The 288,358-nt window shown below is 35.7% G+C and overlaps 1 protein-coding gene, 1 non-coding gene and 2 pseudogenes across 3 annotated transcripts; 3 read left to right on the top strand and 1 right to left on the bottom strand.

Annotated features, from left to right (window-relative positions):
• The first annotated feature begins 59,230 nt into the window (after positions 1–59,230).
• On the top strand, positions 59,231–204,727 carry KLHL4 (kelch like family member 4). Of its 2 annotated transcripts, XM_028101459.1 has the most exons (11): positions 59,231–59,699; positions 131,605–131,772; positions 132,160–132,296; positions 136,010–136,206; positions 142,004–142,216; positions 144,889–145,075; positions 157,980–158,204; positions 159,835–159,997; positions 162,501–162,713; positions 202,568–202,739; positions 204,301–204,727. In XM_028101459.1, exons 1-11 carry the CDS (start codon positions 59,278–59,280, stop codon positions 204,358–204,360), a joined length of 2,157 nt encoding a protein of 718 aa, XP_027957260.1. In that variant the 5' UTR covers positions 59,231–59,277; the 3' UTR covers positions 204,361–204,727. The 2 variants fall into 2 exon arrangements, with proteins under 2 accessions (XP_027957260.1, XP_087885100.1); XM_088028974.1 differs by lacking the exon at positions 162,501–162,713.
• LOC114207493 (hsc70-interacting protein-like) lies at positions 80,357–81,654 on the top strand (annotated as a pseudogene).
• On the bottom strand, positions 133,769–133,875 carry LOC114207578 (U6 spliceosomal RNA). Its single transcript, XR_003608879.1, has one exon. It is a non-coding gene; the product is annotated as a U6 spliceosomal RNA (small nuclear RNA).
• Positions 204,728–266,300: 61,573 nt separating the features above from the next.
• On the top strand, positions 266,301–267,568 carry LOC114207453 (RNA-binding protein FUS pseudogene; annotated as a pseudogene).
• Positions 267,569–288,358: the final 20,790 nt, after the last annotated feature.

Genomic DNA, 288,358 nt, shown 5'->3' with positions numbered 1-288,358 from the left:
TGACTGAGCCACCCAGGCACCCCTACAGTGTCAGTTTTATTCCACCATATAGCAAGGGTACATAATTGTATAGCAGGCTCAGGATTCCAAACTAAATGGCATTTCACCTTGTGATTAACTTGGCTTACATGGCACCCAAAGAAGAACACAAGACGAGCCACACAACAAACAAGATAACACAGGGAGTGGGGCACCTGGGTGGCTCAGTTGGTCAGGCATCTGCCTTCAGCACAGATCACGATCTTGGGGTCCTGGGATCAAGCGCTGTGTGGGGTTCCCTGCTCAGTGGGGAGTCCACTTCTCCCTCCCCTCCTACTCCTCTCCCTGCTACTGTTCTGTCTCTCTGTCTCTCTCTCAAGCAAATAAACAAAATCCCCCCACCCAAAAAAAGATAACACAGGGTAGGAAGTTAACAAACCAAACTCAAAGTCAATCTGTGAGTGCACAGTTGAGATGAGGCCCCTGTCCAGTCCAGATCAGCTCTTAGCACTTACTGCTTCTTACATTCAAGCCATGAAGGATCTCAGTTCTGTTCCAAGATCAATTGGATAGAGCCTTCTGGGACAGCTGCCTTTTTCCAGTGGTCAGCGTAGAAGGGTCAGTGTCTGAAAAGTCTGATGGCTGCAAAAACCCTCCCTTTTAAAAGGGAATTATTCTGGGCCTCTGAAGACCTCTTCTGCTTCTTCTTGTTATCAGTTCCAGGGCGTTGTCAACTGGCACTGCTCTCTGTGATATCTAGTAGCTGCAGTCACTTTACTGCCTACATAATTGTTTGACACAGTACCCTGCCTGACATGAATGACTCCATCTTTTATTTTCCCAATATATTCTTTTAATTTAAATTCAATTAATTAACATATAGGATATTATTAGTTTCAGAGGTAAAGGTCAGTGAATCGTCAGTCTTATATAATACCCAGTGCTCATGACTTTACATCCCCTCCTTAATGTCCATCACCCAGGTACCCCATGACCCCTCTCCCCTCTTTTTCAGCAACCCTCAGTTTGTTTCCTATGATTAAGAGTCTCTTATGGTTTGTCTCCCTCTCTGGTTTCATCTTGTTTTATTTTGCCCTCCCTTCCTCTATAATCTTGTTTCTTAAATTCCACATATGAGTGATATCATATGATAATTGTCTTTCTCTGATTGACTTATTTTGCTCAGCATAACACCCTCCAGTTCTATCCACATCATTGTAAATGGTAAGATTTCATTTTTTTTTGATGGCTGAGAGGTATTCCATTGTGTGTGTGTGTGAGAGTATGTGTGTGTGTGTGTATATATACATATACACACACACACACACACACATCTCCTCTATCCATTCGTCTGTCGATGGACATCTTGGCTTTTACCATAGTTTGTCTATTGTGGGCATTGCTGCTATAAACATACAGGTGCAGGTGCCTCTACAGGTCACTACATTTGTATCTTTGGATAAATACCTAGTAGCACAATTTCCGGGTCATAAGGTAGCTCTATTTTCAACTTTTTGAAGAAGCTCCATACTGTTTTCCAGAGTAGTTGCCCCAGTTTACAGTACCACCAACAGTGCAAGAGGTTTCCCCTTTATCCACATCCTCGCCAACATCTGTCATTTCCAGGCTTGTTAATTTTAGCCATTCTGACTAGTATGAGGTAATATTACATTGTGGTTTTTATTTGTATTTCTCTGATGCCAAGTGATTTTGAGCATTTTTTTCATGGGTCTGTTGGCCATTTGTGTCTTGTTTGGAGAGATGTCTGTTCATGTCTTCTGCCCATTTCCTGATTGGATTATTTGTTCTTTGGGTGTTGAGTTTAATAAGTTCTTTATAGATTTTGGATACTAACCCTTTATCTGATAAGACATTTTGAAGTCCCAAGAGTTCATTTTTGCCTTATTTCCCTTGCTTTTGGAGACGTATCTAGGAAGAATTTGTTGCAGCTGAAGTCAAAGAGGTTGCTGCCTGTGTTCGCTAGGATTTTGATGGGTTCTTGTTTCACATTTAGGCCTTTTGTCTATTTTTGTGTGTGGTGTAAGAAAATGCTCCGGTTTCATTCTTCTGCATGTGGCTGTCCAATTTTCCCAGCACCATTTTTTAAAACATTTTATTTATTTATTTGAGAGAGAAAGAATGAAAGAGAGAGAGAGAGAACACATGAGACGGGGGAGGGTCAGAGGGAGAAGCTGACTCCCCACTGAGCAGGGAACCCAATGTGGGACTCGATCCTGGGACTCCAAGATCATGACCTGAGCTGAAGGCAGTCACAACTGAGACACCCAGGCACTCCCAGCCCACCATTTGTTGAAGAGAATATCTTTTTACCATTGGATATTCTTTCCTGCTTTGTTAAGGATTAGCTGACCATAGAGTTGAGGGTCCATTTCTGGGTTCTCTATTCTGTTGCATGGATCTATGTGTCTGTTTTTGTCCCACTACCATACTGTCTTGATGATTACAGCTTTGTAATACAGCTTGAAGTCCATAATTGGGATGCCTCTGAATTTGGTTTTCTTTTTCAACATTTCTTTGGCTATTCTGGGCCTTTTTTTGTTCCTTAGAAATTTTAAGGTTGTTTGTTCCAGCTCTGTGAAAAATGTTGATGGCATTTTGATAAGGATTGCATTGAATGTGTAGATTGCTTTGAGTCGCATAGACATTTTAACAATATTTGTTCTTCCAATCCATGAACATGGAACGATTTTCCATTTCTTTGTGTCTTCTTCAATTTCTTTTATAAGTGTTCTATAATTTTCTGAGTATAGGTCTTTACTTCTTTGGATAGGTTTATTCCTGGGTATCTTAGGTTTTGGATCCCATTGTAAATGGGATTGCTTCTTTGATTTCTCTTTCTTCTGCCTCATTGTTAGTGTATAGAAATGCAACCGATTTCTATACATTGGTTTTATATCCTACCATGGTGCTGAATTCCTGTATGAGTTCTAGCAATTTTGGGATAGAGTCTTTTGGGTTTTCCACATAGAGTATTATGTCATCTGCAAAGAGTGAGAGTTTGACTTCTTTGCTGATTCAGATGCCTTTTATTTCTTTTTGTTGTCTGATTTCTGAGGCTAGAACTTCTAGTATTATGTTGAACAACAGTTGTGAAAATGAACATCCCTGTCATGTTGCTAACCTTAGGGGAAAAGCTCTCAGTTTTCCCCATTGAGAATGATATTTGCTGTGGGCTTTTCGTATGCGGCTTTTATGATATTGAGGTATGTTTCCTCTATTCATACACTGTGAATTTTAATCAAGAAATAATTCTATACTTTGTTAAATGCTTTTTCCGCATTGAGAGGATCATATGGATTTATCCTTTATTAATGTAGTGTGTCACATTGATTGATTTGAGGATGTTGAACTACCCTTGCAGCTCAGGAATAAATCCCACTTGGTTTTGGTGAATGATGTACTGTTGGATCCTATTGGCTAGCATTTTGGTGAGAATTTTTGCATCCATGTTAATCAGGGATATTGGTCTGTAGTTCTCCTTATTGGTGGGGTCTTTGTTTGGTTTTCAGATTTTCTATTTTTTGAAACAGCTTCAGAAGAATAGCTCTTCTTTGTTTGGTAGAATTCCCCTGGGAAGCCATCTGGACCTGGATTTTTATTTGTTAGGAGATTTCTGATTGCTGCTTCAATTTCCTTGCTGGTTATGCTATGTTCGGGTTTTCTATTTCTTCCTGTTTCAGTTTTGGTAGTTTATATGTGTCTAGGAATGCATCCATTTCTTCCAGATTGCCTAATTTGTTGGTATATAGTTGCTCATAGTATGTTCTTATAATTGTTTGTGTTTCTTTGGTGTTTGTTGTGATCTCTATTCATTCATTTATGATTTTATTTATTTGGGTACTTTCTCTTTTCTTTTGGATAATTCTGGCTAAGGGTTTATTGATCTTATTAATTCTTTCAAAGAACCAGCTCCTAGTTTCGTTGATCTGTTCTACTGCTCCTTGTTTTCTGTTTCATTGATTTCTGCTCTAATATTTATTAATTCTCTTTTCCTGCTAGGTTTAGGCTTTATTTGCTCTTTTTTCTCCAGTTCCTTTAAGTGTAAGGTAAATTTGTGTATTTGAGACCTTTCTTGTTTTTGAGAAAGGTTTATATTGCTATATTCTTACCTCTTAGGACTGCTTTTCTACTTCCCAAAGGTTTTGAACAGTTGTGTTTCATTTTCATTTGTTTCCATGAAAATTTTTAATTCTTCTTTAATTTCCTGGTTGACCCATTCATTGTTTGGTAGAATGCTTTATAACACCAAAGTGTTTGAGTTCTTTCCAAATTTCTACCTATGACTGACTTCAACTTTCAAAGCATTGTGGTCTGAAAATATGCAAGGAATGATCCTAATCTTTTGGTATCAGTTGAGACCTGATTTGTGACCCAGTATGTGATATATTCTGAGTTCATAAATTAAACTTTTACAACTTTAATGTTTATATGATGATATTGACAATGTTACTTTGTTCTCTCAGGAAAATATAATTAATTTATGATCCCACCTAACTACTCTTTCATGAAAAGTAGTCCATTCATAATGAAGAGAACTTTCATTTTGTTTTGTTTTGTTGTTTTTTTTTTAATTAATAGAGTATTTTTGGAACAATTTTAGGTTTACAGAAAAATTTAATAAAAGTTCTCACAAATTTAAGAATTGAAGAAATGAAACAAATGAGCACAGAGGAGAAAAAGAGGGAGAGAGGCAATCCAAAAAACAGATTCTTAACTATAGAGAACAAACTGATTAACTAGAGGGGAGATAGGTGGGGGAATGGGTTAAATAGGTGATGGAGATTAAGGAATGCACTTGTGATGAGCACTGGGTGCTGTATGTAAGTGTTAAATCACTAAATTGTACACCTGAAACTAATATTACACTTTATCTTAACTAACTGGAATTTCAATAAAAACTTTAAAAATGTTCCCATGTAACTTGTCATCATCTCTCACCCCTGCACACACACATAGTTTTCCCTATTGTTAATATCCTGCATTAGTGTGGTATATTTGTTACATAATATGAGTCAGTATTGACATATTAACTAAAGTCCATAGTTTACATTAGGGTTTCCTCTTTGTGTCATACATTCTATGGATTTTGAAAAATGTATAATAACATGTGTCCACCATGACAGTGTCATATAGAATAGTTTCACTGTCCTAAAATCTCCCTGTGCTCCACATATTCATCCCTCTTTCCCTCTCTCTAAACCCTTTGCAACCTCTCCTCTTTACTCTCTTTTTTTTTCCTTTTCCAGAATGTTATATAGTCGGAATCATACAGTATATAACCTTTTCAGATTGACTTCTTTTGCCTAGCAATACGCATTTAAATTTTCTTCATAGTTTTTGTGACTTGACAGCTCATTTACTTTTATTGCTAAGTTATAGTCCATTATACAGATGTACCACCATTGGTTTATCCATTCACAAATTGGATTGACATCTTGATTTCTTCCAAGTTTTGGCAAATATGAATAAAGCTACTACAAACATTCATGTAAATGTTTTTGTATGGACATAAATTTTCAACTCATTTGGGTAAATATCAAAAAGTACAATTGTTAGATCATAGTGTTGTAAGAGTATACTTAATTTTTTTTGATGTAGTGTTCCATGATTCATTGTTTGTGCATAACACCCAGTGCTCCACGCAGAATATGCCCTCTTTAATACCCATCACCAGGCTAACCCATCCCCCCACCCCCCTCCCCTCTAGAACCCTCAGTTTGTTTTTCAGAGTCCATCGTCTCTAATGGTTCGTCTCCCCCTTCGACTTAGTTTTGTAAGAAATTCTGAACTGTCTTCCAAAGTACAATTTTACATTTTCACCAACAAACTAAATTTCTATTGATGCATATCTTCACCAACATTTGGTGTTATCCGTGTTTTAGGTTTTGGCTATTCTTTTTTTTAATTAATTAAACATTTATTAAATTAAAACATTAAAGCAATTCTTTATTTTGAATACTTGAAAGTTTTATCATAATAATTTCTTATGATCATAAGCATCAGGACAGGCACACATTTACACCTCAATTGGCTTATTTTCTTTAAAAAAGAAAAAAAAAGGTTACATATAGCAATGATTACTTTTTATGAGTATTTTATTTCCTACTTCCACCATAAATATAAAGTTTTTAAAAGGTTTTCAACACTAACATCACCTTTACCTAAATATTGTTTTTTACTAATATCATTTAAATGTCCATTATAGGGACTGTCCCTATTTTAAGGGATTTACCTTCATGATGTTATTAATCCTCACTCTCCTGGAAAATGGATGTTATCCATGTTTTATGGATGAGGAATCCAAATCTCAGGGAAGTAAGTACTTTACTCAGTCATACAAGTGCTCAGAATTCATGAAGCCAGAAATTGAAAGCTGATCTGATTCCCAGGCCAATGCTCATTCCATGTTGCCTCAAAATAAAAGCCATCTTAGAATACAGAGTTAGAGGTGAAGTTACAGTAAAACACAATATAAAGTAATGTTAAACCAATAGAAGGTCATTCTGATTTATAAATTACTTATTTTTCCCCTTTCATTTATTATTTTTAAAGATTTTCTTATTGGGACACCTGGGTGGCTCAGTTAGTTAAGCATCTGCCTTTGGCTCATATCATGATCCCAGGGTCCTGGGATCGAGTCCCACATTGGGCTCCCTGCTCAGCAGGGAGCCTGCTTCTCCCTCTGCCTACAGTTCCCCCTGCTTGTGCACTCTCTCTCTCTGACAAATACATAAATAAAATATTTTTAAAAATATTTTATTTATTTATTTATTTATTTATTTATTTATTTATTTATTTTAGAGAGAGAGAGATCATGAGCAGGGAGGAGAGGGAGAAGCAGGCTCCCCGATGAACAGAGAGCCCGACGTGGTGATCAACCCAGGACGGATCATGACCTGAACTAAAGGTAGATGCTTATCAGACTGAACCACCCAGGCACGCTTCCTTTTCATTTTAAATACAGTTGACTCTTGAACAACATGGGTTTGAAATGTTTGGGTCCACCTACACACAGATTATTTTAGGTTTTTTAAAAAATAGAGCACAGTGCTAAAAATGCATTTTCTCATCATTATTATTTTCTTTTTCTAGCTTAATTATAATAATTATATAATGCATATAACATGTAAATTATATGTTAATTGGCTGTTTATGCTATTGGTAAGGCTTCTGGTCAATAGCAGGCCTAAATCAACTATTTCATTAGCCTCATTTGTATTTCTTTTTTTAAAAAAGATTTTATTTATTTATTTGACAGACAGAAAGAGAAAGATCACAAGTAGGCAGACAGGCAGCAGGCAGGCAGGCAGAGGGAGAAGCAGGTTCCTCGCTGAGCACAGAGCCCGATGTGGGGCTCGATCTCAGGACACTGGGATCATGACTTGAGGAGAAGAAAGATGCTTAACCAACTGAGCCACCCAGGCACCCCCTCATTTGAATTTCTGCATATATAGTTGACCCTTGAACAATATGGGAGTTAGGAGCACCACCTTGCACAGTCAAAAATCCACATATAACTTTTGATTCCTCCAAAACTTAACTACGAATAGCTTACCATAGTATTTTGTCTATTCTTATAGATGTGTAGCATAAGTGTAGTGTATTATTTTGCACTTTCTTGATGAAATCTGATGTTGAGCACCATTTTATATTCTTATTTGTCATCTGCATATCCTCTTTGCTCATGTGTCTGTTCTTTGGTCCAGTTTTTATTGGGTTGTCTGTATTCTTATTGCTGTTTTAGGAATTCTTTCATGTATTTTGGATACCATTCCTTTACTGATTATGTGTTTCACAAAGATTTCTTCATATTCTGTTTGTCTTATTCTCTTTACAGTGTCTTTTGCAGAACAGAATTTTTAATTTTAATGATGTCCAAATTCCCATTTTTTTCTTTCATAGTTCATCTGTTTGATGTTGTATCTAAAAAGCTGTCACCATACCCAAGTTCATCTAGGTTTTCTCCTGTTATCCTCTAAAAATTTTATATTTCGTATTTTTCATTTCTGTCCATGATACATTTTTGGTTACATTTTATGAAAGGTATAACATCTAGGTATAGGTTCAAGTTGAGGGGGAGGAGGCAGAGGCAGTTCACTGTCTGGCTACTCTAGCCTCTTTTTTTTTTAGGATTCATGCCATTTATTTCATTTTTTCTTAAGATTTATTTTCATTCCAGTTAGTTAACATACCACGTTTTATTCCTTTCAAGTGTTAAATATAGTAATTCAGTATTTTCACACATCACCCTGTGGTCATCACCACAAGTACACTCCTTAATCCCCATCATCTATTTAACACATCTTCCCACAACCATCCCTCTGGTAACTATCCATTTGTTCTCCTTAATTAAGGATCTGTTTCTTGGATTTTCTCTCTCTCTTTTTTCCTTTGTTTGTTTTGTTTGTGAAATTCCACATATGAGTGAATCATATGGTATTTGTCTTTCTCGACTGACTTATTTCACTTAGCATAATACTTACTAAGTCCAACTGTGCCATTGCAAATGGCAAAATTTTATTCTTTTTATGGCTAATATTCCATTGTATATCTATACCCCATTTTCATTATCCATTCATCAATCAATGGAACCTTGGGATGCTTCCATACCTTAGCTTTTGTAAATAACACAGCTATAGACATAAGGGTGCATGTATCTCTTTGAATTAGTGTTTTTGTATTCTTTCAGTAAATACCCAGAAGTGAGAATGCAAGGTATTTCTATTTTTAACTTTCTGAGACAACTCCATACTGTTTTCAAGAGTGGCTGTATCAGTTTGCATTCCCACCAACACTGCACGAGTTGTTCCTTTTGCTCCACATCCTTGCCAACACCTATTGTTTCTTGTATTTGTGATTTTAGCCATTTTGACAGGTGTGAGGTGATATCTCATTGTAGTTTTGGTTTGCATTTCCCTGATGATGAGTGATGTTGAACATTTTTCATGTATCTGTTGACAACCTGTATGTCTTCATTGGTGAGATATATGTTCATATTTTTGCCCATTTTTAAATTGGATTATTTATTTCTTGGTGTTGAGTTTTTTAAGTTATTTATTTATTTTGGATTACTAACTCTTTGTGGGATATATCATTTGCAAATACCTTCTCCCATTCAGTAGGTTGCTTTTTACTTTTGTTGATTGTTCTTTCACTGTGCAGGAGCATTTTTATGTAGTACTAATAGTTTATATTTGCTTTTGTTTCCCTTGTCTTAGGAGACATATCTAGAAAAATCTTGTTATGGGTGATGTCAGAGAATTTACTGCCTGTGCTCTCTTCTAAAATTTTTATGGTTTTGGGTCTCAAGCTTAAGTCTTTAATCCATTTTCCATTTATGTTTGTGTGTGATGTAAGAAACTTGTTCAGTTGCATTCTTTGATGTGTAGATGTCCAGTTTTCCCAATACCAATTGTTGATGATACTGTCTTTTTCCCATTGTATATTTTCTCCTCCCTTGTCAAAGATTAATTGAACATATAATGTGGATTTATTTATGAATCTCTCTTCTGTTCCATTGATCTGTGTGTCTATTTTTGTGCCAGTATTCTACTGTTGTGATTACTATAGCTTTGTAGTATAACTTAAGTCTGGGATTGTGATACCTCCAGTTTTGTTTCTTTTTCAAAATTTCTTTGGCTATTCAGGGTCTTTTATGATTCCATGCAAATTTTAGGATTGCTTGTTCTAGTTCTGTGAAAAATGCTGTTGGTATTTTGATAGGGATTATATTAAATGTGTAGATTGCTTTGAGTAGTATGGACATTTTAACAAGATATATTCTTCTAATCCATGAGCATATAATGCCTTTTCATTTCTTTGTGTCATTAATTTTTTCATCAATGTTTTATACTTTTCAGAATACACATCTTTCACTTACTTGATTAAGTTTATTCCTAGGTACTTTGTTATTTTTGATGCAATTATGATTATAAGGGATTGTTTTCTTAATTAGTTTCTGCTGTTTCACTATAAGTGAATAAGAATGCAATGTATTTCTGCACATTAATTTTTTATCCTCTGAATTTACTGAATTCATTTATCAGTTCTAGAGTGCTTTTTTGGTGGGGCCTTTAGGATTTTCTATATATAGTATCATGTCACCTTGACTAGTGAAAGTTTTAATTCTTCCTTACCAATTTGGGTATCTTTTATTTCTTCTGGTTTTCTAATTGCTGTGGCTAGGACTTCCAATACTATGTTGAATAAAAGTGGTGAGAGTGGACATCTTTGTCTTGTTTCTGAATGAAGGGGGAATGTTCTAAGTTTCTTAGGGGAAATGCTATCAGTTTTTCCTTTTCAGTATGATGTTAGCTATGGGTTTCTCATATGGACTTTATTATGTTGAGGTATATTCCCTGTAAACTTACTTAATTGCAGCAGGGTTTTTTAAGATTTTATTTATTTATTTGATAGAGAGAGAAAAGGGGAGAGAACAAGCAGGGGGAATGGCAAGCAGAGGGAGAGGTAGACTCAAACTCCTGCTGAGCAAGGAGTCTGATGCAGGGCTCAATCCCAGGACCCTGGGCTCATGACTGGGGCTGAAGGCAGCTGCTTAACTGACTGAGCCACCCAGGCTACCCCTTCATTGAGGCAGTTTAATATTTTAATTGTTTCTAAAGTTTCTGAACCCCAGACTTGTGATATGTCCAACAAAGGAGGATAGGAGATAGGTGAATTTCAATCCAGTGATACTTTTCCCATTATTTTTCTTCATCTTATAAGTTTATAATTTACTATTTTTAATTTTTTTAAATTTTTCATTGAAGTATTTGTGATGGGGTTTCTAGGGGGAGAGAGGCAAGATGGTAGACTTCGTTTCATCTGGTCCCTTGAATTTAGCTAGATAACTATCAAATCCTTCTGAACAAAGAATTCAACCTGGGATATAAGAAAAAATTGCTGAAACCCTACAAGTAGAAAAGTGACCACTTTTTGCAAGGTAGGAGGTGTGGAGAAGTGAATATGAGAGTGTCTATAAGAAGATAAACATGCAACGCCTGTGTGGCTCAGTCAGTTGAGCATCTGCCTCCGGTTCAGGTCATGATCCCAGGGTCCTGGGATCGAGTCCCACATCGGGCTCCTTGCACAGCCAGGAGCCTGCTTCTCCCCCTGCTTGTGCTTTCTCTCTCTCTTTCTGACAAATGAATAAATAAAATCTTAAAAAAAAAGATGATAAAGAGCAGGGTAGGGGAGGGAGCCTCTGAAAGCCGGCTAGCAGAAAGTGACATATCCTCGGAGTGCAAAATTGGAACCCTTAGAAATCTGCTTCAATGAGAGTCATTCCTGCCTGAAAGGTATTCAGGTGATGAAATATGACAGAATTCTAGGTGGGACAGTGTGGTCTCAGGATCCCTCAGGTCACAGAAAGAATGGGGCAGGGAAACTGGTTATGGTCATTCTGCCCAGGAGGGGGCTTTCAGTTTGGTTTACCATAAACCACGAGCTGCAGCCCAATCGGATGACCACTTTCTGTGTGAGGACCCTGCAAAGGACTGGAACTCTGAGACCCTCCACCTTCCCCTGAGAGGGGCAGAGCAGGTGCATACATGATCCAAAGACTGCTTTCTGTGCCAGGGCCCTGTAAACCGCAGAAACGTGGGAAACTCTGCCTTCCCCCAGGAGGATCAGTGAGGGTGTCCACCACAGGAGTCAGCAGAGTTTGGCACACACAAAAGTGAAGACCACTTATCCCTGAAGGCTTACTGAAGGGAGGGGACCCCAAATTTTCAGCTCTGGGGTTGGAGATAAGGCATGGCCCATTTTTATTTTGAGCCTCTAAAGAAGTGCAGAAAGCCTTCAGGGAACAAAATCTACACAGAGAAAATAGAAACAGCTTACAGTGAGCCCAGCATCATGGCAAGGGTCAGTGCAACTCTGCCCAGGCAAAGACACCTGAGAATCACTGCAACAGACCCCTCCCACAGAAGATGAGCTGGAAGAACAGGTGAACAACAAGTTTATGGAACTCACAGTATGGCAAAACGCCAGCACTAGGGGAAAATAGTATATAGAATTTGAGGTTTATTTTCATGATTCATTTATGTTTCAGTTTAAAATTTTCCATTTCGTTTTTTTTATTTTTTGTTTCCCATTCAACTAGTTTCTTATTTTATCAACTCTTGGTTTTCAAGTTTATTTTTTTAACTTTCATTTCTAACATTTACATTTTATAGATATAGTCTTCATTATTGGCTTCCTTTCACTCTATTCAATTTTATTTTTGCATAAACATAAGTTTTGGTTTCTTTACAATTTTGGAATTTAGTGTTTTATAACACAGAGACCAAAATACACTCAGCACCAAGTAGATTACTCTGTTTTGTCCAACCTATGAGATTATATTCTCTCTTCCCCACCCCCTTTCCCTCTTTTTAAATTTTATTATGTTATGTTAATCACCATACATTACATCATTAGTTTTTGATGTAGTGTTCCATGATTCATTGTTTGCGTATAACACCCAGTGCTCCATTCAATATGTGTCCTCTTTAATACCCATCACCAGGCTAACCCATCCTCCTACCCCCTCCCCTCTAGAACTCTCAGTTCTCAGAGTCCATAGTCTCTCATGGTTTGTCTCCCCCTCCGATTTCCCCCACATCATTTTTCCCTTCCTACTACCCTCGTCTTTTTTATTGCTATGTTAATCACATACATTACATCATTAGTTTTTGATGTAGTGTTCCATGATTCATTGTATGTGCATAACACCCAGTGCTCTACGCAAAATATGTGCCCTCTGTAATACCCATCACCAGGCTAACCGATCCGCCCACCCCCCTCCCCTCTAGAACCCTCAGTTTGTTTTTCAGAGTCCATCGTCTCTCATGGTTCGTCTCCCCCTCCGACGTACTCCCCTTCATTCTTCCCCTCCTCCTATCTTCTTCTTTTTTTTTTCTTAACATATATTGCATTATTTGTTTCAGAAGTACAGATCTGTGATTCAACAGTCTTGCACAATTCACAGCATTCACCATAGCACATACCCTCCCCAGTGTCTATCACCCAGACACCCCATCCCTCCCACCCCAACCACTCCAGCAACCCGCAGGTTGATTCCTGAGATTAAGAATTCCTCATATCAATGAGGTCATATGATACATGTCTTTCTCTGATTGACTTATTTCACTCAGCATAACACCCTCCAGTTCCAACCAGGTCGTTGCAAATGGTAAGATCTCATTCCTTTTGATGGCTGCATAATATTCCATTGTGTATATATACCACTTCTTCATTATCCATTCGTCTCTTGATGGATATCTTGGCTCTTTCCACAGTTTGGCTATTGTGGACATTGCTGCTATAAACATTGGGGTGAACGTACCCCTTTGGATCCCTACATTTGTATCTTTAGGGTAAATACCCAGTAGTGCAATTGCTGGATCTTATGGTAGCTCTATGTTCAACTGTTTCAGGAATCTCCATACTGTTTTCCAGAGTGGTTGCACCACTTCCACCAGAGTGGAAGTTTTCCTTCCATTTCTATTTTTTGGAACAGTTTCAGGAGAAGAGGTATTAATTCCAGCTTGCATTCCCACCAACAGTGTAGGAGGGTTCCCCTTTCTCTGCATCCCCACCAACATCTGTCGTTTCCTGATTGTTAATTTTCGCCATTCTGACTGGTGTGAGGTGGTATCTCATTGAGGATTTGATTTGGGTTTCCCTGATGCCGAGCGATGTTGAGCACTTTTTCATGTGCCTGTTGGCCATTTGGATGTCTTCTTTGGAAAACTGTCTGTTCATGTCTTCTGCCCATTTCTTGATTAGGTTATTTGTTCTTTGGGTGTTGAGTTTGATAAGTTCTTTATAGATTTTGGATACTAGCCCTTTATCTGATATGTCACTTGCAAATATCTTCTCCCATTCTGCCGGTTGTCTGTTGGTTTTGTGGACTGTTTCTTTTGCTGTGCAGAAGCTTTTTATCTTGATGAAATCCCAGTAGTTCATTTTTGCCCTTGCTTCCCTTGCCTTTGGCGAATGTTTCTAGGAAGAATTAGCTGCGGCTGGGGTCGAAGAGGTTCCTACTTGTGTTCTCCTTTAGGATTTAATAGACTCCTGTCTCACGTTTAGGTCTTTCAACCATTTGGAGTCTATTTTTGTGTGTGGTGTAAGGAAATGGTCCAGTTTCATTCTTCTGCATGTGGCTGTCCAATTTTCCCAACACCATTTGTTGAAGAGACTGGTTTTTCTCCATTCGATATTCTTTCCTGCTTTGTCAAAGATGAGTTGACCATAGAGTTGAGGGTCCATTTCTGGACTCTCTATTCTGTTCCATTGATCTATGTGTCTGTTTTTGTGCCAGTACCATACTGTCTTGATGATGACAGTTTTGTAATAGAGCTGGAAGTCCGGAATTGTGATGCTGCCAGCTTTGCTTTTCTTTTTCAAAATTCCTCTGGCTATTTGAGGTCTCTTCTGGTTCCATACAAATTTTAGGATTTATTTGTTCCATTTCTTTGAAAAAAGTGGATGGTATTTTGATGGGGATTGCACTGAATGTGTAGATTGCTCTAGGTAACATTGACATCTTCACAATGTTTGTTCTTCCAATGTTTGTTCCATGAGCATGGAACATTTTTCCATTTCTTTGTGTCTTCTTCAATTTCTTTCATGAGTATTTTATAGTTTTCTAAGTACAAATCTTTTGCCTCTTTGGTTAAATTTATTCCTAGGTATCTTATAATTTTGGGTGCATTTGTAAATGGGATCGACTCCTTGATTTGTCTTTCTTCTGTCTTGTTGTTGGTGTATAGGAATACCACTGATTTCTGTGCCTTGATTTTATATCCTGCCACTTGACTGAATTCCTGTATGAGTTCTAGCAGTTTTGGGGTGGAGTCTTTTGGGTTTTCCACATACAGTAACATATCATCTACAGAGTGAGAGTTTGACTTCCTCCTTACCGATTTGGATGCCTTTGATTTCTTTTGGTTGTCTGATTGCTGTGGCTAGGACTTCTAATACTATGTTGCATAGTAGTTGTGATAGTGGACATCCCTGCTGCGTTCCTGAACTTAGGGGAAAAGCTCTCAGGTTTTCCCCATTGAGAATGATATTTGCTGTAGGTTTTTCATAGATGTCTTTTATGATATTGAGGTATATACCCTCTATCCATATACTCTGAAGAGTTTTGATCAAGAAAGGATGCTGTACTTTGTCAAATGCTTTTTCTGCATCTATTGAGAGGATCATATGATTCTTGTTCTTTCTTTTGTTAATGTATTCTATCACGTTGGTTGATTTGTGGATGTTGAACCCACCTTGCAGCCCAGGGATAAATCCCACTTGGTCACGGTGAATAATCCTTTTAATGTACTGTTGCATCCTTTTGGCTAGAATTTTGGTGAGAATTTTTGCATCCATGTTCAAGGATATGGGTTGTAATTCTCCTTTTTGATGGGGTCTTTGGTTTTGGGATCAAGGTAATGGTGGCCTCATAAAACGAGTTTGGAAGTTTTCCTTCCATTTCTATTTTTTGGAACAGTTTCAGGAGAAGAAGTATTAATTCTATTAAATATTTGTTAGAATTCCCCTAGGAAGTCATCTGGCCCTGGGCATTTTTGTTGGGAGATTTTTGATGACTGCTTCAATTTCCTTAGAGGTTATAGGTATGTTCAGGTTTTCTGTTTCTTCCTGGTTCAATTTTGGTAGTTGATACATCTCTAGGAATGCCCCCATTTCTTCCAGGTTATCTAATTTGCTGGCATAGAGTTGCTCATAATATGTTCTTATAATTGTTTGTATTTCTTTGGTGTTGGTTGTGATCTCTCCTCTTTCATTCATGATTTTGTTGATTTGGGTCATTTCTCTTTTCTTTTTGATAAGTCTGGCCAGAGGTTTATCAATCTTGTTAATTCTTTCAAAGAACCAGCTCCTAGTTTCATTGATTTGTTCTACTGTTCTTTTGGTTTCTATTTCATTGATTTCTGTTCTGATCTTTATTATTTCTCTTCCCCTGCTGGGTTTAGGCTTTATTTGCTGTTCTTTCTCCAGCTCCTTTAGGTGAAGGGTTAGGTTGTGTATTTGAGACCTTTCTTGTTTCTTGAGAAAGGCTTGTATTGCTATATACTTTCCTCTCAGGACTGTCTTTGCTGCATCCCAAAGATTTTGAACAGTTGTGTTTTCATTTTCATTGGTTTCCATGAATTTTTTTTTAATTCTTCTTTAATTTCCTGGTTGACCCCTTCATTCTTTAGTAGGATGCTCTTTAGCCTTCATGTATTTGAGTTCTTTCCAACTTTCCTCTTGTGACTGAGTTCTAGGTTCAAAGCATTGTGGTCTGAAAATATGCAGGGAATAATCCCAATCTTTTGGTACCGGTTGAGACCTGATTTGTGACCTAGGATGTGATCAATTCTGGAGAATGTTCCATGGGCACTAGAGAAGAATGTGTATTCCGTTGCTTTGGGATGTAATTTTCTGAATATGTCTGTGAAGTCCATTTGGTCCAGTGTTTCATTTAAAGTCTTTATTTCCTTGTTGGTATTTTGCTTAGATGATCTGTCCATTCTAGTCTGGGGGGTGTTAAAGTCCCCCACTATTATTGTATTGTTGTCAATGTGTTTCTTTGCTTTTGTTATTAATTGCCTTATATAATTGGCTGCTCCTATGTTAGGGGCATAGATATTTACAATTGTTAGATCTTCTTGTTGGATAGACCCTTTAAGTAGGATATAGTGTCCTTCTCCATCTCTTATTACAGTCTTTGTTTTAAAATCTAATTTGTCTGATATAAGGATTGCCACCCCAGCTTCCTTTTGGTGTCCATTAGCATGGTAATTGGTTTTCCACCCCCTCACTTTCAATCTGGGGTTGTCTTTGGGTCTAAAATGAGTCTCTTGCAGACAGCATATCGATGGGTCTTGTTTTTTAATCCAATCTGATAGCCTGTGTCTTCTGATTGGGGCATTGAACCCATTTACATTCAGGGTAACTATTGAACGATATGAATGTAGTGCCATTGTATTACCTGTAAGGTGACTGTTACTGTATATTGTCTGTGTTCCTTTCTGATCTATGCTGCTTTTAGGCTCTCTCTTTGCTTAGAGGACCCCTTTCAATATTTCTTGGAGGGCTGGTTTTGTGTTTGCAAATTCCTTTAGTTTTTGTTTGTCCTGGAAGCTTTTTATCTCTCCTTCAATTTTCAATGATAGCTTAGCTGGATATAGTATTATTGGCTGCATATTTTTCTCGCTTATTGCTCTGAAGATATCATGCCAGTCCTTTCTGGCCTCCCAGGTCTCTGTGGATAGGTCTGTTGCCAGTCTAATATTTCTACCATTGTAGGTTACATATCTCTTCTCCAGAGCTGCTTTCAGGATTTTCTCTTTGTCTCTGAGACTCGTAGGTTTTACTGTTAGATGTCGGGTTGTTGACCTATTTTTATTGATTTTGAGAGGGGTTCTCTGTGCCTCCTGGATTTTGATGCCTGTTTCCTTCCCCACATCAGGGAAGTTCTCTGCTATAATTTGCTCCAATATACCTTCTGCCCCTCTCTCTCTTTCTTCTTCTTCTGGTATCCCAATTATTCTAATGTTGTTTCGTCTTATCATATTGCTTATCTCTCGAATTCTGCCCTCGTGATCCTCTAGTTGTTTATCTCTCTTTTTCTCAGTCTCTTTATTTTCCATCATTTGGTCTTCTATATCGCTGATTCTCTCTTCTGCTTCATTTATCCTAGCAGTTAGTGCCCCCATTTTTGATTGCACCTCATTAATAGTCTTTTTGATTTCGACTTGGTTAGATATTAGTTCTTTTATTTCTCCAGAAAGTGTTTCTCTAATAACTTCCACACTTTTTTCAAGCCCAGCTAGTATCTTTAAAGTCATGATTCTGAACTCTAGGTCTGACATTGTACTAATGTCCGTATTGAGTAGGTCCCTGGCAGGCGGTACTACCTCTTGTTCTTTTTGCTGAAGTGATTTTTTTCTTCTTGTCATTTTGTCCAGAGGAGAATAGATGAATGAGAGAACAAAATGCTAACAGGTTAACAACGTCCCCAGCAAATAAATATACTCTATACAAATCAGAAAAGATCTGAAACTGGGGGAAAAGAACGAGAAAGAAAGAAAAAAGAAAGAGAAAAAAAAGAAAAAGAAAAAGATAAAAATAAACAAATACAGAACAAAACAAAAAAACAGAATATGATCAAATGTGATCAGGCTAGTGCATAGATCAGTGCCACACACTAGATTTGGGGCATATTTTGGTCTGTTACAAGTGCCTCCTAAAATTTTAAAGGAAGAAAGACTTATATATGTACAAAATAAGGGTTGATACAATGAAGGGATGGAAGATGACTGTAAAGATGAAAATTATAAAATATTTTTTAAAAGGAATTGATAAGATAAGAAGTTGTTTGAAAAAAGAAAGAAGATTAAAAAAAAAAGAAAAGAAAAAAAGGGAGAGAATATAATCGGGCAGGAGACTAGAACAAAGGCGTACACTAGTGATTTAGGGTATTTTTTGATCCATTAGAAGAAACTGTATCTCAAAGTTTTAAAGAGAGAACATCTTATATATATATGCCAAAAATAAGGGCAACTACTATGAAAGGATAAAGTATGACTCTAAAAATCAAAAATAAAAAATATTTTTTTTAAAAAAGGGATTGATAAGATGTTGGTTGAAAAAGGGAAAAAGAAAAATTCAAAAAAAAGAACAGCTAAAAAATTATTAACTTTGACAAACTAATGAATCATGGTAAAAAAGCCATGAATTCTATGTGCAGTATTCCCCAAGCGCTGGAGTTCTTCCGTTCTCCTTAATTGGTAAACTTGGTCTTGACTTGCTGGCTGTTCATGCTGATCTTCTGGGGGATGGGCCTGCTGCTGTGGTTCTCAAATGTCTTTGCCGGAGGCGTAATTGCCCCGCTGTTGTTTGTCCCAGCTAAGCAAGCTGCTCAGGTTTGCTCTTAGGAGCTTTTGTTCCCTGCAAGATCTTGGTACAGCTTTGGAGGACTAGAGTGAAAATGGTGGCCTCCCAATCTCTGCCTGGAGGAGCTGAGAACTTGGGGCCCTGCTCCTCAGTGCGCCCCCAGAGAAAAGCTTTCAGTCACTCCTGTGTCCCTGGTCTCTGCCTGCACTCTGCGCTCACCCGGCCCGTAACCGAGTGTTTCTATCTCTGGCAACCAACCCTGTGTGGAGTCTCCAAACCTAGCAGATCCCTGCGGTGCACTCCTGTACCACTCCTCCCAGGGGAGGAAGTTGAGTCTCCCTGGGCCTGCTGCTTGTTGGGTCCCTGCTGGAGGAGCAGTGGCCCGACTGGGCCGCGGATCACAGTTTATGGCAACGCCAAGCTGAGAGCCCATGCCTCGGCTCCATCTCTGCAGCCGGCTTCCCTGCTCTGATACCTGGGAGCTCTACCGCACTCAGGCACCCCCGGTCTTTCTGTGACCCCAGGGGTCCTGAGACCACACTGTCCCACGAGGGTTCCACCCTCAGCTTAGCCACTGGAGCGACATCCCTCAGCGGAGCCGACTTCTAAAATTTCTGATTTTGTGCTTTGTGGCTCTATCACTTGCCAGAAGGGTCGACGGAGGCCCCCTCCCCCGCCATCTATCCTCTTGAATATCGCCTCGGATTCACTTCTCCTCACTTCCTACCTTCCAGTAAGTGGTCGCTTTTCTGTTCAGAGAGTTGTTGCTATTCTTCTCTTTGATCTCCTGTTGAGTTCGTAGGTGTTCAAAATGGTTTGATCCCTATTCAGCTGAATTCCTGAGACCAGACGAAATCCAGGTCTCCTACTCCTCCGCCATCTTTCTCCGCCCCCTCCTATCTTCTTCTTTTTTAAACATATAATGTATGATTTGTTTCAGAAGTACAGGTCTGTGATTCAAAAATCTTACACAATCCCCACCCCCTTTTCCCTCTTTCTTACTTCCTTTTTTTCCTTTTTCGTTTCATTTTTGGTTTATGATCTCTAGATTTGTCTAGTGTATTTCTCTTGGGTCGTGGTGGATATTTTTGATTTTGTTCACTTGTTCATCTATTCTTCTCTGGGGAAAATGACTAGAAGGAGGAATTCACAACAAAAGAAAAAAACAGATGTAATACTCTCCGCCACAGATCTAATCAATATGGATATAAGTAAAATGTCAGAACTGGAATTCAGGATAACAATTATAAAGATACTGGTTGGGCTTGAAAAAAGCATAAAAAAACACTAGAGAATATCTTAGTGCAGAAATGAGATCTAATCAGGTCAAAATTAAAAAATGATGTAACCCGAGATGCAGTCTAAATTGGATTCTCTAACAGCTAGAGTAAATGAGGCAGAAGAGAGTGTCAGTGAAATAGAAGAAAAAGATGATAGAAACGAAGGAAGCTGAGGAAAAGAGAGAAAAACAACTAATGGACCATGAGGGGAGGCTTTGAGAAATCAGTGATGCCATAAAATGAAATAATATTAGAATTATTGAGGTAACTGAGGGAAAAGAGAGAGGAATTGAAGGTATATTTAAGCAAATCATAGCTGAGGAATTCCCTAATCTGGGAAAGGAAACATGCATTCAAGTCCCAGAGGTAGAAGGGATCCTTCCCCAAATCAATAAAAATAGATCAACACCCCGATATTTAATAGTGAAGCTTGCAAAATTCAGAGATAAAGAGAAAATCCTGAAAGCAGCTTGAGACAAGAAATTCTTAACCTACAGGGATAGGAATATTAGACTGGCATCAGACCTATCCACAGAGACCTGGCAGGCCAGAAGGGGCTAGAATGATATATTCAGGGTACTAAATGAGAAAAACATGCAGCCAAAAATACTTTATCCAGAAAAGCTGTCATTCTGAATGGAAAGAGAGATAAAGAGCTTCCAGGCCAGACAGAAACTAAAAGAATATGTGACCACTAAACCAACCCTGCAGGAAATATTAAGGTTGGATCCTGTAAGTGAAGAGAGAGCCCAAGAGTAACAAACACCAGAAAGAAACACAGACAATCTACAGAAACAAGGACTTTACAGGAAATAGAATGGCACTAAATTCATATCTTTCAATAGTTGCTCTAAATGCAAATGGGCTAAATGCTCCAGTCAAAAGACACAGGGTATCAGATTGGATAAAAACGCAAGACCCATCTGTATGTTGTCTACATGAAACTCATTTGAGACCTAAAAATACCTCTAGACTGAAAGTGAAGAGTTGGAGAATTATTCATCATGCTAATGGGCCTCAAAAGGAAGCTTGGATAGAAATTGTCGTATCAGACAAATTAGATTTTAAACCAAAGTCTGTAGTAAAGGATGAAGAGGACATTATATCATACTTAAAGAGTGATCCAACAAGAAAATCTAGCAATTATTTCAAAAAAATGCTCCTAACTTGGGAACAGCCAATTATATCAACCAATTAATAACCAAATTAAAGAAACACATTGATAATACTACAATAATAGTAAAGGACTTCAATACCCCACTCACAGCAATGGACAAATCATCTAAGCAGAAGATCAACAAGGAAACAAGGGCTTTGAATGACACACTGAACCAAATGGACTTCACAGATATATACAGAACATTCCATCCTAAAGCAACAGAATACACATTCTTCCCAAGTACACATAGAACACTCTCCAGAATAGATCACATACTGGGTCACAAATCAGTTTTCAACTGATTCCAAAAGATTGGGATTATTTCCTGTATATTTTCAGACCATAATGCTCTGAAACTTGAACTCAATCACAAAAGAAAATTTGGAAGGAACTAAAACACTTGGAGGTTAAAAAGCATCCTACTAAGGAATGAATGGCTCAACCAGGAAATTAAAGAAGAATTAAAAAAAATCATGGAAACTAATGAAAATGAAAATGCAACTGTTCAAAATCTTTGGGATGCAGGAAAGGCGGTCCTAAGAGGGATGTACATAGCAATAGAAGCCTTTTTCAAATAATTAGAAAAACTTCCAATACGCAAGCTAACTTTACACTTAAAGGAGATGGAGAAAAAAAAACAATAAATGGAGCTTAAACCCAGCAAAAGAAGTGAAATAACAAAGACTAGAACAGAAATCAATAAAATATAAACCAAAAGAGTAGAACAGATCAATGAAAATAGAAGTTGGTTCTTTAAGAATTAATAAGATCAATAAACCATTAGCCATACTTATCAAAAAAAGAGAAAGACCCAAATTAATAAAATCATGAATGAAATGGGAGAGACACAACAACCACCAGGGAAATACAATTTTAAAAACATATTATGAGCAAATATATGCCAAAAAATAGGCAACTTGGAAGAAATGCATGCATTCCTGGAAACTTATAAGCTATCAAAACTGAAACAGGGAAGAGAAAGAAAATCTGATCAGACCCATAACCAGCAAGGAAATTGAATCAATAATTAAAAATCTTCCAACAAACAAGAGTCCAGGGTCCGATGGCTTCCCAGGGGAATTCTACCAAATATTTAAAAAAGAAATAAAACCTATTCTTCTGATGCTGTTTCAAAAAATAGAAATGGAAAGAAAACTTCCAAATTCATTCTATTAGGCCAGCATTACCTTGGTCCCAAGCCAAACAAAGAGCCCACCAAAAAGGAGAATTACAGACCAATTCCCCGATGAACATGGATGACAAAATACTCACCAAGATACTAGCCAACAGGATCCAACAGTACATTAAAAGGATTATTCAACAAGACCAAGTCTGATATATTCCTGGGATGCAAGGGTCATTCAATATTCTCAAATCAAACAATGTGATACATCACAGTAATAAAAGAATGGACAAGAACCATATGATCCTCTCAATTGATGCAGAAAAAGCATTTGACAAAACACAGTATTCTTTCTTGATTAAAACTCTCCACAGTGTGAGGATAGAGGGAACATACCTCAATATCACAAAAGCCATCTATGAAAAGCTCACAGCAAATATCATTATCAATGGGAAAAAAGGAGAGCTTTTCCCTTAAGGTCAGGGAACATGACAGGGATGCCTACTCTCATCACTATTGTTCAACGTAGTATTAGAAGTCCTAGCCTCAGCAATCAGAAATCAAAAAGAAATAAATGGATTCAAATTGTCAAAGGAGTCAATCTCTCACTCTTCACAAATGACATGACATCTTATGTGGAAAACCCAAAAGACCCCACCCCAAAATTGCTAGAACTCATACAGAAATTCAGCACCATGGCAGGATATAAAATCAATGCACAGAAATAAGCTGCATTTCTATACACTAAAAATGAGACAGTAGAAAGAGAAATCAAAGAATCAATCCCATTTACAATTGCACCAAAAACCATAAGATACCTAGGAATAAACAGGACCAAAGAGGTAAAAAACCTGTACTCTAAAAACTACAGGACACTAATGAAATATAATTGATGAAGATACCAAGAAATGTAAAAACATTACATGCTCATGTGTTGGAAGAATAAATATTGTTAAAATGTTTATGCTCCCCAGAGTAATCTACACATTCAGTGCAATCCTTATCAAACTACCATTGACATTTTCCAAGGAGCTGAAACAAATGATCCTAAAATTTGTATGGAATCAGGAAAGATCCAGAAAATCCAAAAGAATGTTGAAAAAGAAAACCAAAGCTGGTGCCATCATAAAGCCAGACTTCAAGCTCTATTACAAAGCTGTAATCAACAAGACAGTATGGTACTAGCACAAAAACAGACACATAGATCAATGGAACAGAATAGAGAACCCAGAAATGGACCCTCAACTCTGTGGTCAACTAATCTTTGACAAAGCAGGAAAGAATATCCAATTGAAAAAGGATAGACTTTTCAACAAATGGTGCTGGGAAAATTGGACAGCCACATGCAGAAGAATGAAACTGGACCTTTTTTTTTACACCATACACAAAGTTAAACTCAAAATGGATGAAAGACCTAAATGTGAGAAAGGAATCCATCAAAATCCTAGAGGAGAGCACAGACAGCAACCTCTTTGACCTTGGCCACTGCAACTTCTTGCTAGACACATCTCCAAAGACAAGGGAAACAAAAGCTAAAATGCACTATTGGGACTTCATCAAGACAAAAACTTCTGCACTGCAAAGGAAAGAGTCAACACAACTAAAAGGCAGCTTATGGAATGGGAGAAGATATTTGCAAATGACATATTAGATAAAGGTCTAGTATCCAAGATCTATAAAGAACTTATCAAATTCAACATCAAAAAAACAAATAATCAAGTCAAGAAATGGGAAGAAGACATGAACAGACATTTCTCCAAAGAAAACATACAAATGGCCAACAGACACATGAAAAAAGGTTCCTCATCACTTGGCATCAGGGAAATACAAATCAAAACTACAGTAAGATATCACCTCACACAAGTCAGAATGGCTAAAATTTACAAGACAGGAAAAAATGAAATGTTGGGGAGAATGCAAAGAAAATGGAACCCTCTTATACTGTTGGTGTGAATGCAAGCTGGTACAGCCACTCTTGAAAACAGTATAGAGGTTCCTCAAGGAGTTAAAAATAGAGCTATCCTATGACTCAAGAATTGTACTATTAGGTATCTACCTCAATTATACAAACGTAGTGATCCGAAAGGACACATGTAGCCCAATGTTTATAGCAGCAATGTCCACAATAGCCAAACTATGGAAAGAGCCCAGATGTCCATCGACAGATGAATGGATAAAAAAGATGTGGTTTATATATATAATGGAATATTACTTAGCCATCAAAAAGGATGGGTTCTTATCATTTACATTGACATGGATGGAACTGGAGGATATTATGGTGAGTGAAATAAGTCAATCAGAGAAAGGCAATTATCATATGGTTTCACTCTTATGTGTAATATAAGAAATAGCATAGAGGATCCTAGGGGAAGGGAGGGAAAACTGAATGGGAAGAAATTAGAGAGGATGAAAAACCCTGAGAGATTCTTAACTATAGGAAATAAACTGAGGGTTGCTGGAGAGGTGGTAGGTGGGGAAATGGGGTAACTGGGTGACAGGCATTAAGATGGCATATGATGTGATGCGCACTTGGTGTTATATGCAACTGATAAATTATTGAACACTACATGTGACTCTATTGATATACTATATGTTGGCTAATTGAATTTAAATAATTTTTAAAATGAAGTATATTTGACTTATATTATTTTCTAGTGTAGAACATAGGTATTTAATATTTATATGCATTATGAAATACTCACCTTGATAAATGTTATTATTGCCTGTCGTCATATGAAATTATTACAATATCATTGACTATATTCTGTATGTTGTACTATTTTTTATTTTTATTAAAAATTTCTGCAATAATCTCTTTTCCTGTCATATAATTAGGTCTTGTTGCTTTCTAGGACCACTTCTTTGGAAAGTTAGATGAGTACAAGACATAGAATCTGTATGTTCTTAGTTGCAGAAATAATATTCCATAAGATCAATCTTGACAGGGTATCATTTGACGCTTTATAGCTATTCTGGATACCAAAAAACAAGCATCCTTGAAAGTAGGATGAGAATTTAAGTAACTAATTCCAAATGGCAAAGATGGATAAATAGCATTCAGAAAGAATTATAAACCAATATATTGAAATAGGTAGTGATTAGTACAGTTGAAACTGTGCTTACAAACACAAATTTTTAAAAATAATTTCAATGTATAGTTCATATCAAAAATTCCAACATAAAAAATTGCACTATAGTTTATTTTAAAATGCAAGCATGCTAGCAATAATGGCTAAGAGCCAGGACTTTGGATCTCGGTATAAATATTACATTAATCATATCTTTCATCTATGTACCTTTGGAGGTAATTATTTAAACTCTGTAAGCCAGTTTCATCATCTGTAAAATGGAGACATATTGCTTAAATTATAGTGATTTTATGAGTACTAAATGGGAGAATGTGTGTAAAGAACATTTTGTACAATACCTGGCAACTTGTGAACACTCAATTCATAATAGATGTTATTATTATTTTACTCATTGTACATCATTAGATCACCATAGTGTAGTCTAATGTTAATTTTGGCTTCTTTAAATCATGAAGAATTTGGAAACTTTTGAAGTAACTTCAGACTTGAGAAGAAATAAATAGCTTAAAGGTTGGAAAATAAAATCTAGGAGGAAGAGCAAAAAAAATCTGTAATGTTTTTAACATGGAATGAACTGAATCTATCTTCATTCTCATGTAATTACTGCTTTACTTTCCTGTTTACTGCAATGTAAACCAAACCTTTTTAATTGCTGAGCTTCAATAATCTGGAGTAATTCTAAGTCTTTGCATTCTTTCCTACTATCACTCCATTACACACTCCTGCCAGTTATCACTTCAAAGAGATAGAATTTTGTTCTTGCCATGTTCACTTTAAAAAACAAAACAAACATTAAAATATTTTAAATCATTTTTAGAAACATATTTTATTCATGTAACTTTACATAGTGTATTTTATGCACTACAGTATGGTGAACATATTTTGTCAATGTAAAAATACTGTTCTTATTCATATGTAAAAGCTAACATTCTTAAAAATATTTATTAAAATCATGTCTTTACATACTATATTAAATGCAGTACTGTGTGGTGAACAAAAATATTTCTGAAGTATAAAACCCATATATATGGGAGATATTAAATCTATGATACGTTGTTGATTCCTTTGAGAGAACTTACCATTCTGTAATATATTTAACTGATTGTGAATCTGTTTCCCTTGCTAGATTGTGAACCCCTTAAAGGAAAGATCTACTTTCATAATGTTTATATTTTCAAAAAATATTCCCACAAAACACACAAATATAGACATCACCCACATACATGTACATGTAGAAGATAAGATACTCAATAAATATTGGGTGAATCACTGAAAACTTATAGCAATAAAGAAGGATACAGCATAGCATAGTTATGAACATGCATTTTAACATAAGACAAATTTGATCTGAGCACCAAACCTCTCACTTATTTGGCAAGGTGTCCTTGGAAAAGTTTCTTAATCCCTCCATTACTCAGTTTCTTCATCTCTAGAGTAGAGATAACAATGGCATCTACTTCAGATTTTATGAAGATAAAAACAGATAATGCATGGAAGGCACTTTGCACAATACCTTGCACATTCTCAGTACTGAATGAATGTTATTACAATAATCCCGCATATCTCATCACATTATTCATGCGTTAATTAATTCAAGAAACATTACTGAGTCCCAGTCTAGCAGGATTTATGCCAAATTCTAAAGATATAAAGTCCTAGTCCCTGCTCTGAGGGAATTTACAGTTTAGTGGAAGAGAGAGACAGACAATAGTTACAATACAGTGTGTATAGGAAGTTATGAAAGTACAGAGGTAGGGCATTGTACTAAAGTTAGGGAAGAAGGCAGGGATGACTTTGTAGATCAGTGATGTTGGGTGAAGTTTTGGAAAATAATTGATATCCAAGTAGAGGACAGTGGAGGCTGGAGGATAATGAGAATCCTGGGCAATGAGTATTTTACATCTGAATTTTTGCAATGGCCTCCTAGTTGATTTTCTTGATTTACATCCCCTTATACTCTTTCAAGCTTTTTAAAAATCATGTCAGTCTCAAATCACAAATCACAAAGTTGTAGTAGATCCTACTGCATTTCTGCTCCTGTTTTCATTATCTCTTTCTGTCCACTTTATTTGAGCTTACTATATTGCTTTTTTCTAACTATTTAAGATGAGCATTTTAATGAGTACATCAACTTTAAGCATTTAATTTTTTCTAATATATTTGTCTATATTTTTCTTAAAACACTAATTTTATTATATCTCACAAGTTTTTATAAATTATATTTTTATTAACATTTATTACTGAGCTTTTAAAAGTTTTCATTATAATTTTTCTTTACCTTCTTAATTAATTAGTAGCATATATTATTTTTCATTACCAGATGGTGAGAGTGTTGTAAGGCATATAATTTTGTTACTAATTTTTAACTTAATTGTGTTGTGGTCAGAGATTTAATATGCCTGATACCTATTTTCTGACATTTGTTGAGGTTTTCTTATGGTATAGAACATGATCAATTTCTGTGAATATTTCATGGGATCTTGAACAAAAGTCTCTACACAAATTGTTGGTTGGATAACTGTATATGTTTGTCCATAAATTCATTACTTGTCTTTCCCAGATCATCTGTTTTTGTCTATTTAACCTATCAATTCAATAAAGATATGTTGAAATTTTTCCTTATGATTGTGGATTTATCATTTTAAGGCTATTTTTCTTGGATGCATACATGGTTAATGAATCTTTTCTCACTATTTAATAACCCTTTGGATCCATAATAATTCTGTTTTGTCTTTAAATTTATTCTTTCTGATATTAATCAAGATTCAATAGCTTTATTTTAATTAGTGATTGATATGTCTTTTACTATTATTTTACTTTCAATATATGAGTATTAACTGCAAAAAACATACATTTAGGTGTTTTTCCTTTATTCCTACAGTGGACCCTATCAATACCATATAAAATCCAAACTTCTTATCCAAGGCCTTACATCTGTAATTGTTCTCCAGGATCAAACTTTATTAATCTTATTTTCTTACATTTCCTAATTTATTTCACAACTTAAGCTATTTTGCTTAGTTTTCCTGTGAACAGAATTTGTTTCTATGTCTTTGTATATATATTCTGTCCTTTATATTCCTCAAAATCTAGGTGAAACATTCATCTAATTTACCTCTACAAAACCATAACTAATTGCTCTAACTCATTCTGATTAGTCTTTTTTTCCTGATTATTCTTTTTTTTATTATGTTATGTTAATCATCATACATTACATCATTAGTTTTTGATGTAGTGTTCCACGGTTCATTGTTTGCATATAACATCCAGTGCTTTTTTAAAATTATATTTATTTGTCAGAGAGAAAGAGAAAGAGCACAAGCAGGGGAAGCAACAGGCAGAGCAGGCAGAAGGAGAAGCAGACTCCCTACTGAGCAGGGAGCCCAATGGGAGACTCAATCCCAGGACCCTGGGATCATGACCTGAGCTGAAGGCAGACACTCAGCTGACTGAGCCACCCAGGCATCCCTTTCCTGATTATTCTATTTTTTAAAAGATTTTATTTATTTATTTGACAGAGACACAGCGAGAGAGGGAACACAAGCAGGGGGAGCGGGAGAGGGAGAAGCAGGCTTCCCGCTGAGCAGGGAGCCCGATGCGGGGCCTGATCCCAGGACACTGGGATCATGACCTGAGCTGAAGGCAGACGCTTAACGACTGAGCCACCCAGGCGCTCCTTTCCTGATTATTCTTAATATGAATTTCCAAAGATACTTTATGCCAAATTTCTATATTAATTTAAAATGCTTTTAATTTTTATGGATTTTTTTAATGTTTCCTAAATCATTTTTATGCCTGATTTAAAAACTTGGACCATGTAATTATACTGGAATATTTCTCTAGAGTCCCTTAAGGAAGTGTTAGGTAGAAATATTTTGAAGAATAACACTTGCAGAAAATATTCAGAAATATCAGTTATCTGTTAATAATAGATTTGAGTCACACAGTATAACTCTATAAAGAATTCCATTACTACCTGGAATGATCATTGCATTACTGAAGCAGATATAATGCATTGACAGATAATATTTCCAAGACTGAAATTTGCATATAGGTATTTAAGATGACTGATAGGCATAGTGCCACCATTTAGTGCAAAATAACCCAAAGATCAATTAGCTATTACATAGTAAGTACTACTATGTGTAAGAAACTGTTGTGGGGGAAACAAAGGCATATAGATAAATCACTTATGACTTAGTGGAAATGTTGAAAAAAAATGTTGAGAGGAATAAACTTGAAACCAGCAATGAAAGAGACCACAACTGTGTGAAATAGAAACTTTAAGATACTACTTCTTGACCATTTTAACTCATTTATATCTTTAAAAATCTGATAGAAGCAACAACAGACTGTCTCCTAATAAAAATGCAGACAATATTTTAGAGAATTCATGACCTCTTGAAATCCATTCATTCATGCAATGAAGAGCAAGAAATTCTGATATAAGAAGGAGGTGTTACTGAATATGGAGCAGCTAAGATTTCGATGAGCTTTGAAAAATAAGTAGGATTTAAATAATTAGAGATGAAGAAGTGGTTATTCTCAGCAGAGAGAATGATACGAACTAAAGCAAAGAAGGGCTAATGAATAAACTGTTGTTTGAATAACTTGGCTAAAAATAGAGATTCTCAGTTGGAAAGTTGTAAAAGAAAAAGGTGGATAATTCAAGTTATATATGTCCTTATATATCAGGGAGTGAGAAAACCAAAATAACCACCTCTATACATATAGAGTCTGTTCAAGTATTTTTCTCACCGATTTTATTAGCACTGTCTCTCCCCTCATAGATCAGTATTACTTTGAAAGTACAGCTAGTGTCATAAATGTTAGAAACTGGAGAACAATCTCAACTGGGTGCTCTTTCTGCTTTTATTACAAAAGAAGTTTCTCACCCACATTTTCAAATTAATTTGGGTCTAGCCTTTTAAGAGTAGGTTCTGAGGCATCATGCTTTTTTCCAGTGTGCTGCAAAAGATATGTGCAATAGACCTGGCAGTCACAGGGCTGAATCTTTCAGAAACACAGCAAACTGTCCACAGCTTTACTCATATCAGAATTCATCTTTTGATTTATTATATTTTGATTTGGTACTGGAAATCACATTTTAGGGTGTTTGCAAATGTCATTTGTTATCTGGGAGAAATGAGAGTTATAAATAGTCTGAGTCACTATAATATACATAAAGTATAGTAATACGTATTATATTGCATCAAGTAATTATAGCAGAACTAAATCACAATTTTCTATCTTTGTGGAAAGAAGTGGCGGGGAAACATGCAATAGATAATCTCTGAAATTACTGATATTGTTTTGGGCTACAGTCAGAAAGAGATTAGGTATAAAATAAATATTGCTTAAATTAATTAATAAGATTAAATACAAAAGTGGTTCTTAACCTTTTTTGGGCAATGGACATTTTTTAGCCTGTTGAAAGAATTCAGGACATTTTATAGACTTTTATGAGATATATCCATGTATCCAGAGGTACACGGATTCCAGGTTAAGAGCCTACTCTGGAATGCAATGTGTTATATTCTTAATTTGAAGGACTTCTCAATTTGTTCCACCTCCACCAAAAGCAGGATTACAATGCATGTCTCAGTGACTTTAACACAGTCTAAACACTGAACATGTGTCTGTAATGATGAATGAATGAATGAATGAATGAATAATCATCTCTCAGCTCTCTGATATCCATCTGGAGATAGTCAATATATGTTGAACCCACACTGCATACACTTAGGAGACAGCATTAAATGGTAGAGGGTCAACAGTTTTGCTCTAGAATAGAAGAACACGTTAAAAAGTCTGTTTTTCCTATCTCTCTCTTACTTCCTATACATTTTCTGTTTTGATGATATAGAAAGGTGTTGTTTCCTACAATAATCAATCATCCTGGGTATATTGTGCTATTTTCTTCCTCCTTGTGTGAGTCTTAAATGTTTTCTTAACACCTCACTCTTTACTCCATCCATGCCATCTGACAGACTGCTTGATATATTAAACTTCAGTTTTGGCATCCTTTGACTTCTTGATCTGCTTTGGGCATATTGCCAAATAAAGCTATTATGCTTCATTTTGTTTTATATGTTGGTGACTTGCATAGTAAAATAAAATTACTGGCTCATTTAACATTGGGCAATAAACAGCTGTCTGATAGTAATAACTTACATTATACCTAATTCAAACTTAATTTGGTCCAGTGACCTAGAGGAGCAACAGGCTCAGGGGTCCACTACCAAGTCACTGAACCATTTATTTTCCTGTATACTGGCTATGGACAAATAATTATTTTAGTTAATGTCATATTTATTTCTGAAGAACGTATCATCCAACATTATTTACTATTTAATCAGTGATTCCAACATTTTTGGAGTTATCATATCCTATTTTTAATTCCCCAATGTCCCATGATTCCACCTAAGTGTTATACAATATGCATGTTATTTTTTAGATGAAAGGAAATGCAAACTTACTTTATTTTCAGAACTTCAATACATTCCTTGAGAAAATTCAGAAAATGACATAGCATTATTACAAATTTAATTGTGTGTATCAGGGGGCACCTGGGTGTCTCAGGCAGTTATACTTCTGCCTTTGGCTCAGGTCCTGGGATCACCCCATGTGAGGCTCCCGCTCAGTGGGGAGTCTGCTTCTTTTCTCCCTCTGCCCCTCACACCCCCATTCAAGTTCTCTCTCTGTGTCTCAAATAAATTAAGACAATCTTTAAAAATGAACAAACAAACAAATAGTGTGTCTCAGGATGAGGTTGGCAACTTTTAAATAGTATCTTTGCAAATTGTAGTAAGAGTGGCTTGAAAAAAATATAATCTGATATAATATTGGTTTCAAACATTTTATTTCCCTCTCTATACAAAGTACAAATTAAACTGAGCCATATCCTAGACAAAATGAAAGGGTTTAATTTGGTTTTCTTATTTATAAAATGTTTCCCTTTAAAACTGTATCTCATGATATTTCTTTTTTTAATTTAAAAAATACTTTATTGCTAAAAAATGGTAATCATCATCTGAGTTTTTCTTATTTTTAATTTAATTTAATTTTATTATGTTATGTTAGTTACCATACAATACATCATTAGTTTTAATGTAGTGATCCACGATTCATTGTTTTCATATAACACCCAGTGCTACATGCAGTATGTGCCCTCCTTAATACCCATCACCAAGCTAACCCATCCCCCTCTCCCCTCTAAAACCCTCATTTTGTTTCTCGGAGTCCAAAGTCTCTCATGGTTAATCTCGCCCTCCAATTCCCCCCTTCATTTTTCCCTTCCATCTCCTAATGTTCTCCATGCTATTCGTTATGTTCCACAAATAAGTGAAACTATATGATAATTGACTTTCTCTGCTTGATTTTTTCACATAGCATAATCTCCTCCAGTCCCATCCATGTTGATGTAGAAGTTGGGCATTCATCCATCCTGATGGCTGAGTAATATTCCATTGTATATATGGACCACATCTTCTTTATCCATTCATCTGTTGAAGGGCATCTCTGCTCTTTCCACAGTTTGGCAATTGCAGACATTGCTGCTATGAACATTGGGGTGCATATGGCCCTTCTTTTCACTACATCTGTGTCTTTGGGGTAAATACCCAGGAGTGCAATTGCTGGGTCATAGGGTAGTTCTATTTTTATTTTTTTAAAGATTTTATTTATTTGAGAGAGAGAGAATGAGAGATAGCGAGCACGAGAGGGTCAGAGGGAGAAGCAGACTCCCTGCTGAGCAGGGAGCCCAATGTGGGACTCGATCCCGGGACTCCAGGATCATGACCTGAGCCGAAGGCAGTCGCTTAACCAACTGAGCCACCCAGGCGCCCTCTATTTTTATTTTTTTGAGAAACCTCCACACTGTTTTCCAAAGTGGCTGTACCAACTTTCATTCCCACCAACAGTGTAAGAGGGTTTCGCATTTTCCACAACCTCGCCAAATTTTGTTGTTTCTTACCTTGCCAACCTTTGCCATTCTAACTGCTGTAAGGTGGTATCTCAATGTGGTTTTGATTTGAATTTCCCTGACAGCTAATGATGATAAACATTTTTTTCATGTGTCTGTTAGCCATTTGTATGTCTTCTTTGGAGAAGTGTCTGTTCATGTCTTCTGCCCATTTTTTGACTTGTTTTTTGGGTGTTGAATTTGAGAATGTCTTTATCGATCTTGGATATCTACCCTTTAATCTGTAGTTTCATTTGCAAATATCTTCTCCCATTCTGTGGGTTGCCTGTTTGTTTTGTTGACTGTTTCCTTTGCTGTGTAGAAGCTTTTTATCTTGATGAAGTCCCAAAAGATCATTTTTGCTTTGGTTTCACTAGCCTTTGGAAATGTATCTTGAAAGAAGTTGCTGTAGCCCATGTCAAAGAGGTTACTGTTTATGTTCTCCTCTAGAATTTTGATGGATTCCTGTCTCACATTGAGGTCTTTCATCCACTTTGAGTTTACCCTTATGTATGGTGTAAGAGAATGGTTGTGTTTCACTCTTCTGCATGTGGCTGTCCAATTTTCCCAGCACCATTTATTGAAGAGACTGTCTTTTTCCCATGGCATATTTTTTACTGCTTTGTCAAAGACTATTTGACCATAGAGTTGAGGGTCTATATCTGGGCTCTCTATTCTGTTCCATTGGTCTCTATGTTTTTGTGCAAGTACCATGCTGTCTTGGTGATCACTGCTTTGTAATATAGCTTGAAATCGGGCAACGTGATGCCCCCAGCTTTGTTTTTCTTTTTCCACATTTCCTTGGTGATTTGGGGTCTTTCCTGATTCCATGCAAATTTTAGGATTGTTTGTCCCAGCACTTAAAAAAATGTCATTGGAACTTTGATTGGGATGGCGTTGAAGGTATAGATTGCTCTGGGTAGCATAGACATTTTAACAATATTTATTCTTCCAATCCATGAGCAAGGAATGTTTTCTTCATCTTTTTGTGTCTTCTTCAATTTCTTTCATGAGTGTTCTGTAGTTTCCAGAGTATAGATCCTTTACCTCTTTGGTTAGGATTATTCTGAGGTATCTTATGGTTTTGGTGCTAATGTAAATGGAATCGTTTCTCTAATTTCTCTTTCTATATTTGCATTGTTAGTGTATAAGAAAGCAACTGATTTCTGTGCATTGATTTTGTATCCTGCCACATTACTGAATTGCTGTGTGAGTTCTAGTAATTTGAGGGTGGAGTCTTTTGGATTTTCCACATAAAGTATTATGTCATCTGCAAAAAGAGAGAGTTTGACTTTTCCTTTGCCAATTTGAATACATTTTATTTCTTTTTGTTGTCTGACTCATGTTGCCAGGACTTCTAGCACTATGTTGAACAATAGTGGTGACAGTGGGCATCCTTGACGTGTGCCTGATCTTTAGGGAAAGGCTCTCATCTTTATCCCATTGGGGATGATATTCACTGTGGGTTTTTCATAGATGGATTTTATGAACTTGAGGAATGTTCCCTCTATCCCTATACTCTGAAGAGTTTTAAATAGGAAAGGAAGCTGTACTTTGTCAAATGCTTTTTCCGCATCAATTGAGAGGACCATATGGTTCTTCTCCCTCCTCTTATTAATGTGTTCTATCACATTGATTGATTTGCGAATGTTGAACCACACTTGCATCCTGGGGATAAATGCCACTTGGTCGTGGTGGATGATCCTTTTAATGTATTGTTGGATCCTATTAGCTAAGATTTTGTTGAGAATTTTGGAATCCATATTCATCACGGATATTGGTCTGAAATTCTCCTTTTTGATGGGGTCTTTGCCTTGTTTGGGGATCAAGGTAATGTTGGCCTCATAGAATGAGTCTGGAGGCTTTCCTTCTGTTTCTATTTTTTGAAACAGCTTCAGGGGATTAGGTATTATTTCTTCTTTGAATGTTTGGTAGAATTCCCCAGGGAATCCATCAGGCCCTGGACTCTTGTTTTTTGGGAGGTTTTTGATCACCGCTTCAATCTCGTTACTGGTTATTGGCCTACTCGGATTGTCAATTTCTTCCTGTTTCAGTCTTGGCAGTGTATAGGTTTCCAGGAAGGCATCTGTTTCTTCCAGGTTACTTAATTTATTGGCATAGAGTTGTTGATAATAATTTCTAATAATTGTTTCTATTTCCTTGGTGTTCATCGTGATCTCTCCCCTTCCATTCATAATTTTATTAATTTGGGTCCTTTCTGTTTCCTTTAGGTAAGTCTGGCCAGTGGTTTATCAATCTTATTAATTCTTTCAAAGAACTAATTCATTTATCTCTGCACTAATCTTAATTATTTATCTTCTAATGTGTGTGCCATCATATTTCAATGATATTTGTTCAGAATTTGAGACACCTCAAATAATTTGAGAAACCTCAAGAATGAGTACACACACATATACAATAAGCACATTTCATTTTTATAATGTGAGAAAGAAAATTTAAAGTAAAAAATGCTCTATCATGGGATAATGCCATAAACTTTGTGATTAGGAAGACAGTGAAATAAGGGGTAAAACATAATCACAATGGTGAAAACAGTATCTCATTTAAGCAGTTAGTGTAAGAGTAGTAAACAAAGTAAGTTTCACCTTAATGCTATGTCTATGCCAAATAGACAAACAAGAACACATAGAGAATGCACTGCACTAACCTCTACATATAATAGGTATTCCATCAGGAAAATTATTAAATAGTTATTTCATATGCTGATATCCAAAATGTATTTTTATATTTATCCACATGTACACTTATTTTTTCTAAGATATCTTACTAAAATTGTTAGTGTTACTTTTGTTTCACAACCATTATTACTATCATTATTATAATATGATATTTTCTTTAGAAGCCCCATCTCTTAAATATTTTAAACCTTTGAGATTGGCTCTTTAGATCTTTGTTTAATATCAAGTATAAAGATGTTTCAGATTATCAAATACACAGTCCAGGAACAAACTATTTATTAGCACAATAAAGTGTGCTTTGAAAGAACATACTTCAACATAATAACATAATAAGGGCTATATATGAAAAACCCACAATTAATAACACTCTAAATGATTAAGAATTGAGATTTTCTTCACTAAGATCAGGAACAAGAAAAGCATGTCCACTCTCACCACTTTTATTCAGCACAGTACTAGAAGTCCTAGTGACATCCATCAGACAAAAAAAATAACTAAAAGGCATCCAAATTGTTAAGGAAGAAGTAAAACTGTCACTATTTGCAAATGACTTGATACTACATATAGAAAATCCTAAAGATTCCACCAAACAACTATTAGACGTAAGACATGTATACAGTAAATTTCAGGATACAAATTTAATATACAAAATCTGTTTTGTTTCTATACACTAATAACAAAATAGCAGAAAGAGAAAGTAAGAAAACAATCTCATTTACAAATGCACCAAAAAACAAAACAAAACTATGAATTAACTTAACCAAGGAGGTGGAACACCTATATTTAGAAAACTCTAAAACATTAATAAGAGAAATTGAGGATGACACAAATAAATGGGAACATGTTTCATTGCACGTGGTTTGGAAGAATTAATATTGTTAAGATGTCTATACTACCCAAAACAATTTACAGATTGAGTGCACTCTCTATCAAAATACCATCAGCATTGTTCACAACACTGGAACAAATAATCCTAAAATTTGCATGGAACCACAAAAGACCCTGAATAGTCAAAGCAATCTTGAGAAAGAAGAACAAAGCTAAAAGTATCATAATCCCAGATTTCAAAATATACTACAAAGTTGTAGTCATCAAAACCTTATGGCATGGACACAAAAATAGATACATAGATTAAGAGAACTGGATAGAGAGACTAGAAATAAACACAAACTTATATACTCAATTAATGTATGACAGGGGCGCCTGGGTGGCTCAGTCAGTTAAGCATCTGTCTTTGGCTCAGGTCATGATCCCAGTGTCCTGGGATCGAGTCTTGCATCAGACTCCCTCCTCAGGGGGGTGTTTGCTTCTCCCTCTGCCACTCCCCCTGCTCATGGTCTCTCACTCTCTCACATGCTTTCTCTCTCTCTCAAATAAATAAATAAAATCTTTTAAAAAATTAATGTATGACAAAGGAGGCAAAGATATACAATGGGGAAAAGACAGTCTCTTCAACAAATGATGTTAGGAAAACTGGACAACTACATGCAAAAAATGAAACTGGAGCACTTTCTTACATCATACACAAAAATAAACTCAAAATAGATTAAAGACCTAAATATGAGACTTGAAACCATAAAATGCCTAGAAGAAAACAAAGGCAATAATTTCTTTAACATTGATCTTAGCAATGTTTTTCTACACGTCTCCTCAGGCAAGGGAAACAAAATCAAGATTAAACTATCGGGACTATACTGAAATGGAAAACTTTAGCATAGTGAAGGAAACCATCAACAAAACAAAAAGGCAACTTATTGAATAGAAGATATTCGCAAAGGATCTATCCAATAAGGAGTTAATATCCAAAATATATGAAGAAGTTAAGTAACTTCACACTGAATGGGGGGATAATCTGATTAAATTGGGTGGAGAATCTAATAGACATTTTTCTGAAGAAGACATACACATGGTAAACACACACATAAAAAGATGTTGAACATCACTCTCAAGGAAATGCAAATCAAAATCACAATGAGATTTCACCTTACACATAATAGAATGGCTACAATCAAAAAGACAAGTAATATCAAGTGCTGTTGAGGATGTGGAGGAAAGGGAAAATTTGTGTCCTATTAGTGGCAATGTAAATTGGTGCAGCTACTTTAGAAAACAGTATGGGGTTCCTCAAAAACTTAAAAATCATATGATCCAGTAATTCCACTACTGGACATTTACCCCCCTCAAAAAAATGAAAATACTAATTTGAAAAGATCTATGTGCCTCTGTTTATTGCAACATTATTTACAATAAACTAGAAATGGTAGCAACCCAAGTGTTCATTGATAGATGAATGGATAAAGATGTGGTGTATAAGTGTATACACTATATATATACCATATATAGATAAAGAAGATTTAGGGATTCTTATTATTCCAAAATTATCTACCTTCTTATTGAAAGGTTTCTTGTTGCTGATGTTTCCTTGCTGATCTGCTTAGATGATTTGTCCATTGCTGTGAGTGGGGTGTTAAAGTCCCCCTACAATTATTGTATTATTATTGATGTGTTTCTTTAATTTTGTTATTAATTGTTTTATATATTTGGCTGCTCCCAAGTTAGAGGCATAAATATTTACAATTGTTAGATCTTCTTGTTGGATAGATGCTTTTATTATGCTATAGTATCCTTTTCCATCTCTTATTACAGTCTTTGTTTAAAATATAGTTTGTCTGATATAAGGATGGCTACTCCAGCTTTCTTTTGATGTCATTTATATGATAAGTGATTCTCCAACTCCTCACTTTCAGTCTGGAGGTGTCTTTGTGTCAAAATTCAGTCTCTTATAAGCAGCATATCAATGGGTCTTGTAGGGTTTTTTTTTTAATCCATTCTGATACTCTATGTCTTTTGATTGGAGCACTTAGTCCATTTACATTCAGAGTAATTATTGAAAGATATGAATTTTGTATCATTGTATTACATCCTCTAGTAACTCTTTCTGTAGATTATCTCTGTTCCTTTCTGGTCTTTGTTACTTTTGGTCTGTCTCTCCATTCAAAGGATTCCCTTTAATATTTCTGGCAGGGCTGGTTTAATGTTCACAAATTCCTTTAATTTTTGTTTGTCCTGGAAACTCTTTATCTCTCTTTCTATTCTGAATGACAGCCTTGCTGGATCAAGTACTTGACTGCATTTTTTTTCCCATTTAGCATGTTGAATATGCTATGCCAGTCTTTTCTGGACTGCCAGGTCTCTGTGGATAGGTATGCTGCCAGCCTTATGTTTCTACCCTTGTAGGCTAAGGACCTCTTGTCCTGAGCTGCTTTCAAGATTTTCTCTTTATCTTTGAAATTTACAAGCTTCACTATACTATGTCAAGATATTGACCTATTTTTGTTGATTTTGAAGGGGGTACTCTGTGCCTCCTGGACTTGAATCCCTGTTTCCTTTCCCAGATTAGGGAAGTTCTCAGCTATAACTTGTTCAAATAAACCTTCTACCCCTTTCTCTTGCTCCTCATCTTTTGGGACCCCTGTAATGTGCATAATATTTCACTTTATGAATTACTGAGTTCTCTAAGTCTCCCTTCATAATCTACTAGTTTTCTTTCTCTTTTCTTTTCCATTTCCTTATTTCCATCATTTTATTTTCTATATCACTGATTCACTCTTATGTTTCATTCATTCTCATTTTTATGTCTCCACTTGGGACTGCATCTCATTAATAGCATTTTTTAATTTTAGACTGACTAGATTTCAGTTCTTTTATCTCTACAGTGAGGGATTCTCTAGTGTATTCTATGCTTTTATAAAGCCCAGCTAGTATCTTTATAATCGTTTTTTTTTAATTCTAGTTCAGACATCTTACTTATATCCATATTGATTAAAACCCTGGCAGTGAGTACTTCCACCTGTTCTTTCTTTTGGAATGAGTTTCTCTGTCTCATCATTTTGTCCAGAAAATAAAGAAAGAGAAAAAACAAAAACAACAAAAACTTCATTAATTGTTTCTGGTGTATGCTGTGTACACTCTGCTGTTGCATTTTGGCTACTCTTTCCCAATTGCCCATCCTCTAGAGAATTCCTCCTTGCTTGTAGTGGGGAGTGTTTTGACCTTTAATTGGGTGTGCTTTGATTTGTTTGCCAAGCTATGCCTGGAAAAAAAAAAAAAAAACTCTGATCCAAGATAAGGGAAAAGGAAAAGGAACAAAAATGTAAACAAACAGAGAAACAAAACTATAAGGCTGACTCCAAAGAATAAGGAAGAAAGAAGGACAAAAAGAGTAAGGAAAGAAGAAAAGAGGGGGAAAACAGCCTGATCCAAAGAATAAGAGAAGAAAATAAACCAACAAATGAACAACAACAAGAAAAAGATAATGTCTAAGAGATATATGGTTATAACTGGAAAGGGTTATTTAGAATTTATCTCTCCCAGTTCAACCCAGGGGATATCCTTACCGGGGCTTATTGTGAGGTCCCCACATGCTCTACTCTCTCCTGCTCTCTCCTACTCTCTCCCTCTTCCTGATTTTGCTCCACGAAAAGGGTTTTCTCTCCTTCATGGCCAGCAGCTTTCCTCTCCCCGAATTTATGGCACCAAACCTCACATCTGTCACGTTCTCTTTCTCCAACTGTGCAGATTGTTTATTAATCCTCAGATCATATTCCTAGTTATTCAAAATAGTTGGATTTTGATCTTGCTATGTTGGAAGGATGAGACAAGCCCAGGGTTCCCCAAGGGAATTCATAGTGCCTGGCTAGATAATATTTAATAAACACATACCTCCCTAGGTGACACTAATTGAAAAGTGAAAAAGGAGTGTCCAGAAAACTGGGCACCCTTTAAGGTTTCTGGGCTAAAAACAGCCAGATCCTCACTGTGGCTCAAGGCACTCATCCAGGGAGTAAATACTTGACTTAAAAGGAACATTTATCTTTGGAGGTCACATACTCCACTTACTCCTTGCCTGCACACACGTCATGAGTATAGCTTGTTCTAATCACTCAATATTCCCTATGTCACTGTCTTGATTATTAAAGTTTTTCACTCCTTTTTGTTTTTCTTACTCCCTTGATGTATTGATAATGTTCACAATAAAAGTGGAGGCAGAGTTTGGCTGGGGACCTTTGGCCACTAGAGCATCTGGTCCCCAAGCCCTCTCCTTTTTCCTTCTAAGGTGTCTGGAGTAATCTTTTCATTTGCCACCTCAGGGTTTGCTAGCCAAAACTGACATCCCCCTACTATTTCTGGTGTAGTTTTTTGGGGGGTGGTGTTGTTGGGGTATGGGGCTGATGACCAAGGAAGAATTCTTGAGACATGCTTGGTGCAAAAAGGTGGTTTTATTAAAACATGGGGCAGGACCTATGGGCAGAAAGAGCTGCTGCTGCTTCCTGCTGCCCAGGGATTGTGAGGAGCAATTGATTATATACCTTGAGGTTAGGGGAAGTAAAGATAAAGGGAAGTTCCAAAAGGACTTTCATATGCTAAAGGAGACTTAGGATCCTGGAGGACTGTTATAATCTGCCTATCTCAAGTATTTGTCAATGGGCTGCAGATTTTAAGTACATTTAGTTTTATCTACATTTCCTTCTGCCTTTGTTTCCCACATCACTCCGCCATCTTAACTCCACCCCAGCTGGGTAGTATAGACATTTAAACATTCGTTCTTCCAATCCACGAGCATGGAGTTTCCCATTTCTTTGTGTCATCTTCAATTTGATAAATTCTAAATAAACCTTTTCAGTTAGAGCCATATATTTCTTAGACCTTATTATACTTTTTATACATTTCTAATGTCTAATTAGTTCATTGTTACTGGCAATTAAGTATACCTATATCACAAAGGTACACTAAGAGTTGGCAAAAATGATGTTACTATTATAATCTTTGATCATATTCAGCATCAATTTTAATCCAATATTATTTCAACATGATACCATGTAGAATATTCTAAGGATCTTAGCAAATACATGACCACAGATTAAAATTAATTGAAGAGATTGTCAACTAGTCTGCATATATGATGAGGTATATATTTTTATCAAAGTTACACATGCACATTATAAAAATTTCAAACAGCATAAAAGAATATAAGGTTATAATTAAGGTCCCTCCTTTCTTATACAAAAATATATTCTTTTATATTCATAAGTAATGAAATAGTCTGTGGCCAAAGGAACAACTAAACAAATGCTACAATTTCTTTGTTGTGTATGAACAAGAGTACTTTGAAAGGATGAAAGAATCATATTACACTCTATGAAGATGAATAAAGAGGGGCTTAACCAACAAGTACCTGATAATGGCCAGTATAGATATAAATAATATAATTTTCCAAAGTGGTTAAACATTTATATGCTTGAACTCAGTAAAGATTCCTTGTATTTCTCTATTATGAAACATTTTAAATTACTGGAAAGAGAAATATGACTTTAGAGAATAAAACTGAAGGGAAAATACATATTAGAAGCTTTAAAAATCCTTATAAAACATTTAATTTTATATAGTCAACATCAAAGAAATATTTACAAAAGAATCAAGCTTATTGATTATGTAAGTTTAGTTTTTATAGGCGCCTTTTTGATTCATTAAGAATCTTACTGGTTGGGTGCCTGGGTGGCTCAGTTGGTTAAGCGACTGCCTTCGGCTCAGGTCATGATCCTGGAGTCCCGGGATCGAGTCCCACATCGGGCTCCCTGCTCAGAGGGGAGTCTGCCTCTCCCTCTGACCTTCTTCCCTCTCATGCTCTCTCTCTACCATTCTCTCTCTCAATAAATATAAATAAATAAATAAATAAATAAATAAATCTTTAAAAAAAAAAAGAATCTTACTGGTTGGGGAGCCTGGGTGGCTCAGTCAGTTAAATGTTTGCCTTTGGGTCAGATCATGATCCTGGGATCCTGGGATCAAGTCCTTTGTCAGGCTCCCTGCTCAGTGGGGAGTCTGCTTCTCCCTCTCCCTCTGCCTGCTGCTCTGCCTACTTGTGCTCTCTCTCTATCTCTCTGTCAAATAAATAAATAAAATCTTAAAAATAATCTTACTGGTTTAATTATTATGATCCTAAGTGTAGGATGCAGTATTCTCCAGATTTTATTTTCATTTCCTTGTTTTATTTTCATGTCCTTTCTTTTTCTTATTTCTTCTCAAGATGCCTATAAAACATTTTTATGTATTTACATTTTTAAATTTGTGATAGGCAGTTTTTGAATTGTAAAAATAATGATCTCTCTCCACTTCTTATGTTTTCCCATTCTATTTGAATTATCTTACATGGATAAAATTTATAAAAATTGTAGGATATACAGAAAAACTGGATAAATGAAATTATAATTAGGATTTAAAAAAAAGTTGTGCTGTTTGACTTAGCTTCTGTAAATATTGACAAGTGAGAATAACTAGTGGAGCCAAATTGCCAGTTACCTGAAAGATACCCAAGTCCATTTTTGTGGGGTTACTCCTCCCCTTGATATTTAAATGAATTTGTGCCAAGAGTCAGATGCTTAACCAACTGAGCCACTCAGGCACTACGTGACTTCTTTTTTTAAGGGAAGTCCATCTCCCTTTCTATTTCTAGTCTCCACTATACTACTCAATACATATTTGTATTCTGTCTCTTGTCTTCCTCTAATTGTTATGTGTAAGTATTGTATCTTTAACTTTTTTCATGACACTGGGTGGACTAGCCTTGAGTTCCAAATTATTATCCTATATATAGATATAGATATAGATATAGATATTTCCATTTGGAAATTAATTTATGATGGGTCAGAACCACTTCAGTGTTTTTTTCTTTTTTAAGATTTTATTTATTTGACACAGAGAGACACAATGAGAGGGAATACAAGCAGGGGGAGTGGGAGAGGGAGAAGCAGGCTTCCCGCCGAGCAGGGAGCCTGATGCGGGGCTCGATCTGAGGACCCTGGGATCCTGACCTGAGCCGAAGGCAGACATTTAATGACTGAGCCACCCAGGCGTCCCAGAACCACTTAAATGTTAACTGATATAATTTTGACATCAAGAACATGGGCTCTGTCTAGGTTTAAATCCTAGCTCTTCCATTTACTTCTTGTGTAAACTTACGAGTGATTATCCTCTCTGCACTTTAGTTTCTTCATCTGTAAAAAATAAAAATAGCACCAAACTCATAGGGTATTTGTAATTGGAATGTTTATTACATTCACTCTAAAGTAATTCTTGATATGAATGAATTTAGACTTGCCATTTTATCATGTTTTTTCCCCCCATTTGTTTTTTTTGTTGTTGTTGTTGTTCTTCTATTACTCCTCCCTTTTTGGGGATTGATTTGATTTTTTTTCAGAATTTCACTTTAATATATTAAGGAAATTTTTAATTATTTTTATATTTAATTATTGAATTTTTGCATTATTTTTAATGGTTTCTTTAGGCAGTATGTATGTTAAACATCCCTTAGCTTTTTACCACTGGTTGGTGTTAATATTACCACTTCATGTAAAATTTAAGAACCTTGCAATTATATATGTCAATTTACCAATCAGATCCTTTCTTGTGGTTGTCATATGTGTTATAGCTACATACATTATATATATAAATCCCACAATGCCATGTTATATATAAGGTGTTCTATATTATGGTGATATTTTCCCCTGCTTTTAAAAATTAAACTGTTTGTGTTGTAGATTTATATGCTGTTGTTATAAATAATGCATATCTTCTCTATACCCTTTTCCCAGTTTTCTTCAATGGTACCATCTTGCAAGCCAGAGTATAGTATTCAGTTGTTATGAATACAGACAAAAAAAACCAAAAAACAAAAAAAAAGAGTTTTCTTAATTACATGGAAACCTTGTGATGTTTTTTTTAAAGCTAAGTCCACCCCATTCTCATCTCTAATCCCTAGGAACCATTAATCCTTTCTCCATTTCTATAATTTTGTCTTTTCAGTAAAGTTATATAAATAAAATCATGCAGCATGTAACCTTTGGGGAATGGCTTTTTTCCCTCACTACAATTTCCTCGAGATTCCCCCAAGTTGTTCGGTATATCAATGATAAATTATCTTTATTGCTGAGTTCTATTCAATGGTATGGATACATCAGTTTGTATCCTGTTGAAATAGGTCTGGGCTGTTTCCACTTTTTGGCTATTACAAATAAAGCTGCTCTTAATATTTGTGTACAGTTTTTTTGTGTGTGTAAATAAGTTTTATTTTCTCTGGAAAAAAATCCCAATAGTGTAAATTTTAAGTAATATGGTGGTCATTTATTTAGTTTTTAAAGAAACTGTCAAACTTTTGCAGGATGGCTCTACCATCTTACATTCCCACCAGCAATTGGATTTGCTTTATCCACATCCTCACAAACACTTGGTGTTGTCACTCTTTCTTACTTTAGCCATTTTGATAGGTGTAGCCTCATATCTCATTGTGATTTAAATTTGAATTTTCCCAGTGGCTAATAATTCTGAATATCTTTTTCATATATTTTTAACCTATTTATGTTCATTTTGGGTAAATGTCTGTTGATAAATGTCTTTTGTCCATTTTTTAATTGGATTTTTTATATTGTTGAGTTCTTTATATATTATAGGTTCTAATCCTTTGGGGTTTCAAATATTTTCTCTGTACTTTGTCTTTTCATCCTCTTAAGGAATACTTTCACAGAGCAAAATTTATAACTTTGACCAAGTCCCATTCATCAAATTTTTCTTTTCTAGATCACACTTTTGGTGTCAAGTCTACAAACTTTGTCTGGCACTAGATTCTGAAGACTTTCTTCCAAGTTTTTTTTTTTTATAAACTTTTATAGTTCCATATTTTATATTTATGTGCATTATTCCTTTTGAGTTATTTTGTGTATACAGTGTGACACTTAGGTCAAAGTTCATTTCTTTTTACTATAGATGTCCACTTCTCTGGTACTATTTGTTGAAATAATTATCCTTTCCTCATTTAATTGCTTTTAAACTTTCTCAAAAATCAGTTGGATATTTTTTGTGTATCTAATTCTGCGTTCTGTACTTTGTTCCACTGGTCTATCTATGTGTGACTATTTCTGCCAATAAAGCACAATCTAGATTACTGTAGCTATGCAGAAGACTTTATCATTGTGTACTGTAGCTATATAGAAGGTTTTATTATTGGGTACCAGGTAGTATGATTATTTTTCAAGACTATTTTAGCTATTGCCTTGTATGCATGTGTTGCTACAACAAAACACCACAGACTAGGTAACTTAAATAATGGGCATTTATTTCTCACAGTTCAGGAGGCTGGGAAGTCCAAGATTAGGTTGCAAGTATGGTCAGGTTCTAGAGAGAGCCCTCTGTCTGCAAACTGCTTCTTTCTCACTGCATCTTCACATAGTGGAGAAAGAGAGTGCACTGATGTCTCTTCCTCTTCATAAGGACACTTATTCCATCATGTGATATCCACCCTCATGACTTCATCTAAACCTAATTACTCCCAAAGGTCCAACTTCCCACTACCATCGTATTGGGGGTTACAGCTTCAACATATGAATTTTGGGGGACACAAATATTCAGTCCATAATAGCTATTATAGGGATGGTGACTTTCCTTATAAATTTTAGAAGCATATTTATGTCTATAAAAGTCTTTACTGGAGTTGATAAGAATTTCGTTAAGAATTTACACACACACACACACACACACACACACACACACACACATCAATTGGTCTTGCTTAATGTAGCTATGAAGTAAGTATTAAACTGAGGGGTGTTGGAGGGAGGTGGGTTGGGGATGGGCTACATGGAGGATGGGTATTAAGGAAGGCACTTACCAACTTACATTGAAAATTTCCGAATCTTTAGCTTTACTCTTAATCTCTGTATTGAGATTCAGATTCACATTTCAACATACCGACTGAACATATCTATGCCAATATTTCACTGAAATATCAACCTCAACTTATCCTAAATTAAACTCATCACTTTGAAACCTGTACTCGCATTACACCTGAGTTGTTCCTACTTACATTTTTATTTCCTATTTCATCCTCAACCTCTCGGTTACCAAAGGCAGACATGCCTTTATATCACCATCCATATGTAATTAATCATCACATGTTGTTGATGCTACTTCATAATTTCTTTCATGACTCTCACCAAATTCCCATTTTTATCACTCTGATTCAGGTCCCTATCATCTCTTCTTGCAACAGCCTCCTGATTTTCAATTTTCTTATCTTTGTAATCCATCTATCTTCTTAAAATTCAGATTTTAAAATGGACTATAAATATCTCCCATTACCTACAATGTTTTGTTCATAGTAGGAAGTTGATACATATTTCCTGAATTAAATTATCTGTCCAAACCTAGATATATGTGCTTACTTCTCACAATCCACTGAATGCAAATATCTATAGAGATAATGAATATACTTATTCTCAAAATTTATACTCAACAATTTCCTAAAGCTATTTATAGTTAACTTTTATATTTAGTTCAACTGTCAAATCTAAACTAGGTCATTATAATCAACATATATACTGAGTAATTTATTGTGAAAGACAGGTTACCAAGATGAAGTGGCATGTATTAATGTAAATGTCTTCTCTGTGTAATGACTATGGGAATGTACATAATACATGTGTATATACGTATTGGTTGAATTAATTTTTTAAAGCCAAAGTATGATGCTAAATAGATAACTGATTTTGTAGGTCTGATTTGTATGTTCATACAAATGAATTATACTTTAGTGGAGATTAAAGTTCTTTACTTTCTTAAATTTCTAACTACCTAAAATCAGTGTGTGTCTTTGTGTGTCTATATGTGTGTGCTTATCAGCATATAAATACGCCTTTGTGACTTTGCCAGGGTGAGTTTTCTTATCTGTACTTATCACTCTGATTCAGGCCCTTATCATCTCTTATCTATCCTAGAAAAGAAAAAAAAGAAAAAATATCCTATTGACTATTTGACATAGAGTGATTTCTTGAAGTTTTTGTCTATGGGGCATGATTTGATTCATGTTATGTGTATGTCTATTTCTCTGTGTTTTTACAAACACACATACATACCACATGAAGTCCGCATTGCAGGATTTGTATTTATGAGTGCTATACTGTTCTGTACCCAGAAACTTGGGGTTTTTTTAATGTTTAAATTTCTAAATTATCTTTCAAGTTTCTCCCAACAACTCTTTTTTTCACTTTCCAAACTGTTTAGAAAATAAACATAAGAAAAATCTGTGGGTAATTTAGATTTCAACTTTTCTATAACTGGAATACTAATATAAACTATTGTTGATGATTCAAATTTAGCTTTTGCCTGCCTCAGTTGTATCACATTTCATTATATATGAAGTGTCTGACATTTGAAAACAGGCTTCTAAAATGGCCAAAAATAGCCTCCAAAATAATAAACTATGTCAAAAACAACATTACACACATACAAACACATACATGCAAAAACAAACAAATGCTGTCCTGCTATTGTATGCTATATTCCTCTTTTTAACTTTCTATTCTGAAATGAGGAGAAAGGCTTCAATTTAAAATAGTAAAAATTTCAACATATACAGCCTGATACTTTACAAAGCTCACATTTAAAAATTGCATCATAAATTTAAACAGTTGGAAAGAATGCAATTTCTAGATATTTGTAAATATTGACAATTCAAAATAAGTCTTTTAAATCACTCTTTCAAATATATCCAATGGAATCTAAATACTGTGATGATTTGATACTGCTATCATTCAATTAATAATACATGGAAAATCTTGTCTTTAGCAGCAAAAGTTTTAATTTATTTTCTCCTTGAGCCTATATTTTCATTTCATTTTCCTAAAAGAATTATTTCTTATATAATACATTTAAAAAGTATTCTATAGATTACCTTATTATAATTCCTGAAACAAAAATACATATAAAATTAAATTGTATTTTTAAAATTTCCTTTGACAATATTTTTTCATTGAGAGTATTATAATTATTAACATACAAATTAAAGAAACCAACATAAGCATATTTTATATTTGTGACAGGTATTAAACAAATATTAAAATTTTACTGGGAATGAATCATTAGTAGAGACAGATGGGTGCTTTTGTATTCAGTTTCTATATCAACAAAGAATATTAATTTTTGCTAGAATGAAACAGAGTCAGCATCATTTATTTTTGTTTCTTTGTTTCACAGATATAAGCACTGAAAAAAAAATTGTTCACTTAAACAAGTGGATGAATGTAAACGGACTTTTGTTACAGCAATGTCATGTAATTCTTTGAGCTCTTTTTGTGGCCATAAGAAAACGGACCAGGAATTTGTTAATATTTTTTAGCCTTTTACAACATTGTGTAACAATTAGGACAGGTTTGGTTTAAAGTTTTGTGTTTAGGGTTCAAGCTTTCTAAACCACATACTGTTTTGTTTTTTGTTTTGCACCATTTTAATGCTGTCTACTGTAGCTTGTGCCAAGTGAACAGATCCACCTCAGGGACATGATAGGTTGTTGAATGTGCAGCATTTAATATACAGAAGTCTATGTTTCTAAGAAGAAGTTACGTGGCTACGTTCGAAGAGGTTGCTGCCTGTGTTCTCCTTTAGGATTTTGATGCACTCCTGTCTCACATTTAGGTCTTTCAACCATTTTGAGTCTACTTTTGTGTGTGGTGTAAGGAAATGGTCCAGTTTCATTCTTCTGCGTGTGGCTGTCCAATTTTCCCAACACCATTTGTTGAAGAGACTGTCTTTTTTCCATGGGACATTCTTTCCTGTTTTGTTGAAGATTAATGGACCACATCGCCAAAGGCAAGGGAAGCAAGGGCAAAAATGAACTATTGGGACTGCATCAAGATAAAAAGCTTTTGCACAGCAAAAGAAACAGTCAACAAAACCAAAAGACAACTGACAGAATGGGAGAAGATATTTGCAAATGACATATCAGATAAAGGGCTAATATCCAAAATCTATAAAGAACTTATCAAACTCAACACCCAAAGAACAAATGATCCAATCAAGAAATGGGCAGAAGACATGAACAGACATTTTTCCAAAGAAGACATCCAAATGGCCAACAGACACATGAAAGAGTGCTCAACATCACTCGGCATCAGGGAAATCCAAATCAAAACCTAAATGAGATACCACCTCACACCAGTCAGAATGGCTAAAACTAGTAAGTCAGGAAAAGACAGATGTTGGCAGGGATGCGGAGAAAGGGGAACCCTCCTACACTGTTGGTGGGAATGCAAGCTGGTGCAACCACTCTGGAAAACAGTATGGAGGTTCCTCAAAAAGTTGAAAATAGAGCTGCTCTATGACCCAGCAATTGCACTACTGGGTATTTACACCAAAAATACAAATGTAGGGATCTGAAGGGGTACGTGCACGCCGATGTTTATAACAGCAATGTCCACAATAGCCAAACTGTGGAAAGAGCCAAGATGTCCATCGACAGACGAATGGATAAAGATGTGGTATATATATATATATAATGGAATATTATGTAGCCATCAAAAGGAATGAGATCTTGCCATTTGTAATGATGTGGATGGAACTGGAGGGTGTTATGCTGAGTGATGTAAGTCAATCAGAGAAAGACATGTATCATATGATCTCACTGATATGAGGAATTCTTAATCTCAGGAAACAAACTGAGGGTTGCTGGAGTGGTGGGGGGTTGGAGGGAGGGGGTGGCTGGGTGATAGACATTGGGGAGGGTATGTGCTATGGTGAGCACTGTGAAGTGTACAAGACTGTTGAATCACAGACCCGTACCTCTGAAACAAATAATACATTATATGTTTAAAAAGAAGAAGAAGAAGAAGAAGCAGATAGCAGAAGGGGAAGAATGAAGGGGAGAAATTGGAGGGGGAGATGAACCATGAGAGTCTATGGACTCTGAAAAACAAACTGAGGATTCTGCGGGGGGGATGGGTTAGCCTGGCAGTGGGTATTAATGAGGGCACGTTCTGCATGGAGCACTGGGTGTTATACGCAAACACTGAATCATGGAACACTACATCAAAAACTAATGATGTAATGTATGGTGATTAACATAACATAATAAAAAATATGCAAAAATCTATGACTATATTATATTTTTAATTAGGCTCCATCCCCAATGCAGGGCTTGGACTCACAACCCTGAGATCAAAACCTGGATGCTTAACCAACTGAGCCATCCTGGTGCCCCTTGACTATATTATTTTTCTTTAAGTTGCATAATCTGATAATTATGTGAAACAAATAAAACAAAGTATTCCGAAGCATTTGACAAACGCTAACTTCTGAAGCATCCTAACAGCTGACTGATTCAATTTGCTGGCCAGAATTTTTTTCAGAAAACATTAACTGGGTGAATGGCTGTTAAGCTGACAGATTTCACCTGGTTTGCCGGCTTCTTCCTCCACCTGTATAATAATTCATTATTTAGAAGAGTATTTCAACCCATAACCAATTTGCAGTTTCATTTTAAAATTCTAGCACTTATAGAAATAGTAAATAATGTGATAATAAATTAATTCACAATTTCTCATTCAATAATTCTACATATATTAAATATTTATTAGGTACAAAGTAGATAATAAGGCAATGAGAAGACAATGATGAGTAAAATATGGTTCTTCTCCTCACAGTCATCTTCTTTCTGTTTGAATATGTTTACATCTCACTTTTATAATTAGAAATTTAAAAGTAATCCTCATGCTTCATAAAATATTATTCTCTTCATTGTTTTCTAGAAGATCTGTATACTTTCTTAGTCATTCTACAGTTCTACGTCTCAGATCTAGGAAAATGGTCATACTCTGCATACTTTACAAAAGCATATTCTCAGTAGAATCATACAGAATATTGTGTTATAAATGTCTAGACTTTCATAGGTATTAGTTACTATACAACTTATTGTAAAAAGTACACACATAGACAATTATATCTGAAATATAACAAGCTCAGAAAATATATTAGTAAAATAAGGTGGTGGACTCCTGATATCCAAGAAGATACTATTTAGATGGATAAATTAGAACTACTTTTTTACTACCATAAGTTATTTGCACCTCTATTATAACATTTTATTCATTTGGCCTGCTATTTACAGTGTGCTTACTCTATGTCTATTTTAAGCACAGTGGAGAACACAGTGGTATAAAACATAGATACTTTTTTCAGGTTTTTATTATTTCAAGATTTTACTTAAATACCAGTTAGCTTACATTCAGTGCAATAGTAGTTTCTGGAGTAGAATTTAGTAATTCATCACTTATATAACACCCAGTTCTCATAAAAACAACTACCTCACTTAATAACCATCACATATTTAAACCATCACCCCACCCAACTCCCCTCTCTGATAACCATCAGTTTGTTCTCTAAGTTAAGAAACTGTTTTTTGGCTTGCCTCTCTTTTTTCCCCTATGTTTATAGGTTTCGTTTCTTAAATTCTACATATGAGTGAAATCATATGGTATTTGTCTTTCTGTGACTGACTTATTTTGCTTAGGGTAAGACTCTCTATCTCTATCCATGTCATTGTGAATTTCATTCATTTTTATGCTGAGTGATATTCTGTTGTGTATATATATACCACATCTTTTTTTTATTATGTTATGTTAATCACCATACATTACATCATTAGTTTTTGATGTAGTGTTCCATGATTCATTGTTTGCGTATAACACCCAGTGCTCCATTCAGTACATGCCTTCTTTAATACCCATCACCAGGCTAACACATCCCCCACCCCCCTCCCCTCTAGAACCCTCAGTTTGTTTCTCAGAGTCCATAGTCTCTCATGGTTTGTCCCCCACCGATTAACCCCCCTTCATTTCTCCCTTCCTACTATCTTCTTTTTTTTTTAACATATAATATATTATTTGTTTCAGAGGTATAGGTATGTGATTCAACAGTCTTACACAATTCACAGAGGTCACCATAGCACATACCCTCCCCAATGTCTATCACCCAGCCACCCCATTCCTCCCAACCCCCACCACTCCAGCAAACCTCAGTTTGTTTCCTGAGATTAAGAATTCCTCATATCAGTGAGATCATATGATACATGTCTTTCTCTGATTGACTTATTTAGCTCAACATAATACCCTCTAGTTCCATCCTCGTCAGTGAAAATGGCAAGATTTCATTCCTTTTGATGGCTACATAATATTCCATTGTATATATATACCACATCTTCTTTATCCAATCATCTCTCAATGGACATCTTGGCTCTTTCCATAGTATGACTATTGTGGACATTGCTGCTATAAACATCAGGGTGCACATACACCCTCGGATCACTACATTTGTATCTTTGGGGTAAATACCCAGTAGTGCAATTGCTGGGTCATAAAGCAGCTCTGTTTTCAACTTTTTGAGGAACCTCCATACTGTTTTCCAGAGTGGCTGCACCAGCTTGCATTTCCACCAACAGTGTAGGAGGGTTCCCCTTTCTCCGCATCCCCGCCAACATCTGTCATTTCCTGACTTGTTAATTTTAGCCATTCTGACTAGTGTGAGGTGGTATCTCATTGAGGTTTTGGTTTGGATTTCCCTGATGCCGAGCGATGTTGAGCACTTTTTCATGTGCCTGTTGGCCATTTGGATGTCTTCTTTGGAGAAATGTCTGTCCATGTTTTCTGCCGATTTCTTGATTGGATCATTTGTTCTTTGGGTGTTGAGTTTGATAAGTTCTTTATAGATTTTGGATACTAGCCCTTTATCTGATATATCATTTGCAAATATCTTCTCCCATTCTGTCAGTTGTCTTTTGGTTTTGTTGACTGTTTCTTTTGCTGTGCAAAAGCTTTTTATCTTGATGCAGTCCCAATAGTTCATTTTTGCCCTTGCTTCCCTTGCCTTTGGCAATGTTTCTAAGAAGAAGTTGCTGCAGCTGAGGTCGAAGAGGTTGCTGCCTGTGTTCTCCTTTAGGATTTTGATGCACTCCTGTCTCACATTTAGGTCTTTCAGCCATTTTGAGTCTATTTTTGTGTGTGGTGTAAGGAAATGGTCCAGTTTTGTTCTTCTGCGTGTGACTGTCCAATTTTCCCAACACCATTTGTTTGAAGTGACTGTCTTTTTCTCCATGGGACATTCTTTCCTGCTTTGTCAAAGATTAGTTGACCATAGAGTTGAAAGTCCATTTCTGGGCTCTGTATTCTGTTCCATTGATCTGTCTGTTTTTGTGCCAGTACCATACTGTCTTGATGTTGACAGATTTGTAATAGAGCTTGAAGTCTGGAATTGTGATACCACATCTTCTTTATTCATTCATCAGTTGATGGACACTTAGGCTGTTTCCATAATTTGGCTATTGTAGAAAATGCTACTATAAAGATCAGGGTGCATGTATCACTTTGAATCAGTATTTTTGTATTTTGGGGATAAATACCTATTAGTGAAACTGCTGGATCATAGGGTAGTTCCATTTTTAAATTTTGTGGAAACTCCATAATGATTTCAATAGTATTTGCACCAGTTTGTATTTCCACCAACAATGCAAGAGGGTTTCCCTTTCTCCACATCCTTACCAATGCCTGTTGTTTCTTTTGTTGTTTGGTTTTAGCCATTCTGACAGGTGTGTGGTCATATTTAATTGCAGTTTTGACTTGCATTTTCCTGATGATGAGTGATGTTGAGCATCCTTTCATGCGTCTCTAGGCCATCTGGATGTCTTCTTTGGAAAAAAAATATTTATTTATATCTTCTGCCCATTTTTAACTGGATTATTTGTTTTTGGGTGTTGAATTTCATAAGTTCTTATATATTTTGGATGCTTACCCTTTGTCAGATGTCATTTGCAAATATCTTCTCCCATTCTAAAAGTTGCCTTTTAATTTGGTTAAACTCATCCAGAAACAGCCAAAATAATGTTTTACCAAGCATCTGGATAACCCATACATAACCCATCCTTCACTGTGCAAAAACTTTTTATCTTCATGATGTCCCAATATTTTATTTTTGCTTTTGTTTCCTTTGCCTCAAGATGCATACCTAGTAAGAAGTTGCTCTGGCCAATGTCAAAGAGATTACTGCTTGTGTCATCCTCTAGGAGTTTGATGGTTTCCTGTCTCACATATGATTCTTTCATCCATTTTGAATTTGTTTTTGTTTTTGGTGTAAGAAAGTGGTCCAGTTTCATTCTTTTGCATGTTGTTGCTGTCCAGTTTTCCCAACACCAATTGTTGAAAAGACTGTATATTTTCCATTGGATATTCTTTAATAATTTGTCAAAGAATAATTTACCATATAGTTGTTTCATTTCTAGGTTTTTATTTGCTTCCATTGAACTATATGTCTGTTTCTGTGCCAGTACCATATTGTTTTGATCACTACAACCTTGTAATATAACTTGAAGTCTGGAACTGTGATGCCTCCAGCTTTGCTTTAGGGGTCTTTTGCGGTTCAATACAAATTTTAGAATTTTTTCTAGCTGTGAAAAATGGTGGTGGCATTTTTTATAGGGATTGCATTAAATGTGAAGATTGGTTTGGGTAGTATAGACATTTTAACAATATTTGTTCTTTCAATTCTTGGGCATGGAATGTTTTTCCACTTCTTGTGTCACCTTCAATTTCTTTCATCAGTCTCATAATTTTGAAAGTACAGAACTTTTCCCTCTTTGGTTAGGTTTATTCTTAGGTATCTTATTATTTTTGGTGCAATTTAAATCAGATTACTTCTTTCATTTCTCTTTCTGCTGCTTCATTATTGGTGTATAGAACTGCAGCAGATTTCTATATATTGATTTTGTATCCTGTGACTTTACTGAATTTGTGTATCAGTTCTAGCGATTTTTTTGGTGGAGTCTTTTGGGCTTTCTTTATAGATTATCATGCCTTCTGCAAATAGTGAAATTTGAATTCTTCCTTACCAATTTAGAAGCATTGTATTTCTTTCTGATGTCTGCTTGCTGAGACTAGGACTTCCAGTACTATGTTAAATAACAATGGTGATAGTGGACATCCTTGTTTGTTCTTGACCATAGAGGAAATGTTCTCAGTTTTTTTTTTTTTCCCATTGAGGATGATATTAGCTGTGGGTTTTTCATATATGGCCTTAATTATGTTGAGCTATATTCCCTCTATCTCTACTTTGTTGAGGGTTTTTATCATGAATGGACTTTATACTTTGTGAAAAGTTTTTATTTAACTATTGAAAGGATAAATTGGTCCTTATGCTTTCTTTTATTAATGTGGTACATCACATTGATTTATAAATATTGAACCACACTGGCAGCCCAGGAAAAAATCCCACTTGATCGTGGTGAATGATTCTTTTAATGTACTGTTGGATTTGATTTGCTAGTATTTTGTTGAGAATCTTTGAATCCATGTTCATCAAGGATATTGGTCTTTTTTTTTTTTTTTAGTGGAGTTTATCTGTCTTACCTTTGTCAAGGTAATTCTTGCTTCATGGAATGAGTTTGGAAAATTTCCTTCCATTTCTCTTTTTGGGAATAATTTGAGAAGAATAGGTATTAATTCTTCTTTAAATTTTTTTAGAATTCTCCTGGGAAGCCATCTGGCCCTGGACTTTTGTTCACTGGGAGATTTTTGAAAAGTTCTTTGCTGGTTATCAATATGTTCAAGTTTTCTATTTCTTCTTGTTTCAGTTTTCGTTCAGTTTATATGTTTCTAGGAATTTAACTATTTCTTCCAAGTTATCCAATTTGTTAACATGTAATTGTTCACAATGTCCTCTTATAATTGTTGGTATTTTTGTGGTGTTGGTTGTGATCTCTCCTCTCTCATTTGTTATTTTATTTATTTGAGTCCTTTCTATTTTTGATAAATCTGGCTAGGGATTTATCAATTTTATTAATTTTTTCAAACCATTTTACTGGTCTGATTAATCTGTTCTATTTTTTTAATTTTAGTTTCTATATCATTTATTTCTGCTCTAATCTTTATTATTTCTTTCCATCTGCTGGCTTTAGGTTTCATTTGTTGTTCTTTCTTATAACTCTTTTCAGTGTAAAGTTAGGTTGTTTGAGATTTTTCTTGAGAATTTTCTTGAGAAAGGCCTTTATAGCTATATATTTCCTTCTTAGGATCACTTTGGCTGCATCCCAAAGGTTTTGGACTGTCATGTTTTCATTTTCATTTGTTTCCATGTATGTTTTTAAATTTCTTCTTTGATTTCCTGATTGACATATTCATTGTTTAGTTGCATGTTGTTTAACCTCCATGTATTTGTGGTCTTTCCAAATTTTTTTTCTTGTGGTTGACTTCAAGTTTTATAGCATTGTGATCCAAAAAGATGCATGGTATGAAGGCAGTTTTTTGTATTTGTTGAGGCCTGTTTTGTGACCTAGTACATGATCTATTCTGGAGCATGTCCCATGTGCACTTGAAAAGAATGTGTATTCTGCTGCTTTAAATGAAATGTTCTGAATACATCTGTTAAACCCATCTGGTCCACTGTGTCATTCAAAGCCATTGTTTCCTTGTTGATTTTCTGCTTAGATGATTAGTCCTTTGATGTAAGTGGAGTGTTAAATTCCCCTACTCCTATTGTAGTATTATCAATGAGATCCTTTATGTTACTTATTGATTGCTTTATATATTTGATCAACCTTCAACTGATTGGATAAAGCCCACATACATTAAGGAGGACGATTTACTTTACTTAGTCTATTGATTTAAATGTTAAACTCATCCAGAAGCAGCCAAAATAATGTTTTTCCAAGTATCTGGATAACCCATACATAGTCCAGCCAAATTGACACAAATTTACCATTGCACCTACAAAAACAAGAGAGGAACAGGAAAGTTATAGTTAGATTTATAGAAAACTGTATGTAAAATACCTACCAAAACTTTGAAAAAGATATTCATGCTGTTTCCAAGCATTTAAAATTCATTGCAAGTAGAAATTTAAAAATCTCTTAAGCCTCTCCACACTATGTATGAAGAAACTATGATGCAAAGAAGTAAAGTTACTTATTCAAGATTATATAGCTTATTAACTATAAAGTCAGAACTAAAACCAAAACCTTACAATTCCTATATTCTTTCTAAGAATACACTGGCATAATCTCCCCCCTTATAACCTGTATACATTACATGGAAGCTGGTTAAAATTCAAACTGAACTTCAAAATGGCATTGGTGAAAGCATTTCTGATATATGACTGTTATAGAAACACCTCTGTATAATTGGTGATTCTGATTTAGATGTCAAAGTACTTTGTGTATAGCTATTACTGAGTTATATGGCAATACGGAATTGATTCAAAACAGGCCCTTTTTCATCCTCTCACAAGGACTTGTGAACAAAGAAAATAGACCTTTAACATTCCCTGTGAAAGTAAAGAGCATAATAAGGAGGTGTTTATACAGGCATGGAGCCACAACAGACTATTTGTTTTCAAGTTATTGTCACTGAGAGAAGGCATCTCTTCTTAACCTAACCAGTTTAGAAAAAACACTGCTCTCTTCCTTCAGGTATAGACTTAAAACACTATGAATACATCCTCTAGGGGTGTGTGTGTGTTTAGTCATGGGTAACCAACACTTTCTTATGTTTCTGAAACTGTTCAGGTTTTTAAGCAAATATTAATATAAGACCATTCACATTTTTAGATATTTTGTAAAAATAACTACAAACCTGCATGAGAGGACTGATAAGATACTGTCCCTTAATGAACCCCATGAAAATTTCTATAAGAACCTGAAAAAGATCATTATGAATTTCCTGGTATAAATTATTCTAGGACAAAATGGCACATTCTCAGAGGTGGGCTAATCTGGGAGGGGATGGGGTGAGTAGAGGGAACATAGAAGGAAGTGAGTTTAAATACTGCTTTTTCTCACTTGCCTGGGTTTAAGCTACAGATGCTGTACTTAGGTTAAAGAAGAAGCTGGGTTAGATATTTGCAAGTCCAGGTGGGAGGGCTGTGAGCCTGCAAATCTAGCAGTGGCAGTGTGCTGTGGTAGCTGTTTTCCTGTGCTAAGCTGATTTACTTTAAGGTCTGATCTCATCATCCTGTCAGTGTGAGTTCCCACCTACACTGTTAGCTGCAGTTTTCTCAGCTAGAAAGCTAGAGTGCACCACAGGCAGTGGGGGAAGGGAGGGAAGCAAGAAAGACTGCTCTCAGCACTTGTGCTTTTGTTAGTTCAGAAGAGGCAGAAAAACAGGAGATAACAAAGGCTCCATTTCCTTTCTGTGAGAGAAGGCTTTTGTCTTTCCTCCTGCAACAATGTCAGTGTCTGGCAAGGAAGAGTTTCATGTGAAACAGATCCTAAGGCTACATTGGAGGTGGTTTAGTCATCCCTCTCAAGGGTCGCCCAACACTGGAAACTGCTTTCAGCAGGAAGGATATGAGCATAGAGGGACCCCGGTTCAGGGCAGGTTGAACAACCATGCTCAGGACAGAAACAGACTGAAAAAAAGGAACAATCCTTTCCACCTCAACATACTAACACCAGTGCCAGGACTGGCCCCTGACCATCAAAGAGCCTTTCAGAATTGGCACTCACAAAACTCGATAGAACATCTTCGAGCAAATGAAGATACTCCTAAAGCAGTTTCAGAAGAGAGTTTGTTTAAAGAAGCCTGTGAGAAACACTTACAAGATTTGGAGATGATTGCTGATGATAACACAGAAGATTCTACAGTGAGGTAGGAGTTTTCAGTCGCATAACTGAAAACCATAGATTAGGTTAACTTATTCTCTACAACTCTCATTTACTGTTTAAATAAAAGTGCTATAATTATCTCAATTTGTATGCAGCCAATCAGGGTTTATAAGAAACCACCTCCTCTAAGTCTATAAAGAAAAACAGTAATTTTACATATGTTTTGATAATTAATGGGAAATATGTTTTAGGGTTTTGAGTTTACTTTTCTGATTCCATTCCAATTTTGTTAAGATTTCTGTTTTAGTCATAAGAGATGTTTATTATAATTACTAACTTTTTGTAAATATCCTCTGTGGCTTGGATGTTTATATACTTGTAATTCTCTGTGCCAGTGTAATAAATCACATAAGTAGAAACTCTGACTTTTGTTGAGTTAGGCCAATTCTGACAAAATAAAAGCTTTAACTACTCAGCACATTCTTATCTGTTCCTTAATACATAGTTACTGTATTTACACTCGATAAATACATTATCTTTATGTGAGAGTACAGAACAGCTTCCTTTCACATTTGAGATTTGTTTCAAAGTTTACAATCATGAAAATATTTTGCATAAAGCAAGTAATGAAATGTCCTTATAGCAGCAATGTCTGAACGTAGGAAATGGAACATGTTAGCTATTTCAGGACATTAAAACAAAATAAGAAGTGATAGTAAAGTATAGCTTTAGTACAGCTCATAAAATATTTGACTTAGTCTTATTTTTGTGTCCACTAGTACTGTTTGAGTGAAAGAAAATTATGTTCTGTACTCTAATCTTGTCCAATATAACAACCTAGTAGAGTTTTACTTTTTTTTTCCTTTTTCATTATCAGATTTTATTTCCCCCATATATGTAGACACAACTGATGATCTTGGTAATGTAATTAAGGTGTAAAAGAGCCATAAGAAAACAAGTATTTTTGATATATTTTAAATTATATAACAGTTCAACATGAAGCTATGCTTATTTATTTGGAAATAATCTTTAACTTATTTGGTGTACTGTGTCTCTACAAAAGTACAGAGGAGAAGAACTGGTAAATTTGTTTCTAGATATAAGGTTTCTTTATTTTCCCAATGTATCTGCCTGACACTTCCTTGCCTCCATAAATTCAAAACAAAATATCAGTAAAAAAGCAACATAACATTATGACAAATGGCTATCAACTGTGCAAAATGATGCCTTTGTAGGAACTGTTTTTCTGTTGCTATGTAAACATGCAAAAGACTTTGTGAAAAGACTTTAAGTATAATATTGGATTGTACATGATACAGATATTTTAAGAAATAGTGTATATATTAATTTTCCTAAATATTTTGTGATTACCCAAGAATATGCTATATAACTGCTGGGATAGCAGGTTGTATTTAATAGAATTAATTTTACTTTCAAAATGATATGTAATCCATGCTTTTAGATTCAGCACATTTTCAAATGAACTCTCTTCACCGTGAATCACAATTTCAAAAACTGCTGAATTTAGAGATTAATATTAATGCATTTGATTCCGTTGTAGAGAAATTTAAACGATCCATTGTGACCTCCTGATAAAATTTTTTGAAGATTCCTGAATTTATTTGCCAGCATGAGAATATATTCACAATAAATTAGTTGCTAAAAAATGTTGGATAAAATGTCAAATATAAAGTGTCACCAAGTAATATTTTAAAAATATATATATTTCTCTTTTTATTCCTGATAGTTTTCATGTTTTAAAGAAATGTTCTGTTAAATGTTCTATGGTTACAGTAGAAAGTTAATATTTTCTTAAAATAAATAGAGTTAGTAGATTTATAGGTGTGCCAAGATATTTTAAGCAAAAGAGAAGTTGTAAATTAATTAAAATATGATGGTTTATTAATCTATCATTAGCCATTCTGGATTATGTCTTGATTAAAAAGAGTTTGAGAAGGAACTTTCTGTGTCTTGCTTCTCTAATGCCTCTCTTCAACAAGATTGGGGAGCAAGAGGAAAGAATCCTGAGAAGTTGACAACAACCTGGCATTCCCTCTTGTGGTAAATGAACAAACTAAGTAACAAGGCAGTCAGTGTAGAGAATGATCACACTACTACAAGATAGACTCTGACATTCTGGGCAAAGTAAGGTTATCTAAGTCATCCTGCTTTCTACAAATAGTGCAAAAAATTAATAGAGAATGGACTAAATTGTTAGCATGCAACATAACTGAATAACCTACAATTATTCTTAATACAAATAATAAATCCAAAGTATTAAAGTTGTACATAAGTGATGAATCACTAAATTCTACACTTGAAACTAATATTACATTGTATGTTAACTAACTGGAATTTAAATAAAAATTTGGAGAGAGAAATAAATAGTTATATTAATATATTGGTTTGAATATTTAAAAAACCCAAATACATTTCTTTTTTCCCTTTAAATTTTGTATTGTTATGTTAATCACCATACAGTACATCATTAGTTATTGATGTAGTCTTCCATGATTCATTGTACATAACACCCAGTGCTCCACGCAGAACGTGCCCTCTTTAATACCCATCACCAGGCTAACCCTCCCCCCATCCCCCTCCCGTCTAGAACCCTCAGTTTGTTTTTCAGAGTCCACTCAAATACATTTCTATGTAATTGAATTTTAAGTATGTACTTCATTTAGGAACAGCACCATATCATGATCCCACACTGTAACTATGTGCATACCAGTATGACAGTCATTATCATTTATTGTCTTAGTTATCTACTAACTCTACATCTTTGCTTCATCACAACTACCTTGTTCAGTGTCCTTTCTTTTCTTTATTTCAACCTCAGCATTCCAAAAACTAGAACAAATATTTTAACAGTGTGTTATGATCATGCTTCTCATATGACATATATTGATTTTTGTTTGTTTATTCATTTGTTTTTAGATTCCACTTATGAATGAAATCACATGGTATTTGTCATTCTCAATCTGTTGTCATTCACTTCGCAAAATTTTTTACACTGCATTATTCCATAGATATTATTATTTCAAAGGAAATAAGGAACAAACTACAATTTGTAGTTTATAGAAAGTTTAAGGTTAAATCCTTCTGCTTATGGTTTAAAATGTACTGTAGAAAATTATAGAAATTGTTTAACTGTTTTACCAAATTTAGAGCATTTTAACAAATAATTTAATATTAATGCCATGATTCCAAGCCATTTTTGAGATAGGACATCTATTGGTTGATTTTAAATCTTTGCTAGTTACAGCCTCATTCCTTATAATAAGTTATCATGGTCCTCATGTTTCATTTCTAATGGTGTAGTATTGCATATATATTTAACTTAAAATTAATTAAAATATGTTTAACATTTGAAAAATGGGAATCCTTTCCATCTAGGGATCTAGCAATATGTTAGGCCCATGTTCTTTTAAATATTATGATTAAGCATCTCTATAATTGTTATTTCTTTTTTTACATTAAATTAACCAACATATAATAAAAATTTAAAAGATAAACTATAAACTAAAGTACTAAGTGGCTGATAACAATTGTTATTTCTGATATTTGAAAGGCAACTATTTCCCTTCTGCATTTGGAAATAGAAATAAAAGACAAAATGTGTGGTACTATTTAATATGTGACTTCAAGAACATCATATTAATATCAACTTGTTACACATTGCCTAAATGTTCAGTCACTTAGTACTTTATAGTTCATTTTTAAAATTTGTATGTCTTCTTTCTGACTTTTGTAAGACATCTTCTTTTTTTTTTAAGATTTTATTTATTTATTTGAGAGAGAGAGAATGAGAGATAGAGAGCATGAGAGGGAAGAGGGTCAGAGGGAGAAGCAGACTCCCTGCTGAGCAGGGAGCCCGATGTGGGACTCGATCCCGGGACTCCAGGATCATGGCCTGAGCGGAAGGCAGTCGCTTAACCAACTGAGCCACCCAGGCGCCCAAGACATCTTCTTAATAGTAATCTCATTGATGTCTTTCCTATGACTTTGTAAGTAAAAATTACATGCAGCGTTATAGGAATATCAGTATAAAACTTTTATATTTGAAGATGAAAAACTGAAATCAAGGTGGAGAAGTGAGGAAAAGTAGGCCCTTAATTAAAAAGAAAACCTCTGGTAGAAATGTAATATTCTACAAGATGAATCTGGAACATTTTGTTGCCATAAAGTAAGAAAGTCCTCAAAAAATAATGATGGGGGCTATTGTCATGTCAAAGGAAAACAGGAGCCAAGTAAAAAAGCTCTCATTGGCCAAAGCCAGAACAATTTTACCAACAAAATAAAATATTGTTTGATTATAAACCAAAGTAAAAAATAAATATTCATAATTCCATATTGACATGAATAAGTGATTGAATAAATAGAGCAAAGACAAATGTATTATGCAAAAAAATTCCATATGATTTATGTACATAATCTGCCCTCAAGGAGGTGGAGGTGACTACTGTTCTTTAAGTGTGGGCTGCACATAAACTTCTTTCTTAAAAGTGATACAATATAGAACTGTTGGTGTTGGGGGGAGTAAATTTACAGTAGAGAAACCTAACAAATAGTACCTCAGTCAGGTAATTAAGTTTAACATCAGAAGTGCTCAGTCATTTTGATAGTATGTACACTTGGTATGATGTGATGATTCTGGTACTTTAGTTCTGTCCTTTTCTCCCACAAAACCTATAACCTCCCCAGTCTAATAATGAGAAAAACCATCAGACAAATCCAAATAGAAGAACATTTAAAAAGTACCTGGTTTGTAATCTTCAAACTATTAATGTCATAACAAAAGGAAAGTCTGAAGGGCCCCTGGATGGCTCAGTCAATTGAGTGGCCCACTGTTGGTTTTGGCTCAGGTCAGGATCTCAGGGTCCTGGGACCAAGCTTCACATCAAACTCCATGCTCAGCAGGGAGTCTGCTCCAGGATTCTTTCTCTCCCTGATGATGATCATGATCATACCAGAGACACAGCACAAGGAAGACAAACCCCCATAATATCTGGCTTTGAAAGTGAGAGGGTCTGAATTTCATGAGTTCTTACAACCAGTGGGACTTAAAGCCTGGAATTCTAAAAACCAGTGAGCTTGGCTCTGGGAGAGCTTTGAGAACCTTAGGAAGCTGAGTCCCTGCCCATAAAGAGGCAGCATGCCAAATAGCCTGAACAGATATAGCATAGATATAGCATAGAACCAGCAGTTAGATAAGTGCCTGGGGAGAGTGATTTACTCATTACAGAACATTTCCAAGAGAGATAAGGATGTCAGGGAGACTCCTTCAGGAACAAAGTAGCTTGCAGGGACCAATTCCCCCCCCCATCCTTCAGGGTAAACAACCCCCTCCAGGAATGAACACTGTGCCCAAATTCACTACCTAACATGCTTACACCAAGTCCTGATGCCCCCCCCCACCCTTCAGCTGATCCACCCTTTGCAGTCACCCTTGCTCCAGTCACAAGACCGTGGGTCCCCTCCCCCCAGAAGATCAGTACAGACCTTGCTAGCACCCTCTCTTGACAAATACCTTTTGTGGGGTTTCAGTCCTGATGGCTACAGTGGCCCAGCAATGGTTGTGACAGCAGCAGTGGACACTACAGAAGACTGAGATGCACCTTGAAAAAATGTGTGCCCCAACCACACATGCTGTGCATATTCACTTAGGTCAACCCATCTTGGAAGTGGGGGTTCCAGGTTTCATTTAGCAAGCAGACTAGCCTATACACTGTTAAAATGTACCCCACACCTACTAGGGACCAAGCACTGCCTACAACAGGTGAAGGGTTACTGCAGACAACCACACTGAAGTGAAAAAAAACCAGAACACAAAAGAGCACACACAATACACACAGGAATTACTCCCTGAAGTGCCAGGTCCTAGGGAATAGAGGACACTGCACTGCAGGGGGCAAAAACACTTCTTCTTCAAAAGACCATAACCTTCAAGACCAGGACACATAGCTGGCATTTCCTACTACACAGAAACAGACACAGAGAGTTAGAGAAAATGAGGAGACAGAGAAATATTCCACAAATGAAATAATAGGACAAATATTTCACAAATGAAATGAGGACAAAGAGACCTAAGCCAAATAGGTATAAGTAATAAGCTTGATAGAAAATTTAAAGCAATGATAATAAAGATACTCACTAGACTTGAGAAAAGAGTAGAGGACATCAGCAAGACCCTTAACAACAACAACAAAAAAAAACGAATCGGAGATAAAGAACACAATAAAATAAATTTATTTATTTTTTAATTATGTCATGTTAATCACAATACATTACATCATTAGTTTTTGATGTAGTGTTCCATGATTCATTGTTTGCGTATAACACCCAGTGCTCCATCCAGTATATGCCCTCTTTAATACCCATCACCAGGCTAACACATCCCCGCACCCCCTCCCATCTAGAACCCTCAGTTTGTTTCCCAGAGTCCATAGTCTCTCATGGTTCGTCTCCCCCTCCAATTTCCACCTCTTCATTTTTCTCTTCCTGCTATCTTCTTCTTCTTTTTTTTTTAACATATAATGTATTATTTATTTCAGAGGTACAAGTCCGTGATTCAACAGACTTATACAATTCACAGCACTCACCATAGCACATACCCTCCCCAATGTCTATCACCCAACCATCCCATCCCTCCAAAACCCCACCACTCCAGCACCCTCAGTTTGTTTCCTGATTAAGAATTCCTCATGTCAGTGGGGTCATATGATACATGTCTTTCTCTGTTTGACTTATTTCACTCACCATAATACACTCCAGTTCCATCCATGTCAGTGCAAATTGCAAGATTTCATTCTATTAATGGCTGCATAATATTCCATTGTGTGTGTGTGTGTGTGTGTATGTATATATATATATATCACATCTTCTTTATCCATTCATCTATCAGTGGACATCTTGGCTCTTTCCATCGTTTGACTGTTGTGGACATTGCTGCTATAAACATTGGGGTGCACGTATCCTTCAGATCCCTACATTTCTATCGTTGTGGTAATACCCGGTAGTGCAATTGCTGGGTCATAGAGCAGCTCTATTTTCAACTTTTTGAGGAACCTCCATACCATTTTCCAGTGTGGCTGCACCAGCTTGCATTCCGACCAACAATGTAGGAAGGTTCCCCTTTCTCCGCATCCCTGCCAACATCTATCATTTCCTGACATGTTAATTTTAGCCATTCTGACTGGTGTGAGGTGGTATCTCATTGAAGTTTTGATTTAGATTTCCCTGATGCCAAGTGATGTTGAGCACTTTTTCATGTGTCTGTTGGCTGTTTGGATGTCTTCTTTGGAAAAAATGTCTGTTCATGTCTTCTGCCCATTTCTTGATTGGATCATTTGTTCTCTGGGTGTTGAGTTTGATAAGTTCTTTATAGATTTTGGATACTAGCCCTTTATCTGATATATCATTTGCAAATATCTTCTCCCATTCTGTCGGTTGTCTTTTGGTTTTGTTGACTGTTTCTTTTGCTGTGCAAAAGCTTTTTATCTTGATGAAATCCCCATAGTTCATTTTGCCCTTGCTTCCCTTGCCTTTGGTGATATTTCTAGGAAGAGTTGCTGTGGCTGGGGTCGAAGAAGTTGTTGCCTCTGTTCTCCTTTAGGATTTTGATGGACTCCTGTCTCACATGTAGGTCTTTCAGCCATTTTGAGTCAATTATTGTGGGTGGTGTAAGGAAATGGTCCAGTTTCATTCTTCTGCATGTGGCTGTCCAATTTTCCCAACCTCATTTGTTGAAGAGACTGTCTTTTTTCCATTGGACATTCTTTCCTGCTTTGGCGAAGATTAGTTGACCATAGAGTCGAGGGTCCATTTCTGGGCTCTCTATTCTGTTCCATTGTTCTATGTGTCTGTTTTTGTGCCAGTACCATACTGTCTTGATGATGACAGCTTTGTAATAGAGCTTGAAGTCTGGAATTGTGATGCTGCCAGCTTTGCTTTTCTTTTTCAACATTCCTCTGGCAATTTGGGGTCTTTTCTGGTTCCATAGAAATTTTAGGATTATTTGTTCCATTTCTTTGAGAAAAGGTGGATGGTATTTTGATAGGGATTGCATTAAATGTGTAGATTGCTCTAGTAACATTGACATCTTCATAATATTGGTTCTTCCAATCCATGAGAATGGAATATTTTTCCATTTTTTTATGTCTTCCTCAATTTCTTTAAAAAGTATTTTATAGTTTTCTGAGGACAGATACTTTGCCTCTTTCGTTAGATTTATCCCTAGGTATCTTATGGTTTTGGGTGCAATTGTAAGTGGGATTGACTCCTTAATTTCTTTTTCTTCTGTCTTGTTTTTGGTGTATAAGAATGCCACTGATTTCCGTGCATTGATTTTATATCCTGCCACATTACTGAATTCCTGTATGAGTTCTAGCAGTTTTGGGGTGGAGTCTTTTGGGTTTTCCACATAAAGTATCATATCCTCTGCAAAGAGTAAGTGTTTGACTTCTTCTTTGACAATTTGGATTCTTTTATTTCTTTTTGTTGTCTGATTGCTGTGGCTAGGACTTCTAATAATATGTTGAATAGCAGTGCTGATAGTGGACATCCCTGCTGCATTCTTGACCTTAGGGGGAAAGCTCTCAGTTTTTCCCCCTTGAGAATGATATTCGCTGTGGGTTTTTCATAGATGGCTTTTATGATATTGAGGTATGTACACTCTATCCCTATACTCTGAAGAGTTTTGATCAAGAAAGGATACTGTACTTTGTCAAATGCTTTTTCTGCATCTATTGAGGGGATCATATGGTTCTTATTTTTCATTTATTAATATATTGCATCACATTGATTGATTTGTGGATGTTGAACGAACCTTGCAGCCCAGGGATAAATCCCACCTGGTCGTGGTGAATAATCCTTTTAATGTACTGTTGGATCCTATTGGCTAGTATTTTGGTGAGAATTTTTGCATCCATGTTCATCAGGGATATTGGTTTATAATTCTTTTTGATGGGATCTTTGTCTGGCTTGGGGATCAAGTAATGGTGGCCTCATAAAACGAGTTTGGAAGTCTTCCTTCCATTCCTATTTTTTGGAACAGTTTCAGAAGAATAGGTATTAATTCTTCTTTAAATGTTTCGTAGAATTCCCCTGGGAAGCCGTCTGGACCTGGGCTTTTGTTTCTTGGGAGATTTTTGATTCCTGCTTCAATTTCTTTTGTGGTTATAGATCTGTTCAGGTTTTCTATTTCTTCCTGGTTCACTTTTTGTAGTTTATACATCTCTAGGAATGCATCCATTTCTTCCAGATTATCTAATTTGCTGACATATAGTTGCTCATAATATATTCTTATAATTGTTTGTATTTCTTTGGGGTTGGTTGTGATCTCTCCTCTTTCATTCATGATTTTATTTATTGAGGTCCTTTCTCTTTTCTTTTTGGTATGTCTGGCTAGGGGTTTATCAATCTTACTAATTCTTTCAAAGAACCAGGGCCTAGTGTTTTTGATCTGTTCTACTGTTCTTTTGGTTTCTATTTCATTGATTTCTGCTCCAATCTTTATTATTTCTCTTTTCCTCCTGGGTCTAGGCTTTGCTTTTCTTTCTCCAGCTCCTTTAGGTGTAGGGTTAGGTTGTGTATTTGAGACTTTCTTGTTTCTTGAGAAAGGCTTGTATTGCTATATACTTTCCTCTTAGGACTTCCTTTGCTGCATCCCAAAGCTTTTGAACAGTTGTGTTTTCATTTGTTGCCATGGATATTTTAATTCTTCTTTAATTTCCTGATTGACCCATTCATTCTTTAGTAGGATGGTCTTTAGCCTCCATGTTTTTGAGTTCTTTCTGACTTTCCCCTTGTGATTGAGTTCTAGTTTCAAAGCACTGTGGTCTGAAAATATGCAGGGAATGATCCCAATCTTTTGGTACCGGTTGAGACCTGATTTGTGGCCTAGGATGAGATCTATTCTGGAGTATGTTCCATGGGCACTAGCGAAAAATGTGTATTCTGTTGCTTTGGGATGGAAAGTTCTGAATATATCTTTGAAATCCATTTATTCCAATGTGTCATTTAAAGTCTTTATTTCCTTGTTGATCTTTTGCTTAGATGACCTGTCCATTTCATTAAGGGGGTGTTAAAGTCCCCCACTATTATTGTATTGTTTTTGATATGTTTCTTTGCTTTTGTTATTAATTGGCTTATATAATTGGCTGCTCCCATGTTAGGGGCATAGATATTTACAATTGTTATGTCTTCTTGTTGGATAGACCCTTTAAGTAGGACATAGTGTCCTTCCTCATCTCTTATTATAGTCTTTGGTTTAAAATCTAATCTGTCTGATATAAGGATTGCCACCCCAGCTTCCTTTTGGTGTCCATTAGCATGGTAAATGGTTTTCCACCCCCTCACTTTCAATCTGGGGGTGTCTTTGGGTCTAAAAGAGTCTCTTGCAGACAGCATATTGATGGGTCTTGTTTTTTCATCCAATCTGATACCCTGTGTCTTTTGATTAGAGCATTTAGCCCATTTATATTCAGGGTAACTATTGAAAGATATGAATTTAGTGCCATTGTACTGCCTGTAAGGTGACTGTGACTGTATATTGTCTGTGTTCCCTTCTGGTCTATGTTACTTTTAGGCTCTCTCTTTGCTTAGAGGACCCCTTTCAATATTTCTTGTAGGGCTGGTTTCATGTTTGCAAATTCCTTCAGGTTTTGTTTGGCCTGGAAACTTTTTCTCTCTCCTATTTTCAATGACAGTCTAGCTGGATATAGTATTCTTGGCTGCATAATTTCTCATTTAGTGCTCTGAAGATATCATGCCAGTCCTTTCTGTCCTGCCAGGTCTCTGTGGATAAGTCTGTTGCCAGTCTAATGTTTTTAACATTGTAGGTTACAGATCTCTTCTCCCGAGGTGCTTTCAGAATTTTCTCTCTGTCTCTGAGACTCGTAAATTTTACTATTAGGTGTTGGGGTGTTGACTTATTTTTATTGATTTTGAGGGGGATTCTCTGTGCCTCCGGATTTTGATGACTGTTTCCTTCCCCAAATTACGGACGTTCTCTGCTATAATTTGCTCCAATGTACCTTCTGCCCCTCTTTCTTTCTTCTTCTTCTGGCTTTCCAATTTTTCTAATATGGTTTTGTCTTATGGTATCACTTATCTCTCGAATTCTGCCCTCGTGATCCAGTAGTTGTTTCTCTCTCTTTTTCTCAGCTCTTTTATTTTCCATCATTTGGTCTTCTATATCATTAGTTTTCTCATCTGCCTCATTTATCCTAGGTGTTAGAGCCTCCATTTTTTATTGCAGCTCATTAATAGACTTTTTGGTTTCACCTTGGTTAGATTTTAGTTATTTTATTTCTCCAGAAAGCGTTTCTGTAATATCTCCATGCTTTTTTCAAGCCCAGCTAATATCTTTAAAATCATCATTCTGAACTCTTGTTCTGACATCTTACTAATGCCCATATTGATTAGGTCCCTGGCAGTCAGTACTGCTTCTTGTTCTTTTTGTTTTTTTGAGATGAATTTTTCTGTCTCTTCATTTTGTCCAGAGGAGAATAGATGAATAAGAGAACAAAAAAGGCTAACAATGGCCCTAGAAAAGTATACACTAAACCAATCAGAAGAGGCCTGGGGCACCTGGGTGGCTCAGTCATTAAGTGTTTGCCTTCGGCTCAGGTCATGATCTCAGGGTCCTGGGATTGGGCCCTGCATCAGACTCCCTGCTTGGCAGGAAGCCTGCTTCTCCCTCTCCCACTCCCCCTGCTTGTGTTTCCTCTCTTGCTGTGTCTCTCTCTGTCAAATAAATAAATAAAATCTTTAAAAAAAAAAACAAATCAGAAGAGGCCTGAAACTGTGGGAAAAGAAAGAGAAAGAAAGAAAAAAGGAAAAAAAAAGGAAAGAAAGATTAAAAAAAATATTATCAAATGTGATCAGGCTGGTGAATAGATCAGTGCCACACACTAGATTTTAGACGTATTTTGGTCTGTTAGAAGAAACTGCTTCCCAAAATTTTATAGAAAAAAAAGCTTATATATGTACAAAAATAAGGGTAAATACAATGAAGGGATGGAATATGCCTATAAAGATGAAAATTATAAACGATTTTATAAATTGAACTAAGATAAGAAGTTGGTTGAAAAAGAAAGAAGAGAAATTAAAGAAAAACGGTGGGGGGAGAATGTGATCAGGCAGGAGGCTAGAACAAAGTCATACACTAGAGATTTAGGGTATCCTTTGGTCTGTTAGAAGAAACTGTATCCGAAAATTTTAAAGAGAGAACAAATTATATATATACCAAAAAGAAGGTTAACTACTATGGAGGGATAGAATATGACTCTAAAAATGAAAAGTAAAAAAGGATTTTAAAAATGGAATTGATAAGGTATTGGTTGAAAAAGGGAAAAAGAAAAATTCAAAATAAAAAGTAAAAGAAAAAAAGTAAAATTAAAAAAAATTAAGTTTGAAAGACTAAAGAATAAGGGGGGGGAAAGCCATGAATTCTATGTGCTGTATTCCCCTAGCGCTGGCGTTCTGCCATTCTCATTGATTGGTAAACTCAGTCTTGGCTAGCTGTTCTTGCTGATCTTCTGGGGGCGGGGCCTGTTGCAGTGGTTCCCCAATGTCTTTGCCCAAGGTGGAATTGCCCTGCCCTTGCCAGAGGCCAGGCTAAATAATCTGCCTGGGTTTGCTCTCTGGCGCTATTGTTTCCTGCAAGGTTTTGGTACAATTTTGGAGGATGAGAGTGAAAATGGTGGCTTCCCAAACTCTGCCCCAGAGGAGCTAAGAACTCGGGGCCCCACTCCTCAGTGAGCCCCCAGAGAAAAGCAGTCAATCACTCCCGTCTCCCTGGTCTCTGGCCACACTCCGTGCTCACCAGGCCTGTGACTGTTTCTGTCTCTGGCTCATGACCCCGTGTGGAGTCTCCAAACCCAGCAGATTCCTGTGGTGCACTCTGGCACCGCTCCTCCCGGGGGAGGAAGGGGAGTCTCCCTGGATCTGCCGCTTGTTGGGTCCCTGCTGGCAGAGCAGTGGCCTGAGTGTGCTGCAGATCACGGCTTATGGCAACCCCAAGCTGAGAGCCCACTCCTCGGCTCCATCTCTGCAGCCGGCTTCCCTGCTCCGATACCTGGGAGCTCTGCTACACTCAGGCACACCCGGTATTTTTGTGACCCCAAGGGCCCTGAGACCACACAGTCCCAGTGACTGTTCCACCCCCTGCTTAGCCAGTGGAGTGACATCACTCAGCAGAGCCGACTTCTAAAATTCTGATTTTATGCTCCACTACTCTACCACTTGCCAGTAGTGGCTGACAGAGGCTCCCTCCCTCTCCATCTGTCTTCCCGAATATCACTTCAGATTCACTTTTCCGCATGTCCTACCTTCCAGAAAGTGGTCGCTTTTCTGTTCAGAGAGTTGCTGCTATTCTTTTCTTTGATCTCCTTTTGAGTTCGTAGGAGTTCACAATGGTTTGATCCCTATCTAGCTGAGTTCCTGGGACCAGACAAAATTTAGGTCTCCTACCCCTCCGCCATCTTGCTCCTCCCCTTTTGCCCTTCTCTTTTTATTTTTTAAAGTTTTATTTATTTATTTATTTATTTATTTGAGAGGGAGAGTATGAGCTGGGGAAGTGGCAGAGGGAGAGAGAATCTGAAGTAGACTTCACACTGAATGTGCAGCCTGATGTGGGGCTTGATCCTACAACCATGAGACCATCATCTGAATTGAAACTAAGAGTCAGACAGCAACCAACTGAGGCACCCTGGTGCCCCTCTCTTTTTTAAATTATAAGGATTTATGCAAGAAATCTTGAAAAGAATGGAGACAAAACTCACAAATCCCAAAGCTACACCTAATCTTGTATTTGAATTTTCTCTTACTGGATACTATTGCCAAAATCTTTGCTTTTATCAGATTTCATTAAAGGGTATAAACCCTTTAAATACTAAAGCAAAACAAACCACAGAAAATTTTTCATTTTATTTTTATATTTTGTGAATAATTAGGGCTAAAATATGCATTAAAGTTTTACAACAGAAGTACTGCACAGTAGATAAAAGAACTTGCACCTTAATGAGATTAGCAAACTTAAAAGGAACCAAGAATACAGATTATATTCTGCATATATAGTATAAACTGTATATAATTTTTATGCATATTAATGTATACTATAATTATATATATATATATATACACATATATATATTCTTAGTGATGTTAAAACCTTGAGTCATTTTTAGTTTAGACTGTTTTCATGCTGGTTTCTCTGGAATCTTCTACTTCTGAGGCCTTCTCATCATTATCCAGTATCTGCTGAATTTAATAGAGGGTAGTGAGAAAGACTAAAACTATTTTTTTCTCAATTCAAATTTTTGTCATCATTTTTCTTTAAATAAAATGTTTGTTCTGATTTTTTCCCAGAGTCTTCAGTTCCTTTTATGTCTCCTGCATATATGGAAAGTAGCTTGATGTCTTTTGCTAAAACATCATGTTCATATTAATTTATTTATCTTTGTTTTTCTTGATGTATCTGATTGTCATATTCAATGATGGGGGGCTTCAGCACTACCAAATACTTTATTTTTATTATTTTTCATAATTTGACACTTCTCTACAAAAACATCTAAAATAACATCATTAAAAAATATAAGTTGATTTTTAGATTGATCTGTGACTGAAAAGCAGCAATGGAAATTTGCCAATATTAGTTCTGTGAATCAATGACTATGAATTTTAAGCAGGTATCATGGAAAGGTCAACCCTAAACTTGTACATAACAATACCGTCTTGCTGTTTTTGCCAAATGCAAAACCGTTTCTTGTCTTTTGATGCACTTTATGCTGCTGGCTGCAAACAGAGAATAATTGGTAATTGTTATGGGCAGCAAAGTGTGTCTTTGTAATTTAGGGTTTGTTCATCCCAAAAGAATCATTATTTTTGCAGTCTACCTCAGTTTGTATTCAATTTGCTCAAAATATTAGATATGATTTGCTTTATAAAATTAATGGGAATGAAAAAACACACTGATGAAATTGCTAATATATGGAAGAAAAAATTAATTGACATGAACAATAGAATTTATCTTCAAGTCATGTTAACCAACCTAAAATGCCCATTGTTTTCTAGAAAAACAAAAGCTATTTTTGGCCCCACACCCAACCCAAGTAAAGTGTGTTTGTGTCCTGGGACATTTTTCTACCACACCCTACATAAAAAGGCATTACTGGGTATACTCTAGAGTCAGAGTATCAGAATTCAAAGACAAGTTCTGCTGCTTATTTGTGTTTATGACCTCAATTGAATTATTTAAACTCTTTGTGTCTCAGTTACTCTCATCTTTAAAATGAGAAAACTATCTGCACCTATTTCATATGGTTGTATAGAAGACAAATTGAAACAATAAATATAAAGTTATTGGAACAGTGCCTCACATGTAAATGTTCAATAAATGTTATCATTATCATTTTACATTTTTGAAAAATTTTCATCATACCTCATTCATCTTAGGCAGACTATTAAGCGTACTATAGTTTCTTATACGTGATAAAAAATAAAAACTGCCTCCTTATTATTTAGCCATTGCTTAATCATTCAGTTACTTATTTTATAATAAGTCATTATTTTACCAATTTCTTCATTTCCTTTCTGATTTGAGGAGATTTCCATGTATCTTCACAATCAAGTCAATTACAAACATCTTTCCCACATTTGCTGAAGTGGATATCTAGTGGTATCCACTGCAGTGGTAAAGTTTAGCAGGTAACATTTTCTAGTAATCTGAACAATGGATGAAATGCGAGAAATTCAATGATTTGTTTTAATGCATCATTGTGCTAATTGGGTTGTGGTAAAATCAAACTAACAAAATATAACATATAAGATAATAAAAACTTTTAAGTCTTTGTTGGATATTCTAGAAGCACACTGTGAGACATGAATACAATGAATATGTTAGAATAAGGGTAAATACACTTAATACACTTTTTCTGTAAAGTGACAGTAAATATCTTGAGCTTTGTAGGCCATCCAGTCTCTGTTGCAACTACTCAACTGATCTTAGTGTGAAAACAGCCAGAGGTAACATGTAAATGAATAAGTGTTACAGCATTTCAATAAAACCATATTTATAGACATTGAATTTGGAACTGCACATAATTTTCCTGTGTCCTTTTGCTCTTGTTAATTATTTAAAAAATGTAAAATCCCTTTTTAGCTTACTAACTATACAAAAGAGATGGCTGCTGGATTTGGCCCACAGGCCATATTTTGTTAACACTTGTTCTAGAAGCACTTAGTGAGACACGAAGGGAATGCTTTCTACAAAAACAAAAACAAAAACAAACAGAAAAAACAAACAAAACCTGAAAATGCTTTAATGTTGACCTCAGCTGAGATACTTTGAGCTTGAACCTTCCTGCTCGCTGAGTCTTACTCATTTTCTGGAGTGTTTTATTTTATATTCCTTTTAGATTCAATTTTGTATGTCAAGACGTTCTCCCTACTGTTAAAGAAGCTAAAGTAATTCTGACTGCAAGCTTTTTACACTGATATGAAACAATAAATGAAAGTCAAAAAAGCATATTACTATAAAATCTTTTCATGTCTGGAAAACAAAAATTTCATAAAAGTTAAAATTCCCCTAAAACTACTACATAATTAATACATTCAATAAATATTTATGAACCTAGTATATCTGAAGTACCTTGAAAGAGAGAATGATGTATAAAATAACTGCTTTCCAGTTGCTTACATTATAGCAGAGAGCATAAAATATGTATACCAATAATTATAAAGCAAAATGAAATGTAACAAGTGCTATAATCATATCAAATAAGCCATAGATAATGTTAGTATTTTTAACTAAATTAGAAAAACTTACTTACCAAAACTGTACTTTTAGTAATAAAAATAACTGTACCCTTAGTTCCAGTATGCTAACTACTGATGCAGAGGGTGTGTGTGTGTGTGTGTGTGTGTGTGTGTGTGTGACATGTTTATTCTTTTGGACAATAATTAGGTGCTTAGTAGTTTCAGAAAAAGGAAGCTGTTTCTCTATACTGGAGAAATGTTTGTGTTAAGGTAAAGTTTGGATACCTAAAAGGACTGTTGCCCACCAACATTTGCTTTTAGAACCCAGTGAAAATAATGCTTCAGTCTTGCCTCTAGACTCCTCCTGGTGACCCCTTATGTAGGCAGTGTAATTTGAGTACTAGAAAAACACTCATAGACCAAATATTCTGCCCTTATTCATCTAACTAATCTCCACATTTATTTTTGGAGATTACTTCCTCTTTTTCAAGGCAGTCATTGTCCTCTGTTAAGCCATAAATAGCCTTGGTTTCTCCACTGCTGGGTTTAGCTAAGATCATGTTTATTTGCAGGCCTCTGATCCTTTTTTCCACATGTTGTTAGGTTAATTTTTACCATAATCCAAATAAAACAATGTTGTTATCAAAATGGATTTTTTGTCTTTATTTTTTTATTTGAGTATACCTGACACACATTGCAATATTAATTTTAGCTGTAAAACATAGTGATTGGACAACTGTACACATTATTCTATGCTTACCAGAAGGGTAGCTATCATCACTCACCATACAATGCTATTGCAATACCATTGACTATATTCCCTATGCTGTGCCTTTTTTTTTAAAAGATTTTATTTATTTATTTGACAGAGAGAGACACAGTGAGAGAGGGAACACAAGCAGAGGGAGTGTGAGAGGGAGAAGCAGGCTTCCCACGGAGCAGGGAGACCGATGCGGGGCTTGATCCCAGGACCCTGGGATCATGACCTGAGCCAAAGGCAGATGCTTAACGGCTGAGCCACCCAGGCGTCCCTATGCTGTGCCTTTTATTACCATGTCTTAGTTATTCCATAACTGGAAGCCTGAATCTTCTACTCCCCTAAACGCATTTTACTCATCCCCTCACCCACCTTCTTTCCAGCAACCATCAGTTTGTTCTCTATATTTATAGGTCTGATTCTGCTGTTTATTTGTTTTGTAGATTCTACATATGAGTGAAATCATATGATATTTGCCTTTTTCTGAGTTATTTACTTACCATAATACCCTCTAATTCCATCCATGTTGTTGCAAATATCAAGATCTCATCCTATTTTATGGCTGTGTAATATTTCTTCATATATATATATAATATTTTATTACATATATGTAGATATAGATACATAGATATATACCACATCTCCTTATCTATTAATCTGTTAACTGACATTTATGTTGCTTCCATAATTTGGTTATTGTAAATAATGCTATAATAAACATAAGGTGCATATCTAGATAGATAGATAGATAGATAGATAGATAGATAGATAGATAGATATTTTATTTAGTGGTTTCATTTTCTTTGGGTAAATACCAATAGTGTAATTATTGGATCATATGGTATTTTCATTTATAATTTTTTTATGAAACCTCTGTACCATTATCCACAGTGGCTGTATTAATTTATATTCCCACCAACAGTAGATAAGGGTTCTTTTTTCTCCACATTCTCACCAAAATGAATTCTTAAATTTATCATACTCTATCCACTGCTTACATTACTGGAACATGGTACCTTGCAAACAGCACCATTCTAAGAACCCACTTTAACAGATGAGAGAGTGATTTAATTTAATTTAAATCTGAGATAAGGGTATATTTGGAAATATCCAAAAAAACAGGATAAAATGTTATCAAAAACAAATCTAGACATTATCACCATATTTTAAAAATTAGAACCCTACATTAAGATACACTCAACATGGTGCTACTATTGAAATAAAATACCGTACATAGGTTTCTCACTGGAGCTTTTAGTTGTCATGCATTGACAACCAATTTACAGAGACATAGATACATACACTTTCATGGGATTTTTCTAGTATAATTTTTTATAGTCACATCCTCAAAATAATCTCAGTTGGATTCTTGATCAAGACTCATGTAATACTACTACTAATGTGGTGTTCACTTGTTTAAAGGAAACCTTTATTTAAATTTAAAAAGGTACAGGAAACAGCAAAAAAAATCAACAAAATGAAGACAACCTAAGGAATGGGAAAAATATTTGCAAATTATTTATTTGATAAGAGGTAAATGCCCAAAATATATGAAGAACTCATAGGGAGAGCTAAGGTAGCAGCATGGTAGGAGGATCTTGGGCTTGTCTCATCCTTAGAACATAACTAAATAACTATCAAATCATTCTTAATACCAAAGAAATCAACTGAGGACTGACAGAAAAAACTGCACAACTAGAAGTAAAGAAGAAGCCACACTATGGAAAATAAGGAATGCAGAGATGTGTTTTGGGGGAGAAATAGATCACTGGTGCTGCAGAGGGGAGGGAGCCCTAGCTGTAGAGAGGGCCAAGAGAGAGTGGAGAGCACAGGGATATGCACAAGGAGAACACTTCTCCAAAGCCATTGACTGGGAAAATGAGAGGGGCTGATTTTCATGAGTTTTGCAACCAGTGGGGCTCAAAGACTAGAGTTTTAGAGGTCAGCAGGCTTGGCTGGGGTAGAAATCTGAGGGCACTGTCCTAGTCCTGGAGAGAAGGCAGGCAAACAACCTCCTCAGGGCAGACTGCAAGATCTGAGGACAACTGAAGGCACAGAGAGAGAGACTGTTCATTCTTTTTAGAGCATGTCTGTGAGAGATGACATTCACAGAAATACCTCTGGAGACAAAAGAGCCAACAGATGCCATTTCACTCCTCCACCTCCAGCATAGGCACAGAGACACCTGTTGAGGGCACCTAAACTGGACACTGGCTCTTTAGCCTGCTTTGCTCCAAATCCCACACCATTATGCTCTGGCACTACTGCCCTTCTCAGTTAAAGCGGCATCTTTCCAAGCACAGTAAGAACCACCCCACACACATAGACAAGTGCAGGCCCCCACCACAACATGTCCCTAAAGTTTGGAAGTTTAAAAGTTAGCAGACTTAGCTGGGACAGAGGACAAAGTGCATTGCACTTATCCAGGCAGGCAAGCAACCCAGAGACAAACAATATGACAACAGCAATATGAAAAATGCTGGGGATGCATGAGGGGAAATTATTCACTCTTCTGGGAGTGCTTCCCTGAGAGCAGCAAGCACAGATATCTCTCCCCAAAGATATAGGAGCTGAGTGGTACCATTTCCTCACCTGCCCCTCAGCATAAACCAACTTCAGGAAACAGCACCACTCCACCACTGGCTGTGCTCCACCACTGGAGCACAGTGGTTAGTAGTGCTCCAGTTAGTGCCTAAACTGGTTACACTAAGTCTCACCCCTTTTCACTATGCCGGTACTGCTTTTCTCAGGCAAGTGGGCATGAAAACCAGTGCAGCAGGCCTCTACCCCAGAATATCACCACAAACTCCTGCAAGAACCACATCTACTAAACATAGAGTTCCAAAGACTTCAGTTTTAGTGGAAGTAGTAGCAGGTCTCACTTAAGAAGCAAACCAGAACACACCTAGTTAAAACTTGCCACGCTCTGGTCAAGTTCCAAACACTGCCAACTGCAGGCAAAGAGAGCCTTGGAGACAACTGACTTGAGGGATAGAGCAGTCAAAACAGCAACAGCAGTGGGTTTCATGCGAAAACAATGAATCGTGAATCACTACATCAAAAACTAATGGTGTATTGCCCCTCCACACGATCACGCTGAGCTACTGCCCATGCCTAGAATCGACTGCAACCTCAGCAGCGCCTGCCACTTTCCACCTGCCGCCTGCCAACGCCTCTGGACCATGGACCCCTGCAAAGTGAGCAAGTGTCGGGCTTCGTGAAAATGTATAAGCAGGATCCAAGCGTTCTGCACACCGAGGAAATGCGCTTCCTGTGGGAGTGGGTGGAGAGCATGGGGGATAAAATACCACCTGCCACTCATAAAACTAAATCAGAAGACAATATCAAGGAAGAAAAAACAGATAGTAAGAAGGCAGAAGAAAACATAAAAACAGACGAACCATCAAGTGAGGAAAGTGATCTAGAAATTGACAATGAAGGTGTGATTGAACCAGATACTGATGCCCCTCAAGAAATGGGAGATGAAAATGTAGAGATAACTGAAGAAATGATGGATCAGGCAAATGATAAATAAGTGGTTGCCATTGATGCCCTAAATGAAGGTGAACTACAGAAAGCCATTGACTTGTTCACAGATGCCATCATACTGAATCCTCGCTTGGCCATTCTGTATGCCAAGAGATCCAGTGTCTTCATCAAATTACAGAAGCCTCGGGCGCCTGGGTGGCTCAGTCGTTAAGCGTCTGCCTTCGGCTCAGGTCATGATCCCAGGGTCCTGGGATCGAGCCCCACATCGGGCTCCCTGCTCTGCGGGAAGCCTGCTTCTCCCTCTCCCATCCCCCCCGCTTGTGTTCCCTCTCTCGCTGTGTCTCTCTCTCTGTCTGTCAAATAAATAAATAAAATCTTTAAAAATAAAAAAAAAATTACAGAAGCCAAATGCTGCCATTCGAGACCGTGACAGAGCTATTGAAATAAATCCTGATTCAGCTCAGCCTTATAAGTGGTGAGGGAAAGCACACAGATTTCTAGGCCATTGGGAAGAAGCAGCACATGATCTTGCCCTTGATTGTAAACTGGATTGTGATGAAGATGCTAATGCAATGCTGAAAGAAGTTTAACCAAGGCCCAGAAAATTGCTGAACATTGGAGAAAGTATGAGCAAAATTATGAAGAGTGAGAGATCAAAGAAAGAATAAAAAGTGTTAAGAAGGCTTGGGAAGAACATGAGAGAGCCCAAAGGGAGGAAGAAGCCAGACGACAATCAGGAGTTCAGTATGGCTCTTTCCCAGGTGGCTTTCCTGGGGGAATGCCTGGTAATTTTCCTGGAGGAATGCCTGGAATGGCAGGAATGCCTGGGCTCAATGAAATTCTTAGGGATCCAGAGGTTCTTGCAGCCATGCAGGATCCAGAAGTTATGGTGGCCTTCCAGGATGTGGCCCAGAACCCAGTGAATATGTCAAAATATCAGAATAATCCAAAGGTTATGAATCTCATCAGTAAATTTGGAGGTGAAGCATAATGCCCTTATGACAAATAAAGCCCTTGCTGAAGGAAAAGCAACGATCACCTAATGGATGTCACAATAATACAAACCAGTGTACCTCTGACCTTCTCATGAAGAAAGCTGGGTTGCTGTGAAGAGAATCCCTACCCCTCTGCCCCACATGCAACTGAAACATTCTATAGTGGCTTGCCGTTAGGGTAGTCATTCAGATAATGTTTTCTTACTAGGAATTACAAACTTTAAACATTTTTTAAAATCTTAGAAATATTAAAAAAAAACTAATAGTATATTGTATGGTGACTAACATAACATAATTAAATTAAATTAAAAAAAAACATAGTAACAGAGTGCACACAGCACACATCAGAGACACTCCCTGAAGCACCAGCCCTGGACACTATATGACTTCTCCTTCACAAAGACATTACTCAAAGGAGCAGGAAACATAACAAGATTTTCTATCACACAGAAGAAGACAGAGACCTAGACAAAATGCCAGATGGAAGAATTCATCCCAAAAGAAAGAACAATAAAAGGTCACAGCCAGAGATCTAATTGAAACAGATATAAGTAATATGCCTGATGGGATTTAAAACAAAATCATAATGATACTCAGTGGGCTTGAGGAAAACATGGAAGACATTAGAGAGACCCTTACCAAAGTGGTAAAGAGTTAAAAAACAATCAGTCAGAAATGAAAAATGCAATAATTTAGATTAAAAAAGACTGGATGTAATGACCATAAAGATGGAAAAAGCAGAGGAATAAGCAGATATAAGAATAAGCAGAAGAAGAAGCAGAGTGATATAGAAGATAGACTAATGGAAAATAATGAAGCTGAACAAAAGAGAGAAGAATGATGGATCATGAGAATAGACTTAGGGAAATCAGTGACCCCATCAAACATAATAACATTTGTCTCATAGGAGTCCCAGAAGAAGAGACAGAAAAGGGGGAAGAAGACGTATTTGAGGGAATTATAGCTGAAAACTTCCCTAATCTGGGGAAGGAACCAGACATCCAAAATCAGGAGGCACAGAGAACTCCCATTAAAATCAACAGAAGCAGGCCAACATGGAGACGTATTGTAGATAAAATTACACAAAATACTGATAAAGTAAAAATCTTAAGAGCAACAAGGTAAAAGAAGCCCCTAACTTACAGGAAGACCCATAAGTCTAGCAACAGATATTGCCACAGAAATTTGGCAAGCAAGAAAGGAGTCGCATGATATATTCAAAGTGCTTATTGAGAAAACTATGCAGCCAATAATACTCTATCCAGCAAGGCTATCATTCAGAATGGAAAGAGAGACAGCTTTTCCCAAACAAAAACTAAAGGAGTTCATGATGAGTGAACAGCAAGAAATATCAAAGGGGATGCTTTCAGTGGGAAAAAACAAAAGTGACAAAGACTATAAAGGAACAGAGAAAATCTCCAGAAACAGTGACAAAACAAGTTAAAAAAATGGCAATAAATACATATCCATGAATAAGTACTTTAAATGTAAATGGACTAAACATTCCAATCAAAAGACATATGCTGTCAGATTGGTTTAAAAAATAAGACCCACCTATATGCTGCCTGTAAGAGATGCATTTTAGACCTAAGTCACCTGCAGATTGAAAGTGAAGGAGCAAAGAACCATTCATCATGCAAATGGAAGTCAAAAGAAAGCCTGGATAGCAATACTTACTTCTGATAAACTAGATTTCAAAGCAAAGACTGTAACAAGATATGAAGAAGGGAACCATATCATAATAAAGGGGAAAAACAAGAAGATCTAACAACTGTAAATATTTATGCCCCCAGCTTGAGAGCAACCAAATATGTAAAGCAATTAATAAGGAACATAAAGAACCTCATTGATAATAATACAATAAGAGTAAGGGAATTTAACACCCCACTTACATCAAGGAACTGATCATCTAGCAGAAAACAGCAAGGAAACAATGGCTTTGAATGACACCATGGATGGATATATTCAGAACATTTCATCTTAAGGCAGCAGAATACACATTCTTTTCAAGTGCACATGGGACATTCTCCAGAATAAATCACATATGAGGTCACAAATCAGGACTCAAGAAGTACCAAAAGATTGACATCATCCTATGCATATTTTCTTACCACAATGCTATGAAACTTGAAGTCAACCATGAGAAAAAAAAAATTGGAAAGACTATAAATACATGGAGGATAAACATCATGCTACTAAACAATGAATGGGTCACCCAGGAAACCAAAGAAATAAAAAAAAATGGAAAAATTTGAAAATTAAAACATGAAGTTCCAAAACCTTTAGGATGCAGCCAAAGTGTTCATAAAGGTAAAGTATTAGTAATAGAGGTCTAACTTAAGAAGCAAGAACAATCTCAAATAAACAACCTAACCTTACACCTAAAGAAGCAAGTAAAAGAACAATAAGTAAAGCTTAAAGCCAGCAAAAGAAGAAAATAATAAATGTTAGAGCAGAAATAAATATAGCAACTAAAAATAACAGGTCAATGAAACCAGCAGCTGTTACATTAAAAAATAATAATATAATTGATAAACACCTAGCCACACTTATCAAGAAGAAAAGAGGAAAGACACAAACAAATAAAATTACAAATGAGAAAGGAGTATTAAAAACCAATACCACAATAATACAATCATAAAGAGTATTATGAAAAATTATATGCCACAAAATTGGAAACCTGGAAGAAAAGGATCAATTCCTAAAAACATATGAACTACCAAAACAGAAACTGGAAGAAATAGGAAACTTGAACAGACTGATAACGAGCAAAGAAATTGAATCAGTAATCAAAAATCTCCCAAAGAACAAAAGTACAGGGCCAGATGGTTTCCTAGGGAAATTCTACCAAACATTTAAAGAGATAATACCTATTATTCTCAAACTATTAAAAAAATAGAAATGGCAGGAAAACTTCCAAATTCATTCTATGAGGTAAGCATTACCCTGATACAAAAACCAGACAAAGACTCCACTGAAAAGGTAAGCTACAGTAAAATATCCCTGATGAATGTGGATGCAAAATTTTTCAACAAAATACTAGCAAACCAAATCCAACAGTACATTAAAAGAATCATTCATCACGATCAGGTGGGATTTATTCCTGCACTGCAAGGGTGATTCAATATTTGCAAATCACTCAATGAGATACACCACATTAATAAAAAAATGTATTAGAATCATATAATATTTTCAGTAGATGCAGAAGAATCATTTGACAAGGTACAACATCCGTTCTTAATAAAAACCCTCAACAGAGTAGGGATAGAGGGAACATATCTCAACATAATAAAGGCCATGTATGAAATACCCACAGTTGGGACGCCTGGGTGGCTCAGATGGTTAAGCGTCTGCCTTCAGTTCAGGATCGCAAGGTTGTGGGATTAAGCCCCACATCTGGCTCCTGGCTCAGCAGGGAGCCTGCTTCTCCCTCTTCCTCTCTTCCTGCTCATGCTCTCTCTCTCTCTCTCTGTCTCTGTCTCTGTATCTCTGTGTCTTAAGTGAATAAATAAAATCTTAAAAAAAAAAAAAAGAAAACCCACAGTTAACTACATACTCAATGAGGAAAAACTGAGTTTTCCCCCTAAGGTCAGGAACATGACAGGGCTGTCTGGTCTCACCACCATTGTTCAACATAGTAGTGAAAGTCCTAGCTTCAGCAGTTAGACAACAAAAAGAAATTAAACGCATCCAAATCAGCAAAGAAGTCAAACCCTCACTCTTCCCAGATGACATGATTCTCTATGTAGAAAACCCAAAAGACTCCACCAAAAAATTGCTAGAACTGATACACAAATGCAGTAAAATTGCAGGATACAAAATCAACCTATAGAAATTGGTTGCATTTCTATACACCAATAATGAAGCAACAGAAAGAGAAATCAAAGACTCAATCCCATTTACAATTGCACCAAAAATAATAAGATACCTAAGAATAAACCTAACCAAGGGGTGCCTGGGCTGATCAGTCATTAAGCCTCTGCCTTCGGCTCAGGTCATAATCCCAGGGTCCTGGGATCAAGCCCTGTATCAGGCTCCCTATTCCACAGAAAGCCTGCTTCTCCTTCTCCACTCCCCCTACTTGTGTTCCCTCTCTTGCTGTCTCTCTCTGTCAAATAAATAAATAAAATCTAAAAAAAAAGAATAAACCTAACCAAAGGTAAAAGATTTATACTTTGAAAACTATAAAACACTGATGGAAGAAACTGAGGATGACACAAAGAAATGGAAAAACATTCCATGCTTATAGATTGGAAGAAAAACTATTGTTAAAATGTCTATACTACCCAAAGCAATCTACACATTTAATCCAATCTGTATCAAAGTACCACAGCATTTTTCACAGAGTTAGAACAAACACTCCTAAAATTTGTATGGAACCACAAAATACCCCAAGTAGCCAAAGCGACCTTGAAAAAGAAAAACAAAACTGGAGACATCACAATTCTGGACTTAAAGTTATATTACAAAGCTTTAGTGAACAAGACAGTATGGTACTGGCACAAAAACAGACATATAATCAATGGAACAGAAGAGAAAACCCCAGAAATGGACCCACAACCATGTGGTCAACTAATCTCTGACAAAGCAGGAAAGAATGCCCAATGGAAAAAGACAGTCTCTTCAAGAAATGGTGTTGGGAAAACTGGACAGCGATATGCAAAAGAATAAAACTGGACAAATATTTTGCACCATAGAGAAAAAATAATTCAAAATGGACGAAAGACCCAAATTTGAGACAGAAATCCATGAAAATTCTAGACAAGGACACAGGGAGCAACCTCCTTGACATCGGCTATAGCAACTTCTTTCTAGTTATATCTTCTGAGGCAAGGGAAACAAAAGCAAAAATGAACTTTTGGGACTTCATCAAGATAAAATCTTCTGCACAGCAAAGGAAACAATCAACAAAACTAAAAGGCAACCTTCATAATTGGGGAAGATATTTGCAAATGAAAACTGATAAAGGATTAGTATCCAAAATCTATAAAGAACTTATCAAACTGAACACCCCAAAAACAAATAATCCAGTTAAGAAATGGGCAGAAGACATGAATAGATATTTTTCCGAAGAAGACATACAGATTGGTAACAAATACATAAGAAGATGCTCAACATCAGTCATAATTATGGAAATAGAAATGAAAACTACAAGGAGATATCACCTCACACCTGTCAGAATGGCTAAAATTAATGACATAGGAAACAACAGGTGTTGGTGAGGATGCAGAGAAAGGGGAACCCTCTTACACTATTGTTGGGAATGTGAACTGGTGTAGACACTCTGGAAAACAGTATGGAGGTTCCTCAAAAAGTTAAAAATAGAACTACCCTATGATCCAGCAATTGCACTACTAGGTATTTACCCTAAAGATACAAAAATACTGATTCAAAATGACACATGCACCCTGATGATTATAGCATCATTATCAACAATTGCCAAATTATGGAAAGAGCCCAAACGTCCATTGACTGAAGAATGGATAAAGAAGTGTCATATATATAATGGATGTTAATTAATTAATTTAATTGATATATATAATGGAATATTAGCCAAAAATATGAAATCTTGTCATTTGCAATAAGGTGAATGGAGCTAGAAAGTATTACACTAAGTGAAATAAGTCAGAGGAAGACAAATACCATATGATTTCACATATATGTGAAACTGAAGAAACAAAACAGAATAACATAGTGGGGAAAAAAGAGTGGCAGATCAGGAAACAAACTCTTAACTCTAGCGAACAAGTTGTATGTTACTGGAGGGGAGATGGGCCCAGGGGAATGTGTTAAATAGGTTATGGGTATTAAGGAGGCACTCGTGATGAGCACTAGGTGTTGTACGTAAGTGATGAATCAGAAGAGATGTCAAGTGTTGGTGAGAATGTTGAGAAAGGGCAACCCTTGTGCATTGTTAGTGGGAATGTAAAATCATGCAGATGTTATGGAAATCAGTTTGGAGCTGCCTCAAAAAATTAAAAATAGAACTATATGATCTAGCAATCCCACTTTTGGGTATCTATCTTTAAAAAATAAAATCAGTATCTTGAAGTGATATCTGTACTCTTATGTTCACTGTAGTATTAGTCACAATATTCAAGGCATGGAAATAAGCTAAGCGTTTGTCACCAGATACGTAGATAAAGAAAATGCAAAAATGTTTGCACATATATACATATATAGTTTTATACACTCTCTAAACATTTATGTGTGTATATACATATACACACACAATGGAATATTATTCAGCCATAGAAAAGTAGTAAAACTACCATTTGTGACATTGATGAACCTTAAGTCCATTATGTTAAGTGAAATAAGTAAAACAGAGGAACACAAATACTGTATGATCTCACTTAAATGTGGAATCTAAAAGTCTAAAAAAAACAAAGTCATAGAAAATGACAGTAGATGAATAGATTGCTTTTTGCCAGAGGTTGGGAGGTAGGGAAAACGGGGAGATGTTGGTCAAAATGTGCAAATTTCCAGTTCTAAGATGAGTAAGTTCTGGTGACTATAATTAACAATTATTATATACTTTAAAGTTGCTAACAGAGTAGATCTTAAATGTTCTCATCAGAGAAAAAAATAAATGATAGTTATATGAGGTAATGAAGGTGTTAACTAACCCTATTATAGTAATCATTTTGAAGTATATAAGTGTATTAATCATCATATTAAACACCTTAAAGTCACAGGATGTTAGGGGTGCCTGAGTGGCTCTGTTGGTTAAGCAACAAACAGATTTAGCTCAGCTCATGGTCTCAGGGTTGTGGCATCAAGCCCCCATCAGGCTCTTCACTCAGCCAGAGTCTGCTTGAGATTCTCTCCCTCTCCCTCTGCGCTTCCCTCTCTGTATCTCTAAAATAAATAGATAAAATCTTTTGAAAAATAAATAAATAAATGAAAAGTTACACAATGTTGTATGTCAGTTATATCTCAATATAGTTGGAAAAAAGGTGCAAAAAAGGAAAATATAGAGATATAAGTTATAAGTAGGAAGGCAGTCATAACAAGAAGCAAGACATGATTCCCTTATCTGAAAATAGCTAGAGATGTTGAGTACAGTATTTCAAAAAAAAAGGAGTAGAGACAGAGAGTAGAAAATTGCTCGACAGAGACTGGTCCATGGGGGAATTTGGAAAAGGTTGGTACAAGGGTACAAATGTTCAGCTTTAAGATGAATAGGGTATAAGGATCTAATTTAACACAGTAACTATGGTTGATAACACCATATTATATAGTTGAAATTTGCTAAGAATATAGAACTTAAATGCCATCATCAAAAAATAATTAATTAATTAATTAATACATATGTGAAGTGAAGGATGTGTGAATTAGATGGAGGTATTCCTTTCATAATGTATACATATATCAAATCATCATGATGTGCACTTCAAATATTTTATAATTTTGTCAGTTATAACTCAATAAAGCTGAAAAAAGGAATGCTAAATATATTTAATGTTTTAGTATATCCTGTATGTTTTAGGATGCATCTACCTATTATAATCTAATGCAGTATATCTTATTTATTGCTGAAAGTCCCTTGTGTGTAACTTTATAGAAGTATTTCAAAAGTGCTAAGTTCCATAATTAAAAAGATGACATTTAAAAAGCTTTTGATTTCTCATGGGGGTCCAATCAGTACAATATATAAAGGCCTGTTATCATTGTTTTCTCTTGAACTAGATTTGTTATTTTGTTACTTTGCTGAAATATATATTTGTCAGAATATATATATATATATTTCTTAGCAAATTCACATAGAAAATATTTATGTCTTAAGAAGTAGCCAGTGTTATCACCATTCAGCTGTTCAATATTTTGCTTTAAGTAGTAAAGGTCTCTATAAAACTATTGCAACTCATGATTTCAATACAGATGAAAACCATGCCACAAAAACTAGTTTTAGGTTACTTTAGAAAAGTATCTAAGAAAATTTTATAATGGAATAGAATTATCATAATCAATTATAGTTTATTTAAAATATTATAATATTTTCTTTAAAGTAAATGAGACTACATTCATCATAAGATGGTTCATTTTAAGGCTCTCTTACCTTGTATCCATAGGTATTTCTTCCTTTTTCCTTTATTATTTATTGATTTAAAATACAAGTACACATAAAGCATTTTATTTGTTTTCACTTCTTATTTCAAATCTCTAAAACTGCAGCAAAGAACATCACATAATCTCTCCTTTTTGCCATAATGGGTAAAATGTGAGGGTGATCATCAATGTCATCATAAGGTTAGCTTCCAGTTGTCACTGTGTCTATGAAAACAAAAGATTCCAGTTAGCAATATCATAGAATTGTAGAAGTCTCACATAAAGGGTAGACTCTCATGTTTATCATTACCACATAGATTTCCTTTCAGCTTTATTAATGAATGTTTCTATGTTCAGACATTGTTTCCAAAATTTTCATACCAACATTTTAATACTCCATTTAACCCATGATCCTTGTCCAAGATGAAATTTTTTCATATCAGAATTGACTAGAACAAATGTTTTCAGTAACTTATGCTGACTCAGCTATTGTATTTGCTTTTCAGCCCTTCAAATTCAGTTTAATAGACATGAAATCCAATATTTGCTGATTCTATATATTTACCTCTCCCCAGTACACTACTTTTTTGAATTTTATTCTTAATCCAAGATTAGATTTTATCTTTTACCTAAAGCTTTTCCTGACCACTCCAGCCCACAATGACCTCTTCTTTGAAATTATATAACATATCATATGTGCCTTACATTCTACAACTCTTCCTCATATCACCTGTTTTGCCAGACTCATGACTCTTAGATATTCTCTTATGGATATAATCTAATTTCAATATCATTCACTTAGAGGATAGTAACTATAATTACTCTTAAAACTGAAAACCTAATCTGGCCAATATAGAGGTCCAAAAGGGCTGTTATCACCCATACCTGTCCCCATAACTGTATCAGGAAACTTCTGGTAAAGTATCCAGACTGTATTAGCATATTTTGTCAACCAGAGTACACTCTACTGATCCATAAGGTGATTGTGGTCAACTAATTTAGTAGGGCTTTTTAAAGTTTGAACATCTAATGGAAAGCCAATTCTCCTGTTTCAAATATTAGTTTAGTCTTCACTGTTTTATTTTATATGGAAATGATTAAAAACAGCATTTGATTTTTTAAAGCATGATATGAACCCTTGTTAGCCTTGGATTCTATAACCTAGAATTATTCATGGACCAATTATATACTTTCAGTACACATGGTCATTAGTAGTTCTTAAAAGACTATAGAATAAAATAATACTTCTAGAATCATTTTGGCTTAGGTTATTATTTGGAATAATCAAAATTATATTTTAATAAGGATTTGTTTTAATATATTTTAAAAAATTCAGTTGCATTTGCTGAACTGGATAAACATACATTTGTTACAATTGGGAAATTAAACATTAACCATACTTATAATAAGGGTGTTTGTGTGTGTGTGTACATGCATGTGTGTGTGTGTGTGTGTGTGTGTGTGTGTGTGAATTAGGCTTGAAGAATCAGATTAATCTGTTCTCTATCTGTTGTCACAAAGAACAGTTTACATTAACTATATTTTAATGATGTTATTGCATAGAATCATTTTTCAGTACTTAAATAGACAATATTAAATGACCTCCATGTAATTGCTCAAATCATTCAATCCCTTGAGGCTGTTAGCTTACTATGTTATATACATGAATATGAAGATATATTCAGATTCTTTAAGGAATTTCCTTTACAATTTTTAAGCCAAAAGTATATTTATGGCTTAATGCTCTGGGCTCTTAGCCAAGTATGTATTAAAATTATCAGGTATATTGAAGATTCTTTCTTGAGTCCAATTTTTTACAATACCTACAGGCATTTCTCCAATCTATTTCTATACAGATTATATTGTTTTCACACAACAAAAATGAAGTCAGTCTCTCAGTCTTCACTACAGAAATTAAACTCAATACTTGGTCTTTATATTTAATCAATAGCTATGTTACTAGTACTTCAGGTCCTTATGATCCCTTCATCAACTAAGAAATTCCCATCTGTCCATTCATTTTCTATCCTTTGTCACCTTGTTCCATTTTTTTCATAAAACTAGTCACTATTGAAATTTTCTTGTTTATTTATTTGTTTATTTGTGTGTCTAACCCCCACTCATTCTAGAATACAAGCTCTTTGAGAGCTGAAATTCCACCTCTCTTGTTTGCCTATGTATCCCAGTGCTTAGTATATAAAAGGTGCTCAATAAATATTGTTGAATTGTACTTTATCATAGAATTCAATCATGAATTAATTATCATCCAGAACTTTACAAGTTCAATTGAGACCAGTGATACTTGAAACAATATAGTGTATCAGAATCACCTAAGGACTATTTTTAAAAAGATTCCTGGGCTTTACACTAGGCCTACTGAAGCAGAATTTCTGGGATTGTGGCTCAGGTGTCTGTATTGTTTAAAAAGTTCACCAAGTGATACTGATGTAATATTTCCACTGAACAGAGCTATTTGACATTTGAGAACCATCAGTTTAATGTACATGCCAATTTTCTATTCACTGTTTTTTTTTAATGCTGTCTCTACATTATGTTATCTCATCCAAAAGCAACAGTCCTAAAGTTTATGATGTGGAAATCCAGCAAATAGTTTTACTGAATTTTAGCATATTTTCAAACTTAAGTTACCACCAATGTAAAATAGACTTTTATATAATTAGGGTCCTATGTATGAACCTTAGGTCAACCACAAACCAAAAACCTATAATAAATACACCAAAAAAAGAAAGAAAATAAAGTGTAAGACTACAGAAAGTCTAGAGCAAGAGAATATAAAAGGAACAGTTAAAAACTACAAAAACAACCACAAAATAATTAATAAAATGGTGATAAGTACATAGATATCAATAATTGCTCTAAATGTTAATGGTCTAAATGCTGCAATCAAAACACATACAGTGACAGAATGTATTAAAAAAAAAGACCCATCTATATGTTGTCTATAAGAAACTCATTTCAGACCTAAAGAATGCACGTAGAAGTAAATAATAAATAAATAAATAAATAATAATGTAAAAAGTGAAGGTAGCAATACTTATATCAGACAAAATAGACTTTAAAACAAACACTCTAACAAGACACAAAGAAGGACATTACTTAATGATAAAAGGAGGATATAACAATTATTAATATCTATGCACTCAACATTGGAGTGCCTAAATTCATAAATCAAATATTAACAGACATAAAATGAGGAATTGATAGTAATACAGGAATAGTAGGGGACATTAACATCCAACTAATGTCAATGAATAGAACCTCCAGGCAGAAAATTAATCAGGAAACAGTATCATTGAACAACACATTAGACCAGATGAACTTAACAGATATATACAGAACATTCCATCCAAAAACAAAAGACTACACATTCTTTTCAGGTACACATGGAACATTCTCCAGAACAGATCACACGTTAGGCCACCTAACAAGCCTCAATAAATTTCAAAATACTGAAATCAATCTTTTATGACCACAAAAGTATGAAACTAAAAATCAATCACAAGGAAAAAAAACTGTAAAAAACACAGACACATGGAGGCTAAAAAACACAATACTTAACAACCAATGCATCAACAAAATGATCAGAGAAGAAATTTAAAAAAAAATTACACAGAGACAAATAAAAATAAAAACACAATGTTCCAAAACATTTGGGATGCAGTGGAAGCAGTTCTAAGAGGGAAAATTACAGTGATACAGGCCTTAAACCTAAAGAAATAGGAAAAGAACAAAGCCCAAGGTTAGTAGAAAGAAGGAAATATTAAAGATCAGAGCAGAAATAAATGAAATGGAGACAAAATAATAGGAAAGATAAATAAACCAAAAGCTGGTTATTTGAAAAGATAATAAAATTGATAAACCTTCAGAAAGACTCATCAAGAAAAAGTACAAATAGAAACTAAAGAGAAGTAAATAACTGACACCACAGAAAAGATACACAAAGATACAAATATAAACAGAAATACAAAAATACAACAGACTACTATAAAAAAATTTATTCCAGAAAATTGTACAGCCTAAAAGTAATGAAAAAATTCCTAGAAACATTCAATCTTCCAAAACTGACACAGGAAGAAATAGAAAATCTGCACAAAATACTAGTAATGAAATTGAATCAGTAAACAAAAGAAACCCAACAAACAAAATCCAGGACCAGATGAATTCGTGGGTGAATTCTACCAAACATTTAAAGAAGAATTACTACTTATTCTCTTCAAACAATTCCAAAAAATAGAAGAGGAAGAAAAGTTTCCAAATGTATTCTATGAGGCCAACATTACCCCAATACTAAAACGAGAAAAAGATACCACAAATAAAGAAAACCAAAGGCCAATATCCATGATTAACATAGATGCAAAAATCCTCAAGAAATTATTAGGAAACTGAATTCAACAATTCATTAAAAGAATAATTCACCATGATCTAAAGGGATATATTCTGAGGATGCAAGGATGCCTCAATATTTGCAAATTGATCAGTATTAATAAACCATATCAAAAAATAAAATAAAAATCATATGATCATCTCAATAGATGCATAAATAGCATTTGACAAAATTCAGCAACTGTTCATGATAGAAGCTCACAACAATGTGGGTTTAGAGGGAGCATACCTCAACATAAAACGCACATATGAAAAACCCACAGCTAACATCATATTCAATGGTGAAAAACTGAGACCTTATCCTTTAAGATAAGGAACAAGACAAGGATATGCACTCTCACCATTTTAATTCAACATAGTACTGGAAGTCCTAGCCAAAGCAATCAGAGAAGAAAAATAAATGAAAAGTGTCCGAATTGGAAGGGAAGAAGTTAATCTGTTGCTATGCGCAGATGACATAATACTCTACACAGGAAACTCTAACACTCTGCCAAAAAAACTAATAGAAGAGATAAATGAATTCAGTAATGTTGGAGGTTACAAAATTAATACCCCAAAATCAGTTGCATATCCATATACTAATAAAGAAGTAGCAGAAAAAGAAATTAAGAAAAAAAACCTCCATTTTCAATTGCACCAAAAAGAGTAAAATACCTAGGAATTAACCAAGAAGATGAAAGACCAGTACTCTGAAAACTATAAAATATTGATGACACAATTGAAGACAACAGAAACAAATGGAAAGGTATTCCATGCTCATAGATTGGAAAAATTAATAATGACAAAATGTCCATACTACCCAAAATGATCTACAAATTCAATGTAATCCTTATTAAAATATCAACAGTATTTTTGAAATAACTAGAACAAATAATGCTAAATCTTGAATGGAACCAGGGAACCCCAAAGAGCCCAAACAATCTTGAAAAAGAACAGAACTGGAGATATCACAATACCAGATTTCAAGATATACTACAAATCTGTAATGATCAAAACAGTACTAGCTCAAAAAAAGATACATAGATCAATAGAACAGAATAGAGAGTCCAGAAGTAAGCCCATACTTATATGGTCAATTAATCTTTAACAGAGGAGGCAAGGATATACAATGGGGAAAACAGTCTCTTCAAAATATGGCTCTGGGAGAACTGGATAACTACATATGAAAGAATGAAACTGGACCACTTTCTTACACCATATTCAAATATAAACTCAAAATGGATTAAAGACCTAAATGTGAGGCCTGAAACCTTAAGACTCCTAAAAGAAAACATAAGTAATAATTTCTTTGACATTATCTGCCACATTTTTCTGAACATATCTCCTAAGGCAAGGGAAACAAAGCAAAAATAAACTATTGAGACTACAACAAAATAATAACAATAACAATAGCAATAACAATAATAATAATATAATAAACTTTTGCATCAACAAAACAAAAAGATGACCTACTAAATGGTAGGAGATAGTTGCAAATGTCTGATAAGGGGTTACTATCCCAAATAAATAATTTATACAAGTCAACACCAAAACAACAAACAATCCAATTAAAAGATGTCAGAGGACCTAAATAGACATTTTTCCAAAGAAGACATACAGGTGGCCAAGAGATGCATGAAAAGATGTTTAACTTCACTAACCATTAGGGAAATGGAAATCAAAACCACAATGAGATATCACATTAAATCTGTCAGAATGACTACAATTAAAAAGACAAGAAATAACAAGTGTTGGTCAGGATGTGAAGAAAATATTTGTGACCTATTAGTTGTAATATAAATTGGTACTCCCACGATCAAAAACAATATGGAGATTCTTTAAATTATTAAAAATAGAAATACCATTTTATCCAGTAATTCCATTACTGGTTATTTACCCAAAGAAAACAAAAACACTAATTTGAAAAGATATATACACCCCTATATTTATTGTAGTATTTACAAAAGCTAAAATATGGAAGCAGCCCAAATGTTTATTGATATATAAAAATAGAAAAAAAAGTGGTATAGGGGCATCTGAGTGGTTCAGTTGGTTAAGTGTCTGCCTTTGGGCTCAGATCATGATCCCAGGGTCTTAGATCAAGCACCACATTGGGCTCCCTGCTCAGCAGGGAGTCAGCTTCTCCCTCTCCCACTCCCCCTGCTTGTGCTCTCTCTCTCTCTCCCGCCCTCTCTGTCAAATAAAGTAAAATCTGAAAAAAAGGAAGTGGTACACACACACACACACACACACACACACACACACACACACACACACTATGGACTATTATGCAGCCATAATAAAGAATGAGATCTTGTCACTTAGAACAACATGGATGGCCTTAGAGGAGATTATACCCGCTAAATGAAATAAGTGAAATAAGTCACACAGAGAAAGATGATACTATATGATTTCCTTATATGCGGAATCTAAAAATCAAAACAAATGAATAAATAAACAAAAAGCAGAAACAGGCCCATAAATACAAAGGATAAACTCATTGCTGTTACAGGAAAAAGGAGTTGGGAAATAGGCAAAATGGGTGGAGGAGAGATGGAGATGCAGGTTCCCATTTATGGAATGAATAAGTCATGGGGATAAAAAGTACAGTACAGCAAATGTAGTCAATGATAATGTGAAAGTATTGTATGGTGACTGATTAATGGTAGCTTCACTTGTGGTGAGCATAGCATAACATATCAAGTTGTTCAATTACTATTTTGTACATTTGAAACTAATGTTATATTGCACAACTATATTTCAATAAAAATTTTAAAAGTTAACTTCTCTAAACAAATAACAAGTATCTTTGTTTTACATGGAATGGATAGGCTATAGTAAAAGAATTAAAGAAAAAGGATGAAAAAAAGTGAGTACCACAAAAAGTACTAAGGAAAATCATGTTGTTTTTTTAAGTTCAAATAGCCAACATATAGTACATTGTTACTCTCAGATGTGTTCAACACTTTATCAGTTGCATATAACACCCAGTGCTCATCACGCCATCTGCCGTCTTAATGCCAGTCATCCAATTACCCATTCTCCCACCCCCTACTCCAGCCACCTTCAGTTGGTTTCCAATAGTTAAGAGTCTTTCATGGTTTTTCTCCCTCTCTGATGACTTCCCATTCAGTTCCCTCCCTTACCTTATGAGCATCTGTACTCTTTCTTATATTCTACATGTGAGTGAAACCATATGATAATTGTCTTTCTCTGATTGCATTTCTTCATCAGGATAATACCCTCCAGGTCCATCCACATCAATGCAAATGGTAAATATTCATCCTTTCTATTGGCTGAGTAATATTCCATTGTATATATATACCACATCTTCTTTATCCATTCACCTATCAATGGCTATCTTGGCTCTTTCCACAGTTTGGCTATTGTGGACATTGCTGCTATGAATAATGGGGTGCAGGGTCCCCTTGGGATCACTGCATTTGTATCTCTGGGGTAAATACTTACTAGTGCAATTCCTGGGTCATAGGGTAGCTCTATTTTCAACTTTTTGAGGAACCTCCATTCTGTTTTCTGGAGTGGCTCTACCAGCTTGTATTCCCACCAAGAGTGTAAGATGGTTCCCCTTTCTCCACATCCTCACAAATATTTGTTGTGTCCTGGCTTGTTAATTTTAGACATTCTGACCAGTGTAAGGTGGTATCTCATTGTGGTTTTGATTTGTATTTCCCTGATGCCAAGTGATGTTGAACATTTTTTCATGTGTCTGTTGGCCATTTGTATGTCGTCTTTGGAGAAATGTCTTTTCATGTCTTCTGCCCGTTTCTTGACGGATTATTTGTGTTTTTTTGGTGTTGAGTTTGATAAGTTCTTTATAGGTCTTGGACACTAGCCCTTTATCTGATATGTCATTTGCAAAGATCTTCTCCCATTCTGTCAGTTGTCTTTTGGTTTTGTTGGATTGTTTCCTTTGCTGTGCAGAAGTTTTTTTTTTGTTTGTTTGTTTGTTTGTTTTTTTTATCTTGATGAAGTCCCAATAGTACATTTTTGCTTTTGTTTCCCTTGCCTTTGGAGACATGTCTAAAGAAAGGATGCTGTATTTTGTCAAATGCTTTTTCTGTATCAATTCAGAGGATCATATGATTCTTGTCCTTTCTTTTATTAATGTGATGTATCACATTGATTGATTTGTGAATATTGAATCACCGTTTCAGCCCAGGAATAAATCGTACTTGGTTGTGGTGAGTAATGCTTTCAATGTACTATTGGAGCATTTTGTCTAGTATCTTGGTGAGAATTTTGCATCCATGTTTCTCAGGGATACTGGTCTGTAATTCTCCTTTTTGATGGGGTCTTTTTCTGGTTTTGGGATCAGGGTAATGCTGGCCTCATAGAATGAATTTGAAAGTTTTCCTTCCATTTCTATTTTTTAAAAATAGCATCAGAAGAATAGGTATTAGTTCTTCTTTAAAATGTTTGGTAGAATTCCCTTGGTAAACCATCTGGCTCTGGACTCTTGATCGTCAGGAGATTTTTGATTACTGTTTCAATTTCCTTTCTGATTATGGGTATGTTCAGGTTTTCTATTACTTCCTGTTTCAGTTTGGTTGTTTATACATTTCTAGGAATGCATCCATTTCTTCCAGATTGTGTAATTTGTTGGCATATAGTTGCTCATAATGTGTTCCTAAAATTGTATTTCCTTGGTGTTGGTACTGATCTCTCCTCTTTCATTCAAGATTTTATTAAGTTGGGTCCTTTCTCTTTTCTTTTTGATAAGTCTGGCCAGGAGTTTATCAACCGTGTTAGTTCTTTCAAAGAAGAAGCTTCTGGTTTCAATGATCTGTTCTTTTGTTCTTTTGGCTTCTATTTCATTGATTTCTGCTTTAATCTTTATTGTTTCTCTTCTGTATGGTTTGGGCTTTATTTTCTGTTCTTTCTATAGCTTCTTTAGGTGTAACGTGAGGTTGTGTATTTGAGACTTTTCTATTTTTGAGAGAGGCTTGTATTGCTATTTACTTCCCTCTTAGGACTGCCTTTGCTGTATCCCAAAGGTTTTGAACAGTTGTATTTTCATTTTCATTTGCTTCCATGGATTTTTTAAAATTATTCTTTAATTTCCTGGTTGACTCAGTCATTCTTTAGTAGGATGCTCTTTAACCTCCAAGTGTTTGCGTTCCTTCCAGAGTTCCTCTTGTGATTGAGTTCAAATTTCAAAGCACTGTGGCCTGAAAATATGCAGGGATTAATTCCAATCTTTTGGTACCAGTTGAGACCTGATTTGTGACCCAGTATGTGATATATTCTGGAGAGTGTTCCATGTGCACTCAAGAAGAATGTATTCTGTCTCTTTAGGATGGGATGTTCTGAATACTTCTGTGAAGTCCATCTGGTCCAGTGTGTTATTCAACTCTTGTTTCCTTGTTGATCTTCTGCTTAGATGATCTGTCCATTGCTGTCAGTAGGGTGTTGAAATACCCTACTATTATTGTACTATTATTAATGTATTATTTTAATTTGGTTATTAATTGGTCGATATAATTGGCTGCTCTCAAGTTAGGGGCATAAATATTTATAATTGTTAGATGTTCTTGTTAGGTAGACCCTTTGAGTGTGATATGGTGTCCCTCTTCATTCCTTACTACAGTCTTTGGTTTAAAATCAAATTTGTCTGATATAAGGATTGCTAACCCAGTTTTCTTTTGAGGTTCATTAGCATGATTAATTGTTCTCCACCCCCACTTTCAATGTGGAAGTGTCTTTATGGCTTAGATGAGTCTCTTGTAGACAGCATATGGATGGGCCTTGCTTTTTTATCCAATATACCCTGTGTGCTTTGATTAAAGCTTAGCCCATTTATATTCAGAGTAACTATTAAGATATGAATTTAGTGTCATTGTATTACCTGTAAAGTCCTTGTTTCTGTAGATTGTGTTTCTTTCTAGCCTATGTTACTCTTGGGCTCTGTCCTCACTTACAAGATCCCCCCTTAATATTTCTTTCAAGGGATGATTTACTGATCACATATTCTTTCAGTTTTTGTTACTAAAAGTTCTTTATCTGTCCTTCCATCCTGAATGACAGCCTTTCTGGATAAAATATTTGTGGCTTCAGGTTTTTCTCATTAATACCCTGAATATACCATGCCAAACCCTTTCTGGCCTGCCAGGTCTCTGTGGATAGGTCTGTTGCCAGCCTAATGTTTCTGCCATTGTAAGTTAAGGAGCTCTTTTCTCGAGCTGCTTTCAGAATGTTCTCTTTACCTCTTAAATTTGCAAGTTTCACTATTATATATCAGGGTGTTGATCTCTATTTACTGATTTTAGAAGGGGTCCTCTCTAACTCTTGGATTTGAATGCCTGTTTCCTTTGGTCTGTTTGTTAGAAGACACTAAATCCCAAAGTTGTAAAAAGCAAAACTTATATACATAAAAAATAAAATTGAAAACAGTAAACAGAAACCAAAACTGAAGAATATATTTGTAAAATGTAAATGTAAAAAATGAAAGTTAAAAACAGACTTAAAAACAAAGAGTTGATAAATTAAGAAACTAATTCATAAAGGAAAAAAGAAAAAAAGAGAAAAGGAAAATTTTAAACTGAAGTAAAAATGAACCATGAGAAAAAAAATCTTGAATTCTATGTATTATTTTCCCCTATCCCTGGAGTTTTGCAGTCCTCTCTGTTCTGCGAACTTGGTGTTCCCGTTTTTTCAGCTGGTCTTCTGGGGGAGGGGCCTCCTGTGCTGATTCTCTGATGTCTTTGCCTGGGTGGAGTTGCACCGCCCCTTGCCAGGGGGCCAGGGTTAGTGTGATCTGTTACTGGTTGCTCTATGTCTCTTTTGTTCTCCTCAGGCCTTCTGTACCTCTCTAGTCGATGAAAACAAAAATGGCCATAGCCCAATCTCCAGCTGAGAGCCGAGAGACTGTGGTCCCCTCTCTCAGCACACCCTCAAGGACAAGCGGACTTCACCTTTGTGTGTGCCAAACTCTGCAGACCCTTGTGGTGCACACCTGCACCAATCCTCCCAAAGCGGAAGGCAGAGGGTCCTTGCATTTCTCTCTTTTGCATAGCCCTCACACAGAGAGTGGTTGATGGGTCATGGATGTTCCTGCAACTCCCCTCCTGGGGAAAGGTAGATGGCCACCGCTTTTCTGTCCTTTGCAGTACCTGCACCCTGCCAGGGGTTGCCCGGTCGTGAGTGCTCCAGTGTCACCCTTCCTGGGGCAAAGCAGAGGGCTGCCACTTTTCTGTCCTTTGCAGGGCCCCACATGAAAGCTCTTGCCCAATCTTGCATGTTTACTCACTGCCCCTCCCAGGAGAAGGTGGAGGGCCATTGCTTTTCTGTCCTTTGCAGGGTCCCTGCAAAAGAGCTGTCATCCAATCATACTGCCATTCATAATTTATGGCAAACTGAGCTGAAAGCCCCCTCCTGGGTTCCCTGACCCTCACCAGTTTCTCCTCTCTAATGCTTGGGAACTCTGCCGGCTCAGGCACCCCTGTTTTTTTTTGTGTGTGTGTGACCCTAGGGATCCTGAGGCCACACAGTCCAACCTAGGATTCTGCCCTGCTTCACCATCTGAGCAGCTTTCAGGCACAGAAGTCTCTCACTGGAGCAGATTTCAAAGATTCGGATATTGTGTTCCAGGGCTATATTATTTTCCGGTAGCTGGCTTATGGAGGCTCCCTGCCCAGCCAATTATCTTTTGATATATCTCCTCATATTTATTTCTCTGCACCTCCTACCTTGCAAAAAGTATTCACTTTTCTATTTGTAGAATTCCAGCAATTATTTTCTTACATCTCAAGTTGAATTCATAGGTGTTCAGAATGGTTTGTTAGTTATCTATCTAAATTCAGTAGAACAGATGAAGTGAGGTCCCTTACTCTTCCATCATCTTGCCTCCCTCTGATTGAAAAAACATGTTTTTGAAGCACTTAAACACTGTTAAAAATTAGTAATGCTTTTTTATTACATTCATGATATTACTTATGCAGTCATTTTTTGGCCAAATCAAATCAGTGAAGCACCACATTTTTTCACAAGGCTGAGGCCAAATATTTCTCTCTATAGTTAAATTATTTGTCCAGCAGCAGACTTCACAAAACTATGAAATAGCTCGTATTGTCTATGACTTAATAAATTTGAGTTTTTTATGATCTTGATAACCTTTGTATTTTCTAGGAAAATGATGATTTTTGTGCTTAAATCACCAAAATAGGTATTTGAAAGGACATTTTTTTGTTGTTGTAACAGGTTAAAAAACATATTTTAAAATAGACCCTTTATTATTTTTTATTTTTTTAATGATTTTATTTATTTATTTATTTATTTGACAGAGAGAGACACAGCAAGAAAGGGAACACAAGCAGGGGGAGTGGGAGAGGGAGAAGCAGGCTTCCCGTAGAGCAGGGAGCCCAATGCAGGGCTCGATCCCAGGACCCTGGGATCATGACCTGAGCCGAAGGCAGATGCTTAATGACTGAGCCACCCAGGCGGCCCTAAAATAGACCCTTTTTTAATGCAATAAAATTGATGGAAAATATGTTCAATATTATAAAACTAAAAATGCATGATTACAAGTTTATTTATAAATTAAAATGAAACCCTTAAAGCACACAAAAGTATAATATATGGCTAATACAATATATTTCTGAGAGAGATGAGTTCTGAGATTATAAAATATTCCCTTTGGTTCATATTTGTTTTATTGTATGTAGAAATATAGGACAACACTAGGCTGTGAACATTCTTTCTTGAAAATCTGACCATAAGACTTTCTATAGAAATTGGTAGGCTGTTCACATGTTTTATGGTGCATGGTATATCAGCATAGTGCCTTATATAATAAGTAGACTTTCAATAAATATTTGTTGAATTGATGGGTGCCTGGGTAGCTCAGTTGGTTAGTTGTTTGCCTTCGGCTTGGGTTATGATCCCAGGGTCCTGGGATGGAGTTTAGCATCAGGCTCCCTGCTCAGTGGGTAGCTGCTTCTCCCTCTCTTCCCCACTTGTGCTCTCTCTCTTTCTCAAATAAATAAATAAAATATTAAAAAAATAAATATTTGCTGAAATGAATGAATCAGCATTTTACATATCATTTTACATAAGTATTAAGGAAATGACTTATTCCCATCATTTGATATTTGGTGCAGAAGGATCATTCCATAGAAAAGAACATTAACTTCATAATTCTTTTCCTGTCTAGAAAAGTCTGTTCATTCAAATTTGGTTTCTTTCCACTAATTAGTCTTAGGTGATAAAACACTATAGTAATGGGATTCTGGTGCCTACACTGTTTTTTTTATTAAAAGATTTTATTTATTTGTTTGTTTGAGAGAGAGAGAAACAGCATGAGAGGGGAGAGGATCAGAGGGAGAAGCAGGCTCCCCACTGAGCCAGGAGCCCGATGTGGGACTCCATCCCAGGACTCCAGGATCTTGACCTGGGCTGAAGGCAGTCACTTAACCAACTGAGCCACCCAGGTGCCCCAACCTATACTGTTTTTTAAAGAAATAAAATTATTTTAAATGCATGTGGCCTGGTAGGAATATTAATTGAATATCTATGCAATAATCATTTGTAATGAGTATATCGAACTGCTTTTCTCTGTGCATGTTAGGGTTATGTATTTGGCTTATAAATTAATGTTTTTAATATAGTTTAAAACTATTGTCCATGAAAAATGAACAAACATTTTAGAATCTCTAAAAGTAAGAAAGAGTTTTATTTGAGCACAACTTAGGACAGCTGCCCAAGAAACAGGCTCTTCACAGGGAAGAAAGTGTTCCAGAGAATGAACAAATTTCACAAGATTATATGCTTTTTTACATCTTGTAAAAGCTTAAAAGATTATAGATTAGCATATGGGCAGGAATCATGAATTTTATCATAAAGGAATGCAGGGAGTAGGAGCATTGATATTGCAAGGCTAAAAAGGTTTTCTTTTAGGCTACTCATTCATAAAGCAAATGTACAATGCATTCATGGTGGACCACAGATCAGGCTTTTGGTTTGAACAAAGTTTATATACAGTCATGTTGACTTAGAAAGAAATCTAAAATGGCTTCCACTGTATATCAAGCCTTTAAAGAGGTTTTCTCTCATCAAAAGATCAATAATTTTTTGACAGAAAGCATTGATGATCATTATTTTGTCCCTCAAGGCCAGGGTGATCGCTTATCTGCCCTGGGTCTATCATGTACCTCGATGCTAGACCCAATTTAGGTCACCTAGGAGTCTACATCAAGGGATCAACCATGTGGCTTTTAATAAGGAATATTATAATTGATATATACTTTTTTTCAATGAGAGCAAATTGTCATGCAAACATGGTACTTGTGCTTTGTGGTGAGTGGTGTGCTTTTTGCCTTTGCACTTTTGTAATATTTATAGCATAAATACAGAAATAGTAATAAAAATCCAATCAAGGGTGCCTGGGTGGCTCAGTTGGTTAAGCAACTGCCTTCGGCTCAGGTCATGATCCTGGAGTCCAGGGATCGAGTCCCACATCGGGCTCCCTGCTCAGCAGGGAGTCTGTTTCTCCCTCTGACCCTCTTCCCTCTCATGCTCTCTAGCTCTCATTCTCTCTCTCAAATAAATAAATAAAATCTTAAAAAAAATCCAATCAATAACATTTAAAATAATCAATGGGGAGTAGGTACAGAATTAGAAAGACGAGAAAATTTAAAAAAAAATATTACAAATATTTTGTAGTCTTGAATTAGTTTTGGTATCTATCTTCTTCATCTACAGTTAGTTTTGATTTGTGATATGTTTGAGCTGATTGGTTTAAGAAGCTAATTAAATTTTCTTTTATTATAGGTAATGATTTCTTTGCCTAATTAGTTGCCATGGATATTACATCATGTGGAGGTTGTAATTCTATCTCCCTAAACATTTGGTAATCAATATCAGTATTAATACAATTTTTTGTTAGTACCAAGCAATTCTATTTGTTTTATTTTTTAATTTTTAAAAGATTTTTATTTATTTATTTGTCAGAGAGACAGAGAGAGAGAGAGAGAGAGCACAAGCAGGGGGAGTGGCAGGCAGAGGGAAAAACAGCATCCCCGCTGAGCAAGAAGGCTGATGTGGGACTCCATCCCAGGACCCCAGGATCATGACCTGAGCTGAAAGCAGATGCTTAACTGACTGAGCCACCCAGGCATCAATCTATTTGAGTTTTAAAGCCAGTATTATACCATATAGTGGTAGTATTATGATGGAGAGTGTTCCAATTACAAAATAAATCAAGGAGTATTACATAGGCGTTTTGTAAATCTTCCCCCCCAAAATCTTCCTTTTTCCATATACCATGTGTTAGTTTGTATAGGTGTAGCCATTATAGGCCAATTTGGAGTGGGTTCAGGGTTTCACTGTTATTCAGAGAATAACCATATATTTTGCCTGAATTTGCAGAGTTAGTAAATATTGGAATCCAGTAAGAATAATTGGCTAATAAGACCCATCTTCCCCCAGTGGGAAGAAGTCTAGTGGTAATTACAATAGTTCCTATTCCTATTATGATGTTGAAACATGTCGTAAGTCTGATTGGCCATAAGTTTGGGTACCAAGGCAGTAATTGAACATTTATATAGGTTACAGAAGTCTTTACTGATTTTCCACAGATTAGGAGAGATGGACATTTTGGGTTTCTGTGGGTAATAAAGAAGACCATTGACCCATAATTGCCACAGAATCTTCTGGGTTGTATGGAAAACTTAGATTTAAGAGATGACTGAGTCCACTAAACCACTCCTAAAGGAGTATCTTTGACAGATACACATTTTTTAATTTTGTCTTAGGCCATTCCATCCACAAAAACACCATTTGTAAGTACATTGGATATTTTGGCATGTTGGACAAACTGCCACTGGTTTCTCCCACTGGAACTGGGAAAATTTCTTAATAAGTTATCATCTAAGTTTATAGAGACCCAATAGTTGATCTGTTGAATGTTACATATAATGCAGGTTAAATTTGAATTAGGTAGTCTTTCTTTTTTTTTAATTCTTTTTTTAAATATTTTATTTATTTATTCATGAGAGACAGAGGGAGAGAGAGAGGGAGAGAGAGAGAGAAGCAGAGGGAGAAGCAGGCTCCCAAGGAGCAGGGAGCCCGATGCAGGACTCGATCCCAGGACCCTGGGATCATGACCTGAGCCAAAGGCAGACGCTTAACCATCTGAGCCACCCAGGTGCCCATTAGGTAGCCCTTCTTGAAAGATTTTTCTTAATAGATGTCCTTTGAAATATATAAGCACAGTAAGCTAAAGGAGCATTAGAGTGTATCCAAAAGGTCATAAAATTATTATCTAAGTTATAATCATGACAAAGTACTAGGGTTTTATTGGAATTATATTAAATTGGTGGATAATCATGATATTTTATCAGGATGTAATAAAGGAGAAGGTGAAAACAATCAAGTAGGTTTACTGTCTTGTTTATTTTTATCTTATTTTTTGTCTCAAGTTTTTATTTAAATTCTAGTTTAATAGTGTAATATTAGTTTTAGTAGTAAAATTTAGTGATTCATCACTTACATATAACACCCAATGCTCATCACAACAAGTGCTCTCCTTAATGTCTATCACCCATTTAGCCCATCCCCCCATGCACCTCCTCTCTAGCAAAACTCACTTTGTTCTCTATAGTTAAGAGTCTGTTTTATGGTTTTCCTCTCTCTCTTTCCCCCGCTATGTTTATCTGTTTTGTTTCTTAAAATCCACATTTGAATGAAATCATATGGTGTTTGTCTTTCTCTGACTTATTTCACTTAGCATAATACACTCTAGCTCCATCCATATCATTGCAAATGGCAAGATTTCATTCTTTTTTTTAAGATTTTATTTATTTTTTTGACAGAGACAGACACAGTGAGAGAGGGAACACAAGCAAGGGGAATGGGAGAGAGAGAAGCAGGCTTCCTCCTGAGCAGGGAACCTGATGTGTGCCTCGATCCCAGGACACTGGGATCATGACCTGAGCCGAAGGCAGATGCTTAATGACTGAGCCACCCAGGCGCCCTGATTTCATTCTTTTTATGGTTAATATTCCATTATGTGTGTGTGTGTGTGTGTGTGTGTGTGTGTGTAAAATCTTCTTTATGTATAATAGACATTTGGTGTCTTTCCATAATTTGGCAATTGTTGATAATGCTGTTATAAATATCAGGGTGTGTGTGTTTTGTTTTGTTTTTCAAATCAGTACTTTTGTCTCTTTTGGGCAAATACCTATTAATGCAATTGCTGGATTGTAAGGTAGTTCTGTTTTTAACATTTTGGAGAATCTCCATGTTTTCCAGAATGGTTTCCCCAGTTTGCATTCCCACAGTATAAGAGGGTTCCACTTTCTTTGCATCCTTGCATATATACGATCTTTTAAATCTGCTTTGCTGGAAATTTTTATAGGGGATTTCAGATTGAACTTTCAATAGACACTCAAGTCCAGAGGCCAAGCCAAATACTTGCGATCATATTTGTCTTCAGTGCTTTTAGATTTGGGTGAATTCTATTTCTCAAGTTTCCCAAAATATCCTGAGGTTCCTGCACCTGCCAGAAAGTGACATTCTTTACTCATCTGGCAAGGCTGCTAGGAACTCTGTAAGCAAGATATCAGGCCAACATTTCCAAGGGTATTTTTTGGCTCCATAAAGTCAACCTTAGGTCTTTAAAATTGTTGGGTCATATCTGAGTATATGCATGTCTCTCAGATATGACATTCCAGTCAAAGCCTTGGTAAAAAACAAAACAAAACAAAGAAAACCCCACAAACTTTCCAATTGTATCCTGTTAGAAGGAGAACAGATTCTTATTGAACTTATGCAAATAATTATACTTGTCATGTTAGAAGGAGAACAGATTATTACTGAACTTATGCAAATAATTATAATTGTCATGAAAGAAAGAATACTCAATGAGAGTTTCTGAATTCTGGAAGGTTCAAGTAGACAGAAAAGATAGATATTTCAATTTGTTCACAAAGGAATATTTTATCATATTTTTCTTTGTAATAGATAACTTAAGAGAAAATTTCCTTAAATCTGGAAAAGGAGACATTAGAGGACCAGCAATATTTCAAATAAAAGTTGTTAAAACTATAATCATCTTTCTTAATTCATTCAGTCTCAAATAACTAATTCTTGTTCTGTTTGAATGCAGGTTTCCCATTAGTTCTGGAAATTCTTACCCAGTTTAGTTTTATTGTCTTAAGGATATCAGAAACCTGTATTTGCAAAAAGTCCTTTCAATGAATCTCCTTAAAGCTGAAACACATTTTGCAAGAGCATAAGAACAATAACTATAAATGATGAAAACCTCAAAATTGGACATGATTAAAGATCTGATGAGAGTTCATTGTAATGCAGTTGACAAGGAAATCTAGTTATTTCTGTAACACACAACATTTCAATAATTAGAATGTCAAGTGATGACCTTATACCAGGACATATAAAAATTGTAAGAATTTCATATAATTTCTAAAACAGTTATAGAATTTACCCATAAAATTTAAATAAGAAGGTTTATCATCACTTATTTGATAATGCTTCCCATGTAATTTAACATTTCAAATAAATAAGATTAGTCAAGAAGACTTCATTTAGAATTTGAATTTGGGGGAAGTTTTATTAAGATAAATATCAGAAGGTTTTAAAGCACATACCTAAATAAGATCACAGATCACCACAAAACTTAATATTTAATTATCTATTTAACCAAGATATCAATAAGTGACTCTATAGGTTAGGTAGTTGTTAGTAAAACCTAGCTCCTTTAATATTGAGAAATATTAACTTTCTTAAATCAAAGACCTGATAAAGATAAAACAATAAACTTTGGCTTTCTGGGCAGATAAAGAAAAGAAACTTTGTTTACAATTTCTTATTAAGAGTAGGCCAACAATCCAAGAAAACTTTGCCTTTTTCATTGAAAGGCCGAACTTCAATCTTGTATTAGTGCACTTTTAAAATTCATTCATTTCAATCTTAGTCTTGACCACCACACATAAAATTATTTTTCAAAGATTTCCCTTTACAAACTTTCTACAACTTTCTTTTTCCTTCAGGTTTTGTCCTAAGCCTTCTGTCTTTAAGTAACCAGTATCATTTTAGGACAAAATTACTTTCTTTTCCCTCAACAGAAATGCATTCCCTTTCCTCGTATCTTTCTTATAGAGAAACATTTTACTTTCTTTGCATAAAAAGTTGTTTCTCGTATCATTTTCTATCAGTCTCTATTACATTTATCAGAATTCTTAATATTTAGAAACCTTAATTTCTAGTAAAAACCAAGTAGTGGCATTGTCTGTTACACCAGAATTCTTTAGATTGGAAATTTATGAATACAATTCATAATTTCTAGAAAACATGTTTTTTCCCCCCACAGTACAACTTTCACTAAAGTACAAAGCAAGTTTACCCACAGACACTCAGTTTCTCTGCAATAACAAGCCCAAAACAGACATACCTATTCTTGGTAGTCGATGTTTTAGCATTCTATCTTATTTGGAAAAGACTTAGATATCCAATGAATTCAATCATTTAACTTGGCAAAAATGCAAAATTTTGGTGACCAAAAATTTTGAAAGATATAAACCTTTTTTATTTATTTAACCTATTGCTTATAACAATTACCCATGGAAACTTCATTAGACAGACAAATCAAGCATCATTTTAAATCATTTTTGTCTGAAAAATTGCAATAGATAACATGAGCTTATTTGACCTTTAGTAAGCCTTGGTAAAATAATAGTTTTATATTTAATGCTGGTACCTCTAAAGACATGTCTACTTTAATTAAACCACTAAACTTTAATTTGATTGATTGATTAAAGATTTATTTATTTATATTGGAGAGAGCGAGAGAGAGCATGAGAGGGTGAAGGACAGAAGAAGAGGGAGAGGGTGAAAATGTCAAGAAGTTTCCCTTCTGAGCACAGATCCCAACATAGCTCTATTCCATGACCCTGAGATCACGACCTATGTGGAAACCAAGAGTTAGATGCTCAACCAGCTGAGCCACCTAGACGCCCCTTTAGCACACTTTAATAATTGAATATTTTTTCCATATCATGTGAACTTAAAGAAATATTTGGGTTAGTCTCTATTTTTCTGAGTTTTAGAATGCCCAGTTCTTGTAAGCACTTGCCTTTAAACCAATTAGATAGAGCTCATTTACAAATTAATTTTAGCAATACCATCCAGAGGTAGAAAAAAAATCTCACATTTATAACACACCTGGACACATATACACAAGCAAGAAGCAAACAAAATCTAGTCTTTACTTCATTATCATTTGTAGAGAAGACATTAAAAGTACAATTTTCAAATATCTCTCTTCATTAAAGCAAATCTAATTGTAAGATAGCATTATAATTTATGGATCCATTAATTAGTAATTTTCTATTTTCTAATCTAACATGACCAGTTTTGTCTAAAAATGCCAAAAACTGCAGCAACAAATGAACCAAATGAAGCCCAGAGTGCCTCCATGAACATTGGTTCCTCCCAAATTCAGGGGCTTCAGGGACAACCAAATGGCTTCCTAGTTTCTGGTTACTTAATCTTATAGCTGGCTATCTTTAATTGGGCACACAGAAAAACTGATTTAGACATTTCAAAAGAACCCTATTTGGGCCATCTGGGACTCAGAACTGGGTGAGTGGTGAGGGCAGGTTATAGCCGGTCCCTGCCCTTAAGAAGACAACAGCTTGAGGATAGGAAACATAGAAGCCACAGCCTGCAAAAAAAGAGGGAGATCTGTTTATACTGATTTCAGAGGATGGTGGGAGACTTTTCAGGGAACAGAGGAGCTGGCAGACATCATTTTCATCCTATTATGTTTCCCAGCATAAACACAGTGCTACCTGCAGGAGACAGTGTTTCAGAGACACTTGCTACCTAACTTGCTAGCTGTGCACCCTGCCCACAAGTTCTACTGAAGACTCATCCACTCGAAGCCTACTGGCTTGGGCCCTGGGTCCAGCAAAAATTTTGTTAAGGCCCTATACACCCCACCCAGCTGCTGCTTTCATTCCACACCAGCAGCAGCCACCACACTTCCAGGGATCCAGGCTAAGACTAGTGGTTCAGTGTAAATTTTACTAATGCTGTATGAGTCCTGCCCAGCCACTTAACACACAGTCACACCCAGCTGCTGCACACAATGACACTGTGTACTGCCCAGCCACCATGTGAACAGACATCTCACATCTCTGGTCACCACCACCTCTCCTGCACACTATACCCCCAGCAGCCACTGGGCTATGGGAAATCCAGTCTAGGACTAGCAGCTCAGTGCAAATTTTGCTAACAATTCTACCCCACACCCATGCCCTCTGAGGTCATGCTTCCACAGAACTTGCCTACCCGGGTCCCATTAACATTACAGAGCAAAGCACACAACAGGCAAACATTCAGTGCAGATGTCTGAAATGAAACGAAAAGCAACTCACAGACAATAACAGGATGCAAGCAACACACATAGGAAACTCTCCTGAAGTGCCAGGTTCTGGTGAACAGGGGACACTGCACTGCAGAGTCCTATAAGACTTCTCCTTCATAAAGCCACTACTTTCAAAAGCAGTAGATTTAATTGACTTTTCTGACACACAGAAACAGACACAGAGAGGTAGACAAAATGAAGAGAAAGAGAAATATGTCCAAAATGAAAGAACAAGACAAAATCATAGCAGGAAATCTAAGTGAAAAGGAAATAAGTAATATGCCCTGGCAGAGAATTTAAAGAAATGATTGTAAAGAAACTGGACTTCTGAACAATGTGAGGGACATCAGTAAGACTCTAGACAAAAAGATAAAAAAATAGCATATCAGAGATGAATAACTCAACAAATGAAAATGAAAATGTAATAAATGGAATAAATAGTAGGCTACAGGAAGCAGAGGAATGTATCAGTGACCCAGAGAATAGAGTAATGGAAAGCAATCAAGCTGAACAGGGGAGAAACAAATAATACTGCATAATAAGAATAGACTTAGAGAAATCAGCGACTCCATCAAGCATAATAACATTTGCATTATAAGGATCCCAGAAGAAGAAGAGAAAACAGAGCAGAAAATATATTTGAAGAAATAATAGCTGAGAATTTCCTGAATCTGGGGAGGGAAACAATAATCCAGATTCAGAAGGCACAGAGATCCTCTAACAAATGCAAGCAACAGAGGTCCACACCAAGATAGATGACAAGTAAAATGGCAAAAAAAGTGATAAAGAAAGAATTTTAAAGGTTGAAAGAGAAAAGACAGGGAAACCACATAAGGCTATCAGGTGATTTTTCAGCAAAACTTTACAGGCCAGAAGGGAGTGGCACAATTATTCAAAGTGCTGAAAGAGAAAAATCTGCAGCCAAGAATACTCTATCCAACAAGGCTAAACACAAAATAAAAGGATGTAAAATATGATACCAAATATCTGAAATTCAGAGGGGAGAGGAATAAAGAGTGAGTTCAACATTAAACCACCATCAACGTAATACAGACTGCTATATATAGGAGATGTTATATATAAAAAGAATGGAAACCACAAGTCACCAAACAGTAATAGATATGAAAAACATAAAGGGTAAAAAATCCATGCATATAAGTAAAAAAACCAACAAATTATGAAAGAGACTAAAAGAAGAAAGTATCAGAGAAAAACTAAAAAAAAGTAACAAAATAGCAATAAATACATATCTATCAATAATTATTGTGAATGTAAATGGACTAAATGCTCCAATCAGTAGACATAGGGTAACAGAGTAGATAAAAAACAAGACTCATCTATATGATGGCTACAAGAGACTCATTTCACACCTAAAGACACATGAAGATTGAAAATGAGGAGATGGAGAAAGATTTATCATGCAAATGGATGTCAAAAGAAACCAGAGTAGCAATACTTATATCGTACAAAGTGACTTTAAAACAAGGACTGTAACAAGAGACAAAGAAGGACATTTCTATAATAATAAAAGGGACAAGAAGACATAATAATTGTAAATATGCATACACCCAATATGGAAGCACCCGAATACATAAAAAAGTTAATAACAAGCACAAGGAACTAGTTGATAGTAAGTAATACAATAATAGTAGATTTTAACACCATACTCACATTGATGGACAGATCATTCAAACATAAAATAAACAAGGAAACAGTGGCTTTGAATGACGTACTGGACCAGACTAACTTAACAGATATATTGAGAACATTCCATCGCAAAACAGAAGAACACCCATTCTTTTCACACACAACTTCCTACAGAATAAATCATATATTAGGCCACAAAACAAGCCTCAACAATTCAAAAACACTGAAATCATACCATGCATCTTTTCTGATCACAACACTATGAGATTAGAAACCAACCACAAGAAAAAATCTGGAAAGACCACAAATATATGAAGGTCAAATAACATACTACAATGAATAGGTCAACAAATAAATCAAAGAAGAAATCAAAAAGAACTTGAAAGAAAAAAGGAAATACAACAGTACAAAACCCCTGGGATGGAGCAAAAGTGGTTTTAAGAGGGACATATATAGCAATACAGATCTACCTCAAGAAGTAAGATAAACAACCTAAACTTACACCAAAAGGAGCTGGAAAAACGACAACAAACAAAACCAAAAAACAGCTGAAGGAAGGAAACAATACAGATTAGAGCATAAATAAAAGATATCGAAACTAAAAATACAATATAACAGAGCAAAGAAACCAGGAGTTGGGTAATTGAAAAGATCAATAAAATTGATAAACATCTAGCCAGTTTCAGCCAAAAGAGAGAGAGAGAGAGAGAGAGAGAGAGAGAAAGGACTAAAAACAAAATCACCAATGAAAGAGGAGAAATAACAACCAAAACCACAGAAATACAAACAATTGAAAGAGAATATTATGAAAACCTATATGCCAACAAATTAGACAACCTAGAAAAAAATAAATAAGTTCCTGGAAACATTTAACCTAACAAAATTGAAGCAGGAAGAAATAGAAAATTTGAACAGGCTGAATAAGAGCAAGGAGATTGTATCCATAATCTAAAAACTCCCTACAAACAAAAGTTCAAAACCAGACAGCTTTACAAGTGAATTCTTTCACACATTTAAAGAAGAGGACATTAGGAAAAGGAAGGGAAAAATGAAGCGGGGGGGGGAATTGGAGGGAGAGATCAACCATGAGAGACAATGGACTCTGAGAAACAAACCGAGGGTTTTAGAGGGGAAGGGTTGGGGGGAATGGGTTAGCCCGGTGATGGGTATTAAGGAGGGCACATACCGCATGGAGCACTGGTTGTTATACAAAAACAATGAATCGTGAATCACTACATCAAAAACTAATGATGTATTGTATGGTGACTAACATAACATAATAAAATAAAATTAAAAAAATAAAGAAGGGTTAATATTTGTTCTACTGAAAATATTCCCAAAAATAGAAAAAGTAGGAAAACTTCCAAACTCATTCTATGAGGTATTATCTTGATACAAAAACCAGATAAAGACACCACCCAAGAAGAGAACTACAGGCCAATATCTCCGATGAACACAGCTACAAAATTCCTCGAGAAAATACTAGCAAACCAAACGCAGCAATACAATTTAAAAAAAATCATTCACCCCAAATGGGATTTATTCTTGTGATGCAAGTGTGGTTCAATATTGGCAATTCAAACATGATACATCACATCAATAGAGAAAGGATAAAAACCACATGCTTATCTCAATAGATGCATAAATAACATTTGACAACTTACAGCATCCATTCATGATGAGCTCTCAACAAAGTAGGTGTAGAGGGAACATACCTCAACATAATAAAAACCATAAATGAAAAACCCACAGTAAACGTAATCAATAGTGAAAAACTGAGAGCTTTCACCCTAAGGTCAGGAACAGGACAAGGATGTCAACTCTCACCACTTTTATTCAACATAGTATTAGAAGCCCTAGCCCCAGAAATCAGACAACAAAAAGGAATAAAGTCATCTGATTAGAAAGAAAGAAATAAAACTTCCACTATTTGCAAATGGTATAATACTATAGAGAGAAAATCCTAAAGACTCCACCCAAAAATTGATAAATGAATTTGGTAAAGTCACAGGATACAAAATCAATGTGCAGAAGTCTGTTGCATTTCCACATACTAATAATGAAGCAGCAGAAAGAAAAATTAAAGAATCAGTCCCATTTATAATTGCACCTAAAACAATAAGATACTTAGAGGTCAAAGACTTGAAACCATAAAACACTGATGAAAGAAATTGAAGAGGACACAAAGAAATGGAAAGACATTCCGTGCTCATGGATTGGAAGAATAAATATTGTTAAAATGTCCATACTACCCAAATCAATCTACAGATTTCATGCAATCCCTATGAAATACCAATAGCATTTTTCACAGAGCTAGAACAAATAATCCTAAAATTTGTATGGAACCATAAATAATTCCAAATATTCAAGGCAATTTCGACAAAGAAAAGCAAAACTGGAGGTACCACAGTTCCAGACTTCAAATTATAAAACAAAGCTGTAGCAATCAAAATAGTATGGTACTGGTACAAAAACAGACATGTAGGTCAAGAGAACAGAATAGAAAACACAAAAATAAACCCACAATTATTTTATCAATTAATCTTCAACATAGCAGAAAAGAATATCCAATAGGATAAATACATTTTCTTCAACAAATGGTGTTAGGAAAATTGGACAGCAACATGCAAAAAAATGAGACTGGACCACTATTTTCACTGTACACTAAAATAAATTCAAAATGGATTAAAGACCTAAAGGTGAGAACCTGAAACCATAAAAATTCTAGAAAAAAGTACAGGCAGTAAGTTTTCTGAAATAAGTCATAGCAACATTTTTCTACATACATCTCCTGAAGAAAGTGACAGAAAAGCAAAAAATGAAGTATTGGGACTATATCAAAATAGAAATCTGCACAGCAAAGGAAACTTTCAATAAAACTACAAGGCAATCTACTGAATGGGAGAAGATGTTCGAAAATGATGTTCTTGATAAAAGGTTAGTATCTAAAATATATAAAGTATTTATACAACTCTGGGGCACCTGGGTGGCTCAGATGGTTCAGTGTCTGACTCTTGATATTTATCCAGGTCATGATCTTAAAGTTTTGACACAGAGCCCTGTGTCAGGCTCCATGCTGGGTGTGAAGTCTGCTTAAGATTCTATCTCCCTCTGCCCCTTCCTACTCCCCTTTAAAAACTACAACTCAACATGCAAAACCCAAATAATTCAATTAAAACATGGGCAGAAGTCATGAACAGATATTTCTGCAAAGAAGACATACAGATGACCAACAGACACATGAAAAGATGCTCAACATAACACACCAGGGAAATGCAAATCAAAACTTCAATGAGATATCACCTCACACTTGTCAGATTAGCTAAAATCAAAAACACAAGAAACAACAGGTGTTGGCAAGGATGTGGAGAAATGGGAATACTCTTGCACTGCTGGTGGAAATGCAAACTGGTGCAGCCAATCTGGAAAACAGTATGGAGGTTCCCCAAAAAGTAAAAATAGAACTACCCTATGATCCAGTGATCACACTACTGGGTATTCATCCAAATAACACAAAAACACTAATTCAAAGGGATGCATACAACCATATGTTTATAGCAGCATTATTTACAATAGCCAAATTAAGGAAGCAACCCAAGGACTCACCAACTGATGAATGGATAAAGAAGATGTGGCATATATATAATGGAATATTATTCAGCCACAATAAATAATGAAATCTTATCATTTGGAATGACTTGGATGGAACTATAGAATATAATGATAAGGAAAATAAGTCATTCAAAGAAAAACAAATACCGTATGATTTCACTTATGTGTGGAATATAGAAACCAAACAAATGAGGAAACAGACTATTAACTATATAGAACAAACTGGGGTGCCTGGGTGGCTCAGTCGGTTAAGTGTCTGCCTTCAGCTCAGGTCATGATCCCAGGTTCCTGGGATCGAGTCCCACATTGGGCTTCCTGCTCGGCGGGGAGCCTGCTTCTCCTCTCCCACTCTCCCTGCTTGTGTTCTCTCTCTCGTTGTCTCTCTCTGTCAAATAAATAAATAAAATCTTAAAAAAAATAGAACAAACTGATGGTTAGCAGATAGGTGGTGGGTGAGGTGATGGGTAAAATAGACAATGGAGGTTAAGGAGCACATTTGTCTGATGAGCACTGGGTTTTGTATGGAATTGTTGCCTCACCATATTGTACACCTGAAACTAATAAAACACTGTATGTTAACTATACTAGAATTATTAAATTAAAAATATTTGAAGGACAAGAGTTTTCCTTTAGGCTACTCATTTAGAAACAGATTTACATTTCATGTGTGGCAGGCTATGAATTAGATTTTTGGTTTGAACGCATTTATATACAGTCATGTTGACTTAGGAAGAAATTGGCTTTCCTTGTATATCAGGCCTTTAGAGAGTTTTGCTCTCATTGCTGTATCTTCTCGTTAGTTGATATTTCTCTTTTGTTGTTGACTAATTGGTTTGCTAAACTTTTTTAACAGTATCAGTCTATCATCCTTCTGAAGTTTTGCAAATTCTGAATTCGTGAATTCCAAATTAATGAAGTTTGACAGGGCAATTATTTTAGTTAATGTGAATATAGAATATATCTTCATCTGTCTGTATAGCTGGCTTTTTGCTTTCTGAGACTTCTTTTTCTTTTATTCTCTTGAACACCCTTCTTAGTGAGTGGATCCTGACACATTGTCTTACTTAGATATCTATGTGCCAAATTCATAAGTACTATGAACAGGGAAAAAATCTCCCCAAAATATTCAACTCAGTTTATATTTTGCTGTTTTAGATTCAAATTTAATCCAGTGTTGAGAACTGAAATAATCTATTATGTTTTTTCAAAGTCGTTCCATGTATGAATTACATTTATCTTTTAGTTTTGTCACACAACATTCTAAAAAAATACCACTCATGTTTCCTTTCTATAATATCAGGCCCTGACTATTTAAAATATCTGGAGAAACATATAACCAGATTCATTTTATCGTAAAGATGGTTTAGAAATCTGAAAAACATATTTAGCAAACAAAACAGTGGTATGATTCTCAGAGTGCCAATCATGGGCTTAAAGGATTGTACTACCTGTACTGCTTTGAATATAGCATTCTTAAGTCATTGAGAGAGTGTAATCACTTCAATTTAGCATTTCTACTTCTGTCAGTACCTCATTAACAGCTCTAGTTTGGGTTTGGTAATAGTATGATTAAAAAAAAAAAAACAAGAACACTGTGCATGGCCCAAGTATTCAAATAAATCATATGTGCAAATTGCAACAAAGCTAGTAGATTAAGAAAAAACCCATTGTGCTTTTATTTTTTCTTGTAGTTCCTGTTTTCCAAGTACAGTACAAATCAAATATTTGGTACAAGAGGCTAAAAATATAAATTAAAAAATAAAAACACTTCATTATCAATCTGGAAATATTATTTAAAAAAACACCATTTCCTATTTCCTCCTTTCATATATCTCCACTAAAATCTGGTAGTGAAGAAAATAGTTTTTATTTAAAAATATCCATAAATAAGATTTTTTTTTAGAGAACAGTAAATGGCATAGCTTCAAAAGCCCTCTCTTCATGAAACAAGTTCTAAAATTAAAGGATTTAAAACTGCTAAAATTAGTCAGCCAAGGAAACTAATGCACTTCTCAAATGACTTCTAAGCTAAACAATCCCCAAATCCTTTCTTATCCTACCTTAAAATATCTTGAGCTAAAAATGTGATTTCCAGGCCACTAATTTGTAATCCTTATATTTTATCAGTGTAATAAGTGAATTAAGAAGTTTACAGAAGTTAATAATTTCTGAAATAATAGAAGTTATAAAACTGTCTGAAATCTAACATTTTCTTTAGAATAAATATATATTTTATCTGTACCAGCTTAAATTACTGTATAGAAGACAACACAAAGATTCTAACATCCTATGAATTAAATGTGCAATATAAAGTACATAATGGTGTTGTGGAATACTAGAAAAAAGGGAGCCAGATAGATCTTGGCTTGATACTCAACTCTTGATTTATTAACTGTATAATATTGTACAATTTTTAAATCTTTTTGAGCCTTAATTTCTATATCTGAAAAAATGGAGATAGAATTTAACTTATAGACTGTGAATATTAAGTGGGTTAATATATAAGGAAATATAAACTGTATTGCCTGGCTCATAACTGACATTCAGTAAATAGACTTCTTCTTCTTCCCCTTCCCTTCCCCTCTCCCTTCTTCTTCTTCTTTTCTTCTTCCTCTTCTTCTTCTTCTTCTTCTTCTTCTTCTTCTTCTTCTTCTTCTTCTTCTTCTTCTTCTTCTTCTTCTTCTTCTTCTTCCTCTTCCTCTTCCTCTTCCTCTTCTTCTTCTTCTTCCTCTTCCTCTTCTTCTTCTTCATCCATTTCCTCTTCCTCTTCTTCTTCTTCCTATTGTATTGGTAATATATGAGGATGTGTAAGTTTTCCTTTTCTGATAAGCATAGACAAAAATAAAATCTATTTTGTTTTTACATGGGAAGTTGCACCATAATTCTAACTATAAATTATATAGTTTATTATAAAATAAAATTAGATATACTTCTGTGTCTCCCAATATGTAGCAACTCTGAAGAGAAATAAGTTTATAAGAAGTACCAGATAAAGCAACTGTCAGTTCTTTCAGTGCCCACTCCAGCCTCATGAAGTTCTTGTTTTGATTGATTGATATTTATTTATAAAATTCCAGTATAACTAATATAAAGTGTTTTATTGGTTTCAGGTGTACAATATAGCAATTCAGCACTCTGCATTGCTCAGTGTTCATCACAATAAGTGTACTCTTAATACTCTTCAACAATTTCACAAATCACCCAACCCATTTCCCATCTGGCAACCACCAGTTTCTTCTCCATATTTAACAGTCTCATTTTTGTTTGTCTTTTTTCCCTTTGTTCATCTGCTTTGTTTCTCTTTTTTTTTTGCTTCTACACATGCATTTAATTAATTAACATATTTGATTATTAATTTATTATGTTCACTTAGCCCCTGTAAGTACCTCATTAGTTTTTGCTGTAGTGTTCAATGATTCATTAGTTGTGTATAACACCCAGTGCTCATCACAACACATGCCCTCCTTAATAACTATTTATTTATTGATTGATTAATTGATTGATTTTTAAAGATTTATTTATTTATTTTAGAGAGAGTGCATGAGTCGGGGGGGCAGAGAGGAGGAAAGCAGACTCTCTGCTGAGTGAGGAGTCTAACACAGGGCTTGATCTCAGGACCCTGCATCATGATCAGAGCCAAAACCAAAATTTGGATGCTTAACAGACTGAGCCACCCAGGTGTCCCAAGTTTTTATTTAAATTCCAGTTAGGGGCGCCTGGGTGGCTCAGTTGGTTAAGCATCTTCTTTCAGCTCAGGTCATGATCCCAATGTCCTGGGATCAAGCCAGGAATCTGGCTCCCTGCTCAGCGGGGAGCCAGCTTCTTCTTATCCCTCTGCCCGCTCCCCCTGCTTGTGCTCTCTCTCTCATATGAAGAAATGAAATCTAAAAATAAATAAATAAATAAATAAATAAATAAATAAATAAATAATTCCAGTTAGTTAATAGACAGTGTAATATTAGTTTCAGGTGTAAAATATAGTGATTCAACTCTTCTGTACAATACCCAGTGCTCATCACAAGTGCACTCCTTCATCCCCACCACCTATTTAATCCATACACCCACCCCTCTCCCCTCTGCTAACTATCAGTTTGTTCTTTATAGTTAAGAGTCTGTTTTGTGGTTTGCCTTCCATTCTGTTTTTTCCCTTTGCTTTTTTGTTTCTTAAATTCCACATATGAGTGAAAACATATGGTATTGATCTTTCTTTGACTAACTTATTTTGCTTAGCATAATACTCTGCAGCTATATTCATGTCCCTTCAAATGGCAAAATTTCATTCTTTTCTATGACTAATATTCAATTGTATATATAGTCTGTATTATATATATTATATATAATCTTATTTATCCATTTCATTAGCAATGGACACTTTAGTTGCTTCCATATCTTAGCTATTGTAAATAATGCTGTAATAAACATAAAGGTGCATATATCTTTTTGAATTAGTGTTTTTGTTTTCTTTGAGTAAATACCCAGTAGTGGAATTATTGTGTTATATGGTATTTCTATTTTTAATTTTTTTAACAAAACTCCACACTGTTTCCCATAGTGGCTGTGCCAATTTACATTTTCACCAACAAAGCAAGAGTTTCTTTTTCTCCAGATCCTTACCAGCACTGATGTTTCTTGTATTTTTGATTCTAGCCATTCTGACAAGTATAAGGTGATATCTCATTGTGGTTTTGATTTGTATTTCCCTGATGGTTAGCGATAATTGAGCATGTTTTCATGTGTCTGTTGGCCACCTGTATGTCTTCTTTAGTGAAATGTTTACTCAGGTCCTCTGCCCAGTTTTTAATAAGAATATTTGATTTTCGTGATGAATTGTATTAGTTCTTCATATATTTTGCGTATTAACTGCCTCTTAGATATATCATTTTTAAATATCTTCTCCCATTCATTGGGTTCTTTTTTTTGTTTTGCTGATGGTTTCCTGTGGTGTGCAAAATTTTTATTTTGGTGTAGTCCCAATAGTTTATTTTTGCTTTTGTTTCCTTTGCCAAAGGAGACCTGTCTAGAAAAATGTTTCTATAAGTGATATCAAAGAGATTACTGCCTAAGTTTTCTTCTAGTTTTATGGTTTCAGTTCTCACATATAGGTCTTTAATCCATTTTGAATGTTTTTGTGTATGCTGTATAAAGTGACCCACTTTCATTCCTTTGCATGTAGCTTTCCAGTTTTCCCCAAACCATTTTTTGAATATACTATGCCACATTGCAGGTTTTCGCCTTTATTTGTTGTTGTAGATTAATTGACCATATAATCGTGGCTTTATTTCTGGGCTCTCTGTTCTGTTCTGTTGATCCATGTGTCTATTTTTGTGCCAGTTCCATATTATTTTGATTACTACAGCTTTGTAGTATATCTTGAAGTTTGGGATTAGGATACCTCCAGTTCTGTTTTTTTCCAAGATTGTTTTGGCTATTTGAGTTTTTTGTGATTCCATACAAATTTTACTATTATTTGTTCTAGTTTTGTGAAAAGAAGTTGCTGATATTTTGATAGAGATTGCATTAAGTGCATAGACTGCTTTGAGTAGTATGGACATTTTAATAATATTCATTCTCCCAATCCATGAGCATGGAGTATCTTTCCATTTGTTTGTCCATCTTCAGTATCTTTCATCAGTGTTTTATAGTTTTCAGAATACAGGTCTTTCACCTCCTTAGTTGAGCTTACTCTCAGGTATTTTATTCTTTTTACTGCATTTGTGAAGGAGATTGTTTCCTTAATTTCTTGTTCTGCTACTTCATTATGTATAGAAATTCAGTGGATTTCTGTACATTGATTTCATATCTTATTATTTTACTGAATGCATGTACTTGTTCCAGTAGTTTTTTGGCAGGGTCTTTAAGGTGTTCCATATATAATATCATGTCATCTGCAAAGTCTGAGTTTTACTTTTTCCTTTCCAATTTGGATACTTTTTATTGCTTTTTCTTGTTGTGGCTACGACTTCTAGTACTATGTTAAATAAAAGTGGTGAGAGTGTACATTCTTTCTTATTCCAGATCTCAGAGAAAAAGCTGCCAGTTTCTCACCATTGAATATGATGCTAACTTTGGGTTTTTCATAAATGGCCTTTATTATTTATTTTGAGGTATACTCCCTCAAAACCTACTTTGTTGAGTGTTTTTATTGTTGTAAAGTTACTTGTATTTTAAATCTATATCTTACCTGAAATTTGGGGAATTCTTTACCATTATATCTTCATACAAGCTCTCTGACCGTTATTTTCTCTCTTCTGTTGGGATTTCAGTTATGCAAATATTGGTATTTTTATGATGTTCCATAAAGTTCTAAGTTCTAAGGCTCTATTCACTGTTTTTCTTTTCTTGTCTTTTTTTTAAGATTTTATTTATTGAAGAAAAGAGAGAGAGATCACACGAGCTGGGGGACAGGCAGAGGGAGAGAGAGAATCTCAAGCAGACTCCACCCTGAGTGCAGAACCTAATGTGGGAGGCTTGACACCATGACCCTGAGTTCATAACCTGAGCTGAAATCAAGAGTCAGAAGCTTAACTGATTGAGCCATCCAGGCACCTCTCCATTCACTGTTTTCATTTTTTTCTTCATATTTCTCAGATTTTATAATTTCATATTACCTGTCTTCAAGTTCACAGATTCTTACACTGGTTCATTTCTGATGTTGAAGGTCTCTAGTGAATTTTTCAATTCAGGATTGTAGTCCCCAGATCCAGAATTTGTTTGGTTCTTTTTAAAATTTTTATATCTTTGTTGATAATTTCTTCTTCATATATTGTTTTTCTGATCTACTTTAGCTCTTTTTTTGTTTTAACTTAGCTTTCTGAGGATATTTAAGAATAGTGTTTATACAAAATGTGAAAACCTATAGTGCTTTAAGTCAGTTTCTGTATATTTATTTTGTTCCTTTGGAATGGGCCATGTTTCCATGTTACTTAGTGTGTCTTCTGATCTTCTGTCAAAAATGGGCATTTGGAAAGACAGCCATCTTTACAAATCTTTGCATAATGGTCCTTGTGGGGAAGTATTTTACTAATCAGCCCAACATTAAGGTTTGAGTTCTTTATCAGACCTTTTCTGGACATGGACTTTCTGTGGGCTTGAATGGGTGTTTTTTACTCAAACTTCTCATTTATATGGCTACTTATACATGTCTTAATTTCTTCATGTCTCACCCCTACTTCTAGCAGCTTTGGATATATTTTTTGCTCATAATTCCTTACCCCAGGTGTTCATGGATCTGCAGTCCCTCCACAGTTTTCATGTGCTGTGATGCATGCCACTAACTTTTGGGGCTTATAACCTGAGATCCAAACTTTACTGACACTTTCAACTGAGCTCTAAACTAAGCAATATTGAAAAGAGTTTCTGGGTGGTCTACAGACAGGCTAGAATGTGGCAAATATGTTCCACAATTTTTCTCATATCCTGAGGAAGGAATCAAGGTATAATCTGTTTTCTTCCAATTGCACCATGCTAGTCTGTGAAGGGGTGGTACAAGAGCAAGCATAAATATCATGAAATTTCTTATTCATTTGAATGTGACTTTTTCTTGATTAGGCATGTGTTTTGTTGCTACATAAATTCGACTTGTTTCCAGAGCTCTCACGAAGCTATTTTATTTTGTTTAATTTTATTTATTTATTTGAGAGAAAGAGGGTGAGAGAGAGAGAGAGAGCATGAGAGGGGGAGGGTCAGAGGGAGAAGCAGACTCCCCACTGAGCAGGGAACCCCATGCAGGATTCGATCCTCGGATTCCAGGATTGTGACCTGAGTCCAAGGCAGATACTTAACTGACTGAGCCACCCAGGCTTCCCTCACAAAGCTATTTTAATCAGTCTGTATTTCTTTACTTGATGTTTCCATGAGAGAATGAGGGTATGGAGTTTCTTGATCCACCATAGTGTTGATATTACAGAAGTTACTGTTGTCTGATTTTATTTAATTTTAAGGATAATATTGAAGGTTCCTGTGTTTTTCTGAAGAGTAGTAAAACAGACATCAGAAAAATAAGCCCTTCAGTTTGCTTTTGCTGCAAAACTATTTTATAAAAATTTTACTGTGAGAAAGAATTGAACGTATTATCTTAAATTTTTAGTGAGAGTTAATTTTAGCAGTCTCTTTGGAAGGCTATTTGGCAATATAAATAAAAAAAATACATACTCTTTAAAGACATTCTTGGAGAGCCTCAAAAAATCCTCCAAGTTTGAAGTTAAAGATCTGAATGAAGTTATATTACAGTGTGCCTTTTACCATAGTTCAAATGCTGTAAAGGCATAGAACCAAGTGTCCATTGATAAAGGAATGGATAAAGAAGATGTGAGATAGATATTAAATGAAATATCATTCAGCTATAAAAAAGAATGAAACCTTGCCATTTGCAACAACATGGATGGATCTAGAGGGTATAATGTTAAGTGAAATAAGTCAGTCAGAAAAAGACAAATACCGTATGATTTCACTTATATGTAGAATTAAAAAAAACAAATGAATAAATGAACAAAAAGCAGGATGAGATCTATACATACAGAGAACAAACTGTTGTAAGAGGAAAAGCATGTGGGGGGATGGGCAAAATAGGTGAAGAAGAGTCAGAGATACAGGCTTCCAATTATGGAATGAATAAGTCACAGGAATAAAAGGTACATCATAGGGAATATAGTCAATAATATTGTAATAGCAATGTATGGTGACAGATGATAGCTACAGTATTAGTGATCATAGCATAACCTATAGAGAAGTCAAATCACTATGTTGTATGCCTGAAACTAATGTAACATTTTGTGTCAACTACACTCAAATAAAAAAAAAAAAAAAAAAGAAAGACACATACACACAGATATCCAGATCTTTAGATACAGGGAAATGGTGGTTGCCAGAGGTAGGTGGGTGGGGGGATGGGTGTAATAAGTAAAGATCAAGAAGTTCAAAATTCAATTTATAAAATAAATAGGTCACAGAAATGAAAAATATAGCATAAGGAATATAGTCAATATGATTGCAATAATGTTTGTTGACAGATGATGACTACACTTATGGTGAACCCTGAGTGATGTATAGAATTATTGAATCATGGTGTACACCTGAAACTAATATACACTGTATGTTAATTATACTTCAATAAAATAAAATATAAAAAAAATAAATAAAATACAAATAGCTAAATGAAATGCAAAAGGATAAATCCAATAGACCCAGAGAAGACTCATTGTAATCAAACTGTCAGAAGTAAAACAACATTTTGAAATTAGTGTGGGAAGTTACATATAAGTAATCATCAATAACATCATTTGTGGTTCCATCAGCAGAAATCTCATAGGACAAAAAAACATTGAGATGATATATTTAAAGTACTGGAAAAAGTGAACTGATAATTCTGTGTCTGGCAAAATTAAGATATTCCTAGATAAATACAAAGAGAGTTTATTACCATTAGACCTCGCCAACAAGAACTATTAAAGGGAATCCTTCAAGTTGGAAGTAAAGATCTTAGACCATAACTCAAAACAAAAATATAATGTCCTCAGAAAATGGAAGATGCATGGCAAATATAAAAACAAGTTATAAAAACAAGTATTAATATAATATTGGCTCATAACCACTTTTTATTCTTCTATAGGATTTATGAGTCTGAAACATAAAAAGGAATATAAATCTGTGATAACGGGTACCCAATACATAAAAATGTAACTCATGATGTCTATAACAAAAAGGGAGGAGCATAGTTATAAAAGAATCAGTTTTCTATGCAATTGAATCATTGTCTATGTGATGTGGTTAGATTTATCTAGTTACAATAAATTGTTATGACTTTAGGTTATTATATGCAATCTCATTGGTAACCAAAAAGGAAATATATATAGAATATTCACAATTAGAAATGAGGAGGGAATTAAAACATTTCATTACAAGAAAATTAACTTAAGTAGAAATGAAGGCAGTAATGGAGTAAATGAAGAAGTTATTGCAAGATATACAGACTTTGGAATAGTAAAAGGGCATTAAGTAAAAAGTGAAGAAATCTGAAAAAAGTATGGACTTTAGTCTATAAAAACATATCAGTATTGGTTTATTAATTATAAAAAAGTAACATATTGATCTAAGATACTAATAATAAAAGGGGAATTGAGTGTGGATCTGTAAATTTCTATTATCATTTCCATTTTTTCTGTAAATTTAAAACTATTCTAAAAATTTTGGTCTAAAATAGATTTTTGGTATGGTAAAATGTTATTAACAATAATGGTTCTTTGTAATGATTGCCCATATTCCCCTCCTCACTCTCAAAACTCAATAAATTTACCCATTTTGCCATAGTAAAAAAAAAGTTAATGTAGAATATTTTTTGTTAAATCAGAACATATTTTATTTTATTTTTTATTCATTTTTATTGTTATATTAATCACCATACATCATTAGTTTTTATTTTATTATGTTATGTTAATCACCATACATTACATCATTAGTTTTTGATGTAGTGTTCCATGATTCATTGTTTGCTTATAACACCCAGGGCTCCATTCAGTATGTGCCCTCTTTAATACCCATCACCATGCTAACCCCTCCCCCACCCCCCTCCCCTCTAAAACCCTCAGTTTGTTTCTCAGAGTCCTTAGTCTCTCATGGTTCATCTCTCCCTACGATTTCCCCCCCTTCATTTTTCCCTTCCTGCTATCTTCTTCTTCTTCTTCTTTTTTTTTTTTAACATATAATGTATTATTTGTTTCAGAGGTACAGGTCTGTGATTCAACAGTCTTACACAATTCACAATGCTCACCATAGCACATACCCTCCCCAATATCTGTCACCCAGCCACCCCATCCCTACCACCCCCTACCACTCTAGCAACCCTCAGTTTGTTTCCTGAGATTAAGAATTCCTCATATCAGTGAGGTCATATGATACATGTCTTTCTCTGATTGACTTATTTCGCTCAGCCTAACACCCTCCAGTTCCATCCACATCGTTGCAAATGGCAAGATTTCATATTTAGTCACTGATATTAGACTTATATATTAAATCAGTGATTACATGTTAATTGTGTACAAAATATTGTATTCGGTGCATCCTTTATTATTGTTCTTTAAATAGAGCCTCTGCTTTCAAATTCTTAAAAAACTAACTATAGAATTAAGAGGTAGACCAGAGTGTTTCAAACTTGGTACCATTGAAATTTTTGGCTGAACAATTATTGTAGAGGGCTGCCCTGTGCATTATAGTGTGTTTACTAGTATCTCTGGCCTCTACCAATTTATGCCAGTAACACCCTTCCATAGTTATGACAACCAAAAGTAAAGAATTCTCTGTACTTTTCAAAGTTTTTTTTTATAATTCTATAACTGTTCTAAAAATTGAAGTCTATTAATTAAATGAATAACAGTTCCATACAAAAATGTTTTAAAGATATTTATGGAAATACTACATCTTGGTAGTTAGGATGAACTTAACATAAAATTTAACCTTTATACAGAGACTTTCATGTACATTTTCTCATGTAATCATCTGAAGAGCCCTGTGACATAAACATTACTGTTGATAGTATTGGTATTAGTATTATTTTTATCTCCATTTTATAGGAGAAAATTAAAGCTTAGAAGGATAAAGTGACTTGCCCAAGATCACTCAGCTTGTATACAAAGGCAGGAACTAAAACTAGGCATTTTGATGCTTTTTTCATTTCAGCATGCTGCCTCCCATGTCACCATCTGTAGATATCATACAATAAAGAAAAGGGAAGAACATTCTCTGATGCATTGGCTTCCATTGTAACATCTGACCTAACATTACAATATTTAAAATGGAAGCAAGAGAATTGTAATTTATGAGCTCTGGGAACTCATTCAGATTGGGTTATGTTTCAATAGTTTAATTGTTGTTGTTGTTTTGCTTACTTGACTTGTTTTATTACAGTCTGCTTAGATAATGACCAAGAATAGATTATAATAATTTATATATTTAGCTTAATATGTATGTTATATTTTGGATGCAATAAATTGATATATCCATATTTCTTTGTGTACTAATTTCTTACTTCTTAATGAGACACAAGCTACAGTGGCCTTTGTCTTTTGAAACATAACAAAACTGTGTGTGGTTCATGTTGATAGGATTTTGATTCTAAAAATCTGTATTTTAATTATAAATAATACTGCAGATATCTAATAAATTTGTGTGCCCAAGTAAACACATCCCAAACTAGTCAGTAATTAAAAATAATTTTTTTGTCCTTAACCAAATTAGGCTGAAGAAATTTCACAGAATAAAATTATTTCCTGGCCAGAACTTCCCAAAATATATTCCTCCTTTAGAATATGCTCCTCTTCAATAAATGATGGAGTATACATGAGGAAAGCTAAATAATATGACATTGATGTTTGATTGACTCAGTGTAAATCAAACCATTACTTGAGCAGAGGAAAGATTAGGTTTCCTTAACTGAGTTAAGTGAAACCTGAATGATTTCTTGCCTATGGTGAGAAGGTATTTTTCCTCTCAAAAACAATTATATTTTGTAGCAGACAATTTTTAAGGATATTCATACCATGCTACCTCAAGTATCCATGTAATACTGTGACTGAATGTCCAAAAGAGCCTTTAAAGGTTAAGAAAATTCAGAGATTAAAAAAAAAGAAGATTCAGAGGTGAATCATTTATTTAAATTAAACAGAAATTAATGTCACCCAGGACCAATTATCTTGAAAGAAACACAGGCCGAGTTAGGGGTGGGGGAAACTAAAACTAATGGTGGTTGGAAAATGATGCCTGAAAGCAAGAAAGACAATAGTAAAAAAATTAAGTATGTTCATCCAAGCATTAAGTTTCTACTGATTGTAAGCCTCTATATGCTTGTGTTAATATTAAAATTCCACCATTGTGTGTTGCTGAAAAAACATGTAGACAACTTTCTTCATTGTAAATTCAACAGTCATCATATTTGCTTAAATAGTCAAAAGGTACAAACTTCCAGTTAGAAGATGAAAGAGCTATTATGGACATTGCTGCTATGAACATTGGGGTGCATGTGCTCCTTGTTTTCACTACATCTGGATCTTTGGAATGTGTAAGGAGCCAAGATGTCCTTCAACAGATGAATGGACAAAGAAGATGTGTTCATATTTACAATGGAATATTACTCAGCGATCAGAAAGGATGAATATCTACCATTTGCATGGACATGGATGGAACTGGTGGAGATTATGCTGATGAAATAAGTCAAGCAGAGAAAGACAATTACCATATGGTTTCACTCATATTTGGAACATAAGGAATAGCACGGAGGACCATAGGGGAAGGGAGGGAAAACTGAATGGGAAGAAATCAGAAAGGGAGACAAACCATGAGAGACTCTAGACTCCAGGAAACAAACTGAGAGTTGCAGAGAGGAAGGGGTGGAGGGATGGGGTACCTGGGTGATGGGTATTAAGGAAGGCACGTGTTGTGATGAACACTGGTTTTATATGCAACTAGTGAATTGTTGAACACTCTTTCAAAAACTAATGATGTACTATATGTTGGCTAATTGAACATAATAATAAAAAAATAAAATAGAAAACAAACAAAAAAAAAGATGAAAGAGCCAAGATGTCCATCGACAGATGAATGGATAAAGAAGATGTGATATATATATACAATGGAATATTACTCAACAATTGGAAAGGATGAATACCCACCATTTGAATTGATGTGGATGAAACTGGAGGGTATTGTGCTGGGTGAAACAAGTCAATCAGAGAAAGACAATTATCATATGGTTTCACTTATATGTGGAATATAAGAAACAGTGCAGAGGATCATAGGAGAAGGGAGGGAAAACTGAATAGGAAGTAATCAGAAAGGAAGAAAAACCATGAGAGGCTCTTAACTACAGGAAACAAACTGAGGGTTCCCGGAGGGGAGGTGGGTGGGGGTGGGGTCATTGCATGATGGGCATTAAGGGGGATACATGATGTGATGAACACTGGGTGTTATATGCAAATGATGAATTATTGAACTCTACATCTGAAACTAATGATGTACTATATGTTGGCTAATTGAATGTAAATTAAAAAAAGTAAAAATTAAAATAAAATCTATTGATCTGGAAAAAAAAGAAGATGAATAAGCTCTGGGGATCTAATGTACAGCACGGTGACTATAGTTAACAATATTGTATTGTACACTTGAAAGTTGCTAAGACCCTAGATCTTAAGTGTTCTCACCACACACATGAAAAATAGTAACTATGTGAGGTGATGGATGTGTTAACTAACCTTATTCTGGTAATAATTTTACAATATATACATATATGAAATCATTACACTGTACACCTGAAACTCACACAATGTTATATATCAATTATATCTCAATAAATCTGGAAAAAAGATATAAAAGATGGAAATTGTATATTTTCTTGATGGGGCTGACATTGTAAAGAATGTTATGGAACTCTTAAGTTTGAGATTCTTCAAGAAACACATAATGAGTATTCCATGGAGAAGCTTCAGGACATAATTAAATTTGAAATGTATTTTGAATCATCACTACAATTTTATGCCTAATGGCATAATTGTGATACCAATAAAAAACAAAGAAAGAGGCTAGCATTTTGAAATTTATGTTTGTGCATATAAAAATTACCATTAGCCCTTCAATGGAACTATACATATTTATGGTTCCATTCCAAGTATTACTATGCACTATGATACTTCACTTTAATGGAAAATTAGTAATTATAGCGAAATATTTAAAATTGGAGGACAAATTTTAATTTAACTTTAATCCAGTACATTTCTTTTAGAAGTTGGTGTGTCCAAATTTCCACTGGACATTTGCACACTCACTAAGAGAATAAACCATATTCTCCCTCTTACCCACCTTTCAGATTGGATACACAAAATCCTGAAGAAATGAGTGTCAACAGATCTGAGGAGCAGTTCCATGCTATAAACCATGCAGAGCAAACTCTCCACAAAATGGAGAACTACCTGAAAGAGAAACAACTGTGTGATGTACTACTTATTGCTGGACACCTCCGAATCCCAGCCCATCGGTAAGTATCCTTATGCAGATAGATATGAGTTTCATGAGTATAGCATGTGAATGAGAATGAACTGGTCCATTGAAAACAAATTAGAATGCTGAGGAGAATATATTCTTATCTTCCTACATTGAAAAAGCATTAGCATATACGATCCATTTCCTTGTGTGATATTTAGAAGAGCCAAACTTCAGAGAAATTGATGCAAAACAGCACAAACCCTCAAAAGAAAATCAACCTACTTAATTTACCTTTCTAATTTCACTACACTTTACTAAACTCTGCAAGATTCATGCAGATAACAAACTCAGCAGTGTTACAAACTTACTGATTGTACTTCATGGTTTTCAATGAGACTACTGACTAATTTAAGTTCCTATGAAACATTCCTATTTCAAGGTTGGTTCTCAGCGCAGTGTCTGATTATTTTGCTGCAATGTTTACTAATGATGTGCTTGAAGCCAAACAAGAAGAGGTCAAGATGGAAGGAGTTGATCCTAATGCACTTAATTCCTTGGTGCAGTATGCTTACACAGGTAAAGTGGCATGTATTAAGTCATTCAATCCTCACAATAACCCTACATTATATAATCTACATTATTATTCCAACTAGAAATGAGAAAACTGAAGGATCAACCAGTTAGGTAGCTTTCCCAAGGAAGTAAGGGGCAGAATCAGAATTTAAATTCAGTAGTATAAAAGAATAAGACATAAATAATATGTTATAAAAATTTTGACCATGAGAGAATAAAGCTATTTTAACACAAAAATACAAGGACATGTCTGTCTCTCTCTTGAATGGTGTGGGTATTTTCTCATTTTTTAAATTTATTTATTTATTTATTCGTTTATTTATTAATTCATTTATTTATTTATTTAGAGTATGTGAGAGGGGAGAGGGTCAGAGGGACAGGGAGAGAGAATCTCAAGCAGACACCATGCTCAGCACTCAGAGCTCAATGCGGGGCTTGATCCTAAGACCCAGTGATCATGACCTGAGCTGAAATCAAGAGTTGGACACTTAACCAACTGAGCCACCTAGGCACCCCCATTCTCATTTGTAAAAACTAGAATTGTAGTATTCCAACTCTATATTAGAGACATAGTCTCTTCCTTTGAAATAATAAAGTCATATTTACTCAAACTATAAGACAAAGGTAACAAGATGAGTTTGGAGGCCAGTAAGTATTTATTTATATTTTCCAACTTTATTGAGCAATAATTGGCAAATATAATTTTATATATTTAGAGTATGCTATGTGATGATTTGCTATACATACACAAGTGGAATGATTACATAGATGAAGGTAATTAATGCACACATTATCTCAAATTGTTAATTCCTTTTTTTATGGCGAGAATCTTTAAGATATACTCTCAACAATTTTCAAGTATACATTACTGAATACCATATTATTAACTATAGACACCATGCTGTACATTAGATCCTCACAACTATTTAATCTTATAACTGAAAGTTTACACCCTTTGACCTACACCTCCCCAGTTCCCCCTCTCAGTCCCTAGCAACCACCAATCTACTTGCCATTTCTAAGAAATCAGAAAAAAAATAGATATATTTCCTTATCCATTCAACTGTTGAAGGACATTTAGGTTCGTTGTTTCCATTTAGCTATTGTAAATAATAGTGCAACAAACATGGGAGTGCAGATATCTCTTAAGATCCTGATTTCATTTCTTTTTTTTTCCACAGTTATATTTTTTATTTGATCATAAATTCAGTGGCGATTAAACAGTCCATTTCATTATAAAATATAATTTGCTTAACGGTTTCCCTTTTATGTTCACTTAAATTGCTCTTAGGTTTTTGCTGTTAGAAATATTACAGTATGCATTAAGATATTGGCCCATATAAGTTATTTTTTTAAATTTTTTATTGTTATGTTAATCACCATATATTACATCATTAGTTTTTGGTGCAGTGTTCCATGATTCATTGTTTGTTCATAACACCCAGTGCTCCGTGCAGAACGTGCCCTCCTCAATAAAAAATATGGAACGCTTCACGAATTTGCGTGTCATCCTTGCGCAGGGGCCATGCTAATCTTCTCTGTATCGTTCCAATTTTAGTATATGTGCTGCCGAAGCGAGCACCTGATTTCATTTCTTTGTACATATAATCATGAGTAGGATTTTTGGATCATATGGTAGTTTTATTTTTTAATTTTTTTATGAACCACTATACTGTTTTCCATAATGCTGTATTAATTTACATTCCTACAAACAGTGCATAAAGGTTCTCTTTTCTCCAAAACCTCACCAACATTGGCTATCCCTTCTTCTGATTTTGATTCACATTTCCCTGGTATTTAGTAATTTTAAGCACATTTTCATATCCCTATTGGTCATTTGTATGTCATTTCTGGGGAAAAAAAAAGATCCAGTTTACTTGCTCTTTTTTATTTTTATTTTTATTATTTGTAAAAATTTTATTTATTTATTTGAGAGAGGGAGAGGGAGAGCATGAGGGGGAGTGGGGCAGAAGGAGAGACAGAAGCAGACTCCCTGCTGAGCAGAAAGCCCAATGCAGGGCTGGATCCCAGGACCCTGAAATCATGACCTGAGCCAAAGGCACACACTTAACCCACAGAGCCACCCAGGAGCCCCTAGTTGTTCTTTTTTTAATTGGATTATTTGTTTTCATGCTATTGAATTATATGAATCCTTTATATCTTTTAGATATTAACCCCTTATCAGATATATGGTTTGCAATATTTCTCTCATTCTGTAGATTGCCTTTTCAATATATTTTATATTTCCTTTCTGTGCAGAAGCTTTTTAGTTTGATGTAGTCTCACTTGTTTATTTTAGATTTTGTGGCCTGTATTTTGGTGTATTACCAAGAAATTATTGCCAAAACCAATTTCAAGGAGATTTTTTACTATTTTCTTCTAAGATTTTATGATTTTGTTCATTAAGAAATTAATATTCTTCTGAATAACCAGGCCAAGTTTCAATGTCTGTAGCAGGTGAATCTTAGATCTGAATCTGAGAATAGTTTATAACTTCTCTGGGTCTCATAAGATATAGGCAGGTCTCTCCCTTCAAAATCCATGACAAAAAACAAACAACTCAAGAAAGTCTGCTGATGGACAAGACCCTTTCACCACATATTTTAGAGGTTGAAACAAATAAAGAGCATCTCACAGTATGTATTTACTCTTTTATTTATGCTTGTAAAACCATATAGAATCCATATTAAGGCATCTTACAAGGAGAAAATACAAAGAAATAGTTTATAGTACATATACTCCATATGAAATATCATTTTTTATAACTTACTTATACTTTGGCTAAAACAAAAAAAGGATATAACAAAATGCAAAATAACTTACATTTGCAATAAGTCATCAACAATGCTTCCTCTGAAAATTTTATATGTATGTGCATATACATATTTAAATATATATATATTATATCTCAATATAAAGGAAATAGCTTACATAGCTCTGATCTCATTCTAAAAAAAATCTCTTCACAGATATTTTCAAACAGAGCCAGTTTTTTATATCTAAGGAAATGATCATACAAACATTTATTTGAGGACTGTTAACAATATTATTTTTCTTTTGAGACGATACCAGGTATCAGTTCCAGGCATAATATCTGAGCAAATTCATCCTTATCAGCTAATAAATGCAGACAGACACACAAAAATATAGACATATAACCTCAATGCTCTACTTAGTTATCAATTTTTTTTCCATACAAATGATAGTTACCTGTATGGTCATTATACAATATGACAAAATACTCCTTGAGTCATAGTATTTACAGGTATTTATATAAGATTTATTTATTTATCTGTTTACTTATTTAATTTAGGTGAAAGAATTGTAGATTTTTTTCTTTTTTTATTTAAATTCAATTAGCCAACATATAGTACATCATTAGTTTCAGATGTAGTGTTCAATGATTGATATAAGATTTAGATGAGGTCTAAGATGACAAAGAAATAACAAGTTGCTGTTCTTTACAATAAAGGTGTTCACTGTTCATTTGCTACAGTTGTTTTTGATAATCTAGTCTGGCTACCTTCAGCCATCTTATTAATGTTATTACAGACTCCCTTGCATATGTTGGCTTTGAAAGGTATTTCCATAGTGGTTACTGTGCACTAGAAAAGATAGCCCTAGTAATGAGAGAAATTGAAAAATTCAACTAGTTAGCATATATGTGTCTTACTTTTGGGACATATAATCATTCTTTACTTTTTCAAACCATCTAGGTGTTCTGCAGTTAAAAGAAGATACTATTGAAAATTTGTTGGCTGCAGCTTGTCTCTTGCAGCTGACTCAAGTCGTTGAAGTCTGCTCCAATTATCTCATAAAGCAGCTCCATCCTTCAAACTGCTTAGGAATTCGATCATTTGGAGATGCTCAGGGCTGTACAGAGCTCCTAAGTGTGGCACATAAGTACACAATGGTAAAATAAATTGCTTCAAATTAACTTGTAGTAATATTATATTAACACAATATCTGACTTACTGACTGGTTTACTGATATGTATTTGTACATATGCATGTGTGTGTGTGTATATATACACACAGCCTTTCCAATGGAAAGACTATAATGTTGGGATAAAATTGAAGAGCAATATAAATTTATATAATTTGCAAATGACTTGCACATAATGGATATTAGATAAAAATATTTGGTTGAGCTGTACTCAAGCAAGTTTCTCATTTTTTAAACTGAAAAGTTTTAATTAAATCTCAAAGCTTGGAGAAATGAGAATACTGCAAAAAATTAAATCATTTAAGGAAATATTTCAAGTCATATCCACAGTATTAGGAAAATATACTGTCCGTGATTTCTTTTTCTTTAATGATTTTTATTTATTTGGGCACCTGGGTGGCTCAGTTGGTTAAGCGACTGCCCTCAGCTCAGGTCAGGATCCTGGAGTCCCAGGATCGAGTCCCACATCAGGCTCCCTGTTCAGCAGGGAGTCTGCTTCTCCCTCTGCCCGTCCCCCTTTCATGCTCTCCTCTCTCTCTCAAATAATTAAATAATCTTTAAAAAAAAGATTTTTATTTATTTGACAGAGAAAGAGAGAGAGAGAACACAAGCAGTGGGAGAGGCAGGCAAAGGGAGAGGGAGAAGCCTGATGTGGGACTCAATTCCAGGACCCTGTGAGAATGACCTGAGCCGAAAGCAGATGCTGAACTGACTGAGCCACCCAAGTGCCCATCCCTGATTTAAGTTTTTATTTACATTCCATTTTGTTAGCATACAGTGCACTATTAGTTTCAGGTGTACAATTTAGTGGTTCAACATGTACATACAGCACCGGTGCTCATCACAAGTGCATTCCTTAATCCCCATTATCTATTTAACCCATCCTCCCACCTACCTGCTCTCTGGTACCCATCAGTTTGTTTTCTATAGTTAAGGGTCTGTTTCTTGGTTTGTCTCTCTTTTTTTTCCCCCTGTGATCATTTGTTTCTTAAATTCCACACATGAGTGAAGGCATATGGTATGTTCCTTTCTCTGACTGACATATTTTGCTTAGTGTAATACTCTGTAGCTCCAACCACATTGTTGCAAATAGCAAGAGTTCATTGTTTTTGATGGTTGAGTAATACACACACACACACACACACACACACACACACACCATTTCTTCTTTATTCATTCATCAGCTGATAGACATTTGGGCTCTTTCCACAATTTGGCAATTATTGATAATGCTGCTATAAACATCAGGGGGCATGCATCCCTTCAAATTAGTATTTTTGTATTATTTAGGTAAATACCTAGTAGTGCAATTGCTGGATGATAGGGCTGTTCTATTTTTAACTTTTTGATGAACCTCCATCCTGTTTTCCAGAGTGGCTGCACCAGTTCGCATTCCCAACAGCAGTGTAAGAGGGTTCCTCTTTCTCCACATCCTCACCAACAGCTTTTGTTTCTTGTGCTGTTAGTTTTAACCATTCTGACAGGTGTGAAGTGATATCTCATTGTAATTTTCATTTATATTTTTCTGATGATGAGTGATGTTGAACATCTTTTCATGTATCTGTTGGCCATCTATATGTCTTCTTTGGAAAAATATCTATTCATGTCTTCTGCTCATTTTTTAATCAGATCATTTGTTTCTTTGTGCTTGATTTTTTGTAATATTAGAATTTTAGCTTCTAAAAGTGTATACATTATGATTTCTAATGAAAGTTAAATAACATTCAATAAGAAAAGGAATTCAATATAAAAACATTCAATAAGAACAAAAACTAATATATCAATATTAAGTGGAAGAGCTTAAGAACTATCAAAAGCAACTAATTCTACTGAATGGATATTTTATGTCTTAACAAAAATATCTATTTTGGTTAAAAACAACTTGCAGTTCAATCCTTTAACATAACTAACTTAAAATCCTTCTCAATTCTATAAGTAATCATAATAAATTAACTGAACATGTTTGTATGTGTTAATTCTTTTAAAATTGGATCGGATAAGACTATCTTTATTCAGTCAAGTGACAGTGACGTGAAATATAGATTGTAGGGAGACCAGAAAAAGTAGTCAGAGGATATTAAATTACCATTAATGCTAATAATTCCCTGATGCAAAGAAGAAAATGAACTTTTAGGGCACCTGTGGCTCAGTCAGTTAAGCGGCTGCTTTTGGCTCAGGTCATGATCCCAGGGTCCTGGGATCAGGCTCTCTTCTTAGCAGGGAGCCTGTTTCTCCCTCTCTCTCTCTGCCTACTTATGCGTGCTCTCTCTCTCTGTCAAATAAATAAATAAATAAATAAATAAATAAATAAATAAATAAAAATATAAATAAAATCTTTAAAAAAAAAAAGAAAGTGAACTTTTGAACCCCTGAAGCAGGAAAATTATGAGATGGATCTTTCTGTAAAATCTGATCAAAAAGATAAATCTTTCACTCTAAGAAAATTGCTATGGTTATTTAAGATTCAAAAACAAAGAGGTAAGTACATAAAAGCAAACAATAGAGAATCACATCTAAAAATAAAATTAACATTATGAATTTATGATTGAGAGGCATATAAACAATATTTTGTTAACATTTAATACAGATCTTAAATTTTTCAACTTTCCAATATTTGAATACTCTAAATTTTCCTTGTAAAACTTTCTCCCTCTTTTTCCCATCCCTGGTCATTGTTCAAAATTTGAAGTTTCAAACAAAGTCCTCAAACTATAGCATTTTGGGGAGAATTATATTATAATGGATTGAGAGTTTAACATATGTTACCGAATCATACTATTTATATTCCTATGTGCTAAATACGGATGCCATATAATCTATAGGAACATCAGTTATATAGCTCAAAGAATAATCCTACCACAAAAGCCAAACATGAAAACTACCTGTTAATTTACTTAAATTCTTAAACTAAGTATTAAGTTTCCTGTCTGTTATCTTACTCTCACTGTCAAAACACATTCTGATAAACAGCTTGAATTATTTTTGTTCCTCAAAATGAACTTGTCTTCCTTTTCTTATTATGTGGCTGAAACTGAGTGTTAAAGCAGGATTTGCAAAAAGCACATTACTGCTGTCTCACTTAACTCCCTTTCTTCAGTTATTTTAGTATCTACTATAAATAAAGCAAAGGAGGCAACGGTCTTGCTATAATAATGTTTTTGTAATACTGTATTGATATTATAAAAATACAAATAATTTTATTTTTTAAGAATAATTTTGAACTCTCGGGGCGTCTGGGTGGCTCAGTCGTTAAGCGTCTGCCTTCGGCTCAGGTCATGATCCCAGGGTCCTGGGATCGAGCCCCTCATCAGGCTCTCTGCTCCGTGGGAAGCCTGCTTCTCCCTCTCCCACTCTCCCTGCTTTTGTTCCCTCTCTTGATGTGTATCTCTCTGTCAAATAAATAAATAAAATCTTTAAAAAAAAGAATAATGTTGAACTTTCAAGACTCAATTACAAACATTTGAATATTAGACGGTGTAAAACATAATCTCCCTCCCTAATGTAAATGGGCTTCATTCAGAAATATCCTCACAGATACACCCAGAATAATGTTTGATACAAAGTCTAGACACTCCATGGTTAAGTCAAGTTGACACACTAAATTAGCCATCATAATTCTATAAATAGTAGTCTGCACTGATGAAACACTCAGCAAGTATGTTATGTTTATCTAGTAAGTTTTACAACAAAGTAAGTGTGGATTAAAAAATGAGTATCAAACCTCTTGGAAAGGTATATAGAAGAAAGTGTTTATCTTGAGATTAGAAACAAAATAATTCAAAAATAAAACAATTTAAAATTAATCTTTAAGCTTAACTAAATATTTCTCTGCAGTACTGGATATTGCAGTGCCATGTGTATACTTTAAATCAATATATATATTTTTTATTTAGACTAGGTTACTATATTGCCAAACAATTTTCAGTAATCTCATTGGGAAGTTTCTCTGGGACCATAACAAATTCTATCATAACTCTAATTTCCCGCTATATAAATTGACCATCATATAAACTATTTGAATCATTTCTTAACTTTTTAAATGCATAACCAAATTTGATAGATTTTTCTATGATCCACATTAGCCATTGAGTAGGTTTTACCGACTGGGTCAATCTCTCTCTCTCTCTCATTAGCTTTCTATTTTTCTTTTCTTTCATTGGAGAGTGGATAGAAAGGAGAATGAGATAAAGGGTTTTCCATCATATTGACAATGATATAAACTCTGAGTTTACATACACTACCAGTAATAGGTAACCATAGATTTTTAGAGTTTTATCTTTTCCTTAACCCATTCACAAAAATTATATCACTTATGAAAGGCAGTTGCAGTGTTGAGCAAAATGGAGTAGACCTAAAGACTTAAGTTTGAATCTATACTTTGCCATTTATTGCACAGGAGACCAAACAATTCACATAACCTATTTTCTCATCAGAATAATTTCACCACCTACAAGATCATATTGGTGATGACTTAATGTTTTTTTTTTTTTGACTTAATGTTTGTGAAAGTGTGATGTGCTGTACAAATGTAACATATTATTAGTTATAGTACTAGTTCCATTACTTTGCTGTAGGTGAGAGGGTTTTCAACCAGGGACATCTGCTACATTAAAAACAGTAGTCTTCTCTTAATTGTTTACCTTAGTCATGAGAGGGCTCTTCATTTAAATAGACAATTTAGCTTGGAATTTATGGTACTAGAGCTCTCTGATGGGTCTATCAAACAATGGATTTTGTATGAATAATTTTACTATTACGCTAACTCAGTTCAACAATGACTAAACTCTGAGTGGAGCTGAGGTAGTGATTTGATTTATCCAAGATTCCCCCCAATTTATTTAGAGGCTGTTTTAAGCTGCTTCAAGAATATCTCTTTATTTGGCAACATAAATTACCAACTAGACAGGTTTATCTCCATTTTGGAAGTATATCACATTTAAAACGAGATTTTTTTACTATGAAAAATGTTGAAAAAGGTAATTGTGTTGTATAGAAAAATATGCAACATTATAAATAAGAAAAAATATATAGTGGTGTTTTGATGAAAAAATTTGAAACACAGCTGCCTGAAATTTGATACTTGATAAAATATAACACTGTGACAGAAGAGAGAATTAAGGAATAATATATAAAAATTGCAAGACAATCCCATTCACCCCCCCTAAAAAATAATTCCATAAGAGTCCCTTTTGGATTGTCCTAAATCTGTGTATTATCCATTGTAAAATATAACTTTGCCTTGGTTAATAGATCATGCTTTTCCATAAGAGAAAAGAGTTTGTCATCAATCTGTTTGTCTCAACTCAAAGGAATTCAGTATGTTGCCCCCTCAAATGCACAGCCAGAGTTACCTCTCCCAGGTCTTCAAGGTAGCCTCCTCCTTGAAAATTTCCACCCTTTTTCTTAAGGGTTTTGGCTAAAGACCAACTCAACATCAATCAATTCTGGAGTCGTAAGTTGTTGCCACCCACAACAGCTAGGAGAGGAAAGCACTGGTATCAACTCAGGCACTACCCATGTGGCCTATGAAGCAATTAATCCCTTTGTGTTCCATAAATAATTCTCAGGGGAAACATTTGGCTCCTCAACTTCAGAAGACTCCCCATGCCCTCTGTCACAGGCAGCAATGACACCTATTTGTTATAAAAGCATATACCTGTCCCTCTGGTCTTTTCTGAATTTTAACAAAGCAAAATGTTCATATGTTTGTTTGGTTAAGACATTTCTAAAGTACAAAGTTTCAATAGAAAATCTTTCTTTTCTAGGAACACTTCATTGAGGTAATAAAGAACCAAGAATTCCTCTTGCTTCCAGCTAATGAAATTTCAAAACTTCTGTGCAGTGATGACATTAATGTGCCTGATGAAGAAACAATTTTCCACGCTTTAATGCAGTGGGTGGGGCATGATGTGCAGGCTAGGCAACGAGACCTAGCAATGTTGCTTTCTTATATCAGACTGCCATTACTTCCACCACAGGTATGGAAATTTACCCAGGTAACATATAGTTCTAAACTACCACTAAACATAAATCCATTCTTTTTTTGTTTAATTTTATTTTATTCATAGGATTTCTGTTAACTGGAGTGTATAGTATTTGTCTCACAGAAGGACATATCCAACCTTCAATTAGCACTATTTATGATGCAGAGAAAACAAGTAGAAAAAATAAGCTACAGATAATCCCTAAAAAAAAAAAATCTAAGAAAGCATATTCTTTAGTTTCTTATCAAACAGCACTTGTAAGAAGCACAGAAAATGACGAGGCTTTTTTTTTCTTTTCCTGCCCACCTTCTAGGCAAGCTGATAATAACCAATATAGTAGCATCCCAAAGGAGCTTTAGCAAGGAGTTAGTCTGGCTAATACTAACATGGTTAATTACCTGCTATGATTGAAATCATACTATAGTAGCTTCAGATGAACTACAGAATCATTATAATTACAACCTTATCATACATGCTGGAGGATAATAGTAAAAATGATTCTGAAAACAAATATCCTTGGATATAATTTGGGATTGACCTACCTTATACTGAATTTTAGTAAGTGAAGCTTAGTGAGGTTGGAGTGCAGTCTCATTATATACTTCTACCATTGGTGATAACAATTTTTCTCTGTAGCAAATTGATCAATAGTAGATATCAATTGTATATTGTATATATATAAATATATTGCATATATGCACATTTCATATATTATATAGCTTGTGACTGAATTCATCAAATATCATCCACATTGGAAGGAAGAGCTTCATCTAGATCTAGTGGATCAGTAGTTTCATAAACATTAAAATTAATCAATTTTCAACAATTACTAATTAAATACTAATATTGAAAAATAGAATATTAATTTACTGATGATTTCTCTACTTTTTTTTACTTTTATCTGTTAATTAAATCAATGGAGCTACATATCTACTATAAAGAATTTATCCATATGCAATGAAAGAACACTGACTGCTTTCTTGGGTATAGCAAATTTATTCAAAGGGCAAGGCAATGGTAACACCAAAAAGAGAAACATTAAAATATACATGTAATTTTAGAACCAAGGTTCAGAATCTTTGGAAATTTTATGTTTGTGTGAATGTGTGTACACTTGCATGCCTTATTCTCATGAGAGGGTCTATATGATTTATTAGATTCTCTAAGGCAGTGCTACTCAAAATGACCCTGAGCTAGCAGCTTAGTATTTCCTGAGATATTGTTAGAAACCCAGTTTTCCAAGCCTCCACCACAGACGTACTGAAACAATTTATGGGGGTGAGGTCAAGGAATCCATGTTTTAATAAGTTCACTAGATGATTCTTAGATATGCAAAAAAAAAATTGAGATGCCCTGGTATAATGGATCAGAGGACCTTAACTTTATATTGCTTTTTCTATATGTTCTTTCAGCAAACTGCTTAGTTAGGACTTGTCTTACTTTATTGGAATGAGGAGAAATTTCCAGCCCAAACACACAAAAAATGGTCTTTGGCTTCCCATCCCTGAGTATGCCTTATGCCTAAAGTGTGGACTGTTGTGAACTTTTCCTAATGATGGCAGTGGTAGATAATATCATACAGAATATATACCTTCCAAAACAACTTTAATAGTGACTTTAAAAAAATACTCTAGAAATGAAATATATGAAGAGAATGGTGGTAAATCCCTGAAGAATATTTTGAAAAAAGTTATATAACTCAGTTTTCAAACTTATTTTCAGCAGCATATGCATTAAGGAAATGCTTGAGGTCTCACCAGCCAAGTCAAAATAGTGATCCATAAGAGAACTAAGCTGGGATTAAGCACTGCAGAACAGGAAATTTCAGGGAAGTTTTATGGGATGAGATTAGCATTTCCACTCCAAACTGCAATTCCTCTCAATGTCGTATAATACTGTAGACCCAAAACTCCAATGAACCAATATAAATGACCCTTGGTAAAATTCTGAAACAAGCTCTTCACTTCTCCTCAGCTCACCTCAAGAAAAATATTTTACTTAGCTTTTATCCCATTCAGTGAGGGTCTTAGTGTCTGCCAGGCAATGGTAGTTAGAAAGGATTGATCATCTACTATTGCTAATATTTTGGCTACCTACTAACACATATGCTTTACTGATGTACACATGTACATGTACAGATAAAAAGCATCTACTTTCAGAATACTTTACAAAAGTGATTTGATGATAAAGATGCAGTTCTTTATGGGTGATGTTACTTTATTTTAACTGGGCATGCTTGTACCAACTTCTCTAAATCCATCAATTAGGTGGCTGCTTATTTGGCTACATGCAGTAGACTGGAAGATGCTTGTTTTGTGTAGACATAGATAGTCTCTTGAACTGCTTTCAGTAACCCATTGTGAACTGCTTTCAGTAACCCATTTTCTAAGTGTCTTTTCACTTTCGCTTCTTGATATTATATGTGTATCTATTCAAAAGATGTATAATATGTCAAATAAATCTGAACAGATCAGTAGCTACTACTATGAGATCTTTAATCATTTTAAATCATAAGTGAACATAAACATATGTTACTAAGTAACTTAAAATACTAACACTTTTACATTTGAATTAGCTCAAGTTTTCTCCAAGGTTATATAAGCAAAAATATGTTATTTTTAATGGTAGGTTATTTACTTCATATACCATGCATCATTACTTTTCAGTTACTGGTGGATCTTGAAAACAGCTCTATGTTTGCTGGTGATCTTGAGTGTCAGAAGCTCCTAATGGAAGCTATGAAATACCATCTCTTACCTGAGAGAAGACCTATGATGCAAAGCCCTCGGACAAAGCCTAGAAAATCAACTGTGGGGGCACTTTATGCTGTGGGAGGCATGGATGCTATGAAAGGTAACAGAAACGATTAATTTAGAAAGTATCATTCAAAAAAATATGTTCTCAACACCCCCGAAATTATGAAGGTGGAATTAAAGCAATATTTAATTTTGTGCATCTAAAGCTAATTTTAATAAATAGCATAATTTATGTGATTTTACAATTTTTTTCTTACCTTATGGGACATAATCCTTTAATTACTGTTAGCTAAGCTCTTAATAGGTACTTTTATTTTATGGCAACAATTTTTAAATTAAGCATTTGCTTTGCAATATAAGATGTTTTCAGGGAAAACTTAAGGTTTATCATAAATAGAAGGGTTTAGCAAATTTGTATAAAGAAAAGCATATTTGTTTTTTGACAGAAATAGAAGGGGGCCTTGATGTCAAGTTCCTATTAGACGCTTAAAGACCAGTTTCAAAGAATCTTGAAGTGTTGGTGCTACAGGATAGAAAACTGGTTCCAAACTGAGGTTCAGCTGCTTGCCATGTGAAAGTCAATACTTGAGAGACAAGTAATGGTGGGAAAAGAAAGGTTACTTTATTCAGAAAGTCAGCATCTTGAGAAGATGGTGGACTAATGTCCTGAAGACCATCTCCCCAGTATAGATGAAACCAGAGGGTTTTAAAAGAGAAGTTTGGGAAATGGTGGGGGCTATGTACAGGGGCAGTTAATCATATGTCAAGCAGTTAAACATATGTCAACATGACCTTGAACAGACTTGCTGGGCAGCTGTTTTCAAATGTGGTCAGGCCTTATCTTTTGGGATAGTCTGGCCCTTCATTCCTTAAGGCCAATGGTCTGCAAAATCTCAAGGAAAGTAGGTTAATTCTATTATAAACCAAGGGACTTAGGTCAACAAACAAGGAGTGCATAAGCTTGAAGTAAATTAACCATTAATACCAGTTGGAGTGCTGTTACAAATCCCCATTGTCAATCCTTCATTCCATTTCTATGGAACATACATAGAGGTCCATCATCTATAACTGCTTCAAGCTGAATTAGGGCAGACTATGGGGTTTGGAATGGAAGGATTTGACATGAGTGCAGGATTTAGCTTTTGGTTCCTTGTTCTCATGGAGGGGTATCAGAGGTAGTTTTTTATCTCATTTTTCTACATTGTTTGGCACTACATGGCATCATTAACTTTATCCCCAAGTATAGTCTAAGGAATAGTAACAGTACAGTTAAGCCCAATTTTATCATTCCCTCTAAAATTGATTTGATACCAAAAGAATATACCAGTTTCAAAGAGAATAGATCAGTAAACCAGTCCCAGCCACCCTGGAAAAATGGGATGTTGTGGGCAAGGGCCTGTTGCAGCCATGTGGCTTGCTGCCTGATTTTGTCTCTCTGGGTTCTTACTTCCAAGGACTAGATAATATAGGTACAGCAATCAGTGTTTGCTATTATATAAACTCTACCTTGTTCAGCAAGCAATCAGGTACTTAATAAGAGGCATTTTCCCCCATACCTTCAGATGAATTTTATCTGAGTAATCTTAAAAACAGCTACACACATTGAGAGCATAGCAACACAAACGTATGTAAGCTATATAAAATATTCTATTACTGAGGTTGGTGTACTTTCTTTTATTATTATTAACATATAATGTATTATTTGTTTCAGGGGTACAGTTCTGTGATTTATCAGTCTTACACAATTCACCACAACACATATCCTCCCCAATGTCTATGGAAAAAAACAAAAAACAAAGGTTAATGCTTGGAGCAAATTATAAACCCAGTATCTGGTTCTAAGTAGTCCCAATGAGAGGCGTTTTAGATGTCAGGCTCAAAGCATCCTCAGATGGAGTGGGAACAGACACTGGCAATCTGATGGATTTTTATGGTTTATAGTTTAAATGTCTCCAGTGATTCTTTTGAGTGGTTCATAGAGCAACAGGCATGAAGATTGTCTATATATGAGCTATTGTGGCAATTTCTCTGAAGTTTCTCCTGAGTTGTCTAGCTTCAATTTTCAGGGCTTCAGGAAAAAAGGCAGTTTTATTTCTTAATTATTTTAAGACAAGAGAATAGGAGAACATTGGAAACCTTATTTTGGAAAGTCATAGCCAGATATTGGAGGAAACCAGAAGAATTTAGATCCAGCCCAGTTTTAAAAGGAAACAACAAACACTCAAAGATAATCAGAATTAGAATCTAACATCCATGAAGGTGTGTTAATGAAATATAATCTTGCTCTCTAAATTCACCTTCACTCCTGTCAAAGATAGACAAATTAAGACTAATTTGTTTGTAAGATAAGTTTAGTTTTAATAAATTTAATTAATTTTTATATAATTATTTATATAAGTACAGCAAGAATGGTGATTGACCATAGAGATTGTTTTAAAACCTGCTTTGGTGGAAGGTTTTCCAATGAATTTTAGATTAAACTTTCAATAGCCTCTCAAGGCCAGAAGCCAAGTCAAAAACTTGTCATAAGATTTGCCTGTAATACCTGTAGATTTGAGTGATTTCTTTTTTTCTGATGTCCCTGAAATATCTTGAGATTCCTGCACCTTCCAAGAACTGATATTTTTTACTCACCCAGTAAGGCTGGTGGGAACTCTGTAAGCAATGTGCCAGGCCAATATTTCCAAGGGTCTTTACTGGCTCCATACAGTCAACTTTAGTTCCTTAAAGCTGTCTGGTTATATCTGAGTCTATGTATGTCTTTCTTAAATATGACATTCCACTTAAAGCCTTGGTAAAATAACCAATGTTTCCAATGGTATCTTGTTATAAGGAGTACCCATTTACATTGAATTTATGCAAATAATGACAATTACCATGACAGAAAGAATATTCCTTAAGAGTTTCCAAATTCTTCAGGGATCAGGTAGGGAGAAAAATAAATATTTCAGTTTGTTTACAAAAGAATATTTTTTAAAGATTTTATTTATTTGTTTTTGTCAGAGAGAAAGAGAGAGAACAAAAGCACAAGCAGGGGGAGGGGCAGGCAGAGAGAGAAGTAGGCATCCTGTTGAGCAAGGAGCACAATGCTGGACTGGATCCCAGGACACTTGGATCATGACCTGAGCTGAAGGCAGACACTGAACCAACTGAGCCACCTAGGTGTTCCTACAAAAGAATATTTTTACCAAATTTCTGTAAGTCATAGATATCTTAAGAGAAAAAGTGTCCTTAAACTTGGAAAACATTAGAGAAACAGCAATGATTTAAATAAGAATTATAAAAATATAATCAATTTAAAAAATTTTTAGTCTCATATTGTTAATTCTTGCTCTGTTTGAATGCAGTTTTTCCATTAGTTCTGGAAATTCTTAGTTTAATTTTATGATCTTAAAAGTATCAGACCTGCATCTGTCAAAAGTCCTTTTCAGGAATCTCCTTGAAGCTGAAAAGCATTTGCAAGAACATCAGAATAATTGCAAGGGACAAAAGATTCAAAAACGGCCATGTTTAAAAATCTGATAAGAGTTTATTATAATGGGGCGCCTGTGTGGCTCAGTTGGTTAAGCGACTGCCTTTGGCTCGGGTCATGATCCTGGAGTTCCAGGATCGAGTCCCGCATTGGGTTCCCTGCTCAGCAGGGAGTCTGCTTCTCCCTCTGACCCTCCCCCCTCTCATGTGTTCTCTCTCTCTCAAATAAATAAAATCTTTTTAAAAACAGTTTATTATAATGTAGTTGTCAAGGAAATGCAGTTATTTCTGTGATGCAGAACATTTTAATAATTAGAATTACATGTGATGACATTATGCCAAGATATATTAAAATTTTAGGAATTTTATATAACTTTTAAAACCACCCTGACATTTACCCACATAATATAACCTAAGAAAATTAATCATTATATGTTTGACAATGCTTCCAGTGTAACTTAACATACCAAATAAACAAGACTAATAAATCAAAAAGACTTTATTTAGAATTTGAATTTTTAGTAAGTTTGTTAAGAACCTCAGAAGATTCTAAACTACATGCCTAAATAAGATCATAGATCACTATAAAATTTAAATTTTATTATTTATTTGACCAAGGTGACAATAAGAGATCCCACAGGCAAAAATAAAGGGTTACATAGTTGTTAGCAAAACTTAGTTCCTTTAATATTGAGAAGATTTAGTAATCAAAGACCTAATTAAAAACAAACATAGAAACTTCGTTTTTCTGTGCAGTTAAAGATAAAATACTTTGTTTATAATTTCTTATTAAGAGCAGACCAACAATAAAATAAATTTTGTCTTTTTAACAAAGTTAAGCCAATTTCTAGACAAAAAACAAATTCCAATCTTATATCACTGTACTTTTAAAATTCATTTATTCCAATCTTAGTGAGTCCTTACCATAAATATTTTTTTCCAAAGATTCCCTTCATGAACTTTCTAACTGCTTTTTTAAATCAAATTTTGTCATAACTCTTACCTCTCTTAAATAGCCAGTCTTATTTTAGGAAAAATTACTTTTTCTCCCCTCAAAAAAATGTATTTTTATTCCTCATGCCTTTCTTACATATCTCCTATTTTCCTATGTACAGAGTTGTTTTCCTTACCATTTCTAGCAGTCTCAATCACATGTATCAAAATTTTAACTCTCAGAAACCTTTCTCCAGTGAAAACTAAGTAGTAACCAGTTGTGGAAGGTCTATTAGACCAGAATTTTTTAGATTGGCAAATTTATGAATATATTTTATATTTTATAAAATGTGATTGTTTTCATAGAACTTTTTAATAAAGCATAATACATGCTTATTAGCATACCCAAGTATATTTAGTTTTCTGTAATAAGAAGCCAAAATCAGATAAACCTATATTTAGTAATTGTTAAAACATTAACATTTTATCTTATTTTGTAAAGATTTGGACATCCAATGAATTTAACCCAATTTATTATTTAACCTAGCAAAACTTCAAAGTTTCAAGTTACCAAAGATTTTGGAAGCTATTTAAAAGTTTACCTTTACACATTTTTTATCTATTCAACCTACTTGTTCTTAACATTTACCCATGTAAACTTCATTAGATAAAATAAATCATTAATTGTTATTGACAAATTGTAACAGTTACAAGAATTTAACTAATATTTAGGTAGAATAAAAGCTAGTTATCTGTATTATATTTGATGATGATAACTCCAAAAAACATGTCTATTTTAATTAAACCATCAACTTTGATTGGCTTTAATAACAAATATGTTACACCCTTGTGCACTAAAAAGTCAATTAATTTGTTTCCCACTGTCAATTTTATCTGGGCCTCTTGTGGAGAAATCTGAAGTGAGCAGTTTAAGTCCAGGCGAGCCCTTGGGTCCCTTCATGTTGATTTAGGAGTTGTTCCAGTTTGAACATCATAAGGATGTGACCCAATGGCTTAGGATGCTTTTTGCTCTTCAGTAGTGAGGCTAGGAGGAGCAGGAGTCAATGGTGCTGAACACACCAAGGATGGTATAGGAGCCACTGAGTGAGAGGCACCCATTTTGGTACAACAAAAGAAGGAGAGGGAAGGCAGAGCAAGAAGCAGCAGGGGTGCCACTGGCACGGCCAGAGGCAGATTTAAAGTTCGGACTAACATTCCTCCATCTCCATTTTCTGTCTCTCCTTCCTGAAAAACAGTTTTGTTTTGTTTTGTTTTGTTTTTTCTCCTTTGCTTTACAGCTTTCTGGTGGAGGTGGAAAAGCAGGCAGTGGGTTGGGCATTGGTTCCGGTGTTAGTGCTTGAGCAGATGGAGTTAGGATTTCCAGTGTCTGCCTGTATTCCTCCTACTTTTCTTTATTATTCTGATTATTAGGAAGGTCAGGTGTCTTAGATTTTTGTCCTCCTTATCTCTCTGGACCATCAATTAGGTCCCTTTCTGTGCAGCATCTTTATTATGAAGTAATATAAAAGCCTGAATGTAGGGAATTTCATGTCATTTATCTGATCTCTGACAATACAACTCCAATTTACAAGAGTGTAATAATTTAGAGACCCATTTAATGGCCTCTTTCTTTCAGGCTCAAAACATACATATGCCAAGAAGTGTTACAATAAAATACCATTTTTTAAAAATATGGAATCATAACTATAAGTATGCCCATCAAACAGAATTCACTCCAGTGTGCTTTCAGATGGAACAAAACTAAATCCTCCCATTCCTATGCAGATTCCTAAAACAGACAGTCAGACAAACAGACAAGGTGCTTCTGAGACAGACGGATTCCTCTCCTTCAAGGAGAGACCAGTATGGAATCACTTCTGAGTCACTTCTCTTACCAGTGGTACCACAAATTGACCCAGAAAGGTCCAAATGGCTAAAAGCTCAGATGACATAGAAAAAAAACTCCCAGAATGCATGTCAGTGGACTGACTTGATCCTAGATCTCAGCTCAAACAGATGAACAGATGCATGTTTCTTCACCAACAAAAAGCAAAAGTAAGCAGTCCACACCAGGTTGGAGAAGACAGGGAGCCTCCCTGAAACAAAAGGAGTTTGGGCAAATGCTTGGGAAAATTCTTTAAATTCTCCACCCTAGGGTTGAATAACCACAAGCAGATGGCTCCAACTATCATAGCCACCGGCTTGGGAAATGAATGGGTAAGGCCTGGCCCTGTCTTGGCCAACTGCTCCATCCCAGGAATCCCAAGGGGGTTGGCTAGATAAATTGGAAGCACAACTCTTGGCTAGCTCACCAATGTGAGGTTAGGAAATGGTTCCGTCTCTTACCAGACAGAACCATTTCCTAACTCAGGTTTGGCTGCTTTCCCCTTGAAAAACAATACTTGAGAGACAAGTAATGGTGGGAAAGGAAAGGTTGCTTTATTCAAGAAGCCAGCTACTTGGGAAGATGTTGGACTAATATCCCAAAGACCATCTTCCCAGCCCAGAAAATCCATAGAGTTTTAGTGGGGAGGTGTGGGGAATAGCTGGCTATGTGCAGGAGAAGCTGGTGCTCAGGCAGTTCGTTGTATGTCAACATGACCTGGAACAGACTTGTTGGCATCAGTGGCAGCTGTTTTCAAATGTGGCCAGGCCTTATCTTCTGGGAAAGTCTGGTCCTTCATTCCTCAAGGTCAATGATCTGCAGAATCTCAAGGAAAGTGGATTAGTTTTAGGACTTAGGTCAGCAAACCAGGAGTGCATAGCTTGAAGTAAGTTAAACCTTAAGACCAATTGGAATGTTGTTAATGTTGATAACAAGGTCAGCAATTTAAACCTGGAAAAAAGTAATGATTTTACATAAGAATTTTATCAAAGGGAAAAGGGACAACTTTCTGAGGACATCATGTCTTCTCTGAACCCTTCTGAGAACCCATTTTTCTATATCTCTGCCTTTTTTGACTTGATTTCTTGGTCAGTAGACCCATGTTTCCAAGACAATGAGGCAAGAATTTTGTAATTAAGATATGGGTTGTGTAGAAATTCAAATCAACCTACTTAAAATCTGCCAAATCATGCATAGAAATGTTATTTGATACCTTGTAGAAAATAATGCAAAAGTCAAAATTCTGTGCCACTGGAAACCAATTCTTTCTTTTGATATGTGTAATTGGAAATTGAAAGACAGTATAAGAAATTTGCTAATTAATCATAAACCTATAAAGCAAGAGCTTGTAAATGCAATTATTTATAAAGTAGCAAAGTAACTTCACAGAACTAATGCTCTTCAGAAAATAACAAATGCAGTGAGATCCTATAATTAATTGCAAGTCTGGTAACTTGATATTTTATTACATTTTGTTGAATAGAATGAATATTAACAACACTTTAAAAGGTGTCTAGTTTGATATTTAAATTTAAAGGGAACTACATAGAAAATGCAAGCATAGTTATCCTGTTTCTAATTAAAAGTAATAGTTTAACCTGCAAAGTGAAAAAAATGGAACACTTTGTGTTTTTTTTTTGTTTGTTCCCTATCTTTGTTATTTTTCAGCTTCCTGTTAAGTTATATTAAAAAATAAATGTGTTACAAAAAGTAGTAATAAGTATCTACAGTTCCTTATCAGATTTTTTAAGAATGACTGAAATGTGAACCTATAATCCCCTTGACTTTATTACCACAGTTTCATATGGAAGGGACTAAGTTTCATTTGAGACTTCATGAGTATCTAGTGTGTTGAGAAAAAAAAAGGCCCTATGGGAAGTTGCAGACAACTACAATAATAGTAAAAAACTATTTTTGAGTTCCTCATCCTTCATTGGCATTTTGCAAACATAATTTCTAATCCTCACAGTAATGCTACAAGATAGTATTGCAGTTTTGCAGATGGGGAAACTGAGGCTCTTAAGGTAACATAGCCAACCCAAGGACAAACATCTAGAGAGACTGGAAGTGGAATTCTTACTTAAATTATATATTCCTTTTTGCTATACTGCCACTATTTTTGAAGAAAGAGCAAAACAAAAACTGACCTCTCTTTTTAAGGGTCTTAGAATCTATAGAAAAACCAGGTTGAGCACTTAGGGACAAGAAAGAAAAGAAAGAAAAAAAGAAAGAAAAATAACCTTAAGTTATAACAAAACATTAAAGGGGTAACATTTATCTGTATAAATCAGTATTACATTTCTGTTCTTTCATAAAACTATAAAAATAATTTCAATATGCGTGCTTTTTCTTAGAGTGCATTATTTCATTTTTTAAAGATATTTTCTGAATTTTCCCCCTTTGATGTCTAGGAAATGCAGTACTTCTTCTGTCCTTAATTTTCTTTTTGACTCATACAGTTAACTTGGAATTAGTTGGTAGATATAGGCATCACACAAGTGGCTGGGGCTAACTGTAACTCCTACCATGTATATTAAAAGAATCATCAGAAAGTTGTATGATCACAGAGTCAACATTAAAAAATGGTCAAATGGTAAACTTTGGGCTTTTGTACATAAAAGTATGCAGTAACTTTTCATTTATTAAAAACAATGAATTCTGAGAGGCAGTATGCCATGGGATAAATGGGAGGCTAATATAGTTATTTTTAGATCATTTTAAAAATAGATGGAAAGATTTCATTCATTTTGATGGCTGCATAATATTCCATTGTATATATATTTGTAATGATGTGGATGGAACTGGAGGGTATTATGCTGAGTGAAATAAGTCAATCAGAGAAAGACATGTATCATATGATCTCACTGATATGAGGAATTCTTAATCTCAGGAAACAAACTGAGAGTTGCTAGAGTGGTGGGGGGTGGGAGGGATGTGGTGGCTGGGTGATAGACATTGGGGAGGGTATGTGTTATAGTGAGTGCTGTGAATTGTGTAAGACTGTTGAATCACAGACCTGTACCTCTGAAACAAATAATATATTATATGTTAAAAAAAAAAAGGAAGAAGATAGCAGGAGGGGAAGAATGAACGGGGGGAAATCGGAGGGGGAGATGAACCATGAGAGACTATGGACTCTGAAAAACAAACTGAGGGTTCTAGAGAGGAGGGGGGTGGGGGGATGGGTTAGCATGGTGATGGGTATTAAGGAGGGCATGTACTGCATGGAACACTGGGTGTTATACGCAAACAATGAATCATGGAACACTAAAAAAAAAATAGAAGGAGAAAATCGCTAAATCAGATATATTCACAGCTATAGGAGCTATCATGTTCTCAACAATACTACGTTAGGTTGGTTTTGTTTCCTCTTGACCAGATCATAAATGAGGGTCCAATAAGAGCTTAGAGATGAATTGAGAAACAATATTTCAATGTTTTAGGGAAGAAGATTTATATACACAGAAACATCATAAAATGAGTCCTAAGGAGAGACATCAGTAAAAAAAAAAAAATCTAATTTAAGTTTTCCCATCAAATGTAGAGCTGGCATAGTAGGCCAGCTAGGAGATTTACATTTTGATTAGTTGAAGCAATAGTGGAGGTAGGTAAATGGGCTGAAGAAATCCTCAGAATTCAAGATATAGAACTACCAGTTATATATGTTCATAGACAAAAATAAGAGATGTGGAATATATTAATCTTCTATATTTCATCTAATGCTCAGAAAAAAAAACTAACTTGGCATAAAACAGACTTCTACATTATTTCAGTGTAAATCTTCTGTATGCACTTGATTAATGTAGATTTGTACAATTTCCTGACCACTATTAATATTTCTATAATTTTAGTAAGTAGAGCAGCCTAGTCTTCATTTCCTAATCTAAATTCGCTTTTTGTTTAATTCCACTAATGAAAAGAGTTTGAAATAAATGGTTAAAATAGGAAGAAGTGGATAGGAAGACAGATTTGGGAAGATTGGAATGAGGAAGTAGAAAGATCTGAAAAAGTTCAGAAAAAAATGAGCTGGTTGGGGCACCTGGGTGGCTCAGATGGTTAAGCATCTGCTTTCGGCTTAGGTCATGATCCCAGGGTCATGGGATCGAGCCCCACATCGGGCTCCTGGCTCAGCGAGGAGCCTGCTTCTCCTTCTCCCTCTGCTTCTCTCCCTGCTCAGGCTCTATCCTCTCTCCTCTCTCTCTCTGTATCTCTGTGTCTCAGATGAATAAATAAAATATTTAAAAAAAGGGCTGGTTGACAGAGTGAAAGTTGATGCGTGTTTGTAGATATTCCAGTTTTAACAGGATCATCCGGAGATATTTATTGTAGAAAAGATATTCTTCTAAGTGGTGTTATTTGACCTTTCAGTAGTAAATGCAGTCCATTTAGCAATTGTTGATCTGTAAATCAGCATTCAGCCAAATCCATCTTATCAGTGAAAGATGGAGGTATTAAAGATAAAAGATAATGAGTATCTGTATATACACAAGTTTTATTGTGAAAATCCAAACTCTTGAGACATAAATACTTAAAGTACACTATTCATCAGAAAAGATCTAAAATTACAGAAAAGAAATAAACACTGTCTTCACTAAGCTAATATATATAGAAAAACTTTCAGAAGCAGCCATAGATACAATATACTTTGCTTAAATTTTGACTTGGTCTGATCTCATACCATAGCATTATAATTGGTCAGTGGATACAGTTCAGATGTAAACATATTTTCATCATAACTAATGAATTATATTTTCTCCACAAATTGCCCAGTAGAATAACAATGAAAAGTGTTTTTCGCTTATTCCAATGGTTGGCTCTATGCATTTGTGATGAAATTCCGTAAATCTGCCAAAAGCAGTCTTAAGTACACTATATGTGTGAATAATAAATCTTTACTTTCCACCTTGGTTATTTGTCAGAAACTTCCTTGTGCAAAATCAACTTTTACTAAAAAATAGCAGCAGCTATTGTGAATGACTGGTAAAAAAGCATTGCTCACAGAAATGACAATTTATTATGCACTAAAGGAGCTAGAAAAATAACAACAAATGAAACATAAGCCAGCAGAAGAGAGGAAATAATGAAGATTGGAGCAGAAATAAATGGTATAGAAACTAAGAAAAAAATAGAACAGATCAGTGAAACCAGGAGCTAGTTGTTTCAAAAAATAAAAAAAATAAAATTGATAAAGGTCTGGCCAGACTTATCAAAAAGAAAAGAGATCCCAAATAAATAAAATCACAAATGAGAGAGGAGAAATAACCAACACCACAGAAATACAAACAATTATATTATGAAAAATTATATGCCAACAAATTGGACAACCTGGAAAAAATGGATAATTTTCTAGAAACATATAAACTACCAAAATAGAAATAGAAAACTTGAATAGACCGATAACCAGAAAAGAAATTAAATCAGTAATCAGAAGTCTCTCAGTAAACAGAAGTCCAGGGCTTCATGGCTTCATAGGGTAATTCTGCCAAACATTTAAAGAAGATTTAGTACCTATTCTTCTCAAACTATTCCAAAAAATAGAAAAGGAAGGAAAACTTTCTTTTTTTAAAATTTTATTATGGTATGTTAGTCACCATACAATACATCATTAGTTTTTGATGTGGTGATCCACGATCCATTGTTTTCGTATAACACCCAGTGCTCCATGCAGTACGTGCCCTCCTTAATACCCATCACCGGGCTAACCCATCCCCCACCCCCCTCCCCTCTAAAACCCTGTTTTTTTCCTCAGAGTCCATAGTCTCTCATGGTTCATCTCTCCCTCCAATTCCCCCCCTTCATTTTTCCCTTCCTTCTCCTAATGTCTTCCATGCTATTCCTTATGTTCCACAAATAAGTGAAACCATATGATAATTGACTTTCTCTGCTTGACTTATTTCATTTCTAATTCATTGTATGAGGCCAGCATTACCCTGATATCAAAACCAGGTAAAGACTCCACTAAAAAATAAAACTGCAGGTCAATATTACTGATGAACATGGATGTAAAAGTTATCAATTTATCATGAAGTAGTGGCAATTTACTATGGCAATAGTGACAGTATACTATGATAGCAAAATTAACATTTTACTAATTGACTAGAAAATGAACTTTTATTAACACATGAAGTAGGTAATATCTCAGAACTAAATTCTTAAATATAATAAATAATTATAAATAATCCTAGTCTATTTTTAATTATAATCCTTCATTTTACTGTCATGGAAAATTGTATGAATCAACACTAAAGGCCCTTTTAAAAGGAATTTTCATTCTTGTTTCTTTAGTCACTTGTATTTTAAATCAACGTACACACAACTGAATAAAATAAAAGGACATAAACTCATATATTGAATGACCATAGGTAATTAAAATAGTAATGGATGTGTAAAGAGTTGGTAATAGATTCAAATTATCATGTTGACACCTGTGTTAGTACTACTAGTAGCATAGTATAGCCAAAGAAACCATTACAAGTATACAAACCATATATATTAAATGAACTGTTTTATTCTGACTCTTCCATTTGGATCCGATAGTAGCAAAATATAACCTTTACCTTGTCAGCCAGGTTAGAGAATCATTGGGTACTTAAATTTGAGTTGCAATCACTGATTCTATGCTATAAATTATAGGTACATAAATATAATGTGAATGATGCCAACTAAAATTTTTATACAAGCAATGTTTCCATTTTTAATATCCCTTTAAAAGGTACCACTACAATCGAAAAATATGATCTCAGAACCAACAGCTGGCTACATATTGGCACCATGAGTGGCCGTAGGCTTCAGTTTGGAGTTGCAGTTATTGATAATAAGCTCTATGTCGTGGGAGGAAGAGATGGTTTAAAAACTTTGAATACTGTGGAATGTTTTAATCCAGTTGGCAAAATCTGGACTGTGATGCCTCCCATGTCAACACATAGGCATGGCTTAGGTAAGAGCTTAATGTTACAAAGTTTCTAAAGAATGGATCATTAGTAGATCTTTTTTAAAAAAATTAATACAGCTGTACATTATTGAGATTTTATTTTATTTTAATTCAGTATAATTAACATACAGTATTATATAAGTTTCATGTGTACCATATAGTGATTCAACAATTCCATACAGCACCCAGTGCTCATCATGAGTGTACATTATTGGGATTTAGCCAAACCCTTAGTCAAAATGTCTCCAAAATGCTGAAAAGCTGAATCAAATGGTAAAATTTGTGAAATATTTTTTTCTTGTTTCAGATGTCATACTTGTTAATCCTGCCTCCCTTTAAATGTATTTTAAAAGGGTACCACTTTAGGAAGAATAAAAAGTTTGGAAGGAATACATCATTGAGGAACATAAAACTACAATAGGGAGTTTTCTTCTAAACTAAATTTAGAAGAAACAAAAAGTACTTGATGATGGAAAGACATTGTGTTTCTAATTTGATGAACTTTGTCCCTTCCTATAAGGGGCAAATCTGTATTTCAGCAAAGGCTTGGGATGCAGGTCCAAAGCAAGGGTATTTAGAAAAAACTGTTTTGATTGAGAGCAACTCTAAGTTATACTTAAGCTAGAGACTCCCAAGAAGTTTAAGGTGAAGGGGACACTTCTGAAACAGTTGGGAACTTTGATTCTTCTGAATATTTGTCAGGGTACATCTTTCTTCATGCTAGACTCCATAAATTTTCAATATCATAGAGTTTGTTTAAAAAGCATAATAAATGCCTTATTTTTTTTTAAGAACTGACTTACACATCTAAAAAGTGGCAGATTCAGGACTGGTATTGTCTTTTTTCCCACATTATCTAAAAAAGTGTCCATGTCAAATGATAAACTATATATTTATTCAGCTCAGTTGTGTCAGTGTGATTCCTAGACATTACTTAGAAAACATATCTTACAGAGAAATCATAGCAAGTTTTTAAAATCTTATTGATATTACTAAGAAGGTAGAAGTGATGAAGTTATACCACTGAGATGCTAATTGAGATGGTGAAGAAGGTGGGGGGAAAAGGCTAATTATGTGAATTCCCAGAGAAGCAGTTAGATAGGGGCAATTCACAGTATGTAATGGAACAAATTTCTAACTAAACCTCAAAAATTCCTGTTTATTTGGTTATCTCATGTGAATATTTTTTATCACTATAATAAAAAGCAGGGGTTAAAAAGACCTACTACAGTTAACCTATGAATAATCAAATCTATGAATAACCTAAGCATTATCTAAGATTCAGTATAGATGTCTAATCTATCCCTTATATTTAAAAAAATGATGTTGAAATTATGCCAGAAAAAATAGTTTGCATTTTTTATTATATCCTTAGAAATGGTGTATTCCACTACTTCCATTAACTTCAGTATTACAACAATGACACCCTGCCATTATATAGTAACTATGCCTGAAAATTTCCTAGGGTTGAGAGACCATTTTAATTTCATATCAAGATTAGGAAATTATAATGTATACACAAAACCATTTAATAAACAAAAACAATTTTTTAAACAGCCAGTTGTTTGCAAAATGAAAAAAAATCCATTATGTGCGGTATACCTAGGTGAGACCTCATCTTATTTTTATCTCCTAGGTGTAACAACACTTGAAGGACCAATGTATGCTGTTGGTGGTCATGATGGATGGAGTTATCTAAATACCGTAGAAAGATGGGACCCTGAAGGACGTCAATGGAATTATGTGGCCAGTATGTCAACTCCTAGAAGTACAGTTGGTGTTGTTGCATTAAACAATAAGTGAGTAAACCCAAATATGAATGTTCTTTACTCCCAGGTCATGTGGTACAACACTTCAGTGATGTGATCCATCAATCAATAAGTATTCTCAATGACCAGGACATCCTAGTAATCAGTAACAAAAGTCCTTTGCTGGAACTTCCCCTTCATTACATGGAAAATCCTTGTCTAAAAAGAACATTTAATTAAATATTCTGTCTTGCCTTGCTACTCAAGTGTAGTCCTGGGACCAGCAGCATCAGCATTACCTTAGATCTATTTAGAAATGCTGATGGGGTGTCTGGGTGGCTCAGATGGTTAAGCATCTGCCTTCAGCTCAGGTCATGGTCCCGTGGTCCTGGGATCAAGCCCTGCATCAGGCTCCCTGCTCTGCAGGAAGCCTGCTCCTCCCTCTCCTGCTCTCCCTGTTTGTGTTCTCTCTCTGGCTGTCTCTCTCTCTGTCAAATAAATAAAATCTTTAGAAAAAAAGAAATGCTGAATTTTAGCCTCACCCTAGACTTCCTGAATCAGAATTGGCATTTAAAAAATATCCTCAAGTGATTTGTGAGCACATTAAATTTGAGAAGCACTTTTATAGGCAAAGAAGTTCCAATTTTGCCTTCAAGAAGTTACCATTTTTTGCATCATGACTTATTCTTATTAAAACTGGTTAGTTTTGTAATAGGGCAAGTCTTTTTGTTCTTTATCATTCACTGTCCTGAATGTTCAGGGTTCCCAACTCTATAATTACACCGAGTCTTATCTTTCTGAATCTTTCCCCCTTCCTGATCACTTGCCTATGTCAGCAAGGTAATATATTAAAATCCAATGACATTAAAGGTTGCTAAGATCTTTGAATTGTTACTTCTTCAAGGCAATTATGCCCTTTCTAACAAGGGGCCTTTAGAAACAATGACCAGCATATAGGAGAAACTTTAATGATGACAATTTCAGATACCAAGATTGATCAGTGGCAGGAGACAGCCTTGCGTGTCTGTACTGACTGTATATAAAGTCAATATTTCATCATACAACTGGGAAATTTCAACAAAGATTGTTTATATCACCTTGTGCATGAAGTAGTAAATGTCTATTAAGAGGATACCCAGTCTTACAGTGTCTTAGAGCTTAAAACTCCTAAATCTGATTATCTTTGGCCTGATCTCAGTATCAGGTGATTTGGAAACAATCTCCTACCTATTACAGAATACACTGAAATCACCAAATTTGTCTAATTTAATTTTGTTTTACTGACTTGCTATTATTCACAACTGAGCATGAACCAGTTATAAACATGGTTTAGTAAATGTTTATGTTTTTTATTGATGCAGGATTAATTTAAATTAGATTAAAATACTGCTCATCATAAGAATTGGCATTCTAAAATTCATGGAAAAAATGGGATAGCTAATATATCTTCTTAGGAAAGAATCCAGTTTGTTGATTCTATCTTATTCCCTTAGTCGTTTATTAAGTTAGTCTTCTTAATGACAAATGTTTTTTTAATATATTTTATTTTATTTTATTTTATTATGTTATGTTAATCACCATACATTACATCATTAGTTTTTGATGTAGTGTTCCATGATTCATTGTTTGCATATAACACCCAGTGCTCCATGCAGAACGTGCCCTCTTTAATACCCATCACCAGGCTAACCCATCCCCTCACCCCCTTCCCCTCTAGAACCCTGTTTGTTTCTCAGAGTCTATAGTCTCTCATGGTTCATTGCCCCTCCGATTTCCCCTCCTTCATTTTTCCCTTCCTGCTATCTTCTTCTTTTTTTTTTTTTTTTTTACATATAATGTATTATTTGTTTCAGAGGTACAGGTCTATGATTCAACAGTCTTGAACAATTCACAGTGCTCACCACAGCACATACCCTCCCCAATGTCTATCACCCAGCCACCACATCCCTCCCACCCCCCACAACTCCAGCAACCCTCAGTTTGTTTCCTGAGATTAAGAATTCCTCATATCAGTGAGATCATATGATACATGTCTTTCTCTGATTGACTTATTTCATGACAAATGTTTTTAATACTAAGTAAAACAGTTCATAAAGATAAGAGGGATTTTAACGCTATGCAGTTGAACCTAGCCAAAATCATAAAGTTGCTGGAGTTAGTCTTTGGAAACATCCTACCTACCCTTTTTATATTTTAATTTCCAGGTTTATTGAGGCATTGACAAATACTGCCAATGCTTTTGATATCTCCTTTCTCTTTCTGTTTTCATTTCTCATGGAATGTTTTAGTCCATTGTGTCAAACTTTCACAAAAATGATGAAGCCTGGGAGGTTTGGAGTGGATTAGACCTTGAAAAGTGCCTTTAAGTAACTATCCATTCACAAACTCAGGGCATCCACTACAAAATACTAAGGGAGTAGAACATATAGTCATAAACTTGAAATGCTTTGTACAAGGTGCTTTCACATTTATTCAATGCACAAACTGAAAACGTTTTATACACACACATGTACACACACACACACACACACACACTTCTGCTCTTTTTTCCTAGACTATATGCTATTGGTGGTCGTGATGGAAGTTCCTGCCTCAAATCAATGGAATACTTTGACCCACACACTAACAAGTGGAGTCTGTGTGCTTCAATGTCCAAAAGACGTGGAGGTGTGGGAGTTGCAGCATACAATGGATTCTTATATGTTGCTGGGGGTCATGATGCCCCTGCTTCTAGCCATTGCTCCAGGCTTTCTGGCTGTGTGGAACGGTAAAATATTTCTATTTATTTATGTATGTATTTTTTTTTCAGAAATGAGAAATATTTTTAGGCTACTAGAAGGTTGTCTCCCAAATAAGTGTTAATCCTTTCAGAGGATTAATTTTTTTTTTTGTAAAATTGCACACTTACTCCTAGGCTCAAAATATTTTGAAGAAATTCTAATGTATTTTAGGTGTATCATCAGAAACATATTCTTTAAATATTCTTTTATTGTTTGAAAATCACCCTATAAAATAATGAAATAAAAGGGATGCAAGAATAAAGAAATTTAATGCCAAACTATATCACTGAAACTATTCACCATCTCAAATCAATAAGACTTTACTACTTCAAAAATTATATTAGTCCCCAAAGGATGAAAGCTATACAGAAAGAATTCTCAAAAAGAGATACTAATTATATTTTGAACAATAACTCTATTGTATTAAGTATTTGATTTTCCAAAGGTAACTTCTTTAAATGGGAGACATTTGTTTGGATAAAGTGTGATAGGTTTGTTCAATAACTCGGTCACATGATTTGTAGTTATAACATTCACATTCTCTTCAAGATAGTATATATATAATATATATATTATAGATAATATATATTTATATATAATAGTTAAAAGATATTAACTTAAGGCCAAGTGACAAATTTGTAATTAATAAGGTTATCAGAATTCAGAAGATGGAGATCAGTATGAGATGATGTCCTCAAAAAATTCATGGAGGAAGTAGAATTTGTACTTTGCATATACACAATATAATGAAGGGAATTTCAGGTCTAGAAAAATTCACAATCCAAACCATGGATATAAAGGAGATAGATTTGTAGATAAAAGCAGAGACTTTAGGTTGAAATGCAATTTGGGTGGACAATTCAAAACCCAAATAAGTACCAGATCATTTGATAGCCTGGAATGTCAAAGTGGAAGCTTTTGGATTTTAACTTGTAGTGAAGGGACAGTTAAATTTAAGGGGAGTGGAATATCACAAAGAAAACTCTTTAGGGGAAATTGATCTAACAGTGATATAAAGGATAGAATTTGGGAAGAAAAGACTAAAGGGATAAATATGTATATTATATGTTTTCTTCTGAGAAACGTACCACTGAATCATAATTGATAACACTAATACTCTTTCTTATCAGAAATAATTGATCTGTGGTAGGTTTTTTAAAAAGGTTAATCATATTAAAACCATATGATCATTTAAATTGATGCAGAAAAAGTACAACATCCATTCATGATAAAAATAAAAACTCAAAAAGGAGATTAGAAGGAACATACTTCAACATAATAAAGGTCATATATATGAAAAATGAGCAACCAGCAGCTAACATACATAATGGGGAAAAATTGAGAGTTTTTCCTCTAAGATCAGGAACAGGACAAGGATATCCACTCTCATCACTTTTATTCAACACAGTACTGGAAGTCTAAGCCACAGCAATCAGAGAAAATAAATAATAAATAAATAAATAAATAAAAATAAAAGGCATCCAAATAAGCAAGGAAGAAGTCAAACTTTCACTATTTGAAGATAACATGACACTATACCTAGAAAATCCTAAAGACTCCAACAAAAAAAACTGCTAGAACTAATAAATGAATTCAGTAAAGTCTCAGGGTACAAAATCAATGTACAGAAATCTGTTCTATTTCTGTATACTAATAATTAAAGAGCAGAAAGAGAAGAAAATAATCCCATTTACAATTGTACAAAAGCAATAAAATATCTAGAAAAAAAGAACTTAACCAAAGAGGTGAAAGTCCTGTTCTCTGAAAACTATAAAACACTGATGAAAGAAATTGAAGATGACACCAAAAATGGAAAGGCATACCATGCTCAAAGATTGGAAGAACAAACATTGTTAAAATGTGTATACTACCCAAAGCAATCTACACATTTAATGTAATCCTTATCAAAATACCAACTTTTTTTCACAAAGCTAGAACAAACAACCCTAAAATTCATATGGAACCAAAAGAGACTCCAAATAACCAAAGCAAACTTGAGAAAGAAAAGCAAAGCTGGAGGCATCACAATTCCAGGTTTCAAGTTATATTACAGAGCTGTAGTGATCAAAAAAGTATGGTACTGGTACAAAAATAGACTCATAGATCAATGCAACAGTACAGAGAACCCAGAAATGAACCCACAACTCTATCATCAACTAATCCTCGACAAAGCAAGAAAGAATATCCAACGGAAATAAGACAATCTCTTCAACAACTGATGTTGGATGAACTAGACAGCAACATGCAAAACAATGAAACACTATCTTTCTTTTTTTTTAAAAGATTTTATTTATTTATTTGAGAGAGAGAGAATGAGAGATAGAGAGTACGAGAGGGAAGAGGGTCAGAGGGAGAAGCAGACTCCTTGCTGAGCAAGGAGCCCCATGTGGGACTCGATCCTGGGACTCCAGGATCATGACCTGAGCTGAAGGCAGTCGCTTAACCAACTGAGCCACCCTGGCGCCCGAAACTGGACCACTTTCTTACACCATACACAAAAATAAACTGAAAATGGATTAAGAACCTAAATGTTAGACATGAGACCATAAAAATTCTAGAAAAGAGCACAGGCAGTAATTTCTCTGATATCAGCCTTAGCAACATTTTTGTATATATGTCTTCTGAAGCAAGGGAAAGAAAAGCAAAAATAAACTGTTGGGACTACATGAAAATAAAAATCTTCTGCACAACAAAGGAATCAATCAACAAAACTACAAGGAAAACTACTGAAGGAAGATATTTGCAAACAACATATTTGATAAAAGGTTAGTATCCAAAATATACAAAGAATTCATACAACTCAACAGCAAAAATACCCCAAATAATCCAATTTAAAAAATGGCAGAAGGCATGAATGGACAGTTCTCCCAAGAAAACATACAGATTAACAGATTTTTTTCAAAAAACAGAAACAAAAACACTCAGATGGCCAACAGACACATGAAAGACTCTCAACATCACTCATTATCATGGAAATGCAAGTCAAAACTACAATGAGATATCACATCTGGTCTAAATGGCTGGTCTGAATGGCTAAAAGCAACAATAGGAGAAAGCAGTGTTTGAGAGGCTGTGGAGGAAAAGGAATCTTCTTGTATTGTCAGTGGGAATGCAAACAGGTGCCACTACCATGGAAGACAGTATGGAGGTTCCTCTAAAAGTTAAAAATATAACTACCTTATGATTCAGTAATTGCAGTACTGGGTATTTACCTAAAATAATACCAAAAAAATTGAAAGGAACAGATGTACATGCTTATTGGAGCATAATTTACAATAACCAAATTATGGAAGTAGCCCGTGTCCATCGCCAGATGAATGGATAATTAATATGTAGTATATATGTACCATGGAATATTATTCAACCATAAAAGAGAATGACATCTTGCCATTTGCAACAACATGGATGGAGCTAGAGAGCATTATGCTAAGTGAAATAAGTCAGAGAAAGACAAACACCATATGACTTCAATCATATGTTGAATTTAAGAAACAAAACAAAGAAGCAAAAGGAAAGAGAGAGCAAGAGCGAGAGAGAGAAACCTAAAATCAGACTCTTAGCTATAGAGAATAAAGTGACGATTACCAGAGGGCAGATGAGTGGGAGGATGGATGAAATATATGATGGGGATTAAAGAGTAAACTTCTCATGATGAGCACTGAGTAATGTATAGAATTGTTGAATCACTATATTGTACACCTGAAACTATTATAGCACTGTATGTTAATTTTACTGGGATTAAAACAAAAAACTTAATAAAAAAAAGTTTAATCCTAAATGACTGTCTTCCTGCTATTCAGCGTATCTTTGACATGCTTCTCCTAAGATTGGTTCCTAAGAGATGCAAAAAAAAATTATTTTAACCTTATGCAAAATATAAACAAGGTCAATCACTGCCTCAAATATTTACTGTATTATAGCTAAATATATGTGATGCTAAGATTATCCACACTAGTTCTCCCCATAGTTAGCAAAGTAATAGTTAATCACCTTTTCATTATGCTAGGTTATTTTTACATAACATAAAATTTACCATTTAACCACTCTCAAACGTGAAATTTAGTGGCATTAAGTACATTCACATTGTTGTGAAAACATTACCAATCATTTATGTCCAGATCTTTTTTTTGTCTCCTCACACTGAAACTGTACTCATTAAACAACAACAACAAAAAAAACACCATTCCTCACTCACCTCAGCCACTGGCCACCACCACTTTATTTTCTGTTTCTATGAATTTGACAACTCTAGGTACCTCATAAAAGTGGAATCATAAGTAGTTACCCTTTTGTGACTGGTACATTTTACTTAGAGCATAATTCTTCAAAATTCATCCATGTTATACAATTTGTCAGAATTTCCTTTCCTTTTAAAGCTAAACAATATTACATTATATGTACATACCATGTTTTGTTTATTCTTTCATTCATCAGTGAACAATTGGTTTGCTTCCACCTTCTGGTTACTGTGAATATTGCTGCTATGAATATATGTGTGCAAATATCTGGTTGAAACTCTGTTTCAATTCTTTTGGGTATATACTAAGAAGTGAAATTATTAAATGTTAATGGTATTTTTATATTTTTGAGGAGCATACACACTGTTTCCCATAGCAGCTGCATGATTTTATATTCCCATCAAAGCGAAAGTGTTCCAATTTCTGCACATCATCACCAACACATTATTTTCTTTTTGGTTTTTTGTTTTTAATAGTTATCCCAATGTGTTTGAAGGGGTATCTCTTTGTGGGTGAAATTTGAGTTTCCCTAATGATTAGTCAAGTAATGGATTTATATAAAATCAATTAAATATTATGTAATTATATAAATTACATATATATTTATTATATAAATTACATATAGATAAAATCGATTATATATTACATAATTATATAGATTATATATATAATCAATTATATATTAGAGATTTCATATGGATTGTCATTTGCAACAACATGGGTGGAGTTAGAAAGTATTATGCTAAGTGAAATAAGTCAGTAAGAGAAAGACAAATATCATATGATTTCACTCATATGTTGAATTTAAGAAACAAAACAAAGAAGCAAAAAGAAAGCGATTTCATATGGATTTACAATGGATTATTTTATCACTGCGAAAAAAGTTGGTGTTATGTTAGAGATTGCACTGAATCTGTAGATCGCTTGGGTGATATTGCCATCTTAACATTGAGTTTTCTAATCCAGGAACATGAGATACCTTTCTATTTATTGGTGTCTAGTTTCTTCTTTCCACTGCAGATGCATTTTACCTATTTTTCTTGCCTAATTGCTCTGACTTACAGTTTCAGTACTATATTGAATAGAGACGGTAAAATTGTCATCCTTATCTTGTTCTTTATCTTAAAAAAAAGTCTTCAATCTTTCACCACTGAGTATGATGTTAGCCCTGTGTTTCCCATATAAGGCCTTTATTATGTTGATGCAGCTTTTTTCTATTCCTAATTTGGTCAGTGTTTTCATCATAAAAATATGATGGATTTTGTCACGTACTTTTATCTGCATCAGTTGAGATGCTCATGTGTCTTCCCTTCCCCTTCATTCTGCCAATGTGTCAATTGATTGGTTTTCATATGATCACCCTTGTATTCCAGGAATAAATCCCACTTTACTATTGTGTCTTATCATTTTATTAATGCTGCTGAATTGTTTGCTAGTATTACATTGAAATTTTTTGGCTTTGATGTCAGTGTAATGCTTACCTTATAAAATAAGCTTAGAAGAATTACTTCCTTAGTATTTTGAAGAAGATGAGAGGATTGGTGTTAATTCTCTAAATGTTAGGAAAAACTGACCAATAAATCATGTGGCCCTCAGCTTTCCTTTGGTGGATACTTTTGATTAGTTTATGGGGAGACCACATCTTCTTAAAATTATAGCTCTGTTCAGATTTTCTGTTTCATGATAGTTTAATATTGGTAGGTTGTGTATTTCTAAAAATGTGCCCATTTAATCAATGTTATGCGAATTGTTGGTGTACACTTGTTCATAACACCTGCTTTAAATCCTCCTTTGTTCTGTAAAATTGGTACTAATGCTCCCTCGTTCTTGTTTTTGCATTAAGGGATTCATTTCATGTGAAACTGTAGTTACTTGGGTACTTGATATTTTTTTAATAATTATTTTATTTAAGTGCAGTTGACACACAATGTTATATTATTTTGAGGTGTACAACATAATGATTAAACAAGTTTATACATCATGATATGCTGACCACAAGTGTAGATATCATTACTATTACAATACTAACACTATTTAATATTATTGATTATATTCCTTATGCTGTTACTTTTATTCCCATGGCATTCAGTCCATACCTGGATATATTTACAGATATGACTCTGTTTTTTGTTTATTCATTTTATCTTAGATTCCACATATGAGTGAAATCATATGTTATTTGTCTTTCACAGTTTGCCTTAATTCACTTAGCATAATATAGTCCATCTTGTTTTCACAAATGGCACAGTCTTGTTCATTTGTTTTTGGTTTTGGGGTTTTGGGTTTTTTTGGCTCCACAATATTCTAGTGTGTGTGTGTGTGTGTGTGTGTGTGTGTGTGTGTGTGTGTGTATCTTCTTTATCCATTCATCTATTGGTGGACACTTAGGTTGCTTCCATATTCAACTATTGTAAATAATTCTTCAATAAACATAGGGGTACATATATCCTTTTGAAGTAAGATTTAAATTTTCTTTGGCTAATTCCACCCAGTATTGGAATTACTGGATCATATTGTATTAGTATTTTCAATTATTGAGAAACTCCATACTGTTTTCCACAGTGGCTGCACCAATTTACATTCACAACAACAGTATATCATGTTCTTTTTCCTCCACATCCTCACCAACACATTACTTCTTGTCTTTTTTTTTCTTTTTTAAATTTTTTTATTGTTATGTTAATCACCATATATTACATCATTAGTTTTTGGTGCAGTGTTCCATGATTCATTGTTTGTTCATAACACCCAGTGCTCCATGCAGAACGTGCCCTCCTCAATACCCATCACCAGGCTAACCCATCCCCCTACCCCCCTCCCCTCTAGAACCCTCAGTTTGTTTTTCAGAGTCCATCATTTTAGCCATTCTGACAGGTATAAGTGATATCTGATTATGGTTTTTATTTCCATTTCCCTGATAAGTACTGATGTTGAGCCACTTTGCAAGTCTCTGTTGAATATCTGAATGTCTTTTTTGAAAAGACGTCTATTCAGATAGTCTACACATTTTTATTTTATTTTAATTTTATTTTATTAAGTTATATTAATCACCATATGTTACATCATTAGTTTTTGATGTAGAGTTCCATGATTCTTTGTTTAAATCAGATTGTTTACTTTCTTTGTGTTGCGTTATATAAGTTCTTTGTATATTTTGGATATTAATCCCTTATCATATATATCATTTGCAAATATCTTCTACTATTCAGTAGATTGTTTTTAGTTTTGTTGATGGTTTCCTTAGCTATGGAAAAGCTTTTTATTTTGATGTAGTCCCATAGTTTATTTTTGCCTCTGCTTCCCTTGCCTTTGGAACCTGATCTAGAAAAATGTTGCTAAGGTTGATGTCCAAGAAATTACTTCCTATGTTCTTTTCTAGGAGTTTTATGGTTTCAGGTCTCACATTTATGTCTTTATTCCTTTATGAGTTTTTGGTGTGTGGTTTTAGAAAATGGTCCAGTTCCATTCTTTTTAAAGTACCTGTGCAAAAAAAAAAAAAGTACCTGTGGAGTTTTCACACCATTTCCTAAAGAGACTGTCTTTCCCCCATTGTATATTCTTGCTTTCATTGTCATAGATTAATTGACCATATAACACTGGATTTGTTTCCCGAGCTCTCTTTCTTGTTCCACTGCTCCATGTATCTATTTCTCTGCCACTACCATACTATATTGATGACTACAGCTTTGTAGTATATCTCGAAATCTGGAATTTTGTGATACCTACAACTTTGTTATTCTTTCTCAAGATTACTTTGGCTAGTCAGGGTCTTTGTGGTTCCATACAAATTTTATGATTGTTCTAGTTCTGTGAAAAATGCTGTTGGTGCTTTTACAGGTATTGCATAGGCTTTGTATATCACTATGGATAATATGGACATTTAGAATATTAATTTTTTCCAATCCATGAGCATGAAATATCTTTCCACTTGTCGTGTAGCTTTCAATTTCTTGCATCAGTGTTTTATAGTTTTCGGAGTACAGATTTTTCATCTCTTTGGTTAAATTTATTCGTAGGTATTTTATTCTTTTCAGTGCAGTTTTAAATGGTTTTTTTCTTAATTTCTTTTACTGCTACTTCATTATTTGTTTATGGAAATGCTACCAATTATGGGGTATTAAATTTCTATCCTGCAACTTTACTGAATTCACATATTACTTCTAGTAGTTTTTTGGTGGAATCTTTATGGTTTCTCATCTAAAATATCATGTCATCAGAAAATAATGACAGTTTAACTTCTTCTTTTCCAATATGGATGCCTCTAATTTCTTTTTCTGTTTCATTGCTGTGGCTAGGACTCCCTGTACTATGTTGAATAAAAGTGGTGAAGATGGACACCTATTTCTTTCCCTTACAATAGAGGAAAAGCTCTCAATTTTTCACCATTAAGTAAGTGTAATCACCATTGAGTAAAATGTTAGCTCTGGCTTTTAGCCTTTAAGACACTGAGGTATGTTCCCTCCAAATTAACTTTGTTTAAAGTTTTTATCATGAGGAGATGTTGAATTTTGTCAAATGCTTTTTCTGCATCTATTCAGATGATTTTTTTTTTAAAAATTCCAATACAGATCAACAGTGTTATATTAGTCTCAGGTGTAAAATATAGTGATTCAAAAATTCTATACCTTACTCTGCTCATCATGATAAGTGTACTTGTAATCCCCATCACCTATTTCAGCTGTCAGACCACACACATCCCTTTTGGTGACCATCAGCTTGTTCTTAGTTTATAGTTAAAAGTCTGTTTTGGGGGTTCTTTTTTCCTCTTTGAACATCTGTTTTGTTTCTTAAATTTCACATATAAATGGAATCATATGGTATTTGTCTTTCTCTGACTGACTTATGTCACTTAGCATTATACTCTCTAGATCCATCTTATGTGTTGCAAATGACAAATGTTTTTTTATGGCTGGCAATATCCCATTATATATGTATCTCTATCTCTATCTCTATCTCTATATCTTCTTTGTCCATTCATCTGTTGATGGACTCTCAAGCTGCTTTCATAATTTGGTTATTGTAAATAATGCTGCAATAAACATAGAGGGAATATATATTTTTGAATTAGTTTTTTTTATTCTTTGCACAGATAACCAATAGTGGAATTTATGGATCATATAGTAGCTCTATTATTATTTTTTTTGAGAAGCCTCCATACTGTTTTCCACAGTGGCTGCACTAGTTTGCATTTCCACCACCAGTACACAAGAGTGCCTTTCTCTCCACATCCTCACCAACACTGTTGTTACTTGTGTTTGATTTTAGCCATTCTGACAGGTGTGAGGTGATATCTTATTGTGAGTTTGATTCACATTTCTCTGAGCATGAGTGATATTGAACATCTTTTCATGAGCCTGTAGGCCATCGGTTTTTTTTTCTTTGAAAAAATGTCTATTCATATCTTCTGACCATTTTTTTATTTGAAGACATATCTAGAAAAATGTTGCTATAGCCCATGTCACAGAAATTAATGCCTGTGTTCTTGTCTAGGAATTTTCTAGTTTCATGTCTCATATTTAGGTCCTTAAGACATTTTGAGTTTATTTTTGTGTATAAGGAAGTTGTCCAGTTTTATTTTTTAGCACGTAGTTCTCAGTTTCCCCAATACCGTTAGTTGAAGAGGCTCTTTTTTTTCCATTGCATATCCCTGCCTCCTTTGCTGAAGATTAATTGACCATATAACTGTGGTTTTATTTCTGGGCTCCCTATTCTTCTATTGATCTATATGTCCATTTTTGTGCCAGTACCATAGTTTTGATTATTTTTTTAAAGATTTTATTCATCCATTTGAGAGAGAGAGAGAGAGAAACAGCATGAGAGGGGAAACGGTCAGAGGGAGAAGCAGGCTCTCTGCTGAGCCGGGAGCCCGATGTGGGACTCGATCCCAGGACTCCGGGATCACGACTAGAGCCAAAGGCAGTCACTTAACCAGCTGAGCCACCCAGGCGCCCCCATAGTTTTGATTATTATAGCTTTGTAGTGAATCTGGAATCATCAAACCCCGGATTTAGTTTTCTTTTTCAAAATTTATTTACCTATTTGTGGCCTTTTTTGGGTTCCATACACATTTGAGGATTATTTGTTCTAGTTCTATGAAAAATGCTGTTTGTATTTTGTTAGGGGTTGCATTGAATATGTATATTGCTTTGAGGAGTATGGATATTTTAACAATAATTGATCTTCCAATCCATGAGCTTGGAAAAAAAAATTCATTTCTTTGTGTTGTCTTCATTTCATCATTGCTTCATAGTTTTCAGAGTACAGGTCTTTCTTCACTTTGGGTAAGTTTGCTTCAAGTTATTTTATTGTTTTTGATACAATTGTAAATAGAACTTTTTCTTAATTTCTATCTCTCCTACTTCATTATGAATATATATAAATAAAATGGATTTCTGTATATTGATTTTGAATCCTGAAAACTTACTGAATTCATTTATCCTTTGTGGTAGTTTTTTGGTCAAGTCTTTATTGTTTTCTATATATAGCATCAGGTCATCTGCAAATAGTGAAAGCTTTACTTCTTCCTTACCAGTTTGAATGCCTTTTATTTTATTTTAGTCTGAATGTGGCCAGGACTTCTAGTACTATGTTAAATAAAAGTCATGAGAGTGGACATCCTTGTCTTGTTCCTGATCTTAAGGTAAATGCCATCAGTTTTTCCTATTGTTTACGATGTTAGCTGTGGGTTTTTCATACGTGGCTTTTATTATTGATTTATGTTTCTTCTAAACCAACTTTGTTGAGGGTGTTTATTATGAATGGATGTTGTATTTGTCAGATGTTTTTTCTGCTTCTATTGAAATGATCATGTTTTTTTCTCATTTCTCTTGTTGATGTGATGTATCACATCAAATGATTTGTGAATATTGAGCTACATTCGCATCCCAGGAATAAATCCCACTTAATCGTGGTGAATGATTTCTTTTAATATATTATGGATTTGGTTTGCTAATATTCTGTTGAGGATTTTTGTACGTATGTTCATTAGAAATATTGGCCTTTATTTTTTATTTTTAGTATCTATTCTGGCTGTGGTATCAGCTTAATGCTGGCCTCATAGAATAAATTTAGAAGTTTTAATTTCTTTTCTATCTCATGGAATAGTTTGAGAAGAATAGGTATTACCTCTTCCTTAAATGTTTGGTAGAATTCACCTGTGAAGCCAACTGGTCCTGGACTTTTGCTTGCTGGGAGTTTTTGGATTATTTGATTCAACTTAATTGCTAGTAATCATTTTATTGAAAGTTTCTATTTCTTCCTGATTCAGTTTTGGGAAGTTATATTTTTTTCTAGGAATTTATCCATTTCTTCAACATTGTCCAATTCGTTGGCAAATAATTTTACAATATTATCTTATAATTCTTTGTATTTATGAGGTATCAGTTGTTATTTTTCCTCTTTCATTTCTAATTTTGTTCATTTGAATCATCTCTCTCTCCTTCTCTCTCTCTCTTTATGACTGGTTAAAGTTCATCTATTTTGTTGATCCTTTCAAAGAACCAGATCCCTGTTTCATTGGTATGTTCTATTATTATTATTATTATTTTTTAGTTTGTATTTCATTTATCTCTGCTCTAATCATTGTTATATCTTCCCTTCTACTGGTTTTGGTTTTCGTTTATTTTTCTCCTTCTAACTCCTCTAGATGAAAGGTTAGGTTATTTATTTGAGATTTTTCTTGCTTCTTGAGGTAAGCCTTTATTGCTATAAACTTTCCTCTTAGAACAGCTTTTGCTACATTCCAAAGATTTTGGGACATTGTATTTTCATTTTCATTTGTCTCCATGTATTTTTTATTTACTCTTTGATTTCTTGGTTGACCCATTCATTGTTTATTAGCACATTATTCAACCTCCATGAATTTGTGTTCTTTCCAGATTTTTTTCTTGTAGTTGATTTCTAATTTCATAGCATTGTGGTTGGAAAAGATGCATGGTATAACTTCAACCTGTTTGTGGCCTAATATGTGGTCTATTCTAGCGAATATTCCTTGTGCACTTAAAAAAAAAATGTATTCTCTTGTTTTAGGATGGAATGTTCTGAATATACCTGTTAAATCCATCTGGCCCAGTGTGTCATCCAATGTCACTGTTTCCTTGTTGATTTTGTTTTGATCTACTGACATAAGTGAGATATTACATTTCCCTACCATTATTGTATTATATCAATTTCTTCTCTTATGTTTAACTATTTTATTTATTTGGGTGCTCTGAAGTTGGATGTATAAATATTTACAGTTGTTATATCTTCTTGTTTGATTGTTCCCTTTGCAATTTTATAGTGTCCATCTTTGTATCTTGTTACAGTCTTTGTTTTAAAATCTATTTTGTCTGATATAAGTATTGTTGCCCCAGCTTTTTTTTCATATCCACTTGCATGATAAATTCTTCTCTATCCCTTCACTTTCAATCTGCATTTGTCTTTACGTCTAAAATCAATCTGTTTTAGGGAGAATATTGGTGAGTCTTCCTTTTTCATCCATTCCATCACACTATATCTTTTGTTTGGAGTGTTTCATCCATTTATATCCAAAGTAAATACTGATAGGCTTGTACTTGCTATATTTTGTTACTCTTTTATGATTGTTTTTGTAGTTCTTTGTTCCTTTCTTCTCTTGCTCTCTTCTCTCATCGTTTGTTGGCTTTTTTAATGAAATAATTAGATTCCTTTCTCTTTATTTTTTTGTATATCACTGGTTTCTGAATTGTGGTCGCCATTAGGTTTTAATATAACATCTTATGCATGTAGCAGTGTAGATTAAGTTGATGGATGCTTAAGTGTGAATCCATTCTTTACTCCTCTTCCCCCATGTTTTAATCCTTTCATTGAATTTTATAGATATATTTTATTTCACTGCTTCTGTGTTTCCTACTATTTTTACTCCTACTTATGATCTTTCCATTCCACTCAAAGAGGGACATGAAACATTTCATGTAGGGCTGGTTTAGTGGTTATGAATTCCTTTAAATTTTGTTTGTCTCGGAAATTTTTTATCTTTCCATTTTGAATTATAACATTGTTGGAGAGCACATTCTTGGCTGCTGTTTTGTTTTCTTTTTGTTGTTTGTTTGTTTTTCTTTTAGCATTTTGGAATATATCATGCCACTTTCTCTGATCTGCAAATTTTCTCCTGAAAAACCACTTCATAGTCTTACAGGTTTCACCTTGCATATAACTGTTTTTTGTTTTTCTTTTTTCCCTCTTGCTGTTTTTAAAATTTTCTCTTTATCACCACTTTTTTTATTTTTTTATTTTTTATTTTTTTATAGATTTTATTTATTCATTTGCGAGAGATACAGAGAGAGAACAAGCAGGGGGAGAGGGAGAGGAAGAAGCAGACTCCCCGCTGAGCAAGGAGCCCAATGTGGGACTCGATCCCAGGACGCTGGGATCATGACCTGAGCTGAAGGCAGACACTTAACCATCTGAGCCACCCAGGGGCCCACTTTTTTGCCATTTTAATTACTATGGGTCTTGGTATGGAACTGTTTGGGTTGATTCTGGGCGTGCTTTCTGTGCCTCCTGGATCTGAATTTCTGTTTTCTCTCCATATTTCGCATGTTTCCAGCTATTATTTCTTCAAATAAATTTTCTGTCTGCTTTTCTATCTCTTACCCTTCTGGGATCCTTATAATGCAAATGCTACTCTGCTTGATGGTGTCATTGAATATTCTAAGTTTATTTTCATTTTTTATTATTGTCTTCTCTCCTGTTCAGCTGGATTGCTTTCCATTACTCTGGTGCTCCAGGTGGCATATCCATTCTTCTCCTTTTTCCAGTCTGCTATTTTTTTTTTTAATTTTTTTATTGTTATGTTAATCACCATACATTACATCATTAATTTTTGGTGTAGTGTTCCATGATTCATTGTTTGCATATAACACCCAGTGATCCATGCAGAACGTGTCCTCTTTAATAACCATCACCAGGCTAACCTATCCTCCCATCCCCCTCCCCTCTAGAACCCTCAGTTTTTTTCAGAGACCATCGTCTCTCATGGTTCGTCTCACCCTCTGATTTTCTCCACTCTTCATTCTTCCCCTCCTGCTAGCTTCTACTTCTTCTTTTTATTTTAAAATATATTTTATTATATGTTTCACAGGTGCAGATCTGTGATTCAACAGTCTTGCACAATTCACAGCACTCATGATAGCACATACCCTCTCCAATGTCTATCACCCAGCGACCCCATCCCTCCCACCCCCCACCACTCCAGCAACCCTCAGTTTGTTTTGTGAGATTAAGAATTCCTCATATCAGTGAGGTCATATTATACATGTCTTTCTCTGATTGACTTATTTCGCTCAGCATAACACCCTCCAGTTCCATCCACGTAGTTGCAAATGGAAAGATCTCATTCCTTTTGATGGCTGCATAATATTCCATTGTATATATATACCACTTCTCTTTATCCATTCATCTGTCGATGGACATCTTTACTCTTTCCACAGATTGGTTTCTGTGGACATTGCTGCTATAAACATCAGGTGCACGTACACTTTTGGATCCCTACATTTGTATCTTTGGGGTAAATACCCAGTACTGCAATTGCTGGATTGTATGGTAGCTCAATTTTCAACTTTTTGAGGAACCTCCATACTGTTTTCCAGAGTCGCTACACCAGCTTGCATTCCTACCAACAGTGTAGGAGGGTTCCCCCTTCTCTGCATCCCTGCCAAAATCTGTCGTTTCCTGACATGTTAATTTTAGCCATTCTGACTGGTGTGAGGTGATATCTCATTGAGGTTTTGGTTTGGATTTCCATGATGGTGAGCGATGTTGAGCACTTTTTCACGCGTCTGTTAGCCATTTGGATGTCTTCTTTGCAGAAATGTCTGTTCATGTCTTCTGCCCATTTCTTGATTGGATTATTTGTTCTTTGGGTGTTGAGTTTGATAAGTTCTTTATAGATTTTGGATACCAGCCCTCTATCTGATATGTCATTTGCAAATATCTTCTCCCATCCTGTCAGTTGTCTTTTGGTTTTGTTGACTGTTTCTTTTGCTGTGCAAAAGCTTTTTATCTTGATGAGGTCCCAATAGTTAATTTTTGCCCTTGCTTCCCTTGCTTTTGGCGATATTACTAGGAAGAATTTGCTGCGGCAGAGGTCGAAGAGCTTGCTGCCTGTGTTTTTAGGATGTTGATGGACTCCTGTCTCACATTTAGGTCTTTCAACCATTTTGAGTCTATTTTTTGTGTGTGGTGTAAGAAAATGGTCCAGTTTCATTCTTCTGCATGTGGCTGTCCAATTTTCCCAACGCCATTTGTTGAAGAGACTCTTTTTCAATTGGACATTCTTTCCTGCTTTGTCAAATATTAGTTGACCACAGAGTTGAGGGTCCATTTCTGGGCTCTCTATTCTGTTCCATTGATCTATGTGTCTCTTTTTGTGACAGTACCATATTGTCTTGATAATGACAGCTTTGTAATAGAACTTGAAGTCCGGAATTGAGATGCTGCCAGCTTTGCTTTTCTTTCTCAAAATTCCTCTGGCTATTTGGGGTCTTTTTTGGTTCCAGACAAATTTTAGGATTATTTGTTCCATTTATTTGAAAAAATTTGGTGGTATTTTGATGGGGATTGCATTGAATGTGCAGATTGCTCTAGGTAGCATTGATATCTTCACAATATTTGTTCTTCCAATCCATGAGCATGGAACATTTTTCCACATCTTTGTGTCTTCCTCAAGTTTTTTCATGAGTATTTTATAGTTTTCTGAGTACAGATTCTTTGCCCCTAGGTTAGATTTATTCCTAGGTATCTTATGGTTATGGGTGCAGTTGTAAATTGCATCGACTCCTTAATTTCTTTTCTTCTGTCTTGTTGTTAGTGTATAGGAATGCCACTGATTTCTGTGCATTGATTTTATATCCTGCCACTTGACTGAATTCCTGTATGAGTTCTAGCAGTTTTGGGGTGGATTCTTTTGGGTTTTCCACATAAAGTGTCATATCCTCTACAAAGAGTGATAGTTTGACTTCTTCTTTGCCAATTTGGATGCGCTTTATTTTTTTTGTTATCTGTTTGCTGTGGCTAGGACCTCTAATAGTATGTGGAATAGCAGTGCTGATAGTGGACATCCCTGCTGCATTCCTGACCTTAGGGGAAAGCTCTCAGTTTTTCCCCATTGAGAATGATATTCGCTGTAGGTTTTTCGTAGATGGCTTTTATGATATTGAGGTATGTACCCTCTATCCCTATACTCTGAAGAGTTTTGACCAAGAAAGGATGCTATACTTTGTCAAATGCTTTTTCTGCACCTACTGAGAGGATCATATGGTTCTCGTTCTTTCTTTTATTAATGTATAGCATCACATTGATTGATTTGTGGGTGTTGAACCAACATTGAAGCCCAGAGATAAATTCCACTTGGTCGTGGTGAATAATCCTTTTAATGTACTGTTGGATCCTATTGGCTAGTATTTTGGTGAGAATTTTTGCATCCATGTTCATCAAGGATATTGGTTGTAATTCTCTTTTTTGATGGGGTCTTTGTTTTGGGGATCAAAGTAATGGTGTCTTCAGAAAACGAGTTTGGAAGTTTTCCTACAATTTCTATTTTTTGGAACAGTTTCAGAAGAATAGGTATTAATTCTTCTTTAAATGTTTGATAGAATTCCCCTGGGAAGTTATCTGGCCCTGGGCTTTTGTTTGTTGGGAGATTTTTGATGACTGCTTCAATTTTTTTTATTTTTTTATTGTTATGTTAATCACCATATATTACATCATTTGTTTTGATGTAGTGTTCCATGATTCATTGTTTGTTCATAACACCCAGTGCTCCATGCAGAATGTGCCCTCTTTAATACCCATCACCAGGCTAACCCATCCCCCTATGCTCCTCCCGTCTAGAACCCTCAGTTTGTTTTTCAGAGTCCATCATCTCTCCTGGTTCGTCTCCCCCTCTGACTTACTCCCCTTTATTCTTCCTCTCCTGCTATCTTCTTGTTTTTCTTTTTTTTTTTTTTTTTTGGTGCAGTGTTCCATGATTCATTGTTTGTTCATAACACCCAGTGCTCCATGCAGAACGTGCCCTCCTCAATACCCATCACCAGGCTAACCCATCCCCCTAACCCCTCCCCTCTAGAACCCTCAGTTTGTTTTTCAGAGTCCATCATCTCTCATGGTTCGTCTCCCCCTCTGACATACTCCCCTTTTCTTCCTCTCCTGTTATATTCTTCTTTTTCTTTTTTCTTAAAATATGTTGCATTATTTGTTTCAGAAGTACAGAACTGTGATTCAACAGTCTTGCACAATTCACAGTGCTCACCGTAGCACATACCCTCCCCAATGTCTATCACCCAGCCACCCCATCCCTCCCACCCCCAACCACTCCAGCAACCCTCAGTTTCTTCCTGAGATTAAGAATTCCTCATATCAGTGAGGTCATATGATACATGTCTTTCTCTGATTGACTTATTTCACTAAGCATAACACCCTCCAGTTCCATCCACGTCATTGCAAATGGCAAGATCTCATTCCTTTTGATGGCTGCATAATATTCCATTGTGTATATATACCACTTCTTCTTTATCCATTCATCTGTCGATGGACATCTTGGCTCTTTCCACAGTTTGGCTATTGTGGACATTGCTGCTATAAACATTGGGGTGCATGTACCCCTTCGGGTCCCTACATTTGTATCTTTGGGGTAAATACCCAGTAGTGCAATTGCTGGATCGAATGGTAGCTCTAATTTCAACTGTTTGAGGAACCTCCATACTATTTTCCAGAGTGGTTGCACCAGCTTGCATTCCCACCAACAGTGTAGGAGGGTTCCCCTTTCTCCACATGCCCGCCAACATCTGTCGTTCCCTGACTTGTTAATTTTAGCCATTCTGACTGGTGTGAGGTGGTATCTCATTGAGGTTTTGATTTAGATTTCCCTGATGCCGAGCGATGTTGAGCACTTTTTCATGTGCCTGTTGGCCATTTGGATGTCTTCTTTGGAAAAATGTCTGTTCATGTCGTATGCCCATTTCTTGATTGGATTATTTGTTCTTTGGGTGTTGAGTTTGATAAGTTCTTTATAGATTTTGGATACTATCCCTTTCTCTGATATGTCATTTGCAAATATTTTCTCCCATTCTGTCGGTTGTCTTTTGGTTTTGTGGACTGTTTCTTTTGCTGTGCAAAACTTTTTATCTTGATGAAATCCCAATAGTTCATTTTTGCCCTGGCTTCCCGTGCCTTTGGTGATGTTTCTAGGAAGAAGTTGCTGCGGCTGAGGTCGAAGAGGTTGCTACCTGTGTTCTCCTTTAGGATTTTGATGGACTCCTGTCTCACGTTTAGGTCTTTCAACCATTTGGAGTCTATTTTTGTGTGTGGGGTAAGGAAATGGTCCAGTTTCATTCTTCTGCATGTGGCTGTCCAATTTTCCCAACACCATTTGTTGAAGAGACTGTCTTTTTTCCATTCGACATTCTTTCCTGCTTTGTCAAAGATAAGTTGATCATAGAGTTGAGGGTCCATTTCTGGGCTCTCGATTCTGTTCCATTGATCTATGTGTCTGTTTTTGTGCCAGTACCATACTGTCGTAATGATGACAGCTTTGTAATAGAGCTGGAAGTCCGGAATTGTGATGCCGTCAGCTTTGCTTTTCTTTTTCAATATTCCTCTGGCTATTCGGGGTCTCTTCTGGTTCCAAACAAATTTCAAGATTATTTGTTCCATTTCTTTGAAAAAAGAGGATGGTATTTTGATGGGGATTGCATTGAATGTGTAGATTGCTCTAGGTAGCATTGACATCTTCACTTATTAATTCAAAGAAGAATTAATACCTATTCTCCTGAAACTGTTCCAAAAAATAGAAATGGAAGGAAAACTTCCAAATTCATTTTATGAGGCCACCATTACCTTGATCCCAAAACCAGACAAAGACCCCATCCAAGAGGAGAATTACAGACCAATATCCTTGATGAACATGGATGCAAAAATTCTCACCAAAATACTAGCCAATAGGATCCAACAGTACATTAAAAGGATTATTCACCACGACCAAGTGGGATTTATCCCTGGGCTGCAAGGCTGGTTCATGTTGGTTCATGTTGGTTCTCCCAATCCATGAGCATGGAACGTTTTTCCATTTCTTTGTGTCTTCTTCAATTTCTTTCCTGAGTATTTTATAGTTTTCTGAGTACAGATCCTTTGCCTCTTTGGTTAAATTTATTCCTAGGTATCTTATGGTTTTGGGTGCAATTGTGAATGGGATCGACTCCTTGATTTGTCTCTCTTCTTTCTTGTTGTTGGTGTATAGGGATGCCACTGATTTCTGCGCATTGATTTTATAGCCTGCTACTTGACTGAATTCCTGTATGAGTTCTAGCAGTTTTGGGGTGGAGTCTTTTGGGTTTTCCACATAATGTATCATATCATCTGCAAAGAGTGAGAGTTTGACTTCCTCTTTGCCGATTTGGATGCCTTTGATTTCTTTTTGTTGTCTGATTGCTGTGGCTAGGACTTCCAATAATATGTTGAATAGCAGTGGTGAGAGTGGACATCCCTGCCGCGTTCCTGACCTTAGGGGAAAAGCTCTCAGCTTTTCCCCATTGAGAATGATATTCGCTGTAGGTTTTTCGTAGATGGCTTTTATGATATTGAGGTATGTACCCTCTATCCCTATACCCTGAAGAGTTTTGATTAAGAAAGGATGCTGTACTTTGTCAAATGCTTTTTCTGCCTCTATTGAGAGGAACATATGATTCTTGTTCTTTCTTTTGTTAATGTATTGTATCACGTTGATTGATTTGCGGATGTTGAACCAGCCTTGCAGCCCAGGGATAAATCCCACCTGGTCGTGGTGAATAATCCTTTTAATGTACTGTTGGATCCTATTGGCTAGTATTTTGGTGAGAATTTTTGCATCCATGTTCATCAAGGATATTGGTCTGTAATTCTCCTCTTGGATGGGGTCTTTGTCTGGTTTTGGGATCAAGGTAATGGTGGCCTCATAAAATGAATTTGGAAGTTTTCCTTCCATTTCTATTTTTTGGAACAGTTTCAGGAGAATAGGTATTAATTCTTCTTTAAATGTCTGATAGAATTACCCTGGGAAGCCATCTGGCCCTGGGCTTTTGTTTCTTGGGAGATTTTTGATGACTGCTTCAATTTCCTTAGTGGTAATAGGTCTGTTCAGGTTTTCTATTTCTTCCTGGTTCAGTTTTGGTAGTTGATACATCTCTAGGAATGCACCCATTTCTTCCAGGTTATCTAATTTGCTGGCATAGAGTTGCTCATAATATGTTCTTATAATTGTTTGTATTTGTTTGGTGTTGGTTGTGATCTCTCCTCTTTCATTCATGATTTTGTTGATTTGCGTCATTTCTCTTTTCTTTTTGATCAGTCTGGCCAGGGGTTTATCAATCTTGTTAATTCTTTCAAAGAAAAAGCTCTTAGGTTCTTTGATCTGTTCTACTGTTCTTTTGGTTTCTAGTTCATTGATTTCTGCTCTGATCTTTATTATTTCTCTTCTCCTGCTGGGCTTAGGCTTTATTTGCTGTTCTTTCTCCAGCTCCTTTAGGTGTAGGGTTAGATTGTGTATTTGAGACCTTTCTTGTTTCTTGAGAAAGGTTTGTATTGCTATATACTTTCCTCTTAGGACTGACTGCTGTATCCCAAAGATTTTGAATAGTTGTGTTTTCATTTTCATTGGTTTCCATGAATTTTTTTAATTCTTTAATTTTCTTGGTGACCCATTCATTCTTTAGTAGGATGCTCTTTAGCCTCCATGTATTTGAGTTCTTTCCGACCTTCCTCTTGTGATTGAGTTCTAGTTTCAAATCATTGTGTTCTGAAAATATTCAGGGAATAATCCCAATCTTTTGGTACTGGTTGAGACCTGATTTGTAACCAGGATGTCATCTATTCTGGAGAATGTTCCATGGGCACTAGAGAAGAATGTGTATTCTGTTGCTTTGGGATGGAATGTTCTGAATATATCTGTGAAGTCCATTTGTTCCAGTGTGTCATTTAAAGTCATTATTTCCTTGTTGATCTTTTGCTTAGATGATCTGTCCATTTCAGTGAGGGGGCTGTTAAAGTCTCCCACTATTATTGTAATGTTGTTGAGGTTTTTCTTTGCTTTTGTTATTAATTGGCTTTTATAATTGGCTGCTCCCATGTTAGGGGCATAGGTATTTACAATTGTTGGATCTTCTTGTTGGATAGACCCTTTAAGTAGGATATAGTGTACTTCCTCATTTCTTATAACAGTGTTTGTTTTAAAAATCTCATTTGTCTGATATAAGGAATGCCACCCCAGCTTTCTTTTGGTGTCCATTAGCTAGGTAAATGGTTTTCCACCCCCTCACTTTCAATCTGGGAGTGTCTTTGGGTTTAAAATGAGTCTCTTGCAGACAGCATATCGATGGGTCTTGTTTTTCTATCCAATCTGATAGCCTGTTTCTTTTGATTTGGGGCATTTAGCCTATTTACATTCAAGGTAACTATTGAAAGATATGAATTTAGTGCCATTGTATTGCCTGTAAGGTGACTGTTACTGTATATTGTCTGTGTTCCTTTCTGGACTATGTTACTTTTAGGCTCTCTCTTTGCTTAGAGGACCCCTTTCAATATTTCTCGTAGGGCTGGTTTCATGTTTGTCAATTCTTTTAGTTATTGTTTGTCCTGGAAGCTTTTTATCTCACCTTCTCTTTTCTTTTGTTTTATTATTATTATTATGTTATGTTAATCACCATACATTACATCATTAGTTTTTGATGTAGTGTTCCATGATTCATTGTTTGCATATAACACCCAGTGCTCCATGCAGAACGTGCCCTCTTTAATACCCATCACTAGGCTAACCCATCTTCCCATCCCCCTCCCCTCTAGAACCCTCTGTTTGTTTTTCAGAGTCAGCCTAGCTGGATATTGTATTCTTGGCTGCATATTTTTCTCATTTACTGCTCTGAATATATCATGCCATTCCTTCTTGGCCTGCCAGGTCTCTGTGGATAGGTCTGTTGCCAATCTAATTATTCTACTATTGTAGGTTACAGATCTCTTCTCCCAAGCTGCTTTCAGGATTTTCTCTTTGTCTCTGAGACTCGTAAGTTTTACTATTAGATGTTGGGTTGTTGACCTATTATTATTGATTTTGAGAAGGGTTCTCTGTGCCTCCTGTATTTTGATGCCTATTTCCTTCCCCAAGTTAGGGAAGTTCTCTGCTATAATTTGTTCCAATACACCTTCTGCCCCTCTCTCTTTTTCTTCTTCTTCTGGGATCCCAATTATTCTATTGTTGTTTCATCTTATGGTATCATTTATCTCTCGAATTCTGCCCTCGTGATCTAGGAATTGTTTATCTCTCTTTCTCATCTTTATTTTCCATCATTTGGTCTTCTATATCACTAATTCTCTCTTCTGCCTCATTTATCCTAGCAGTTAAAGCCTCTATTTTTGAATTGCACCTCGTTAATAGCCTTTTTGATTTTGACTTGGTTGTATTTAATTCTTTTATTTCTCCAGAAAGGGTTTCTCTGATAACTTCTATGCTTTTTTCAAGCCCAGCTGGTATCTTTAAAATCATCATTCTGAACTCTAGTTCCAACATCTTACTAATGTCTGTATTGATAGGTCCCTGGCAGTCGGTGCTGCCTCTTGTTCTTTTTGTTGAGGTGAGTTTTTCCGTCTTGTCATTTTGTCCAGAGGAGAATAGATGAATGAAAGAACAAAATACTAACAGGGTAACAATGTCCCCAGAAAAATATACACTAAACAAATCAGAAAAGACCTGAAACGAGTGGGGGAAAAAGGGAAATAAAGAAAAAGATAAAAACAAACAAAAACAGAATAAAACAACCAAAACAGAATATGATCAAATATGATCAGGCTGGTGCAAAAATCAGTTCCACACACTAGATTTTGGGCGTATTTTGGTCTGTAGAAGAACGTGCCTCCCAAAATTTTAAAGAAAGAAAAACTTATATTGTACAAAATAAGGGTTAATACACTGAAGGGATGGAATATGACCGTAAAGATGAAAATTATAAAAGATTTTATAAAATGAATTGATAAGATAAGAAGTTGGTTGAGAAAAGAAAGAAAAGGATTTAAAAAAGAAAAGAAAAAAAGGGAGAGAATGTGATCAGGCAGGAGATTAGAACAAAGCCATACACTAGATATTTAGGGTATATTTTGATCTGTTAGAAGAAACTGTATCTCAAAATTTTAAAGAGAGAACAAATATATGCCAAAAATAAGGGTAACTACTACGAAGGGATAGAATATGACTCTAAAAATGAAAAATAAAAAATGTTTTTAAAAAAAGGCATTGATAAGATGTTGGTTGAAAAAGGGAGAAAGAAAAGTTAAAAAAAAATTAACTTTGAAAGACTAAAGAATCATTGTAAATAAAAGCCATGAATTTTGTGTGCAGTATTCCCCTAGCTCTGGAGTTCTGCCGTTCTCATTGATCGGCAAACTTGGTCTTGGCTGGCTGTTCTTGCTGATCTTCTTGGGGAGGGCCTGTTGCCGTAGTTCCCAAATGTCTTTGCTGGAGGCGGAATTGCCCCCACTTGCCAGCTCCCAGCTAAGTAATCTGCTCGGGTTTGCTCTCAGGAGCTTTTGTTCCCTGCAAGCTTTCCGTCCAGCTTTGGAGGATGAGAGTGAAAATGTCAGCCTCCCAATCTCCACTCCAGAGGAGCCGAGAATTTGGGGCCCCACTCTTCAGTGAGTCCCCGGAGAAAAGCAGTCAATCACTTCCATCTCCCAGGTCTCCAGCCGCACTCAATGCTCACCCGGCCAGTGACCAATCATTTCTATCTCTGGTGCACAACCCCGTGTGGAGTCTCCAAACCCAGCAGATCCCTGCGGTGCGCTCCTGCACTGCTCCTCCTGGAGAGGATGGGGAGTCTCCCCGGATCTGCCACTTATTGGGTCCCTGCTGTAAGTGCAGTGGCCCAACTGTGCTGCGGATCACAGTTTATGGCAACCCCGAGCTAAAAGCCCACTCTTCGGCTCTGTCTCTGCAGCCAGCTTCCCTGCTCTGTTACCTGAGAGCTCTGCTGCACTCAGGCACCCCCAGTCTTTCTGTGACCCCGAGGGTCCTGAGACCACACTGTCCCAGTGAGGGTTTCACCCCCCGCTTAGCCCCTGGAGCAACGTCCCTCAGCGGAACCGACTTCTAAAAGTTCCAATGCTGTGCTCTGCTGCTCTATCACTTATCGGTAGCGGCTGATGGAGGTCCCCTCCCCCGCCGTCTATCCTCCGGAATATCACCTCGGATTTAATTCTCCGCACATCCTACCTTCCAGAAAGGGGTCACTTCTCAGTTCAGAGAGTTGTTGCTATTCTTTTCTTTGATCTTCTGTTGAGTTTGTAGGTGTTCATAATAGTTTGATCCCTATCCAACTGAATTCCTGGGACCAGACGAAATCCAGGTCTCCTACTCCTCTGCCATCTTGCTCCTCTCCCTCTTCTAGTCTACTATTTATTCCCATCAGTGTATGTTTAATTTCAATTATTGAGTTTTATTTCTCTGATTGGTTCTTATTTATGTTTTTTATCTCTTTTTTAAGGGTTTCATTGATGTCCTGCACTCTTTTCTCAAGTCCATGTGTACATTTTGACCATTACTTCATATTCTATATCAGGCATATTACTTATCTCTGTTTCATTTAGCTCTTTGGCTGTGATTTTGTCTTGTTTTTTTTTTTTCATTTGGGATATATTCTTCTGTCTCATTTTTTCTAATTCTTTTTGTCTATTTCTAACTATTGGGAAAGTCAGGTACATTTTCTGCTCTTGAAAGAAGTAGCCTTATGAAGAAGAGTTGTTGTGTTGTGCCATGCAGTGCAATGTCCCTTGTTCACCAGAACCTGCTGCTTCAAGATTGCCTCCTATGTGTGTTGCCTGCACCCTGCTATTGTGGCTGAGCTGTTTTTGCCTTCAGTCCAGGAATCTGCAATGTCTTTCTTTGCCTATGGTGGGCAGGATTTGGTCCCTGTGTTGTTAGTTGGCCCATCTGTGTCTTCCTTGGGCTTGAGTCAGACCAGGCATTTTCCTGACCTGCAGAGCACTTTCCTTGTGTTATCCCCTGAGAAGCTTTCATTTGTGGGTAGGTCCTGTAGTCAGATCAGATGTCTGCCCCCAGCTCACTCCTGGGCAGCAGTTGGACTTGTGTATGTGATTATCTTCCCATCCTCCTGGGACAGGAGTCACCTTGGAGTGGTACTGGCTCCTGTCATGGTTGTTTGCACATTGCCAGGTTTGTGGCACTCCTTTGGATGGCCTCTGGCAAGTGCGTATTAGAAGTTATATGTCCTCAGGAAAACCCAGGGGTAGAGTGCACAGTGTTAAAAATGTTTGTACAGTCAGCTGTGGAAGGGGACCTTGAGCCACTTTAGAAAACTCCTGAAGCAGGACTGGAGGGGGGCAGGTCCACAGGAGTATGTGGAGATGGAACATGCTGTTGGCAAATTCAGTAGCAATTGGTGGTGGTGTGCTGGTTCTCAACGTTTGTGTGTGTCTAGACTGGGGTCCAGGGGAGGGAAATGGTGTCTGCCAGCTCCTTTGTTCCTGGGAAGTCTCCTAAGGATCCTGCACCTCCAGCACATGCTCTGAGACTAGTAAACAAAACTCATTCCTGCATACCCCAGGTGTTTTTCAAACTACTGCTTCGATGCTGTATCTCAGTAAAGCTGTTTTTTGTGCTCTCACTTTAAGGTCAGGGACTCAGTCTCCTCTTGCCCTCCTAGGTCACTCTTAGCCAAGCCTGCTAATTTTTAAATTTCCAGATGTTAAGCCCTGCTGATTATAAGAACTTGTGAAATGTCGCCCTCTGGTTTTCAAGACCAAATATAATGGGGATTCATCTTCCCCATACAGGTTCCCTATGCCTGGAGTGCCTGATGTGAGGGTCTGTTCTTTCCACTTTCTATGTCTCTGGCATCTTTTCTTTCCATGGACAGTCCTGTAGGCCCCTTTATCTCCCAACCACATCTCTGCCCTTCCTGCCCACTGGTGTGCCCTCTTCTCTACATTTAGATGTAGAGAATGTGTTCTAGAAGTTTTGGTTTTTTTCTGGGTTATTTACACTGTTGTGAGTGCTATCTAGTTGTATCCATAGAACAAGGTGTGTTTAGGGTCCTCCCACTCCCCCATATTCCCTAGAAGTCTTCAATCACGTGATTTTATCCTTTGCTTTGTTAATGTGATATGTCATGTTGATTGATATGTGAATACTGAACAATTCTTTCATCTCTGGAATATATCCGGCTTGATCATGGTGAATGATCCTTTTAATATATTGCTGAATATTATTTGCTAATATTCTGTTGAGGATTTTGCGTCTATATTCATCAGGGATATTGGCCTGTAGTTTAGTTTTTTGTTTGTTTGTTTTTTTGGTGCCTTTGTCTGGTTTTGGTATCAGAATAGTACTGGTTTCATATAATGTATTTGGAAGCTTCCCTTCCTCTTATATTTTTCAGAATACGTTGAGGACAGTAGATATCCACTCTTCTTTAAATGCTTGGTAGAATTTACTAAACTATCTGGGTCTAGACAGCTATTTCTTGATTTTTTTTTTGATTACTGATTCAGTTTTGTTACTAATAATTGGAATTTTCAGATTTTATATATCTTGTGATTCTGTTTTGGAAGATTGTATGCTACTAGGAATTTATGCATTTCTTCTAGGTTGTCCAATTTGTTGACACATAATTTTTCATAGTATTTTCTTATAAATTTTTTGTGTTTCTGTGGTGTCAGGTAACTTCTCTCTCATTTCTGATTTTATTTATTGGGTCCTTTCTCTTTTTCTTTTGATGAGTCTGGCTAAGGGTTTATCAATTTTGTTTATCTTTTCAAAGAACCAACTCTTAGTTTTATTCATTCTTTTCTATTTTTTGTTTTTAGTCTATGTCATTTATGTCTGGCTGATCTTTAATAATATCTTTTACTTACCTTGGGATTTTTTTGTTGTTATCGTTCTTTTTTCTAACTCCTTTAGGTATAAGGTTATATTGTTTATTTGAGATTTTTTCTTATTGCTTGATATAGGCATCTATTGCTATATATTTTCCTCTTTGCACTACTTTCACTGCATCTCAAATATTTTGGCACAATGTGTTTTTTATTTTTATTTGCCTCCATTTATTTTATTTAGCTGCTAGAATTTTTATTTCTTTTTTTATTATTATTATGTTATGTTAATCACCATACATTATATCATTTGTTTTTGATGTAGTGTTCCATGATTCATTGTTTGCATGTAACACCCAGTGTTCCATGCAGAACGTGCCCTCTTTAATACCCATCACCAGGCTAACCCATCCCCCACCCTCCTCCACTCTAGAACCCTCAGTTTGTTTTTCAGAGTCCATCATCTCTCATGGTTCGTCTCCCACTCCGATTTCCCCCCTTTCATTCTTCCCCTCCTGCTATCCTCTTCTTCTTTTATTTTTTTTAACATATATTGTATTATTTGTTTCTCAGGTACAGATCTGTGATTCAACAGTCTTGCACAATTGACAGCACTCACGATAGCATATACCCTCCCCAGTGTCTATCACCCAGCCACCCCATCCCTCCCACCCCCCACCACTCCAGCAACCCTCAGTTTGTTTCATGAGATTAAGAATTCCTCATATCAGTGAGGTCATATGATACATATTTTTCTTGGATTGACTTATTTCACTCAGCATAACACCCTCCAGTTCCATCCACGTCATTGCAAATGGCAAGATCTCATTCTTTTTGATGGCCTCATGATATTCCATTGTGTATATATATATATATATATACCATATCTTCTTTATCCATTCATCTGTCAATGGACATCTTGGCTCTTTCCACAGTTTGGCTATTGTGGACATTGCTGCTATAAACATCGGGGTGCATGTACCCCTTCAGATCACTACATTTGTATCTTTGTGGTAAATACCCAGTAATGCAATTGCGGGATCATATCCAAAATCTATAAAGAACTTCTTAAACTCAACACCCAAGTAACAAATGATCCAATAAAGAAATGGGCAGAAGACATGAACAGACATTTCTCCAAAGAAGACATCCAAATGGCCAACAGACCCATGGAAAAGTGTTCAACATTGCTCGGCATCAGGGATATCCAAATCAAAACCTCAATGAGATATCACCTCACACCAGTCAGAATGGGTAAAATTAACAAGCCAGGAAACGACAGATGTTGGCAGGGATGTGGAGAAAGGGGAACCCTCCTACACTGTTGGGGGAATGCAAGCTGGTGCAGCCACTCTGGAAAACGGTATGGAGGTTCCTCAAAAAGTTGAAAATAGAGCTACCATACATGCCTCCATTTAGTTTTGTTTTATTTCTTCTTTAATTTCTTCATTGATGCACTGGTTATTTAGAATCTTGTTTTTTAGCCTCTATGTTTTCCTGGTTTTTACAGTTTTATTTTTCTTGTGTATCATTTTTAGTTTCATATTTTTGTGGTCAAAAAAGATCCATGGTATGAATTCAGTCTTCCTAAATTTATTGATGCTTGTTTTGTGGCCTAGCATGTGATCTACTCTGGAGAATATCCCATGTACACTTGAAAAGAATGTGTACTCTGTTGTTTTTGGATGGAATGTTCTGTATATATCTGTTATGTCCATCTTGTCTAATGTGTCATTGAAAGACACTGTCTCCTTATTGATTTCATGCCTGGATATTCTCTGCATTAATACAAATGGGGTGATAAATTCCCCTATTATTGTATTACCATAAATTTCTCTTTCTCCAGTAATATTCGCCTTATGTATTTAGATGCTCCAGTGTTGGGTGCATGGATATTTATACTTTTCTTTTTGATTGGTCCCCTTATAATTAATAGCATTCTTTTTCTCTTGTTACAGTCTTTGTTTTATAATTTACTTTTATTTTGATAAGGTTGCTACCCAGGTTTTGTTTTTTTTTTCTCACTTCCATAGGTATGGTGAATATTAGTCCATGTACTATATGTTGGCTAACTGAAAATAATGAAAAATTTCAAAAAAAAGAAAAAAATAAAAGAAATAAATATATACATTTTATTTGAATGTACAAAAAATTGTTGAAAATAATATTATTCCATCCCTTCACTTTAAATCTGTATCTGTTTTTAAGTATGAAGTGAGTCTCTTGTAAGCAGAAAATAAATGGGTCTTTGGAAAAAATTAGTCTGCCATCTTATGTCTTTTGATAGAAGCATTTAGGACATTTATATTTAAATATTGATAAGTATTTACTTATAAAAATTTATTCTGCCACCCTATGGATTTTGATAGAAGCATTTAGGACATTTATATTTAAAATAAATATTGATAGGTATGTACTTATGGGAATTGTGTTGTTCTTTTCTCTGGTTGTTTCTGTATTTCTTCTGTTTCTTCTTGCCTTGGTCTCTTTCTCTGTGAATGACAACATCCTGTAATGTTTTGTTTGGCTTTCTTTCTATTGTTTTGGAATCCATTATAGATTTTGGGCTTGTGGTTGCCATGAAGTTCTTATATAACACCCTATGTGTATAGAAATCTCTATTAATTTGATGGCCATTTAAGTTCAAACACATCCTTATGGGGAAAAACAACTTTTTTCTTTGCTTCTTTTTTACTACCTCATCCATGTTTTATGTATATGTTGTCATATTTTACTTCTTTTATTCATAATGTCCTTAAGTGTAATCATGGGCGTTTGTTTTCCATTTATAAAAGTCCCTTCATTTCTTGTAAGACTGGTTTAGTAGTGATGAACTCTTACCTTTTGATTGTCTTGGAAAATTCTTTATTACTTTTTCAAATCTGAAAGATAAACTTACCAAACAGAGTATTTGTAGCCATAGTTTTTTTTTTCTTTTCAGCACTTTGCATACATCATGCCACTCCTTTTTTATTTGCAAAGTTTCTGCTAAAAAATTTGTTGATAGCTTTATAAGTTTTCCTTTGTAGCTTACTTTTTGTTTTTAAGTTTTCCTTTGTAGCTAAATTTTTGCTTTTGTCTTGCAGCTTTTAATGTTTTCTCTTTACCTTTAACCACTCACATTTTAATTATTTTGTGTTGTGATATGGACCTCCTTGGGTTCAGCTTGTTTGGAACTCTTTATGCTGCCCTCATAGAACAAGTTTGGATGTTTTCCTTGCCTTACTATTTTATGAAACAGCTTCAGAAGAATAGGTATTAGTTCTTCTTTAAATGTATGGTTGAATTCCCCTGGGAAGCTATCCAGCCCTGGACTCTTGTTTGTTGGGAGATTTTTAATTACTATGTCAATAGTAATTGACTCCTATGTCAATTTCTTTGCTGGTAATGGGTCTCTTCAGATTTTCTATTTCTTCCGGTTCCAGTTCTGGTAGTTTATATGTTTCCAGGAATGAGGGTTAAAATGAGTCTCTTCTAGACAGTATATGGATGGGTCTTTTTTTTTTTCCTTCCCAATCTGATACTCTGTGTCTTTTGATTGGAGCATTTAGCCCATTTACATTCAGAGTAACTATTGGAAGATATGAAAATAGTGCCATTTTATTACCTGTAAAGTCCCTGTTTCTGTAGATTATCTTTGTTCCTTTCTGGTCTATGTTACTTTTGGTCTCTCTCTTCACTTACAGGATCCCCTTTAATATTTCTTGCAGGGCTGGTTTAGTGATCACAAATTTTTTTAGCTTCTGTTTGTCCTAGAAGGTCTTTATCTCTCCTTCTATTCTGAATGACAGCCTTGCTGGATAAAGTATTAATGACTGCATGTTTTTCTCATTTAGTACCCTGAATATAACATGCAAGCCCTTTCTGGCCTGTCAAGCTCTCTGTGGATAGGTCTGTTGCCAGTCTAATATTTCTACCATTATAGGTTACGGAGCTCTTGCATTGAGCTGCTTTCAGGATCTGAAATTTTCAAGCTTTACTGTTATATATCAGGATGTTTATCTATTTTATTGATTTTGGGGGGCATTCTCTCTTCTCTGACTCTCATGAATAAATAAATAAAACATTAAAAAAAAAAAAAACTCTACAGACTCCTCTGGTGAGCACCCATGCTGCCCCTACTGGGGGAAAGCAGAGGATCACCCGTGTTTCTGCTCTTTGCAGGGGTCTGCCCAGAGAATGGTCACTTGATTGTGCATGCACCCATGCCACCTCTCCTGGAGGAAGTTTGAGGTTGGCCACATTTCTGCCTTTTCAGGGCCCAAGGGGAGAGTGGTCACCTGAATGTGCTGCTGTTCAACGTTTATGACAAACCGGGCTGATAGCCCCCTCCCAGGCTTGCTGACCCTCACCGGTTTCCCTGCTCCAATACTTGGGAACTCTGCTGGCTCAGGCACCCCCATTATTTCCATGACCCTGGGATCCTAAGACACAGTGTCTCACCTAGGATTCTGCCCTGCCTTGCCAACTGAGCAATTTTAAGGCAGGGATGTCTCCCACTGGAGTAGATTTCTAAAAGTTCTGATTTTGCCCTCCAGAGCTCTATCACTTTCTGGTAGCTGGCTTAAGGAAACTCTCTCCATTCCTCCACCTACGTTTATCCTCCAATACATCCCCTCCGATTCACTTCTCCACACCTCCTACCTTGGAGGAAAAGTGACCCAGAGAGCATTCCCACAGCTCCCCAAACTTTGTAAACTGTGGTGTTTTTTTTCTGTGCCCCAAAGTGATTGGGACTTGCTGAGGCAGCAAACCAGTTATCACCACTGGACCCTGATCCTTTCTGAACTTTTAAGGTAGAGGGGGGACATAAACCTGTTCTTCTCTAGTCCTTCTGACCTGATAAGCATTGCTCTAGTTCCTCTGCCATTTGGTGGTGTTCTGGTGCTGTCTCTTTTACATTCTAGTTCGTCTTTTAAATTGTGACTTCTTTTCTGTGTCCAAGGATGGAGAAATCTGTTCCCAATCCCTCTTTACTATCCTTCCATACTGCAGTTTGCAGTGTGGAGGTTAGGGATTCCCTTTGTTACTGTGTCTCATTCTCTCTTGCATTTCTCCTTTGCCATTCTCTCTTTTGTTGTACAGAAGCTGTTCATTGGCCCTCAGTTTTTATTCAGGAGGAATTGTTCTTTATTTGGTGTAATTAGGTGTGTTCTTTGGAGGAAGTGAGTTCAGGATCTTTCTAGCTTACCATCTTGCACTGAAACATCCTAATTTCCCCTCTTTCATTGTTGATTTCAATTGAGTTTTCTCTTTTTCTGGTATTCAATCTAGCTAAAGTTTTATCAAGTTGGTTGATCATTTTGCAGAACCAACTATCAATTTCATTGATTTTCTCTATTTTTAAATTTTCTTCATTATTTGTTTATTGTCTAATCTGTTATTCCCTTCCTTATGTTAGCTTTGGGGTTAGTTTTTCTTCTTTTTATATTTTCTTAAGGTGTAAAGTTAGGTTGTTGATTTGAAATTGTTCTTTCTTTTTAATGGAAGCATTTATAGCCATAGATTTTCCACATAGCCCTGCTTTCTCCACATCCCATAAGATATGGTATGTCATGCTTTCATTTTCATTTTCTAATTTCCTTATAATATATTCTTTGACTCATTGGCTTTTTTAAGTGCATGTTCTTTCATTTTCATATATTTGTGGTTATTCCAGATTTCCTTTTGCTGTTGATTTATAGTTTTATTTCATTGTGAAAAGACCTTGCATGTTTTCAACATTTTTAAATTTATTAAAATTTGTTTTATGTGCTAACATATGCTCTATCTTGGGTAATTTTCCATGTTTACTTGAGAAAAAATGTTTTTTCTGTTTTTATTAGGTAAAACATATTAGAATATATATGTGTTTATATATATATGTGTTTATATATATACTTGCTGTTTGTTGTTGAAAATATATATGATTTTGTCAAATACATATACATATATATATCTTTGTGTATATATATGTATATATATATAAATTAGGTTCAAATGGTCTATAATGTTCAAGTCTTCTATGTATTTATTTATCTTCTGTCTGGTCATTAAATCTATTATGAAAAATGAAGAATTAAATTCTCCTATTACTGTAGAGCTCTTTCTCCCTCTAATTCTGTCAATGTTTCCTTCATGTATTTAGAAACTTTGGTGTTTGGTCCTTTTATGTCTATAATTGTTATATGTTCTTTGTAAATTGACCTTTTTATCATTATATAATGTGCTTTTTTTCTCTTATTATAACAGCATTTGTCTTAAAGTCTATTTTGTATAATATTAGTATATTCACCTTTACTGTCTTTTGGTTACAATTTACCTCGATTTTTTTCCTGTTCTTCCACTTTTGACCTATGTGCTTCCTTAGATCTAAAATGAGTCTCTTGTAGACAGCATATAGCTGGACTCTGTTTTTTTTTTTTTAATTCTTCTACCAAGGTATGACATTTAATAGGGGAATTTAATCCATTGACATTTAAAGTGATTATTGAGAAAGATTTAACATAGCCATTTCGTTATTTGTTTTCATATATTTTATAGCTTTTTTGTCCCTCATATCCTATCTTCTTGCCTTCATTGTGTTTCGTTGATTTTTCATAGTGACAAGTTTTGATAATGCTCTTAATTCCTTTTTTTGTATATTCTAAAATTATTTCTTTTGTGGTCATCATGGGGATTACATGTAACAACCTAAAAATTTACCAGTCTATTTTAAATTGATACCAACTTAACTTCAATTGCATAAGAATATTCTAATCTTTACAGGTCTGCCCTCTTCCCTACTTTATGTTTTTGATATAACAAATTGTCTTTATATATTGTGTATGTATTAACATAGCTTTGTTTAAGATTTATTTATGTATTTGGGGGGGGTCATAAGGAGCGGAGGAGGGAGAGTATCTCAAGCAGACTCTCCACTGAGCATGTAGCCCAAGGCAGAGCTCAGTCCAACAACACTGAGATCATGACCTGAGCTAAAATCAAGAAACTGACTGAGCCACCCAGGCACCCCTCTACTAACATAGTTTTTAATTATTTTCATGCTTTTGTCTTTTAAGGCCTATACAAAAACAAACAATAGAGATATAAACTGAAATTAAAATAATAGTTTTCATATTTGTCCATGTTTTTACTTTTACCAGAGAACTTTATATATTCATATGACTTTGAGTTACTGTTTAGTATTTTTTTTTTAATTACAACTTGAAGGACTAACTTTAGAATTTCTTTTTTTTTTAAAGATTTTATTTATTTATTTGACAGAGAGAGACACAGCCAGATAGGGAACGCAAGAAGGGGGAGCAGAAGAGGGAGAAGCAGGCTTCCTGCAGAGCAGGGAGTCCGATATGGGGCTCGATCCCAGGACCCTAGGATCACGACCTGAGCCGAAGGCAAACACTTAACGACTGAGCCACCCAGGCACCCCTAACTTTAGAATTTCTTATAGGGCAGATTTGCTTGTAATAAACTCCTTTACTTGTTTATCTGGGAATGTCTTAATATTTCCCTCTTTTTTGAAGGGCAATTTTGCCAGTTAGAGAATTCTCAGTTGACAGGATTTTTCTTTAAGCACTTTAAATGTATCTTCCTACTTCTTTCGGTTCTCTAATGAGAAATTTGTTCATACTCTTATTGAGGATCACTTGTGTGTCAAAAATGTTTTTCTCTTTCACGATTATCTCTTCGTTTTTGATGTTCAACAGTTTTATTATATCACCCCAGTGTGGGTCTGTTTAGATTTGTCCTACTTGAGGTTCACTTAGATTTTTGGATTTGTAGATTCATATTTACTTAGAATTTTGGAAGTTTTAACTCTTATTTCTTCAAATATTATTTCTTCCTCTTCCTCTTCTTCTAGGACTTCCAAAATGCCTATGTTGATCCACTTGATGATGTCTCATAAGTCCCTTAGACTCTGTTCACTTTTCTTTATTCTTTTTGCTCCCTAGACTTGATCATTTTAAATGACTTGTCTCAAGTTAACTTATTTTTTCTTCTGCCCATCTGAGTCACCTACTGAACCCCTCTAGTGATTTTTCAATTCAGTGATTTTATTTTTTCAGCTCCAGATTTTCTGTTTGGTTCTTCATAATTTATTTCCCTTTGTTATCGTCCTTGTTTTGTTCATTTATCATTTACTGATTTCTTTTAGTTTTCTTTTTGTTCCTAATCTTTTAGTTCCCTTTAGTCTGTTTTTCTTTTAGCTCTTTGAGCATATATAAAACAGTCATCTTAATGGCTTTATCTTGTAAGTAAGTCAGAAGCCTATGTTTCTGTAGGGATGGTTTCTGGAGATTTCTTTGTTGTTGTTTTGTTTTGTTTTGTTTTTGAATGAAACCCACTTTCCTGTTCATTTGTATTCTTTGTGATCTTTTGTGGAAAACTGGGCATTTGAAATAACAGATACCTTTCCCAGTCTCTGAAGATAGGCTCCATTCATAGGGAAACCTCACTAATAAGCAGGTTATGTTCTGTGACTGGGATCAAGCCAGCATGAAGACTTGAGGCCTTTTCAGACCTTTCTTAGGTGTGTGTTTCCTGGGCCATTTTATGAGTGTGTGCTTTTGATTCTTTGTTGGGGCACCTGGGTGGCTGAGTGAGTTAAGCATCTAACTCTTGATTTCTGCTCAAGTCATGATCTTAGGATTGTGAAATCGAGCCCTGCATCGGGATCCACACTCAGCAGGAAGTCTGCTTGAGATTCTCTCTATCTCCCTCTGCCCCTACTTTCTCTCTCTCTCTCTCAAATAGATAAATAAATATTAAAAAATAAATGTCTTATTTTGTTTAAGAGTCTCAGCCATGATGCTTCTTAGGCCATAGTTCTTCTATTATAATCTTCAAGCAGTAATCTCTTGCTCCAGTTCTATATATATCTGTAATATCCCTATATCTTTCACAAGACATGTGTAGTACTACTTCCCATTGATTTTACTAGCCTGAGATCAGAGCTGTCACTTCTGACTGTGTGATATCTCAGTTATATGATTATATCTAGTAAATAAAAGGTCATGAAGTTTTGTTACTATGAAAACAACCTGAATTCACAAAATTTCATCTTAATTAAAACTTAAATCATGTAAATATATAGACAGATATAATGCCTTAAGCCCTTATGACAGCAATTTTCTTGTAATAAATCCAAGTTAGTAAGAGATTTTTGTTATGGATGTTAGAATCCATGTTTTGTTTCACTACAGCTTTGAAGGCTTTTTGTTAGATCTTAATGGTATAACTTGTGTTGCATTTGCTTGGTTCCTTTTACCTAAATGTATAGGTCTACAAAACTAAGTTTGGTAAGGAAAAGGACACATTTCATAAGAAAAAATATCTAGAATACACAAAATATTTTAATTAAATAACCATCTTATAACCTCTTACTATGCCAACATTTCCCTGGCTTTACTTTATGAACACCTGACATTGTGGAATTGTACATTAATACCTGAAAGAGAAAGGAGTTGGGCTCTATTTTAGGACAACAGACTGTTCACTATAAAAATAACCTAACAATTTCTTAAAGTGTCAATACTATTTTAAATAGACATTTACACACACAACTAGAAAAACATAAACTCAGTTCATATTTTTTGATAAAATTCATAGTGCAAACTACAAAATTAAATATATACAAACATCTTAATAATTAAATGTTTAACCTTATTTACTGACATAATTACATTTCCAAATATACTGATTTTTTAAAAAATTCAGATACAGTTAAAAAATTTAATGGAGAGGCACCTGGGTGCCTCAGTCAATTGAAGATCTGCCTTCAGCTCAGGTGATGCTCCTGGAGTCCTGGGGTAGAGTCCCTCATCAGGCTCCCTGCTCAGCAGAGAACCTGCTTCTCCCCCTGCCCCTCACACCACTTGTGCTCTCTCTCAAATAAATAAATAAATCTTTAAAAAATTTAAGGGAAAAAAGCACTTCACATGTACTAAAAAATATATAGCATACTAGTTAAAAGTATTTTGTTTGAAGACACAAAAATCTGAGTTCAAATCCCAATTTCACTATTTACAAGTTAGGTGACCTTGATCCAGTTATTTTACATCCACAAACACCAGTTTCCTCATGTGAAAAAAAAGGAATAATTACAGTGTCAATCCCATAGAGTACAATATAATAAATGATAATGAACTTAGTACATTGTCTTGTACCTGTTAAGTACTCAGCAGAAGTTAGTTGATGGTTGTTTTTGTTTGTATTATTTTTGTAATGATCATTATTGTTATTACTATTATTATCCCCTTATTGGCATTTTCTTTGAAAAGACCTTGAGAAAATGGTTAATGTTAAATATAATTTTCAAAATATTATAATTATGACTTCATACAAATATAAAATTAACATGGGCCAAGGATTTTATGACTCATTAATTAATGAGGTAACCCATAAGATGTTAAAACTGGTTCAAAAGGGTCTTTGAAGAAAAGACATATAGACAATTAGGAATACTGAAAAAAATTATTAATACGTGCAAAAGTAGTTAATAACCTATGGAGAGTAAAATTTAATCTTTGGTGGTCATTTCTACATGGTGGAAATTAATTCTATCTCCATTAGGCAAAATTCATTTGTACAAGAAAACAGTTTTCTACAACTTAACACCTACAGAATTGTAAAATAGTTCTATTAGTAGAAAGTCAATCAAAAGTTCACATTCTATGGAATCAGATAATCCTCATTTTTATGTCTGAGACAATTTTTCTGACTGTTTTCTACAACTAAAACAATGTTGGCCTACTCAGTACTTTAAGAATCTCATTCAATTATTTAAGGTGATAATTTAAATGTTTCTAAAATCATCACATAAACAAGTTGGTTGATTCAGGGATTACTATTTCTATAATGTTGATGAGAAAACTGAGGTAAAGTAGTCAAGCAAATTATTCCTAATTTCTCTAAGTGTAGGAATAAGTCCGTAGCTAATTCTCTTAACTTCAGCTCCATCTTGTTTCTACTAGAATATATATACTGTTATTCAAAGTAAGGAGAGACAGAAAAACAAAAACAAAAAGGGAGAGATATGATGTTATTTTAATTTTAAAGTGATATAGTGGCTAACTTTTTTTAAAATTTTATTTTATTTTGTTACATTAGTCACCATACAGTACATCATTAGTTTTTGATGTAGTGTTCCATGATTCATTGTTTTCATATAACACCCAGTGTTCCATTCAGTACGTGTCCTCCTTAATACCCATCATTGGGCTAACCCAGTCCCCCACCCCTCTAAAACCCTCAGTTTGTTTCTCAGAGTCCAGAGTCTCTCATGGTTCGTCTCCCCTTCTGATTCCCCCCCTTCATCCTTGCCTTCCTTCTCCTAATGCCCTCCATATTATTCCTTATGTTCCACAAATAAGTGCTTTTTCTTTAATAACTTCTCCTGTTTGTCTTTACAGATAATAACCTTATTGCCAATTATTTTCTTCAAAAGATTCAATGTTACCCAAATCTCTCTTGTTAATCAAACAATAGCAAGATAATATTAATATTAGACAGATCTTTGAGCATTAATTATTATGCACATACAGGAAAGTCAAGTTTAGATGCAAATTTGTAAGGAAATCCTTCTGTGAGCCCTGGTTCACCATTCATTTATGTATGTAGTCTGTTAGTTGAGGAGAGCACCAATTAGTAATAGCAAATGTGTTGAACATTTAGCTTAGCTAAATCATACAGTTATGGATTTTCTGGTTCTGGGTTTTATTATAACAGCAGAATTGAAGATGATACACTACATGACAATCAACAATATGTATGGAACACTGAGGTTATTTTAATTCTTGCTGATTTCAGGTATTATTAAAAATATTACTAGATGTGAGACCAAGTTCAAATGGAAGCTGAGATCAGATAATTTCGAATATATCTTAAGAGATGAAAACAGAAATAAAAGAGGTAATAGAAATATAAGAAAATTAGTAGAAGGTAATAAATAAAAAATTATTCTGTAAAATAAACTTTTTTCACTGGGTTTTACAAATAGGGCAATATAAAAGCAGAGAACATTTTCACGTATAATTATGTAAGTTTTCTTTCATTGCCCACCCCTTTCAGATTTTAGTATTTTTTTTTTAAGGCTTCAAATTTTAGGAAAGAATTCCTGGAGAAGGTTTTATTACTTACTGAATTCTCTTTCATTTAGCTTACAGAAAAGGTTTAGGGATAAAGAGTTAACTTCAGATTAAAATGGGAAAAATTCCTCCTGTGAAGATAAATTGGAACACTCATGGGGAAAATGATAGGATAAAACTATGGTCATTCTAACTACAAATAATACTAAAACCAGGGTACTACATTCTACAAAACAAGAAGGCAATTATATTCAGATTTACTTGAAATGTGGGCTCTCACATGAACAAGATAAGGCATCTCACAAAAAACTTTTGATAAACAAAGAATAAGAGAAAAACAAAAGTTTTCCAACCAGCATACTAAAAGAGAGAGGGGACATTTTTCTCGTAATGATAAGATGCTAATATGTGAAATTTCCTCATAGAGAATCTAAGTACTAATCAAAGGATACATAGTACTTTGGAAAGGAAATACATTTTTGATATGCTTTGAGTGATGTCTTATGGTTGAAAAGAATTTTGTCATGTACTTATTTTGAACATTTAATAGACTAAACTTGCTATTTATAAGATGTTTTTAATTCCTTATATTGGGTAAGTATACATTTTATTAATGTCTTATTTTTAACATTATTGGACTTCATCTTTTAATTTTCTTCCTAAACTCTTAAGGTATGATCCAAAAAATGATTCATGGTCAACTGTAGCACCTCTGAGTGTTCCTCGAGATGCTGTTGCTGTATGTCCCCTTGGAGACAAACTCTATGTGGTTGGAGGATATGATGGACATACTTATTTGAACACTGTTGAGTCATATGATGCACAGAAAGATGAATGGAAAGAGGTACTGTCATTTAAAGTATTGAAATTAGTACATTTCAGGTTTTAATAAAAGTCTTTAATATATGTTTGGAATTAGGGCCTACCCAGAATCTTTTAGTGAAATTTGCAGTATTTGCTTTACCTATACTATTGAGTACAGTTAGTTGATCTAATTTATCATTGGCAGGATCCATCAATACTTATATGAAAGAGAACAGAACATTCTCTTGGCTTTATGGACTCATTCCTTTCATAGAAAAGTGAATCCAATTTGATAATTCAAAAGTTTACTCAAGTGAATCCAATTCAGTAATTTGGAAGACTTATCTGGCCAACTTTCTAAGTATGTATTATGACTTGAGAACCAAAGTGCAATGTCCTTATCAACAAATATCTGTGCCTTCTTATTGGTTGTTGACCAGGGAAAATTTTTTTCAGTCCCCTTTTATAGAGATTGTATAAACTACAACAGTCTTAATTCTTAATCAGTCATTCAAGGAATTTAGTGAACAATGAGAGACTGGATTAAACCCTCTCAAGAATGCTGGGTATCTAACAGAAGAAATTCTAAGGAGAGTACAAGAAGGACATCTTGGGGATGCTAAAGGCAAACTTGATGCTTTTGACATTTTTTTCTAGTGATAACACTGGATTTATTAAAAAAAATATCTAATGGTGTTCTGTTAATTAAATGGCGGCTTAATAAAAAAATAATAAAGTATGATTAACTCCTCATCATTTCCACAAACAGGCAAACATTTTTATTTTGTATTTAACTTCACCTTCCCTTATACTGACTTCATGCTGTTCTATATTCTACACAGTAAGCTGGTTACTGTTCTCAATAAATATGTATTAATATAATGACAGCTGACAATGGCTTTCTATCTCCTCCAACAATTTGATTTGTTAAGACCCTCAGAAACACTCAAATTCTGCCATGTAGGTAGCTCCTTATTTTATCAGTGTTTAGAACCAACTAGGAATGGAAGAAAAAAAAATAGCAAACAGGAGTTGTTAAGTCAAATACAATAATCAAAATGTTTCCTAAGCTTGTGGAATTTACTTTTCTGAAAATTGCAGACCAGTAGCTTAAAGGACCTAGATTCTATTCCTGGATTTTCACTGTTTCATTGTGTGACCTTGGAAAGAGTGAAAGAGAACTAACAAATAATGGAATTATAACCACTATCTGCCAAATTATTTTTATTCATTATCTCACTTAACCCTAACAAAAACCTCGAAGGATTTCAAGCTAATAATTTTAGCTGTAATTTTTATTAGCTGTAATTTTTCAAATGAGAAAATTATCGACCAAAATCACCTGCTTCTCAGACTCAGCTCTACATCATTTAAATAATATATTCTTTCCACCACACTGGACAGTTATTTGGGCTGCAATTTCCATCTTTATACCAGGTGAAGGTTGGACCAGAATAGCTAAGGACTTGTTCAACTCCAACATGGTTTATATATATATATATATATATATATATATATATATATATTATGCTGAAGACAAAGTTCATTAAGACAGAATTCAGAATTTCTTTCCTTACTTTTTTCTTTTTTTTCTCTGTTAGGAAGTTCCTGTCAACATTGGAAGAGCTGGTGCATGTGTTGTGGTGGTGAAGCTGCCATAAAGCTATCTTTATCAATAGGAGTGAAACTGGTCATTTCACAAAATGGATTTGGAAGAAGAGAAGAAACGTGTTATTTCCTTCAATTAGTAATCAAACATGAACATTATTGTGTCATTTTAATATGTAGTTATAATTTCTCTCATTTGTGAAGTTAAAGCAAGTTTTCAAACATGAATTACATATAGGTGTTAAATGTATGTGTTGTTGCAGCTGATAATATAAGTGGAAATCCAATAGTCTAGGTTTAGCCTCATTACTAAAATTTTTAAGGGAAATCAATAGTGACCAAGGTATGAAAGGTTGTAAAAGCATTGGTAATTTTTAAGTTAAGAATAGGAGAAGAACATTTTCTATTTCAAAACACAAAAGGTACTCTATTTTCTGAAATACAATATAAAAGAAAACATCTAAAGCTTAAAATATGAAGTCTGATTTTTCAGTAAGACATCATTCTCTTATTCAAAAATATACCAAATAGCTAAATAATACCTCATTTTAACAATAGGAAGGCTATTACTGGGTTAGGGCTAAAAAAATAACTGATTTACATAATATTTTATGCTGATCACAGTATATTAAAATTTTCACAGACTTACTCTTTTACAGTACCATCTTACAAAGCACACATACAAATTTAGTATTTTTAACGTATTGTCTTACTAAATTTGTTACCAGTAAAATATTGTAATTTCATATACAATCTATATAATAAAATAGTAAATATTTATCATATTGATAAAATGTGACCTCAGCTTTAGAGTGTCAAGGCCTCGCTTGTATAGAAAATAGTATTCTCAGACATTTCTTTGAACTCTATAAACAACTATCATTAAGTTAAAGAATTTTTCAAAAACAAAACAATTTTCAAAGAACAGGAAAATTGAGAAGATGTTCTACAATATTAACACATGGGAAGACCAAACTGTTCAATATTCATGGTTAGTTCTGTAATTATATTTTATGCAGCAATACATGTTTCTGTTAATATTATATTCATCCAGAAGAAAATGTTAAGGATATATGCGCTACAAAAAACTTAAAAAAAAATAGCTGGCTGGGTAGTATTTTACCTTTAAATCCCTACTTCCATTTATCCCATTATAAAAATATTTAAGAGAAAATATTGAAAAAAACTTCTATATGAAAGTAACTTTTCAAGTAAACATGTGATTTTAGGATTTATGCAATGTTCTTTTTAAAAGGCTTTGTATTGTAGTATATGAAACCAACAAATAAAACCCAGAGAGATGCTTGTAATATGTACTACTACCTTTTAAGTTTTAAAAAAGAGCAACATACATTGTACAAAAATATCTGTATTTTGACAAAATGAATTTAAATAAAATCTATTTGCTCTGGTTATAGTGTTAAGTGGTTATTATGTTATGTGCAGCTTAAATTTTGTTTTTATATTTATTGTCCCAATAGCTAAAATATTTAAACACAAAAATAAAATTTCCCTCCTTTGTTTCTTATCACTGCCACTGTCTTTAATTATAAATAGAGGTCTATAGTCATCTTCAGTTCTAAGGGTGTAGAGATGGAGACATAGAAATGCTGTAAAAAATAAATACACACACAGCTCTATTGAATTGTTAAATTCATCTTATTCAAATCCATGTAGGCGTAGTCTTATGTAACTTTTACCCCTAGAGCAAAGTCTGGCCTGTCAAGTTAAATTGGAGGATGGGTCAATGGAAAAGAAAGAACAAAGAACCTATCAGACTGATCACAACCCAGTTTGACAATGCTCCAGTCACTGCTAGATGGCACCAATAGGGAGATTGTGTCCAGAGTCATGCCTGGTCAAGTAAGCAGAGATTGAAGAGTATTTTCTTGATGGTCTATTTGGGCTTACTTCACTTAAATCAGATATTGACTAGTAATATATATAGACTAATAATATCTTTCTATATATCTATATCTATATATATCTCCATATATCACCCAGGGCTACTGCTGAATAGCTGTATTTGAAAATTGTGTTTAGGCCACTATGGCTTAGCTGGATTGCCAAAGTTTAAGTAAATCTGAGCATTTAGAATGGAGATAATACAGAGGCTCAGGGCAATAAAACATAACTGTGTTTGCCTCAGTCAAACCAAGTTGGGAAAATGAGTTATATGTGTAAGCCCCTTGTTACTATATTGTAGTGGAGATGACCCATGAGGCTGGTTTAAGCTAACAAGGATAAGAAATGGAGTTATTTTATATATTCTCTCAACTAGTGGAAGGGCTGATGCATTCAGACACTGTATTCATATTGGAAAGACAATGATAGTTTTTGATTTTTCTGTAATGACTACAACCTTGCTTAGGATCTCCCACTCTGCAGCACTCAGCCTGTATGATGACTTTCCAGACAACACCATCAACTACTTTACCTGTATTTCCATAGGGCATGCAGGAAACATCTAAATTCCTTCTATACCACACAGGAGCTTAAGGAGACTAGGGCACTAAACTTGGTTCCTTCCTCTGCTTATGTCATTCTTTAACTTGACTCACATGTGTTTGCTGACCCATTTTGATATGGAGGGAACACTGAAAGGAGGTTGCTGCCTAGAGTCCCAAATAAAGACTAGAACAAAAATTCCTCTGATTTCAGATTTGCTCTTAAGCTCTCTAATAAGACTTCTAGCCTGAAATCTTGGTCCAGGAAAAGAAAGACCATAAAACATATGTTTCCTTACCTGTGATCATTCTGTCCTTTTTCTCTTACCACAGTCATCTAAGGCAGAGGGAGAAATTTTTCAAGTTACTTTTCCTCTTTGCAATGGACTTCTTTTACATAATATTCCTTTTCCTGGATACAGTAAGCCCCAACCTGAATGATGGAAAGAATATGTTCTCTCTTGTCTGTGGAAGATACCACATGAACTTCCTATTACACCAACCTGGCTTTCTATATGTCAAAGGAAACTTTTAAAAAGTTTTTATATTTTTTTCCCTCTTTTGACAATACTCATTTTTCAAGATTGTTGCCTGCTACAGATTAGGGGAAAATCCTATTTTACATGCTAAAAGTTTAATATTGACATCTTTTTTTTTTTTGCATTCCTGTTACAATTCTAACACACACATATGTACAGAACATAAACAATGAAGGAAGTGGGCATATCTAACAAAATATGGAGAATCTCATACATGAGTAAATGTTAAAAGGTAAAAGCACATTACTATCTTCAAAATTAGTATCCCAGTGTCATATTTATTAAAAACCTGTATCTTAGACTATAATGATATATATATATATATATATATATATATATATATATATATATATACACTCAAATCACCCCAGTGCCTGCCTACTCTGGTGGCCTCAGGCAGCTCACACAGCCCCAGGCAACTTTTACAGGAGGACTGCTGTGGGATCCCACAAACTAAGGTCCTGCTCACCTCCTTACTTGCAAATTCCAGCAACCCCAGGAGGATGCCCTGCCACCAGGCTCCCTGAGGGCTCCCAGGAACACAGGCCCCCAACTCACCCTAGTGCCTACTGGCTCTGGCAGCCCCAAATGCTGATCTTGGCACAAAGTTCTTGGTAAATATATATATATATATATATATATATATATATATATATATATATATATAAAGTTAGGGCTAAGTTTATGAAATCTTTACCAAATCCAGTTCTATATAATTTAGATTATATTCCAAGTGGTGGAGAACAGGATTTGGTTGCCTCTCTTCTAATATGGACAGCTGAATTTGCCAAGTTAACATTTCATCTAAAGTCATGGAGACCCTCATACAAACATCCCAGAGCCATATGCTAAATTTAGTATCTGAGTGATTAAATAATCTTATCTGGATCATAACTAATTAAACCTTACCAGATTTGGAATACATAGAGGTTCTGGCCATCAGAGAACAGCTAGTCTTATTTTAAAATATGTCTAAAAAGACAAAATCAGAAAGAGATCTTTGAGAAAAGTGGTATCAGCAAAATGGTGGCATAGGAATTTCTATGGCTTGTCTGTCCCCCCACCCCCAGCATCAATTTGAACAACTATCCATCCATGAAAATATCTTCACAAGAGCAAAGATGCCAGTGATCATGGCACCTGGGTAAAGCCCAGAAATAACAAAGGACGTATTGAAGTGGGTATGAAAGATAGATTCACACTACCTTATGAGCGCTCCCCCAAGCCCAGGAGTTCCAGCATTGAGAGACAACTTCCCCATGGGACAAGGAGAATGGAGTGAGCATCCAATTTTACCACAAATCCAAGAGTGGACCCACCCCAGCACCAGGCCAACTCCTACAGCTCTCAGTTGTTCCCCACAGGCTCTTGCAAACACAGGCCACCCATTACCCTCACACTTTTTGGCTCCAGCTTCTGCAGGCAGTTCCAGCAGCTCCGAATGGTGTCTTTGGCACCAGGGGCCCAGGGGGCTCCAGTGAACACAGTCCCAACTTACCTCAGTGGCTGCCTACTCTGGTGGCCTCAGGCAGCTCACACAGACCCAGGCAACTTTCATAGGAGGACTGCTGTGGGATCCCACAAACTGAGTTCCTGCTCACCTCCTTACTTGCTAATTCCAGCAACCCCAGGAGGATCCCTTGGCTCAGGCTCCCTGAGGGCTCCTAGGAACACAGGCCCGCATCTCACCTTAGTGCCTACTGGCTCTGGCAGCCCCAAATGCTGTCCTTGGCACAAAGTTCTTGGTGAGTTCCCATGAACCCAGTCCCAGGATCACTTCAGCATCTGCTTATTCCAGTGTCCCAAAGCAATTCCTATGACAAGGCTTCCAGTAGGCTACCACAAGTCCAGGTCTCTGGCTCACCCTGGTTCCTGTCTACAGCAGCCACAAGTATCTCCCATGACTCCAGGTAGCTTATACTGCAGGACTTTCAATAGGCTCTTGGTAACCCAGGCTCCTGTTGCACCCAGGTCTCTGACAGCTCTGGTGGACTTTGGTAGCTCCTGTGACACCCAGGTCCCAGTGGGCTTCCAGGGACCCAGATCCCCAGCTCACCCCAGTACCTGCCAGCTCTGGTGAATTCAAGAAACTCCTGATGCACCAGGTTGTCTCAATGGCACTTGGATCCCAGCAGGACCCCACAAATCTAGGCCCCCAGATCATCCTGGCACCTGCTGACACCAGTGGCCCCATGTAACTCCCATGGACCCATGTGGTTTTTATAGCACCAGGCTTCCAGCAGGCTCCCATGAAGCCAAGCCCTCATCTCACACTGGTACCTTTCAGCTTCAGCAGCCCCAGGCAACTCCTTGATTCTAGGTGACTTCCTGGACTCCAGGTTCTCAGAGGGCACCTGCAAACTCAAGCTTCTGTCCCATGAGGAAACCAGCCAGCTCCAGCAGTCCCAGGTGGCCAGTGGATCCAAGTGATTCTGCACTCCCATCATCTTCCTCAGTTCTAGGCTCCAAGAGCGCTCCTGTGAATTGAGGCCCCCAGTTAACTCTGTTGCTTGCTGGCTTCCATGATCTCAGGCAGCCTCAGAGGTTCCAGGATCCAGCCCACCAAACACTAGATTCCTGACAGGCTCCCATAAACATAGACTTCTAGCTTACCTCAGCACCAACTGGCTCCTGTGACCTTGGGAAGCTCCTGTGGCAATAGGCTCCTAACAGGCTTCAGAGGTTCCCAGAACATTTCAGCGCTGGCTAACTCCTGCTGCCCTGGATGGCTCCTGTGGCTTCAGGCTCCCAATCAATACCTGCAACCCAGGCTCTGGGGGGCACCTGTAAACCCAGAGATTTAGAAGAGCTCAGTACCAAAATGACTACCCTCTCCCAGGCTTTCAACCTATTCCAACACCAAGGTCCCCAAGGTTTCCAGCAAGGATGGAACACTGCCGATCTCATTTACTGAGGCCAGCATTACCCTGAAACAAAATCCAGGTAAGAACATAAAAAAGGAAATATATAAGCCAATATTCCTGATGAATATATATGTGAAATAGCCAGAGTTCAAAAATATATGAGGCAAATATTGACAGAATTGAGGGGAGAAATACACTGTTGAATAATAGTAAGAGACCTTAATACCTCACTTTCAACAATGGATAGAACAACCAGACAGAAGATCAATTATTACATAGAGGATTTGAAAAATGTTATAGACCAGTTGGACCTAACGGATATATACAGAACATTCCAACCAACAAGAGCAGGATACACATGTTTTATCAAGTGCTCATGGAACATTCTCCAGGATAGACCAAATTTTAAGTCATAAAACAAGTATTAGTAAGTTGAACAAAACTTAACATCATATAATCTTTTCCTAGCATAATGAAATGAAACTAAAAATCAATGACAGAATGAAAAGTAGAAATTTAACAAATATCTGGAAGTTAAGCAATACACTCAATCAATGAGTTCAAGAAAAAATCAGAAAAATATATTGTGACAAATGAAAATGAAAACACAATATACCAAAACTTATGGGATACAGAGAAAGCAGTGATATGAAAGAAATTAATAGCTATAAATTATTACATTTAAAAATGAGAGAAAGAGACATCAACTATACTTCAAATAAAAAAGCAGCATAGTAGACAAGAAAACAATTTTTTAAATTTTTATTTATTTATTTATTTTTAAAGATTTTATTTATTTTTTTTTGCCAGAGAGAGACACAGTAAGAGAAGGAATACAAGCGGGGGGAGTGGGAGAGGGAGAAGCAGGCTTCCCGTGGAGCAAGGAGCCCGATGCAGGGCTCAATCCCAAGACCCTGGGATCATGACCTGAGCCGAAGGCAGACGCTTAACGACTGAGCCACCCAGCTGCCCCTAAAGCTTTTATTTAAATTCCAGTTAGTTAACACGCGGTGTAATATCAGTTTCAGGTGTACAATATATTGATTCAACCCTTCTCTACAATACCCAGTGCTCATCACAAGTGCACTCCTTCAGCCCCACCACCTATTTAATCCAAGCACCCACCCCTCTCTCCTTTGCTATCAGTTTGTTCTTTATAGTTGAGTCTGTTTTGTGATTTGCCTCCCTCTTTGTTTTTTTCCCTTTGCTCTTTTTTTCCTTAAATTCCACATATGAGTAAAATCATATGGTATTGATCTTTCTCTGACTAACTTATTTTGCTTAACCTAATACTCTGTAGCTATACCCATGTCCTTACAAATGGCAAGATTTCATTCTTTTCCATGACTGAGTAATCTATATATATGGATATATATGTATACATATATATTATGTATACCATATACCACATACCACATCTCCATTATCCATTCATTAGTTGATGGACATTAAGGCCCTTTCCATAATTTAGCTATTGTAGATAATATTGCTCTAAATATCAGGGTACATGCATTCCTTTGAATTAGTATCTTTGTATTCTTTGGGTAAATACCTAGTAGTGCAATTGTTGGATAGCAGGGTAGATGGATTTTTAACTTTTTAAGGAACATACATAATGTTTACCAGTTGGCACGCCCACCAACAGTACAAGAAAATGCCCCTTTCTTCACGTTCTTACCAACACCCATTGTTTCTTGTGTTGTTGAGTTTAGCCATACTGAGAGGTGTGAGGTAATATCTCATTGTAGTTTTGATTTCCATTTCCCTGATGGTAAGTGATGATGAACATCGTTTCATGTGCCTGTTGGCCATCTGTACATCTTCTTTGGAAAAATGTCTATTCATATCTTCTGACCATTTTTTAAAATTTGATTATTAATGTTTTGGGTGTTGAGTTTTATAGGTTCTTTATATATTTTGGATATTAACCATTTATCAGATATGTCATTTGCAAATATCTTCTCCCATTCCATAGGCTGCCTTTTAGTTTTGTTGATTGTGTCCGTTGCTGTATAGAAACTTTTCATTTTGATGAAATCCCAATAGTTTATTTTTGCTTTTGCTTCCCTTGTTAACAGAGAAATATGTAGAAAAAATCTTGCTATGGCATTTATCAAAGCAGTTACTGCCTGTGTTCTCCTCTAGGATTTTTATGGTTTCAGATCTCAAATTTAGGTCTCCAATCCATTTTGAACTTACTTTTGTGTACAGTGTCAGAAAGTGCTCCAGTTTCATTCTTTTGCATGTTGCTGTCCAGTTTTCCCAACACCATTTGCCGAGGAGACATTCTTTTTTCCCATTGGTATTCTTTCGTGCTATATCAAAGATTAATTAACCATTTAATTGTAGGTTCATTTCTGTTTTTTCTATTCTGTTCTATTGGACTAGGTGTCTATATTTGTGCCAGTATCATACTGTTTTGATGACTACAGCTTTGTGATATAACTTGGAGTCAAGAATTGGGATACCTCCAGCTTTGCTTTTCTTTCAAGTATGCTTTGGCTATTTGGGATCTTTTGTGGTTCCATATAAATTTTAGGATTGTTTGTCCCAGCTCTTTGAAAAATGTTCGTGGTATTTTGATAGGGACTGCCTTAAATGTGTAGACTGTTCTGGGTAGTTTAGACATTTTATCATTAGTTATTCTTGCAGTCCATGAATATGGAATGTCTTTCCATTTCTTTGTGTTATCTTCAGTTTCTTTAATCAGTGTTCTATAGTTTTCAGGTCTTTCACCTCCTTGGTTAGATATATTCCTAGGTATCTTATTGTTTTTGATACATTTGTAAAGGGCATTGATTCCTTAATTTCTCTTTTTGCTGCTTCATTATTGGTGTATAGAATTGCAACAGATTTCTTTATGTTGATTTTGTATCCAGTGACTTTATTTAATTCATTTATCACTTCTAGCAGTTTTTTTGTTGGAGGCTTTGGGATTTCTAAATAGAGTATCATGTCACCTACAAATAGTGAAATTTTTACTTCTTTCTTGCCAATTTGCTTGCCTTTTCTTTTTGTTGTCTTACTGCTGTGATTAAGACTTCCAGTAACAGTGGTGACTATGCACACACTGTCCATTAAGTAACAGTGGTGACTATGGACATCCTTGTCTTCTTCCTGACTACAGAGGAAAAGCTCTCAGTTCTTCTTCAATGAGGATGATATTAGCTGTGTGTTTTTCATATGGCCTTTATTATGTTTAGGTATGTATCCTCTAAACTTGCTTTGTTGAGGGCTTTTATCATGAATGGATATTGTACTTTGTCAAATGCTTGTTCTGCATCTATTGAAATGATCGTATGGTTCTTATCCTTTCTTTTATTAATATGGTGTATCACATTCATTGATTTGAGAATATTGAACTACCTTTGCAACCCAGAAATAACTCCCACTTGATCATCGTGAATGATTTTTTTTAATGTCATGTTGAATTTGGTTTGTTAGTATTTTACTGAAATTTTTGCATCCATGTTATCAAGGATATTAGCTTACAGTTCTCTCTTTTTGGTGGAATCTTTATCTGGTTTTGGTATCAGGGTAATGCTGGCCTCATTCAATGAATTTGGAAGTTTTCCTTCCTTTCTATTTTTTGGAATAATTTTTTTAAAGATTTTATTTATTTATTTGAGAAAGAGAGAATGAGAGACAGAGAGCATGAGAGGGAAGAGGGTCAGAGGGAGAAGCAGACTCCCCACTGAGCAGGGAGCCCAATGTGGGACTCAATCCCTGGACTCCAGGATCATGACCTGAGCCGAAGTCAGTCGCTTAACCAACTGAGCCACCCAGGTGTCCTATTTTGGAATAATTTGAGAAGAATAGATACTAACTCTTCTTTAAATGTTTGAAAAAAAATTGCCTGTGAAGCCACTGGCCCTGGACTTTGGTTTATTGTGAGATTTTTTATTACTGAGTAACTTTGCAGTTTATTGGTCTGTCCAAGTTTTCTATTCCTTTCTGTTTCAGTTTAGGTAGTATATATGATTCTAAGAAATTATCCATTTCTTCCAGGTTGTCCCATTTGTTGACATAATTTTTCATAATATTCTCATAATTATTGGTATTTCTGTGGTGCTCGTTGTTATTCATCCTCTCTCATTTGTAATTTTATTTGGGTAGTTTCTCATTTCTTTTTGATAAGTCTTGCTATAGGTTTATCATTTTTAAAAATATTTTCAAAGAACGAGCTCCTGGTTTTGTTGATCTGCTTTATTGTTTTTTCAGTATCTATATCACTAATTTCTGCTCTGATCTTTATTATTTCCTTCCTTCTGGTTTCTTTAGGCTTCATTTGCTGTTGTTTGTTTGTTTGTTTGTTTGTTTGTTTTCCTAGCTCCTGTAGGTATAAGGTTAGGTAATTTGTTTGAGATTTTTCTTGTTTCTTGAAGTAGGCCTGTATTGCTATATATTTCCCTCTTAGGACTGCTTTGCTGCATCCCAAAGGTTTTGGGCCTTTGTGTTTTTGTTTTCACTCGTTTCCATGTATTTATTTCTTCTCTGATTTCCTGGTTGACCCATTCATTGTTTAGTAGCATGTTGCTTAACTTCCGTGTATTTGTGGTCCTTCCAATTTTTTCCTTGTTGTTGACTTCTAGTTTTATAACATTGTGGTCAGAAAAGTTACATAGTATGATTTCAATTTTTTGTAATTGTTAAGGATTGATTTGTGACCTACTATGAGATCTATTCTGGATAATGCCCCATGTGGACTTGAAAGTAATGTGTATTCTGTTGTTTTTAGGTGAACTGTTTTGAATATCTGTTAAGTCCATGTGGCTCAGTTTGCCATTCAAAGCCATTGTTTACTGATTGATTGATTGATGTATATTTAGTTCTGCTATTTTTAGTTTTTATTCAAATTCCAGTTAACATACATTGTAATATTGCTTCAGGTATACAATATAATGATTCAACACTTCCACACAAAACCTGGTGTTCATCACAAGTGCACTCCTTAATCCTTATCATCTATTTAACCCATTCCTCTGCTGATCTCCTTGTGGTAACCATGAGTTTGTTCTCTAAAGTTAAGAGTCTGTTTTGTGGTATCTCTCTCTCTTTCTTTCTCTCTCTCTCTCTCATATTTCCCTTTGCTTTTTTTCCTTCCTGATTAGATGATTTGTTCATTGATGTAAGTGGGATGTTAAAGTCCCCTACCATTATTGTATTATAATCAATTAGTTTGTTTATGTTTGTTACTAACTGTTTATATATTTGGGTGTTCCCATGTTGGGTGCATAAATATTTACAATTGTTATATCTTCTTGTTGGATTGTCCCCTTTATTATGATATGGTGCCCTTCTTTATTTCTTGTACAGTCTTTGTTTTAAAGTCTAGTTTGTATGACATAACGCTTGCTAATCTGGCTTTCTTTTGATATATATTTGTGTGATAAATGTTGCACCATCCCTTCACTTTCAATCTGCAGGTGTCTTTAGCTCTAAAATAAGTCTCTTATAGGCAGCATATAGATGGGTCTTGTTTCTTATCCATTCTGACACCCTGTGTCTTTTGACTGGAGTGTTTAGTCCATTTACATTCAAAGTAATTATTGATAGATATGTATTTATTGCCATTTTATTACTTGTTTTGTCATTTTTAGGGGGGATTTTCTCTGATCCTTTCTTGTGTTTTTCTAATTTTGATCTCTCCTTTGCACTCAGAGAGTCCCCTTTAATATTTTTTGCAAGGCTGGTTTAGTGAGCATGGACTCCTTTAGTTTTTGTTTGTCTGGGACACTCTCTCTCTTATTCTGAATGATAGCTTAGTTGGATAGAGTGTTCTTGGCTGCATATAGTTCCCATTTAGCATGTTGAATATGTCACACTACTCCCTTCTGGCTTGTCTAGTTTCTGTTGAGAAATCTACAGCAAGCCCTATAAGTTTTCCCTAGTGAGTTAAGGACTTTTGTCTTACTTCTTTAAACTTATTTATTTATTTATTTATTTATTTATTTATTTATTCATTCATTCATTCATTCATTCATTTATTTGAGAGAGAGAGAGAGAGAGAGAGAGAGAGAGGATGAGGGAGAGCACAAGTGGAGGGGAGGGGCAGAGGGAGAAGGAGAAGCAGACGCCCCACTGAGCAGGGAGCCCAAAGGAGGGCTTGATTCCAGGACCCTGGGATCATGACCTGAGCTGAAGGTAGATGCTTAACTGACTGAGCCACCCAGGCACCCCCACTATAACTATATTTGCAAATTTAATTACAATATGTCTTGGTGTTGGCCTTGTTTTTTTGATTTTGATGGGAGTTCTCTATGCCTCCTTTATCTAGATGTGTGTTTCCTTCCCCAGATTAGGGAAGTTTTCAGCTACTATTTATTAAAATATATTTTCTGCCCTCTTTTCTCTCTTCTAGGATTTTCATAATATGAACGTTATTATGTTTGATGGAGTCACTGGTTTTGTAAGACTATACTTGTGTTCAAGAATTCTTTCTCTCTTTTGTTCAGCTTCATTAGTCTCCATTATTTTGTCTTCTATGTCACTAATTCATTCCTCTGCTTCTTCTAGCCTGTTGTTCATTGCTTCAAGCATGTTTCCAATTTTGTTTATTGGACGCTTCATCTCTGATTGATTCTTTAACTTTTTTATCTCTGTGGTAATGGTCTCCCTGATGTCTTCTTTCTTTATTATCCCTCAAGCCTGGAGAATATCCTTATGATTGTTCCTTTATTCTCCATCAGGCATATTACTTATTTCACTTAGATCTCTGGCTGTGACCTATCTTCTTCTTTCATATGGGATAAATTTCTCCATCTTGGAATTTTGTCTAAGTCTCTCCCTTCTTTTCTGTTTTAGAAAAGCCAGCTATGTCTCCTGCTGCTGGAAATAATGGCCCTATGAAGAAGAGGTCATGCATTTCCCAGGGTCTTGTGCTTCAGGGAGTGTCTTTGGTGCGTGCTGTATGCACTCTGCTATTGTCTTTTGGCTGTTCTGTCCTTTAGTCCAGCCATCTGCAGTGGGTCTCCTTGCCTGCTGTGGGCTGTGTTTGGTCCCTGGCCATAATGTGGTGAGTTTTAACTAGGTGTACTTTGGTTAGCTTGTGAGATGAGACTTGACACCACTTCCACCAGAAGGAGGCCCTGAAGAACTCTCTGGCTGGAGGATGTGATGTGGACATGGGTTTTTGCTGGACTTCTTGAGGAAGGGACCCACTGCACTGGGTCTGAGGCAAGCTTGACTGAGGAGGGCTCTCCCTCTAAAACTCCTGGGGTGGGGTTTGGTATAAGCAAGCTAGGCAGCCAGTGTTGGTACTGTGCTGCTGCTTCCTGTAGGAGGCTTTGTGTTTATGCTGAGGGGTGGGGGTGGGAAATAGAGCCAGCTAGCTCTTTTGTTCACAAAGAGGCATCTCTGTGAAAGCTGACTCAGTGATGTACTCCTGAGAAGAGCAAATAATCTTCCCACTGTGGGCCCCAGGTGTTCTTCAGATCGCTGTTTCCACACATTCTACCCCCTGGTTGTTTCCCTGCCTTCTTTCTAGGAACAGCACAGTGCCCTCTGGGTTCTATCCTATCCAAACTCACTGCCCTTTAAAACTCTAGGCTTTAAGCTCCACTGGTTGTATTAACTCAAGAAAATTAGTTACTCTCATTTTCCAAGCCAATTGCTTTGGGAAACATTCACTTTGTGCATTCTCCTTTGTGTTCCTCTCTCTCTTACCCTTCTCTGCAACCATGGCTCCCTCTGCTCTGCAGCACCTGTGATCTATTTCTCCCCTAGACCATGATTCCATTCTTCCTACAATCTTGGATGTGGCCTCTTCTCTCCCTTTAGTTTTGGAATTTATTCTGTCAGTCTGCAGGCTGACTTCTGGGCTATATAAGAAGATTTGATAGTTATCTAGTTGTGTTTATGGGATGAGATGAGCCTATTGGCCTCCTACTCCACCACCATCTTTGAAACCCTCTATCGGTCTCATTCTTTTCTTTGGCTGAATAATTCTTTTGTCTTTTGTTCAGCTTGATTACTTTCCATTATTCTGGCTTCTAGTACATTCATTTGTTCCTCTGCTTCCTCAAATCTGCCATTCTTTCCATCACCCATGTTTCTCATTTCACTTATCGAGCTCTTTATCTGTGCTATGTTAAGGGTCTCACTTATGTCTTTCACTCTTCTCAAGTCTACTTAGTATCCTTATAATTATTGCTTTAAATTTTCTATCAGTTATGCTACTTAGGTTTTTTATGATGAGACTTTAGTCTTTCACTTTATTTTTTTCTTTTTTCTCCTTTGCAACTAGTTTCATTTTATTTTTTTTAAAGATTTTATTTATTTATTTGACAGATAGAGACACAGTGAAAGAGGGAACACAAGCAGGGGAGTTGGGGGGGAAGCAGGCTTCCTGCGGAGCAGGGAGCCCAATGTGGGGCTTGATCCCAGGACCCTGGGATCATGACCTGAGCCGAAGGCAGACCCTTAATGACTGAGCCACCCAGGCGCCCCACTAGTTTCCTATTTTATCAACTCTTTGATTTTAAGTCATTTTCAATTTTCATTTTTACATTTACATTTTATAGATATATTCATTTTTGGCTTCCTTTCACTGTATTCAATGTTATTTTTGTATATATACAAGTTTTTCTTTCTTTACAAATTTGGGATGTGGTATCTTCTAACAGACAGAGCAAAATACACCCAGTACCAAGTGGATCACCCTGTTTTGTCTACCTTGAAGATTATATTCTCTCTTTATTCTCTTTTTTTTTCTTTTCTTTAGTTTCTGACCTCTTCAGATTAGTTTACTATACATTTCGCTGAGATCATGGTTGATATTTTTTATTTTGTTCTCTTGTTCATCTCTTCTTCTCTGGACAAAATGACTAGAAGAGAAATTCACAAAGAAAGAAGCAGAGTTAATACTCTCTGCCACAGATCTAATTGATAAGGATATAGTAAAATATCAGACCTAAAAATCAGAATAACAATTATAAACTTACTAGTTGGCTTTGGAAAAAAATAAATAAAAGACACTAGATAATCTTTTAGTGCAGAAATAAAATCTAATCAGGCCAAAATTAAAAATGCTTTAACTGAGATACAGTCTAAATTGGATGCCTTAACAGCTAGAGTAAATGAAGCAAAAAAGAGAGTCAGTGACATAGAAGACAAGATGATGGAAAGGAAGGAAGCTGAGGAAAAGAGAGAAAAACAATGAATGGACAATGAGGGGAGGCTTTGGGAAATCAGTGACACCATAAAGTGAAACAATATTAGAATTACTGGGGTCTCAAAGGAAGAAGAAAGAGAGAGGGACCGAAGGTATATTTGAGCAAATCATAGCTGAGAACTTCCTTAATCTGGGGAAGAAAACAGGCATTCAATTCCCAGAGGTAGAGAAAATGCCCCCCAAAATCAATAAAAAAAGATAAATATCTTGATATATAATAGTGAAGCTTGAAAATTTCAGAGATAAAGAGAAAATCCTGAAAGCAGCTTGAAGCAAGAGCTCCTTAGCCTACAATGGTAGAAATATTAGACTGGCAACAGACTTATCCACAGAGACCCGACAGGCCAGAAAGGGCTGGCATGATATATTCAGGGCACTAAATGAGAAAAACATGCAGCCAAGAACACCTTATCCAGCAAAGCTCTCATTCAAAATAAAAGGATAGATAAAGAGCTTCCAGGACAAACAGAAACTAAAAGAATTTGTGATCACTAAACAAGCCCTGAAGAAATTTTCAAGGGGATCCTGTAAGCAAAGAGAGACCAAACAAGTAACATAGACCAGAAAGGAACAGAGACAATCTACAGAAACAGGGTCTTTACAGGTAATAAAATGGCACTATTTTCATGTCTTCCAATAGTTACTCTGAATGTAAATGGGCTAAATGCACCAATCAAAAGGCACAGAGTATCAGATTGGAAAAAAAAAAAAAAAAGCAAGACCCAGCCATATGCTGGCTATAAGAGACTCATTTTAGACCGAAAGACACCTCCAGGTTGAAAGTGAAGGGGTAGAGAACAATTTATCAGGCTAATGGACAACAAAAGAAAGTTGGGGTCACAATCTTTATACCAGACAAATTAGATTTTAAACTAAAGACTGTACTAAGGGATGAAGAGGGACACTATATCATACTTAAAGGGTCTATCCAACAAGAAGATATAAAGATTTTAGATATTTATGCTCCCAACTTGGGAGAAGGCAATTATATAAACGAATTAATAACCAAATTAAAAAAAAAAAACACATTGACAATACTAACATAATAGTAGGGGATTTCAACACCCTACTCACAGCAATGGACAGATCATCCAAGCAGAAGATCAAAAAGGAAACAAGGACTTTGAATGACACACTGGACCAGATGGACTTAACAGATGTATACAGAGCATTCCATCCTAAAGCAAAATAATACGTTCTTTTCAAGTGCACATTCTCCAGAATAGATCAGATACTAGGTCACTAATCAGGTCTCAACTGGTACCAAAAGATTGGGATCATTCCCTGCATATTTTCAGACCACAGTGCTTTAAAAATAGAACTTAATCACAAGAGGAAATTTGTAAGGAACTCAAATACTTGGAGATTAAAGAGTAAACTACTAAAGAATGAAGGGGTCAATCAGGAAATTGAAGAAGAATTTTAAAAAATGCATGGAAATAAATGAAAATGAAAACACAACTGTTCAAAACCTTTGGGATGCAGCAAAGGCCATCCTAAGAGGGAAGTGCATAGCAATACAAACCTTTCTCAAGAAACTGGAAAAGTGTCAAATAGACAAGCTAACCTTACATCTAAAGGAACTGGAGAAAGAACAGCATGTAAAACCTAATCTAAGTAGGAGATGAGAAGTAATAAAGAACAGAGCAGAAATCAATGAAATAGAAACAAAAAGAATAGTAGAACAGATCAATGAAACTAGGTTTTTTGTAAGAATTACTAAGATCAATAAATCCCTAGCCAGATTTATCAAAAAGAAAAGAGAAAGGACCCAGATTAATAAAACCATGAATGAAAGAGGATAGATCACTACCAACTCCAAGGAAATACAAACACATTTAAGAATTTATTATGAGCTACTATATGCCAACAAATTAAGCAATCTGGAAAAAAGGATGCATTCCTGGAAAATTATATAAACTACAAAAACTGAAACAGGAAGAAAGAGGAACTTGAAGAGACCCATAACCAGCAAAGAAGTAGAAGCAGTAATTAAAAATCTCCCAACAAGGGGTGCCTGGGTGGCTCAGATGGTTAAGCATCTGCCTTTAGCTCAGGTCATGATCCCAGGGTCCTGGGATCGAATCCCTCATCAGGCTCCTTGCTCAGTGCAGAGCCTGCTTCTCCCTCTCCCTCTGCTATTCCCTCTGCTTGTGCTCTTCTATCTTTCTGTCAAATAAATAAAAATCTTTAAAAAAAAAAAACCTCCCAACAAACATGAATCCAGGGCCAGATGGCTTTCCAGGGGAATTCTATTAAACCTTTAAAGAACTAATACCCATTTTACTTAAGCTGTTTCAAAAATAGAAGTGGAAGGAAAACTTACGATCTCTTTCTATGAGGCAACAATTACCTTGATCCCCAAACCAGACAAAGACTCCACTAAAAAGGAGAATTATAGACCAATATCCATGAGAAACATGGATGCCAAAATTCTCACCAAGATACTAGCCAAAAGGATCCAACAGCACATTAAAAAGATTATTCAATATGTACAAGTGGGATTTATTCCTGGGCTACAAGGGTGCTTCAACATTTGCAAATCAATCAACATGATACATCACATTTATAAAAAAAAGGGGGGGCAAGAAACACATGATCCTCTCAATTGATGCAGAAAAAGCATTTGACAAAATATAACATTCTTTCTTGATTAAAACTCTCCACAGTGTAGGGATAGAGGGAACATATCTCAATAACATAAAAACCATATATGAAAAGCCCACAGTGAATATCATTCTCAATGGGGAAAAATTGAGAGCTTTTCCCCTAAGGTCAGGAACACAACAGAGATGCCCACTCTGACCCCTGTTGTTCAAAATACAACTAGAAATCCTAGCCTCAGCAATCAGACAACAAAAAGATATAAAAGGCATTCAAATTGTCAAAGGAGTCAAACTCTCACTCTTCACAGATGACATGATACTTTATGTGGAAAACCCAAAGGACTCCATCCTAAAATTACTAGAATTCATACAGGAATTCAGCAAAGTGGTAAGATATAAAATTAGTGCACAGAAATCAGTTGTATTTTTATACACTAACAATGAGACAGATGAAAGAAAAATTAAGGAAATGATCCAATTTACAATTGCACCAAAAACCATAGGATACCTAGGAATAAACTTAACCAAAGTGGTAAAGGATCTGTATTCTGAAAACTATAGAACACTTACAAAAGAAATTGAGGAAGACACAAAGACATGGAAAAACATTTCATGGTCATGGATTAGAAGAACAAGTACTGTTAAAATGTATATGAGACCCAGAGTAAATTGCACATTAAATGTAATCCCTATCAAAATAACAAGAACATTTTTCACAGAGCTAGAAGAAATAATCCTAAAATTTGTATGGAACCAGAAAAGATCCCCAATAGCCAGAGGAATGTTGAAAAAGAAAACCAAAGCCAGTGGCATCACAATGTCAGACTTCAAGCTGTATTACAGAACTGTAATGATCAAGATTGTGTGGTACTGGCACAAAAACAGACACATAGATCCATGAGATAGAATATAGAACCCAGAAATGGACCCTCAACTTTATGTCAACTAATCTTTGACAATGCAGGAAAGAATATCCAATGGCAAAAAGACAGTCTTTTCAACAAATGATGTTGTGAAAATTGGACTGCCACATGTAGAAGAATGAAACTGGACCATTTTCTTACACCATACAAAAAAATAAACTCTGAATGGATGAAAGACCTAAATGTGAGACAGGAATCCATCAAAATCCTAGAGGAGAACACAGGCAGCAACCTCTTTAACCTCGACTACAACATCATGCTAGACGTGTCTTCAAAGGAAAGGGAAATAAAGGCAAAAATGAACTTCTGAGACTTCATCAAGATAAAAAGCTTCTGCACAGCAGCAAAGGAAACAGTCAACAAAACTAAAACACAACCTACAGAATGGGAGAAGACATTTGCCAATGACATATCAGATAAAGGGCTAATATCCAAGATCTATAAAGAACTTATTAAACCCAATATCCACCCAAAAACAAATAGTCTACTTAAGAAACAAGCAAAAGAAAAGAATAAAAGTTTATTCAATGAAGACATATAAATGGACAACAGACAAATGAACAAATGCTCCACATTACTTGGTACCAAGGAAATAGATATCAAAACCATAATGAGATACCACCTTACATCAGTCAGAATGGCTAAAATTAACAATATAAGAAAGAACAGATTTTGGAGAGGATATGAACAAAGGGGAACCCTCTTTCACTGTTGGTGGGAAAGCAAGCTGGTACAACCACTCTAGAAAACAGTATGGAGTTTCCTCAAGAACCTCAAAATAAAGCTACCCTATGACCCAGCAATTGCACCACTAGGTATTTACCACAAAGATACAAATGTAGTGATCTGAAGGGGCAACTGCACTCTAATGTTTATAGTATAAGTGTCCACAACTGCCAAAATATGGAAAGAGCCCATATATCTATCAAGAAAAGAATGGATAAAGAAGGATAAATAAGATGTGGTATATATGAATATTAGCCATCAGAAAGGATGAATACTTACTATTTACATCGACGTTGATGGATGGAACTGGAAGGTATTATGCTGAGTGAAATAAGTCAATCAGAAAAAGACAATTTTCATATGTTTTCACTCATATGTGGAATATGTTTTCACTCAGAAGAAACAGGGCAGAAGATCATAGGGGAAAGGAGGAAAAATGAATGGGAAATCATCAGAGAGGGAGACAAACCATGAAAGACTCTTAACTATAGGAATCAAACTGAAGGTTCCTAAAGGGGAAGTGTATAGGGGGATTAGATAAACAGGTTATGGGCATTAAGGAGAGCACGTGATGTGATGATCACTGGGTATTATACCCAACTGATGAATTATTGAACTTTAATTCTGAAACTACTGTTGTAATGTATGTTGGTTAATTGAATTTAAATTTAAAAAAGAAAGAAAATGCTACTATGTAATGAATGGATAAACCAGCATATCATAGAAGAAATTTAAAAAATGAAAACAAATAAAAATTAAAACACATCAGTTGAGAAACTGTGGGATGCAGCCAAAATAGATTTAAGAGGGAATTATAAAGCAATACAAGTCTATCATAAGAAGCAAGAAAAATTTCAAATAAGTCACTTAACCTTATACCTAAAGAAGCTAAAGAAAGAAAACAAATGAAGCCTAAAGCCAGCAGAAGGAAGGAAGTAATAACTATTAAAGTAGAAATGAACAATATAGATACTGAAAACAAAACAAAACAAACAAACAAAAAATATTAGAGCAGATAATGAAACCAGGAGCTGGTTCTTTGATAAAATTAAGAAAATAGATAAATGTCTACCTAAACTTATCAAAAAGAAAAGAGAAAAGACCCAAGAATAAAATCACAAATTAGAGAAGAGAAATAAAACAGCATAGAAATATATACAATTATAAGAGATTATTTTGAAAAAAATACATGTTAACAAATTGGATAGCTTGGAAGAACTGGATAAATTCCTAGAAGCATGTAAACTTCCAAAACTGAAACAGGAAGAAATAGAAAATTTGAACAGACCAATCATCAGCAAAAAAATTGAATCAGTAATCAAAAAAACAAACAAACAAACAAAAAAACCTCCCAACAAAGAAATGTTCAGGGCCACTGGATTCACAAGGGAATTCTACCAAACATTTAAAGAAGAGTTAATACCCATTCTTCTCAAACTATTTAAAATAAAAATAGAAATGGAAGGAAAACTCCCAAATTCATTCTATGAGATCAGCATTACCCTGACACCAAAAGCAGACAAAGACTCCACTAAAAAAAGGGAAGTAAGGCCAATATCCCTGAAGAGAATGGATGCAAAAATTCTCAAGAAAATACTAGCAAACCAAATCTAACAATATATTTAAAGAATCATTCACCATGATCAAGTGGGATTTACCCTGGGTTGCAAAGGTTGTTTAATATTTGCAAATCAATCAATGAGGTACACTGTATCAAAAACAATATGATCCATATGATCTTTTCAATAGATGCAGAGAAAACATTTGACAAAGTACAACATCGATTTATGATAAAAGTCCTCAATAAAGTAGGGTTAGAGGGAACATATCACAACATAATAAAGGCCACATATGAAAAATCCACAGCTGATATTCCCAATGGGGAAAAAGTGAGAGCTTTTCCTATATGATCTGGTACAACCAGGGATATTGACTCTCACTACTCTTATTTAACATAGTACTGGAAGTTCCAGCAACAATAATTAGACAACAAAAAGAAATAAAAGACATCCAAATCAACAAAGAATAAATACAATTTTCAGTATTTGCAGATGATATGATACTCTATATAGAAAATGCAAAGACTCCACCAAAAATTGCTAGAACTGATACATTAATTCAGCAAAGTTGCAGGTTACAAATTCAACATACAGAAATCTGTTGGGTTTCTATACACCAATAATGAAGCAACAGAAAGAAAAATTAAGGAATCAATTCCTTTGTTTAAAATTTTTGTATTGTTATGTTAATCACCATACATTACATCATTAGTTTTTGATGTAGTGTTCCAGGAGGAATCAGTTCCTTTTACAATTGAACCACAAACAAGATACCTAGGAAGAAAGCTAGTTAAAGAGGCAAAAGACCTGTATTCTGAAAACTATAGAAAGCTTATGAAATAAATTGAAGATCACAAAAAGAAATAGGAAAACATTCCATGATCATGACTGGAAGAACAAATATTGTTAAAATGTGTATACTACCCAAAATATTCTACACACTTAATACAACCCCTATCAAAATACCAACAGTATTTTTTTCACAGAACTAGAACAAACAATCCTAAAATTTGTATGGAACCAAAAAAGACCCTGAATAACCAAAGTGACCTTGAAAAAGAAAAACAAAGCTGGTGACATCATCATTTGGGACTTCACTTTATATTACAAAGCTGTAGTTGTCAAAACAGTATGGTACTTGCACAAAAACAGACAAAGAGTTCAGACTGCAAAACCCAGAAATGAACCCACAACTGTATGATCAATTAATTTTGACAAAGAAGGAAAGAATATCCCATGGGTAACAGACAGACCGTCTCTTCAACAAATGGTGTTGGGAAAACTTTTTGCAATATGAAAAATAATGAAATTGGACCACTTCATTACACCAGACACAAAATTTTTTTAAAGATTTTATTTATTTATTTAATTGACAGAGAGCAAGAGAGGGAACAAGCAGGAGGAGTGGGAGAGGGAGAAGCAGGCTCTCACTGAGCAGGGAGCCCGATGCGAGGCTTGATCCCAGGACCCTGGGATCATGACCTGAGCCGAAGGCAGACACTTAACGACTGAGCCACCCAGGCACCCCTAGACACAAAAATTAATTCAAAATGGATTGAGGACCTAAATGAGAGACCTGAAAACATAAAAATCCTAAAAGAGAGCACAGGCAGTAACTTCTCTGACATTGACCGTAACAACATTTTTCTAGGTATGTTTCCTGAGGAAAGGGAAACAAAAGCAAAAATAAACTATTGGGACTACATGAAAATAAAATTTTCTACACAGCAAAAAAAAAAACAATCAACAAAACTAAAATGCAAATGATATATTCAATCAGGGGCTAGTATCCAAAATATATTAAAAATTATAAAACTCAATACCCAAAAAATTAATAATCCAATTAAAAAATGGGCAGAAGATATGAACAGACATTCCTCCAAAAACACAGACATCCAATAGATACCTGTAAAGATGCTCAGCATCACCCATCATCAGGGAAATACAAATCAAAACTACAATGAGATATCCCCTCATGCCTGTAAGAATGGTTAAAATCAACAGTATAAGAAAGAACATGGCAAGGATGTGGACAGAGAAGAACTCTCTTGCACTGTTGTTGGGAATGCAAACTCATGCAGCCATTGTGGAAAATAGTATGGAGGTTTCTAAAAAAAATTAAAAATAGAACTATCTTATGATCCAGAAATCACACTAGTGGGTATTTAGCTGAAGATTACAAAACAAAACAAAACAAAAACAACACTAATTCAATAAGATATATGCACCCTTACATTTGTAGTAGCATTATTTATGATAGCCAAGATATTGGAGCCCAAGTGTCCATCAACTGATGAATGGATAAAGAAGAAGATGAGGTATATATACATATAATAGAATATTATGCAGCCATAAAAAAGAATGAAATCTTGCCATTTGCAATGACATAGATGTAGCTAGAGAGTGTAATGCTAAGTGAAATCAGAGTGAGAAAGACAAATACTGTAAGATTTCACTTATATGTGGATTTTAAGAAAGTACAAACAAGCAAAGGGAAAACATAAGAGGAAGAGAGTCAAAGCCAGAAACAGATTGTTGTTTTTAAGATTTATTTTATTTATTTATTTGAGAGAGAGAGAACACAAGCGGGGGGGAGGGGCAGAGGGAGAGGGAGAGAGAATCTCCAGCAGACTCCCCACTGAGTGTGGAGCCTGATGCGGGGCTTAATCTCAGGACCCTGAGATCACAATATGAGCCAAAATCAAGAGTCGGTCACTTAACCAACTGAGCCACCCAGGCACCCCAAGAAACATATTCTTAATTATAGAAAACAATCTGATAGGTTACAGAAGGGATGGGTAAGGGTGATGGGTTAAATAGACAAAGGGGATTAAGGAGTGCAGTTGTGATGAACACAGGGTGATGTATGGAACTGTTAAATTATTATATTGTACACCTGAACTAATATATGTTAACTAATACAGTTAACACTGTATGTTAACTAACTGGAATTAGAATAAAAACTTAAAGGAAAAAAAGGAAGGTACAATAATTTAAAAAGTATGGTACAATCATAAAGATAGACATATAGACCAATGGGACAAAATAGCCCAGAAATACATCATCCAAATATGTTCATCTGAATGCAAAAGTGCCAACAATGCACAATTGGGAAAAGGATAGTCTCTTCAATAAATGGTGTTAAAGAAAACTAGGTATCTATAAGGAAAAATAAAATTGGACCTCTACTTTACACCATACACAAGAATCAACACAAAATGAATTAAAGACTGAAACATTGAACTGAAACTATAGAAATACTAGAACACCTAAGGGGGAAAAAAGTACAAATAATTAGAATGCCTATCCTTATTGAATAAACTATTTATAGCTATTTATACTTGGTCTTAAAATGCATCATAAGACAACCTTCCAGTTTTAACCACTGTGATGATATTTGGTGAAATATATACAACAAAAAGTGAGATCAAGTTGAAACTAAAAGAAGAGAAATAGGAAAAACAATATGAGGGTACTTTAGCTAGTATAGCACCTGGCATATAGTAGGATCTCTGTGTTAAATAAAATATGAAAATGACAAATGCATTCATTCTTTACAAATGTATATGTTCATTGCCTATCTTGTAGCAGACATCTTTCTAAACACTGAAGTTATAGTAGAAGAAACAAGGTAGACAGGTTCCTTGTCTCAATGGAACTCACAATGTAATGAAATGAAGCAAAGCAGGAGCCTAATGGGGAGGGGGATTGGAGTGGAAGGCAGAGATCACATTATACAAGACCTTGTAAGTCACAATAAAGAGTTTGAATTTTGGACTGAAGCAAGAGGGCAGAGGAGTAAGGGACTCCGTTTCAACTGGTCCCCTGAATTTAGCTGGATTATCTACCAAACCATTCTGAGCACCCATGGAACTAGCCTGAGATGTAAGAATATATATCTGGATCTCTACAAGCAGAAAAGTGCTGCCTTGTAGCAAGGTAGGAAGGGAGAAGTAATAAATCTGCAGGGAGATATCAGAAGATAAACTGAAGGGAGCCTCCATAAGCTGACTCCTGGAAAGTAATAAAACAGCAGAGCACAAAAGCATCCTGTGCTGGGGACCAGGCAAAAACTTACAGAGCGGTAGAGGCAGGGAAATGGCTTTAGAGCACCGCTCAGAAAGGATCCAGGAGCAGCAGGTGCACGCGCACAAGCCTGCAGCCTCTGGTGGTTTTAACAGCACAAAGGCCAGGGACACTTCTGGGCCCCTGGACAACCTCTGAGAGAGTCACTGTGGGTTCCCAACGAGGGAGGTGGCGGTTTTCAGTGGTGCATAGAGAAATGGAGACCATTTTTCCTGGAGGGTTTAATGAAGAGAGCAGACTGTGATTTCTCTGCTCTGGGCCAGGGGTTTGGGTGCAGCCATTTTGGCTCTGACCTTCAGAAGAGGCTCGGAAAGCGGCCAGAGAACAAAAGCTCTAAAAAAACAGTTTCCACTGAATCCAGCCCCCACACAGGAGGCAGGGCAACTCTGCCCAAGCAGGGTTGTCTGAGAAACAGCATGGCAGGCCCCTCCCCCAGAAGACAGGCTGTAAGAACAAGAGGATGACAACCTTATGGTTGGTCCCCATAAGACTGTAAAATCCCAACACCAGGGGAAAATAGTATATTGAGCTCCAGGCATTGCCTCCTGGCTTCTTTATTGTTCAGATACAACTCTTTTTCTTTTTATTCTTTCTCTTATGCTTCTTCTGGTTTTCCTTTTTACCTTTTCTCATTTCAACAAGATGTTTAATATATCAAATTATATTTCATAGTAGCTTTTTGACTTGTACTTTTTCACACCTATATATTTTTTTCAAGTCTTTGGGCATGTTTTTATTTCTTTGGGATAAATATGTAGAAGTGGAATTGCTGGTTAAAGGTTTTACTTTTTTATTTTTATTATTATTTAATGTTAATCACCATACATTACATCATTAGTTTTTGATGTAGTGTTCCATGATTCATTGTTTGTGTATAACACCCAGTGCTCCATTCAGTAGGTGCCCTCTTTAATACCCATTACCAATCTGCCCCATCTCCCCACCCCTCTCCCCTCTAGAACCCTCTGTTTCTCAGAGTCCATAGTCTCTCATGGTTCATCTCCCCTTCCAATTTCAGACCCCTTCATTCTTCTCCTCCTGCTACCTTCTTTTTTTTTTTTTATCATATAATGTATTATTTGTTTCAGAGGTACAGGTCTGTGATTCAACAGTCTTACACAGTTCACAGTGCTCACCATAACACATACCCTCCCCAATGTCTATCACCCAGCCAACCCATCCCTCCCACCCCCCACCACTCCAGAAACCCTCAGTTTGTTTCCTGAGATTAAGAATTCCTCTTTTAAGTGAGGTCATATTATACATGTCTTTCTCTGATTGACTTGTTTCGCTTAGCATAATACCCTCCAGTTACATCCATGTTGTTACAAATGGCAAGATCTCATTCCTTTTGATGTCTGCATAATATTCCATTGTATATATATATATATATATATCACATCTTCTTTATCCACTCATCTGTCAATGGACATCTTGACTCTTTCCGCAGTTTGGCTATTGTGGACACTGCTGCTATAAACATCGGGGTGCACATAACCCTTCAGATCCCCACATTTGTGTCTTTGGGGTAAATACCGAGTAGTGCAATTGTTGGATTGTATGGTCCCTATCAAAATACCATCAACTATTTTCAAATAAATGGAATAAATAATCCTAAAATTTGTGTAGAACCAGAAAAGACCCCGGATAGCTAGAGGAATATTGAAAAAGAAAAGCAAAGCTTGTGGCATCCCAATTCCAGACTTCAAGCTCTATTACAAAGCTGTCATCATCAAGACAGTATGGTACTGGCACAAAAACAGACACATAGATCAATGGAACAGAATAGAGAGCCCAGAAATAGACCCTCAACTCTATGGTCAACTGATCTTCAACAAAGCAGGAAAGAATGTCCCATGGCAAAAAGCGAGTCTCTTCAACAAATGGTGTTGGGAAAACTGGACAGCCACATGCAGAAGGATGAAACTGGATCATTTCCTTATACCACACACAAAAATAGACTCAAAATGGTTGAAAGACCTAAATTTGAGACAGGAGTCCATCAAAATCCTGAAGGAGAACACAGACAGCAACCTCTTTGACCTCAGCTGCAGCAACTTCTTCCTAGAAACATCACCAAAGGCAATGGAAGCAAGGGCAAAAATGAACTGTTGGGACTTCATCAAGCTAAAAAGCTTTTGCACAGCAAAGAAACAGTCAACAAAACCAAAAGACAACACACCTATATTTGTTATAGATATATGCTTCATTGTAGTCCTTTTTTTCCTATTCAATATTACACACTCACACACACACACACACACACACACACACACACACATTCAAGTTTTATTTTCCCTATAATTTTGGGAAGTAGTGTTCTCTAACAAACAGAACAAAATACACCCAGGAACAACTGAAAGACCCTAATTTGTCCACCCTGAGAGATTATAGCCCCTGTCCCCTTCACCCCCCTTTTTTCTTTTTTTTAATTCTTAACTTTTTTTAAATTTTTAAATTTTATAAATTTTATTCTTGTGTTTCATTTTGGTTTTGTTTTTTGTTGGTGTCTTCTGGCCGCTCCAGATTTTCCTAGGGTGCATTTTGCTTGGGTCATGATTGATATTTTGGACTCTGTACAGCCCCTCAACCATCCCTCAACAGAATCACTAGAGGAGGAATACCCAACAAAGAAAAGAACCAGAGACAATGGCTTCTGCTACAGATCTAATGGATATGGATATAAGCAAAATGTCAGAGATAGACTTCAGGGTAGCAATTTTGAAGTCAATAGCTAGGCTTGAGAAAAGAATGAGCAACAATATAGAATCTCTAAGGGCAGAAATGAAACCTAATCAGGCCAAACTTAAAAATGCTATGAATGAGATGAAGTCTAAATTGGGTACTCTAACAGCCAGGGTAAATGAGGCAGCAGAATGAATTAGTGATCTAGAAGATAAGCTGATAGAAAGGAAGGAAGCCAAAGAGGATAGGGATAGGCAGCTAGAACCACATGAGAACAGACTTAAAGAGGTCAATGACACCATGAAACATTCCAATGTCAAAATTATTGGAATCTCTGAGAGGGTGGAGAAAGAGAGAGGACTAGAAGGTATATTTGAGCAAATCATATCTGAGAACTTCCCTAATCTGGGGAAAGAAATAAGCATTGTTGTCCAAGAGGCAGAGAGAACCCCTCCCAAGATCAATAAAAATAGACCAACATTTTGGCATATAACAGTAAAACTTGCAAATTTTAGAGCCAAAGAAGTTATCCTGAGAGCAGCTAGGGGGAAGAGATTTCTTATGTACAGAGGCAGGAACATCAGAATAGCATCAGATCTGTCCACAGAGACCTGGCAAGACAGAAAGGGCTGGCAAGAAATATTCAGAGTACTAAATGAGAAGAACATGCAGCTGCAAGTACTTTATCCAGCAAGGCTGTCATTCAGAAAAGACAGAGAGCAAAGAGCTTCCAGGACCTGCAGACACTGAAAGAATATTTGACCAACAAGACAGCCCTGCAAGAAATATTAAGGGGGATTCTATAAAAGAAGAAAGACCCCAAGAGTAATATAGACCAGAAATTTACAGAGACAATCTATAGAAACAGGCTCTTTACAAGCAATATGATGGCACTAAATTCATATCTTTCAATAGTTACTCTCAACATTAACGGCCTAAATGCTCCCATGAAATGGCACAGGGTTTCAGATTGGATAAAAAGACAAGACCCATCCATATGCTGTCTACAAGACCCTCATTTTGAACCTAAAGTCACCTCCAGATTAAAAGTGAGGGGATGGAGAACAATTTGTCATGCTAACAGACCTCAAAAGAAAGCTGGGGTAGCAATTCTCATATCAGACAAATTAGATTTTAAATCAAATACTGTAGTAATAGATGTAGAGGGACACTATATCATACTTAAAGGGTCTATCCAACAAGAAAATATAACAGTTGTAAATATATATGCTCCCAACATGAGAGCAGCCAACCACATAAACCAACTATTAAGCAAAATAAAGAATCATATTGATAATAATACAGTAATAGTTGGAGACCTCAACACTCGACTCACAGCAATGGACAGATCATAAAAGCAGAAGATCAACAAAGAAACAAAAGCTTAGAAGGACACACTGGAGCAGAGGAACTTCATAGATATATACAGAATATTCCACTCTAAAACAACAGAATACTCATTTTTCTCAAGTGCACATGGAACTTAGTCCAAAATAGACCACATATTGTGTCACAAATCTTGTCTCAACTGATACCAAAAGATTGAGATTATTCCCTGCATGTTATCAGACCACAATGCTTTGAAACTGGAACTCAATCACAAGAAAAAATTTGGAAGGGATTCAAACACTTGGAAGTTAAAGAGCATCCTGCTAAAGAATGATTGAGTCAACCAGGAAATTACAGAAGAACTTAAACTATTCATGGAGACCAATGAGAATGAAAACACATCAGTCTAAAACCTATGGGATACTGCAAAGGCAGTCCTAAGGGGGAATTACTTAGCCATCCAAGCCTCTCAAAAAAGTAGAAAAATCCCAAATGCACAAGCTGACCTTACACCGGAAGGAGCTGGAGAAAGAATAGCAAATGAAACCTAAGCCAAGCAGAAGAAGAGAAATAATAAAGGTTAAAACAAAGATCAATGAAATAGAAACCAGAAAAACAGTAGAACAGATCAACAAAACTACAAGCTGGTTCTTTGAAAGAATTAATAAGATCGATAAACCTCTGGCCAGACTTAAAGGATTATCCATTACGACCAGGTGGGACTTATTCCTGGGATGCAAGGGTGGTTCAACATTCTCAAATCAATCAATGTGATAGAGCACATCAATAAAAGAAAAGACAAGAACCATATGATCCTCTCAATTGATGCAGAAAAAGCATTTGACAAAATACACCATCCTTTACCTGATTAAAACTCTTCAGAGTGTAGGGATAGAGGGAACATACCTCAATATCATAAAAGCCATCTATAAAAAGCCCACAGTGAGTATCATTCTCAATGGGGAAAAGCTGCTTTTTCCTTAGAGTCAGGAACACGACAAGGATGCCAACTCTCACCATTATTGTTCAACATACAACAAGAAGTCTTAGCCTCAGCAATCAGACAACAAAAAGAAATAAAAGGCATTCAAACTGGCAAAGAAGAAGTCAAACTCTCTCTCTTTGCAGATGGCATTATATTTTATGTGGAAAACCCAAAAGACTCCACCCCCAAATCACTAAGACTTATGCAGCAATTCAACCATGTGGCAGGATAAAAAAATCAATGCACAGAAATCAGTTGCATTTCTGTACACTAACAATATGATTGAAGAAAGAAATTAAGGAATCGATTCCATTTTCAATAGCACCCAAATCCATAAGATACCTAGGACTAACCAAAGAGGTAAAGGATCTATACCCTTGAAACTCCGGAACACTTATGAAAGAAATTGAGGAAGACACACAAAAAAAGAAAAATATTCCATGTTCATGGATTGGAAGTATAAACATTGTCAAAATGTTTATGCTGCCCAGAGCAATCTACACTTCCAATGCCATCCCTATTAAAATAACATCGGCATTTTTCACAGAGCTGGAACAAACAATCCTAAAATTTGTATAGAACCAAAAAAGACCCCAAATCGCCAAGGGAATTTTGAAAAGGAAAACCAAAGCTGGAGGCATAATGTTGCCTGGTTTCAAGCTATATTACAAAGCTGTGATCACCAAGTCAGCATAGCACTGACACAAAAACAGACACATAGATCAATGGAACAGAATTGAGACTCCAGAAATGAACCCTCAACTCTATGGTCAACTAATCTTTGACAATTCAGGAAAAAATATCCAATGGAAAAAATGACAGTCTTTTCAACAAATGGTGCTGGGTAAATTGGACAACTACATACGAACAATGAAACTGGACCATTCTCTTACACCATACACAAAGATAAAATCAAAATGGATGAAAGACCTCAATGTGAGAGAGGAATCCATCAAAATCCTAGAAGAGAATATAGGCAGTAACCTCTTCGACATCGCACAGAAACTTCTAGCTAGACATGTCCACAAAGGCAAGGGAAACGAAACAAAAATGAACTTCTGGTACTTCATCAAAATAAAAGCCTTCTGCACAGCAACGGAAACAGTCAACAAAACTAAGAGGCAACCCACGGAATGGAAGATATTTTCAAATGACATAACAGGTAAAGGGTTGTTGTCCAAGATCTATAAAGAACTTCTCAAACTCAACATCCAAAAAATAAAAAAAATAATAATCTAATAATCCAGCCAGGAAATGGGCAGAAGACATGAACAGACACTTCTCCAAAGAAGACATACAAATCACTAACAGACACATGAAAAAATGTTCCACATCGTTAGCCATCAGGGAAATTCAAATCAAAACCACAATGAGATACCACCATACACCAGTTAGAATGGCAAAAATTAACAAGGCAGGAAACAACAAATGTTGGCAACAATGTGGAGAAAGGGGAACCATCTCACACTGTTGGTGGGAATGCAATTTGGTACATCCACTTTGGAAAACAGTAACAAAAGATAAGTAAGAAGTAGGGGGTTGACCAGACTGATATCTAGACTGACTAGAACTTGGGTTAACAAGTGAATAGAAAGGTCTTGCAGACATATGTATGCACACACATGAACACACACATACACACACACACACACTCACATAGAAGCAGTACTAAAGGCTATAATTTAGGAATCCTTTGAAGATGGTTTCAAAGGAAAAACAAAAGCTTAGAGGGGCTATCATTTTTGCTCTTCCATGCCAATTCCTTTTACCAGAGAGATTATAAATATGCTTAGAATGAAAGGCAAAAGATCATAGCAGATTTTGTTAGACATTTAATTCTGTTGATTTTCCCCAGAATCCATTACCAAGAGGAGAAAAGGGGTGTAACTTTTTCAGAAAGGGTTTGCAAGCCTGTAAATTAAAACATTACATCATTCCTGTTTGTGAAAGTCTTAATCATCCTTCAATATACCTGTCACTATAACTATGAGTCCTATTCTTATGGGTCTTATTTTCTTCTGAAGTCACCCATGGTTTAACAACATATATTCTGCCTCATGTTAAATTTGTTATGGTTTTTTTTTATCCCCACTAGAAGCTTCACAGAGACAAAAACTTTGTTTCTATTTATATATATTTTTTTCTTTTTTGTGTGTGTGTCTGGTGAATTTGTAATGTTCTGTTATTGAAAACCTTACTATCCTCCCTCAATATTCTTCCCACTGTTTTAATATTGATTTTCTGTCATCAAGGGTGAAGGAACCCTACACTACAAGTTATCTTAAATAGTGGTCCTCAACCATTTGGATGCATCAGAAGCATTTGGAGAACTTGTTAAACATAGTTTGCTGGGTCCCACATCTGGAGTTTCTGAGTCTGTGGAGCTGGGGTAGGCCTGAGATTTTTGCATTTCTAACATATTCCCATTTGTTGCTGCTGCTCCTGGTGGGGAGCTTGTCAACACTATCCTCTGGGGTTTGGCATACTATAGCCTCAGGTCAAATCCTGTCCTCAGCTTTTGTCCCCTTTATAACTATTTTATTGATGTATAATTCACATGCCATACAATTCAAGCCATTGAAGTGTGCAGTTCAATGGATTTTGTTAAATTCACAGATTTATGCAACCATCACAATTTAGAACATTTTCATCATCCCACAAAGAAACCTGTACCCATTAGTAGTCACCTCCCATTCCCCCCTACCCCCCAGCACTCCTCAGCCTGTTGTTGTAGGACTGAGAGCTGAGAATATTGTTTTAACTCTCTACAAGTTTATAAATAAAAACCAAAGATGAACATGTGACAGAGACTTCATGTGGCTCACATAGATATTTACTACCTAACCATTTACAGGAAAAGTTTGTTAACTCTTTTAAACACAGACTATACCATTATTGAATATAAAACTCCAACATCTCAAAGTCAGACACTAATAAGGAAGCAAAAGCAATTTTTTTTCACAATATAAGTGCCTCCTGCCTTAGTTCCATGATTGATCTGTCAGAGGCAATAATAAATGAATTATGAGAAAGATTAACTATTAAAATGACAACAATCGCAATTAAATAACCTTAGAGTTGAAGAGGCTTGAAGAGATAATGTGATGAGGAATAGGCTCCAGATTTAATTCCTCTGCAAAACTGTCTGATTTTGGATCATCCATTCCTAATCACTCTGAGACTAAATTCTTGCTTTTTATTCAAATGGAAGTGGTTGGGTATCATTTATATGTCTTCATTATTGACCTCAGAAGTTTGTTGTGAGAATAATGAGATGTCTTATAAAGTATGAAATGAAAATACCTTATAAAGTATAAAATATACAAGTATAAAGTTGGTATTATTGGTCAAACTTCCTAACTTGTTCAAGAAAACTAGGGCTGCTAAATAGAATATTTGCATGGTACATAGTTATATGAAAACATTATTAGTTCTTTATCTGAAATTCATATTTAACAGGCTTTTTTATTTTTATTTGATATTTAACAGCAACTCTAATAATAACATGATCTTATTTGTACATTATATTATGTGCTTTGGAAAGTAATTTAACATGTATCATTTAAAGAAACATAAATATTTGTAGTAATGGTTATACCATTATCCCTATGATACATAAAAGGATAATGAAGTTTAGTGAAGTTAAATTACTTGGTAAAAGTAATGCAAAAAGTAGGTATGTGTCAAGTGTTGGAATCAGTTTTTGTTTACTGGGAGTTCTTTAAATCTGTGTTTCCTAAACCTTTTGGACTCAAAAATCTCTTTCAAAGTATACATAATTTTGAGAAGCAATTAGGAAGTAAGTAATTACTTAATGAGTTTTTTAAGTAAAAAGTAAAAAAAAATCACTTTTTAAAAGTTTTGTTTGGTATATGAAAAAGTATGTTAATGGTATTTTTGGACTAAACATTTTATTAAAGGAGTCATTAAAATATACTTTTAAAATATCATGTGTTTAAAAAATTTCACGGGCACCTGGGTGGCTCAGTTGGTTAGGCCACTGCCTTCGGCTCAGGTCATGATCCTGGAGTCCCCGGATTGAGTCCCACATCCGGCTCCCTGCTCAGCAGGGAGTCTGCTTCTCCCTCTGACCCTCTTCCCTCTCATGCTCTCTATCTCTCATTCTCTCTCTCAAATAAATGAATAAAATCTTTAAAAAATAACAAATTTCACCTATTCCCATTTAACAAGTGATTCATTATGACAGCAGTTGGAAGTTTTGTCCTAATAGTTATTCTCTTCTTTTGAAATAGAAACTAGTTTTTAACTGGACACATGGCTTCTCAAATTAAATACTACGTTTCTCAGCCTCTCCTGGGCTAGGTGTGGCCTTATAACTAAGACAGTGTTTTTTTTAAAGGAAAGAACCATGCCTTTTCTTTGCTTCTGACTCATTCTTGCTGGCTGAATGCATATGTGATGGTAAATCTTTTGGATCATGAAGTGGAAGCTATGTGATAATAATGAGAGAACAGCAAACTAGAAACCTGTGTGAAGCCAACTTATCCTTGAGCTGCTTACCTTCAGTCTTCTTTTGCATGAGATAGACATAAACTTCTATGTCATTTAGGATAACACTGCTGCCAAATAAGAAAGTTAATGACCAAGAGCCCATCCTACAAATTTCATTAGTCAAATAGATGCCTTAAAATGTGCATTGTGGGGTACCTGGCCGGCTCAGGTGGAGGGATTGTGACTCTTGATCTTGGGGTTGTGAGTTCAAGCCCCATGTTGGGTGTACAGATGACTTAAAAGTAAAATCTTTAAAAAGAAAACTTGTATCTTTTTGTACACTAAATTCACTTTCAAATTATACTTCATGTGAGTGCATCTGAGGGGAAGAATAAAGTCACAACTGTGCTGTAAAGAGTATGGAAAATGCAATTTTTAGCTTTCCAGTCTCTGCAGTATAGCAAGGGAAATTAGAAGTAGGTTGGAAGGGATAGTGAACAAGTTAATTCACAATATTTACCATATGCATTGTTTTAGTTTACATCAGTTATGTAAGTACAAATATTATTTCCTGAAAAGTAAATTCATATTTGCTTTTGGAGCCAAATGTAAATTACTGAAGAGGCAGAAAATTAACTCCGTGTTATGCACCAAAAATAGGTAAAATTGTTTTATGATTTGATGTTTAATACTTGTGTATCTAACATCAATTAATTTGTTTTTATAGAATCATGTTTTATTTCCAAATTACAAGATTATAAGGTTACAAGAGTAGGTTTTAAGCTTGGTAACTATCATGTTATGGTGGGAGTCACTTTCATTTCAATTTAATAAAATAGTGAGAAGGGATGCAATTTTATTTTCCAATACAGTTTTGGTTTTTTTGTATTGATTTTATTTTTTGTATTGATTTTAAATTGCTAAAGATAACTTTATACTTCATGTATGATTTTGATGAGATTAATGAAGTTTTGTATCTCATGAAGGTTATGTTGGATTACATGGATTATCAATTTTTATTCTGAATACTTTGTATTTCAATACTAATGTTCTTTATCCTATAAATTAAATATTATATGAATAATAAGCAAAGCAATTGAAAATTATACAATGATTAAAATCATCATGAAAGCTAGCAAGGTCCAGCTGAGTGATTAAAAAAGTGAATAGGACTTCCAGTACTGTATTAAATAACTGTGGTGAGTGGACATCCGCTCCTATGTGGAATCTAACAAAGCAAAAAGCAAAGGGCAAAACAGAAAGAGAGGCAGACCAAGAAACAGACTCTTAAATATAGAGAACAAGCTGATGGTTACCAGAAGGGTGGTGGATGGGGGCATGAATTAAAAGGTGATGGGGATTAAGGAGTGCATTTGTTGTGATAACCATCAGGTGTTGTATAGAAGTGTTAAATCACAGTATTGTACAGCTGAAACTAATAGCACACTGTATGTTAACTAACTGGAATTAAAATAAAAAAGTGAAGTAGTACTCATGAAAAAGTTACTGACATTCACTAACTACTGTATATATTTATTAAATAGATTCCGAGGTCCTATAAGATTTAAAGAAGAAACGGATTCAAATAACAATTTTATTGATGGGGTAGGGGTTGCTGAGAGGATGGTGGAGTAGGAAGAACCTAAGCTCATCCCACACTTATAACTAGATAACATTCGTATCTAAGTCAATAAATGAGAGAGCAATCTAAAGACACTCAGAACAAACTCCCCAACTAAATGTAGAGAAGAAACCTCATCAGAGAGGTTAGGAAGGGCAGAAACATTGGTCAGTGGTCTGAAGCTGCCTGCAGGAGGGAGGGAGCTATGGCCAAGGAGAGGGTGAATCACCAGAGAGCCCACACACAGGGAAAAGGAATCCCCATAATATCTGGCCTTAAAAACGAGAGGGACTGAATTCCATGCGTTTGTACAACTGCTGGGACTTGGAGCCTGGAGCTTTAAAAGCTAACTCAGAACTGAGTGAGCTGGGTGGGTGAGTGATAACCAGGTCCCCACCCTTAAAGAGACAGCAGCCCAAGGAGAAGCAACATAGAAGCAACAACTTACACAATGGGAGGGAGAACTGTTTATCATGATTTCAGAGCATCCTCTGGGAACAAAAGAGCTGGAAGGCACCATTTTCCTCCCCTGCTTCCCAGAATAAACACAGAACCACATACAGGAAACATCAGTGAACAGATACTTGCTACCTAACCTGCTAGCAGGTGCTCCACCCACAAGTTCTACTGAATACTTGCCTATTCCAAGCCTGCTGACCTCAGCCCTGGGTTCAGTGCGGTTTTTGTTAAAACTTCATGAACCCTGCCCAGCAGCTGTTTATGTGCAACTCACACTTGCAGCCACCAAACTTTGGGGAATTGGCCTAGGACTACCAGCTCAGTGCCAGTTCTGATAATGCCATGCCTGAGCCCTGCCCAGATGCCAACCATACAGACATAATGCACTTCAGTCTCGCATCACTGCCCCCCCATGTGTCAAGCCCCCAGGAGCCACCCAATTGTGGGGGACCTGGCCTAGGCTCTGTGAAAATTTTATTAACACCATGGCCCCACACCGAAGCCCTTCTGCTGTCATGTTCCCTCAGAGCTGGCTTGTCTGTATCTCACAAACATCACAGAAGGTAAGCACAGCCCACAATAGATGGGGAGTCAGTGAAAAATTCTTTACTGAAAATAAGAATGACTCAAGCACCATAACAGGATGCAAACAACACACATAGGAGATGTGTGAAGTTCTAGGTTCTGGTGAATAGGGAACACTGCCCTACAGGGCAATATAGGACACTGGTATGTGTCAAGTGTTGGAATCAGCTTTTGTTTACTGGGAGTTCATCAAACACTGTTTTCAAGAGCAGAAGACATAGCTGGGTTTACTAACACAGAAAAACAGACAAGGAGAGGTAGATAAAATGAGCAGACAGAGAATGAATGAAAGAACGAGATAAAATCACAGGAGGAGATCTAAGTGAAGGAAATAAGTAATATGCCTGACACAGAATTTAAGGTAATAATCATAAAGATACTCACTGGACTTCAGAAAAGGGTGAGTGATATCAGTGAGACCCTTGAAAAAGAGATAAGTAGAACATATCAGAGATGAAGAATTCAATAAAGAAAATTAAAAATAAAAATACATGGAATAAATAGTAGGTTATAGGAAGCACAGGAATTTATCAGTGAAATGGAGGCTAGAGTAATGGAAAACAATCAAGCTAAGCATGTAAGAGACAAATAGAGCATAATGATAATAGACTTAGAGAACTCAGTGACTCCATAAAATGTACTAAAATTCAAATTATAGGAATTACAGAAGAAGAGAAAGAAAAGGGGGGACAGAAAATATATGTGAAGAAATAATAACTGAAAACATCCTGAATCTGGGAAGTGAAACAGATATACACATATAGGAGGCACAGAGATTCCCCAACAAATTCAACCCAAGAAGGTTCACATGAAGACACATAGTAATTAAAATGTCAAAAAAGTAGTTATAAAGAATTTTAAAGGTTTCAAAAGAAAAGAAGACAGTTACATACAAAGAAAACTCCATAGGGCTATCAGCTGATTTCTCAGCAGAAGCTTTGCAGACCAGAAGGGAGTGACATGATGTATTCAAAGTACTGAGAGGGAAAAATCTGCAGCCAAGAATACTTTACCCAGGAAAGCTATCATTCATTCAGAAAAGGAGACATAAATAGTTTCCCAGACAAAAGTTAAAAGAATATGTGACTACTAAACCAGTCCTAACAAGAAATGTTAAAAGGGACTCTGTGAGTGGAAAACAAAACTATAAGAATAAGAAAAAATAGGAAGAACAAAATAAAGGAATGTAAAAGATGGTATCTAATACATGAAATATGAAGGCTAAAGGAGTAAATAAGTTCAAAATAAGCAACCATCAGCTTAACATAGACTACTATATGCATAAGATGTTATATATAAGCCAAATGGTAACCACAAATCAAAAAACAGTAATAGATATGCAAAAAATAAAGAATAAAGGCCCCAAGTATTTCACTAAAGAAAAAGAGCAAAGCATGAAAGAGAAAGCCAAAAAATGATCAGGGAAAAATTACAAAAAGCAGCCACGAAACGAGTAACAAATTGGCAATAAACACACATCTATCAATAATTACTTTGAATGTAAATGGACTAAATGCTCCAATCAAAAGACGGAGTATGACACAGTGAATAAAAAGCAAGACCCAAATATATAATGCCATGAGAAACTCATTTCAGACCTGACAACACCTACAGATTGAAAGTGAGGGGATGGAGGAACATTTATCATGCAAATAGATGTCAAAAGTAAGCCAAAGTCTAAATACAGCAGAAAAAACGGACTTTACAACTAAGTCTGCAGAAAGAGACAAAGGACAATATATAATAATAAAGGGAACAATCTAACAAGACGATATAATAATTGTAAATAAATATGAACCCATCATGGGAGCACCCAAATACATAAAACAGTTAATAACAAACATAAAGGAGGTGCCTGGGTGTTTCAGTCAGTTAAGCATCTGCCTTCAGCTCAGGTCATGATCTTGGGGTCCTGGAATCAAGCCCCAGGTTGGGCTTTCTGCTCAGCAGGGAGTCTGTTTCTCCCTCTCACTCTCCCTCTGTGCTCTCTCTCTCTCAAATAAATAAATAAAATCTAAAGAAAAATAAAGGAATTAGCAATAATACAATAGTAGTAGGGGACTTTAACACCCCACATACATTGATGGACACATCATCAAAAGAGAAAAATCAACAAGGAAAGAGTGGCTTTCAATGATAGACAGGAACACATGGATTTAAGATATATTCAAAACATTCTATCTTAGAAAAGCAGAATACCCATTCTCTTCAAGTGAACATGGATCATTTTCCAGGATAGATCACATATTGGGCCACAAAACAAGCCAAAACAAACTCAAAAAGATCAAAGTCATACCATGCATCTTTTCTGACCATGACACTATGAAACTTGAAATCAACTACAAGAAAAAATCTGGAAAGACCACAAATCCATCGATTTTAAATAACATGCTACTAAACAATGATTGGGTCATTCCCTAAATCAAAGAATAAATCAAAGAGTACATGGAAACAAACAAAAATAAAAAAACAAATGTTAAAAACCTTTGCTATGCAGCAAAAATGATTTTATGAGACAAGTTTATAGCAATACAAGCCTATCTTAAGCAAGAACAATCTCAAGGAAACAATTAAACTTTACACCTAAAGGAGCTAGAAAAAGAACAATAAAAAAAACAAGCAGATGAAAGGAAATATTAAACACTAAAGAAAAAATAAATGATACAGAAACTAAAAAAGCAGGGTACCTGGGTGGCTCAGTTAATCAAATGGCTGACTCTTAATTTCAGATCAGCTCATGATCCCAAGGCCATGAGATTGAGCCCTGTATCAGGCTTCAAGATTAGCATGGAGTCTACTTGAGATTCTTTTTCCCTTTCCCTCTGCTCCCTTCCCGTTAGAAATAATAAATAAATAAATAAATAAATAAATAAATAAATAAATAAATAAAATCTTTTTTTTAATTTTATTTTATTTTATTATGTTAGTCACCATACAATATATTATTAGTTTTTTTTTTAATTTTATTATGTTAGTCACCATACATCATCAGTTTTTGATGTAGTGATCCTTGATTCATTGTTTTCATATAACACACAGTGCTCCATGAAGTACGTGCCCTCCTTAATACCCATCACCAGGCTAACCCATTTCTCCACCATCCTCCCATCTAAAACCCTCAGTTTCTTTCTCAGAGTACATAGTCTTTCATGGTTCCTCTCCCCCTCTGATTTCCCCCACCTTCATTTTTCCCTTCCATATACTAATGTCCTCCATTCTATTCCTTATGTTCCACAAATAAAGGAAACCATATAATTGACTTTCTCTGCTTGACTTATTTCACTTAGCATAATCTCCTCCAGTCCCATCCATGTTGATGCGAAAGTTGTGTATTCATCCTTTCTGATGGCTGAGTCATATCCCATTGTATATATGGACCACATCTTCTTTATCCATACATCAGTTGAAGGGCATCTTGGCTCTTTCCACAGTTTAGCTATTGTGGACATAGCTGCTATGAACATTGGGGTGCATATGGCCCTTCTCTTCACTACATCTGTGTCTTTCGGGTAAATACCCAGGAGTGCAATTGCTGAGTCATAGGGTAGCTCTATTTTTAATTTTTTGAGAAACCTCCACACTGTTTTCCAGAGTGGCTGTACCAACTTGCATTCCCACCAACAGTGTAAGAGGGTTCCCCTTTCTCCACAACCTCTCCAACATTTGCTGTTTCTCGCCTTGTCAATTTTTGCCATTCTAATGGGTGTAAGATGATATCTTAGTGTGGTTTTGATTGGAATTTCCCTGATGGCTAATGAAGATGAGCATTTTTTCATGTGTCTCTTAGCCATTTGTATGTCTTCTTTAGAGAAGTGTCTGTTCATGTCTTCTGTCCATTTTTTGACTTGACGGTTTTTTGGGTGTTGAATTTGAGAAGTTCTTTATAGATCTTGGATATCAGCACTTTGTCTATAGTGTCATTTGCAAATATCTTTTCCCATTCTATGCATTGCCTCATTGTTTTGTTGACTGTTTCCTTTGCTGTGCACAAACTTTTTATCTTGATGAAGTCCCAAAAGTTCATTTTTGCTTTTGTTTCACTAGCTTTTAGAGATGTCTCTTGAAAGAAGTTGCTGTGGACAATATCAAAGAGGTTACTGCCTATGTTCTCCTCTAGGATTTTGATGGATTCCTGTCTCCCATTGAGGTCTTTCATCCACTTTGAGTTTATTTTTGTGAATGGTGTTAGAGAATGGTCGAGTTTCATTCTTCTGCATGTGGCTGTCCAATTTTCCCAGCACCATTTATGGAAAAGACTGTCTTTTTTCCATTGCATGTTTTTTCCTGCTTTGTCAAAGATTATTTGACCATAGAGTTGAGGGTCCATATCTGGGCTCTCTATTCTGTTCCATTGGTCTCTATGTCTGTATTTGTGCCTGTACCATGCTGTCTTAGTGATCACAGCTTTGTAATATAGCTTGAAATCGGGCAACGTGATGCCCCCTGCTTTGTTTTTCTTTTTCAACATTTCCTTGGAGATTCGGGGTCTTTCCTGATTCCATACAAATTTTAGGATTGTTTGTTCCAGCACTTTGAAAAATGTAATTGGAATTTTGATCAGGATGGCATTGAAGGTATAGATTGCTCTGAGTAGCATAGACATTTTAACAATGTTTATTCTTCCGATCCATGAGCATGGAATATTTTTCCATCTTTTTGTGTCATTTTCAATTTCTTTCATGAGTGTTCTGTAGTTCCTAGAGTATAGATCATTTACCACTTCAGTTAGGTTTATTCCGAGGTATCTTATGGTTTTTGGTACTATTGTAAATGGAATCATTCCTCTAATTTCTCTTTCTAGAGTTGCATTGTTAGTGTATAAGAAAGCAACTGATTTCTGTGCATTGATTTTGTATCCTGCCACATTACTGAATTGCTGTATGAGTTCTAGTAATTTTGGGGTGGAGTCGTTTGGGTTTTCCACATAAAGTATCAAGTCATCTGCGAAAAGAGAGAGTTTGACTTCTTCTTTGACAATTTGAATACTTTAATATCTTTTTGTTGTCTGATTGCTGTTGCTAGGACTTCTAGCACTATGTTGAACAATAGTGGCAAGAGTGGGCATTCTTGATGTGTTCCTGATCTTAAGGGAAAGGCTCTCAGCTTTTCCCCATTGAGAATGATATTCGCTGTGGGTTTTTCATAGATGGATTTTATGAACTTGAGGAATGTTCCCTCTATCCCTATACTCTTCAGAGTTTTAATCAGGAAAGGATGCTGTATTTTGTCAAATGCTTTTTCTGCATCAATTGAGAGGATCATATAGTTCTTCTCCCTCCTCTTATTAATGTGTTCTATCACATTGATTGATTTGCATATGTTGAACCACCCTTGCATCCTGGGGACAAATCCCACTTGGTCATGGTGGATGAACCTTTTAATGTATTGTTGGATCCTATTAGGTAGGATTTTGTTGAGGATTGTGGAATCCATATTCATCAGGGATATCAGTCTGAAATTCTCCTTTTTGGATGGGGTCTTTGCCTGGTTTGGGGATTAAGGTAATGCTTGGCCTCATAGAATGAGTTTGGAAGTTTTCCTTCTGTTTCTATTTTTTGAAACAGCTTCAGGAGAATAGGTATTATTTCTTCTTTGAATGTTTAGTAGAATTCCCCAGGGAATCCATCAGGCCCTGGACTCTTATTTTTTGGGAGGTTTTGGATCACTGCTTCAATCTCGTTACTGGTTATTGGCCTATTCAGGTTGTCAATTTCTTCCTGTTTCAATCTTGGCAGCTTATAGGTTTCCAGGAAGGCCTCCATTTCATCTAGATTGCTCAGTTTATTGGCATATAGTTGTTGATAATAATTTCTAATAACTGTTTCTATTTCCTTGGTGTTAGTCGTGATCTCTCCCCTTTCATTCATAATTTTATTTAATTTGGGTCCTTTCTCTTTTCTTTTGGATAAGTCTGGCCAGTGGTTTATCAATCTTATTAATTCTTTCAAAGAACCAACCTCTAGTTTCGTTGATCTGATCTAATGTGTTTCTGGTTTCTAATTCATTGTTTTCTGCTCTAATTTAGTTATTTCTCTTCTAATGCATGGCTTAGGCATCGTTTGTTGCTTTTTCTCTAGTTCTTTAAGGTGTAGGGTTAGTTGATGAATTCGGGGTTTTTCTATTTTTTTGAGTGAGGCTTGGATGGCTATGTATTTCCCCCTTAGGACAGCCTTTGCAGTATCCCATAGGTTTTAGACCAATGTGTTTTCATTTTCATTATTTCCATGAATTGTTTAAGTTCTTCTTTGATTTCCTGGTTGACCCAAACATTCTTGAGCAGAGTGGTCTTTAGCTTCCAAGTGTTTGAATTCTACCAATTTTTTTCTTGTGATTGAGTTCTAGTTTTAAAGCATTGTGGTCTGAGAATATGCAGGGAATAATCTCAGTCTTTTGGTATCGGGTGAGACCTGATTTGTGACCCAGTGTGTGGTCTATTCTGGAGAATGTTCCATGTGGGCTCGAGAAGAATGAGTATTCTGTTGTCTTAGGGTGGAATGTTCTGTAAATATCTATGAGGTCCATCTGGTCCAGTGTATCATTCAAAGCTCTTGTTTCCTTGTTGATTTTCTGCTTAGATGATCTGTCCATTGCTGAGAGTGAAGTATTGAGGTCTCCTACAATTAACGTATTGTTATCAATATGACTTTTTATTTTGGTGAACAGTTGGTTTATGTAGATGGCTGCTCCCATGTTGGGGGCATAGATATTTACAATTGTTAGATCTTCTTGTTGGATAGACCCTCTAAGAATGATATAGTGTCCTTCTGTGTCTCTAATTACAGACTTTAGTTTAATGTCTAATTTGTCTGATATAAGAATTGCTACCCCAGCTTTCTTTTGAGGTCCGCTGGCATGGAAGATGGATCTCCATCCCTTCACTTTCAGTCTGGATGTATCTTTAGGTTCAAAATGAATCTCTTGTAGGCAGCATATGGATGGGTCTTGTCTTTTTATGCAATCTGCAACCCTGTGCCGTTTTATGGAAACGTTTAGGCCACTCATGTTGAGAGTGATTTTGAAAGATATGAATTAATTGTCATCATGTTGCCTGTGAAGATGTAGTTTTTATAGATTGTCCCTGTAACTTTCTGTTGTATATGACTCTTGGGGTCTTTCTCCTTTTATAGAACCCCCCTTCATATTTCTTGCAGGGCCGGCTTAGTGGTCACATATTCTTTCAGTTTCTGCTGGTCGTGGAAGCTCTGCATCTCTCCATCCATTCTAAATGAAAGCCTTGCTGGATAAAGTATTCTTGGCTGCATGTTCTTCTCGTTTAGTACCCTGAATATGTCTTGCCAGGCCTTTCTGGCTTGCCAGGTCTCTGTGGATAGGTCTGACGTTATTCTGATGTTCCTCCCTCTGTAGGTAAGGAATCTCTTCCCCCTAACTGCTCTTAAGATGGTTTCCTTTGTTCTAAGGTTTGCAAGTTTTACTATTACATGCCGGGGTGTTGCCCTGTTTTCCTCAATCTTGGGAGGGGCCCTCTCTGCCTCTAGAATGCTAATGTTTGTTTCATTCCCCAGATTGGGGAAGTTCTCAGCTACAATTTGCTCAAATACATCTTTTAGTCCTCTCTCTCCACTCCCTCCGGGATTCCAATTATTCTGACATTGGAACGCTCCATGGTGTCACTTATTTCTCTGATTCTATTTTCATGGATACCGAGTTGTTTTTCCCTGGCCTCCTCTTTTCCCTTTTTATCTATTATATTGTCTTCCAGGTCACTTATTCATTCTTCTGCCTCAGTTACCCTAGCTGTTAGATTATTTAGATTGGATTGGATCTCATTGATAGCTTTTTTAAATTCTGCCAATTCAGTTTTCATTTCTGCCCTTCGAGACTCTAAGTTGCCATTAATTGATTTCTCCATTCTAGCCAGTCTTCACAATTGCTAGCCTGAATTCCATCTCTGACATCTTGGTTATATCTGCATCCATTTGTAAATCTAGAGCATAAGTCATGATCTCTGAGTCTTTTCTATTTTGGGGGTTCCTCCTCCTAGTCATTCTGTTGATGGGTGTTTTAGGGAATGTATAGAGTCCAAGTTATTGACCAAAACCCAAGCAAGATGCACCTGTTTTTTGGGGACCTTAGGGTTGCTGGCCTCTTGTTTTCCCAGCCTGTCTTCTAGGAGAGGGGCATGCTGTGTCGTTACTCAGGCAACACTGTTTGGGCGGAGTTGCCCTGCCCCCCTGTGGTGGGGGTTTGGGCTCAGTGGGAATCAGTTTTGGGGGCTTTTGTTCTCTGGCAGCTTTCCCCGTTGGCTTTCCAAGTCTCTTCCACAAGTTAGAGCAGAAGAGACTGTTTCCAACCCTCTGCCTCAGAGCAGAGAGACCGCAGTCTGTTTTTCAGTGAGCTCTCCAGGCCACACTCTCTCCGTTTCTGTCCATGCTGCTGTAAACTGCAGCATCCTGGGTTGTGCATCCCTCTGCAGTGCCCCCAGCCCTGCCTCCAGTTCGGAGCATGGCTCTGTCCTTTGTGCTTCTAAAACCGCCAGCCGCTCCCAGTTTGCACACATGACCCCGCCCCTGAGGGTTTCCACCCCGGGGGCTGTCCTAAAGTCCTTTCCCTGCTGCTACCGGTCTGGGAGTCTGTGCCCCGTCTCAAGCGCGGGAGGCTGTCACTCACCGGCGGTGTAGGATCCCCACGGCCAGGCACCCTCCCGCTGCCGTTTATACTCCCAAATCTACCCGCAGAATCAGGGCTCCCTGATTTGTACCTCAAAACCAACCGCCTGCGATATTCTGTTTGTAGAGATCCAGATCTTATATTTCAGGCTGGTTTTGTGGGTGCTCAGAGTGGTCTGGTAGATATCCAGCTCAATTCCGGGGACCAGTTGAAATAGGGTCCCCTACTCCTCTGCCATCTTTCCTTCTCCTCTCTCTTTTTTTTATGTTCAGTCAGTCACTGTATAGTGCATAATTAGTCCTTGATGCAGTGTTCAATGATTCATTAGTTGAGTATAACACCCAGTGTTCATCACAGCACGTGCCCTCCTCAATACCCATCACCCTGTTACCCACTGCCCCCCATCCTCCTCCCCTCTGAAACCCCCAGATTGTTTCTCTGGGTCCATCCACTCTCCACAGCTGTAATAGAAGACAAAGAAGTATGCTGTATAATCATAAAGGGAACAATCCACCAAGATATAACAATTGTAAATGTATAGGCACCCAACGTGGGACCATGCAAACACATAAAACATTTAATAACAAAAAAAGGAACTAGGGGGAACCTGGGTTTCTCAGTCGTTAAGCGTCTGCCTTCTGCTTGGGTCATGATCCCAGGGTCCTGGAATCGAGCCCCGCATCGGAACTCCCTGCTCAGCGGGAAGCCTGCTTCTCCCTCTCCCACTCCCCCTGCTTGTGTTCCCTCTCTCGCTGTCTCTGTCTCTGTCAAATAAACAAAAAATCTTTAAAAATAAAAAAGGAACTAGTAGCAATACAATAATAGTAGAGGACTGAATTCATGTATTAATTCTAGCAATTTTTTGGTGGAGTCTTTCAGGTTTTGACATAGAGTATCATGTTGTCTGCAAATGGTGAAGTTTGACTTCTTTCTTGCTGATTTGAATGCCTTTTATTTCTTTTTGTTGCCTGATTGCTGAGGCTAAGACTACCAGTACTATGTTATACAATAATAGTGAGAGTGGAATGGATAAAGAAGATATATATATATATATATACACACACACACTACACTCTGGCTCCATCCATGTTATTGCAAATGTCAAGATTTCATTTTCTTAGAAAGACCACAAACACATGGACATTAAACAACATGCTACTACACAATTAATGGGTCAACCAGAAAATCAAAGAAGAAATGGATCAACCAGAAAATCAAATCAATTAATGGGTCAACCAGAAATTAATGGGTCAACCATAAAAACAAATAAAAATGAAAACACATGAGTCCAGAACTTTTGGGATGCAGCAAAAGCAGTTTCAACAGGGACATATATATCACTATAGCAATACCAAAAGAAGCAAAACAAACAAACACCTCGAATAAACAACCCAACTTTACACCTAAAGGAGTTAGAAAAAGAACAACAAATGAAGGCTGAAGCAAGCAGAAGGAGGGAAATAATAATTACAGCAGAAATAAAGGAAATTGAATCTAAAACAAAACAAAACAAAAAAAAACAATAGAAAAAAAATCAGTGAAATCAGGAGCTGGGTCCCTGAAAATATCACAAAAATTGATAAAACTTTAGCCAGACTCATTGAGAGAGAAAGGGTGAAGAGAGAATGGAGGCAAATAAACCCACAGAAATGCAAAGGATTGTAAGAGAATATTATGATAAATTATATGCCAATAAACTGGACAACCTAGAAAAATTGGATAAATTTCTGGATGCATATGGCCTCCCAAAACTGAATCACAAAGAAATAAAAATTTGAACAAACCAATTATGAACAATAAAATTGAATCTGTAATCAAAAATCTTCCAACAAACAAAAGTCCAATAGTTTGAGAAAAATAACCTGTATAAACTACTGAATGGAAGAAATATTTGAAAATGACATCTAATAAATATTTAGTATCTGAAATATATAAATAACTTATACCACTCAACTCCAACCCCCTCCAATAATCCAATTAAAAATGGGCAGAATACATGAACAGACATTTCTTCAAGGAAAAGATACAGCTGGCCAACAGACAAAGGAGAAGATGTTCAACATCACTCATCATCAGGGAGATGAAAATCGAAACCACAGAGATATCACCTCACACCAGTCAAAATGGCTAAAATTGAAAAGAAAAGAGGTGTTGGCAAGGTTATGGAGAAAAAAAGGAACCCTTGCACATTGTTGGTGGGAATGCAAACAGATACAGCTACTGTGGGAGACAGTATGGAGGTTCCTCAAAAAATTAAAAATAGAATTACCAATATGGTAATATATATATATATAATAATATATCCAGTAATAGCACTGCTGGGTATTTACCCAAAGAATACAAAAACATTAATTTAAAAGGATATGTGCACAATTTATGTTTACTGCAGCCTAATTTACAATGGACAAATTATGTAATCAGCCCAAGTGTACATTGTTAGGTGAGTGAATAAAAATGAAGTGCTATATACATGCAGTAAAATATTATTGAGCCATAAAAAGAATGAAATAGTCCCATTTGCAGCAACATGAATGGATCTAGAAAGTATGATGCTAATTAAAATAAGCCAATCAGAGAAAAACAAATATGATTTCAGTCATATGTGGAACTCAAGAAACAAAACAAATGAACAAAGGAAAAAATAGACACTATAGTGAACAATTGTTTAGCAGAGGGGTGGCAGGTGAGGGTATGGGTAAAATACTTGATGCAGATTAAGAATACATTTATCTTAATGAACACTGGGTAATGTATAGAATTGTTGAATCACTATATATTTTTTAAAGATTTTATTTATTTGTCAGAAAGAGAGAGAGAGAGAAACACAAGCAGGGGGAGCAGTAGGCAGAGGGAGAAGCAGTCTCCCCGCTGAGCAAGGAGTCAATGTGGGACTCGATCCTAGGACCTGGGATCATGATGTGAGCTAAAGGCAGACGCTTAACTGACTGAGCTACCCAGGCTTCCTAGAATCACTATATATCTTAAATTAATATAACACTGGATGTTATTTATACTGGAATTAAAAATGTTTAAATCATTAAAAAAATATACATTTTTAAACATCATAGCATCCATTATGTTGCATTACTAATAATATTTACTGTTTAGTAAGCAAATTAATATATAAAACTCAGTTTCATTTAGTTTGTTATACAACACATGAATTATAATCTAACTTATTCTCTGGATTACACACCCTTTGTGCAAGCCCTTGCAAGGTATTTCTGTTCATACATTATCTATAGGAAATTCAACTATATTATTATGACTGATTATTCCTACTGCACTCATCAATAACTTCAATATTGTGAACAGTGATCATGTCTCCTAATGCAATGATTGCCTTATTGTGTTATTCTACTAAAAAATATTATAGTTATTTAATTTTAATTGTATTTAATACTGTTCATTATTAATACTGTATTCATTAATATATGAATATATTTCATTTCAGATTCCCAATTATGCTATTTGGTACCAATTCTTAAGATGTTATTCTTGGAAGTCAGTCCATCTTACCAGATTATTTAGTTCCTATTTTCTTCAGGAAACTATTATTAATTATAATTAACAGGTCATAATATCACAGCAACTTACACTTATTCACTGCAATTTTATAAACCATGTACAATTGTATAAGCATTTTAGAGTGACTGGCTGTATATATTTACAGATGACAAAATCTAACCAATATGTTTATTAACTTGTAGCTTCAACCCCATCAGATAGAAACATTTCCTTAAACATAGTAGCTCATCCTACTGAGAAACTCATACCTCTATTCTCAAACCAACAAGAGTTCTCAGAGATTTTTCTTTCATTGAGGTCTGAAATGCTTGGGCCTGCAGTTTCCTCTAGGCAGGAAATAGTCCTAGAGATATTAGCCCAGGGTTTGTGTGTAAATGCCACTTTCTTCACGTTTTAAATATTACTTGATTTTATGTATAGCATAACTCTTTTTTGTGAATTCATCTTTCTGTATTTGGGTCTTTCCTATATAGTATGAACATTAACCACCATCATCAGCCAGTGGTCTTGGCCAAGCCATACATATACATGCATGTCCTTTATGTTTGGTGCTATAAATGTCAGTTCTGGTTTGTTTTCCTTGTCTGAGAAGATATATCTTGAAAAATGTGTGGATACACACACACACACACACACACACACACACAGAGTACTATTACTTAGCCCTAAAAAAATGTGTGTCCACAAATGATTTCATTTATATTTGGAATCTAAAAAGCAAAATAGGGACTCCTGGGTGGCTCATGTCGGTTAAGCATCTGCCTGTGGCTCAGGTCATGATCCCATGGTCCTGGGATCTAGTCCTGCATCAGGCTCTTTGCTCAGCAGGGTGCCTGCTTCTCCCTCTGCTTGCCTCTCCCCCATCTGTGCTCTCTTTCTGACAAATAAATAAATAAACAAATCTTTAAAGGTAAAATAAAAAACAAATGAGCAAAAAAGAGAAACGGACCCATAAATATAGAAAACAAATTGGTGTTTGTAGGATGGGGGTAAGGGATGGGTAAAATGGGTGAAGAGGAGTGAGAAGTATGAACTTATGGTTATGGAATGAATAAGTCAGGGAGATGAAAGTTATAGCATAAAGAATAGAGTCAATTGTATTGTAATAGTGTTGTATGGTGACAGATGGTAGCTACACTTGTGGTGAGCATAGCATAATGCATAGAGTTGTCTAATCACTATGCTATACACCAGAGACTAATGTAATATTTTGTGTCAACTATACTTCAATAAAAAATAAATATTAATTTAAAAATGTTGGTTCAAGTATTTTAAATAAATGTAGTTGCAGAAAACTAGAAAACAAAAGTAGTTATTTCTAAGTAGTTTTCAAAGTTGAAAATACAAAGTTTTCCCATGTTAGAAAGATATTGACCCATATATTAATGTTCTAATTTGGTTCAATTTAAGTTTTAAGATTTTCTTTCCATTTTTACTTTTCATGTGTCAGCAGAGCTCAGAGACTGTGATTAAAAGAGAAAATATCAACACCTGTAAGTATGTTCTAAGATGAATTTAAAAAGAGCCAAAATTCAGATAAATTGCTGCCCACTGAGAGATAAATAAAATAAAAAGGCAAAATTAGAATATCTCATTGTGTAACTGCTCATCTCAATTTATAACATTTGAATAGTGTTCTACTTTGCCCTTGACTGTCAATATGTATCTCAATGTTTCAAACATTTTATTCAGGACTAAAGGGGGGAAAAGTACCATACTGATATCTTATATCATAGTGACATTTTCATCTGCAGAGTGGTAATACAGTCTTCTGGAACTTTTAATGATAATAATCAATAAATGCAATGCTAGAAGCTGAATGTTTTAAAATTATTTTAATAGCTATCACAAATTTCATTCAATCAACATCACTAGCATACAGATTGTGACTAAAAATTGCAAAAGGGAAAAATGGATTAATTTTAATTTCAGTTAGATTAGGCACTAGCCTCATGTCAACATAAGAATTTATTATAAAAAATAGTTACACCAGGGGTGCCTGGGTGGCTCAGTCGGTTAAGCATCTGCCTTTGGGTCAGGTCATGACCCCAGGGTCCTGGGATTGAGCCCTACATCGGGCTCCCTGCTCAGCAGGAAGCCTGCTTCTCCCTCTCTCTCTGCCCCTGCTTGTGTTCCCTCTCTCGATGTCTCTCTCTCTCTGTCAAATAAATAAATAAAATATTAAAAAAATAGTTACACCAAAGTTTAATTAATAATTATGAGCAAGGTACATGCATGTAACTAGTAAACCCAGAAGTCTAATTTGTTCTTCCTAACAAATAACATACTTTGTGAACAAGGTTTCCTGAATTTCGTACTTTTGAATTTGATCGTATGAACTTCAACTGCACACAATTACATGGTCTAAAAGTGTCATGAAAAGTCTGCACTGTTCATACACCTTTATTCCTCAAAACTTCAATTTTAAATATGTCAAATTGACTTCTGGTTTCCAGTCCAGCAAGTAAGGAGTTTAGAAATCACCACTCTGTCCTACTAACAAGTAAAAGCTGAACAGAGTGAAAAACCAAAAACTTTTCTTGGATCCATAAGAGAGGTGTGGACACAGAACAAATCACTGCTTCCATGGTTGGAGAGATGGACAGGAAAATACAGGGAGTCACTGGTTACCAGAATAAGAGACTTGAGCAGAAACCACCAAGTGAACAAGTGCTGAAGAAACCAAACTGTAAGTGAATAATTACTGGAGGCTCAAGTTTGAGGTTCCAAAAAATTCCAGGGGGAACAAATTCTAGGGAACCTCCCACACTTTTGTGAGTTTTACCTCCAGGAGCTCTATCTAGTCCTCACAGGGAATATCATGGGAAATCTTGCCTCCTGTTTCTGGCAGGAGATGGGGAAAGGGACCATTTTTAAGTATACTAGAGTATTCTGTTCTTCTAACAAAGCCTGTCCTAAGAACCTGTTTACCAGAGCCTAAACTGCTGGGGTTTTATCAGAACCTAACCTACCTGGAAGAAGGGAAATATTTAATCCCAACTGGTTCCAGCCTTCCAGATGGGGAAAAGGAAATAACCCACCTCCAGCTCCCTTTAGCCATCCTTCCATGTAAGGGGAACGAATGGAGAAACACTGATGAAGTTCACAGTCCAGGGGCACAGGGACACAAGCTCACCAAAAGACTGACAGCTAATCATAGGGCTATAGAATATTTTCCTTCCTACTACACCTTACCACTACATCACTAAAGGTCTGTTTACTGTAGTTCCTTTTAGTCAGTACATCATATCCACCTTTCAACCAAAAATTGCAAGGCATACTAAAAGGCAAAAAGCACAGTTTTAAGAGTTGAATAAGTATCAGAACCTAGCAAAATCCAGATTATTAAACACTCTATAATACAAACTTATGTTATTACAGAAACTAAATTCAAACAAATGGATACCTATAAGTATAAAACCTATAAATAAAAAAATACATTGTAAGAGAGATCAATTAATCACAGTGCATGGGCCTTATTTGTATCTTGATGTGCATAAGGTATAATAAAAGTGAAATAATCAGGGAAATTTAGATATAGGCTGAATATTTGGTGATATCATGGAATTAATGTTTGAACACTGGATACTTGAATATATTAAATGACTAGCATTTATTTATTAAGTATGATAATGATATTTTGGTTATGTTTAAAACAATGTGATCACTCTGGCTCATGTGTAGAAAATATCCTGTAGTGAAAGAGACTAGACAGAGAAATATTGTAGGAGCTGAGATAAGAGATGAGTGGCTTGAATTAGAGTGGGATAGCAGGGAGTGTGACAAATAAATGTATTCAAGGTATATTCTGAAGATAGGATCTGTAGAATTTGGTTCTAAAATAAATTTGGAAAATGGGAATAGTGCCAAAAACAACCTTGTTTATGGCTTGGGCAATTGGGTGGAGAGTGATACCATTTCCTGAGGCAGGAGAAAATGGAGGAAGAAAGATTTAGGAAGCACAGCACTAGTTGTTAAAATTAATCTCCATTCTCTGAGATACCCAAGTGGGAATATAAAAAAGATACATGGGTCTGGAGTTCAGGGAAGAGGTGTGGGCTGATATATAAATTTAGGAGTAATCTTCACATAGATTCTGTTTAAAGCCATGAGTCTATAGGAGACCACCTAGGGTTTGAATGTAGACAGAAACATTTAAAAAAGAAGAAGAACCAGTGGAGCCCAGATGAACTCAAATTTAAATATTTATAAATTAGTAATAGGATGGTAAATTAATCTGAAAATAAGTAGCCAGGGAGGAAAGAGAAAACTATGAGTATTATTTCTAGAAACCAATTGAGTATTTCAAGGAAACAAGATCAACTAATTATGCTTAAAGCAAAATATTTATCATAGTAATCTACTGCTACCAAAGTTACCTAAAATTTAACAGCTTAAAAGAAGTAAAAATTATTATCTCACACAGTTGCTGATGGTCAAAAACCAAGAGCAGTTTAGCTAGGTCATTCAGATTCATAGTCTTTCATGAGGTTTCAATTAAGCTCTCAGTCAGGGCTGCAGACTTGATTGGGACTAGAGGATTCACTTCTAAGATGGCTCACTCACTCACATGGCTGTTGTCAGGATGCCTCAATACCTTGGGGATTGTTAGCAGGAGGCCTCAGTTCCTCTCTGCTATGGACTGCATGTTTGTATCCCCTAAAATTCATATGTTGAAGTTCTAATCCCCAATATGATGGTATTTAGAGATGGGGACTTTGGGTGGTAATTGGGTCATGAGGGTGCAACCCTCATGACAGGATTGATTAGTGCTCTTATAATAAGAGACAGGAAAGAATGTGAGCACTCACCCCCAATCCCCTATTCTCTCTCTGCCATATGAAGATATAATCAGGGAAACAGCTCTCACTTAGAAGCAAATTAGCCAGATCTTGGACTTTCCAGCTTCCAAAACTGTGAGAAGTAAATGTATATATTGATTAAGCTTCCCAGTCTATAGCATTTTTGTTATGGCATCCTGAAATGACTAAGACACTTCCCATGTGAGCATCTTCTGAAAACATGGAAGTTAACTTCCCTCAGAGCTAATAATTAAAGAAAGAGAGCAAAAAGGCAATTATAATGCCTTTCATTACTTAGTCTCTGAAGCCATCTACCATCATTCTATTTTATTCCATTCATTAGAAGTGATTTACTAAGTCCAGAACACATCAAGGAGTGGGGGATTAGGTTGTACATCTTGAAGAAAAGAGTATCAAATAATTTGTTGATATATTTTAAAAGTATCAGTACCAACCTTTTCTGGAAAAAAATATTTGTCCCTCTTGTGTGTAAAATATAGTCATCCTTTCCTAATGTAACTGAAACATGAGTTCACTCCTTGGCAAGTCAGAAACTGCACCAGGTTGAGCTGTCACACAAAGAAAACTTCATTTGTGGCAAATAAGGAGATCACAGGGAATGGCTTCCAAAGGTGTGACTCCCCAAGCAAGGGTGAATGGATTCTTTTTATTTAGGGTTAGGATGAATATTTAGATAAGGAAGCTGTGTCATCATACGTAGAGGCTGGCATAAGGTCACACATGTGTCTTAAGGATATATGCCTATACACACATTGTATGTTATGTAAATGAGGCTTCTGCTCCTCCTTAGGCAAAAATTTTAGTGTTATAATGAGGTAAAGGCAGTTGATAGTCATTCTAGAGGTCACTCCATGGTCCATCTGTGTGGGCACAACTCAGAGTTTAAGTTCAACTGTTCTGGGTGCTCTGGGCAGGACGGAGGTCTTGTCAGGGCAGTTGTTATCACTTGAGGGGCAGTTTCACTTCCCATTTCCCTGAGTTAAGAGATTAACTGGAAAGAAGAGCTTAAGGGAAAATGTGGGACAAAGGTTGATGAGTACAAGCAGGTGGGCAGTAAAGATCAGGTCTTGGGGTCTAGCTGGTGTCAGTAAGGCACCCAAAAGCCTCATGCCATTACAGAATCGGTTCAAAGTTCACAATGTCATCATTCAAACTAAGTTTTTTTACAGATGAAGCTCCTCATGTATTTTACTAAGTATAGAACCTCAAGTACATTTCCTCTCCATCTAAAGACTTGGGAATGAAAGGAACAAGTTATCTGTCTCTCCCACCCTCACCATACAATAGTAGGACAGTCATAGTATAAGTGTTTTAGATGGTCCTGTTCACAAAGGGGGAAATTAGAGGCACAATAACCATAGCAATTCTAAAATCTAGCCAGTAAGATATTTGAAGTTCCTTGATTAGGACTCCATCCTACTCCTGCCCAGCAATAATTTCCTGTGCCTCTCCGAATCACCCTTCCTTCTTCATGAAAGGTAGTACATGTTTGCCGTTTGTTTGTTTTTCTTTTTGTTTGTTTTGTTTTTCAGTATGTTTCCCATCCGTAGAATTGGGTGGTCAAAAGGACTTTTTACATTTTCTACTTGTCTCTGGCCATTTCCATTCAAATTGGAAGTGTTTCTGTGAATATACTTCTCTTTAATACTTCGTGAATATACCTTACATCTGATTGGGGTTCACTTGATTAAACTAATGCCATGCTCACAAATCTCTTTAAGATAAGCACTCTGTACTTTGGATTTCTATTGAAATAGATAATGGTCACATCTTGAAAATGCTGAAAACACTATTGTTTGAGAAGATCTAAGAGGCACACCTTTAAACTCTTTAGAAGGCTTTTTATCAGTCTGAACTATATACTGAAACCCAACCTTAGAACTTATTGACATCTTAACAAAGGATTTTACAGTCATACCCTTGGCTTCATCTTTAGACCACATTTTCCTTAAAGGTCTAGAAAATATCCTTTAGATTTTGTAACACAAAGATCATTGATGACTTTAGAAAAATAAATTTTGGTGGAGTGGTCAGAGTAGAAGGCAAAATAAAATGAATTAATGAATGCATATGAGAGTTGAGTAAGCAAAGAAAAGTTGGGTGTAGTTTTAAAAATCTTAGTTGTAATGGGGACCAGATGAATAGGGCAGTAACTGAAGAAGAATGTGAAATTATGAAAACTTAAGCAAAAGTATAAAAATATGAGTAAGTATAACATTTTAAAGAGACTTAAAAAATTTTTCTGGTTAGAGTGCCCAGATAAATAGGGAGCTTCTAGAGTCAGAAGCTTCCTGCCACATTCCACAAAGACAGTGCCGCAATCAAGAAGCTGCCATGATAAGGAAACCATTAGAACAAGGAATCCTGCACAGCCATGAAGACACTGAAACTGTTGTGGGTTCTGAAACCACTATATGCTCACTATAATACATACCAAGATAACAAAAGTCCCCAGTCCCACCTGTCTCTGGATAACCAGGATGCTGGTAACCTAATACCGGTACCTCTGATAACATGGCTGTAGAGAAAAAAAATATTTTGTTTTCTAATCTCATGCAAATATATTTGATGAGCCAAAGATAATAACATCCTAAACTTTAGCAGCAAGGTAGTTTTCCTAACCATTTTCATTATAAGAAGATAAAGGAATCAATGTTGAGTGCCAATATACCAGTCACCCCAAGAATTATAGTGTCTTGATTCTGGGACTCAGAACTGCATATGATACTAATGAAGATTAAAATGACAGAAAGATATCCAAGTGGAAGCAGTGTTGTGCTGGAGCTGGTTTGTACTGACGTACAAGGGTCAATTGTTAAATGTTCTGGAATTTTGCAAGCCAGCTGATAAAATGTTGATAACTTGAATTACCACAGTGGTATTTTAGCACAAAAATCCTGAAGTACTACAAATCAAGGCTCTTTTCCCCCAAAACATCAATTGTTAAAAATGTATCAGTACTTTGGGATGCTTGGGTGGCTCAGTCAAATGTCTGCCTTCCACTCGGGTCATGATTCCAGGGTTCTGGGATGGAGTCCTGCATCGAGCCCCTTGCTCAGTAGGGAGTCTGCTTCTCCCTCTGCCTGCCTCTCTCCCTCTTTGTGCTTTCACACTCTCTATCTCTCTCTCTGGCAAATAAATAAATAAAATCAAAAAAAAAAAAAAGAAAAGGACGCTTGGGTGGCTCAGTCGGTTAAGCATCTGCCTTCAGCTCAGGACGTGATCTCAGAGCCCTGAAATTGAGTCTTGCATCAGGCTCCTTGCTCTGCAGGAAGCCTGCTTCTCCCTCTGCCTGCTGCTCCTCCTGCTTGTGCTCTCTCTCTCTCTGAGAAATAAATAAATAAAATCTTAGGAAAAAAATGTATCAGTACATTGGCTACAATGGCTTGGAATTTTCTAACAGTTGTAGTGTTTCCAAAACTGCTCTAATGTTTTAGACGTTATATAGTTAAATGTCTTTGCATATAACATTTAAGAAAGCATTTTTGTGCACCTATCTTATGTTTCATAGACTCTGCTACCTATATAATAAATACAGATAAGCAATATTTAGCTGGAGAATTGAAATTATTTTTTTAAATACAATTAATGAACCAAGGAGAAATATTATTATATATGCCAGGGTACTCTGGTTCAATTCTTTGGGGACCTTTTGAGTTTCCATGGTTTTAGGTACAGGGAATTTAAGGTGCAGTTAATTCAGAATTTTGCAACTAGGATACCCAGGATTTAAACCCATAACATCCTGTCTATAATTTGGCCATGATTTTTCCATTATATAATACTATAGCTTTACAGAACATACATTATCCAATGAGAAGTACTAAGTAAAACTAAGATGAATTTAGTAACAAGAATGTTGTTTGATTGCATACTACATTGAATTTCAGTTGCTGTTGATCCAATGTATTATAAATGTAATGCACTAAAGCAAATATAGCCAAGCTCTGCCTGTATAAAATTAAGTGCAACAATTATATAAACAGCAGTCACATATAACTATTAACAAGTGCACTATGCTTTTTATAGTCTAAAATAAGAGTTAGCTAGTTCTATAATAAAGTCAAACATATGCTTCAAAACATATGTTTTTAATACTTATATTTTACATATGGCATATAAGGCCTCAGTCATTCAATTATTATTATTATTATAATCCCAATTATTTAATAGCTAGCAGCTAGACTTAAAAAATAATATCACCTTATAAAAGTTACTTTCCTGGGGACCCTGGGTGGCTCAGTTAGTTAAGCATCCAATTCTTGATTTTGGCTCAGGTCACGATCTCAGGGTCCTGGGATCAAGGCTCTCACTGACTTCCATGCTAAGCCCTGGAGTCAGCTTAAGATTCTCTCTCCCTCTCCTTCTGCCTCTTCCCCCAGCACACACTCACCTTCTCTCTCTCTCTCAAATAAATAAATAAATCTTTTTTTTTAAAGATTTTATTTATTTATTTGACAGAGAGAGACACAGTGAGAGAGGGAACACAAGCAGGGGGAGTGGGAGAGGGAGAAACAGGCTTCCCACTGAGCGGGAAGCCCGATGTGGGACTCGATCCCAGGACCCTGGGATCATGACCCGAGCTGAAGGCAGACGCTTAACGACTGAGCCACCCAGGTGCCCCAATAAATAAATAAATCTTAAAAAATTTATTTTCCCCAAACTGAAGACAGTTATGCTATTTATCTTTTAGACTCAGAATTCTTCTTTTAACTTTAATCTTCAAGACAAAATACATATGAGAATCTTTTTAAGACATATTTTTGTGTAAAATCTTATTTAATAAGCACTACAATACCTAGAAGAAACTATATTCTCAAAGTTTCATATGTTCACTAGATGGCAGCATTAGATACACAATAGATAAACACAAAGTTTCCAATCGTGTGAAATGAAAACAAAACAAAAAAAACCACTACTAATTCACATTCCTTCATACATAAGATTGCTTATTTTTTTATTTCATCCAATTGCTCTCACTTCCTTTGCCAAAATAGTGTGTCAATTTTAACTTTTAACACTGTCTTATTTAAGAGGGAAGGACTTTTTCAACATTTTGTTTAAGAATTCTTGAAATTTATTTAGCAAAGTGATTAGAAAAGTGCTTTGGATTCTCCTTCTGGTTTAATGAAGACTGACTTCAAATCTTTTATGTGAGTGTCAGACGACAAACTCCTGATTGGAGGGCATATGGGAGTGGGTTCAATATATACTTAATATAGTGCCACTAATGATTATGGTCTGCATCTATGTATCAAAGAAGTACACTAAAAAGTGAGTTCATTGCTTTGAATCTCTGTCTTGACTCACACTGGAGTGCACATGTATATGAGCTGGGGATTGGTGAATGTAGTATGTAAGCAAATACAGCTAGTTCAGAATGAAGTTGCTAATAATAATCTAGTAAAAGGAAAAAATCCTATAAATATCTAGATGTCCCTAAATAAGGAGTGATTGATTTAACAATACCCAATTAAGTTAATATATGAATAAAATGTTAAAATAGGTTTAATTACTATTGGTGATAGTAATATCAATTTGATATTCTAAAATGGTCTGTTATGGGTCTAGAAGTTATTACAATGTAATACTGGTGTTAATAACCAATGTCTCACCTGGAAGTTATAAGTGAAAAAAACTCTTCCACCATATATAAAAGATGGATGGAAAGTGTTGTAGGTTGAATGGTGTCCCCCATCAAAATTCATTGTTGAAGTCTTAAACCCTAGTACCTCAAAAGGTGAACTTATTTGGAAATAGGGTAATGGTGAATATAATTAGTTAAGATGGGGTCATACTGGTGTAGAGTGAATCCCAAATCAAATATGACTGATATCTCTACAAAAAGTGGAAATTTGGACACAGACACACAAAGAAGAAAGATGATGAAAAGAAACAAAAGCAAATGATAACCATCTGGAAGCCAAGGAGATAGGCTTGGAACAGATCCTTCCCTCACAGCCCTAAGAAGGAATCAACCTAATCAATACATTGATTTCAGACTTCTAGAACTTCCTCTGGAACTGTGAGACAATAAATTTCTATTGTCTAAACTACCAGGTCTGTGGTACTTTGTTACAGCAGTCCTAGCAAACTAATAAAAAGAGTAGTCATTATCGGGGCGCCTGGGTGGCTCAGTCGTTAAGCATCTGCCTTCAGCTCAGGTCATGATCTCAGGGTCCTGGGATCGAGCCCCTCATTGGGTTCCTTGCTTAGCGGGAGGCTTGCTTCTCCCTCTCCCACTCCCCCTGCTTGTGTTCCCTCTCTCACTGTGTCTCTCTCTGTCAAATAAATAAAATCTTAAAAAAAAAAGTAGTCATTATCAATAATAATATCAACAATCATATCAATAATGTCAATCAATAATATCAAGAGTAATCATTATCAGTAATAAAAAGAGTAATAACAATCAATAATAACACATAAAATTTTGTGCACATAAAATTTTGTACCCAAAATATGATTTGATATTTTGGCAAGTCAAAATTGGAATCTGATAATTTTTTAAAAAATAATATTTAATATTAAGAATGGAGAAAAAGAATTAAGCCAGTAGAAATATGAAATGATTCCATATAAAATTCAGAAATAGAAATGAAAATTTCATCAGAACCACCTACGTAACTTGAACTATGCCTATGTCTAGGTCCACTAGCTAAAGACAACCTGAGCAAATGATTCCAAAGAAAGATATACTATTTTCAAAATTTCATACAAGTATCTGATTTGAATGATAAATACTAAACTGCAATATGAAGGTAGGGTTCCAGTAGAAACATGCTATAAAAGATAATATGTTTTTCTCAAAATCCCCTTTAAGAATTCATTAACAGGCAAATACCATCATGAAGAGAAACTAAAATGTTCTAAAAGCTCAGTGTGAATGCACTCTTCACATTTGGTTTCTGTGGGTAAGGAAAATGGTAACATAGAACTCTGGGCATAGGGAGAAATGCAGAACACTGAAAGTGGGAATACCTGCAGTTAGACAGACTAGAGGTAAGGAAGAATCCAAGACATGTTTCACCCAACTATCTTTATATATCTATTCCTATGTCTGTATCTATTCTCTGAATTTTTTAGTGCTCTGTTTTTTTCAAAACACTTTAAAATATGTACTGTATTTTTATAACAATTGGGGGGAGGAGAAACATGTTGATCTCCATGTTTTATAGATGAAAGTTTGGAAAGATTAACTTGTCCAAGGTCATAAAGCTAGGTAATATTATTTGGCTACAAACATCATAATTTTTAGATTTCAGCATTTTACCTACTACACTAAATCACCTGAGTACTACAGAAGTCCTGCACTGAGAATGTTGATTGAATGAGAATATTGGTTTTGGTCTAGTTTTTGGATAAACTAAATGTTTTTGACATTATGGTTTTCCCCTTCCATAAATCCAAAATGAAAAAAAGAACATTAGGCACCATAAGGAGGAGAAATGTTGATCCCCCCTTTCAACAGCAAGAGAGCTAAATCAAAATCATCTAGCAATCTCTATTGCCAGTAATTTCTACAGTGAAGTGTACTAAATTGGAGGTTTGTAAGATGGCAAGATACCAATAAAAATGCTTAGGTAGATTGGCAGACAAATTCTGATTGGTAAAGTGCCAGAGAACATGGCTTTTCCTTCAAAGCACAAAAGGGAAATTTTATGAATTTATAGAAGGAAATTACAAGGAAGGAATTCTTAATGGCTGGCATTGTACAGAAATGAATAAGTTAATATATGACTAGAAGATATAATAATCTTAAGAAGTATTTTTGTGCCTATCTATACAGTAATTGAAAAACTATCAATTTAAAAATAAAATCAATTAAGTTAACCAAGCAAATGTTTCATTTTTTTTTTCTGGCTGAAGATGTAATTTTAATTTAAATTAAAAAAAAAAACAGGTTCTTTCCTTGAGGCCTCCATGCTCTGTGGTGTTGGAATCTTGTTCCTTGTCAGCCTCTTTGTGTGTGGGTGGACATGGCCTCAAATGATGATACCCAACAAGCAACCCAAAACTATGGGGCCTACCCCATGCAGCCTAGGCAGAGCTATTCCCAGCAGAGCTATCAGCCCTATGGACAGCAGAGTTACAGTGGTTACATCCAGTCAGCAGGCACTTCAGGCTATGGTTAGAGCAGCTATGGTTCTTATGGACAGACCCAGAACATAGGCTCGGTCAGCTCCCCAGGGTGGTGGTTATGGCAGTAGTCAGAGTTCTCAGTCATTTTATGGGCAAAGGTCCTCTTATCCTGGCTATGGCCAGCAGAGAGCTCCTAGCAACACCTCAGGAAGTTACACTAGGGGTTCTCAGAGCAGTGACCCTGGGCAGGCCCAGAGTGGGGGCTATGGCCAGCAGTCTGGCTATAGTGGACAGCAGCAAAGCTATGGACAGCAGCAAAGCTCCTATAATCTCCCTCAAGGCTATGGGCAACAGAATCAATACAACAGTAGCAGTGGAGGTGGTGATGAAGGGGGTGGTGGAGGTAAGTATGGCCAAGATCAGTCCTCCATGAGTGGTGGTGGCAGTGGTTATGGCAATCAGGACCAGAGTGGTGGTGGCAGTGGCTACAGGAGAGGCCAGCAGGACTGTGGGGGCTGTGGCTGGGGCAGTGGCAACTGCATCAGTGCTGGTTTTGAACCCGTAGATCATGGAGGTGGCTGTGAAGGCAACTGTGAAGGCAGAGGCAGCATGGGCAGAAGTGACCATGCTGGCTTCAATAAATTTGGTTGCACTCAAGATCAAGGATTGCATCATGATTTTAAACAGGATAATTCAGACAACAACAACATCTTCATGCAAGGCTTGGGTGAAAATATTACAATTGAGTCTGTGGCTGATTGGTATTATTAAGACAAATAAGAAAACATGACAGCCCATCATTAATCTTTGCACAGACAGGGAAAGAGACAAGCTGAAGGGAGAGGCAACAGTATTGTTTGATGACCCATTTTCTGCTAAAGCAGCTACTGACTGGTTTGATGGTAAATAAATCTCTGGGAATCCCATCAAAGCCTCATTTGATACTTGGTGAGCAGACTTTAATCAGGGCAGTGGCAATGGTCATAGAAGCCAAGGGTGAGGATGCTTGGGCCATGGAAGCTATGGAGGTGGTAGCAGTGGTGGTGGGGGCTGGGGAGGATTCCTTAGTGGTGGTGGTGGTGATGGCAGACAGCAGTGAGCTGGTGACCTCAAGTGTCCTAATCCTATATGTGAGAACATGAACTTCTCTTTTTTTCCCCTATGATCATTTGTTTTATTTCTTAAATTCCACATATGAGGGAAATCATATGGTATTTGTCTTTCTCTGACTTATTTTGCTTAGCATAAGACTCTCTAACTCCATCCACATCTTTGCAAATGGCACGACTCCATTCGTTTTTATGTCTGAATAATATTCCGTGTGTGTGTACACACACAAAAACACCACACCTTCTTTATCATTTCATCATTTTTTATGGCTGAGTAATATTCCTGTGTGTGTGTGTGTGTGTGTGTGTGTGTGTGTGCGCGCGCGCGCGCACGTGCACCACACCTTCTTTATCATTTCATCAGTTGATGGACATTTGGGCTCTTCCCATAATTTGACTATGATAGACAACACTACAATAAACATGGAGATGTATTTATCCCTTCAAATTTAGTATTTTTGTGTTCTTTGTGTAAATACCTAGTAGTTCAATTGGTGTCAATTGCTGGATCATAAGATAGTTCCTTTAACTTTTTGAGGAATGTCCACACTGTTTTCCACAGCGGTTGAAACAGTGTGCTTTATAACCAGCCTTTCAAGAGGGTTCTCCTTTCTCCACATCCTCTCCCAGATGTTTTGTTTCTTGTGTTGTTGATTTTATTTTATTTTTTTTAAAGATTTTATTTATTTTATTTGAGAGAGAGAATGAGATAGAGAGAGAGAGAGCACGAGAAGGAAGAGGGTCAGAGGGAGAAGCAGACTCCCTGCTGAGCAGGGAACCCGATGCAGGACTCGATCCCTGGAATCCAGGATCATGACCTGAGCCGAAGGCAGTCGCTTAACCAACTGAGCCACCCAGGCGCCCCTCTTGTGTTGTTGATTTTAGCAATTCTAACAAGTATGAGGTGATATCTCATTGTAGATTTCATTTGCATTTCCCTGATGATGAGTGACATTGAGCATCTTTTCATGTATCCTTTAGCCATCTGGATGTCTTCTTTGGAAAAATGTCTATTCATGTCTTCTACCCATTTTTAACTAGATTATTTGTTAATTGGGGGTTGAGATTCATAAGTTCCTTGTATATTTTGGTTATTAATCTTTTATTGGAAGTCATTTGCTAATATCTCCACCAATTTCATAGGTCGCCTTTTGGTTTTGTTGTTTCTTCACTGTGCAGAAGCTTTTTATTTTGATGAAGTCCCAGTATTTTATTTTTGCTTTTGTCTCCCTTGCCTTGGGAGACATATCTTGTAAGAAGTTGCTACTGCCAATGTCAAAAAAGTTACTGCCTGTGTTCTCTTCTAGGATTTTAATGGTTCCTTCTCTTACATTTTGGTTTTTCATCAGTTTTGTTTATTTTATTTTTAATTAAATATTTATTTATTTATTTATTTATTTATTTATTTATGGGAGAGGGGGAGTGGCAGAGGGAGAGGGAAGAAAGAATCTTAAGCAGGTTCCCAAATGAGTGAGAAATGTGATGTGGGGCTCGATCTCAAAACCCTGAGATCATGACTTGAGCCAAAATCAAGAGTTCAATGCTTAACCAACTAAGCCACCCAGGTGCCCTGGTCTTTCATCCATTTTGATCTATTCTGAAGAATGTCCCATGTGCACAGTACTGACCACAGTAATCTAAACCATGAAGTCCACCACAAGAAAAAATTTGGAAAGACCACAGATACATGGAAGTTAAACAACATGCTACTAAGTAATGGATGAGTCAACCAGGAGATCAAAGAACAAATACACAAATATATAGAAATAAATAAAATGAAAACACAATGATCCAAAACTTTGGGATGCAACAAAAGGTGTACTAAGAGAGAAGTATACAACATAGGCCTGACTCAAGAAGCAAGAAAAATCTCAAGTAAACAACCCAAATTACACCTGAAGGAGGTAGAAAAAGAACAAATGAAGCCTAAAGCCAGCATAAGGAATAAAAACAAAACAAACAAACAACAACAAAAACAGAACAAAAACCCCAGTAGGACAGATCAATGATACTATGAGTCGGTTCTTTCAAAACACTGATAAAATTGATAAACTCCTATCCAGACTTATCTAAAAGAAAACAGTAAAACCCACAACTATATGGTCAAATAATCTATGACAAAGCAAATAAGAATATCCAATGGGAAAAAGTATTTTCAACAAATGGTGTTGGCAACATGCAAAAGAATGAAACTAGACCACTTTCTTACACCATACACAAAAATAAACTCAAAATGGAACCTAAACATAAGACAAGAAACTATAAAAATCCTAGAGGGGAAAACAGGCAGCAACTTTTTTGACCTCAGCTACAGCGAATTCTTGCTAGACACATCTCCAGGGGCAAAGGAAACAAAAGTAAAACTGAACTCTTGACCTCATCAAGATAAAAACTTGCACACAGTGAAAAAAATAATCAATAAAACCAAAAGGCAATTGTTGGAATGGGAGAAGATATTTGCAAATGACATATCAGATAAAGGGCTAGTATCCAAAATCTATACAGAACTTGTCAAAATCAACACATCAAAAATAAATAATCCATTTAAGAAATGGGCAGAAGACATCAACAGACATTTCTCCAAAGAAGACATACAAATGGCTAATAGACACATGAAAAAATGTTCAAAATCACTCATCATCAGGGAAATACAAATCAAAACCACAATGAGATACTGCTTCACACTGATCAGAATGACTAAAATTAACAACTCAGGAAACAACAGATGTTGGCGAGGATGTGGAGAAAGAACGCTCTTGCACTGTGGGTGGAAATGCAGACTGGTATAGCAACTCTGGAAAACAGTATGGTATTTCATAAAAAGTTGAAAATAGAACTACTCTATGACCCAGCAATTGCACTACTAGGTATATATCCAGTGGATACAAAATTACTGATTCAAAGGGATACGTGTATCCCAATGTTTATAGCAGCATTATCAACAATAGCCAAATAAAATAGTTTAAATATATTCTAATTTAAGAAGTACTATTTTCTACCTTAATAATCATTTTGTTCACTCTAAATTCCAATCTCCATTCCTAAATTTGGAAGAAAGAACATTGACAGCATATTAAATTTAAGTTTCCATATCTTTCAAGCATTTTCCTACAGTGTAACATTTTCATATTAACTCAGTAAGATTGTGTTTAGTATTTGTTGGCAAAAGTTGGGAAAAATATAAAGCAAAACAGGTAGAATAGCTGTCTTCTAGAATGTACCTATGTCAAATCCAATGAACAAAATGAACCTTTATTTGGCCAGCTAAAATCTGCCAATGTGTTTAATGTATATTATTTTGGTTAATGTATAGCAATTCAAAAGTCAACATTTCTTAAAGTTTTCCAAAATTGTGAACTAACTTGACTTCCTGCAAGAATTGAGAAGTGGGCTTAAAGTAAATACACATTTTAGATTTCCAGTCTGTGACCAATGAGCTGAAAATGGATCTTCATTCAGTTTGAAAGTAGTGATTTAAGTATGATTTACACACCAGAATGGGTCTTTTTATTTTGTCCCATATTAGGTATTGTCCTCTGATCCCAGACTCGCTCTTTTTTTTTTAAAGATTTTATTTATTTATTTGAGAGAGAGAGAGAGAGAGAGAGCAGGCACAAGTGGGTGGAAGGGCAGAGGGAGAAGCAGACTCCCTACTGAGCAAAGAACCTGATACAGGACTCCATCCCAGGACACTGGGATCATGACCTGAGCCTAAGGCAAACACTTAACCACTGAGCCACCCAGGCGTCCCCCCCAGACTCTCTTTTTTTATCATTTTATTTACAGGCCTAGTTTCTCCTTGATGCACACACACATAGCATGCATTACTCTTCCAAGAAATTACAGGCATACCTGTTTATTTCTACTATGTGAGAAGGACTAAAAAAGTGATCCTGTATATTATAACTTTGTGGTAAAATTCACCTTGTGTGCATGTTCTTTAAAAATTTTTTTTAGTTATTTGCTGTCTTTGTGTTCTATTTTGTTATTCTACTTCACTAATTGTAAACTTCAAATTTTTCATGTACTTCAAAAAATCAAGCTTATGTATTAATATATTCAAACATCAGTGTTTAACGATTTTTCATCTCTTACCAAGGCTGAGTAAGTGTGGATTACATTCCATGTAATCAAAATAATGAGTTCAAATCTCACTAAGGTTATATAACATGAAAAAATCGGACAAAGATGCTTAAAATCAGTTATATTTATTTAGATTGCATGAGAAATATATATATTAAACCAAACTCAATAGAGAAATCTGATTACAGAATGGAAGAAAAAGATGTTTTATAGCAAACAGAATTCTATGCTTTAGTACTTGAATTTGAACTGTACATTTTTAACATTTACTCAATGAGTAAATTACCCAATGACTTTTTACAAATGATTTAAGTTTTCTTTGTATCTTTGTCAGTAAAACAAGAATTATAACATATATCTCACAGAACGACCCTGAAGAGTAATGTAGTTTATGTTCCATCACATACAAATGAAAGATTTTACAGCTGAGTTGCAAGTGAAGTTGAATAGTTTTTATTCACAAATAAACTTTTGTAATGAAGTGAAAAATAGTTGATTTTCCTAAAATAATATTTTTATATGTTATTTTGGAAGAAGATTGATATTTCTAGTTTTCTTATTCATCAATATTTATATGACAAGGCTTCAAGATGACCAGCATTTGCAAAATCCTCATTATTCCTTAATAGAGTCAATACAAGTAGAATAGCCATGCTATTCATTAATTAGGCAAACGTTTGTTTAGTATTTATTATGTGCACAACAATTCTCCCAGTATTACAGAAGACATAGACACATTTGAAGTTTGATTGGATAACCATAACTATAGTGATAAAATTCTCACACAGGTTACCAATTACCATCTAATTGTAAAATCCAATTCATACATTTCTTTTTAAAACATTTTTACTTGAGTATAGTCGACACACAATGAATAACAATGAAAACATTAGTTTCAGGTATACGACATAGTGATTCAATATCTCTATGTTAGGCACGGCATAGCTATATTCTGTAACCATACAACACTATTACATCATTGACTATATTCCCAGTGCTGTAAGTTTTATTAATTTTTAATCCATTAACCTGATTTATTAATTCCATAATTAGAAGCCTGTATCTCCCATTCACTTTCATCCATTTGAATTTATGTTTTCTGGTGGTCAGAAAAAGATGGAGGGGAAGTAGGGGACCCTATTCCAACCAGTCCCCAGAACTGAGCTGGATATCTACCAGACCACTCTGAACACCCACGAAATCAGCCTGAGATGTAAGAAGATAGATCTGGATCTCTACAAACAGAATATCACAGGCAGTTGGTTTCAAGGTATGCAGCGGGGAGCCGTGATTCTGCAGGCACATATCCAAAGATAAATGGAAGAGGGAGGGAGCTGCCATAAGCGCTGGTGCTGGGAAGGTGAAATAACACAGGAGCACAAAAGCCTCCCGCACGGGGGACGAGACACATACTTGCAGACCAGTAGCAATGGGGAGAGGAATTTAGGACAGCCTCCTAGCCAGGAGCGGTGGGGCCATGTGTGCAAACTGGCAGTTTTAGAAGCACAAAGGGCAGAGTTGTGCCCCAACCTGGAGGCGAGGACCGGGAGTGCTGCTGAAGGGCGCACAACCCAGGACACTGCAGTTTATATTAGCACACACAGAAACAGAGATAATGTGGCCTGGAGAGCTCACTGAAGAACAGACTGCTATCTCTCTGCTCTGGGGCAATGGGTTGCAAACAATGTCTCTCAGAAGAGATGAGGAAAGCCACCAGGGAAAGCCACCAGAGAACAAAAGCCCCAAAATACCGGTTTTCACTGAGCCCATCCCCCGCCACAGGGGGCAGGGCAATTCTGCCCAAACAGGGTTGACAGTAACAGCACGTAGGTCCCTCCCCCAGAAGACAGGCTGGGAGAACAAGAGGCCGGCAACCCTAAGGTCCCCACACATCAGGTGCATCTTGCTTGGATAGTGGTCAATAATTCATTTTCTGTACATTCCCTCAATGACCCCTCAAAAGAATGAATAGGAGGAGGAACCCCCAAAATAGGAAAGACTCAGAGACTGACTTCTGTAACAGATTTACAAATGGATAAAGATATAACCCAGAGGTCGGAAATGGAATTCAGGGTAGCAATTGTGAAGACAATAGTTAGAATGGAGAAATCGGTTAATGGCAACATAGAGTCTCTAAGGGCAGAAATGAAAGCTGAACTGGCAGAATTTTAAAAATGCCCTCAGTGAGATCCAATCTAATCTAGATAATCTAACAGCTAGAGTAAGCAAGGCATAAGAACGAATTAGTGATCTAGAAGACCAATTGATAGAAAAGAAGAGAAAAGAGGAGGCCAGGGAAAAACAATTCAAAATCCATGAAAATAGGATCAGAGAAATAAGTGACACCATGAAATATTCCAATGTCAGAATTAGTGGGATCCCTGAGGAGGTGGAGAGAGAGAAAGGACTAGAAGATGTATTTGAGCAAATTGTAGCTGAGAACTTCCCTAATCTGGGGAATGAAACAAACATTCGTGTCCTAGAGGCAGAGAGGACCCCTCCCAAGATCAAGGAAAACAGGCCATCACCCTGGCATGTAATAGTAAAACTCGCAAATCTTAGAACCAAGGAAACCATCTTAAGGGCAGTTAGAGGGAAGAGATTCCTTACATACAGAGGGAAGAACATCAGAAAAATATCAGACCTATCCACAGAGACCTGGCAAGCCAGAAAGGGTTGGCAAGACAAAATTCAGGGTATTAAATGAAAAGAACATGCAGCCAAGAATACTTTATCTGGCAAGGTTGTCATTTAGAATGGATGGAGAGATGCAGAGCTTCCAAGATGGCAGAAACTGAAAAAATTATGTGACTACTAAGCCAGCCCTGCAAGAAATACTAAGGGGGGTTCTATAAAAGGAGAAAGACCCCAAGAGTGATATAGAAAAGAAATTTACAGAGACAATCTATAGAAACAAGGTCTTCACAGGCAACATGATGACAATAAATTCCTATCTTTCAAAAATCACTCTTGGGACGCCTGGGTGGCTCAGTTGTTAAGTGTCTGCCTTTGGCTCAGGTCGTGATCCCGGCGTCCTGGGATTGAGCCCTGCATTGGGCTCCCTGTTCAGCGGGGGGCCTGCTTCTCCCTCTCCCACTTCCCCTGCTTGTGTTCCTTCTCTCGCTGTCTGTCTCTCTCTCTCAAATAAATAAAGTCTTTTAAAAAAAATCACTCTCAATGTGAATGTCCTAAAAGCTCCCATAAAACAGGGTTGCAGGGTTAGATAAAACACAGAACCCATCCAAATGTGTCTACAAGAGACTCATTTTGAACCTAAAGATACCTCCAGATTGAAAGTGAGGGGATAGAGAAGCATTTATCATGCTAATGGACCTCAAAAGGAAGCTAAGGTAACAATTCTCATATCAGACAAATTAGATTTTATAACAGACTATAGTAAGAGTTATAGAAGGACTTTATATGATACTTAAAGGGTATATCGAACAAAAAAATCTAACAATTGTAAATATATATGCCCCCAACATGGGCATAGCTAACTCCATAAACCAACCATTAACCAAAATAAAGAACCATATTGATATTTATACGTTAATAGGAGGAGACTTCAAAACTCCACTCACAGCAATGGATAGATCATCTAAGCAGATCAACGAAGAAACAAGAGCTTTGAAGGACACATTGGACCATATGGACTTCATAGATATATACAGAACATTCCATTGTAAAACAACAAAATACTCATTCTTCTCAAGTGCACATGGAACTTTCTCCAGAAGAGATCACATATTGGGTTACAAATCATATCTCAGCTGATACCAAAGATTGAGATTATTCCCCATATATTTTCAGACCAGAATGCACTGAAACTGGAACTCAACCACAGGGAAAAATTTGGAAGGAATGCAAACATTTGGAGGTTAAAATGCATCCTGCTAAAGAATGAGTGGTTCAACCAGGAAATTAAAGAGGAACTGAAAGAGTTCATGAAATCAGTAAAAATGAAAACACAGTGGTTCAGAACTTATATAGGATACTGAAAAGGCAGTCCTTAGAGGAAAGTACAGGCTCATCCAAGCCTCTCTCAGAAAATTAGGAAAATCCCAAATGCACAAGCTATCCTTAACCCTAAAGGACCTGGAGAAAGAACAACAAATAAAGCCTAAGCCAAGCAGGAGAAGAGAAATAATAAAGATTAGAGCAGAGATTAATGAAATAAAAACTAGAACAATAGAGCAGATCAATTAAATTAGAAGCTGGTTCTTTGAAAGAATTAATAAGATCAATAAACTTCTGGCCAGACTTATCCAAAAGAAAATAGAAAGGACCCAAATTAATAAATTCATGAATGAAAGGGGAGAAATCACGGCCAAACTAAGGAAATAGAGACAATTATTAGGACTTATTACCAGCAGCTATATTCCAACAAACAAACTAGGCAATCTGGAAGAAATGGATGCATTCCTGGACACTTATGAACTACCAAGACTGAAACAGGAAGAAATAAACAATTTGAACAGACAAATAGCCAGCAAGGAAATTGAAACACTAATCAAAAACCTCCCAAAAACAAGAGTTCCGGGAAGGATGGCTTCCCAGGGGAATTCTACCAAAAATTTAAAGAAGAAATCATACCTATTCTACTGAAGTTGTTCCAAAATGTAGAAATAAGAAAACAAACAAACAAACAAACAAACAAAAAAAACCCCACCCTTCCAAACTCTTTTTATGAGGCCAGCATTATCCTGATCCCAAAACTAGACAAAAACCCCACCAAAAAGGAGAATTACAGACCAATATCCCTGATGAACATGGATGTCAAAATACTCAACGAGATCCTAGCCAATAAGCTCCAACAGTATGTTAAAAGGATTATTCACCACAAACTTGGTGGGGTTAATTCCTGGGATGAAAGTGTATTTCAACATTTGCAAATCAATCAAAGTGATAGAGCACATTAACAAAATAGACAAGAAACTTATGATTCTCTCAATTGATGCAGAAAAAGCATATGACAAAATACAACATCCTTTCCTAATTAAAATTTTTCAAAATATAAGGATAGAGGGAACATACCTCAATATCATAAAAGCCATCTATGAAAAGCAAGCCCACAGCGAATGTCATTATCAATGGGGAAAACTTAGAGCTGTTCCCTTAAGGTCAGGAACATGACAGGGATGCCCACTGTCACCACTATAGTTAAATATAGTACTAGAAGTCTTAGCCTCAGCAATCAGACAATAAAAACAAATCAAAGGCATTCAAATTGGCAAAGAAGAAATAAAACTCTCTCTCTTTACAGATGTCATAATACTTTATGTGGAAAACACAAAAGACTCCACCCACAAATTCCTAGAACTCATACAGCAATTCAGCAAGGTAACAGGATACAAAATCAATGCACAGACAACAACTGCATTTCTGTACACTAAAAACGTGACTGAAGAAAGAAATTAAGGAACCGATGCCATTTAAAATAGTACCAAAAACCATAAGAAAACCAGGAGTAGACCTAACAAAAGAGGTAAAAGATCTATACTCTAGAAACTACAGAATACTTAGGAAAGAAATTGAGGAAGACACAAAAAGATGGGAAAATATTCCATGCTCATGGATTGGAGGGATAAACATTGTGAAAATGTCTATGCTGCCCAGAGCAATATACACTATCAAGGAAATTCTATCAAAATACCATCTATATTTTCCACAGACCTGGAACAAAAAATCCTAAAATTTGTGTGGAACCAGAAAAGACCCTGCTCACCAGGGGAATGTAGAAAAAGAAAAACAAAGCTGGGGGCATCACGTTGCCTGAACTCAAGCTATATTACAAAGCTGTGATCGTCAAGAGAGCATGCTATTGGCACAAAAACAGACACATAGACCGATGGAACAGAATAGAGACTCCAGAAATGAACCCTCAACTCTATGGTCAACTAATCTTTGACAAATCAGGAAAAAATATCCAAAGGAAAAAAGACAGTCTCTTAAATAATTGGTGCTGGGAAAACTGGACAGCTACATACAGAAGAATGAAACTGGACCCTTCTCTTTTACCATACACAAAGATAAACTCAAAATGGATGGAAGACCTCAATATGAGACAGGAATCCATCAAAATCCTAGAGGAGAATATAGGCAGTAACCTCTTCACCATGAGCCACAACAACTTCTTTCAAGACACGTCTCCAAAAGCAAGGGAAACAAAAGCAAAATTGAACTTTTGGGACTTCATCAAGATAAAAAAGCTTCTGCACAGCAAAGGAAACAGTCAACAAAACTAAGAGGAAACCCATGCAAAGGGAGAATATATGTGCAAATGACATATCACATAAAGGGCTAGTATCCAAATCTATAAAGAACATATCATACTCAACACCCAAAAATCAAATAATCCAGTCAAGTAATGGGCAGAAGACATGAACAGACACTTCTCTAAAGAAGTGATAGAAATTGCTATCAGACACATGAAAAAATGTTCAACATCACTAGCCATCAGGGAAATACAAATCAAGACAATAATGAGATACCACCTTACACCAGTTAGAATGGGAAAAATTAACAAGACAGGAAAAAGTGTTGAAGTGGATGTGGAAAAAGGGTAATGCTCTTACCCTGTTGGTGGGAACCAAGCTGCTACAGCTACTTTGGAAAACAGCATGGAGTTTCCTCAAGAAGCTGAAAATAGAGCTACCCCATGACCCAGAAATTGCACTACTAGGTATTTACCCAAAAGGTACAGATGTAGTAAAAAATAATGGGCACATGCACCCCAATGTTCATAGCCGCAATGTCCACAATAGCCAAACTGTGGAAGGAACTGATATGCTCTTCAACATTTGAAAGGATAAAGAAGATGTGGTTCATATATACAATGGAATATTACTCAGCCATTAGAAAGGTTAAATACCCACCATTTGAATCAACATGGATGGAAATGGAAGGAATTATGCTAAGTGAAATAAGCAGAGAAAGACAGTTATTGTATGGTTTCACTCATATATGTAACATAAGGAATAGAGCAGAGGACCACAGGGGAAGGGAAGGAAAACTGAATGAGAAGAAATCAGAGAGTGAGACAAACCACGAAAGACTCTGGACTCTGGGAGACAAACTGAGGGTTATAGAAGAGGGTGGTGGAAGGGATGTGGTAGCAACGTGATGGGTATTAAGGAGGGCACATGAGGTGATGAGCATTGGGTGTTATAAGCAACAAATGAATTGTTGAAAACTATATCAAAAACTAATGATGTATTATATGTCAGTTAATTGAACATAATAAAAAAATAAAAACACATCCATAGAACACCTTGTGCTCTACACAAAAAATGTACTCTTTCATCCCCATCACCTGTTTAACTCCTGCCCCCCCTCACCTCGCCACTGGTAAGAATTAGTTTGTTCTCTATAGTTAAGATTCTGTTTCTTGGTCTGCCTCTCTCTTTGTTTTCCCCTTTGCTCATTTTTTTTGTCCTTATTTCCATATATGAGTGAATCATTGGTATTTGTTTTTCTCTGATGGACTTATTTCACTTAGCAAAATACTCTCTACCTCCATTGATGTCCTTGCAAATGGCAAGATTTCATTCTTTTTATGGCTGAGGAATATTTCATTGTATATGTACACAAAGTCTGATTTATCCATTCATCAGTTAATAGACACTTGAACCATTTCCATAATCTGACATTTGTAGATGATGCTGTACATGTACATTGGTGTACATGTATTGCTTTAAATTAGTAGTTTTATATCCTTTGAGTAAATACCTATTAGTGAAATTCCTGGATCATAAGGTAGTTCTATTTTTAACTCTCTGAGGAACCTCCCTAGTGTTTTCCAGAATGGCTGCACCAGTTTTTATTCCAACCAATAGTACAAGAGGGTTCCATTTTCTCTACACCCTTGCCAACACCTGTTGATCCTTGTGTTATTACTTTTAGACATTCTATGGGGTTATATCTCATTGTAGGTTTTTTTAAATTTAAATTTAAATTCAATTAGCCAATATATACAACAGCATTAGTTTCAGATGTAGAGGTCAGTAATTCATCGATTGCATATAACACCCAGTGCTCATTACATCATGTGCCCTCCTTAATGCCTGTCACCCAGTTATCCCATTTCCCCACCCACCTCCCCTCCAGCAACCCTCATTTCTTTCCCATAGTTAAGAACCTCTCATTGTTTATTGCCCTCTCTGATTTCTTCCCATTCAATTTTCCCTCCCTTCCCCTTATATACATATATATCACCTCTATATGTATACCACATCTTCTTTACCCATTCATCTGTCGATAGACATCTTGGCTCTTTCCATAGTGTGGCTATTGTGGACATTGCTGCTAAAAACATTGGGATGCAGATGTGCCTTCGGACCATTACCTTTGTGTCTTTTGGGTAAATACCTAGCAGTGCAATTGCTGGGTCGTGGAGTAGCTCTATTTTTAGCTTCTTGAGGAAACTCTATACTGTTTTCCAGAGTGGCTGTACCAGATTGCATTCCCACCAACACTTTAAGAGGCTTCCCTTTCTGCACATCCTCACCAAACTCTGTTGTATACTGACTTTAATTTTAGCAATTCTGACTGCTGTGAGCTGGTATCTCATTGTGGTTTTGATTTGTATTTCCCTTATGCCAAGTGATGTGGACCATTTTTTCATGTGTCTGTTGGCCTTTGGTATGTCTTCTTTGAAGAAATGTCTGTTCATGTCTTCTGCACATTTCTTGACTGGATTATTTGTTTTTTTGGGTGTTGAGATTGAAAGTTCTTTATAGATCTTGGATACTAGCCCTTTATATGCTATGTCATTTGCAAATATCTTCTCCCAATCCATAGGTTGTCTTTTCATTTTGTTGACTGTTTCCTTTGCAGTGCAAAAGCTTTTTATCTTGATCATGTCTCAATAGTTCATTTTTGCTTTGGTTTCCCTTGCCTTTGGAGACATGTCTAGCAAGAATTTGCTGTAGCCAAGATCAAAGAGGTTGCTGACTGTGTTCTCCTCTAGGATTTTGATGTATTTCTGTCTCATATTTAGGTTTTTCATCCATTTTGAGTTAAATTTTGTGTATGGTGTAAGAAAATGGTCCAGTTTCATTCTTCTACATGTGGTGTCCAATTTTCCCAGCACCATTTACTGAAGAGATTGTCATTTATCCATTGGACATCCTTTCCTGATTTGTCCAAGATTAGTTGACCATAGAGTTGAGGATTCATTTCTTTATTCTTTTTCTTTCCATATCATCACCTCCACCAGCTTTCGTGTTTTGTTTTTAATTTTATTTTATTATGTTATGTTAGTCACCATAAAATACATCATTAGTTTTTGATGCAGTGATCCACGATTCATTGTTTTCATATAACACCCAGTGCTCCATGCTGTATGTGCCCTCCTTAATACCCATCACCATGCTAACCCATCCCCCACCCCCTCCCCTCAAAAACCCTCCGTTTGTTTCTCAGAGTCCATCGTCTCTCATGGTTCATCTCTGCCTCCTATCACCCCCCTTCATTTTTCCCTTCCTTCTCCTAATGTCCTCCATGCTATTCCTTCAAGAAAGCATACCTTGAATGATAAAAACACTATCATTGGGTAATCAAAGTTGTCAGTAAGAAGACTTTCAAATGAAGTGGAAAAAAAATGTAGGCTTCTGACATTGTCTTTTAGCAAAATTTTGCATTTAGCCAAAGTTTTGCAATGGGATAGAGTGTTTTTTTTATGTTCAATTTGCTAATATATGATGCATCATTAGTTTCTGATGTAGTGTTCAATGATTTATTAGTTGTGTATTACACCCAGTGCTCATCACCACACGTGCACTCCTTAATACCCATCACCTTGTTACCCCAACCCTTGTTCCTCCCTTTTGTTACCCTCAGTTTGAATCTCAGAGTTCTGGGTTCTCTATTATTTTCCACTGATCTATGTATCTGTTTTTGTGACAGTAACATACTATATTGATGATTATAGTTTTGTAATATAACTTGAAGTCTGACATTGTGATGCCACCAGGTTGTTTTTCTTTTGCAACATTCCTCTGGCTTTTTGGGGTCTTTTTCTGATCCAATACGAATTTTAGGATTATTTGTTTGTTCCAGCTCTGTGAAAAATATTGATGGTATTTTGATAGGGATTGCAATGAATGTGTAGATTGCTCTGGATAGCATAGATATTTTAACAAAATTTGTTCTTCCAATCCAGGAGCATGCAATTTTTTTTTCCTGTTCCTTTGTGTCTACCTCAATTTCTTTCATAAGATTTTTGTAGTTTTTAGAATACAGATCCTTTACCTCTTTGGTTAGGCTTATTCCTAGGTATCTTATGGTTTTTGTTGCAATTGTAAGTGGGATCAATTCTTTTTTTTTAATTTAAATTCAATTAGCCAACTTATAACAAATTTTGGTGAGCATGCAGAGAAAAGGGAACCCTCTTACACTGTTGGTAGAAATGCAAGCTGGTAGAGCCACTTGGGAAAACGGTATGGAGTTTCCTCAAGAAGTTATAAATAGAGCTACCATATAACCCAGCAATTGTATTAGTAGGTATTTGCCCCAAAGTGATTGATTCTTTAATTTCTTTTTTAACTGTTTTAGTGTATAAAAATACAACTGAATTCTGTGCATTGATTTTATATCCTACCACATTGCCGAATTACTGTATGAGTTATAGCAATTTTGGAGTAGAGTCTTTTGGGTTTCCCACATTAAGTATCATGTCATCTGTGAAGAGTGAGAATTTGACTTCTTCTTTGTTGATTCGGATGGCTTTTGTTACTTTTTGTTATCTTATTGCTGAGGCTAGGACGTCTAGTAGTATGTTGAACAACAGGGGTGAGAGTGCACATCACTGTCATGTTCTTGACCTTGGGGGGAACATCTCAGTTTTTACCTATCGAGAATGATATTTGCTGAGGGCTTTTCATACATGACTTTTATGATATTGAGGTATGCCTACTCTGTGGAGAGCTTTAATTAAGAAAGGATGCTGTATTTTGTCAAATGCTGTTCCTTCATCAATTGATAGGATCATATGCTTGTCCTTTTTTTAATTAATGTAATGCATCACATTGATAGATTTGCAAATGTTGAAACAGTTTTGTAGCCCAAGAATAAATCCCACTTGGACGTGGTGAATAATCCTTTTAATGTACTGTTGGATTCTCTTGGCTATTATCTGGTGAGAATTTTGCATCCATATTTATTGAGGATATTGGACTGTAATTGTCCTTTTTGGTGGGGTATTTGTCTGGTTTGGGGATCAAGGTAATGCTGGTCTCATATAATTACTTTGGAAGTTTTCCTTCCTTTTCTATATTTTGAAATAGCTTCAGAAAAATAGGTATGATTTCTTCTCTAAATGTTGGGTGGATTTCCCATGGGAAGCCATCTGGCTCTGGAGAGTTGTTTGTTAGGAAATTTTTGATTAAAGTTTCCATTTCCTTGCTGGTTATGGGTCTGTTCAGATTTTCTACCTCTTCCTGTTTCAGTTTTGGTAGTTTATAAGTTTCCAGGAATGCATCCATTTCTTCCAGGTTGCCTAATTTGTTGGCATAGTGTTCTTCATAATATGTTTTTAAAATTGTTTGTATTTCCTTGGTGTTGATAGTGATCTCTCCTCTTTCATTCATGATTTTATTAATTTGGGTCCTTTCTTTTTTCTTTTGGATACGTCAGGCTGGGGGCTTCTCAATCTTATTAATTCTTTCTAAGAACCAGCTCCTAGTTTCATTGATCTGTTCTACTGTTTTATTGGTTTCAGTTTCATTGATTTCTTCTCTAATCTTTATTATTTCTTGCCTCGTCCTTGGCTTAGGCTTTATTTATTGTCTCTCCAGCTCCTTTAGTTGTAAGGTTAGCTTGTGTATTTGAGAATTTCCTTGTTTCTTGAGAAAGGCTGTCTTGCTCTGTATTTCCCTCTTAGGACCACCTTTGCTGCATCCCATAGGTTTTGAACAGTTGTGTTTTCATTTTCATTTGTTTCCATGATTTTTTTTTTACTTCTTCCTTAATTTCCTGGTTGACCCATCCATTTTTTAGTATGTTCTTTAACCTCCAAGTGTTTGAGTTCCTTCCAAATTTCCTCTTGTGATTGAGTTCAAGTTTCAAAGCATTATGGTCTGAAAGTATGCAGAATATTCCCAATCTTTTAGTACCTGTTGAGACGTGATTTGTGACCCAGTATATGATCTATTCTGGAGAATGTTCCATGTGCACTTGAGAAGAATGAATATTCTGTTGTTTAAAGATGGAATGTTCTGTATATATCTGTGAAGTGCATCTGGTCCAGTGTGTCATTCAAAGCTCCTGTTTCCTTGTTGATCTTCTGATTAAAAGATCTGTCCATTGCTGCAACAGGGTATTGAAGTCCCCTACTATTAGTGTATTATTATCAATGTGGTTCTTTATTTAATTACTAATTGGTTGATATAATTGGCTACTCCCCAGTTAGGAGCATAAATATTTATAATTGTTTGATCTTCTGGGATAGTCCCCTTAAGTATGATGTAGTCTCCTTCATCCCTTACTATAGTCTTTGCTTTAAAATCTAATTTGTCTGATACGAGGATTGCTATCCCAGGTTTCTTTTCATGTCCATTAGCATGATAAATTGTTCTCCACCCCCTCACTTTCAACCTGGAAGGGTCTATACGTCTAAAATGATTCTCTTGTAGACAGCATATAGATAGGTCTTGCTTTCTCATCCAATCTGATATCGTGTGTCTTTTGACTGGAGCATTTAGCCCATTTACATTCAGAGTTACTATTGACAGATAAGAATTTAGTGTCTTGGTATTACCTGTAAAGTCCTTGTATCTGTAGAAAATCTGTTTCTTTCTGGTCTATGTTACTTTTTGTCTCTCTCTTCCCTTACAGTGTTCCCTTTAAAAATTTCTTGCAGGGCTGGTTTAGTGATCACAAATTCTTGTAGTTTCTGTTTGTCCTATAATTTCTTTACCTCTCTTTCCATTCTGAATGACAGTGTTGCTGGACAAAGTATTCCTTGCTGCATATTTTTCTCATAGTACCCTGAATATATATTGGAGTTCTTTCTGGCCTGTCAGGTCTTTGTGGGTAAGTCAGCTGCCAGTCTAATGTTTCTACCCTTGTAGGTTAAGGACCCTTTGTCTCAAAATCCTTTCAGCATTTTCTCTTTATCTCTGAAGTTTCCAAGCTTCACTATTTTATGTCAAGGTGTTGATCTATTTTTATTAATTTTGCAGGGGGTTCCCTGTGCCTTCTGGATTTGAATACCTTTTTACTTCACAGTTTAGGGAAGCTCTCAGGTATGATTTTCTCAAATACCTTCTGTCCCTCTCTCTTTCCTCTTCCTCCAGGACCCCGATTATTTTAATATTGTTTTGTTTTATGGTATTGCTGACTTCTTGTAGCCTTCCCTCATGATCCTGTAGTTGTTTTTCTCTTTTCCTCAGCTTCCTCAGTCCCCTCCAGGGCTCACTAGTTGTAGCCAGCTTCCCCACTTCAATGCTTGGGAAATCTGCCACACTCAGTTACCCCCATTCTTTCTGTGACCCTGGAGATCCTGAGACCACACTGTCCCACCTAGCATTCTGCCCTGCTTTGCCACCTGAGCAGCTATCAATCAAGGACATTCCTCACCAGAGCAGACTTCTAAGAGGATTTTGCACTCCACTGCTATATCACTTTCTGGTATCCAACTTACAGAGGCTCCCACCCCTGTGGTTAATCTTCAGATATATCCCCTCAGATTCAGTTTCCTGCACCTCCTTCTTTTGCAAGGATGTTTTGGTTATTCAGGGTCTTTTGTGATTTCATACAAATTTTAGGTTTGTTATAGCTTTGTGAAAAATGCTGTTGGTATCTTGATAGGGATTGTATTAGATGTGTAAATTGCTTTGTGTAGTATAGACTTTTTAACAATATTTTTTTCTTCCAATCTACGAGCATGGAGTGTTTTTCCATTTCTTTGTGTCATCTTCAATTTCTTTCACCAGTGTTTTATACTTTTCAGAGTACAGGATTTTTACCTATTTAAGTTATGTTTGTTCCTAGTTACCTTATTATATTTTATGCAATTTTAAATGGAATGGATTCCTTAATTTCTCTTTCTGCTGCTTTATTATTGGTGTATAGAAATACATTTCTTGCTAATTTTTATCCTCTGACATTACTCAATTTGTTTATCACTTCTAGCAGTTTTTGATGTAATCTTGCAGATTTTCTATATATAGTATCATGTCATCTACAAATAGTGAACGTTTGACTTCTTCATTGCTGATATAGATTCATTTAAATTATTTTTTGTTCTCTGATTCATGTGGCTAGGACTTTCAATATCATGTTAAATAACAGTGATTGAAGTGGGCATTTCTCTCTTGTTCCTGACTAGACAAAAACCCCTCAGTCTTTCTCCGTTGAAGATGATATTACCTCTAGGTTTTCCATAATGGCCTGTATTATGTTGAGGTTTGTTCTTTCTAAACCTTTTGTGGAAGGTTTTTATCATGAATAGATGTAATTTGTCAAGTGCTTTTTATGCATGTATTGAAAATGTCATATGGTTTTTATCTTTTATTAATGTGGTGTATCATGTTGATTGATTTGTGAATACTGAACCACTTTTGGAATATGGGCATAAATCCCAGTTGATTGTAGTAAATGATTTCTTTACTGTATTGTTGGATAAAATTTGCTACTATTTTATTGAAAAATTTTGCATCTATGTTCTACAAGGATATTAGCATTAGTTCTCTTTTTTAGTGGTGTCTTTTTCTGGTTTTTGGTATCAAAGTAACACTGCCCTCATGCAATGAATTTAGAAGGTTTTTGTTTGTTTGTTTGTTTGGAATAGTTTGAGAAGAATAGGTATTAACTATTCTTTAAATGTCTGGTAGAATTTGCCTGTGAAGCCATCTGGTTCTGGACTTTTGTTTGTCAGGAACTTTTGATTACTGACCCAATTTCTTTGCTGGTTATCAGTCGCTTCAGTTTTTCTATTTTTTTCCTGTTTCAGTTTTGGTAGTTTATATGTTTCTAGAAAAATTTCCATTTTTTCCAGGTTGTCTGATTTGCTGGCATATAGTTTTTCACAATATTCTCTTAAAATTATGTTTCTGGTGCTGCTTGTGATTTTTCCTCTCTCATTTATGTGTGTGTGTTTTTTTTTTTTTTTTTTTTAGTTTCTGTATCACTTATTTGTGCTTGAATCTTTATCATTTGCATCTTTCTGCTGGCTTTAGGCTTCATTTGTTTTTATTTTTCTCACACCTTTAATTGTAAGGTTAGGTTGTTTAGTTGATATTTTTCTTGCTTCTTGTGGTAGGCCTGTATGACTATAAATTTCCCTCTTGGGACCACTTTTGTTACATCTCATTTGTTTAGGATCCTTGTGTTTTCATTTTCATTTGTTTCTATGTAATTTTTTTCCTTTGATTTCCTGGCTAACTCATTCCTTGTTTAGTAGCGTGTTGTTTAATCTCCATGTATTTTTGATCTTTCCGGATTTTTTTATTGTGATTGACTTCTAGTTTCTTAGCATTGTGGACAATAAAGGCACCTGGTATGATTTCAATCTTTTTCTGTGTTTTTTTTTTAAGGCCTGTCTTGTGACCTAATAGGTGATATATCCTAGAGAATGTTCCACGTGCACTTGAAAAGAATGTGTAATCTGCTGTTTCAGGATGGATTGTTCTGAATATATCTGTTAAGTCTATCTGTCCCAGGTTATCATTCAAAGGCAATCTTTTCTTTTTGATTTTATGTTTAGATGGTCTATTCATTGATGTAAGTGGGGGTGTTAGCCCCTACTATTAATAGATTATTATCATTTAGTTTTTTATGTTTGTTATTAATTGTTTTATATATTATGATGCTCCCATATTGTAATAAATATTTACAATTTTATATCTTCTTGTTGTATTGTTCATTTTATGATTATATAGTGTCCTTTTTTGTCTCTTCTTACAGTTTTTGTTTTAAACTCCAGTTTGATGTAAGAATTGCTGCTCTGGCTTTCTTTGGCACACATTTGCATGATAAATCCTTCTCCCTCCCCTCACTTTCAGTTTACAGCTGTCTTTAGGTGTAAAATGAGTCTCCTTTAGGCAGCATATCAATTTTTTTAATCCATTCTGACGCCCTATGTCTTTTGATTGGAGCACTTAGTCCATTTGCATTCAAAGTAATTATTGATAAATATATATTTATGGCCATTTTATTACTTGTTTTATCATTATATCTGGAGATTTTCTCTGATCTTTTCTTACTTTGTCAGTTTTGGTCTCTTCTTTGCATTCAATGTGTCCCCTTTAATATTTTTTTGCAGGGCTGGCTTGGAAGTCACAAACTCCTTTAGTTTTTGTCTGGAAATTCTTTATCTCTCTATTCTAAATGATAGACTTGCTGGATAGAGTATTCTTGGCTGCAGATTTTCAGCACTTTAAATATATCATGCCACTTTCTTCTGTTTTGCCAAGTTTCTGTTGAGAGCTCTGCTGCTAGCCTTATAGGTCTTCCTTGTATGTTAAGGTCTTCTTTTGTTTTACTGCTTTTAAGATATTTTTCTTTATCACTATATTTTAAATTTTGATTACAATATGTCTCAGTGTTGGTCTGTTTTTGTTGATTTTAATGGGAGTTCTCAGTGCCTCCTGAATCTGGATGTCTGTTTCCTTCCCCAGATTGGGGAAGTTTCCAGTTATAATTTCTTTTTTTTTTTAAAGATTTTATTTATTTATTTGACAGAGAAAGACACAGCGAGAGAGGGAACACAAGCAGGGGGAGTGAAAGATGGAGAAGCAGGCTTCCCACTGAGCAGGGAGCCC

This window comes from Eumetopias jubatus, unplaced genomic scaffold (genome assembly GCF_037043125.1).
Source record: "Eumetopias jubatus isolate StellerSeaLion01/CBP00866 unplaced genomic scaffold, mEumJub1_p1.0 scaffold_11, whole genome shotgun sequence".
In the NCBI taxonomy this organism is placed as follows: domain Eukaryota; kingdom Metazoa; phylum Chordata; class Mammalia; order Carnivora; family Otariidae; genus Eumetopias; species Eumetopias jubatus.
Note: the sequence above shows the minus strand (reverse complement) of the source record. Positions and strands in the feature narration are given on the sequence as shown.

Bases quoted from the DNA above. Each gene is read 5' to 3' on its own strand.
- KLHL4 (XM_028101459.1), top strand. From the start codon at position 59,278: ATGTCAGTGTCTGGCAAGGAAGAGTTTCATGTGAAACAGATCCTAAGG. The intron at 142,217-144,888 runs GTATGGAAATTT...ATTACTTTTCAG, and splicing joins TGCCATTACTTCCACCACAG to TTACTGGTGGATCTTGAAAA. The intron at 145,076-157,979 runs GTAACAGAAACG...TCCCTTTAAAAG, and splicing joins AGGCATGGATGCTATGAAAG to GTACCACTACAATCGAAAAA.